The sequence below is a fragment of the Tauraco erythrolophus genome, chromosome 7 (genome assembly GCF_009769465.1).
Source record: "Tauraco erythrolophus isolate bTauEry1 chromosome 7, bTauEry1.pri, whole genome shotgun sequence".
Classification (NCBI taxonomy): Eukaryota; Metazoa; Chordata; class Aves; order Musophagiformes; family Musophagidae; genus Tauraco; species Tauraco erythrolophus.
In genome coordinates, this window is record NC_141471.1 from 59186245 (window position 1) to 59425216 (window position 238972).

The 238972-nt window shown below is 44.0% G+C and overlaps 3 protein-coding genes across 3 annotated transcripts; all 3 read left to right on the top strand.

Annotated features, from left to right (window-relative positions):
* Positions 1–5491: 5491 nt before the first annotated feature.
* On the top strand, positions 5492–127026 carry AMPH (amphiphysin). Its single transcript, XM_086614513.1, has 22 exons — positions 5492–5560; positions 60871–60951; positions 75224–75278; positions 83059–83153; positions 85746–85841; positions 87189–87296; positions 87690–87775; positions 89735–89810; positions 90719–90801; positions 93537–93675; positions 95184–95312; positions 100389–100496; positions 103773–103796; positions 105457–105480; positions 108082–108114; positions 109536–109586; positions 111647–111769; positions 116819–116875; positions 120835–120984; positions 122204–122470; positions 124215–124316; positions 126919–127026. Exons 1-22 carry the CDS (start codon positions 5492–5494, stop codon positions 127024–127026), a joined length of 2064 nt encoding a protein of 687 aa, XP_086470639.1.
* Positions 127027–161269: 34243 nt separating this feature from the next.
* LOC147528466 (uncharacterized) lies at positions 161270–164009 on the top strand. Its single transcript, XM_086615177.1, has 4 exons — positions 161270–161312; positions 161432–161716; positions 163502–163564; positions 163675–164009. The coding sequence occupies exons 1-4, from the start codon at positions 161270–161272 to the stop codon at positions 164007–164009; spliced, it is 726 nt and encodes a 241-aa protein (XP_086471303.1).
* Positions 164010–183450: 19441 nt separating this feature from the next.
* Positions 183451–223947, top strand: TARP (TCR gamma alternate reading frame protein). Its single transcript, XM_086614620.1, has 5 exons — positions 183451–183493; positions 183613–183846; positions 217947–218234; positions 219737–219802; positions 220540–223947. The coding sequence occupies exons 1-5, from the start codon at positions 183451–183453 to the stop codon at positions 220671–220673; spliced, it is 765 nt and encodes a 254-aa protein (XP_086470746.1). The 3' UTR covers positions 220674–223947.
* The last annotated feature ends 15025 nt before the right edge of the window (positions 223948–238972 follow it).

The window sequence follows — 238972 nt, forward strand, 5'->3', positions numbered from 1 at the left end:
GGAATTCCCCAATGAAGGCGGTGTCGCAGGGGCATGGCTTAAAAAATAAGTAAATAAAAGAGATGAAGTGTCACAATATTCATTTTTATTGTCATCTAAATGAAAGGTGTGATTGTCTAGATTCTCACTGAAATACTAGGAATATCATAAATGTATTTGATGGGAAAGAAGAGGTGTGTGGAAAATTGCATGTGGAAGAATACACTTTTTAAGCAAAGAGGTTGACTTTTCTTTCAGGAGAGATCCAAAAGACGTCCTACAGAAAGCCTTTCTTTTCTTTTTAGCTGCCAGTTAAAAGGGCGGATATTTCTGTTTCTGGCCTGTGACCTTCTGACTGATAAGATGAAATGTGTCAAGCACATCTATGCCCAGATTTTTCAAAAGTAATTTTTAAATGACCTCCGAATGCTGACCTCAGGTAGACTAAGGGAGCCTGAATTGCAGCTAAGGCTGGTTGGTACTTTTCAGAAAAATTACGTCCTTCTAAAGTGTCTTAGTTTGGGAGCCTCCTTTTCTTTTTTCTTTTTTTTTTTTTTCTCTTTATTGTGTAGCGGGAGTTTTTCCTATTTAGGTGGGAAAGCTCATAGGTTTTCAGCATGATTTTCCAAAATTAACTTTCTGTAGCATTCCCTGTGTTTTTCATTTAAAACCTGACACATGAGGAGGCCAACCAAAGCCAGAGTATCCTCCTCAGCATTCATTCCTAATGCTGGAATTGTTACTGCATACACAGCCTATGAAAATACTATCGCCATCTAAATGATTCCACTTCAAGGCAATATCTTTGTGCAGCCCCTTTTGCAACGGGTCCAAGTTGGTAGTTATCCTCACTGGGGGAGGATACACAGCTGTGCATCCCTGCAGCTCTGGCCATGCAGAAAACTCATTCTTGGATCTCAAGAAAGCTTGTTCTTCTCATCACCCTAGGCTTTTCCTCAAGTTCATATTTTATTGACACTCCAACTGTGTAAAAAGTAAAAATGCTTGCTAATAACTGAGCATTACTTAATTAGTCCTTCCTACCTTCACCAGCTACTCCTAAAGGATTTTGGATCTCTTCTCATGCCTTCTTATCTCCTTTCACAGCCTCAAACTTGGAAAGATTTACCCAAAGGCAGCAGTGCTTCCAGGCATTGTCTCTCTGGAATCTGGTGGGGTTTTTTTCAGCTCTGTGTCACTGTTTAGCCCAGCTGGCAACTAAATGACACACAGCTGCTCGCTCACCCACCCCACTCCCAGGGGATGGGGAAGAGAATTAAAGGGGAAAAGGGAAAGGGATCCATGGGTTGAGATAAGAACAATTTAATACTACTACTAATAATGTAGGAATATATATATGTGTCATGATAATAATATATACAAACAAGTGATACCCAGTGTAATTGCTCACCACCCAGTGACCAACACCTATCCCGGCCTGGACTAACAATCCCAAAACAAATAAATCCCGACACCACAATCCCGGATGAGTCAGAGGCCTGAAAAGAGAGCAAGAGCACTCCGAGAGTGAGAGCCCTGGAAGAGCAAAAGCCCTTCTTTCCAGTCAACCCTCACTTTTATACTGGGCATGATGCTGCATGATATGGAATACTAATTGGCCAATTTAGCCCTCAATCCTATGTCTAAATTCAAATCCTAAGGGGAGTTGTGGCCCCTCTGTCCCGGCCATGCTCCCCCCCAGCCTGTTGTGCTCCTGCACACTGGAAGAACACGGGAAGCTGAGAACTCCTTGAAGTCTTGGTGCAAACCATAAACATCAGTGCAGTATCAATGTTCTTCTCATAACCAGTCCCAGACTAAAACCAAAACATAGAGCTTTTCTAGCTGCTAAAAAGAAGAACTAACTCTGTCCCAGCTGAAACTAGGACACTCTATTTGAAGCTAATTTCTCTAGTTCCTTCTTTTTCAGGAAAGAGGACTTGGAAGAGGGAAGGAATGCACCTCTGCCCTGCAGAAGTCCAGCACAGACATCTGTGTCCCATGGGTGCTACCCAGGAGTGAATTTCATACTGGAGCATCACTGGTGCTTGTTCTGTGAGCGAGCTCTGCAGGTTCCTCATTAGTGCTGCTTTCCCAGGTAAGGCTCGTTTTTGGGAGGGCTCAGAGCCTGGGGTGACGATCCAGCTGTTGGCTGTTTGAAGTCAGTGGCAGGATAGATCTCCAGGGGAATAAAGTGAGGTCAGTGTCAAGCAGTGCCTACCTGTGTGTAGCTCTGTGAAGCCAGGTGGGTCCAAATAATGAAGCTGAAATGGAAGGGCACCTTTCAGATAAAATGCTTCCCAGTGATGGAACTGGTATTCTGTGCCAGAATGTAAGTATAGGTTCAACATATGTTAGCATGTTAATAATGACTGATAGGGAGGTGTTAAGGTGAAGTTATGGCAGTGAAGGAAAATGTGAAAAAAAAAAAGTCTCAATTTGACCTTAATAATAAGAATTTTAATAAAAAATGAATGTCTAAGTCTTTAAATAGAGAACATGTATGGTTTTTAATTTCAGATGTTTATGAAAAATTTCCTCTGCACAGGGTTCGACACCACATTTATTTTATGAAAACATTTTTTCTTTTGACACGTATTTTCCACTGTGTTCCTTACTTCCCTTGTCTTGTGATTCTGACAGTCAGTTCTCCTCTCTGTGACCCACATCCAAAGCAGCGAGACCTACAGAAGCTGCCCTGATGATTTAGCCAGTCTTTCACTGCCCGTTACGCGCTCACCTAAACTGCAAGTATAGTCCCAAGCTGTTGTTTCTAAAACGAGATTTCAAATGCAGGTCCTGTGCACCTGAAATCATTTAACTTCTCATGTTGCTTCCCCATGATTGCTAATCTGTTTGTCTCGACTGGCATTGAATACGAGTCTATACATTCTGCCTCCCAAAATCCGCAATTCCAGCGCCATTTCAATGCCCAGGCTGTCCCGCAGCTTCGTTTGAGTCATCTTCATTTCCCACACCCTTCGCCACTGCAGTGAGTATTGAAGTGCTCTGCTTATGATGTGGTGATGATGTGAATTGTGAGACTCCCTATGTAGCTGTTTGTAGAGCTCCATGAAGTGAGTTGCTGTGTTACTTTGCAGCAGCTGATACCTGTATTGTAATGTATTGCAATGGAGATGGCTGCAAGGCACCTGCCTTTTTTTTTTTTTTTTCCCTCTTATCGATATTGTAAAATTGACTCCTATGATCCAACAGCTTCTAATTTTATTGCTTTACATGAATGAAGAATGCTCAGAAAAGCAGAAATGTGTGATGAGAAACTGTGCTGTTGATGAGTCAGAAGACATGTAGATTTCTTTTTCTGACTCACATTTTGGGTGAACAGGGATCGTCACCTGGCAAAAGTGGTGACGTAGCATTAGTGGTAATACTTACCTTCTCCCTTCCGGTTAGAGGTTTTACGTTTGAAAATCATCACTCCATCAGGAGCAGTTTCCTATGAACGACTGATCATCCCTGCTATTCAAAAGTGAAACTGAAGTGAAATCTCATTTTAGAGTAACACCAAATAAACAGTAACACAACAAATACAAGGAGAAAACAAGCAGAGTAAACTGTAGAAAATGAGTCTTCATTTTTAAGCGTCACCTCTTTCAGACTAAAGTATCAGCAACAGAAAGAAATTTGCTTTAAAACACATCTTTATGGGGAAGTTTTCTCTTAAGAGAGATTTACAATAAACGTTCTATATGACAGACAGGGAGTATAGAGGTATTGGCTTGGTTATTTGCTGGTAATTACTTTCCAGAATCTAGCTGATGGAGAGCAACATGCACACCAATAAACCAGCCAGTCCAAAAGCAAAGGCAGTGCATGAGTGAGGAGGAAGAGAGAGGCTGCACAACTGAGCCCGGCCCACAGATCTTCACGTTCCTCATCCACCAGCCTGAAAAAGCATTTTTGGGCTTGGCAGTGGGGGATCTGCTATTGTTGTCTCAGACAACTGGGGACAAAAAGGCATGGGAGGGTGTCCATGTCCCCCCTCCCTCTGATAGCCTGGATGCAACCAAATACACTCTGTGCTGCTGACACGTGCTACCTCGGTTATCTTTTGGTGAAGAAAACGCACGAGTGATCAAAGTTGAGACCACTTCTTTTCATGATTTTTTAATTATTAAACTGGTGTGATCCTTTCGTAATCTTATGCCAAACTGGCCAGGAAGAGAAACTCTGAAGAAGATGTGAAAAATTACTTCAAAGAATATGGGAGCCCTGTGCACACTGGGATTTTTGGTTTGATCTTTCACCAGTCTAAGAGCATTACAAGAGACTGCCTGCAATCTTTCAGATAAAATGTTTTCTTGGTTGCTATGATGTGTTTTCTTTGTATTTTTCTGCTTTTGTTTTGTTTCATTATTGTTGGTATTTTTTTTTTTCTTTTTAAAAGATGCTTGTGTGAGAATGGAGTAAGCACCAACCTTTATATAGGTCACAATTTCTTAATAAACATTGTTTCTGCTGCAGTCCGTATGTTAAATCTGCTTCATACTACTGCAGGAAAACGTGTTGCAGCTCTGGGACAGGGCAGATGTCAGAAATCCAAGGCCTCAGGAAACACAGCTGGACTTACTAGGTGTACGAGGCATTTTCTTTAGGCAGGTGCAAGGCCTTCTGGCTTGTGTTTTGTAGCAATAAAAAGTAGTGCAAGCAGAGCTCCCTATAGAAGCGTGTAAGTACAGGCTCAGAGCCTGGAGTTCCAAGGTTTTGCCTTGTGTCGCTTTGCTGTGTTTGCTGCTGGGTTTCTGCCCTCCCGATCGGGGAACTCCGCGCTTGGCCAAACAGCAGAAATAAATGCTGGAAGTGAATTTGGGGCCACGGTGTCTGGGAAGGCTGACCTTTGCTAACCTTGAGCGACCGGTGAGTCTGTATTTGAAAGATTTTGGGGTGCTTGAGTGTCAAGGGAGGACAGAGAGTTTTGTTGCAACTGCCCTTTACTTTTGACCGCAAGTTTTAATTTCAGCGACGAGGTCAAAGGCCTGAAACCAGTCTGGAGCCAGTTTATTGCTGTTGGCTGCTCCACCGAGACAGGAGCGAGCTGTGGGAAGGAGGAGGATGCCGCGAGCAGCGCAATGGCAATCCAACGCGCATCGCTCGCATCCAGCAGCCAGGGTGCTGCGAGCCCAACGCGGCCGCGGCCACGCTGGGCGCTTCGGCAAACCTGCACCCCCGTTCTCTCTTTTAGTGTTTCTTATTCTCGGGAGGAACCGCCTCATCTCCAGGGCACGACGCCGCCCGCCCTGCGGGAGCCCAACAGCCGCCTCCCCGGCGGGCCGGGGGCGGGCCGCGGCGGGGGGGGGTCGCGGTTCACCTGCGGCGGCGGCGGCGGCCCCGCCTCTCACCGCTGTGGCTTTAAGGCCCTCCTCCTCCTCGCCTGCCCTCCCTCCCTGCATCCCTGTCTCCCTCCATCCCTGCCTCGCCGCTGCCGCTCGCCGCCGCCGGGCTCTGCCTCGCCCGCCTGTCCCCCCCACCCTCTCCATCCGCGCCGCCAGCCATGGCCGACATGAAGACCGGCATCTTCGCCAAAAACGTCCAGAAACGCCTCAACCGCGCTCAGGAGAAGGTGCGCTGCGGGGATGGGGGGGGCGGGGGGGGGGGGTAGGGAGGGGCGGCCTCCCCCCGGCGGGCAGGAGGAGGGAGGGGGCGGCGGTGGTGCCCGGGGTCCGCGGTGGGGGGCGGCCCCGCTCGCCCCCGCTGAGCGCAGCTGCGGCTTCCCCGCTCGCCGCCCGCGGGGGTGCGGAGCCATGGCGGGGGGGGGGCTATTATGTAACCGGCTCGTTTAACCGCGCCAGCCGCCCCCCGCCCGGCCGCGCCGCTGCCCCCCGCGCCCCGCCGGCGGGTCGCTCCTCTCCGGGACGCGGCGGTGCGGGAGGTGCCGGCGCGCCCCGGCGGCAGCCCCGGGCGAGCCGCCGCTTCCTCGCCCTTGGCGGGGAGCCGCGTTCCCGCGGGGATGGGCCGAGCGGCCGCGCACCGCGGCGGGGTGGCCGGGCTGCCGCCCCGGCCGGCGCGGGGAAATCGGGGTTTGCCTCGCCGCCCGCCGCCAGCCCTCCTAAGCGGATTGCGTTTCCTTTAATAGCCGCGCCGGCTCATCCCCGCTGCGGCCATCCTCCTCCTCGCTGCGCTCCGCCGGCAGCTGAGCCAGCCGGCCGCGGCGGTGCGGCGGGAGCCCCCGCCTTCGTTAGCAGCCGCTTCGTTTTTGGGGAGCTGCTCCAAATGTCACGAGGCCGGTCAAAAGGCTGTGCTTGCTGATGGCGTTTATTGCTTGGAAAACTCGGCGCCGGTTCTTGTGTTGCTGTAGCCTGGACGTGAAGAACCAGCAAAGTCGGGGAGAATTTGCAGGAGTTTTTGGTCAAAGATGAGGGTCTTGTTGGCCGTTGTTTATTTTATTCACCTTCACTAATAAAAGCTGACAGGTATAAATGTTCTACAGAAGTAACTCCTGTTGAGCTGTTGGGTGTCTCGGAACCGGCCCATGGATACAGATATTGAACCAAGGAGAAAAGCAGTTGTGTGTGACTATATATAGCATCCGCATCAGCTGTTTGTACGGTTTGTTACAAAGCTGTTCTCAGCATGAATTTGGGAAGTGCAGTTGTCAGCAAGTGTTGCAAGTCATCTCTTTTGAGGAGGGCTAATAAAACCTTTATACCCCTTTAGCATGTATCCTGTGTTGTCATATGTCCTATGTAATAGGGCTCTGGAGAATTAAAAGAGATTATTTTATGACCATGGTTTCTCATACTTCACTGCCTATTAATCCCCTTCTTCCTTTTTGCCGCATATTGAACTCTGTGGAGCTCTAAAGGAATAAAAACTGAAATAGTTGATACGTAGAAAAGTCTCATATGTAATCATGTCATGATTTAAGAATCTAATAGTTGTGGCTGTCATAGGCAAGTGATGGATTTTCTCCTTCAAATACTATCTAGCTCACAAGGTCATAAAGTACGAGACTTTTCAATACCCAAGTTGTGATGCATTTCCATTCTTACAGGTTTTGGCTGCAACTATGTTTGAGTAAAACTCGTAATATACTCTTTGATAGTTTGAAGAGATCTGATGACTTTATAATGTGAGTTGAGCTGGCTTGGTAGTTGGAGAAGAAGCCTAAAAATAGCATTTGCTTGCTTGTTTCTTTGCCAGTGTGGTTATGATTAACCACCTGGTAAAGAAAGCATTGGTGTTAAAAATCACAGGTATTGCTTTCAGGTGTGTCTGTTCAAATATGGGAGGTCTTGGTTGCAGAAACGTGTGGACATACCAGAGAGCACACCTTAATCAGAGTGCCTGAGGTCCAGGTGTCCTGGCAAAGACTGCTCATGCACCGGTCTGAAGGGAGCTGCCTGGAGCCTGATGGGCCCCTTGGCTGTAACCTGGGGATGCTGGTGGGCTCTGACAGCTGGGCTGCTCTACCTTGGCTTTGGTGATCAGCCTCGTTAACAAGAGGAAAATTTGTCTCATTTGATCTGCATGTATTGCATTTGGTCATCTGGCATTTTTGGCCTCATTATGGCATCTGTGGTGGTTGTTTCTTATGTCGATTGGCCTAAACATTGCTCATTTACGTGGAATGAAAGCTGTTAGTGACCTGACACAGAGTAGGTCACAGTATCACGTAGCTCTGTATCCTACTTCCCTCTTCATGGCACGCGTTGTGTGAGCTGTGCACATCTGTTCTCTTGTACCTACACTTCTGGTTAGCTTTGAGTTCCTTTATGGTTATGCAACGTAAAGTCCTTCATTGTTTTCCTAAAACTTTGAAGAGAAAAAAACAAAATAACAACAAAAAACCCCAACAAATGGGAATGATACAGAATGATTGTGTTTTGTTTGTTTGCTTTGGGTACTTGATGACAAGTCAAGTGTATCTAGGAGTTAAAAGTATATGTTTTATCTGATTGTGATGATATGAACAGGATAGCATTGTGACAGGTGCATAATATCACGCTGGCTTAAAGAGATTTGAAATACATTTGGAGTTTTTTTTATCTTATTGCTTGTATTGGATTTGAGCACCTTCAGTTTACTTAATGTGTCCTTATAGTCAAATGCATTTATAGATAGTTTTCTAGTTATTATTATTGATGCAACATATGTATTAAAAACATGCTGTGGCTGTGAAACATAAACCTTCATGTATGGCAACTATTTTTCTAACGATGCTATCTTTATCCCCAGTTCCTTTCAGTCTAGGAAAAATTCTAGTTGTACATTGCTGATAGTGCGTGTGCCCATATACCTGTGTGTCTAGTCGCTATTTATATGACAAAAGCTAAATATCTGACACGAAAACATACTGAGCAAATCTATCTGTCTGGCATTAGAATCCAAGAGTTGTATAGATGCATCCTTTGATGATATTTTCCTAACTTGAACTAAAGCAATCATCCCTCTGTGATAGAGCAGACTTGATAACATCAATAATGTTGTTTTTTCTTGTCAGATTCTGGAAATATTTAGATTACTCTACACTGTGGAAATGGGTGAGGTAAATGTGTCAATGGCTTGATATGGCAAATGAAATTAAAAAATAGGTTAAGGCTAAAGAAAGTAAGAAATGACGCACTGAACTGAAGTGCTAATGAGGGGAAGAAGGCAACTGTCCAAAATGGGCTGGACCAGGCTAGCACTCAAAATGAAATACGGTTTTCTACAACTAGAAATAATAATTAGTGACTCTGTTTTTCACATACCCAGAAGATGATGCTTTTGGTGGTAGCACATGTGCCCTGGCACCCTAATTTTGAATCAACAAGAATCCTGTCACCTAGGATCACCTTTATCACCCTAAATTACACTGCTCTTCGCTGTGTTTCTTGAATGGTTTTTCCCCCCAAAATTAAGGAAGTGTGGACGTGCTGAGCTTGCAGCATCTGCTGGAAGCTGCCAACAGTCAGCTGTGGAATCTGGGTTAAAGTTTTAAAAGCGTGAGAGCAATTTAGGAGCCTACATCCCAGTCATAAAAGTAAATGAGATACTGATGCGTTTAAATGTCTATTTATACTGAAACCTGAACAGATGTATTGGTAACCGAGGCCGACTGAGTCAGTTGTGAGGACAAGATTACTTCAATGAAAAGGGTGAGTTTGTATCTCCAGGTTCCTCTGGAAACTTGAATTTAAGCTGCTAACCAAACTTACAAAGGTAGTGATCTCCTCGCCCTCTCTTCTGTAACCTAACACCTCTAGGTGAATAGGATACAGCAGCTGTAAGGGACCTACAACAATCATCTAGTCCTGCTGCCTGACTATTTCAGGGCTGACCAAAAGTTAAAGCATGGCATTAAGGGCATTGTCCAAATGCCTCTTGAACACTGATTGGCATGGGGCATTGACCACCTCTCCAGGAAACCTCTTCCAGTGTTTGACCGCCCTCTTGGTAAAGAAATGTTTCCTCATGTCAGGTCTGAACCTCCCCTGACCAGTGCAGCTTTAAGCCATTCCCACATGTCCTGGCATTGGGTACCAGGCAGAAGAAGTCAGCACCTCCCTCTCCACATCCCCTCCTCAGGAAGCTGGAGAGAACAATGAGGTCGCCCCTCAGCCTCCTTCTCTCCAAACTACACAAATCCCATGTCCTCAGCCGCTCCTCAGAGGCCATGCCTGCCAGCCCCTTCCCCAGCTTTGGTGCCCTCCTCAGGATGTGTTCAAGTACCTCAACATCCTCTCTAAGTTATGGGGCCCAGAACTGCACACAATGCTCAAGGAGAGGCTGCACCAGCACTAGATACAGTGGGACAATCACCTCTTTGGACAGGCTGGTTGTGCTGTGTCTGATGCGCCCCAGGATGTGGTTTGCCCTCTCGGCTGCCAGGGCACACTGCTGACTCACACGGAGCTGCTGCTGACCAGCACCTCCAGATCCCTTTCTGCAGGGCTGCTCTCCAGCCACTCCTCTCCCAGTTTAGACTTGTGTCTGGTGTTGCTCCATCCCAGGTGCAGAATCTGGCATTTGTTCTTGTTCAATTTCATGCCATGGATGATTGCCCAATGCTCCAGTCTATCAATATCCCTCTGCAAGGCCTCTTGTCCCTCGAGAGAGTCAACAGCACCTCCCAGTTTAGCATCAGCAGGAAATTTACTAACTGTGCATTCGACTCCTGCATCTAGATCGTTGATAAATGTATTGATCCATTTCTGTGGATCTAGAATTGAATCCTGAGGAACACCACTGGCGACTGGTTTCCAGCCAGATGTAGCCCTGTTCACTACAACCCTTTGAGCTGTGCCATTCAGCCAGTTCTTTACCCAGCGCACTATCAACCCACTCATCCCACAGCTGGACAACTTGTCCAGAAGGATGCTGTGTGGGACAGTATCAAAAGCCCCACTAAAATGCAGAAAAACTGCATCCACCACCTTCTCTTCATCCCCGAGGTGGGTGACCTTATTGTAGAAGGGTATTGAATCCGTTAAAACAGGACTTTGTCAACCCATGTTGGCTGTGCCTGATGATTGCATTATTCTTTAAATGTCTTTCGGTAGTACCCAGTATGATCTTCTCCATAGTTTTTCCAGGTCCTGAGGTTAGAATAACAGGTCTGAGGTCCCCTGAGTCTTCCCTCATGCCTTTTATGTAGATTGGAATAACGTTGGCTAGCTTCTAGTCAGTGGGGACCTCCCAAGATGATAGAGAGGAGTCCTGCTGTAACATCTGCTAGCTCCTTCAGTGTTCTGGGATGAATCCCATTAGGCTAAATGGACTTGTGAACATTCGGTGGACACAGCTGGTTCCTTACAGTTTCAGTGTCCGCAAATGGAAAGGTACTGTTCCCACAGTTGTGGTCCTTGAACTCGGGACAGCCCAAGGTGCCCCTGTGGCCGATAGCTCTGGCACAGGGAGGGGACGGCTGGTAGAGGTGGTCTCTGGGCTGCAGGGATGGCTCTGCCCTGGCCGGAGAGAAGAGGAACAGCCCTGGGATTGTCCCCGGGAGCCGAGTGGCAGAGGGTGTGTCAGGGACACCCATAGCTGTGCCCAGTGCAGGACACCAGGGGCAGGGACAGCCCCTGGGCACAGGGATGGCCTCGGGGCAGCAGCCAGAGCCTCCTGGAAGGTGCTGGGGGGAGGGGGCGGGGCCTGTGCCCGGGGGGCGGGGCCTGTGCCCGGGGGGCGGGGCCTGCCCCCCCATGTCACAATGCCAGCACCCGGCAACGCCCACCCCCGGGCACTATAAAAGGGAGCGTCCCCTGTGCCCGCAGCCAGAGCTGGCCAGAGGGCAGAGAGGAAGGACGGGAGGAGCCGCTGGGATATTACTTGGCGGGGCCTGAGGGAGGAAGAGCAGAGGCTGGACGAGGCTGCTGGAGGTTCTCCACTGCAAGGCCAGCTCCTGGCCAGGCCACCTGCAAAGCCCATCTGATGGATGGAAATCCCGCTTCAGCCTTGGGGAACAGATGCAAGCGCCTTAGGAGATGAGGAGAACCACCAACTACTCCTGGAGGTGCCTGAGGCTATGAGGCCTTTTCAGCTGGGCAGCAGCGGCAAGACCAAGGGAATGGCTTCTTGAGGAGCACTGCAGAGCTCGCCATCCTCATCCCCTGCAGAGCCAGGGGCAGCAGCCATAAGAAATGGGATGCACAGATGTTTCCAGGGGTCCCAGTGCTTTGGAGCAGCCACTGGTGCCCTGCTGGGCATTGGAAGCCCCTGAGATGGCTCCAGGTTGAGGGAGAACAGGGCTTGGGCACCTCCTGGGAGGCGTGAGCAGGCTGTGGGAGGAGGAGGCAGGTCTTGCTGCCATGCTCAGGGAACAGCCGGTCGCCAGTGTTGGGGTCAGGAAGGAATTTTCCCCCGGGGCAGATTGGCCCTGGTCCCTGGGGGTTTTTTGCCTTCCTCTGCAGCATCGAGCACAACCACTTGTCAGGGCTCCTCCGGTCCCTGTTGGCTGGGTCACCACCTGCTGCTCACGCCCCACCAGGATGGCCTCTCGTGCCCCATATCCGGGGGGAGGAAGGCTTTTTTTCCCCCATGCTGGGCCAGCAAGTGTCCCCGGGGGTTTTTTGCCTTCCTCTGCAGCACTGAGCACAGCCCGTTGCCAGGTCTCCTCTGGGCTAATTTTGGCCAGGGGCTGCTGCTCCACAGAGGTGGCCCTTGTCCCCTGCATTCAGGGGCATGAAGCTTCTTAGACTGCCAGGGTGGGCCCGAGGGTGCTTTATGTCCTCTGCAGCACCGAGCACGGCCCTATGCCGGGGCTCCTCTGGGCCCTTTCAGCTGCTTCTCGCTGCTGCTCCAGCCCCTCTCTCCCAGGTGCTATTGTGCCCGGGCTCTCTCGGCCTCTCTTGCCCGTGGCAAGGTTGGAGTGGGAGCTCTGCTCTTCCTTGGGCTGCGTTTCCCCAGGGGTTGGTACCTGTTCAGAACAGGCCATGCTGGGAAGGGCCCCAGGCTCGCTGCCCCATCCGGAGCTGCTGCTTCCCAGCTCTCCCCACGTGCTAGGCAAGCACAGGGCAGCACTAGAGCGCTTTTCCTCCATCCCTGGCCAAGGAGCACGCAAGCTTTGTTATTCAACTCTTGGTGAGTGAAGGGAGAAAAGGAAAGAGAAGGGAGAAGAGTCGAGTTATCCTATGTTAATGCCTGGAGTTCTGCATGACAACCTCTGACCTGGGCCTGAGGGCTTCATCCAGGAGAGAGCAGCTCCCTGCAGAGCAGGTCCCAGGCCCATCCAGGAGACAGGAGCAGAGACTGAGACACCTACAACATGGCTCAGGCTGAGCTGAGACATGTCCTCTGGGCCCTTGGCAGGAGACGGTGTGCATGGGGGGGTCCCAGGGGTTTTCGGACCCAGCCACTGAGGTCCAGGAGCACCCTCAGGACCCCAACAGAAGTGGACTTGCCCTGCTCATATGGTCTGCTTGAGACATTGACGGTTGGCTGCTTTCAAGTCTAAGTATTGGGCCAGATGGACCTTCGTTGTGATGGAGTACTGTTGGCCCATTCTTCTAAACCAAAGCAGTATCAGCTGTATGTAAAATTACTCCTTAGGAGTGATTTTCTTGCCAGCTTTAAGTATGTAATGGTGGAGATGTTTCAGCTTCCCTAAAATTATCTATGTCATTGCTGAGACACTTCCAGTTAGAATGTTCTCTTCTCACTTAATATGAATGTCTCTTTTTGCAGTTCAAGCCCTTTGTTCCCTGTTGTAGCTTTCCTTGATGTAGAGGAGTTTGTTCTTCTTGACTCGAAGTTTACAAGTAGTTTTCCTCTCTTGTCAGTGTTCCATATGACCTAACTGGAGTTGTCCTATGACCCTCCCAACCAGGCTGAATAGGAGTTATTATGAAAATATTGGTTGCTTTCAATTGTTTTGGTTTCTAATGTGCTGGTTAAAGGTAGACTCTGGTTGTCTGGATGCCAAGTGTGGAAGAAAGGGGAGAGAAAATCCCCAGGGCTCCTTCCTGTTAGGTTCTCATGTGACGTATTCCCTGCTACGCGAGGGAAGGCGATTCATTTCTCCTGTTCCAGTTTTCTCCCCATATGCAATGTTAGCTGTGATCCTGTGAGTTACTGTGTAATACACTCTTCCTCAGTGTCACTTAGCTTCCATCAAGTCAACCGTTATTTCAGTTTTATGGGGATTCATATCTCCATGTTTGCTGACCAAAGCATTATAAATATCAAGGCGACCACCTCCTCTGTTCTTGCTTGACAATTTCATCTTTTCGCTTTTGTTCTTTCCCGTTTCCTTTTTAGTTTTTGAGCATGTGTCCATTCCTCTATCACTCTCTCTACACTTCACTTAGACCCCCTCTTTAAAGTAAATTTTTAAAAAACCTGCTGCTAATTGTTGGGCTTGACTTTGGACTCTGTTCTTCACTGCATCTTGCCTCTCCAGCAGATCTTCTCTTGCATTGTCATATTGTCGAAGACCAAATAGTTCTGACCCATGCTAGCCATCTGTGAGGGGATCATCAGTGGTCCACAGCCACTCCACAGTGCAGTGCCACCTTCCTGTTGTGGCACAATTTGGAGTGTGACTTTATGGGCACGTAGTGGAGAGATGTTGGTGTGGTCATAACCTGTGTATCTGGAAAATACAGGAATTCCTGGTGCAGATTGATCACCAACATGTGTGTCTTGGAATAGGATGTGCTACTGGTCCCTGGTCCAACCAGCTGCTGTAGATGTTGAGGGTGAGAGAGCAGTGAATGAGGGCAGGGAAAGGGAATATGCTTTGCCTTTCCTCTCAATAGCCCAAGGTTCTTGTGCTGGTTAGGACGAGCAGTGAAGGAGACTGCTCAGCATCTGTCATAGCGGGGTATTTCAGCAGGGATAATGGCAGAGAAAAGCAGGGGTAGGTGTGAGGTTGGGCTGAGCAGGCAGGGGAGCGCAGCACAGCTGTGCCCACCCTGCCTGCCATAACCTGGCACGGCTGGCCAGGCTCTGGGGAGCTGTTCTTACTGGCTTGCCAGGTAATACAGACAAGTGTGGGATGACAGACTACTGAGTTTGGGGAAAAAATGAAAATGAAGAGTGAAAGATGCCTTTTAACACTTTTTTGCAGTTGCCCGCATCAAGAGGACCGTAGCTCCCTAAACTCACCTTGAGTTGACACGAGGATTTTTTTTTTTTTCACCTGCCTAAAATATGCCAAATGGGATTCATCCTCACCAAAACCTCTGATCAGGCAGCAGTCACTGCCTGCTGTGCCAGTCCTCGAGCTCACCTCGGGGACTGCCGGGTGTGGGCAGGAGGGGTAGCAGATGGCTCTGCTCCTTCAACAGAGGGAACATTTTCCTTAGGGAGCTGTTGTTTGGTTTAGTTCATTGGGCTCTGCTGCAAACTTGGCTGCTCGGAGCCTTCACTCCAAAGTGTTTCAAATGCTGGGTCGCTCTTCCCTAAATGTTCTGCAGCATCAGTGCTGTGCATCACTGAGCCTTTGCTGTTCTCAAATGCAAGATCGCTTGTTCCTGACCTAACGAGTAGCTAGTTAGTCAACAGTTGCTGGAATCATAAACCGATGACCAACTTGGAAAAGCAGTTGTGTCATTTTGTCATGTTGAGTCTCTGCTAATCGGAGTTTATTAATCTGTTTAAGAGGGTGAGGCAAAACATAGGGTTGCAGTAAAGATGCATATAACACATTTCTGAAGTGTCCATTTGTGCTATGAGATCACTAATGCAGGAAACAGCCTGTTCCTCTTCCTGGCTGCTCCACCTTTCTTTCTGTTTTCTCAGTAATTATTCTTCATTATGTGTAGGAGAGGAGCATCTGTGAGACTGCAGCATTGGGGACTGGTGTGGACGAGCACTTAGTTGGTAAAATTCTGTTTAGATATTTTCTAAGAAGGTTGGTGGGGCAATTGGAGAGGAGTTCAGCAGCCTTTCTGTGGGTGGGGGCACAGAGAAGTCAGGGGCTGGACCACACTTCAAGTCTCTTGTCTCTGACTCCCAGTGCCCTGCTACTTTTTCTCAGTTGTTTGTGTTGTTGTATCTTCTTCTGACCACCTCTTCTGACAAAACGCTCCTGCTTACTCCCAGATGAGATCCTCTGCTTTCTTCTCCTTGTCTTTGTAGCAGATTAATTCCTTAGATGCTCCCTTGAAGTCTCAGTTTGGAGTCACTTTCACCCCACTTTTTTGTACCCCAAGATTGCTAAATCTGTGCTTCGTAGTGATACAGAGGCTGGTGCTACAGTCCATGAACTGCAATCAATCCTCTTTATCTGTGATACAAAAGAGGAGAGGAAGGCCTGCCAAAGTCTTAGGCTGTCACTAAAACAACAATTTGAAAAACAATTTCTAGTCTAGATTAGCAAACAAACCCCTATTATTTTCTTCCAGAAACATTTCACAAAATGCTGTCTTTATAGTGTGTACACACGTGCCTGCTCATGCTTGCAAGAAACTCTCAATCCTACTTTTCCCACGTTTCAAACATCTCTAAATGTTGTCCTACTTAATTCTCAGTAAAAGTGTGCGGGCAGAGGTAGTATCAGGACAGCTGTGTCTTCCTTCATCTTTGTTCATCTCCGCTCTTCCTTCTTTGTACCTCTCTTCTCCTGTCATCCTTTCCTTGCTGCTTTCTCTTTCCCTTCCTCTCTTGTATGTCTAACCAAACTAGTTGTTGCAGACTTCACCACCAAAGCCTGATTTGAAAATGATTTGACTTCTGTTGCGCCATCTGGTTACTTGCTAGGTGAGCACAGCTGCTCGCTGCAGAGATGATTGCGCGTTTAAAAATCAGTACTGAGCCTCCAAACGTTGCAGGCTTTCAAAGAGCACTGAATGTTCGTTTTGCTTTGCCTCCTGTTGTGCATGAGAGAAAGGGACAGATGGTACTGCTGGAACGGGGCTATTCCCTCCGGGTCTGCAGGGCTGACCAAGGTCCTCCCCATGTGGTGGGATGTTGGGAATAAAGTGACAGAAGCCCACATAGGCAGTGCTGAGTACCTAGGGAAATTCTGAAAGATGGGGAAGGTGAAGTGGAGAGCAGAGTTGCCTAGTAATTAAGAGAGCAGTGCATGAAGTGCAGATGTGTGCGCCGACTCCTCCTGAAATGGTGTATGTTCATGAGCTTTGTTTTTATCGGGAACTCCAACTGACTCTGCAGGAGCTGCATCCAACTGGTCGCCTTAGGGTTTAGCCTGGCAGTGCTGTCACTCCGGATTCAGTGAAGTCAAGGTGCTGTGTGCACCCCAGGGCTTGTGAACTTTCTTCTGCCCTCTGTTCTTGTACTAAAAAACCCCTTGCTATGAAATCCTTACTTGCAGGGTCTGAAGAGTGTGTTTCAGAGAAGGCAAACCTCATTGATGTTTTGCAGAGCTGAAGAGGGTTTTATTCTTAACACTGCCCTGGCATCATGTTTTCCTGTAGCACCAATCCAAGAACAACGTATTTGTTGCAAGCATAGTGCCAGCTGCTTTTGTGCAGAGTTTTGTATCAGGGTAAAAATAAATGGTAATTCAGAAGTTGGCTGAGGTTGATTTGACAGCCAAGCTGAGAAGCAAATCAGGAAGGAATTTAGGCAACCGTTAGCTGACAAATGCGTGTGCCATTTGAAAGGCATCATAACTCCTTAACAAGTCACGTCTCCAAGAGTCATGGTTTAACAGCGTGGCAGGACAGGAAGGAACAAGCTCTGACAAATATTTTGGATCAAGAACATGTGTTTGCAGACTGCAGGATGAGTGCAAGTTTGAGCATGATGTGTTTTGCTCAGTGTTTGAACTTGGATTGTGGTGTTCAGTTCTGGTTTCTATAGCGAGGGCTGTTTTCCCTAGGCAGGGTTTATCTGGAAAAGGATTTAAAAAATTGGACCCCATTAAAAAGTATATTTTAAAGGAGGCACTGTGCAGTATCGAGGTTGCTAAGTCATTTTTCCGAAGGATCTATTTTTGTGAGCCGTAAATAATTCCCCCCCCCCCCCCCCCAATATGCAATTTCCCATTTGACTCAAAGCACTTAGACCATGTCTGTTTGCTAATGTCCATCAGTAGCCTGTCCTACCAACAGCTTACCATGAAATATGCTGTTAAATAGTGATGTTGGGTTGCTCAGTAGTAGCTGTTACCAGAAGTGTTTGCGAGACTGAAGTAGTAATATAAACCTGGCCCAGACTTTTCCTCCTTCTGGTTCAAAGGAGGATTTTTTTTTTTTTTTTTACACTCCATTATACAGAAAGATTCCTTACTTAGATGAAAGCAGTCACCAATCCAGCAAATTTTATTACACATTAATGCATCTTAGAATATTTGTACATTTAATGGATTTGAAAAAAAAAAAGCAGTGAAAAGTCAGTCTCGAATGCAAAACACTTGTTATTCCTCCTTTCTCTCTCTGAAGCTCAGGGTATTTTCAGTTGTGCTTCAGGGAAAGTGGTATCCTGAAGTGTTGATAAAAAAACCACCTCTAGTGGGATGTGATAGATTTCTGTCTTCTTTTTTATTAAGTTTTTTTAAAAAAATAAAAGTGGAAGTAGCAGAAAGGTGGGGAAGGGCTTTTGAAAGAGAGTCACAAACTCATTTTCACTGTAAGATATGTTCATCAACAGATTATGTCTGCATCTAAATCAGCTTTAGCTATACCAGCAGTGAGGAGGTGGTTTCCTATCAGGCCAAAATTACCTGATGTACTGCTGAAAAGTGTTAAAAAGACAGTATGTTTCATCCATGGTTTTTAGCTTGGGGACTTTCAGAAGAGCTCAGTTCCTACTGACCTTCTTCATTCAGTTTAGCGTTGTTGATAATTCAGTTCCTTATTCCTGAACATGTTTTCCTGTGCTGCTAGTGCCTGCTGAAGTGTGGTATGGAGGGTTTGCACCTTGCACCCCTCAGTTGTCTAGAAACGTTGACTCTGGGCAGACGCAGAGAGTACAGTTTTAGGTTACTCTGTGAAAGCATGGAGCCTTGTCTGCATCCTCATCTCCACCCAGTGTCTCCTGTAGTAAAACAGGAGTTTGCCAAGCCTTAATTTGGTGTGGCACGAGGCAAGGTCTCACCTGAAGGGTGTAATGCCCCATGCCTGGGCCGAGGGGTATCTCTGTGTGTTGCAGGAGAGAGGGATTGCATGTGTGTTCACCTGGGAAAAAAATGAGTCCGTGTCCTAAATGCAGTTAGTCTGCTCCTTATGGTATTAAACGGTGAGAGCACGTCGTTTTCTTATCCCTAACCTAAGGCTTTTGTGCAAAAGAGAAGGGTTTAGGCCAGACTAGTTTGATGCATAACAACAAAGTTGCTGACCAGTTAGAGAACAGAGACATGTAAAAGGCGTACGCTCGACACTGGTACGTGGTCGAACTGGGCATCCATTGAAGTGAGTAAGAGTAACCATTGGGAAACTTAACGGAACACCGGCCTGCTGTGGGATGTTGGTTGCAACAGGAAGCTGGTAGGCAGCCAATGTTTGCTTGAGATAAAAAGCCACTAGTGAAGTTCCCCTGCTTTACCATGGGTGCTGTAAGAGCCAGTCTTAAGAGAACGTTGTCATGACTTCATGCCGATATGGAGAGCAAGCACACTCGTGTTAATATAAATTGAACCCAAACAGATGGCTGGATAACTTCATGTAATGTATGATGCGATGAGAATGAAAGAACTCAGCCCTAAAGCACTTAGCATTTAGTAAACAAGGAAGAAGCTGGGTCTGATACCCACAAGGCAGTGCTGATATAGGACTAAAGTGACACAATGGTTAACAAAGGCCAGCACCTCCAGGTGAGGATTTAAGTTTTAGTGAGGCTACTTATCTAAAATTAAGGGCAAAATGGATAACTTTGTAGTATCTTTCCACATACTAAAAAATGAGAGGACTAGGAGTTCAAATATAGACAAAAATCAACACTGATGTGTCTGACATAAAATGTTTTTCATAGCTATATCAGGAAAAGAAGGCAAATTGTTAAGATTTACAATTAATATCTCGTTTTCCAGAAGAGTATTTCTGTTTTAGAATATCAAATCCAGTTATTCTTTGTGTTATGTAAACCTGAGCTATAGTAAAGAGCATAATAATTTGAAAACAAGGGGTTGTTTTCTAATCCTGGATGTGTGGGTGTCTATTGTTGGCTTGGTCCATAAAATCTGCAGTAGCTAATTTTACCAGAGACATGAGAAAGTGCCTGTACTCCCATCTGGGATCTGACTGATCCTTTGGTCTCTGACAAGCGTAGGAGTGATAGAGTTCTTGCTTTGTCGTTGTCTTCAAAAGCAAATGCAGTGGTTGATTTGTGTGGGATAAATCAGGGGAATGGTCCTTCATTGACATGAGCATTTCTCTGATTCATACTCGTACCGGGAGGTGTTTTACTCTTGGGGAAATATAGTGGACAATACAGATTACTCCCATGTACAGCGAGTAGCAGTACGGGGAGTACTCCCATGCACTCCCAGTAGCAGGAAAAAAATGTGCAAAAACATAGTGTCGACTAGCTTTCCACCTGGGTTCCATTTGTGTGTCTCAATGTTTTGAGTTGTTTTAACACAAAACCTGATCTCAAATTGAGTTGTGTGGGAGTTTAGTCAGAATAAAAGAATTCAGATCAGAGCCACGCACTAAGAAACACTGATTACATCCATCATAGTATTTAGGATTTATGCCTATTACAAATTGTGATGAACTTGATATCAAATCACTCTAGTAGCTATCCTTTAAAGATTTGATTCTGCTTTTGGGGATTTTGTTCGCAGCAGGATGAGGCTCTGCGGGTTAAATACAATCCAGTTCACTGTGCTAGCACAAGGTTTAATACTGTGTGTACTCTCTGTACTGGCTCTGCATGGGGCTGGATTTTAAGTTGTAGCTGGGGCAGAGCTGTCTGCAGATCACGCTTTTGCCTGTCAGTGTAGCGGTGTGTGTTCGTATCTTCTGAGGCAAGAGAAATTTTTACTTGGAGGATGTCAGAAGTGATGTTGTGCAATCTTGAGCAGTTAGAAACTGCTGGTTTTCTCCTTGCTTGGAGGAAGTTTGCCTGGCTACGCCAGCAGCAAATCTGTCCTGGGATCGTAAAATTCCTAGTTGGCCTTCCCTGGTTGACCTACTCACGGTTTGCATAGATCAATACTTCTAATTCACTGATGTTATGAGCTTTGTGACTAATTATAACTGTTTCGGCAAATTTGAGTAAACATGTGCAGCTACTAAACCCAACTGGGGGGAGACTCCTGCCAGTGACTTGTGCTCATGTTTGTGCAAGGGTGCGTGCAGGCTTGCTTGCTCAAGCCTTTTGCTTGCTCCCCTTGCAGCAAACGCCTCCGCACAAATACAGAGGGCTTAATAGATCAGTCTGGGGCCGTCTGTCGCTGCTTTTAATCTTGCTAATTTTTCCTTGCCTGCTTGTGCCAATCGGCTGATGATACTTGGAACGTGCATGATGGGGTTTGATTGCTCCCTTTTCTTTTTGTGCGCAGCAGCACCTTGTTTTGTCCGTTTCACTTCACTTGAGGCCCGGCTGAGAGTGTAGGATGTGTAGACTAGACCCAAACAATTACTGGCTTAAAAGACAGTCCTTCCCCTCCTTTGATTTTTTTTCAGAATAAACACAAACTGTTTATATTGATTTGTTTCATTATAAACAGACAACAAAAAATCCCGAAAAACAGCAGTGTCAGAAGAAACAGGAAAGGACGATGTACCAGGCTGGTTCCTTCATGTTTTGGAAAAAGGATGAGTTTGTGGTTTGGTTTTTTTTTTAATCTTAGAAAAGAAAAAGACCTAACATGGGCTTATTAAAAATGAGAGCAAAGGGTTTCCCTTCCTTGCCGTTTGATGAGCATTTCTCAGTCACATATACAGCCTGTACAGTCTCCATTCCCATCCCTGCCTCTTCCCAGTCAGACCAGTGACTGCTCCTTCATTTCAGTTTCTATTTAGAACTGTAGAATAATGTAGATTGGAAGAGACCGGTGGATGCTGACTCGTCCACCTCCAGCTCAGAGCAGGGACAACTTCAAAGCCAGGTCAGGACTGTGTCCAGTTATGTCTTGAATATCTCCAAGGCTGGAGATTGCCCAGCCTCTCTGAGCAGCCTGTTGCAGCACTTCAGCATTTCATGATAATTTCTTTTATCCGTCATATCTGCTCAGAATTTCCCTTGTTGCAGCTTGTGACTGTTGCTCTATCCCTTTCGCTCTGAGTAGGGCTTGGCTTGGTCTCTTCTCTGTAATGGCTAGTCAGGTATTTGGAAATAGAGAACAGATTTCTTTCCCTAGCTCTGTCTTTTTCTGGCTGAACAAGCCCAGCTCCTTTCTTACACCCAGTGCTCCAGCCTGCTGAGCATCTCGGTGGTCCTCTGCTGGCCTCTCTCTAGTTTTCCCATATCTTTATTTCACTGGGTAGTCTAGAAGTGGACGCAGCTGTGCTCCCGGGGCAGCCTCATGAACTCCAAACAGTGAAGGAGAATTCTTGCCCTTGACCCATGTCTATGCTGCAGTTCTGACTTTCGTCCCTGCAAGGGAGCACACAGCTCTCTGGGCATGGAGATCAGCAACAGTTTTCTTTGGCCAGAAGAACTGAGAACTATGGAGAGACGAACAGGGAGGAGGGAAAAAGCTACTGGGTGCCTCAATAACTCTTATTGTTCGTGGTTTTAGGACTGACTTCCTGAGGCAGGTCTCTGAAATGCCAAAGTGAAATTCAAGGGCTGCTCTGCCACTTTGCCAGCCTTTGGCTCACGTATGCGAGTTCTTTAGAATCAATGGAAATGGATTCAGTTTAGCTTAGAGTGTTTGTGAGTTTGGGATTTTTTTTGGTTGTGGTGTTTTGTTTTTGTGTTGTGTTTTGTTTTTTTTTTTTCCCTGTTGATTCGTCTCCACAAGAGCTTTTGCTAATCAGGGCCTGAGTTTCTCCTTTATTATATGGCCTCGTGAACGGTTCTGTTGAGCAGCAAAGCAATGGCAATGCCTCTGTGGAGAAGGTCAGGATTCAGACCCAGACCCTCTTACTAGTCGTCCTACAGGCCAAATTGCTAAGTGGAGAGACCGTATGGAGTGTGTCAGTAAATACAGAAACCCTGCTTTGCACACTGACTCGGAAAACTTAGGAATTACTTTGACATATTTGGCTTCAGCCTGTTGATGTGATGTGCTCAGAGTGCCATTCTATCACTGTAAAATGATTTTTGCATACAGCAGCAGCCAAAATATCCTCATTAGCACCTACCAGCTATCAACTTTATGGTGCCTGCGCTCTGCTGTTAACTTCCTCTCATCATGTTTCTGGAGAGCCCAGTAACAAGAAATAACATCCTTGTGCGTTTGAAATACCAGGTGGAAATGTTATTGCTTCCCAGAGCAGGAAGGAAAGGCTCTCCTCAGACACCCTCCTTTTTCCACACAGGCATTCTTTCTGTAGAGAGCTGGAGATTTTTCACATTTTATTTGACGTTTCCTGGATGCATTTAGTGTGTGGGAGTAGTTTCAGACTAGACTGTTTTCCACGTGTGCTGTGTGGTTGATTGATAAGCGTGAGCTGTATTTGGTGCAGGAGCATGGACCTCCCTGCCTGGGAACCCTGGACCCGGGAAGAGCAAGAATGTTTCTTCACATCTTGCCTTCACCTGCTGTGATGCCAGTTTTATGCTATGGAAACTTCTCCTGTGTGTGATACCTTCAAATTAGTAATTTTGATATATAACGTGGTGGAACCTGAAGTGGAGATATGGAGATGTATTTGCAGGTGCTGTAAGCTCATGTCAGCCTGCTGGCTTCACTGGCTTTACGTTGGTTGTCTTGCACCAGGTGAAAACCTGGCTGACTGCTGGTGGCTCTACCTACGTTAAACGTAATGTTGTTGCTGTGGCAGCTTCTGTGGCCTGGGAGAGTCCCATGTACATGCGGAGCCATGTTGAAAATGTGTTTAAGCATCACACGTAGCAAGCATCATTATGCATACGACAGATCTTAGCTGTTTCCTGAGAATTATGCTGCCCTGAGAGATAGATGCTCAGTTATTTGAGGCAAGAGCCATCCATGATTCCAAAAGCATTGGGCAAGAAAGGGAAATGCAAAAAGTAGATGTCAAAACTAGATTTATTATTTTTTTTTAATAGCTGTTTCAGTGTAATTCCAGCTGTCAGGGCGCTGTGGGGTGGTTGCAGTCCCTGCCCAGCCTCCCCCACACCTGCCCATGGGCACAGGACCCCACGTCAGCCTCCCGGCTCGGTCCCATCGCGGGGTGGACCTGCTTGCCCCCGCGCCGCAAACTGCCTTGCGAGTGGGAGCGCTACCTCAGCAGGAGCAAAGGAAAATCGGAGCAAAGGCTTTGGAAATGTTTTTATCCATAACGAGTGGCTACCTCTACTAGCGTTATTTTTGTCTTATCCGTGTGGGCTCTGGGCCATCTCTTCCTTTGCTTCTTTGCTGCTGAGGAGTTCACAATATTTAATGCAGTTAGTGGTACTTGGCTGTACTTTACGGTTGGCAGTGGATTGCACCCAACTTCAGCCATGTGAAGTGAGAGAGTGTTACCTGAAATTGCCATGGTTGGTACAGAGGGTTGTAGTTACTATTGATACATCCGTAGCCTCTTACAGAGAAGTCTTCTCTGGAAGATGCTGATCCTAGGAAGGGCTCCAGACCGTTATCAAGGATGAGCCTGAGGCAGCAAAAATTCGTATTCCTCTGGTTTCTTATCTAGGTCCTGAGCATAGCCTTAGTAAGATGTGCTTTGCTTCATCTCTGCTTAGGAATATAAACGAAAATATAAAAAAAAATGAACAATTAATCTATGCTTACATCTGATGAATTTAAAGCTAAGCACAAACTGGATTTGTCTGAATCGAGCCCTTATAGCTCATGATACGTGTGTCTTTCGGGGCATCTCGCTGCCTGAGCAAACATATGCCGAGGGCAGTAGAAGAAGCCTTGTACTTCCCCTTCCACCATGCCCCTTTGCCAGAAAGTATAACTTTGTGTTTGATAGGCTGTGGTAGATTTTTTGATTGTGTGTATGTTTAGATTTTTAATATATTCATGCTTTTGCAGCGTATTTTGCTCTCAATTCTGTTATGTTCCTTTATTTTATTTTTTGCACTGACAAAACAGGTGCTCTGAAGCATAGGTTAGACCCCCTATCTTCTTTACCTAATAATTTTTCACTGACTGACCTTGCAGGCAGTGTGTATTTTGCAGTTTTTGGTCTGTGTTTAATATGCAGCTAAGATAGTGAATGCCAAAATGCAGACCAACTGTAAATCCACTGGTAAAACTCTGTTCTGCTGCAGGCTAGGGATCTAGAGGTCTGCATCAAGTAGCTCATAGCATCCTTTCACTGTTAGGATGTTTACAAATAAAAATGTCTATACATCATCTCTGAAACTGTTCCAAAGATTTGTGAACTACTGGTGTATTTTGCAATATTAAGTGCATGCAAGATACATTTTTGTCCCTTTGATCAAAGCATAAAAGAGAAGGCAGCATTTCTTTTCTTTTTCCTGGATAGGTCATCTTTATCCTCTATTATTTCTCCACCCCAAAGTACACGGGGATGGGAGAGAGTGGGCACAAGACTCACCTCACCTCACTCACATAAGGCTTGGGCAGCTCAGAAAACGATGCTTCAAACCTCTTTCATCTCTTCTGTTGAGTAATGCCATCAATCCTTCTCTGAAAGATCATCTGAAAAGTTCAGGTTGACTCCAGTGGCAGTCAAAAAATACCTCTGATATTGTGTGCTTGCATGCATTTTTCATTAGGAGTCATTGTTCTTCTCTGCTGACAGAACAAAAGAGACAACAGAAAACTGTTCACCTTAGACAGCCCAGATGATAAAAAGCCAGTGTCAGCAATTCTGCCCTAACGGTGGAAGGATGTCAGGGAATCTTTAGACCTCACCAACATTAAAAAGACTTTCATCTTTAGCACTTCTCTAATTTTTCTGTCCCTTAGCTTTATTTTTGTAGTGTTCTGTAGGTCATCTTTTGGAATGTGGTAAAACTTTTCTGTGTTATTTTTAATTGCATTTGCAAATCGCAGCACAGCAACAAAATAATTTGAATATTCTGCAAGTGATTCCTCTGGTATAAATTATGAGAACATGAATACAATTATTATGGGCGGTAAAAATATTCCCATTGAAACAGTTTTTGAAGCTGAGAACAAAATGAATTTTTGACTGAGAAGTGCCTCTTAGTGTATAAAATATTAAGTATACTTTGTTTGTCAATTAATTTCATACTATCCTGAAATTATTTTCATTATACTTTTAATTCAGAGCGAAATGAACAAAACTAATTTTACTTTTTGCTCTTCTGTGAGCCCCTTATTTAAAAAGTCAGAGTTTTCAGCATCAAGTCAGGGCGTCTTTTTTTTTTAAACTTTTATTAAACATTTCTGCTGGAAGTTCTTTTCCATTTAACTTGTATGAATTAAACAAAATACTTTGGCAGCCTAATTGAAATAAACCCAGAATAATTTCTATTTTCAAAACTAAATATTGTTTTCCCCTATTAAGTCAGAAAGTTTTGAGGAATAGCTTCTGATTTTTTTATAATATGATACAGTTTTAGGTAAGCTGTATAAGCTTAACAGATGACCACTTCAAAATATATTCTTTGCGATTTTATATGATACTGTGAATCAAGGTCGTTCTGCCTCTACTGATTACTTCTTACATTTTTTAAAACGAAATTTCCATGTTTCTTTTGCGATTTTGTCAGCTTTTCAGTCTTTACTGTTGTGTGACACTTCAAATGAAACGTTGGAGTGCTTGGCTCAGGAGATGATTTTCAGTTGTGTTCAGGCAGGAGACTTGTTCATCACAACTGCTCTGCAGAGGAATCCAGCTATGGCCTCAAAGGAGGTTCCTAAAAGGTGTAGATACGATGAGGGAGTTTCAAGCAGAAGAAAAAAAAAAACATTGACCCAATGCTGAGCTGCAGCAACATTGAGAATGGAACAAAAGTCTTAACGTATGCTGGGCTGGATGGCGTAGAGCTTAGATAAGGTATTGTGGGCAAAAATGCACGTGCTTCTTTGAGAGCATTTTAGCCAGGAATGCTCAGAAGATGATTTGAAATTACTGAGGTTTGAGTTACAGGGGGCAGGTAGCATGGTGGAGGAGAACAGAGCCTGAATAGTCACTGCAGTATCCCTGAAATCCACCTGGATATAGAAATATTGAAAATATCTGAAAACAGCTGACCAAGAAGTTGGGTTTGTATGAATAGAACAGCTTGATGAGAGAGACAAACATTTCCATCCCTTACCTGTCGAAAGGAGTCCTAAAGGACAGATGTTTGATAGAACAGATGTGACCAACACGTGTCAGAGTTGGCGTGGATGTGTACCCTGTTTCAGTGCAGGTGTACGGAAAAAAGATGTCTTGAGGTCTGTTACTCCTTACCAGTCGGAGGAATAAGTTTATCTAACTGATAGGAGAAGTGAAAAGGCAGTAATGGCAATTTAAACATGTCTTTTTGCAGCTTTATGCTATTTATGTAGAAGACCAAACCTTTCTTCTGGCCTGTTAAGATAGATCAAGCTCCTGTATAGGAAGGTAGATCAGAACCTATTTCAAAGTGAGTCTCAATAAAGGCTTGAGCCCAGTGGATAGTATTAATTAAGGATAAAAAACCCCATATTAGCAGTAAAATCCAGTACTTTGTACTTGCCAAGGATAAACAGATCAGGCTAGTGTGCAGTACTTGGGTGAGGGATGGCAGATAGCCTTGGCCCTTCTGCGTCAACTCAGAACTTTGGGCAGTGGATCAAAGGCTTTGAATTCTGTATGCCATTGTATGGTTTTATTTAGGAGAATAGTTTTTTAGTTATTTAAGTATTTTTCTTGCTAAGTTGATTTTGTTCTTTACTTGAAATATCAGTGTTGTTCACTGTTGGGAACGCAGTTGTGAGGCTGAGTCATACTTTCAGGACAGATGTGCTCTGGCAGCCTGCTATTTTATTTTCTTCAGAGCGGCATACCTGCAAACTCTGAGCAACCTAGATGACGTGAAGTAAAAGTGAGCTACGTATTACTGGGTGTGATGTATGAAAATTTCATTTAAGCATAGGTAGTTTCCTCTGGGAAGGCAAAATTGTCCGAAAATACTGCGTTTGGCAAAGCATGGAGAAAAGCAAAATAATATCAGTAGGGTAAGACTAACCATTAGGGGATTTCAGGCACAGAAGTGTTCCATCATAATCCCACAGATGGTAGCACCGGTGGCTTCTCAGCTCTGCACGTACATCAAACGTTTGAATAGATACATATTTCTATGTAGACAGAGGAGAAAAATCAAATTATGTATTAATTATTGCCTAATAGTGTATGACATGGTAATAACGAAGCCTGAAGAACTGCATGTTCCTCTAGTGAGCTTCTAATGTATGAGGAAATGTAACATTTTCATGGTGCAGTTATTGGACATGTGGGGTCTCATGATCACCAGAAGTACTGAAGCTGGCTCCCAGTGGGTTTGTCTCTTGTCCCGGTTGATTGGTCTGTGTTACGATTCAAAGATGGGTTACGTCAAAGTTCAGCCTGCAAGAAAACCATCAGTTGGACCACCCAGGAATCTAGAGTCCACATGTGGAAAATACCGTGACTGAGAAAGGAATTACGCTATTGTCTGAAGTAAGATTCATAACGAAGGCATTGATAATGATTTTTTTTTTTTTCATGGGAGTGTCGATTCTCTGCTGTTTCCAAGAAGCACACTTGAATGTGCTCTCTACTTCATTCGGAGTGCTGTGAATTTTGTGTTTTCTGTCATGTAGAAGAATCATAATCTGATAATGAGTTTGGAAATACTTTGATTTTATAAATAGCATTTCTGGTGATTGTGCTTTCTCAGAAGTTTTCTGGTTTTCTTCTTGGACCAATTTTTAAACCAGAATAGAAATTACAGACATATCCTCCTCAAAGCTTGGTGCCTTGACCGTACACTTTTAATGGGCTAATTGGGGTGGCCGAAGAGAGCTCGGTGTCCGTTTAACTTGTGGGAACTCTTTTCTAGGTTGTCATTTATTTAAGAGTGTATATATATAAAATTTAATCGTCACAAAATTTTACAGTTTTTGTTCATAAGTTGTGACTTGACTTGAAGGGTATCTATATAAGGGCTGTGAATTCACTAAGGTGGCTTTAAATGGGAAGGAATTAAATCTCACCAATATAAAACTGAATTAAGATTGGAGTTCATCCCAAAATATGGACACTTCTGTGCATTTGATGAATTTAAAATAGAAAATAGAGCAAGTGTCAAGTTAATGGAAGGGGGATTGCTGTATCTTCTGAAACTTTGGGCTTTTCTTTCCCTCAACACTGTCATGGTTCGCTAGTGAAGGTCTGTGCTAGAACATGACAAGTTGCAAAAGTCAACTTATAAATATTTATCTTGTACGGTCTTGCATCTGAATGCTGGCATGAACTTGTTTATGAACAAGATAAAATTGTTGCTGCTTTTAGATAAAATATGAGCCATTGGAATCATTAATGTCTGCAGGGAAACCTTATTAAATATTTTTTAAGTTCTTTGACTTTTGCTGAGCTGACATTCTGTCTGTCTTTGACCGGAGTGTTCTTTCCTGTTAGACCAGATTTGTGAGATCCGTAGGGAGACCGTAGCTTCCCTTGCTCCCATGGAGGGTAGAGGGATAAAACAATAACATAAAATACACCGTCACTTGGGTTATCTCTGTCATTTAGAGACAAATTGTAATAACACTTATTTCTCCCTACATTTTGCTCTGTTAGGAATATTAATGTGTTTCACTACTTGTCGCTGTGCCAAGTGAGAGAACATGTCGCAGAAGTTGATCTGTTGTGACATGGCATAATAATGATGTCAAGACTTGGCTTTTGGGACCTCTTCAGAGGGGCACTGGGAGGATCCGAGTGGAAATTTCCAACCTAAAGATGCCATTTGCTGGAAGTGCTGTCTTCAGTTACAAACCAGTCTGAGCAGTTTGCAGGTGGGATGCCCTTTGCTTCCTTTTCACGGAGCAGAGTGTGGCACTGCTAATAGCAGGCTGCTAAATTATCTGGACTGGGAGTGAGACCTAGCTTACAGATCAGTTACAAGAGGGAAAGGACTTCTTCAAGCCTGGTATTATCTCTCCCTGCTCTGACAGTCCTTTGGAGGCTGCAGAAGGCACCAGGCATGGTGGTATGTCTGTGAGCTTCTCCCAGGATAGGACTTTACCTCAAAGGCACAATACAGCCCTTAATTATTTATTTCCAGCATGAATTATTTCTTGACTAGAACACTATTGTCTTCTGCCAAGGGCTGGAATGACTTAATGTGTTGATTGCTCACAGTTTTGCTCTCAAGCCTTGATTGCGATGTCTGAATCCAGGGAACATGTTTTAATTTTGATGGATGTGTGACTGCTGGAGAGCAGTGTGTAGGCATCAGGAACAGGATGCACCTATAAATGCATAAGCTCTAGACATAGCCAGCTGAGTGAGATGCTCATTGAGCAGATACTCCCTTTGTCGTAAAGACCATGAAACGATGTGTGATGTGTTACTAAATACCTGCCTGTAATGAGTCTCACGTTGCTTTGATGTACCTGGGCAGCTTCACTAAACTGCAGTGGAGTGAGGTGGTTATGGGGAGCCAGCCCAGCCAGGTGATGACTCTGTGTTGGAAGTGGCGAAATGGCTGTGATCTTTACTAGCAAAAGTGCTCCAGACATTAAACTGACACGTTTCTCCCTTGCTGAAGGACGCGGCGTGCTCGCTTGCTGACCTCGGCGTGGTCGTTCTCAGGCCTCCTACAAATGAGGTTCGTTTCCCAGATCCCTGTTACTCATAAGATACTTCTAGTGTTGCTGTAATACTGTTGACCCCCTCCTGAATGGGAAAAGAGATGGAATAAAAATGCTATGATAGAAATCAGGTGGAAATAGTAAACATGACTGGAACAATTATGTGTTGAGCAATGGGTTGTGTAGAAACACTGTGAGTCTTATGTTACCGTGGAGTGAAATATAATCAGGAGTGCTAATTTACACTGTATATTACAGTACTTGCCACTTTCTCCCCTCTCTTCTTTTTAATTCAAAGGGAAATGAGTCAAACCGAAAGAGGTCATCTGAATAAAACCTCTAATCTTGTAATCTTGAAACGACAATCTATGTGGATATTTCCAAATGAAAATCCATTTGCCCGTAGTTTAGAGAATGTTGTATGCCTCTCTTCAAGTGTCTGGGTCTTTACTGATCTGATTCATCTGAGTTTTCTTTCTACTTTTAACCAAAAATATTTGGATTTCAATAGGAAATAAGGAAGAATAACAGTTCAATTGGTGGGATGTATTTTAAGGTCTGTTTACGCACTCTTGTGTCAGCGCTGAGCCTCCAGTGAGCGCTGCCAGGCTGTCTGGCTCTGCCTGGGCTATTGTGGCTCTTTTGTGCCTGAAATCAGAGGTGTAAAACACCAAAACTATAGCTGGTGGAGGTAAACTGAAGAGGAGAGCGTCACCTTCTATGCTTTCCTTACATCATGCTCTCTCTGCAGCTGGCATCATGAAGCTGAAGTATCTGGCCACCTTGCTGTCAATGTTTTTCCAGAAACTTAACCACCCAAGGTTCTGCATGTGTCGAAGCATCTGTAGTAGGTTTATGGCTGGGAATGCGATTTTTTTGAAACTGTGTTCTGATGATTTCATGGCAATCTTTGTTCAATACCGTCACACTTACTGGTTTCCAGAAGAACAGGTGGTCCAAGGTGGCCCTTGGTGATAAGTGCATGGCAACCACTGGACTCCGAGTGTGGTGTTTCAGGAATGCCTTCCTAATACCTGCTGGGGAACACATTTCAGTTCGTTTGTTTGTTTTTCTTAAGGCCTTTAACACATCGTTCAGTGAATTTTAATCTAGAGCAGTGGTTTTTAGCTTGAGGTTTCTTTTGAGGGAGCATCTGTTCTGGGAGAGCAGGTGAACCAGGCCTATTGGGCATAACTGCTCTGCTCTGTGCAGCATCGCGTGGTGTGACCCAGCTCTCCGAGCAAGTGTCAGGCACCTGCAGCACCGTGGGGATGAGACCCCGTGCTCCTGGTCTCTAGGGTTGCTGAAGTACTTCCATACAGCTGTGCATCAATGCTTGGTAAGGGTACCCTTTCTGTACGCAGAGGAAACACACTGTTAGTGAAGCAGAAAACTCAAACTGAAATTCATCTTTTTGAGCAATTCTTACAATTTGTGGCGGAATGGATCAGAGTGGAGTTACACGGCTGCTGGTATGTTCTGGTTAGTATAATCCTTCACTGCTGAGAGAAGTCTTAAATTTTTACAGTATTGGCTGACATCCTCTATAAATTCTCAGCAAAACTATTATGTGAAAGTATATAAATTTATGTCATGGGTCTGACTGTCTTCTCTGCCCTCTCTTCCGTGCTGCCTCAAAGCTTTGGACCCTGATGTGTGCTGCCCTGTGAGACACTCCTGTTGAACAGGTTGTTTGTTAAACTTTGGCTTATGTGAAGGAAGAAAACATGCCCAGCAACTGTATATGCATTCCTCAGAAAAGACTGATTGCTTCTACCCTGAATGTAACTATATCTAAAATGTTTCTAAAAATATACTCTATGAAAGGCTAATACATAGATGAACTATTGGCATTACCAACAAACAGCAGTCTCTTATGTTCTGTTTTAAATAGATTTAGATACTCCTCTGTGTTTACTTTAAGTTGCGCTTATATTTAAAGAAATAAATGCTTTTTGAGGAGCAATTTAGGCTATTTAATGGTGAGACAGTAAAATGTTGAGATAAACAAGGAAAACTGAGAGAAGTTAATTGGAGCATTTTTTATTTATTACGAGTTACTTTTTCCAAGCTGCCGCTAATTTGTACACTGCTAATAAGCATTTCGTGTGATTAACTAGCAATTAGTGCTTCATAACTTGTTAATGAAGAGTAGAAGCTGTATATCACTACTAGGATTTGAAAGCGTAATGAACAGCCAGCCTTGATCATTCTGAGGTCTAAGTTCAGGTAAGGTGCCTCAAGACCTGACTTTACTTATGCTGAGCCTCATCTTCAGAGGAGGAAAATAAAAAAGGAATGGTGTGGGAAATAAAAAATAATGCAAATCTCTTACTTGATTAAAGGTTTCACCACAGTTTGGAATGCGATTTCCAGATCAGGCAGTTGTTCCTATGATTTGCTGCTATTAAGAATATTGTGTTCTGATTGTTCTTGGAGGGGACGGACACTGAAGCCATTTTCTTTGATAGTTGTCTCCATGGTCCTACTCAAAAATCTGTTGGTTGTTCGACCATATGGCAAGAGATGCACAACAAGAAAAGCACTAAAGCAAGATTTCCTCCTGAAAGTTAACCAGCTCAAGCAGTAGCAGTCTATTCCTGCAAAAATACGAGCCTGCTGTGATGTGTTCCCAGGAGAGGCCTTATGAATATGGAGCTGTTTCCCTCTGTTGCATAAATATGGGAGTGATTCCCAGTCATGAAAGACTGGTTGATGCTGCTGTGGCTGCATAGGGAGGTCTCCGTGTAGCTAGAGATGACAACACCAAAGTGTGAGCAGGTGTCCACTTAAAGCTGGAGGAATTATTCTTGTGGAAATAATCAGATTTATTTCAGAAACCATTTTTTAATAGATTGCAATTTCTTAAAGTTAGTTATTGCTCTAGTGCACTCTTAAAGTACCTCTTCAATTATTTTTTCTACAGATTTGCTGACCTCCAAACTGAATTTCTCTTTATTGTTGTATTCTGTGGTCACTCACTGCCTTGTCTATACATAGACTGGATTTTTTTTTTTAAATCAATTCAAAAAATAATTTTACTAGTTGTGCAGCTTTTTTGTTTTTACCAAGTAGTTCTAAAAAATTTAGTACAAACCAAAAATATACTTGATTTAAACTGGAAAGAGAAGTTCATTGAGCTGCATGTGTAATTAAGAGGTAAAAAAATGATATGTCTGGTGATGAGCGAAGCTTCTCTTTGTTTGAGGCAGTGGATCTGAGAGGTAGTGCCAAGGTAGATTGTGCAGTAAGGTTTTTAGTTGGAGGTCAAGAGCACCTATCCAAAAAGAAGGGATGGTCACAAGGATGGTGAGAGGAAAATGAGTTGAGGGAACAACTTCTTGAGAGAGAAAGGAACAAGAGCTGGACTAAGGACAGAGCAAGAAACCAGAAATCTGAGATGCTGGTACGGAATAAAAGGGAAAAACAAAGAATAAAAGAGAAAGCGGAAAGGGAATATTTGAAAGGAAACTGACGGTGACAGTGGAAGCTGTAGGTGGAGAGAAAGGGGCAGAGAGCAGAGCTGCACATCCCTGATTAATGTCTGCGTGCGTGTTCAGTTTGGGGGAGTACCAGTTGTTTTCTCTCGGAAATGCTGGCTAGTTGTGGTGTTTGCTCACAGGGTTATCCCTTGGGGGCTCAGTGCAGGGTGTCACTCTTGCCCAAGTGTGATTGTCAGAGGACAAAAAATCCCGATGTCACTTTGTGTTACCTGTTTGTTGTCAATAGGGCTTTTAGCAAACAAAGCCACGATTCACAGAAGCAGTTTGTGTGCTGTGCTGTTAAGGGCTCCTCAAAAGATGATTTTCTGAGTCGGTAAAGGTTGCTTAGCTAAAAACCCAGTCACCATTATTTCCTGAAACCTGTTGTACACAGAAAGCCGCAGTGTATTTCCCAAGGGTTTTTGTGTCTGGGTAAGGTTGCCTCAATTTTCATGGTTGCCAGTTCTTTCAGTGCTTCTGTTGCTAACGTTCAACCAAATTTGTAACCAAGTGTACCTGCGTGATAAAGTAAAATACAGTGAGTGATACCAAAGCTGTGCCTCCAAGAGCTGTACAGCCATGTTGGCGAGCCCACCGGAGCTGAAGAGGGATTTCGTTAGCCAGGATGGAGCTGCTACTCTACCAAAGCCACGCAAACCCACCCAAGCCTGCTGTCTCTGCACACCCCTACGCTTAGGCTTTTCAATAAGCCATCTGGTATTCCTTTAGCTGTCCTATCTGCCTCCTTCCTTTGCTGCAACAGCTTCCAAATCCTTTAAGTCAAACAACAACTTTAGACGTTTGACAGCAGGATAATTAAAATATCAAATAATAAGAATTTTTTAAAAAAAATTAGATTTTTTTGGGGGTTGTAATTTTCTGCAGCAATCTGGTCTTTCCAATAGCAGAAATGAGTTTTGGGGTTTTTATGTAAGAAAACCAAGGGCTCAGTTAATGGCCAAGTATCAATTGAATACTGTGTATTACTAACAGTGCAGCCAGTAGGTTTTTTCAGGAAGAAAATAGTCCGTTTTCTTGCCAAAAGTCAGTGTAAATATTCCACCCTGTTGCTTACTGGTATGCCTATGTGCATGGAGGCTCTGAATAGATGTCTGCCTTGGTGCTCCCCTGTGCTCTATTAAACAAAACTAAGAAGCAGGTAACCTTCAGCGAGGGCTTCCAGCAAAGCTCAGCTGCTCCCAAGTTTTCTTTCTGGCAGCATCCTCCTTCCCACAGCTTCCTCAAGCGGTGACAGTGAGGGTGTATTTCCATTCCCATGCTCAGCCTTTTCCCGAGCTGGCAGCGAAGGGACTCACCTTGCCCAGGGACACAGTGAGTCAGCAGAACAGCTCGGCGCAGAGATGCTCAACCAGAGCAGCAGACCCTGGATTGTGGTTGTGAAAAAGATGTTTTGTTTTTTTTTTCCTACAAAAAGCCTGCCCCCCCCCCCTTTTTTTTTCCTCCAAGTAGGAAAAACAACTGAACAGATGCTTCAGTTCCTCAAAACTTCTTTTCCAAGAGAACATTTTTCTTACAGAAGCGACAGTGTCATTCTATCGGAGACTATATTATCATCTGGGAAGCATTTATCTGATCTCTAAGGAAAAGATGAAGAAAATTAAGATACACTGTTCTGATACCAGCTCAATCACTGCAGAAATATCAGAGGATCCTTCTAATCTGATGACTGCAAACAAGGTCATGTAAATTACCCAGTAAATGTGCAGTCTACATAATAGAGGTTTTATTGTATGCCTAGATGTGATTTTGTTTTTTCAGTAACATTCTTCCAAATCTATTTTTTCCCCTCTACATGTGAAAAACTCATAAATTTGGTCTGGAGAAGAAAGAAATTCTAGAAATGGCACAGTTGTTCACCATACTTCTCAAGTGTCTCAATTTAAAATTTTTTTTTTAAAAAAAAGCAAACTCAAAACCTTTCCTGATCTGATATCTTGGCATATGCAACCCAAAACGTCGGAATTAAATTAAGTTCTTGCTGTCATGCTCATTGATGATAAAATAGACTTTTCAACCAGAATTTCTTTCCCAAAGTCTGTAGGTGAATTTAATGTAAAATACAATCCAGTTCTCTATTGGTACAGCAATTCTAAGAAAATGAGGTATAATAGTTGTATTTGAAAGGCCAACATTGGACACACTTCTTGAAAGACATTGGATATTGTTCTGCTAAGTAAGGAGGTATTTTTATATAATGAGTTTTAATCGCACAGGAGCTGCACTTCTTGAATAAAAGGTCAATTTAAGCAGAAGTGGACTTCAAAGGGCAAACCTTGTAGATAGATGAGAAAAAACAATTTCTAGCTTTGAATAGAGGAATTCAGATTCTCCTTAGTAATGTGCTCTTGCTCAGCTTCTTGTGGTTGATGGAAAGGGTTTCATCCCTGAATTGCTCAGCTCTCACCTCACATTCCAGTTAAAATTTGGAGATGTCAGTGTAGTGGCCTCTTTGTGCGGCGTACAAAGATGGGACTCTCTGGGTCCCACGTGAGTTGCAAACCCACAGCAATGAAGCAGCGTGGGCTGGGACTGCAGGGCAGCATCGTGTCTGTCATGTCTCTTTCACTTCACGAAAATTGTTCCATCCTTGTTTTTAGGGACAGAGAAAGCTTTTTCCTTTGCCTGTGATTTGCTTGATTCGTGACAGCATATCTATATTTGATCTATGGTACGCTGTAGTACTTCACAAAAAGAGAAAGGAGGAATTCTGGCTACAAAAGGAGATCTGGGACCTGCAGGCTGGTGAGAAATCTCAACACCATTGGTGTACGAGGGGCAAGCTAGAGGTTCTGCTGCCCTGTCCTTCGCTACATGTAGTACACAATGCTTTCTCCCAGCGTGGAGCCTGTCTGCTATCTCGAGGAACATGGGTTTCCTTTAAGTTAGGCCAGGTATAAAGTGGTGGCTCTGAAGAGCTGAATGCATGTTACCTCTCCTATCAGAGCTATTCCTAGAGCTCGTCAGCTATTTGAAAGCTGTATGTGAGTTTCCAGATTGGTGATTTGGAATGATAGGGTGCAGAGGGAAGTTTCTCAAATAGTAAGTTTTTTGAAGGAAGTGCTTAGAATGGCCCTGTTGGGTTCAGATTAACCCTTGTTAAAAATCCGTACGCACAGACTATTAACCTTTTTCATGCCTGATTATGTGGAGTAGGTCTTGCTGCAGTATGTTCTGAATTGAAACCGGTTGAAAAATCCTTTTGAGGATTTTGATTGACCTCATAACATAGGAAACTGGCGAAAGATGTTATAGCTTTTGGACAGGTTAAAGGGTTTCAGCTTATCCAAAGGTGAGGGTTTTCTGTCCATAACTAGACGTTCAGGTACCTTGCAGTTTAGTTTCTAAATGTTTTTTAATGCAACTCCACTTTAGGGTCATCGAACTGTGGCCAGATGAGTGTCTCATCTTTCAATCCGCATCTCTTTCTGGTGGCATCTTTACTCTATTGGCATCTTTTTGGAATGTAAAATCTGCTCAGAGAAGAGATAATTGCATTGAAACCAACTGGCAGTGATTGCATGGTTGTTTGGGCAGAAATTAGATTTCTTAGGCTTATGGATAAAATGCTGCTAAGTTAAAGCCTCACATTTTATGACATGTTAAAGAAAACACATTGCATTCCTCTTTTACTTGAGTAGTAATCCCTCCAGTAGGTTCTGGGCTTTCTATCCTGTACAACATTACAGGGTAAATTCCCCTGTGGCTACTTCAAATACTTCTCTAACTTTTCCTGGCAGCAGAGTTATATGTTGCATTCTTATTCTTAATCTCTTTGATCATTTGACTGATTCCCTTCTGGTATACCTCCAATTTAATAGTGATGGCTTTACCCCCAAGTCAGGACAACTTGGAAAGTTTTGCAGGGTCTCCTCTATGCTAAAAATAGGTTTGCTGATTTTTTTTGTGTGTGTTTTATTTTAAGTTTAAGCAATACCCCTGTGAGATTTTTTCCCTTTTTTGTTCTTTACTGGACTGGCAGACTCACTACTATGAAAAAACAAATATTCTTAATTTATTCTTTTTTTCATCAGAAAGGATATATCAAGAAGAACTCCTAATCATAAAATAGTGTTGAACATGAACTGCATACTGGCAAGGGGAGATGTGGGATTGATGGGAAAATCGACTCTGACCAGAGACTAGCAGATAGATTTCCTAGGGGTTATTCAGCATATCCATGAGTATGCCCAGAACTTTCCAACTGCTCCTGACCAGCACAGGCTGGGAGGCAGGAGAGCCATTTCTCTCCATAAAGATCCCCTTGGGGGGACAGGGCTCAGGCTGAGCCCCAGACATGTAATTTAGTCTGGGTACTTTGGATGTTGAATATATTTTGTAACCCAAATCCAGTACAAAGACCAGGATTTATCTTTATTTATTAAAATTTTTGCATTGATCATACATACTGCTTTTGAAATGCAGATTCTTGTGGCATTGCACAGCCTTACTGTGACTCCCCCTATATTTGAGGCTGCTTAATGCTCTCTGGGATGCAGAGTCCTGCCTTCTGCAGTAAATTGTTCTCATCTCCACGCTGCTTTTCTCGCACTGTTTCTCGATGAACGCGATTTACCTGCAGTGATTTTTATGCAGTTGCACAGCCGTGAGTTCTTCGTCTGTCTGAGTTCTGTTCTGTGTTGAAGAAAAGAACAGGAAAAGAACAAAAAGAGAACAAAGAAAAAAAAAAGAAAGTAAGGTTACAAAAAAAGAAAAGAAAGAAAAGGGGGGAAAAAAAAGGCATCAGCTCCTGGGATCTCTTTTATATTTCTGGACTGTTGGAGTGATTCTTTCCATTGTTTCAGGCTATTAATACTTGCTCGTGGGTGCTGCGATGAGGCGGTGCGGCTCCGCAGGGCGAGGGGAAGCGGGCAGCAGCGGGAAGGTCGCGGGATGCCGTTCCGTAAAGCTGTGAGCCCGCAGCGCCCTGCGTGCGGCAAAGCTGATCCTGGTTTATGCTGCGTGAACGGGGAGCCTGGAGTGGTGCCCAGCGCTGCGGGCAGCAGCAATGCAGCCTTTTAGTGAACATTGGTGTTCCCCCGCTGCGTGGGTGGGCTGGTGAATGTAGGAGGGTGGTCGTGAGATAAAAATAGCTTTTAGGGTGGCTGAGCTTGACTCCTGTTAAGGATAACAGGCTTTTTAGAAGGATACTGCTTTGAACAGTATGTCTGTCTACTTGATTTTTGAACACCCGAGCTGGATTCTTGCCCCTCTTTCTCCAGGGGTTGCTAAATTCTTCATCTAGTCTGTGAATTTTTAATAGATTTCGTATACTTTCAAATACTACTTTCATACCCTATAATAAAAAAACCTTCCTTGTCCATATTCGTAGGGAGTCTTGTATCACTGTGGTAAAACTATCTATTTTTTTCTTGCCTAAACATGACCTTAAAATCCCTGAAGCGTTTATATTTAGACCAGTGTTGTAATCCATGCGCAGTGATTTCCCCAGGAATCTGCCACCGTGACACTGAGAGAGATCTTCAGGCATTCACAGATGCGTATTTATTCTGAAACAAAACAGTAAATAGCTGAAGGTTAGAAGGAGAAATGCTGTAGCAGCATGGCACTTTGAATCTGAAAACTTTGCTTTAAATAGTGGCATCCTAATTTCAGAGCAGGTTGAATATCAATGAAGTTAATTATGGAAAGAGAAAGCAGAAGAATAATATGTTGTAGCCCTTTTAGTCACAGTGACTTGCGCTTCGTCACACAGCCCTACATGAATCACATGAATCACTTACATTGTTTTATCATCCGTGAGGACCGCAGTGTTTTATGCAGAAACCATCTCAGGCACTACTGAAATGCAGCTTCGTTTTGAAGGATGTGGCAAACGTCTCGCAGCCCATAGCAGTGCTGACCATGGTTGAGGGCAGGAAGGAGAACGCACCACATGGGAAACGAGGGAGAAAGTTAAAGTTGGAACGTAACAACTTGGGACGGTTTTATTCTTACTGCTGTGAAAAATATGCTGTGATCAATACCTGTGACTAACAAGATTTAGCTTCTCTGCTCTTATGAAAGCATAGCATCTCTGATGGCCTCCTAGCAACCTGCTGAGGTGCTGGGATTAATCTAAATGTGAGGAAGCAATGGCATCTACTGAATAACTGATAGGATTTCTTGCAGCTTTCAGGATTTCCCTTGTGGTTATCAATCTCAGTATATATCTAGAGCATAAAACTCAGCTCCCAAAAGTAAAAAAAAAAAAGTATTAAAAGGCACAAAGCTAAGAATAATAATTATGTTCTGTTATTACTTTGCACATTATGAGCTTTTGATGTAGAGCCCTTGGTCTTTATAAACAGAAGCATGCGGGTAACTTGGCAAGAGCTACCCGCAGAGGAGTAGCATCGTTATTCAGGCAACCTTTCCTTTAGGTTACATCTCATGAACTTCCTTTGCCTTAGCTCTGTGTCGCTGTTTGGGAATGCCTCCCGTCATCACCTGCCTTTATTATTTTCATCAATTTACCTGTAGGCCCTCAGGAATCACAGCAGTCAAGAGCATCACATAGGCTAAATTAGCATGAGTAACATTGAAATTGCAATGGAAGGGGCATAAATAGATCAGGAGTGCTGATATAAAAGTCTTGTCCTAAAGTTTTATCACTCAGCATGACGTGAGGTCTAAAGTAGGCATCAGATTTTAATGTATGTTTGTGGTTTATATCGCAACAGGACAGGTCGTAAGTCAATTCAGGGCTTCTATCTCCTAGAATTAGGACATTGCAGCTGTAAAATTACACTCTCAAACAGCTGATTCCTTGAGTTTATAATGTGTATTAAATAAAGCTTTTCCTGCTTTATTTTCCCACAGCATTTTAATTTATTAATGGAGTCAGAAGAGGTTTGTGCGTGCTACTTGATGATGTTACGTTCCCTTAATATCGTGGTTTGGCTTTCAGTACAAATGGAGTTCTTCGCGTTGTAAAAGGAAGCCCGATAAACACGACAGATACAGATAGATTTAAAAGAAAAAATGTTTGGCTCAGTTGAGTATATTGACTTGCACCTTATATCTATTAGTGGAATTTTTTTAGGAATTATGTATTTCAAGGAGACTGGAAAGAGTAGTTTTAAGATTTTAATGATTTTATAATAAAATTATGCCATTTCAATTTTTATGTTTTATTGAAGCTATTTCATGTCAATTGTGACATAAAGGATGAGTAAAAAAAATAGTCTTCTGTAGAATCTTACATAACAAGTGAATAGCATAATTAGGGTTATATGATCCATGCTCATCTGTGAATTCTTAATGCTTTTTTTAAAAAAAACAACACCCAAATTCCAAAATTAGACATTCCTGGAGTACATGAAACTTGAGTAGGGCTGGTATTTGTGGTATAACTGATGTTAATTTATGGCAGGCCACCCAGATGTGCCCGCCTGAAGGACAGATTGGCTCCAAAATTCTCCCATCCAGGATAAAATGGCATGCAGTGCAATCGGTTTTGTCTTTATCAGTTCCCTGGAGTGCAGGACATGTGGGCTGTGTCCACATTCGCAATGAAAGTGAACTGTTAAGTGTTGAGGACCTGACACTCTACACGTTTCCAGAATTTTATCTTGGATTAACTCTAGTGCCGTGGTTTGAATGCCTGTTTGAGGCTTGAGTGTACTGGAGAGTATATGTTACAGGTATGGGAGTGTGTGTGCATATATATATAAAAGTAAATATATATGCACACCACTGGGCACACACATACGTGTGTGTCTATACATGGCTGTGTATATGTATGTATGTCTGTATATCCCTGGGCAGACCCATGGATGCCTCAGTCCCTGCAGTCCTTGCAGGTTTATAGCCTTGCGTTTACGGTGGGTGTCCCACGCACAAGGTCAGAGCAGGGGCCATACTAGTAGCTTGCTCTAGAATAAGGACTTGCAGTGAAGTAGGAGAGTTGGCTTTTTAATGTTAAATTGCTCCGGTGACAGGAAATCAGTTTAATGGCCCTGTTCTAAAGTTAGCAAACATTTAGCTATTTGAAGTACTTGTTTTGCTAAGGAGAAAAGACTCTCTCTTTGCTGAAAGGCAGCAAATGCTGCTTATTTAGAAGGAAACTGGGTGCCCGAGTACTGCTGCAATAGTTGCATTTCATGAACGAGGCAGAGGTTAGTTAATTTGGGCAAGTCCAGTCTAAATACAACACTCATGACTTGGTATGTTTTCCCTAATGGGGAAAACGCTGGCCTGACAGCTTTTTAAAATCTCTGGTCCGTAGTCTAAGGGTGTAAACTGCCTGCAGAGTAAGCAACTGGATCACTGCAAATACCTGGAGGGCCTTTTTTCCCCATAAACAGAATTGGGGAAAGGATATGCCGTGATCCCTTTGATTGATGGATTGAGGAGGCCTTTAAAGACATAGATGTAGGTACCATTCTTCCTTTTTTCCTCCCATAGTCCCCACGGAGAACCGCAGTTGTTTTAGCTCTATCTGCAATCTCACTGTCTGTGCAGAGATAAGCATTGGGCAAAATTTAGTAGACTGTGTCTTATAGTGTGTAATCTAATACTCAGAGATAAATTGTAAAAGAAGCCAAGTATTGACCAACTTCCACAACTTCTAGATGTCAGCTATTATGGGACTTTTTGCTGTTGAATGCATTGAATCTTTCTATAAGAGTATTTTGTTACTGTTATAGTAGATAAGAGGATTCCGAAAATAATCATCTATTTCCCTGGAAACCATAGTCTTTCTGGGGGCTGCTGCCTTCAAGCACCATCCTAATCGTCTTGTAAGAAAGCAGCAAGGAGGTAGAATTCAGCAACAGGGAGGTGCTGAGTCTAGGGCTAAAGTACAAGTACTTCTTCATAGGTATGTTGGATCAAAAGGAGGGCCTATAATACTCCTGTATTAGAAGAATTCAGAGTCGTGCAGAAAAAGGGTTTGCACACCGTGGAGCAGGGTGTCTCCTTCCTTTTCAGGCTTTTTGTAGCCATTCCTTCTTCTGTGTACCTCAGCAGCCAGCCACCAATGCCTTCTGCCGTTGAGCAGAAAGCTGGCTTTCTAGGGACAGATCTCATTATCAGCTATGATGTATACTTTGCTGCCCTAAGTTGGGTGTCATGTGGATATTTCAGACAGAAATGAGACTGACTTGGTAGCGGTCTCCACCTTGACATTTAAAAAACATTTCGTTGAACTTCTCATAAATCCTCGTGGTACTATGCTTCATAGCATCTGGTTAGCAGAGTAAAATACCAGATAAAGACAGCAATTATATTTGGTTTTAACGGATGATGCTTCTATCCAAGCTTCAGGGGATCTCTGGAGATGGAGTCCAAACACATTTTAGGGTGCAAACTGGAGAGCTTTCTGCACTGTACTGGTAGGCAAAACAGAGACATTCACAAGTGTGGATCACTTCCATGTTGCTGTAGAGTTATGCTACACATCCCTGATCTGGTTTCAGTCTATATCTTGCAAGTTTTAGAAGGAAAATTCCTTCCTTTTGTGTAGAGTTGTTGTTTTGATCAATTTTCATTTCAGTACTCTGAGTCCTAGCTCTTGTTTTCCTGTTATCTTGCAACAGCATAAGGCATCTGGTAATCGGAATTTTCACCCGGAGTGTAAACGCTACGAAGTCTTTGGTGTCAGGCTGGATTTTCCAGAAGCCCTCCAACGAGACTGGTGGGCTTTGATTCTGCTACATGTGGGCCAAGGCTTAAACAGCACAGTGTAGTTCCCCCTACGTGATTAATCCCGTTGGCTTTGAAGGGATTTGCATCATTAAAGCTGTGATCTTGCTCAGTCAAGGGAATCCTGAAGACGCTTGAGATAAAAATCTCTGGACAGGCAGTTTATCCCTGCGACTTTAGTTATTCCGTTAAACAAATTTTGGTGTTATTACAATGCATTGAGCGATCCTTGTTGGGAGAGACAATGTCTCTATAAATTTAAATTTAAAAAAAAAGTATTTTTTTAAAGACACTTAAGAACGTTATGTCTTTCCTAAAGTACTCCTGTCTTAACATCCTTCAGTACATGTGGGTGACAAATACTTCTGTATTCCTAGAAAAACTCCTTTATATTTCTATAAATGAATAAAATGTTATGACTGTGGTGCATTTCTAATCTGTGAGTAGCTGCCAGAGGTTAAATTTATATTTGTAAGTGCCTACAGTTCTGCTTGCCTTTTAAAGCCATTATGGTTCATTATGTGAAAAGCATCCTTTATGAAAGCATATACTAAAAATCACTATAAAAATGTCTGTCTGAAGAAATTACTTGCTGCAGAAGCTATTTTACACAGCTGAACGTTTCCAGGACTGCCTTTGATAGAAAGCAAAAAAATTAAATTAGACTTTTTCCACTTGCAGAAATATTCCCAGTAAGCTTTGATTTACTTATTTTTGCACCAGTATCTTTAACTTTTAGTTTTTTGGCTGCAAGAATATGACAGCTTGAGTAGGTATGATAGACAATATTAAGTCAGCATGGCCATATGTATCACTTTATTTTCGGGAGTGATAGAGAAACTAATCCTCCTCATCTTTCTCACACATTCAGATCCACAAATCTAATTATCTGAGCGAAATAATCAAGATTTGCACCTTTTTCTATACTTGTACTCTGTCATACCTGCTTTTTCATTTCTTTGTGTTGCTCAGTAGCTGTTGAGAAAGGATTGTATGGGTACGATGTTGATACCCAACACGTACATGTTCAGTTTAAAGCTCTCCTTTTGGCATATTGTGTGACTAATTAAAGGCTGGCACAGCTCCTTCATCAGTTCCTGTGCCTCGGTTTCCTCTCCCTTGAAATGGAGGTGTTATATTCCTATCCCAGACTGATTATAAGAGGTGCCTGGGAAATAGTCACTTACTGTGGTGATCATGGTGGATTGGAGTATTTAGTCTGGCTGTACATTTGAGCTCCAAATGTGGTGAGACACTGAGGAATGGCTATCTTTTCGATGAGAGATGTGCAAAGTGGTTTTTTATAGGATTTGCCCCTGAATATCAAATTGTTGTGGTTTGATTTCCTTTTCTGTTTTTTCATGTCTGATGCCGTTTTCCGGTCCAGATCCGTTTTCACATGTAAGCTGATTTTCAGTGCTTAGCACACTTCTTTCTGCCACTGATTTTAAAATACATAATTTTGCTTATGATTTTCCTACCTATGATTGATTTTCAAACCTGCTGAAAAGATGGGAAAATCAAAGGAAATTCAAAGACCTGGAGTAATTTAAGGAAACTCTAATTTAGGTGTATTATTACCAGAGAAGAAAGTTACCTCCAACCTTGGAGAGTCTGGACAAAAGCCAACAGAATAGTTGAACATTAGAAAACTTGACCACAATGGAAGGTTGAAGTGATAGCATTTGCTCAACGTAGAAAAGAGTAGACTGAAGGCAGGAATGATAACAGTCTTCCAAGTATTTAAACAAATAATTTTTTAGGAGCTATTTTAAGGAGAATGGTGATCATTTTTTCCATCTTTGCCACTGCATGCCGGACACCAGCACAGCTGATCTTCAGAAGAAAGGCTGGAGTTGTTTGCCAGTGTCCTGTGCTCTTCCATGGCACTCAAGGTGTGAAAGGCTACTGACTTAGTGTCCTCTTCCCTCCAGCTGAATTCAGCTGTGTGCTGTATTCCTAGTGGTTGCTAGTAGAAGCTTGCCTATGCCCTTTTTCTGTGGAAGAACTTTCTTCCATCACATCAACGCGATGACGAAGATCGCTGTTGACTGAAGCATGGCTTCAGCCTCAGTGCAAACAGTTTGCTTCTGGAGAGTTTGAGGGGCCTCAGAGCACAGGACTTCCAGATGAAAGTCACCCCAGCTTGTCTTTGCTGCCACTGTTTCTCCAGTGGTGACTATGCTAACAGCTTGTATGGCCGCAGCATCCCATTGTTACTTTATTTTGTCTCAGTTCTGGAAGTGCTCTTTCCTGAATTTCCTTAAATCTACAGACTTTGTGATATTTTTTCTTACTGGTCTTAACTTTTTCCCTGGATTCAAAATGCCTCTTGTCCAGTTCCTGAATTCTTTCTCGTTGTTAGTCTTGCTCTCACTGTGGTACATTCCTCTGACCCGGTTTTTGTCTGAATAAGGGCCGTTAAAAGGCATCAGAACGTGACTCCAGATGAGCAGTAACCTCAGGGAACGTGGCTTCTCTTGCAGTAAAGCTGTGCTGGCATGTCATTTCTTTTCCAGCATTGGCAGACAGGCTCCTTTTCTGGACATCTTTTTGCCTGGAAACTGTGACTGTTAGAGAGCTCTGAAATGTGTTGCTTTTGCAGAAGCACATTGAGTAGAACAGGACTGCTGTTTGCTTGGTGAAAAAAAAGATTTCTTTGGAAAGCAGGTCCTACCTGTGCTCTGAGCAACACCATGTCCATTTCCACGTTCAGCAGCTCTGAGGGCTGATTCCGGAGTCTGATCTCCAAGCCCCATGGGAGAGGATATTTGCCTGTGGTGTCTCATGCAAAGTCTGGGTGTCAAAGCTGGAGTGGTGACACCACCACTGCTGGTAGTCCTTCCTGACCTCAGCTTCATTTGGAGTTTTTTTTCCATCTCAATAACTAAAAGGCCATGGTCTGGGGTGAGCATGAAGAAATGATGCACATAAACTCTGAGAACAGGGAAGTTTATCCTTAGCAGCAATTAAGGGGAAAAGTAGAAATATACTATGTTAGCTGAGCAGCTTTAGAATACTTTAATGTTGTGAGGTGCTGTTTGACCTTCAGTAATGCCAAAGTGCTGAATAATTCTAAAAAGCAATGAGAAGAAAAACTGGTAGCTTGCTTCAGAAGTATCTGACTAGCACATAATGTTGGCCATATTATGCTGGTTTAATTATTCCTTTACAGAGCTGGCCTTGGGGAATGTGTGATTGTTAAGACTCCACAAATTCTTCCAATAAGTATGAAATAAATCTCTTGTGGATCAGTAAATTTCTGAAAAAGATGTTTTTAAAAGAGAAAGACAGACCTGGGTGGCTTCAAAGATTTCCTGAGTTGGTAAATTAGTTGAACCAAGTGTATATGCTCTATCTAATTTTTCACACTGTTGGGAGATAATTGCCTCAATTTTTTGGAACAAACTTATTTAACATTCCATCCAGAGAGGAATGAATTCACCTGGAAGTGTTACATCAGTGTCACTGTCTTCCTCTGGATGAGGAGAGAGGAAAGATGTCTGGAGCATCTCAAAGGTGAAGAGTACCTTGTCAGCAAGTCTTGCTGTGTCAGGAACATCACAGATATTTAGCGCACAATAATATGTTAATGACCTATGAAGAAACAGTAAATTCTTCCACAGATGAACATCAATCTGGAAAATGTTTTGCAAAGTACTAGACAAAGTTGTCTCGATGTTCTGCGTTGCTATGTGTGGCATGACATGAGACTGTCTTAGCAGGTGGTGAAATATTCTGTTGGCAAGCCATCAAACCATGCTGGAAACTTTTGGGTTTGTTTCCCCAGGGCTCCACTCTATCAGTCCTGTAATGAAAATGACCCTGAGTCTGCAGAGAGAAATCCCACCCTGGCTGGACGTGAAGGAGTCTCAGGGTGGGCAGCATCTGCACCTCTGCACATGCTGGACCAAACGTGGGCGTCTCTTTCCAGCCTCAGCCAGTACCTTTCTCAAGAAGTAAGAGCATCTGTGGAAATGTCACAGCTGAGACTGGAGGAGGCAGTCAAGATCAGGCATCTGTATTGCTACTTTGAGCATATGGATTAATTTAGAAGCCAAACTGATAAGACACAAAACCACTAGTAGCCTGTCTTGTAGATGGGATGGTGAAATGGAAGGAAAGTAAATTCCTCTGTTAACTCTTGGAGGCTGTGCAGTGAGAAATGTGTGAGCTCTGTTAATTAACCATGTCAGGAAGAGCGGAAGTCTTTGTCAGCATCTCTGCACTGTTAGTGATATGGCTGTAATTTTGGGTCTAAGGATGTGGATCAATCTTGCAGGTAACCATTAGAAAAACGTATTATATCAAATCAAAGTATCTCTTTTGAATCAGTTTTTCTTTTCTCCCCAGCAATTCCGATTTTTTTTTTTTTTTGAAAGGCTTTATCTGGTGGTTCTTCCATGTTGAAGAAATTACTTTCACTTGTCAACTATCTTTTGTCTGCCTTTTGTGATGAGAAGTAACCTAGAGATACCTATAATGCTATCAAATGAGACTTAGCATCTTATCATTCTACTGAGGGGATGTTATATTTTACTGCTAACACTCTTTATCTACTTAGTGCCAAAATACATTTCTTTTATTATAAATTGGTTCGGTTTGTCTTTAATCAAGAACAATAGCAAATATTGTCACTGGATCTCAGAACTGAGGACAGAAAATCAGGTACTACAATGTGAATATGAGGGTCAATAGCCTGAAAATCCACTGAAAGCATATCATCAGAGCTAAATAAAGTAAACAAGAGTCTGCTATAAATATCTTGTGGAACTAGACAGTGGGAGAATGCATATGCACTTTTAAATTCAAGGTCTGTTGTATTGAATGTGATCTTTATTTTGGCCTTGTGACTGTAAAGCTTTTTGCTTGATTATTTCTTACTTGACTCCCAGCAGACAGGAAGAACACCACATGCTTGCTGTGATAAATCCAGAGAGACAGTCTGTAAAGGACAAAGTTGTCTTGTTGTCTTTTTCCATGTCTTTAAATGTTTAATTAAGAAAGCAAAATTATGGTAGTCCCAGATAAATTACAATTTTATGTTTGATATCTCTCTTCTTGGCCTGGGAAAAGCTTGATTAATTTAGAGATGACAGATTGCCTGTCGGATATCACTGCTGAGGACTTTGGTAGGAGAAATTGCATTAGACTCCTTGTGCAAGGATGAGCTTTAGTGGCTCTTTTGGGCAGGAGACAGAAATGTTTATTGCATTGTGGCTGCATCCAGTTTGAAGTATTTTTTGTGCTAAATGTCTTTGTAGTTGATTTTAATGTTCTATTGACAAGATCTCAGAAGTTAATTTTTAAAAAGTTCTATATAGGCAATCTATTCCAGTTTTTTATAATCATCCAAATCTAATTTGAATAACTAAAGCTTTGTCAATGGCAATTCTTTTACATTTGATTCTGTGCTACTTTTATGCTTTGAAAATACGATGAAAAAAGTTTTTTGAGTGGCTGCTTTGACCTTTTTTCTCTAGTTCTTAAGGACTGGGAGTATCAAGTAAATAGCAAAAGAACTAGCTGGTCACCAGGTGAATGTAAACATCAGAAGAGAAATTATTAATCATGGCTTTTTGGTAGGATCTTCAAACAAATCAAGACGATGGTCTCCTTGTCTTCGGTTCTGTAAAAGGATAAAGGATCAGGTAGTCTCTTGCTTTGAAAAGCTTGCAGCAAAATGGAGTGAAAGGGAACAGAAGATGAAGTTGTCACATGAACAGAGTGAAATGTTATCGGGGGAGTAAATAACAGATTTCCTCCAATAATGTTATTTTTTGGAGGGAGCAGTATTAAAGAAAGTGTCTGCTCAGCAGTAAGTATAGAGGACAAACCAAAGGGGGGAGTAGGAAAGTGGAGAGGCTGGTGAGAGGGAGGGAAACAAAAAATAATGAGGAGAGTGTAAGTGAACCTGTATGCACAGCTGCTTTCTACAAGGCTCAGATGCTTTGGTCCCTACTAGAAAAGTATCCAGGTGCTTTTCAGCTGGATGAGTAAGTATAGGCAGAAACAACAGCAACTGATAGGATTTTTTAATTAATTCAGCAGAGTAGTGCTTTTTTATTTTTTGGGGTGCAGTAAAGGACACAGACATTCAGCCAAGGATATTGCTAATTGCGCAGGCAGTTAAATTTAGCTCTTGTTCAACCAAAAGAAGTGATTGATTTGTTTCAAGAAGTGTGAGAGCACCAATAGCCAGAGAAGGGCAGACAGATCGTCTTTGCAGTTATTTCAGATGCCTTTTTGTTCACTCTTTGCTCTTCAGTGTAGCTCTAGTGCAGATAATCTGAACACAGCAGGCTTGTGTACTATGAAACTCCTTTTTGCAGGACGATGGCCCAGAAGTTAAGATGCTAGTCTGGAATTTTCAGAGTTGGTGCCCTGCTTGTGATTAATGTCCTTCGAACTTGGTGTGGAAGTTACTTGCCTTTGCTGTACCGTGTTTCCCCAGTGGTAAAGTGAGCAAAGAATGAACCATTATTGCATTAAGTTTTGTGAGGAAAAAGGAATACTCAAATTCAAGGATTGTAGAGATTGCTGTGATATTAATAGCACAATTCAGCTGCCCACACATAGGCTGCTTGAGTTGTAGCCTGCCTTGCCTTAAGCTACTATTCCAGAAGACACTTCCACAGGTCCTGTGTCATGTTTGCCACCTGCACAGAGATGTTTGAGACATCCTGTGCCATTCTGAGATGCCTGTGGGAAGGCAGATGAATCAAACCCACGATTTCTCAAAGCTGGTTCTTGGCTTTTACCTTTGTCCCTATTCTCTCATAATGATTTTTTTCTCTGTGTTAATTCTGTCTTTGATTTCTCAGTCTTTTTTCTCTCTACATCTTTGTCTATGTTGTTTCTTGTTTCTTTCCATTTGGTTTTCCTCTTTAAGCTACACCCCATGAAAATCACCTGCCATGAACCATTCCAGCATCTCCACCTGGATGCCTTTCTCTATTATACAGGCTGGTCATACAGAGCAGACGAGAGAAAACTGGTCTACAAGCTTGTTTATTTTTGAGGTACATGGCTAAAGCTGTGCCAGGTTTTCACATCCACTGGGGATAACCACCTTTCAGAGTACATGCCAGAGACTGAAGGTCCTAAGAGACAAGCAGAAGTGCCTAGCAGTGCCTTGACTTGGCTGTTAGCATCCTTTCCCTTCTCACCAGCAAAATGAGGCCTTGCAAACTTTAAAGCTAATCTTCCTGTCTCCTTAAATTCCTGCTGCCCAGCAAAGTTTTGCTGCTGGACTTGTTAGGATTACACTGAGACAGAATGATAGCCACCTACTATTGTGTAAAATTTTGTAAGGGTGCCTACTTCCAGTAGACCACATTTGCTGGATGTTGTAAAGAAAAGGGTGAGGAATGGTCTACACGTCGTGGTGCGCTGCAATGTGCATGTCAGTGCTCTCTGTAAAGTCGTTTCTGGTTTTAACTAAATAACCAAGGACTAATGTAGAAGTCTGTGGCTTCATTTTGAGTTGGAATCGTAATCTTGTTTGTTTTGTGGCGCTCTCTAGAGCATTTTTACATTATCTGGGCAACGATGTACAATTAGATTCTGTAATTTGCAGAAAGGTTGTTGTAACATCTCTCGTAGCACAATGTTCACATTTGTCATTTAGGCTGAGTAGAAAGACCACATTTCCCTCTTTCAATTTTGATTAAGAGAACATATCTTATCTAAGTGTTTTATGCTTGTCTGGATATTATTCAGGACTCTTCTCATTTGTTAGCAAACCGTTCCCATGCATCATGGTATTTTACAATACTCAAAGCACCAGAAAGCAAAAGCTGACAAAAATTAACAAAAGAAAAGCAGCCATGAGAAAAGTGAACCTTCATGCTTCTTGAAGCAGCAAATATCCTATCAGAGCTTCACAAGCAGCAGGACAATCCATCAAAAATAAAAATCCATCAGGGCTATAAAAAGGAAAGAGACCACGTGAGGAATTCATTGAAATGCTGTTTGTTAGGGGTTGGGAGAGGGTTCTGGAGGAGTGTCACTGCACGCTTGTCATGTATCTTCCTTAGGCACCTTCTTTGGGGCAGTTGGAGAGAGGTTGGTATGTTAGATAGACAATTAATCTGACCTGCAGAGTCGTTTTTATGCTCTTCCATACCAGAGAGTGCCTGATACCTAGCAGCTGGCCTCTTCCATTGCTTGGGCTCTATTTTGTGCATGAATATAGTTCAGGATGTGGCTTCTCTTTTGCTTTGTGGCACTGTACAGCAGAAATTGCCTCTGTCATATATTAGGGTAGCGATTGTGGAGTTGCAGTCCTCTACTAAATGGTGTGTTCCCAAATTGCAGTTTACTGTGATGGCCTTTCTCTTAGTATATGATCCACCGTGTCAAACTTCAGCAGTGAAATTTGACTGTTAATGGTGGGCAGATAAGGATTATTCTGCCTGATGTAAGAGAAGATCTAAACGGGAGGCTGGGCAACAAATACTAGTACAGTAACAGAAATGTAGGATACATGACATGGCAGTGAAGATTGGCTGTGATTTACTGAGTGATCAGTTGTTCTATATATCATTAACAGTGCAAGTGTGCACAGAAAAAGAGTGGTAACTACAGATCACCTAACGAGGTGAGATTAGTCGTTTCTTAAGATCAGTAATAGAAGCAATGAGGACTGCAGATTCTGCTGGAGATGAGGAAGAAGAGAGAGTGATCAGAGGAGAGTGAGAGCATAGGTGTTGCACATCTGCTTCCTTCTGTGTCTGAGCTCTTGTAAATTTATTGGCCGTCACCATGGCAATTCTTCCTTTAAAACAAAGTTGTGTGTTCTGGGTTGGAGGGTCAGTGTTTGCTTCTTAATAATTTGAAGCGTCTTTTCTTAAATTGTCATCTCCATGTTTGATGCACCAGTGGGTCTTCTCGAGACTTCAAAACCAGGCCACAACATCACCCTTCTTGACTTAGCTCTGGTGTCTGCATGGTGACCAGCTGCAGTCCTTGGGATGTCTGGAATGGGTCTACAGTAAAAACCAGGACCACACAAAGCAATTGCTTATCAGTGAAGAGCTTTATTGTAGTGTCTTTCTGCAGTTTCTATAGCTTTCTTAGTAAAAAGCTCAGTGTTCTCTTTGAAACAGGTTTTCAGGCTTTTGAGAGTCTGTCAATGACAAAGGGATTTTTTTTTTTTCCACAACCCTCCAGCAGATATTAATGAGAGCAAAGGCTTGGGCAAATGTTTGTTGCTGTCAGCTGTTGTTTCTGCAGGAATGCAATGGTGGAATAGCAGCAGCACAAAGGCACGCCGGTGTTCTTGGAAAGTGTATATGTTGTGTAGCATGGAAAGTAGGAAATTCAGTCAGCCTCTTGGAAAAGGGAAGTCATTAATGCTGTTGCATTGGAGCTGTGTTGAGATCAAAATATTTGTAGCAGAATTGAAATTGAGCAATGCACTGTGCTGTTTCAGACCTGTATTTAACTCTGTGATAAAATGGTTATTTATACTTACTGGGTATGTTCTGGTGGCTCATCTACTTGTGAAGAAGGTTGATCTTTTGCTGTGTTGAGTAAGAAAGTTACTCCAGCACTCTGAAATGGAAATTCTTGGAGAAAAAAAAAAAAGCCCCCAAAACCCAAGCAAAACCCACCTTGTTTACCCCATGACTTGCTTTCCCCACCTGTGATAATAACAATTGCTTTCCACATGTACCCTGAGACCTTTAAGTCATATTCTATATAGATTATTTGATGCAGAAATTAATACAATACTAAAAAGTTCTTAGACTTTATATTTTTTAAATGTCTATTACTTATAAACAATTGTAACTTTGCTAAAAAAAAAAACAAAAATGAAAGAGAAAATTAAGAACAGCACTAGAGAAAAATTGAGCAAGTTTTTAAAGAATCTTTTCTTTATTATTTTTCCAATTAGGAAATTCCAGTTAACTTTTAGGAAATACATTGTGCATATCTTAATCCTACCATGTAACAATATTGGAAAATACCTCTCTGCTCATCTTTTTCTGACCGTATTTTGAGATTTCAGTGCTGGAGTGAAATGAAGGCAGGATAAGACTGTAGACTTTGACATCATGGTAAAAAAAGTTTTGTTTTGTTTTTACATGCCACCCAGGTAGATCTTGAGTAGTTAGATATGAATGTTACCTCTTTGAAGAGGAGACTTTTTATTAGTTGGACTAAACACGTAGTTCCATAAGCTTTACGCTTATGTATCTATAATCCAATTCACTGTCTTTTCCTGCCCCTCTTTGCAGAGGAACAACTGAGTAGCATGCTTCTAATGATTCTCCCTCTGTTTTCACTTCTGTTACCCACGTCCTAACGAGGAGGAGGTGGGAATCTCATGTGGCTTCAGTGAGTCTTGAGTATTTGTTCTGTTCCTTGTGTTTAGCACCCTGCTCATATGACAGTGAAAGTCAGTAGATATGTTTTGGAATTAGTTCTATTCCAGGTTTCATACTTCAATATGTTGTCTTCCAAGCTACCCTTTCTTTCTGGAACAACCAGAGTTTCTTAAACTTTGTTCCTACACTTCTCAAATACCAACTGGGTGTCATGGATCATGCTTAACTTCTCTAACTTGATACTTTGTTATGGTTTTGTGGTGTCAGATGCTTTGTATAGCATCCCATTACATGAAAAATGTTATTTTTTTTAAATTTGGAGGTGCCTATATGGGATTTTTTTGGTGGAGAGAGTTGGTTTGGGGCATGGGGGTTTGTAGAGTGGAGTGTTTTGTCTGTCTTGAAATACTGTCAGACTGTGGTAAGCGTGGTGTCATTAGATGTGTGCTATCTGAGTTGTCATATACTGTTTTGTAGTTGGGTAAGTTGAAATATAGTCATGTTCACTTCAAGCTTATTGTGTTTCTTTTTATCACCTCAGGTAAGCATTCTTGTCGTGCATCACAAGAAGCTTCTTTCAAAGCTTCTATTTTATATTGGCCAAATACTACTTTCAGTTTCGTGAACATTTGCTGAAATCTGTATGATGTTTTGCACCTTGGTGACTCTAAAATGATTTCTCCTGAATGGTCTGCTTTCGTTGTAACCAATTTCTGCCCAGAAGTACCATCTTGAAAGTCCTTTGGGAAGCTGCACATATTAGTCATGCAACCCTAGTATTTCTTTTACAGGTTGTAGAAGAGTATGGCATTAGAAAAAGTGTTGTGAGACAGTGTTGTAGAAGTGTTGTGGAACAGTGTTGGAGATGCATGAGTTGACATCTGTTGAGATCTGGAGCACTTTGCTAGTCTCAAAAGACTTTGGACAGTGAGTCTGTGACAACAGTTTTGGACTTTGACAGTGCTTTTCTTTTCATACTGGTGTTATTCTGTAATATCCTTAAATAGAGCTCCTAGTGGTGAGTTAGATTAGCTTAGCTTTTTCAGTGTTTTAACAGTCCTGGGGCTTTCTGATAGAGTCTTGTCCTGGGTAGTTGTGCCTCAGCAGTTACATCTTCCTGCCTTGAGTGGTTTTGAACATGTTGGTTCTTGAAGAATACTGATGGATGATTGGGCTTGATGCATGTTGGGATGTCTGATGAGGTTACTGTCAACTCCTGTCCACCGTGCTGCTGCTGCTGTGCAGAGAGCTGAGCTGCTCTTGAGGCAGCTCCTAGTTGGCCACAGTTTCCATCAGAGAATCAGTTTTGGGTTGGTTTATTATTTTTTTTGCTTGTTTTCTTGAATTGCCATATTCTTGGAAACTTTTTTTAGGTGAGGATGGGTAGACCTGTCAAGGTGGTAGTCTCAGCAGCTATTATGACACTGTCATCCTTGCCACAAGACAAGAGTTTTCAATATAATCAAGCTTACTCAAGCTCATCTGTAGTTTTTTTCTGTTATATTAGTTTCCTTTCTTTGGCACGTTGTGGACACTTAACAACGTTTACATCACAGTCATTGTAAAATCAAAAACTTGAATTCAAGATCCGCAAATGACTGACTTTTTCTTCCTAACGCTTCAGATCCTCACAGAACTGGAATGTACTATTTGGCAAATGAATGCCTTTAGAAGACTAAAGGGGAACTGTTTAGTCTTATGTCATCTGAAAGGCTGACTGAAGATGCGACATCCTCAAATGGAAATAGTCTTGCATTTTGTATCTAGAAGTGTACTCTTGGTGACATTTATGAATGCTATCAGATATGCTTGATATCCTTACTCAAATTTGATGTATTTGTATAGAATTTGTCATTTATTTTTCTCAGTGCCACATTGCCAGACAATTCCTCTCTACATGTATTCACTCAACAGCATCTAGGTTTACTATCAGATCAAATTTAGCTTTTACTTCATTCTAAATGCTAATTGGACTTAATTATTTAGTTAATATATTCTTAGCAACATGATGGGTCAACACTGATTTTTTATTTTAGATCCTTAACATAATTCAGTGCATTAAGCAAATTGTACAATATCATGTTTGGAGACAACAGTTAGATTAAGAAAAAAAAAATAAAGCAGCTGTTTCAAATTCTTTTGTGTGTGTGTTTTTATGGCATATTAAGAGAAAACTTACTGGTAGCTGATTTACTCTAATTATATGAAATGGGCTAGCATTTTACCTATTCTTTTTTGATAGAATGGTCATGTTCACCAGCTATTTTATACAGTCTTCAGAAAAACACAGAATACTTGACTGTAAAATGTTTATTAAGATCCAGTTCATGTCTGTTCCTTTATTTTTAAAAAATTATTTTATTTTGAATGATACAGACTGTTCATACACATCGATAGATGTTCTTGACCCTAACCCCAAACATTACTTCTCTGTATAGACATGCTAAGCAAAAAAAAAAACCAAAAAAAACAAACAACCAAAAAACCAGCTAACCACCTATCTTCTGTGAGTCCAGGCCTCGTTCGAGCCCTAGAGGCCATTTTATTCACCAACAGCTTTGGCTCATCTGCTCTTTCTTTTCCTAGTGCCTGAATCCAAATGGACAATATGGGTTACCTACCACATGGACCTAAAATAAAATATTAGCCACTTATCTGTCCAGAGCTCCTTTCTTTGGCACGTTGTAGAGCACTCCAAGGCTTTTGTAAAACACTGTCAATCTACCCTTCCCCTGTCCTCAGGGGCCACCAATAAACTGAGCTATTCCTGTTGCTAAATCTAATCCTTATCTAGACGGGGGGTTGAACTGAGGCTGAAGGGAAAGGTTGGGCACTTGTTGCTCCTGAGCACAGCCTTCATTTTACCTTTAAGGGCCAATGGATACTTTCCAGTAACCTGGGCATCTGTTTTCTCTTGACCAATATCTAAACCTAATGCTAGTAGGCTATCTACTTGCCATGTCCTACCCCTGGCCCTAAACCGGACCCTGACTCTAATCTTGACCCAGGTACCCTATATAACAAGATGAACAATGTGTCTAAAATTTATTTCAGCCTGTCCACAAGAGAGGTTGGACTTAGAGGAACACGTGTGGTGCAGACAACCCTTCATCTGATCTTAACACTACCTTGAAGACACCCTATATGTGATGACCAAACTAAGCAAAAATAAATTACAAACTATAGGCTTCAAACTATAGACTATAGTCACAGAAGGCAAAGGCAGGGACTGGGAGAATGAAGAACCACCCACTGTAGGGGAAAATCAGGTTTGAGACCATCTAAAGAAGCTGAGGGTGTACAAGTCCATGGGACCTGATGAGGCGCATCCACGGGTCCTGAGGGAACTGGTGGATGAAGTTGCTAATCTATCGTATTTCAGAAGTTGTGGCAATCTGGTGAAGTTCCCACTGACTGGAAAAGGGGAAATAGAGCCCCCATTTTTAAAAAGGAAAAAAAAGAAGACCCAGGGAACTACAGGCCCGTCAGTCTCACCTCTGTGCCTGGCAAGATCATGGAGCAGATCCTCCTGGAGGCTATGCTAAGGCACATGGAAAATAAGGAGGTGATTGGTAACAGCCAACATGGCTTCACTAAGGGCAAGTCCTGCCTGACTAATTTAATGACCTTCTATGATGAGGTTACAGCATTGATGGATAAGGGAAGAGCAACGGACATTGTCTACCTGGACTTATCCAAAGCATTTGATACTGTCCCACGTGACATCCTTGTCTCTAAACTGGAGAGACATGGATTTGATAGATGGACCACTCGGTGGATAAGGAATTGGCTGGATGGTCACACTCAGAGTTGTGGTCAACGGTTCAATGTCCAAGTGGAGGCCAGTGACGAGTGGTGTTCCTCAGGGGTCAGTACTGGGACCAGTGCTATTTAACATCTTTGTTGACAATGTGGACAGTGGGATCGAGTGCACCCTCAGCAGGTTTGCAGATGACACCAAGCTGTGCGGTGTTGTGGACACGCTGGAGGGAAGGGATGCCATCCAGAGGGACCTCGACAGGCTGGAGAGGTGGGCCTGTGAGAACCTCATGAAGTTCAACAAGGCCAAGTGCAAAGTCCTGCACATGGGTCGGGGCAATCCCAAGCACAAGTACAGGCTGGGCAGAGAATTTATTGAGAGCAGCCCTGAGGAGAAGAACTTGGGGGTGCTGGTTGATGAGAAGCTCAACATGAGTCGGCCATGTGTGCTGGCGGCCCAGAAAGCCAACCGTATCCTGGGCTGCATCCAAAGCAGCGTGGCCAGCAGGTCGAGGGAGGTAATTCTGCCCCTCTGCTCTGCTCTTGTGAGACCCCACCTGGAATACTGTGTTCAGCTCTGGAGTCCCCAACACAAGAAGGACATGGAGCTGCTGGAGCGAGTCCAGAGGAGGACCACGAAGATGATCTGAGGGCTGGAGCACCTCTGCTATGAAGACAGGCTGAGAGAGTTGGGACTGTTCAGCCTGGAGAAGAGAAGGCTCCGAGGTGATCTTATAGCAGCTTTTCCAGTACTTAAGGGTGGCCTACAGGAAAGCTGGAGAGGGACTTTTTACAAGGGCATGTAGTGATAGGACAAGGGGAAATGGCTTTAAACTGAAAGAGAGCAGATTTAGATTAGATCGAAGGAAGAAATTCTTCCCTCTGAGCGTGATGAGGCACTGGACCAGGTTGCCTAGAGAAGTTGTGGCTGCCCCATCACTGAAAGTCCAGATTGGATGAGGCTTTGAGCAACCTGGTGTAGTGGAGGGTGTCCCTGCCCATGGCGGGGGGGTTGGAACTAAGATGATCTTTGAGGTCCCTTCTAACCCTAACCATTCTGTGGTTCTGTTGACAAGAGACTTCCAGTTCGAGAGAAAAGTGCATAAATAAGTGCTGAAAGGTAGATCAGTTTCTAAGACTTACCTTCAGTCTGGTCACCTCTCTGCTTAAACTACCAGTGGTGAAGTTCTGGTTACAATTAGGTTGGTTGTAAAAAGCTGAACTACATGTTTCGTGGGGCTCTATGGATGGGATCTACAGGGACCTGTGAGGAATAGTTTATTCTAGCCCCTGTCTGCTTCGCTGTCTCTGTGTAGAATTGTGGGGACTGGATTAGGACTGCATTTATGAAAAGAGTGAGCGAACCCCAGTTATCTGTGTGTATGGAATGGGCTGCAGGACTTCCATGAGGGCAAATATCTTCAGCTGATGCTGAGCCTCTGGCTTGGAACTTTGAGTTCCAACCATGTGATATATCTGTAGTTCTGGTTTGGGTTAGAATTAGGAAAGTCTGGAAGCTATGTTATTAGTGGTTATTTAATGTAACCCTGGATTGATATTGGGGTTGGTGTTTGCTCTGCAAGTTCTAACACTGCATCTTAGTCTCAGTTCAGCTAAATACCTGTAGAGAAATGGAAAGTTGGAGATAGGGTTAAAAAAACTCCAAACCATAGGAGATAAGTGCTGCGAGAGGTGGATTGTTGCCTTCTGAGCCTTGTGCTATGGGGCCTGAGTGCGCATCTGGTGCATGGATGTGTGCCGTTGATGTTTTGGGCAAGAAAAAAGAGTTTATTGTGACAGTCTTTCTTGGTTTGTCATCTGTGTTACGAAACGCTCAGAATGCAGTTAACGTGCCTGCTACTTGTTCCTGGGAGAATGATTTGAACGTGTTGCTGTGGTCAGGAGGCCCACCAGCAGCCACCCCTTTGAAAAGGAAATGTTGGATTTCTAGAGAGCCACCTGATGTGGATCAAAGTCGTGCCACACGCAGGGGCAGACTGTTTGGCTCATTGGTGACAAGGAGCAATGGGAAGGCTTGTGATGGTTCGAAATGTTAAATTAAATTATTCCTCTGTAAAACCATCTGTGATACTTTTTAGTATCGTACGAAGAGGTTGGTGATGAGAGCGTATGAGGTCTTTGAGACTAGTCAGCAGGCTTAAAAGCAACCCAAAATGCCCAAATGAGCCAGCAAAATGAAGAGTTAAAACATAGCTATCAGCAGCAAAAGGTTGGTCTTTGTCTTTTTCTCCTGTCTTGTGTCATTTTTCCTGTCTTTCTGCTGTAGATATGTCAAAACTTCATTGAAATTCCACATGCCAGGTCCACAGGTAGCGTCGCATCAGCTTTGTGATCATCTTGATCTCCAGTTTCTGCTGTGGCAGTGCTTACCACCCCTTTGTTTTATGGTGTGGGGCTGGCTGGGCTTGGGAGAGGCACGTGGTTGGTAGGAGAATATGGCAGCACTGGAGCCGTACAGTCTGTTTTGAGAAACATGGGTGGTGATGTTTATATGTTTATTCACAGTATCAGTTAATTGCTACTGTTTTTATTTTGTGGGTTTTTTCATTTCTTTGTTTTTGTTTTTTTCCTGTGAAAATGGAAAGTTTAGTCCATTTCTCATGGGAGAGCCATCTGAACATCACTGTTTGTGATGGTTCATCCCCCATACGAGTACTCTGTAGAGATTTAGGAGTTGCTTGACAAGAAGGGTGAAGCCTATTTGCAGCTACATATAAGTCTTCAATATTAAAATGAATGGATAGTGCTGGGATTTAATAACAGAATGCATTTATTGTAGTTAAATACAGCATAAGGTGTAGCTGTGTCAAATTACTTTTGAGATTGCTGTCCCATAAATGGCCCTTACTGCTCACATATTGCAGTATATGTTTGTTATCTAGTAGATGACAATCCACTTCTGAATTAATGAGGGGAGCAAATATGAACACCAGTAGAAGTTTTAAATAACCATCAGCTGTAACAATTTCTCGTGCAGCCTTAGTCTTTTATTCTCCATGACTTTTTGTTGAAAATCCTGCAGATAAGGATAATGTTAATACCATTCGATGTAATGAGCTATGAACAAAATAAAAACCTAATGGAATTTGATTTATTTTGTTTCTTTCTCTGTCTGAATGGGAGGATAACTTGCAGTACCAGCAAATTTCTCTCATTCTGCCTTGCTTTGAAACGCTGGGTTTCTTTGCTAAAAGAAAACTTGCTTCATGAAAAAAAAACACATGTCCCCTGAGGACTCCATACTTTGATGTATATTTCTGCACACACATACACAAACCAGACTCCTGCTTTCATCCTTTTTTATTTTGACATGATTGTTTCCTGTGTGAACTTTGGAAAGTTCTAGTGCACGCAACACCCCCAAAAATAGAACAACATTTAAGCCTAACTGCAAGAACAGAAGTGTTGAAAATAGCGGTGTTTTTGTTTTGTTACATAAATACTAAATGATTCCTTTTTTTTTTTATTTTCAATATAGGTACTTCAAAAACTAGGAAAAGCAGATGAAACAAAAGATGAACAGTTTGAAGAATACGTTCAAAATTTCAAACGGCAAGAGGTCAGTTGCTTTTTCAGTTTCCTTAATTGTGTCTTAAGAAGAATGCCGTGTATTTGAACTTGCTGATTTTGGAGAAGGTCTTACAGGGTAACAGGTAAGAAGATTTTCGGGTTGGGGGGGGGTGTAAGATTTTGTTCTGCTCTTTTCAAACAGAAAAATCAGTTGGATTTGTGCGTGGAGAAGGCTAAGAAATGCGCTCATGATAAAAGGTCGTGTTGTAATCATATGTAACACCATCATGCTCAAACTGCTTGGGGTCAGCAGAGTGACAGCACGTTTTCAACAGGGTAATTGAGAACAGAACCCAGCCCCAACTAAATGCAGCTTTGTAGCTGCCTTCTTGCAAACAAGAGATGTATTTACTGGGGTTCGTTTTGTGGATTGGTTTCACTGGTGTTATGTAATAATATTTTAGTTTTATATGAAGTGAATAGATGAGTAGTTTCAGACTGCTGCGCGTTGTTGATGTTCCCTGTCGGTGCCGGGGGCTGTGGCAGCAGCGCTGATGAAGCACTGCTGGGGAGCAGCACTCGATTACTCTTCATGTTGAAAACACAACACATGGAAACAAGGGTGCCCCAAAGAGTTTATACTCCCAGTGCAGTCCTAAATTCTGACCTCAATTACTCCTTGCTTTGTTGGACAGGCTTTTTGGCTCCGAAGTGATCAATGGTGATTAATTGTATTGTCGCTTTCTAGTACAAATCAGTGCCACCAAGAAAATAGTCTTGTTATGTAAGTATGAGCTGAGGTGTCCGTCATCTTTGTGAGTTACCATTTAGAGCTCGCTCAGAAAGGCACTGGAGGATGAGAGAACTACTCCCACGCGTTTTACATGATGTAAAAATTGGCTCATGTCAGTATTCACAGTTCCTGCCCTCAATCAGTCTGATCTACCACATGCACTTCTGTCCTTTCCATGCAAACACAAACTCTGCATCCTGACTGCTGGGATCCTTATTGACTCTTGCATCTTATGGCTGCTTAGCCTTTATTTTCCGCTCTCAGTGTAGAAGGGCAGAGGTTTCAGGAGCCGCTGGGTTGTTGTGTAGATTCTTGCACTTCCCCAAAGATAAAAATGACGGGAAGCAAAAGAATCTGTTTCTCTGAAGAGAGTGGTTCCTCTCTAATTTCTTGAGATCAGGAAGATGATGGGATTTAATAGGCCTGAAGAAACACTCAGAAGCTTTGAAACCCTGTAGAGATGTTGTATTTTCCCACAAGTATGCTGGGATATCAATGGAGCATTTCTTTCTTCCTGATTGTCCTTATGTTGCTGCTTATCCTTGTTGTCAATATCCCAGCTGTTTGCACAGCTAGTAACTATGTTAGTAGAAATAAGGTGCATCTGTAAGGTTCTTACTGGATGTAGAAGAAGCAGCTGGAGCATCCTCATAAAGAAACAGAGGGTTGTGGGATTTTTTGGTTTTTTTTAGCTAAAAATTCTGAGTGAAGTTAAAAAGAGAGAGATGAAGGAAAAAAAAACACTTAAGCAAAATTGTGTTTCAAGTATTTGTTTTTTCTGTCCTTTACCAAGAATTTTCTGTAATGTGATTTTCAGCTGAAAGTCTTGCTAAGGGCTAAGGAGAATCTTAGCATTGCTTCCTTTTTATTTCCTCCTCCTTTGATTTACAGAGAGAGAGAAAGAGAGTAATAAGCAGTCAAGGGCTCTGCAGGAACTGCATGATGCTAAATCTGGATGCAAATGTGACTTGGGGCCAGGGGAGCAATTGGGTAGGGAGGAGTGAGTGCAGGGAGAACTTGTACAGCTCTCTTGAGGGGCACGTGCAGATTAGGCTAGGTCCACTGGCACACCAAACGAGAGAGACTGTTTGTACAGTTATTAAACTACTCTCACATGCTTACTGGGCTCGCTCTCATAGCATTCTGTTGTGCTCAGTTCTTGAAATGCAGAAGGTACAATTGCTATGCAACCACTGTTTCTGCTGTGTTCACCAGTAAGAAGAACATAAATTGCTTAAATTGTCTTTGTTTTGTCCGCGCTTTCATCTACAACTTACTAGCAGTGCAAAGATGCAAAGTGTTACAGTGTGCATCTGAAATTATCGCTCTCAGGGATTAATACCTTGCAGAACTGCTGTCTTCTGTCAATTCAGGCAGCCGTCTCTTCTTGGCTTACATTCAGTCCTGCTTTCAAGTTACTTCTGCAACTCTAGAGCCTTCAGAAAAAAGAAAAATTAAATTCTAGATGTTAAAGAGCAAAAAGGCCCTTTGGGTGATTGATCCTTGTGCTGAGGTCCACCAAACTGTTGATGTGGGCCATTCCAGTGACTTTCAAGCAGAACCGGCCCTCTTAGAGGCTGTCTCACCCTTTGCAGTTCCCTCCAAGATTGTCTCCGTGGTGGTTGCTGACCTAAGAAGACCTGTCTGTGGCAGAGACAGTTTGAGAGAACATCTGAACTTTACTTTGTTTCTTGCAATGTCACTTAGCAGTGATTCAGCTGTTCCCTGGCCATCTGTCCTGGTTTTAGCTGGGACAGAGTTAGCTCTTCTTTTTAGCAGCTACAAGAGCTCTGTGTTTTGGTTTTACTCAGAGACTCGCTCTGAGAAGAATGTTGATAGCAAGCTGATGTTTGTAGTTGGCACTGAGATCTCAAGGACTTTTCAGCTTGCCATGTTCTTGCCAGTGTGCAGGAGCACAAGAGGATAGGGGGGAGAGCATAGCCAGGACAAGGGGTCCATGACTCTTCCTATGATTTGTACCTGAACTTAAGATTGAGGGCTAAATTGGCCAATTAGTATTCCATATCATGCAGCGTCATGCAGCAGTATAAAAGTGAGGGTCAGCCGGAAAGAAGGGCTTTTGCCCTTCCGGGACTCTCACTTTTGGACTCTGGGGGTGTTCTCTCTCTCTTGCTCTCTGTCTTGGGGCCTCCCATTCATGTGGGATTGCGGTACCGGGATTTATCTGTTTCAGGATTGCAGCTTTGGAACGAGACAGGCCTCGGTGAAGGGGTGGTGAGCAATTACACCGTACATCACTTGTTTGTATATATTTATCCTTGTACGTATCCGTACATATATATATATTGGTAGCAGTAGTAGTAAATTGTTCTTATCTCAATCCACGGGTCTCTTTTCTTTTTCCTCTTTGATTCTCTCCCTCATCCCTGGGAGTGGGGGAGGGTGAGAGAGGGACTGTGTAGGGTTTAGTTGCCAAAGCGGCCTAACCCGCAACCCCATCTCATCTACCTACATTTGGTTTTGAGGAAGACAGTCACTTCAGCTCTGGGTCTCTTTGTAAGTTGTTTGTAGCAGCTGGTCCGATACGATCTCCAGGGATCCTGGTAAGCTGAAAGCTGTAAAAATGGTCTTTTTTTCTTGTTTCCCTACCTTACTGAGCCTGCGACACTTGGGACGTCAACTGCTCTTAAGTATAGAATGATCTTTTTATTATTACTCTCCGAACTTAATAAATGAGGACTCCTAGTTCAGCTCAGGGAAAGGATAGAGTAAGGAAAGACAGCATAGTGCTCATTACCTAGGAAACAGGTAATTGAAAAACTGAAATCTTAACATGCTGTTCCTTGCCTGACTAGCAGATTGGGTGGTGGGTATGTACCAAACTCAGCAGAAGGCTATGTGTAAGGATGCGTCCAGCAAATCTATCTTAGGAAAAGCTTATTTAGACTCTCCAGTGATCCGTTCCCATCTCTTTTGGAATACATCTGGGTAAGAGCCCCTTCTGGACTTGACAACCTGTACTTGAATTACCCAGATGAATCACCATGGAGAAACTGAGTCATCCCATGTCTGGAGAGAATAGAGCACAGTGGCTTTGCAGAGCCTTGGGACTTTCCCTATCAGAAGCAGTAAGCTGCTGCAGCTGAAGCCAACTGTAAAAACATTTAGATTTTTAACAGTGAATACAGCTGTTATTTACCTTCCACTTAAGTTGTAAAATGAAAATTGCCACTCTAAATCAAAACTTGTGGAGAAAACAAAACATATATACTCTCATATGTGACACAGATTTTCAGTGTATTGCAAGAATTTTCTTGAGGTTTAACGTTTCTCTCTGCACAGCTAATTGTGGATGTACTCAGCCTCCTAATTGACTTGAAGTTCAGAGAAAGGGGGAAAGAAAAGACAGCGCATGTTTCTTTCAACTGTGAAAATATCATCAAATCTATTGGGGATTTACCTGAAATTTCATCTCTATTCTGTTGTTCAAGCAACTGCATCTTAGGCTTTTTTTTTTTGACAGGAAGTGAAGGAGCAATTCCCTTATCCTCAAGTATATTTTAATGATTCAGTGCTTGCTTCATTTTTGTAAGACATCAATGTTCTATTTCGTGTCTATGCATATTTACCTCTCATTATTTTTTCCATATGTAGTCATGAGACTTCTTTTATTTTTATAGACTGCAGTTAAAATATATTTTAGTGTTTAAAACATTAGGTATTGTGTATGTACATGCAGAGATATAGCAGTTGCTACTATAAAAGCGGTTGCCTGTGACGTGTTGTCAGAATAAATCAAAATGTCAAGTGCTGTTGTTGCTAGTTTATAGAATTAGGTGAAAATGAAGAGGGTTTTTCTTGCTGTTGTTGAATGAGCAGAACCTGCTTCTGTGGACTGCTTTACTTAATGTGTGCCTTGCAGTAAGATCTGCTCCTTGGGTGTAGTTGTTAGGGGTCCTGAAAAGGTTATCCTGGCCAGATCTTCATTTTGCACATGCATGCTTAGCTGCCTTACAGCTGTGGCACGACATCGTCTTAAAGTTGTTCTGTGAGACAATTAACATTTGTTGGAAGTGCTCTTTTTGCATCAGATGTGCTACTGATTTCTTAAAACTTATTCCTGAGTTGAATATACCCAAGATGAAATTCTGTACCTACACAGAGGCACCAGATGTGCCTCACGCTGTCCCACCTGGCCCCCAGCTGTTGCTCCAAACAGAGGCACGCGGCTTTGGCCACAGCCCTGTGTCATACCTGCTGGCTCTGTGGTCCTCTTGAGCACCCTGTGGCATCTCCAGAGGCAACAGGCGCATGTGTTTTGGCACAAGAACCCTGCCCCTGGAGAGTGGTCCAGTTCCAGATTGCAACACCTGAATGCAGATGCCTGTGTTTGAGTTGGATCATCCCAGATGCTTGTGCTGAACTGGGCAGTGTGGTCTAGGGGGCCAAGACAGAAACCTATCAGTTCCCTGAGGGCATCTGTGGGCCTTAGTGGCTCTGATCAGCCCCATCCAGGAGCTGCAGCCCTGCACATGGGCCTAGGAGTCCCATTTTAGCTCAGCCCTGAGCATGCAGTCCCTCCCTAAGCCATGTCATAGGCTGGTCCCCGTGTCTAGGGGAACTGTGCTTCAGCTGCACCTACCGCTGCTCCCATCTGGATCTCCCAGACAGACCCTGGACCTGGTTCAAACCTTTGGTGGGTCAGGGGGTGTCAGTGAAGCCTCTCACCAGCCCCTGGTCTGCCTGCCTGGCCCAGACCCTGCAGGATGGCACCCGTCAGAGAGGACATGGCCCGTGCTGGGGCCACTCGAGGCTCCTAGCACAGCCCTACCAACTGAGTTGGGAAGCTGCTGTGAGGGTTGTGAGTCAGTTGTCTAAGTGTTGGCATCTGTTGCCACTTGGGAGGCCTTAGTGTGTCCTCCTTGGCTTCCAAATGCTGTTCAGCAAAGCTGGCAGGTCTCTTGGGACCTGTTGGGTTTGCCGATTGTGGATGGCACAGATGGCACTAGACAGCTGTGCTGAGTGAATGATTTTGACTGTAGGAATTTCTTAATTGCCCACCTGACTCCACAGGTTGCACTGCAGAGATCTACGTTGGCTCTGAGATGAGGGAAGACACCCAACTCATGTAGACAGTGATAGGTGTCTTAATCTGGAGTTGAACAAAGGACATGAAGAGGAGCTTCGATATGTATGATAACCACATGAAATTCAATCTGTGTTCTGCAACACCTTCTTTTCTCTGGGAATTCGTGGGTATCCCGTATATCCGTTTGACTGCCTGATGTCCTCTTCTTAGACTCCCTCATTTTACTGATCTTGTGCGTGGGCTCGAGACAGAGAAAAGAATCCAGACCAAAAACGGAAAGTGCGAGCTTTAAAATGACTCTGAACGGGAGACACTGTTTCTCCTTAGCTGATACTCAGGTTTCCTTGGTTGTCTGTGGAATTTCGTACTAAACTGCAGAGGATTCTTGATACTTGTTAAGCTGCAACATGTTGTTGGTTCATTACAGCTTCTTTTGCTGTCCGTGATAGCTACTCTGAAGTCAACCAGACACAGGAGCACACGATCTAGACTGGTGGGAGGGAGCTTCTTCCTGCGAGCCGAGAAGCGTTTGCGTTCAGGGGGACTGCATCCCACAGACATCTTTTCAGGGGCAGTCCTCAAGTGTACTTCAGTTACTGGGTGACCACCAAGCCAGATATAAGCAATACAATGTGCAAAGTATTTTGGGGGCTATGGGAGGGTTTTTTCTGCTGATTACCATTTCATCCTGAAATGTATGTTTAATAATTATCTTACATTTGAGGGGCTGTTTTTCCCAAGACAAAAAGAGACATAGTGTACCATTAAATCTCCTCTCAACCTCATTAATTTCTAATCAGACAGGATACCCAGGAAAGTGAGGCCCTCTGTTTTATGCTACAAAATTGTCTCTGCAGGAACAGGCCAGATCCATTACAACCAATTCCTCACTTCAAAGGAGAGAGCAACTGATCTGATGTTGTGCTTTTTTTGATTTAGCTTTAGTAACTGTGCTAATTGTTTTCTCCCAGGCAGTGCAGATGAATGATCAAGTTATTTCTCACTATTTTTAAAGCAGACTGGTATATGTTTCTTCAGGAGCCTTTTGGGATAACTGACCCTGGGGATAGTTGACATAGCCCAGCTCTGGGATTTAACACATGGAGTGAATGTGATGCTGTTCACAATAAACAGTTCTGGATAGTTTTCTACTTAGACTTGTTAATGCCTAGCTTATACATGTTATTTAAGAATATCATTATGGATATGCAGCTATAGGCATAAACAGAGGCCACGTACCTGTTCAGAAAGTTTACCTCGACATTTAGTATGTATAGATTACTTTAGCCAGAGACTTTTAGACTCTGCACTTGCTGTCTTTGTACACCTCAAATTTTCATGAAAACCAGTAGTCTGGGCCCTACTTTGAGGACATGAGTGTGCTTGTAGGAAGATGGAATACGTGTGAAGGTAGGATCCTGGCTTGGGAAGAGGTTTCGTTGTGAGGCAAGACGACTGGAATTTCGTTTAAGGAGGTTGTCAAGTATTTTCTGTTCGGTCCAAATCTGAAACAGAGACTTGGTTCAGTAAAAGGGTTAGTTAAGCATTGCTGCAGGCACAGAGCTTTCTCACCTGGGAGTCACCTCTAACAAAGGGCAGAGCTTACTGGTTCTGACCTTTGGAGTTCATACTTTTTCCGTTTGTCCAAATTCAACTCATCATGTTACTGAATAACTAGAACGATGAAATTTTTAGTCTTGAGCCTTCTTAGTGGCCGGACCACAAATTTGATGCTGTCCTGGTAGGTACTGGGATGCCAAAACCCCTGTGTTTCCAGAAAAGGTTGCAAACCCAACTTGTTTTCAAGTGTTGCACTAGACAAATAATTCAAAACCTAAGCCTCTTACAGCTTGTAGGAAGAGCGAAGAAGAAATGTATTTGTTTAAGAAAAAGATTCCAAAATTTGGAAGACAGTTCTAGGAATTATAAGGAGATTGAGAAATGGTAAAACAGGCTATTCTGGTACGCCGATGTATCTCATACTGAATTATGGATTTGTCCCAATAGCCTCTTATGTTCTTAAGCTTCACTTAATGCAATAGTCCTTTGTGTTCGTACTTCTAAGTTTTCTAAAAGACCTACCAGTAAATACCACCTAAAGTTTTTGCCAGCAGAGAGACAGCGCTGCTTTATGTTGTGGCTAATAACTGCACATTATAATAAAGGGCGTCTTCTAGGTGATACAAAAATGCTTTCTTTTGAGCTGTTTCGCTGATGTCTTACTGATAGAGTGACAAAATTATAGTATTAGACTTGGAGCTGCATTAATAATTATGTGGTTTGCGTTTTTGTGGGGCAGGTATTAATTAACCTGTGCTCCAAGTTCAGCATTGACAGGGCTCTTGACTCTCACTGAAGTGGAGTGATTTATTTCGTTTTGGTGTCAAACACATGCCATGCTGACCTTTCCTATAAAGATGTATTGTGTTTACATCCTGTATGTGACATGATAGAAAAATCAAACTCTTCTGTTCTGCCTGGAAAGCTGTGAATAAATGATGCCTGGCAAATAGGTCATCCGATTCCAGCTTTCATGGAGGCAAAGTGGCCTTTAATTTCTGCATGGAAGCAACGATTTTTCTAGTGCATCAGGAAGCAAAAGCTGGTAAGACTCAAACCATGTTTTCTATGGTTTTAGTCATTAAGTTTTTGTAGGTCTCATCAGTCTTACAGCCACAGAGTCTTGTGGCTCTCTTTGTCTTAATTCCAGTGCTAAGGTATGCTTAAATACTGTTCCTTGAAAAGAAAACCAAAACTAAACATGCACAAGAATCAGCAGTACTGAAAAAGCTTAATGCTGCTGTAAAGGTGTGTAAGACCTGCGGCTGTAGATGATGAGATCCTGAAACACTGAGCCTCCTTATCTCGCTGGGTGCACGTCTTCACTGGCTGCATAACACTGACCATGTAATAAGACCAGAGAGTAGAACACAGCCACACCGACTGTGCGCCAGTGTTCAGAGTAACAACTTGTGTTTTAGGACATCTCTGTGGAGAGCTGTGTGGATTTTCCCAATGAGGGACATTTTTTTGGGTTGTTAGCATGCCTCCCTTTCTCTTATGGGCAGTTTAACAGGATAGCCTGACAGATTTTTTTACAATTTGTGTGTTGAGTTTGACCAGGTAAGCTAAGAGCACTGATTTCTGGTGCCAGAGTCCAGTGAGAATTTGATTGCTGTTATCAAACTTCCTGATTGTGAGAAGTTTGCTATTAAATATGCTATTGAGATTTCTCTCTGGAGTTTTCTTGCATATTATGAAACTCTGACTCATTTTGCTGCCTTATGTAGAACAAATAAAAGAAATTATGACATGATGAAGGAAGTATCAGTGCTCTCTTAGGAAATCTCGTTTCAGAGGAGTACAGCATCTGCAAAATGACACCTACTTTTCATTCTCCATCAAGAAGCTGCATCTCAATTAAAAAAATAGATGGCCTTAATGAAGATACTTGGAGCGGTGGTTTCAGAGCCACCAGAGGCTTTCATCTGATAGACCAGAAAGGAGAAAAAGTGTATCAGAAAACATCAGGAAGGGGCAATATTAAATACGTGGCAGTCTTCAAAGTGGTGCTTTTTAAAACCTGCGTGTCACAGCTTGCAAGATGTACGGAGCCAGTAATGTGGTATTTTAATCCTGTGAATATTAATTAGCCTGTTAAGTGGTAAAAGTGCATCTGTCTTCACTGACAGCGAGTTTACTATAGCAAAATGTGTAGATCAGAGGCCCTTGCCCGTGGATGCTTTTATGTCACGTGTCATACAGCGTTTGCTAATGAGGGAAAACTCATATGGCTCTGTGCTGCTTCGATGTTTCAGTGGTTTGTGACCTGTTAATAACCTAAACTGAGGCAGATGCGTGTAAAAATTATTTTTTTGAATGAATTGTCAGAATTCATAACAGCACATATGGCAAAATATCTGCATCGTGTTTCACTGCTTTGACTTTTTCTTCCACGTTTGCCTGAGCAGCGGTTGCTGATGACGCACGACGCTAACCAAGCTCAACAGATCTCCTAGTGGTTGAGGGTACCAGTCGTAAAACTACACAGCAGTCCAGTTACAAACATAGTATTTGAGCAGTGTGTGTCCCTGACGTGCCATCTGTGGTGTGCTAGTCAGTCTCAGTGACAAAACAGCACGTGTGTGAGTAAATACACACCTTTTACTGGACATGGGGACAGCTGACAGGGTTCTGAGCCTTCCAGCTGTGGTTTGCTTATCTTAAGGGATAAAATATCGAGCTACCGCTACTTTCGGAACTTTATATTGTGTTGTAAGTAGTTAAGCCTCAGGTTTAATCCACTGATTACTCAACCTGTGCCTGTCTGGCCCCTGCTTTGATATGCAGCTTTGATTCCAAAGCAAGAAAAAGGTTGACCTTTCTTTGGAGCATCAAGTGTGATCCCAAACCAGAGACAGATTGGTGAGCTGGGTGCTCCTGCGCTCCTGCTGTTGCTCAGCAGCTCCTCAGATACCATCCCAGTGGGTCTGTTCCTGTGCTGATAGTTTAGTTGGTTAAGGATTAATGCATTGATGAAAGTCTATTAATGGATTTCAGTTCAAAAAGGAGTTTCACTTCACATCACATTGTTGTAAAAGCAACCTTCTATTCATGGAATCCATAAAGTGAATTCAGCCTGCTTTCTAAGCTCACTCAGGCATTTTTACCTTCTAAATTATTTAATATTTCCAGGATCTTAAAACATTTGCTCTCTTCTTACAATGTGTTGCAATTTGGGGTTTTTGATCCAATTCTAGAGGCCTTCAGTTCCCTGCAAGGAGCTGGGAGACACAATTGAGTTTGGTGGATTTAATCTGCGTTGCAACATGTGTACTGGTGAGGCAAGTGAGTGTTTTTTGAGATCCACCATTTGGATTTAACATGGCTGCAGGTAGATGGATTCTAAGCCCAAGATGGTCCCTTTCAACCTGAATTTCTTAAGATACTCTGTGTCTGAATGCTCTGAGCATCGCTGTCGCTGATGGCAAATTCTTTACTGACATCAGAAGTCCTTTGACTTAAGTGGAGTTATAACAGCTTATACCAGTTGAGACTCTGCCTTCTAAAGTATTCACACCCTGCACCCTTTTGGGTTCTGACTTTCACACAAAAAACACGAGAGAAACTCCAAAGCAGTCAGTCGTATTTTGCAGCTGATTTTTCCATATGGTGTAGCTGTATGTGAGAAAATGCGGCTGCAAGCTGATGTTCCTATAGTTTGGAACTGCTTAAATAAATAATTTGAAGGATATTTGGAACTGATAAATGTGGAGCTTTTCCAAAATCTTCAGGCTACTGAAGGTCTCCTGGGCAACAGCTTTTTAACAATAAAGTATGTGCTATACCATAGCACAGATTTTATTGCAAATCCTAGGAGCTGTGAAGTTGAACTTGCGATACAGTCAGAGATAAAGTAAAGCAACCTGTTTTGTTTTGTCTGTTCTGAGTTTTTCAAAGGGTGTTAAGATAAAAAAAGATCATTTTGATATATTTGCCAAAGAAACAGTTGAGATTTCACAGCAGACTGCAAGACACCCTAGCCAAGCTAAACAAAATAACTAATGCTATTATTTTTCAGTAGTTATTCACTTGCAAAATATTAAAATGTTAAAATACTTGGAAAACCGTTTGCAGAGGTACTAAGCCATTTATGTAAGGACATGGCTTTTCTGCAAATCTAGACTGGCTTCACTTGGGTGGTTTCCAGTGGAGGTGCACCATTCACAGAATCACAGAATTTTAGGGATTGGAAGGGACCTCAAAGGATCATCTAGTCCAATCCCCCTGTCAGAGCAGGACCACCCAGATCAGATCACACAAGAACTCGTCCAGGTGGGTTTTGAACATCTCCAGAGAAGGAGACTCCACAACCTCTCTGGGAAGCCTGTTCCAGTGTTCTGTTTGCCTTTCTGGGAAGAACTTCTTTCTCATGTTTAAGCGGAACCTCCTATGTTTCAGCTTATATCCATTTCCCCTTGTCCTGTCATTGGATGCCGCTGAGAAGAACCTGACTCCATCCTCATGACAGTCATCCTTTCCATATTTATAGACATTAATGAGGTCCCCCCTCAGTCTCCTCTTCTCCAAGCTAAAGAGACCCAGCTCCCTCAGCCTTTCCTCAGAAGGGAGATGCTCCACTCCCTTCATCATCTTTGTGGCCCTGCGCTGGACTCTCTCAAGCAGTTCCTTGTCCTTCTTGAACTGAGGGGCCCAGAACTGGACACAATGTTCCAGATGCAGCCTCACCAGGGCAGAGGGGGAGGAGAACCTCTCTCGACCTACTAACCACACCCCTTCTAATACACCCCAGGATGCCATTGGCCTTCTTGGCCACAAGGGCACATTGCTGGCCCATGGTCATCCTGCTGTCCACCAGGACCCCCAGGTCCCTTTCCTCTGTGCTGCTCCCCAGCTGTTCAGTCCCCAACTCATACTGGTACATGGGGTTGTTCTTACCCAAATGCAAGACTACACTTGCACGTGTTGTATTTCATTAAATTTCTCCCCGCCCAACTCTCCAGCCTGTCCAGGTCTCCCTGAATGGCAGCACAGCCTTCAGGTGTGTCAGCCACTCCTCCCAGTTTAGTGTCATCAGCAAACTTGCTGACCATGCACTCTATTCCCTCATCCAAATCATCGATGAATATGTTGAACAATACAGGTCCCAGTACCAACCCTTGAGGAACTCCACTGGATACAGGCCTCCAACTGGACTCTCACCTATTGACCACTACTCTCTGGCTTCTATCCTTCAGCCAGTTCACAAACCACCTCACTATCCAATCATCCAGACCACACTTCCTCAGTTTAGCTGTGAGGATGCTGTGGGAGACTGTGTCAAATGGCAAGACAGACCACATCCACTGCACTACCATCATCCACCCACTGGGTGATGTCCTCATAAAAGGCTATCAGGTTTGTCAAGCACGACTGTCCCTTAGTGAAGCCATGTTGACTGCCCCTAATGACCCTCTTATCCTTGATATGCCTAGAGAGCACCAAGGATAAGTTGTTCCATTATCTTTCCAGGGATGGAGTTGAGGCTACTGTTCTTGATTATACTCCTTTGTGTTTGTGTGGCAAGGCTTTGGTAGCGGGAGGGCTACAGAGGTGGCTTCTGTGAGAAGCTGCTAGAAGCTTCCCTCTGTCCGATAGGGCCAGTGCCAGCCAGCTCCAAGATGGACCCACTGCTGGCCAAGGCTGAGCCCATGGTAGTGCCTCTGGGATAACATAGTTAAGAATAGGAAAAAGTTGCTGCACAAGAGCAACTGCAAGCAGAGAAAGGAGTGAGGATATGTGAGAGAAACGGCTCTGCAGACACCACGGTCAATGGAGGAGAAGGGGGAGGAGGTGCTCCAGGTGCTGGAGCAGAGATTCCCCTGCAGCCTGTGGTGAAGACCATGGTGAGGCAGGCTGTCCCCCTGCAGCCCATGGAGGTTAATGGTGGAGCAGAGATCCACCTGCAGCCCATGGAGGACCCCACACAGGAGCAGGTGGATGCCCGCAGGAGGCTGTGACCCTGTGGGAAGCGCATACTGGAGCAGTCTCCTGGCAGGATCTGCGGAGAGGTGAGCCTATGCTGGAGCAGGTTTGCTGGCAGGACCTGTCACCCTAGGGGGGACCCATGCTGGAGCAGTTAGTGAAGAACCGTAGCCCGTGGAAAGGACTTACGTTGGAGAAGTTCATGGAGGACTGTCTCCCGTGGGAGGGACCCCATGCTGGAGCCAAGGAAGACTGTGAGGAGTCCTCCCCGAGGAGGAAAAGAGCAGCAGAGACAGTGTGTGACTAACTGACTTCAACCCCCATTCCCCGTCCCCCTGTGCTGCTGGCGGGGAGGAGGCAGAGAGAATCAGGAGTAAAGTTGTGCCCAGGAAGGAGAGGTGAGGAGAAGGCGTTTTAAGTTTTGGGTTTGTTTTCTCATTATCCTACTCTGATTTGAATGGTAATAAAATTAAACTAAATTCTCCATTTGAGTCTGTTTTGTCTGTGATAGTAATTTCTAAGTGATCTTCCTGTCCTTTCATTCTATTTTCTCACCCCTGTCCAGCTGAGGAGGGGAGAGCAGTGCTTTGGTGGGCACCTTGGTGTCCAGCCAGGGTCAACCCACTGGAGTGTTTCAGGTTGGGACATTGGCCAGGCTGACTTGCACTGGACCTTGGCGGCAAAACATACCTGTCTTTTGCTGGTTGGAATTCTTCTCTGTGCAGATGACTGATGAAATAACCCCAGAACTTTTAGCCTAGAGAGTACACTATGCGTAGCATCTTGGCCAGGCCACCTTCTCTGTGTGAACCTCTTCACGCTTGCAACATGTGACACTATTTATCAGATAGCTCCCAAAATTGCTTTTTGTTGTCGAGTTTGACATACTGTATGCATGTTTTAAGGCATAAAATATAACTGAAATGTGTTTTCAATAGCATAACTGAAATCTGGTTTTACTTCCCTGCTTTTTTTTTGCTTTTTCTTTTCTAGGCAGAGGGTTCCAGGCTCCAGAGAGAACTGAGAGGATATCTAGCAGCCATTAAAGGTGATTTTTAAGTTTTACATCATGTTTTCATAAAGCAATTTAAAAAAAAAAGATTGAGACAGATAGACTTGTTTAAGGTATACAGAGACAAATACAAGTAGTATTGCTTTTGTCATTAGTAGTCCACATTTCTGCTTTGCATACAGCACAGGCTCTTGAGCTTGTTGCTAGGGATTCTGCACCTTCGGTGTCAGCTCCTGTGTGTACAGTCTTGCATGCACGGCTCACCCCTGGCTGTCCTTTGTGTGCAGGACCGCTGCCCGCGTTCTCATGTTTCACACGTTTCGAGCACCCACAAAATCTAAGCATCTTGTTACTCGTTTTAGCAAATGCTAGAATGTGAAATACCCCATGCAAGGCCAAGGATTGCTTGATCTCCACAACTGTTAACGCTTCCAGGTGTTGCTAGCTGGATGATGATCTCCCTCCAAACGCACGCTCCCTGTGATGATGTGATTTCACATGTATTTCTGACGGCTTAACCTGTTTGTGGGTTTTTTTAAGTTTAAAAATCAAATGTGATGTCTTTCGATACTACATTGAAAATCCAAGTAGCAGAAGCTCACTGGTGAGCGCTTCCATATCGGAGATTAAGTAAACAGCTATTTAAATCCTACTGGACATTTGTAAAGCCGGCGTGCTCAACTTAGCACCATCTGCAGAGTGTTCCCTTTCTTGTGCCGCCTCTCTTCGGAGCATTTGGAGGCTGGGTGCTAAAGGGAAGGGAACAAGAGTTGGTGACTGACAGACAGTAATAGCTTCTTGAGATAAACAAATATATATATATATATATACGTGTGATAAATATATATATACATGTATATATTTTTAACCTGGCTCCAGTCCAGTAGGGAAGACATTTCAAAGTATTAGTATTAACTAGTTAGAGTATTAACGTTCCTGGAAATCGGTGTCATAATAAAGCTTCAGCAGCCGTTGACAGGCAGGGAAGAAAGCTCTTTCTGATGGGAATCGTACTATGGGGAGCAAAGCCATAGCTTAATATCTTTGATGGTCTATTATTTGCTGGATGGGCTGGGCAAGGAAAATGCTGTACCAGACAAAAGATGTTTTGCCTTGAAGGGATTTGCACAATGTCTTTTGTTCTTAGAGGAAATTTCAGCATCAGTCATTTTGGGGACCTACTGGATGCTGATTTTACTTTCTTATTTTTCAGTCATCCCTTCCCCACACCCATTATCAGATGGGTACTCAGAAGCAGCGTGATGAGGCTGTTTGTTGGCCAGATGGCTTTTCTGTCACATAGGCTGACTGTTTACATGCGGCTTTGATTTCCGTGTTGGTGACAACAATCCTCCTCTCCATGTTTCATTTTCTTTCTCTCTGATTTTCCTAATACTTCGTTCATTCGTGGTCCTTTAGCTGGTTTACTGTCTAGTGAGCTACTCTTTACACTGAGTTTTGTTTTTAACTTGGCGTGAGTTTTTTTCACTGTGTAGTTTTTGCCTTTTTAGCCATGCTTTTCTGTTGAACGTCTTTTTCTTGTTGCAGCCTGTAAGTCCATATTTGAAAATAATTTGGGCTGACTTTCTTACTGAGAATGAAAAGTGTTTGCTAACATCTCAGTATCTTCGTGTCTTAAAAAACTCCCAGTCATAAGCAGCTTGCAAAAGCCTTAAAAATGTTCTTCTCCAAAGCCAACAAGCCACCAATGGGCATCCTTGGCACATGTGTTGGCACACCTTCATGCTATGGAGTGGGAGGGACAGCCCAAGACAGTTGTCCACAAACACAACTCTGGCTGGGGCTTCCCCAAAGCTGACTAGCTCAGCACTGGCAAAGGCCCTTCCAGATTTTGAATGGCAGAAGCAAATCCAGCAACTGCTGCAGCCTCTTTGTTGCTGTGCTTTGAAGGACTACCATGGTTAAAACATTATGGGGTGGCTATAGAATCATAGAATCATAGAATGGTTAGGGCTGGAAGGGACCTTCAAAGGTCATCTAGTCCAACCCTCCTGCAACAAACAGGGATATCTCCAACTAGATCAGGTTGCTCAGGGCCTCGTCCAACCTGGCCTTGAATGTCTCCAGGGATGGAGCATCCACCACCTCTCTGGGCAACCTGTTCCAGTGTTCTACCACTCTCATGGTAAAAATTTTTTTCCTAATATCCAACCTGAATCTACCTCTCTCTATTTTAAAACCATTACCCCTTGTCCTATCACAACAGGCCCTCCTGAACAGCCTCTCCCCATCTTTCTTGTAGGCCCCCTTGAGGTACTGGAAGACCGCTATCAGGTCACCCCGGAGCCTCCTCTTCTCCAGGCTGAACAGCCCCAACTCTTTCAGCCTGTCCTCATAGGAAAGGTGCTCCAGCCCTCTTATCATCTTCGTGGCCCTCCTCTGGACCCTCTCCAACTGGTCCATGTCCTTCTTGTGTTGGGGACTCCAGAACTGGACGCAATACTCCAAGTGAGGTCTCACGAGGGCAGAGTAGAGGGGGAGAATCACCTCTCTCGACCTGCTGGCCACGCTCCTCTTGATGCAGCCCAAGATGCGGTTGGCCTTCTGGGCCGCAAGAGCACATTGCCGGCTCATATTGAGCTTCTCGTCCACCAGTACTCCCAAGTCCTTCTCCTCAGGGCTGCTCTCGATCCATTCTCCGCCCAGTTTGTATTTGTGCCTGGGATTGCCATGACCCAGATGTAGGACCTTGCACTTGGCCTGGTTAAACTTCATGAGGTTGGTACGGGCCCACCTCTCCAGCCTGTCGAGGTCCCTCTGGGTGGCATCCCTCCCTTCCAGCGTGTCGACGGCACCACACAGCTTGGTGTCATCAGCGAACTTGCTGAGGGTGCACTCCATGCCACTGTCCACGTCACCGACAAAGATGTTGAAGAGGGCCGGGCCCAACACAGACCCCTGAGGGACGCCACTCGTGACCGGTCTCCACTTGGACATCGAGCCGTTGACCACTACTCTCTGAGTGCGGCCATTGAGCCAATTCCTTATCCACCGGGTGGTCCATCCATCAAACCCATGCCAAACCTATGTACATAAACCCTGAATTTAGGCAGTGGAGTGGGATTTCTGCATCTAGGACATCTGAGCCTTGGAGGCATGCTGTCATCAGGGGCTCATTTTGCAGGGAAAAAGGTCGATCTGGAAAATAATGCACTTGACATCCTTGTGCTTTTACAGGTATGAGAAAAGCAGTTCATTATAAAGGGTTTCGGGAATGGGCAAGATAGCTAAATTGAACTGAAAGCATATTATGAAGCTTGTATGTTGTGAACTCCAGTAATAAGTTTCATTTTGCTGCATGACTTGTGAGTGCCTGGATATTGGAAGTTGGAGGTGCCAGATCTGGGCATGTTTTAAGCAAGGAATGGTCAATTGAGCTTTCTTATGACCCTCTATCCTTTCATTTTTATGTGCTTGACAGTTTGAGGTCTAGTATCACACATTCTTAAAGAATTTTTGCTGTATCCAGACTCCTCCTCTCACTCAGAGGTGCTTCTTAGTCTTAGCTGGATCTTGATCTTTGCTGCTGGTTACTCAGACACTCAGAGAAGCCATGTCACAAAGCTGTTGAACTTGTGAATGGCTTTTATTTGCTCTTTTATTTCACCTGCACGATAGTTTAATGTCTGCTGTGTATCAGTGGTGTTTGTACTGACGAGACTGTGTACTATCCCCCGTAGCTATAGTCATCTCATGCCTCAGTCTTCTGTCTCTTCCAGTCTCCTTGGCAACGCGTGTCTGGGTTCTCTACTTCATGATTTATTTCTTTAAACTTTTGAGAGCTGTAGGTGACTTGAATGGTTTTATGGGCCAGTTGTTTAAAAAAACCCTAATTTAGCCTCTTGTTCTCTACCCTGAGCTCTTTCCAAGTACTGATGCAGATGGGGAGAGACAAACCTGGATCTGCTTGCAGGTGGCAAGGTGGAGGACGTAGAAAGGAATCCTGCATCATGAAAAAGAAGCACTATACTTCTCAGGTCGCTTAACATAGTGAGAAAAAAATAACTGATCCACAGGAAGGGAGAGGGAGATTTTGGACGTCTGCAAGCAGTTTTGCTGTTTAGTTGTGAGACTGTGGCTGAGAGAACTGCACATATCCTCCAGACACACGCATCTTAAAATCAATCCATTATTGCTTAGAAGCAATAAAACTATTCATCATCTTTCTGTAAAATTTAGTAATGAATTATGAAACAATTGAATTGTTCCTGTGGAAACTCTTAACAGGTAACTAGCAATATCAGATGCAACCCTTATGGCAGGATAGGTCATTTCCCTGGAGAACCGCACATGAAGCTGTCTTCCCCACTCAAAAAATTAAGTATTAAGAGCCAGTCCATGGTGCCTCACTCCGTTAGAAAAATGGGATTTTCTCAGTGATTCAGCCTAGATTTCCCTGCTGGAGAGCAAGGAAACCCTATAGTGTATGGGTCCTATAACAAATGGAGTCCCAGGACAGTCTCAATCTCCATGGGAGCCTGAGTACATTAGAATTGTGATGGCAATGAGTCAGGTACCTTCTGCAGTCTCTGGGGTGCTTAATGGGAATGTCTCTGAACCACCACCTCTGGGATCCCTACCATGCGAGGTCCTCTAGGAGTCCTTTGGGGTTCCAGAGACAGAGGCTCTTTCCCATAGGAAGAGGAATGATTTCATCTGAGAGCCTCAGACTTCAGTAACTGGATTATTTATCATCATTTCTCTGAAGCGATTCAATTATTTTGCCATTTGTAGTTTTTAAATAAGTGACCCAATTGCCAAGAAGAAGCGGTACTAAATGAAACACTTGATATTAAATATGAATTTCTAACTGTTCATCAGCAGTAAAAATTCTTTTCACATTTCTTAGTACTTTAATGACTGGCTTTAAACAATTTATCTTTCTCAGTGATAGCAGTTAAAAACAGTAGAGAGAGACAGCCTGCAGTCTATGGCTGAGACACTAATCCTCTTAACTTTAGTGCTGAATAATGCATAAAAGATATCAGTGCATAAGAAATAATTCTGTGTGAAAACCAGCCAAATACAAAAAAAACCAAAAAATCATTGGAGGTTGTAAGTTTATGCCCACAGGCATGGAAAAAGAATGGGAAGCCACTGGATGAGTGTTTACCTCTGCACTCATTTTGGGTATTGAAGGAGGGAGTAGGACAGATGATCGTGGCCTGTGGAAATTTCAGACTGAAGCCCGTGACTGAAGAAGCCGAGTACTGTAGTGCCCGCTCGCCTCACGCCGCAGCTGGATTTGGTGGATGTTTTTTCACAGGACTGTGGTAGAAGAGAGGAGTGCCAGATTCTCAGAACTGAAAAAAGTGTAAAAGTTGGTGCCACTTTGATATGTGTCAAACGTGGGATATGAAGTGTCTCTTCTTTATTCTCTTGAGCAGATACATGCTCGAGTCCTGTAGTACTTAAAAAAGAAAATCTTTGTAGGAAAAGGTGCTCTGCCCACGGCTGGTCTGTGACGGAGCCGAGCGCGCGCTGCAGGAGGGATTAGCGCGCGGCCCTCGTGCAGGGATGGATGCGGCAGGTTGAGCACGTGGTGTGCTTAAGGGCAGAAGTTCAGGTATCAGAAAGGATCAAGGGAGAGCAGGGATGCATTTGTATGTTTGCCATGAGTGGACAGAAGCAGCCGCCTTAAGCACGGCGATACTCTGCTGGTTTTGCCTTACCTCCGGAGCTGATTAATTTGCAGTGGCATTAAAGATTTTCAGTGAGTCCTGTCCAGAAAAATATGTGAAGATCATCTGTATTTTACTGTAATCTGGCATATTCTAGGAAAAAAAAAAAGCCCCTCTATTCAGGAACCCTTTCTTAGCTGGTGATACATCATATTAAGCATTAACCATGAAGGAGAAAAGGAAGAAATGCATCTTAAGTTCTTCTGCTATACTAATTCTCTGAGCTGAGCTCTGTCATTAAAAAGCACCCCAAGACAATCCTTGAAGAGATCAAATATTTTGTTTTGGCTCAGCATCTTTAGATTTAAAGGTGAAAGATTGTACCCTCTGAACACCAGAGTTTCCTTTGTATTCCTCCCCATTTCCCACGCCATTCTCTCCCTTGAACCCAAGGTCTGAAAACAGCCATCTGGTTTCAGCTTTTCCAGTATCTTTTTTCCTCTCCTACTCATTCCATAAACCACAATTTTTATATTAGGAAGTGTGCATTACTGCATTTGTTTTCCTATTGTATCTTGAGTGCGTGGTGGAATAGCTACTGACTAGGTCAAGTCTGCTCCTCTAGACATTCAAGTTTCAAATCAATTCTCCTCTTTCACTCCTCAACGTTTCTTTGTGCAGAAAAGAGAAATATCGATGGCATTTCTAAATTCAGCCACTAAGCAGTTAAATCTGAAGATCACACTAGATATTTTCAAGACAGCACAGATGTGCTGCAGCAAGCAGACTTTGGCTGGAGAAAAAAATGTTTGTTTTTAAAAAAAGAAGTTAATGCTAGGTAAAAAAAAATAGCGGTGTTGTTCAGATTTTACAAAGAAGTTGAAATAAAGTTATAATTTTAAAATTACGGATTCTGAACTGACTCTTATCATGTTAGGTGAGATCAATTTCATTTCACTGGATTCAGAAGTGTATTCAATGTCTAATGTATTGGTGCTCCATCAAAATGGAAAGGCAAACCCCGGTGCCTTCACTGAGGGCAGTAATTTATTCACTGGGGTCAAACTGATGTCACTGGAGATAGATCTACCCTCTTTCTCATCATTTCATTAAGATACTTTACATTTAAGCCAGCTCATGTGTGTATTGCATAGTGGTAACCATCAATAGTCCTCGTTCTTGTGTTGTCTGTGGTAGCAAGAGCTACAAAGGTGACTGGTGCAGTTTGGCTCATCATACTTCTGTGTAGATACCAACCCACTGAAAGTGTAAATAAGTGCTGGGCTCCACATGCTTCTAGACCTACTGGATGAACATACAAGCTAACCATTCTTCATAAATCCAGGTCTATTATGGCGCTGTCTGCAAGTTCAGCCATCTCTTTTCCCTAGACACTATCTCAGCTCTTGCCAGTCCTTTGTTTCATTATGAATATACCTTTAGGTCACCATCATTATTGTGGATACAAGAACAACACGCTCAACCACTCTCACTTTACACGTGAAAGCTTCTGAGATTTAAATATCTTTGAAAACATGGAAACAGAGAAATCCTGAGATATATTCTACCTGTGTGTGACCACTCCCATTCTGGGGAGCGCTTTCGTTTAGCGCAGACCTCTTCTAGCTTTTCTCCGAAGTCCCTCTTTAGAGCCAGCAATTCGCAGAAATCTCTCCCATTTTAACCGTGCCACCCTGGAAATGCCTCCTTTTCCACACAGGTTGGTGTGGTGCTTGTTACAGTCAAGGTAGGAAACTGTTCTCTGGGGTGGGAGAGCTGAGAGTAACCAAAGGCCAAGGTCACTGTTTGATTGTCTTTTCGGTGATAGTCTTTCAGTTGGATATTGCGTGTCTTTAGTGGGCAGGACTACCCTCCGAGTTGCTACTCGTGTTCAGATAAGTTTAGTTCAGAATAGAAAATGGAATCTCTAATCGGATAGAAACTTTATTTCTACATATAAATATGGGTTATTCCTTCTGTGAGGAACATTTCTCATTAGCCTGGGGAAGCTGGGTGAAAATAAAGGTTTTGTTTCAGCTCTTGAAAAATTAATATTCTAAACATGCCAGGGGTAATAGTATAGTGGGTACGTGTGGGTCAAAATAAAGATATTTAGCAACTGTTTCTTGTAGTCAAACTACAAGTTATATGTTCCTCCTTCTGCCTAACTACAGGGATGCAAGATGCCTCAAAGAAACTTACAGAGTCTCTTCATGAAGTGTATGAGCCAGATTGGTATGGACGAGAAGATGTGAAAATGATTGGAGAGGTAAGATGTGTGGAAAGAGGAAAACAAGTATTTTTGGCTCCAAAGGGATTAATCTGAGTTGTTGAGGAGAAGTGTGCGTCTGAAATTGCCCTTAATTCTTCGTCGCTCGTTAAATCCTGTTTACTGATTATAGAGATTATTGATCTTGTGAAAGGCACCTTCTGCTGACCAGGTGCCACATTTGCAATGTCTATTTTACGAACTGTAGCTGACATAAGCTCCCACTAAGGTCAACATCAGTGTGAGCAGACTTGGTCCTGATAGCAACTGATTGACAAGTTTGTACAAGGTGTCTTACATGCAATTTTACAGTCAGGATTCTCAAGTCAGTTGAGTGTTAAAAATTATGGAATCTGCTTATCCTTGTGTGCTGTGTAACCTTGAGCCAGTGGCACTAAACAATGTATCTGATGGGGCACTAGCCTCTCTCTGGCAAAAGTCTGGAATTTAAGGGCAAATTAAGCTGCAGGACACTATTCATTTTAACCTTTTTAGCTTCCTCTGGTGATTAGAGAAGAATAGGCTTTTCTAGAGGACACTGCAGGGGTTTGACTTGAGGTGCTCTGAATTGCCTGCTTAAGCAGCCTTAATTCCGGAGGAAGTCTGTCAGCAAATGTGCTGGTGGTGACAAGAAAGTGCAAATTGTTATCGATGAAGCTTTTGACCACCTGGCATTCAGTTTGCAAAGCCTCCTGGATAATATAATTAACAAGAAACTGGCAAACAGAGCAGTCTTCCCCAATCTGCACAATAATTACTTTTCTTCTCTATGATTGCCTTCCTCTACCCTCCCTGCAGCTGAAGGCTTGACATGTTTTTGATTTTTAAAAGCACCCAACTTCCAAACTGTGTGAGTTAAGATACCGTACTGTTTACATTGTTTTAGGTTTATCGGATGGAAGATCTTCTGCTGCATCTTACTGTAGCACCTCATCTTATATCTGTAGACTATTAGCTTTTACACTCAGAAATTTGTAATTGTGTGTGTGAAAGGACCAAAATTTGGCTCTTAACCTCTACTAGATATAGGGATAAATGTTAGATGTGTCTTCTTAACAAGAGACTCATGTAGGCAATATTACAAAATCTCTACTCCTGATGTTTTCCCTTGTATAATCACAGCTGTTATTAATTATAGGGCATATAATCACAACCTCAATCTGGAGTGAAAAAGAATGATATATTTGTGCGGTCCAGGACATAAACAATCATTCCAAAAGCGATCCACCTAAATGACCTTACTCTGTATGGTAGGAAAGACAATGGTTTAAAGAACTCTTCAGCAATGTTTTTTTTTTTGAGCCCATTAACTTTCGGAAAACCTTCATGATTTTAATTTGTCCAAATTATGTATCAGCAAGATACAAAGGCAAATGTACAAGACAGGCAGTTGGCCGCTGTGATCTAATGCTGTGTTGCTCTGTAGACCACTGTGATTAAATATTGTGTTAATAAATGTGGTATTTCTTTTAAGCATGATTAATAGATTGTAATAATTCATTAGGGACTCTGTTAGGGTAAGAAATGAATGGACTAAGTGCTGGCATCACACAGCATTCATAATATGCCCCATAGTGGTTCGTGATAAAACAAACACTAGGGAATAGCTTTCCGGACTTGCCGGTGAGGATAACAGCCCTGCAAAGCAACACTTGCTCCCTTTAGCCTCCCTCTCATCAAAGGAAGGAGTTCAGTGATTTTTGAAATGTTCAGCTGAGAACCCGGGACCTTGAGCACTATGTCTCTATGTAACAGGATTTGCTTCTGGCAAGGAATCTCACCCTGCTCCCCATGGGGTCCTCGTCACATCAGCTGCGTTAACATATTCCTAAAAACTGGAAAACTACAAAGTCTCTTGGTGGCTGCCCCAGAGCTACAGAGGGGACTGGGAAAAAGCACTGTAGCTTCTGGGGGGGGAATTTGTTTATTTTACCTGCTGATAATGGCATGTTTTCTATCTGGCATCCCAGTTCTCTAGCAGTGCAAGGTAGAGATTTTGTCTGTCCGTTGGCCAATTCGTAAAACATACCTTAATGGCAAAATAATACAGAAAGTGTGGAGTGGAAAGACCTTTCTTAGGGTGGGTCTCCACAACTTCTATTTTAAAAATGACCGAGCAAAACGAAGCTTATAAATTCTTGTAAATGATGGGAAACCCACTTTGTTTTTTTCTTTAATTTTATCTACTCTTCTATTTTTTGTTGTACTACTTTGCTCTGTAAGGAAGGTTCATCATGAGTGAACATACTTAGGCGTAAGAACTAGGGCAGCTTCACATTCTGAATTGTTGGCCCTCAGGGATCTGAAACCCTGAGAAGGAACTTGATATCCTTATTTACACATAGCAGTTACTATTTGAAAGAATGAAAACACAAACTAGTTATTAAATTAAATCTTCTTTTGTTGTGAATTAAAACCTACAGTGTCAAGGTATTTCTTTTCATATACCTTAAAGTGCACTCTGATTTATTGTCATAAAGAACATTTTAAAATTTCAGAAATCTTATTTTTTACCAATTACATTTTTATTTCCCCTAGCTTTGGAGTGGAATTAAACTACTCAGTGCATTTTTCTCTTTTCTGCCTTTACAGAAATGTGATGAACTTTGGGAAGACTTCCATCAAAAACTGGTGGATGGGTCTTTGTTGACCTTGGATACATATCTAGGACAATTTCCTGATATCAAAGTACAGTAATGATTTCCTATAAAGGACAATTTGTAAAATTGCTGTTGAGTCATAACATAAATAGAAAATGAGATTGCAAGCAAAGAAAAATAAAAAAAGGGGGGGGAGGTGGAAGTCATTCTCTTCTGCAATGTAAAAAAGGTGGTTCTGTAAGTAAATCGCTGACATTAGGGTGCACTGATTTGCCAAGTGAACAGAAGTATTTCTCATGCAGTAGTACTTGGAAGTAAATTAGTCTTTGTAGGTAAAACTTTTATGTTTTTTCCTGCTGGGATTTATTTGGTATGAGACAATTCTCATTGACTTCAACAGGGGCACATTAAGCTCTTCAGCTGTTAAAATGCCAGACAAATTACAGTATGAAAAGCAGGCCTTTTGTTATTAGCTAGATGCACCTGTGGGTATCTAAATATCTTTCTCTTAACTAAGTCATGGTTCCTGTCTTTTAATTAGTTATAAAAAGGTTTTGTAATACACATAAGGAGAGACTGTTAGGTGGATTCTGGCCTCTCCCAGACACCCGTCAGGTGTACAGCCCAGAGAGATAGTGGCTAAAGGAAACGTGTGGGGGTAAAGAATCTTTACAGGTGAGACATAGATACTTTTATATTTGAATGTGACTGTATGGACATAGCAGGAATTCTTTGTGATGGTTTATAATTGAGTGGATATCACGCAGTCATCCCCTGTCATTTACATCAGATACTTAAAAAAAATAATTTAAAAATCCCAACGTTTCTGACATTCAGTCTCAAAAATTGTGCTTATACCCTCTCATCATGTGGACTTAACATATAATATATAGCTTTGTAAAGTCAGTATATATCAAAGGACTTTTGTTTAATTTTAAAAGAATTATAGTGAGTAAATTAGAATTCCTAGTGTATGTTGAACTCCAGTTATCTTAGTTATGTGTCATAGCAACTATATCAAGAAGTGTATTTAAGCATTTTTTCAACTCTAGGAAAAAAACCCATTAATTATTCATCAAATTTGCACACTGTATATAAGGGAAAAAGATGGTGTTACCATGAGTTTAACAGGTCCACTTATTCTGGAGAATTAGACAAGTCTTGCATAACATTGGTATCTCACTTCTAAGGCCTTTAAGCCCTATACCCACAAAAAAACTCTTCCAAACCATCTGTAAATGGGTTCTTTATTTAAAATAAGGTGATTAGTTTGTCTCTTTTACCATGCCTGTGTTCCTGTGTGCTATTATAGTAAGTCAGATCTGAGCAGCAGATGGAGAATAGAAATATATCAAAAACTTAACAGATAACTGAGCTAAAATTGCTTTTAAAAAAAGCAGTATTTGTGCCGACTTTCATTTCTACCTCTGTACAGACTCGCATTGCAAAACGAAGCAGAAAGCTGGTGGACTACGACAGTGCAAGGCATCACCTAGAAGCCCTGCAGAGCTCAAAAAGAAAAGATGAAGGCAGAATTACCAAGGTAGCACACTTTGAAGGGAGCTGGCAGAAGACTTCAGGAGCTTGGGTGGCGTTTGTTTCTGTGCAGAGACTGAGTACAAAGTTTCTCTTTTTTTCCTCTCTCAGAAATGGAACTAGCAACATCCTTAAGCATAAATGTGTCTTGAGTATTTTGATGGGTGAAGAGGGTGTGCTCAGCCTCTTTCAGGAGTGAGTCCTGTTTGAGCCCTAACTTCCTCTCTTGATGAGGCTTGGGGGCCACTGAGTCCTGTGTTGGCCTGTGTGATGTGGGACTAAGTCTCATCCTTTGTTAATAAAAACTTTAAGACCCTCAAAAAACCCCACAAAACCAACTTTGCTAGGTTTTGCTATGTCATAGTGATGGCAGAATTGACCCTATTTAATTTTGTTTTAGGCAGAAGAAGAGTTTCAGAAAGCACAGAAAGTGTTTGAAGAGTTTAATACTGATTTACAAGAAGAGTTGCCATCTCTGTGGTCACGGTAAGCCAAGACAGATATTGTCTGAAAAGCCTAAAGGGAGACTAAGGAAAGGGAACCAGGGGGTTTTAACGAGCTGATAGAAAATGATTCAATGGCTCCTTGAAGATCCTATCCATTATCTTTTTGAAATAATAAAGGGAAAATGCCTGAAAATGATCCGAAGTTATACTTATAATAAGTGTATTTATGCTTATTTCTTTCATTGTAAGATTCTTTATCATATCTTCATTCTGAGGTGCGAAAAGGTCTCCATTTTACAAATAAAGAACCATGGCAGAGCACAGAACAGCAGATCACGACTACGACTGCTTCCATCATCTTTCTCAGAAATCTAGATGGTGGATACCTGATCCTTTCAAGGAGGAAAAAAAAAAAAAGCCACTTCTTAATAAAAAGGATCAAATGTTTCCTCTGTCAAAAATAACTGTTCAGAGAGCCACGTGCTTTTCTAGAAGATTTGCAGTGGGTCTGGTTATAGATCATATTTCTACAAAAGGTATTGAAATGAAGAACCTTGAAAACGTATGAAGATTTTATGGCAGTTGTTTTTCCCAAGTTCCTATAAAATTAGGAAATTTAGTTCCTAGAAATTTAGTTCCTACTAAAGCAGTAGAAGGGAAAAATAATTTTCAAACTACTTCAGAATACACATTTCGTAGTTTTGTACTGACTGTGTCTGTGATGTAAAAACATTTGATGGCTTAGATCATTTGAGATGTATTATCATAGATCATGTTTATACAGAAAATGCAGATAAAATGAGCAGGACAACAAAAGCAGTAGAAAAATAAGCATCTCATTAGTGTGCTATGTTCTTTAACAAATGACAGTCTGGAGTGGAAGTGTTTCGTGAGTCACTGAAGTATCCTTTGCCTTCTAAATTAATTCCTGTTAAATTTCAGATCAATAGTTTTCCTGCTGTGTTTCTGCCTATTACAGTTGAAAAGCTTCTTAACGCTTCAAGATATTGATTTTTATGGGCTTACTAAAAGGAAAACTGCATGTGAATGATTTAGAGTAAGAGCCCTTTTATTTCGATATGTGTGTTGCCCACTAACCAGTCTCAGGGAAGGGTAGAATTTAATTTGAGCAATAGACATAACTTAGAAGGCAATTGCTTTCAGAGTCCTTTTTTTCAGTTATTGCAATTCTTCAGGAAGAAAATGATGCATTGAGTTGACATTTTGCAGGCTTATTCTTACGCCAAAGATGATTTTTGTTAATAAAAGTTGGGAGAAATTACACATGAAAGTTTTAAATAAGAAAACAAAAAATTCAAAACCTGAGAAAACACCTTCTACTTTCAAAGTGTATGAGATAATCACTTACCCCAAGCAAGCAGATTTTTGACTGCACGTGCCAAAATATATTGTCTATGTCAGAAATTATTTTCTGTAACATACATAGGCATGTATTTCAGGGCTGTTTTCTTAAAGGAGGGCTGAGCATGGGACGCTCACCCCGAGGTGGTACTGAGCTATATACCTCAGACTTGCCTCCAAATGCGCCTGCATCACCTGGGTGCTGCCATAGCATCTCAGTGCAGGCACTGGTGGTGCCCGAGTGGCACCTCTCCCCTTTCAGTCAATGGTCGTCTGCTGTCTGGTGGGAGGTAGGGTGCCCAGAGCACCTTGCCTTCCATGTGCTTGTGCCGGAGTCATACCAATTATTTTCCAATCTTCTGCTTCTCTGAAGCAAGCTGAAGCCTCCCACTGCAAAGTACTCTCAGCTTGGTTCACTCTGCACGGTGTGAAATATGATGGTTCTTAACACCAAGAGAAATATTCATAAATGAGCGAGTCTGAAATCTTGGCATTTGATCCAATTATTTGCTTTGCTGAAAATAATAGTCAAGAATGTTGCATGTAGTCTGGAAAAAAAATGAATTAATTTTCCTTTGTGGCCCTCCCACCTCTATCTTTTATTCTCTTTTTCCTTTCTTTGTGCCATCCTCTGTAGACGAGTTGGCTTCTATGTGAACACCTTCAAAAATGTATCCAGCCTTGAAGCCAAGTTTCACAAGGAAATAGCTTTAGTGAGTAAAAATGAATGTCTCATGTATAATGGATTATGTGATAGGCATAACAGCAAAAAAATGTCTTGTAATACAGCAGTAAAAATCTAGCAGAGGCACACATGAGAATTTGCCCTAGATCCAGATTTGCAGTATGACTTTTGTATTGGTTTCTACTTGCCATTTTTGTATTTTCCTTAAGGAAAGGACAGCATGTACAATTTTGGATTATGGTGTGTTATCAGTTGTATCATTAAATTCACTTTCTAATTTGATAACTTCTCCATTCTTTTTAGTATACTGTTGCCTACAATGTTTTTTCCGTGTCCAATTGCTGAGCATCTCATTGCTTTAATCAGTACCACAAAAACATGGCAAGCATTCCCTTCAAGACTGCTGTATTCGTTGTCAGCAATGCAACGTATATCTGGGACTTTTAGGCAAATCAAGCAGTTCTAATGAGGATCTTTTGAATGTACCTTGCTAAGTGGTAGTGTATTATCTGTAGTAACCTGCTATAGCAACAAAAATGCTATGGAAAACTCTCTTGACTGAAGTCCCACGTAAATTTGAGTTAGGTTTTTGAGGGGAAAAGATGAATCTTCTTGACTACCCATGTTGCTTTAAACTGTAGATGACATCCCTCATCAGAGATCAGGCAGCAGTCAGTCACACTTATAAACTTGTTATCTGAAAACCAGCTTATGCTTTTGAAGAACTGCTGTTATCTTTGATTCTATGGATTTTGGAAGGTTTCCTCTTGGACTTTTGATATACATGACACTGAGTATTTTTGGAAGGATCTGTATGCCATTTTCAAGTTGTGTATGTAATCAGGTTGTCAGTTATTAGACCACATTTATCATCTATGTTTTTAATCATAACTGCAGTGCTTCAAATAAACTCAGGGAAGTGATTTGTTTTCTCAGCTGTGTCACAAACTATATGAAGTGATGACGAAGCTGGGAGATCAGCACGCAGACAAGGCCTTCACCATTCAAGGGGCACCAAGGTGAGTTTATTGCTTTTTTGTAATGAATTGCATTGCAGTAGACTTTGTGTGTTTCAGCATGCGTGGTAGTCACCTACACCATGTGTAGCAATTGCTGCACGACACGGTCACTGGATCTGTTCGTTCAGGATGGTAGATGAAGGTTCCTTGGATGAAGTTGTTCTCAATATGATTAAAGGTGCAAAACTTCCTTCATCACCCACTTATTTTTCCTTTCAATAAATGAATAAAAACCAGATTCCCAGCTCTTCCAATTTAGCCTAATTCCTTGTAGACTGTTACACAAGTTTGCACCAGCTAAGTGTGTAGCTCATTTATTCTTAGATGCTTAGTCTACAGCAATGTTAAATAAACTTCTTTTTAAGCATTGAAGAATTTAGATGTGGTTTTAGCTCCTAAAGCCATATGATTAGGTGAGAATCCCAGCCTTTGTAAGTCAGCTTTTATCTCTTCTGCTCTTGGGGAAGGTCAAGAAATGTGATCTGAGTGTGCATCATAAAAGCTGAAGTAAAAAGAATGTCACAAAATACCACATTTTTAATGACTTTCAAGGGAAATCCTGCCCTCAAACAAAAAAGCAAAAAAAGTTTGAAATCAGATGGCACTTTCTTAATGTTAGTGGATGCCAGTGCAGTATTTCTGATTTTTTTGCTTGCAACAAATGTAGCTTTTCTGCCATAATTTGATCTCTCGGCACTGTAATAGCGATAGGCAGGAGAGGTTGAAATTATGAAACAGTGAGACTTATCAAAACACAATTATCTTTAGAGAGAATAGATAAATCCTGAATTTCCAGCCAATCTCAGCTCATCAGAAGCAATCAGAACAATGTTATGGCTACTGCTAATTTGCCCCCAAGCTGCACTCAGATTAGCAACAATTAAGACTGACCAAGCGACGTAACATCTGCCTCAAACATATGGCTGATATTTCTACATTAGTTTTGAACTCACTTTGGAAGAACAAAGAATAAAATATTGAACCTTCTGACCTAATGCAAAATTAACTACTGTATTAAGAATGCGTCCAAAATTTTTGTTTTGGATTACTTCAGTGTTAATCCATGCTAACATATACTTACACACTGCCTCCAAGGAGTTGATAGATCATCCAAAATTTTTGTTTTGGATTACTTCAGTGTTAATCCATGCTAACATATACTTACACACTGCCTCCAAGGAGTTGATAGATCATGCATCACCACTTCCATACCCTTTAGGATGGAATCATGAGCTGGACTATGTTTCCATAAAGCATTTGTAAAATACTTTTACAGGATGAAAAATAATGTAGTGTTGAAAAACTTCAAGCGTGTGTTTTTTTTAATAAACAGGTATTTTGGCTACCCATGTCTCCTAGACCATGTCCAGCATGCACGTGCTCATTCCCATTGAATTTCTCTTTCCATCAATGAGAGGAAAAAAATAATAATTATTGCTGCAAACGAGTAGACATAGGTTAATGTGGTGTGATCTTCCTAACTTATTTTTAAAATCCTTTTTAAAAACGTGATTTTTTTAGTTACTGTGTTTCTCTCTTTTGCTGTGCTGTTCAGAGCCTCACATAAAAATCTGAATAGATTTTGACTTCCATTATTAGTTACGGTGCTCTAAAAGGCTACTCGAGAGTGAGTCTTTGTAAAAGAACAGCTTTCCTTTTTAGGTACATGAGAAGTAGATACTAGACAAGTACAGTATCTAATCTTTCCTTTAAAGAACTATGTAAAAAGAAACATCTTTAAAAACTTATATGCTACTCAGTACTCTATTCTGAAGGCAAATATTGCAGCTGGGAAAGAAATTTCTTAATAACTGTGTGTTTTTCCTTTTTTAATATTTCCGCAGAAAGAGGTGGTGAGTGTGAGCTAAAACTGTCCTTTCCAAAGAATGAATTTTTCTCGTCTTAGCATTAGGAACATGTTCATGGTGTGGTCTCCTAATCGGGTAGCGCTTTTGTTCTCCTTGAAGATGTAGCTCTTCTCTTACCGAGTACTGTGGTCGTCGAGTGCTGTAGTTTAGAGCCCCCCCGAGCTGCAAGCTTTCAGCATTGCTGGGTAGCTGCGTATGTGTTTGCACCAGGTCCTTTCATGGGAAGGGCAGATCGTTTCTCAAGGCTTCATCAGATCTTTTCTTAGTATCAGCAGAGCTCTGTTGAAGTCACTTGACTACTACTTGCTTATAGTTGCGGTGAGTTGTCCCTCTAAACAGTGATATCTTTATAATAGTCTTGGTTGTGTTTTATTTTATTGAAACCTTTCTGAAGTTGCTGAGCTTTTAAAATTATTTGCGTTATTTGTTGTTGTGCCTTCCCCTGGGTTTTTATCTTTAGAGCCCTTTATTCTGAGAACTGTGTGAAATGAAGACAATAATTCCATCTTGTGTTTTATGATAGTTACAAATTTACACACGAAACATTATTTCAAATACAGAATCTGAAAAAATGCGGGTACTCTGTTTCTCTCAAGTTATAACGATCAGGTAAACAGATGTTCCAAAAATAAAGATCACTCAAAATTAAAACTTCCTTTGACAGTGTAGATCAGTGAATTTTAAGTGAATTTAATTGCAGTTTTAGTTTTAGTCATTACATAATGGCTTAGTTGGTCTCCAGTGTGTGCTGCCTTTTGTGGTCGCTGGCATTTACACCAGGGATGCAGTTCATCTATTGCAACAAGTTGTCAGGGTAGTAAGTTGGCATGATGCCTATGTCCTCGCCGTTGCTTTGCTTCTGCCTAGCGATTCAGGTCCGCTCCGCATCGCAAAAACGCCATCACCACCGGAGGAGGTGTCTCCCCTGCCTAGCCCTACTGCTAGTCCCAATCACATGCTGGCACCAGCGTCTCCGGCACCCGCCCGGCCGAAGTCACCCACACAGGTAAGTGCAAACCTAGCAGGAGAAACCAGCCTGTCGTGCAGTAAAAGGTAGCTGAGATGTTGTGTGTGGTGAGTTTTTCATCTAGGCAGTGATTGAGCAATGACAGGGAGGCCACCGGCCCTGTTGCAGTCCGTTCTGTTCATTGGTTGTTCATCCCTGTGTCACGAGCATGGGTGGAAAGTGGTTTTTATATAAGTGGGAGTGAAGAAAAGTAAAAAACGCCTGGTGAACTGGAGGGACCTGTGACAGAGCGAAACACTTATTAAAAAGTTGCATAATCTCTGAGGACCCGTATCCCAGCAGTGATTGTTTAAAAAAAACTATTTCTAAACCTCCTCATGAATTTCAGCTTGTTATATATTGCTGCTCTTCATCTTCCTCAAATTTATGCTTGCTCAGGAAAAAAAATGAGCCAGTGAGTATCACTGACCTGGCCAACATGGATTTCCTTCTAAAACAGTAAATAGAGCTAGCTCAAATACCACTGTGATAATTACTGATAATTAAAGACTTGGTTGTTATTATCACTGAATTGAGAAATTTGACGCTGCTGGAGTTGTTTCTATTTTCATCAGTATTGGTGAAATAACAATCAGTTTTGTGAAAGGTGTCATCTGCAGCATAAGAGTCGTACGTGATACTTCATGATCATATCCAACACAAGACTCGTGTTGGTGTTACTGATGTTTTCAGAATGGGGGACAGCCTCTGTGCTGATTGGTATTTCTATGGGGGGGAGCACATCAGAAGAAATCTCGTTTTTCATTTGATTACACATGAGCACAGTTGTTTTCCTGGTCTCCCAAAATGTGACACCTCACTGCCTGATATGGCTCTGATACCAATCAGTTTAGTCTTACTGGTGCCAATGGCGTTATGTCACTATCTCTGCTATCACCGTAGGATTTTTGTGGATTTCTTTTTCTTGGTATTTTGACAGATTTTAAAATTATGCCATAGTATTTGATATTATTCCAAGCAATTAGTTTGTCATAGTTACATGAATCTCTGGAAGGCAGGGAGAATTAACCTAAGCACCTGTGAGGTGCTGTGGTTCCCTAAGATTATATGCTCCTAGCATTAAGTAGGCTTTAAATAGGTGGGTAAGGACAAAATTCCAAAGCTAAATGGGAATGAATTGAAGAAACCAAAAAGCTGCAGAGATCTCATTCTGTGCAGGATTGCCCTTCCAGTTATGAACTTCATAGGAGAGGAAGCGTCTTGCACTGTGTGCCCGTCACAGCAGAAGAAAATCAGCTAAGAAATGCTTTTGTATGAAATCTTAAACCTTGAGTTGGAATGAGTTTGAAACATAGAGTTGTTTTGCTTTTCCCACAATTTTTATTCCAAGGCATTTGGTGGTGAACAACCAAACAGCCCATGGCTTGTTCCCACGTTGAAGGTGAAGCAGCAGAGAGAAGAAAACATAGCACAAATGGTTTAGGCCTGGCTTAAAGCTCTTTCTTCTCTCCCTGAAGTAGTCTGTGACATTTTTGCTGTCTGCCTAGCTGAGGAAAGGTCCGCCAGTCCCACCGCTGCCGAAGCTCACACCCACAAAGGAGCTGCAACAGGAGAACATCATTAACTTCTTTGACGACAACTTTGTCCCAGAAATCAATGTGACGACTCCATCACAGGTAAACTTCAGAGGGTGGTGTATGGGTCCAACTTGCCATCACCCGAAATTCTCTAAGGCAGGAGCCTTAGGAATGATTTCCACAGGGAGGGAGGAGAAGAGTGCAGGTAGAAGGCAGAGGCAGAATTACCATTTTCTGTTGTCTTGAAAGGGTCACATATATATTTTATCTTTGAATTGGTCATGCATGATCTCTCAAAAGGGCTAGCATTGCTAACATACTAAAAAAATGAGAGATTTCCCGAGAGGCCCGACTAAAAATACTGTGAAACGCAGCCATGTTTGAGATTTAACTGAATTTAAGTTTCATTACACGCTGAGAGTTCATCTAAGATGCTTTTTTTCTGATCCCAAGCATCTCAAGTGGCACTTTACAGTGATCCTTAGTTATTTCTGTTTCTTCCATTGAAATTGTAAAAAGTTTTTTTTCCATTGAAATTTTTTCTTTTGAGAGATTGAAAAAAAGTGGAGCTTGGCTTTTTTAATCAACTCTTTGCAGGTATAAAAGGCTACTCTAGCTAGATTCATCATTCACTTGGTTTTGAAACATAGAAACAGCAGAGAAGTCATCAAAATTACTTTTATCTCATTATTATGAAATTATGAAATTTTTAAAAATTGCATATAGTAAACAGAAAAGCCAGAGTTGTATAAAATAAGCCTGTATAATTTGTATGCAGTTATTCTGCTTTTATGCAGTTATTCAGCTTTTATGCTGATTGTTCAATAATGGACCCTTTCTATTATGGTAATTACAACTCTGAAATCTGAGCGTGTGTCTGGTAGACTGGGGAGAAACATTCAGATCTGAAGCTTATGCAGAATGTTTGTGAATATTTGTTTTCATGTGAATTATTGGTTTTGTACTAATTCATTTGACAACACAGGAGAATGTAGGCACAGCGATGAAAAAAGAAATTTTTAGAGAGTTTGAACACGTGATGTTTTCTTATGGAGGGGAGAAAAAGGCATCGCTGTCCATAGGGATGTATTTGTAAGAGGAAAGAGATATTTTTAGTTAAGTCCTCATGCAATTAAAGAATTACTGGCAGCTCACGGTATGCTGCTGCTGCTGGGCCCTCCTGCTGAAGGGAGGTTGCAGGTCTGTTGCATCATTGTACCCTGACTTCATGGGAGTTGTCCCTCTGGCAGTGTGAGCCTTGAAATTGGTGGTCAGAGGTGATACAACTTCTGCTAGATGTGGCTCCCTGTGTTAGATGCTGTATCCACCTAACCTTCACCTGTCAGGCCAGCATGGGAAGCAGAAATGGAACCCATTTGTTTTTCCAGTAAGAGCCAACACTGGAACGGGGCTTTAAATGAGTGTAAGTCACATTTCCAGAATCTTTATGACCTTTCTACAAGAGATGGATATGAGAATGGAAGGGCATAATGAAATGGATCGCGCTCCTGAGAACTGAAATCTTTGCCTTGTCTGTCAAGGAAAAATTGATCTCCCTTCAGTAAATGATTTATGTCTCTCCTTCCTCGACAGTCCATGACCTGGGAATGACCTAAGCTGTTCCCTGGCCACCTTCTCATGAATGACCTGCACTTCTCCCTCCACAAAACCCAGCCCCATTACTGTGTCTGAGATCTCTGAGTATGCACAGGCATACTAAAATAGTGTGATGTAATAGGTTTTATATGCTTCTGTAAAAGAACCAATTCTGGAAAATATATTTTATGAAAACAACAACAAACATGATGTTGTTCCTCTTGGTGCTTATGGCATCTCCTGTACTCCCAGAGCTGTCATTGGGCAGTATGAAGGAAGCTATGGAGCCTGCAGAGCCCTCCAATGGTGCAGGACTTCCCAGAAGACCACCACTGGTGTCCCTGGCACTGTCCTCATGCAGAGGCACAAAAATCAACAGGCCAACAAATAGAGCTTTGTTGCTTTAATCCCATGTTTCAGAGAGGATTACAACCAGGGCAGACACTTTTCTCTGGAACACAAACAGCCTGTCATTGTTGTTGTTTATCTTTCTTTGCCAAGCAGCACTAACGCATTAGGTGCTGTGCAAGATGCTGACAGGCAGTTCTGCTTGATGCTGTTGAGTATTTTGGCCCTGATTCAACAAAGTGGTTCATGCTTCCAGTTTATTCATTGTCAAGAATGTATTTAGTTACGACTAAATAAAAGAAAGATGCGAGAAGATGTGATATCCGGGTGACTGGATGAAAGGATCATTTAGAAATGAGTGTTCCTTGCTTTATTTCTTGTTTTCTTCACATCGCTTTGCTACCTAGTGTCCAGTTACTAGCTTGGACAGTGTAGGCCTTTATAATACGTCCCCTCCAGGTACTTAAAATGTCTGAATGTGTCTGACAACCCGTACCTATTAGGGCTATTTTAAGGCTTGTACAGATCGTGTGTGGAGAGAGAGAGAGAGGCAGTTCTGGTGGTCCCTACAGATCTCTTGTGCCCTCTCCATCCCTTGTGCATACTTGTCCTCACAGAGGTACAGCCTTGCTTCCACCACAGCCAACTCTCTTAAATGTGATGTTTATTCATGCTTTGTCATGCTGTGGCAGAATTAACACAGGATGATTGACAGGCCTTCCTGTCACAGCGTTGTCTTTTATCTGACGGAATTCCTGAAGTTCCTGTTTCTCCTAAAGCTTCATCTAATGTGATATCTCAAGTTATGCTATGTGTTTATCTGGGTCTTGGTTCCTAAAGTTACAACAAGTATTCTCTTCATTTTGGTCTGAGGGTAATGGGTAATGCTAACTTTTGCAGTCGGTGATCAGTACCCTGGCACTACAGGTACCTTAGCTGTTATCACAGACAGCCTAAGTGGGTCTCCTATTCTTTTGATTCAGCCTCATAAATAGCAACTTCATTCCTTCATTCAAAGAGCTGTGGTGAATGGAGTTAAATCCAGTTGACGACTGGTCACAAGTGGTGTTCCCCAGGGCTCAGCACTGGGGCCAGTTCGGTTTAATATCTTTGTCAATGATCTGGACAAGGGGATCGAGTGCACCCTCAGTAAGTTTAGAGATGACACCAAATCGGGCTGGAGTGTTGATCTACTCAAGGGTAGGAAGGTGCTGCAGAGGGATCTGGACAGGCTGGATCGGTGGACCGAGGTCAGTTATACGAGGTTCAGCAAGGCTGTATGTCAGGTCCTGCACTTGGGTCACAACAACCCCATGCAATGCTGCAGGCTTGGGGAAGGGTGACTGGAAAGCTGCCTGGCAGAAAAGGACCTTGGTAGACAGCCATCTGAATATGAGCCAGCAGTGTGCTCAGGTGGCCAAGAAGGCCAGCAGCATCATGGCTTGTATCAGAAATAGGGTGGCCAGCAGGAATAGGGAAGTGATCATCCCCTGTACTCAGCACTGGTGAGGTCACATCTCAAATACTGTGTTCAGTTTTGGGCCACTCATTACAAAAAAGATATTGAGATGCTGGGGCACATCCAAAGAGCAGCAATGAAGCTAGTGAAGGGTCTAGAGCACAAGTCTTATCAGGAGCAGCTGAGGGAACTGGGGTTGTTTAGCCTGGAGAAAAGAAGGCTCAGGGGAGACCTTACCACTCTCTACAACTAGCTGGAGGTTGAAGTGAGATTTGTGTCAATCTTTTCTCTCATGTAACAAGCAATAGGATGAGAGGAAATGGCCTCAAGTTGCACAAGGGGAGGTTCAGGTTGGATATGAGAAAAATTTCTTCACCAAAATGGTTATCAGGCATCAGAACAGGCTGCCTAGGGAAGTGGTTGAGTCACCATCCCTGGAGGTCTTCAAAAGACGTGTAGATGTGGCACTTAAGGCCATGGTTTAATGGTGGGTTTGGCTGTGTTAGGTTTATGGTTGGACTCACTGATCTTAAAGGTCTTTTCCAACGTAAATAATTCTATGATCTGTTTACCAATAGTAACACGAATTTGGAAAGCTTACACTCTTAAATGTGTTAATAATAGAAAGTCTTTGTTTGGTTATTTTACTATTATCATCATAATTATTATCTTCTAGTTTTACTGTTCTTACAACTGCTCTGTTGTTGTGGACTTCCCCTGGTGTACACTTTGGTCACAGTCAGGAACAGGGTGTTGGACTATATGGTCTGACCCTGTGCTGCCATTCTTACATAAGGTTGTGTGAATATATGTGCACAAGTAATTTCCATGGTACAGTTTCCAATCTGAACGCTTTTCAAAATAGCATTCTGATGAATACTTTGCTCTCTATAAATTCTGTACATCAAAAGACAAGCTACTCTCGCTATTTCATAAACACTGAACAACTAGCAGTAGGCAGTACTAGCCTTGTTACCAAAACTAAGATGCTTGCCTCGAATATTTATCATTAGTGACAATTAAATCTCAGCTACAGTTTCACACTAATTAAAAATAACATTTTGTGTTGACACACGCTAATTATTTGTTCGTGTTAGAGGGAAAGACCTGTAGCCCATTGAACCAATCTATATATTTGTAGTGACCTCAGAGGCCTTGGCCAGTTCAATAGTTTCAAACAAAGGAAGGCTCTACCATGTAATCCAGTTTTGTAAGAGTAGATCAGTGTAGCAAGATTTAGTTAGGGTTATATAAGATGCTTCCTAAAGTTTAGCTTTAAGGACAGCATTAAATGTGAATTGGCATTCATGTTCAGAATGGAAATCTGATTCAAATGCATTCATGTCCTTCTATATTGGCTTTTTACTAATATTTGTGTTTGGGGAGAGATTCACTTATTAAAGTGTACGGACATTGGTGCCATTTATGTAGTTTTTAATTTTGGTGTCTGACTCGTAGCTCTTTAAAGAGCCTTCACAGTCAAACAGTGAACACTGAGCACTCTTTCAAAGGGTCTGCGATTTGTTTAGCTCGAAAAGGCAGACCTGCACTACATGGAAAACAAGGCATCATAAGAGTGAAGCTCATAAAAATAAAATTAAAAGTTACGCTAAAGCTCAGGAAGGTCTCCAGAGCTTCCTCCCTTCCTGGCTTGTACTGCAGCTAGAAAGTCTGCGATATAATTATTTTTTTCTTAGACCTCTCAATATTTTGCCTCCCAGGGCAGCTTTTGAAAGCAGAGTTTTTCAAGATTTATGTTTCTCTTCTAACAGAATGAAGTTCCTGAAGCTAAGAAAGAGGAGTCTTTGCTAGATTTGGACTTCGACCCTTTCAAGCCAGAAGTTGTATCGACAGGAGTTACCCATTCACCCATGTCTCAGGTATCTCTCTGCCTTGAGGTAGGCGAAGCATATTAATGCCAAGTGCTGTGTTTGGTAGCAAAGCCTTACCTTGTGTACCAATGAGCAGTGTATCTGCAGCGTCTGAAAAACTTGATTGTCCTGAGCAGCCCTTGTCAGGCATCTGTCTTTCCCCTTCAATAACCCTGTACTTGATGACCTCCTGGAAGGAGAGGAAATTGTCAGGTGGTAAAATGAGAAGTTCACTTATGGCACCTTGATTTTGGCGTGTCATTATTTTCTGGTTTTAGAATTGATCTTGGTGCCTATAATTCTACAGAATTCTCCAGCGCCTGTTTTTCTGACAATTTTTCTGACCTGGCTTTGACTCTTCATGAAAGATGCCTCAGGGGACCTAGGTCTCATGGAGTCAACATGCGATTGCTTTTCTGTGATGGAGTTTCTATACCAAGCATACCAAGCAGGGGATATGATCTGAGTGGTTTTGCTTTTATAAATCTATTTTAGACCTAACCTCAAGGAAAATGAGAGGATGGAGTAGGATGTTTCCTTGCAGGATGTTGTGTTAGAGAAATTCTACGTTCTACGGTAATATTTGCCATGGTAGTTTCTTGCAGCAACATGGAAAAAAAAAAAAAAGGAAGAAAAGTAAAAGAAAAAAAAGCTGATATATCAAGTTGCTGATTTTCATTGACTTGCCCTACCTGCTGTTTAAAATCCAGAACTCACCCTCGCTACTCAGAGGCTGATAGTGCAGTAGGGAAGTTCTCCTGGCCAAGTTCTCCTGGCCAGCAGAGCTGGAGCTCTGTGTTGTACACAGACAAGGAAACAGGATTAACACACTGTCAGCAAAACCTGTTATCCCTGTGGCTGTCGCTGACCTGGCTTGGAGTGTGAGACATGAGAAGACTAATCAGCTGTTCAGGAATGCAGCACTGGGAAAGGACTGAGAAGACAAGAAGCTTTGTGGCTGAGCTAGTCCTGGTTTCTCTGCTGATCTCTCTTATTTGGTGTGCAGTCCTAGTTAGATAATGAGATCCGTAGTGATCCCTGATGGATTATGCACTGTCAGTACTGTGAACGTTAGCTCAAGTTGCTCATTGTAGTTGGCTAGGAGGAATGTTTAATTATAGCAGAGGCTTTGTGCATCTTAGTTGTTACTTTTCTCACTCCCTCTAAACAGGGAAGGGGAAGGAAATTCCTTGATAGTCACTATGACAGAAAACTCTGTGACTTTGCCAACTCACACTTTCAGCTTGTCTTGCAATAATGCTGATTACGGCAGTGGGATTACTAAACCAAAGACACTGAACTTTTGTGACAGAGCACGTCTGTCCTGATATAATATTGTACAGACTGTAGAAGAGTTTATTACTTTAGCAAAAAAAGATTGGTTTAGATTCAGCTCTACCATGAAACACAGAATATGATTCAGTGTGGAAAAGTACGTGGTATTTTTTCATCTAGGTGCATAGGAAGCACTACTGAGCACCTTCAGTCTCTCCTCTCCTTTCACCTTTCCTCCCAACATACATATATGAGAAAGGATGGTCCACATCCATGAAAGCATGTGGATGAGTTAGAGCACTGTGTTTTTAGAAGGAGGGAAGATAGCCCTGCAGTCTGGGTCTCGGTCTCACCGGATTTGGCAGGGTCATTGCTATGGCACCACAGACAGAATGAAATCACTGGTCGCAGTCTTTGGAGAGCCCTGTGCTACTTCATGGGGAAGTTAAGAAGAGAGCCTTAAATGGTCTTTCTATGTATGTAGTTTTTGCCTTGGTTATGGATATTTTCCCTTCAGCAGATTGTGCTGGAGCAGTGACATGAAGACAGGAGTAGTCATCTGTGCTGTGATGCCTCGGGAGGCCTGGCGTGACTTCCCTATTGATCAGTTAATGAATTGCCTCCCTCCACTGCTCTGCCAGGGTGATCAGATGTCAGCGAGCCCCGGTCTGCCCTTCCTCACTTGCTTTCCTGTTTCTGTGTTTTTGCTTCAGAAGTGGCCTTTCTAAACGTGTTTGGCCCTCGCCTCCGTTTGCTAAGCTGTGGTCTGTCTCGCCTTTCCCTCAGTGTGTTCCTTCCCCCTCCTGCTCAAAACCTCATGAGCAATGAAAGGAAAATGAAAAAATGAAAAATGAGCAGTCTCTCCTTCCATGGAAGTCAAAGTGGGGTCTAGGGTTTGTACCAGTTAGTGCTATAAGACGACAACTGCCATTTTACCTTAAAGCTTGAATGTTCAGCTGATAACATGGCGCAGGAGTAAGCAGGTACACTTGTGAATTACATCCACTGAAGAAGCACATACCTGGACTTAAACCAAAATTAAACTGATTGAGAAATGGCTGTTGATGTTAATGCGCTGTAAATCTCACCACTGTTATTCCTGTGTCTTTTGTTCATGAAAGCAGAAGTTGTTCAGAGAGCCATTCTGCTCTTAGAAAATAAGAGGCAGGCAAGAAAAGAAGCTAAATGCAGCAATCCTTTCTCTCAGGCAAATGTTGGATGTCACACTTAACATTTGTGAATAATTCAGGAACAGTTTTACAGATGTTTACTTTATGAACATCTTTAGGTTTTGTTTTTCATGGAGCTTAACATGGGTGTTGAAGGTAGTAGATATGTTTTGAAACATCTCAAACAGCTTTCAGGACCAACCAGCAGAGTTCTTTGTCATGTGATGGGCTATTAATATTTGCCATGAAGTCTGCTGCTTTTCTTTCATCTGTCCCTTCAGCTCTTCTGCTGAGAGGTCGCTAACGTTTATTACTTAGCAGACTGGACAAGAAAATTAAAACATTGGTCAGCTTTCATGTTTTCTTTCCCAAAAAGCGTGCCGTTTTCCTTCCTGGTGTCAGAGTTATGAGGAAACCCACTTGTTCTCAGTGGATAGCTGAATGATTTCTTAACTGGCTAAAAAAATCTGACCTATGTAAGCTCTTTAAAGCTTGCACCTTGCAGAGGCTCCTGTGCCTGTTGAAAGTCATTTAGTCACCAGCTCAGAATCTGGCTCCTACTCAAGGATACAGCGGTATGAGTTTGCTGGAAATCAGCAGCTACTCAAAGTGGTAAATATCCATTGCATAATACCTATCCTATTTAACCAAAAACCCTATTATGCAGATATATACCCCCCCCACACACACACGTGCTAATATATAAAATATATATTCATTATAAATATGCATATAAATAAGTTCGCACTTCTTAGTGCACACAATTAATTATGTAACATGTTGAACATATAGTATATGAACAGTATTTTTCTAAAGCCTTTTTTTCCACTCCTTTTTTCAGACATTGCCATGGGATCTCTGGACGGTAAGCCTGACATTTGTCATTGCGAATTGGGGTATTTCTGTGTCTCTGATTTTGTTACACTCTAAACTCAGATTTATAATGTTTTTACCCAAAGTCAAGATGATGAATTTACGAACCGTCACAAACACTTTCAAGTATACGAAGCCAGTGGGGATCTTTTAAAACACACACCAACAAAAAGTAATCTCTGCTGCTTGGCCTACAAAACCAAAATGATGTCAGAAATCTAGGCTAATGAGATTCACAATCATTATAGCAAAGTGTGGTGCTTTTATTCTCATGCCCGAATTACAGCTATTAGAGGGTAGGAATGGATGCTAGTTAGTCACATGTTTTAATTATTTGAAGGTGTAATTCTTCAGGGCTTTAACCCAATGGACAACCATTTTCTCAAAATTCAGTAGTGAATAGAGAATTTAACTTATCTTTGTGGGCATACAGTGAATTTTAGTTATTCACAAAAGAATCTGCTACTTTATGAAATGGCATGAATCCTTCCTTCTTCCTCCTGGTGCCAAATCAAATACAAAAATCTGCAGGAAGAAAACAGCTCATATTTTTGAGCTTTCTTTTGACCTTATGTCATGGAGATAGCTGGATTGACTTGACATGGAGCCTGGTACACTTATTTTTTGACCTTTTGCGGCTTCAGCCAGCGCAGAAATCTGTGGATGCCTCTCGTGTTCAGATTGGCAGCACTGTTTTGTGAACACATGGGCATATGTGATGTATATTAAATGCTTGTCTCTCTCTGTTGGGAAAGGTTAAATAAAGCCTGAAAAAACAGTCACGTATGTAGGCTAGCCAAAATTTCAAGGCTGCCAATATCTAGACCAGCTAAAATCTCTGGGTTGAGATGTTTCAAATTTATTGCTCTAATTTTATAGTAGATAGCTTTATCAAAGTCTTCCTTTCACACAGTTTTATTTATATCTTGTTAATGTTGTATATGTATTCTGTATTATAATAATGTTCCTCTTTGCTCTAGTTTTTTTTTTAAAAAAAGAGGAAATAGTGAGCCTCAGAGCTATATGTTTGAAATTAGGGATACTCAACCTTTTACTGAGTTTATCTTAACAAGTTGAGCACAGAGTAGTTGATCTTCCCTGCAGCATTTGTATCTGTTCAAAGTGGCAGCAGAGACAGCAGACTTTGTGACTCGATGCTTTAGTCTGTGAGGGTGTAAATGCCTTCACATGGCACGGGGCGATGAGAATCGGAGCTGCGCGCTCAGGGCCCTCTGCACTGCCCGAGCAATGCAGCGATGCCTTAGTGTAAATACAAGTAAGCCCTGGTGCCACTTGGGTTGCTTCCTTCCTTGTCCACTAACAGAGCAACCCCTCTTTTGAATTGAGATGGAATAGGGTACACGCAATAAAGATGTCAGTGACTCACAGAGGAAAGCAGGGTGTCACAAATATTCAACATACGTATAGAACTTCCTTTGTAATGTAACCCAGAGGCTGATGGTGTGGCTTAAATTCAGGGGCCTGTGATTAGTCTTCAGTGGAGTGGCAGCAGAAGACCCGCTGCGTCTTCTCCATGCCAATTTGGTAACTGCCGCTGGTTAGAGAACTGCTAATTAAAGAACTGTCGCCGTAACAAAGTACGTCGTGTTCTTATTTCCTGTGGTTCATGAGTATGATTTTCTTCTCCACAGACAAGCAGCGAATTGGTGCAGCCGGTAAGCTAACCTCCTCCCAAAATCGCAACCGCTCTAGAGACATGCCTTAATCAGTGTGGTGTAATACGTAGTTTTCTGGTTTTTGTCTACCAGTGCTGCTCTTTTACATTGCAATCTACTGCCTCCAAATGTTGCAAGCCACGTAACTTTTCCTTAAATGGCTTAGTTCAGTCGCTTTCATTCTTTAAATTAAAATTGCTCTAGTAAAATATAAATTTTGTGTTTTCTCATCAAGTCCGCCTTTATCTTTTTCATCTTGTGTTTTTTCTTTGCTTTTCTGTCTGCTTAAAGCCTGATTCTTCAAAAAGTCTTTCCCTGTGTAACCTGGTCATGGAGGAAGCCCCAAACAGTGGGTCATCAGAAGATATTAACAGATCTCAAACTAATCTAGGTTCACTCAACTGGGACCTAGATGTTAGCGCACCCAGTGTCAGCCAGGAAATCACTGCAGGCGGTTCTTTGCTTTTCCCTGGGGCAGAGCAAACCTCAAGCACACCCATGGGTACTCTGCTGGCTAGTGCTTGGCCTGCTGTAGGTGAGCAGGAGGATGCTGCACCAGGGTCAGCTTCTGTAAACGAAAACCAGAGGACTTCGCTGGAGGACCAGTTGGATGCCAAAAATGTCTCATGGGAAGACGTGGTGACCGATCAGCCTTTAGAGAACATAACCAGTTTTGAGACACCCGTCCCGGGAACCGATAGCTTGTTGGATGAACCCCTCCCATGTGATGTGCAAAAGGCAGAGGAAGAGCGGGAGGAAGAAGAGAGGGCAGGTGTCAAACCAAGTGAAAAGGTAGAGACCAGAGCTGTTAACTACAAGGAGGTAGAAGGCACAGAGGAACTGGAAGAGCGAGGTTGTGAAACCGAAGGGAACAGTGAGGCAGAACTGCATAAGGATTTGGGAAAATCAGATCTTGACATTTTAGTCAGCACAGAGGCAGAAAATTTAAATGAGTTGGGAGATAATGATGGGGATGCTGGGAGAGATAGTGGTGCTAACCTAGGAAACCCTAGGGAAGAAGAATTCAAAGGAGTCAATGTCGTTGAGGAAGCAGATGGAGAAATACCATTGTTGAGCACAGGGCTGGAAGGTAGGGACAAAATAGTAGTGGACAACTGTAAAACAATAGGAAACACTGGCACTGAACCTGAGAGAGTCTTTGGTATCTGGGATCAGGACCATGAAAGGACATTTGAGGATGGCTTAGACCAAACTGACAGTGGTACTGGAGAGAATACATCCATGGAGTGTATAAACATGACGGCACGTGTTGACCTAGAGGTAGCTGACCACGTAGAAAAGGACCCTACAAATACTGGAAATGTCCTGTGTGACGCTGAATTATTCAGTGCAGAAGAATCTGATAAAGGAACTGAAGACAATAGCATCAGCCTCCTCCCAAATGGTAGTGCTGCTGCTGCTGAAGGTCAAGCCGCTCCTGAAAAAGAGTGGGCATTGCCGCCAGAGACAGCTGATGCTGCTGGCACAAGCTGTGGTAATCCTTGCCTAGATAATGCAGAAGACCAAGTGACAGGTAGGACGGCAGCAGCGGTCGCTGAAGAGCAGCCCAGTAGCAGTGGTGTTCCTGAAGCCTTGGAAACAGACCCCTGGTTGGCAAACTGGGATCCGACAGTTACTAATGATTCCTGGGGGTTTTCTAATCTGTCAGAGGGCCAAGCCAACGGACTGGATAATTGGCCCTTTTTCCCCAAGCAGCAAGACTCAGAGGAAGGTAACATGCAAAACGTTTGGTTAGGCATTAGTGATAAATGGTCTACACAAGACCTAGGGACTGATAACAGCTGGGGAGAAGTAGATGTGAGCACAAGCAATAAAAGTCAGGAGGCACCAGTAAAACAAGGCTTGCCTGGGGAGCAGGCAGGCGTTACCAATCCTGGACCGAGCAAGGAGGTAGCTAGACCCTTGGCTCTGTTTCAAATGGGAAATTCCAGAAATGCTAGCACCGAGAGTTCAACTAGTCCTAAAGACAATGAGACCAACAACTCAGATTTATCTGAAGATGAAATTGCTAACCGGAGATATGGATTGTTGTACCAGGAAATTGAGGCTGATAAAGAAGAGGTACCTACCCCAGTGTGTAGCCTAGTCTAGACCAAGAGTTCCTTAGGCCATGCATAACCCTGTCGTTTAAAAACAATCCATTTGTGTGTTTCCCACTGCCCCTCCTAAGCCTGTGCGATTCTTTTTTTTGAAAAATTGCCGTGCAACTGTTCATAGTGTGGTGCCCTTCAGCCCTGTAATGAAGCAGGCTGACAAAAGTGTGTTTCAAAACAGTGAATGAAGCTTTGAACTGCGGAGGCACGTTGTGTCTCGCAGGTTTTGTCTTTTGTATGTATAACTTTAAATGCATTTAGTCTTTTTTTAATTATTGTTTTATAAAAATACTTTTTGGTTTTGTTGTTTTTCTTTAAGTCTGTGACACCTGCTGTCAAATTTCTTGCTGCCTTACCCTTCTCTTTTTTTATATTTTTTTTTTTTAGTGTCTGGTTTATATTTTTATTTTGCAACAAAAAATGTTTTGACTCGTGTTCTGATTTAGTAAACAAATGATAACTTTTTCTGATCTTCGCTTCTACTTAGGCATCCAGCACAGCATTCAATGGATTTGCACAGGTAAGAAATAAACACGTTTTGAGGTTTTTTTTTTTTCTGTGCAGTTAAAAAGGGATTAGAGCTGGCTGTACAATTTCAGGAAATCTGTTCTACAGATGAGCTACACAACAATGTCATATGGACTCAAATCTAAACCTTGCCTGTTGTCAGAAATTATTCCTAGACATTACTAGAATAATGCTAATATTCTTGGTACTCTTGGCTTGGCTCAGTTTAATAGCAAAGCTCTTGACCATCTTAGTGGGACTGATTTTTTTTTTTTTTTCCCCTTATAAAATGACTGTTTTAGCTTTTTTATTGTGCTCTTTTGTGGATTTTTCTCAGAATCCCCAAATCCTGTAAAGCATGGTTTCTTCAGTTTCACATACTTTCAGTGACTGTGTGTGTATATACAGAAAGAGTTTTATTTGTTTCTGCATCCTTATTTTCAGTTAACATATATTTCAGTCTGAAAGTTAAACCTAAATGACTTGTTTACTGCTGTGCTGATGGTGAGGCTCTGTTTTAGGCATCACAGAGAGGCAGTGCATGAAGATATCACATTATGCTCTCAAAATCCAGGGCTGTGCCATTATCCCAAATTTGATGTGGATAATCTGGGGCCTCGCTAAGCTCCAGCATTCTTTTAGAGACCAGCTCATCCACAGCACACACTGTACACCATTTTTAAAAAGCACACACAAAAAAAAAAGCTGTGCTTCTGCAAGGATGGAAATGAGTCTTTCAGTGCTTATTCATTTCGCTCCAGATCTTTTAAATTAGTAAAGGATCCAGAAGGAAGGGGCAAAGCACAAGGCTATTGCGCCTAATCATTAAGACAGAAGTGTTTGCCCCAATGAAATCAAAATTTGATGCCCCACTGCAGTAGGAAAAGAATTTGGTCCATCAATATTTTGAAAATTAATTGGTTTTGAGTCAATAAGATGTTGGAAAACTTCTTTTCCACTTTTGTACCTTCTTAATGCAAGTAAAATGTTGTATCCATAATTGCTACAGCTGCTATTCAAAAGAAAAGCCCAGAACCAAGACGATGTGAAAGCAGGGTGGAGCTAGCGTACTCCCTGGGCAGGAGCGTGTGTAGTCTGCAAAAGGATTCCGAGTTTCAAAACTTAGAAGTGGATCGTGCCTGAAACAAAGTCCTTGCAAGTCTCACATATTGAATGAAGGGGTTTTCACTGCCTTTAATAACATAGCACAGTTTAGAAGCATAGAATATATATTTGTAAAAGGAATGCCATTAGTGTTAACAGTGCTTAAATATTAATAATTAATAATACCTTCATCTGTTTACCATCTTATTCTATGAGAAGTTGCTTGTGACGTTACCTGAATAAGCCATAAAAAATCAGGTCTTTGATATACACCTGCAAACATCCCTTCTCAAATATTTTCGCCTTTTTGTTTTCCATTTCTGTATCTAGGATACCTCTGCATTTACAGTGCAATCAAATGAGAATGTGACAGAGCCTTTGGTGAGTGGTGGCTTTTGCCTCCTTTTTAAATGCCCTGTAGAAAATTGCACCTTTTTTCCTTTGTTGAAGGTTATTTCTTCCTTTTTCGTGTTTTCTGTCCTCTAACTCACAAAACCTTAACCCGGAAGAGTTGGTGGGCGATATCACTTTGGTTGTAAATCTTTACTTAATGAAATGGTCTCTCACAAGGATAAGACAGAGAAAAAGAAAAGCGAACTAGGATGTCCTGATATGTTTACTTCTCAAAGGTGTAGTCAAACATTTTTTTCACTTATTGCATTCAACAAGTGACAAGAATAAGTTCTATGGTCGGGTGTACAGCAAGCAGGTGATAGATAGTACATGATGGCAGTTTAAATATCTCCAAAACTGCTGTAGTTTTATCCTTTCTCCTCATATTAATAGTAGGCATAGTCTACTTCTAAGGTGTGGAGAATCTTTTTGGAAGTGATCATACTTCAGCAGCTTCTTAGTTTTACAGTCTTTGATTAGCCTGGAGTAAGGATGCGGAATAGCAGCGTTGCTGGGTGAGTGCTATAGCTACTTAGTAGCAGCAGATACTCAATATTATTTAATGTGTTTTTTGTGTAATGCCTCTGGTGGTGCTTCATAATGGTTACTGAATATGGTGAGGGTGTTTTTACTTGTAGCTGAAATGTGGTAACTAGTCCGAAGCATGCTCGTCCACAAGTGACTTGAAGCACATCAGTGCAATCTGCATTACAGCCCATTACCTGTGATTTTAAGCCTGAAAGTTTCTTCCAGCGTTAAACCTCAGGAAACTCATTCATCATCTTACCTAGGATAAATCTACTTTGTGTTTCTCATTTCAGTCCTGTTTCTTCTTTATGAAATTCCCTAGAGCTGGAATTAATACACTACACAGAGAGATTTCTGCACAGCGTGGTATAATTTAATGAACGTTTCTCTATGCTGTGCCAAATCCTGAAGGTCCTGCTTAGCCAGACTTGTCTGTACCTCATTAAAAATCAGTCTGCTTAAAGAATATGAGAGAAAAGAAGTGAGAGGTTATGGGTTTTTTTCCTGAAAAATATCAGGGAGGAAGAGAGTTTAGTATCTGTAAGAATGTTGTGGAAGCTGTCTCTTCATCACAGGAGACCTTCTAGCCAGCTGCCTGTTATCAACTGCAGCTAAATAGCTTTTTGAGCTTCATGTTATGCTGATCAGTTTGTTCATGGCAAATTAATCTACTGGGGTTATTTTATCTGATTGAGTCAGCCATCTCTATAAATGGAACATGCTGAGCACAGCTTGCAGCTCTCTCCTTGTGTGCACGTGTATTTGCAAAGTGATGTCTCCATTGGAGAGCTCACTTTTGCTGTGAGCCATTTTGCAGGGCTGGTGGTATTTGCTAGATCCTCTTGGTAAAAAAAAAAAAACAACAACCAAGCTTAGGCCAGAATTTAAAAGGGTGGAAATCCCAACAGTGGGTTGATAAATGGATGCCTTGTAAGTGACTGAGAGCTCAGGAGGGAATGCATTTTAGTAAGAAACCAGGAATGATTTTTACACTGCCAGAATTCAAGCAGTCAGTGGTTGCCCTTATGCATGTAAAAACTTTGAGTCTCCTGCTGATTGCTTCTCACCTTCACCGGAGAAGGGACTATATTGTCTGAGAACAGACAGGACTAGGAAACAGGGCATAATTTGGAAGCCCAGGATTAGGACACGCGAGTGCCAGTGTCAACTCCTGGCCTTGCCGTCCGTTTCTGGAGCATTTCTAAGCGAACCGAGTGCCTTCTCCCCATTTCCATCACCTTTCTGTAACTTGGGAAGAACCTAATGCTTTCTTTCCTTGAGAGGGAGGGATGTAGGACTGGCTCAGTTTATATAGAGAGCATTGAGGAGGAAAATACGCTTTCGATGCTCCAAGGCCAAGCACTGCCATCCACTCCCTGTCAAAGCCCAGTAAGACTGAGCCTGAAGCAGCCCTGTGCCAGACACAGTTCCCGTTCCCCTCTTCCCTCCCCACTGTCATGTCCTCAACAATTTTTTCCACTTTCTACTTAAAAAAAAAAAAATAATTAATAAAACAAAAGGCTGAGGCTGAAGAAGCTCCCCCTGGGGAACCCAAGGTCGAGGAAATCCCTGCTGCTGCTGCTGCTGTTGCGGAAAAGGAAGCCGTCCCTGCTGAGCCTGCCGAGCCCGCCGAGCAGGCTGTGGTGAGTGACCTGTCCCCCATGTCACCTCCCGGTCCTCATCCAAGCCACCTTTCGTCACGGTGAATGTGCCTTCTGCATTTCAGCCATCCTTTCCATCGTCACCACCCATCCATGGCCGGTTTCCCCAGTGCCAGGCTGTGTCACAGCATGCCTCTCTAGCACGCCTCTTCCTTTCAGCCCTAAAATGTCATTCCTCTTATGTTTGGCATTTTAGACTGAAGTTCAGCTGAGCGATTGTGATTTCACAGGCTGTTTGATTCCAGATGGACTTCAGAAGGGGAAAGAATTGATGCCATTTTTTAAATGACCTTATTAGCAGTTTTCTCATTTCATTTCAAGCTGAGCTGTAAGCACTGAGCCAATGTACATCTTGTATGGTCCTTGCTAGAGCATGAGAATACCAGAAAAAAAGTGATTGCAATGTAAATGTCTACAAGGCTCACCATTTTAGAAGCCAGCCATGAGCTGAAGAGGAAACTCCAAGCGTCAGTTTGGAGATTTTTACGTGTCAGCGTTCAGGAAATAGTGGGAGGAGCAGAAATGAGAGCTCTGCAAGAAGAACAAAGCAGGGCACTCGATATCACTACAAATTAAGAGGGGGGTCTGAGATGGTAGATGTGGGTCTTTTCTGCTGACTAGCATCCCTTTTTATAACAGGTATCGTAGAATCATCTCAGTGAATATCCTTTTTATCCAAGTGAGATTCCTCTTGTACATACTATACTGTCAGAAGTTCTTGGCAGTGGGTGATACCCACAGGCTAAGAAACCCTGGAGGAAAAATGCATCTGTCTTTGTAGGCTGACAGTCTTCTTGCTTTCCTTGAGACCATAACATGCTCAAAATCTGTAATGAGTGTTTGTCGCTGTTAGAATATGCAGATTGCTGCTGAAAGAACAGACAGAAAAAGGGGTTGTTTTGTGGGTCAGTTCTCTGCTCAGAAGCCGGTGGAAGCTGTATAGCTGTACTGTTTGACCATGGAGCACAGTTTGGTGCCCTAAGTGTTCCCAGCAGTACAAGGTTCATTGTGCCGAACCACCCTTGGCCTTGGGTGAGTCCTTGCGGACTCCTAGTAGCACTGCAGCTCTGGAGGGAAGCAGTCCCAGTGTGTTCCCCAAAACTATGTTTAGGGTTTAATTCTGATTCCACTTACATGAACGTTGCATATTGATTTCACTTTTTTTAAATTCACTTTTGTTCAGTTCTATGGTACTCACTGGAGCAAGTGACTTCAGGATCATCCCCTTCCAATAATGTAACTGAATGGAGAAAACCCCACGGTCTGTGGAGGCCAGGCTCTCTCCCTCCTGGGTGTTTTCAGTTGATATAAATCACAGTAATAACTTGTCTACTCTATAGTAAGGCAGAGAATGAAATCACCTGTCTGAGGCACGTTGTTGTGTTGTCAAACTCTTGTCTGGAATGCCTCACGTCCAGTCAGAGTAGATTTAATAGTTTGGGAAAAAGGATGGATGGGAAATCAGTCATTGGTCGGGAGCTCTCCTCTTCCCGTGAGTGAATGGCAGGGAATAATGTGGAAATACAGATATTAATGAAGCTGCAAAGGTTGTTTCTAGATGGTTTTATTTTGATTATCTGTAAGGGTTTAATGAAGAAAAAAAACTTTAAAAGAAGCTCACCGTTTTTCTGAAAAGAAGCTGGCTCCTTGTTGCCTCGCACTAAGACAAAGCAACGCTCTGAAGCCTGTTGCACGTCTTAAGGGCTAATTAAATGTCAGGCTATGGCTGCAGCACCACGTGCCTGCTCCTTGCTCGTTGGCCAGCACGACCTTATCAGATGATCTGCTTTGCTGCCTGACTGTCCGTGAGGAGCTCTGGGTCCACGGTCCGTCGGCAGCTGCTGTCGCCGAGGCACAAGACCACAGAGCCGTTGGGAGAGAGGCAGTGGGAAGCACAGTGCAAGAGCCAGGCAATTTCAGAGCAATACGAGAGGAAGACTGTAGGCATTAAATAGAAGTTAAACAGTTTTATTAGGATTGTGCTTGTTTTTTTGTTGCTTTTGGAATATAAAATTGTCCCTGCTAATTTCGGAAAATAAGCTATAAGTGTTGATTTAAAAAATATCCAAATCTGAGTCATTCTGTGTTTGGCTCTGAGGGGTTGTTATTTTAGGAAAGGCTTTCCAGGACTTGCAAAGAAGAGTTTTGAAGATTAGAATTAATGACAAATATGATCAAAGCTAAGGAAAAGTACACTGAGTTGCAAAAGATGAAAACATGTCACTTCTCGACAGCAGTTCTGCATTCATTTGCTGTACGAGTGACAGTTTACTTTAAAAGTGGAGTTGTAAAATATTAATAGATACTTTCTTATTGGGAATCTTTTATCAAGTTTAGCAACTTCCAGTTTGGTGTGACAGCCACTAATCAGTTTAATTTTTCTGTGGGAAGTTTCCTGTCACATCCCATTAATCCAAAAAATTTACGACATGCGTTCTTCATTGTGGGAGCTTTGCAGTAAATTTTCTGGTAGGGTTTTCATTTAAACTGGGGAGAGAATGTCCCAGGGGATAGGGTACCACTTACCATTCAGGGAGTTCTGGATTCAGTTACTTGCTATTTCGTAGTCTGTCTGAACAAAATTGCCAAGATTTCATTACAAAAGCTCATCAGAATTGCTGCGTGGGATCTCATTACGTATATATGAAATTATCTCCTGGTAAGCAATTTGAAGACATGGAGCAAGTACAGCAGAGGCCAGGAAGCAACCTGCAGCTTTGAGGGTATCTAATTATGGTTGAATCCCCCTGTAGGTGCAATTCATGGTGCCCAAATGGTGGAGCATGTCATTTGGGAGAGCAATACAATGGTTAGATACAGAAAAGTGATCAACTGTGTCCAAATTCTGAGCGTGCAGCTGAGTGCAGGTGCAAAGTTGGAGCAATGAGGCCATTAAAAATACATGGCTGTCATATACAGGAGAGAACTGGTGTAGAACTACTAGGCTTTCATGCCCTAAAAATGGTAGAGTTCGTCCTGCTGTGCCTCTCTTCTCAAACTCCACCATCCACAAAATCCTAACTTCCAGCTAATCAAAAAAAGCGAAAGCAAAATGCTACTGATTCGACTAGTGCGCAACAGTCAAATTATCTTCGGAGAGTCCCAAGCTTTGGGAAGCAAGGGGAGCTCTCCTTACTTTCTCCTTTCCCACCAAAACTGCTTTCAGTTAGCCTGGAAAACAGTCTTTGTTTTAAAATGCGTGTATGTATATATTAGATTCTTCTGTAAAGAGGCCCGAAGCCAGGCTGATGGGATTCTTACCGGAGAACATTGCCAGAATATTATTAAGAGCAGGGCCAACACTGGCGTGTTTCTGACTATGAAGTGCAGGCTGATGCTCACTTCTGAAGGCAGATTGACTTGTAAATACAGCTGATGACAGAAATTTAGCACTTTTTGATGGTAAAAGTAAGGAAGGCATCTATCTGCCAACTTGCAGTTGGACGTAAAGCTTTTATGGGCAATAGAAACATTTGAGTACTTGTCTCTTGTTAAAAAAAACTAAAATATGAGACTTCTGTGGGTGGCCGTATGCATGTGTGCATTAGTTGAGTAAGAAATAATTATATTTTGCTGCTGATATTTGTTTTTTCTACTTAAGACCCTCTGCAGTCTCCTCAAATTTACTATAAAATCAAGGACTCCATGGCAGGGGCTTGACAGCTTTTAAAAAATAAAAAAAAAAAAAAAAAAGAATTAAACATAAAAAAAAGGTTATATAACACTAATTTTAATGGGATAAAGCTGTGAGAGGTTTCTATGGTAACGCTGCTGTCAGCAGCTGCCTTGCCCTGGCATCTGGACATGGTTGGGGCTTATTAAGTGACTGCAGGCAACACTAGAAGATTAGATCAGAAAAAACACGAGTGATAAGAAGTCTGAATATAACTCAGCATCCTTTTATTAAAAAAGAAACATGCAACCATTTCAGCTGAAACTTGTAGAAATTCTGGAGTGACAGTTGTGGGTGTGTGAAAGCAGTTAGCTGGAGCCTGAGTGCTTGAGGTCTCCTAATTTGTGATTGCCAAAGTGAACGGTTGAATCTGCCGTGCCCTCGCATAGGTTTGCATAACTCATCTTCACCTTTACAGCTCTTTTGAAAAATGTGACCTAGCTGTGTTTGCAACGCAGCCTTAAATTTTATTAGCAAAGTGGGTTTCTGTAACAGGGCTTCGATTTGCTTTCCCTCAGTAGAACGTCTTTAGAAACAGCCTGTGTCTGCAGGGTGTCAAACCACAACAGAAAAAAAGTGCTTCCAGCTGTTCCAAATCAGACCTGAATTTTAGGGATTTTGACTTGACCTTCTGTAGAAGAGGGCCTATTATTTGGAGAGACCCCATTAGTGTTCAGTGCAATCAATCCTTTGAGCACCTAAATGGGTGTCAGATTTGGAAAACCACTGACACGTGTCTAATTTTTTAAATGTCAGGCACCTGCTGCATGTACCACTGAATATGGACCTAGAGAAAGGTGATTCCACAAAAAAAATCCATGAGCTTTGTGACCCACCTCTTTTGAACAGCCCCTTTAAACGAGTTGCAGTCCAACATGAGTGGAAGAAGTAAGTGTTCTAGAGAGTTTACCTTGAAACTCTGGTGAGTTGCAGGGGGAGCAGCAGGTTATAATGGGAATGGTTTGAGTCTTGGGTGGGAGAAATTTGAGCTTCCTGGAAACTGCACAATCAACAGTGTTGTGGGTTGTTGCTTACTAAAAAATTCTTCGAATCGGGTGCTATTATGAGAATACTGATAATAAAAGTAAATAAAATCATCTTTAGCACATACAGTGGTCATGATGACGTATGTAAAAGGTTTTATTTGTTGGGTTTTAGCCTGTAACTACATTTATTTCTGATTATGTGTGGCAGCAAGAACCTTTCTGCTTGCTATATACTATCCCACTTAGTTCCATCCATTCATTTCATTGCATCCCACACATGCTGTGCTTCCTTTAAGCTTGATTAATACCAATTTCTCTGCAGCCATTGCCTCAGCATGAGTAAGGTGATGACCATATTTCCTCTTTATACAGGACAGAGTCGAGACAGGGGATAAGGAGACAACTGAAGTTGCTGAGAAAGAAAGCGAGGTACATGCGAACAGCCTCAAGAGTGTGGCTGGACTTTAATATCTTCAGAATTGTGGCAAAAAATGTTTGTCATTTGCATGTCATCGATATGCAGGCTGATACAATGCAACTGTGACCTAGCTGCAACATCTGTTCTAACACTCCATCTATTCTAACACCTATATCTGCAGTAGATATTCTAACACCAGGGCACCTCTCATTCAATGCAGGGCCTGGTTTAGAAACTGCCTGTTGCAGCTGTATAGATTGATAAATATCTCAGGGCAGCAAAAAAAGCAGCTCCGTGGTAGAAGGAGGTATAATGCACTTTCTGTTGACCTTTGGAAATATGTTGCATAGATTCCCAGTAGCTTTTACGCTTTCCATAAATTTGTTTGCCTATACTTCCTGCAAACACCTTTTTATAAAGAAAGAAACTTTGATTAATCGTTTATTTTTTCCTAGCACAATATGCCCTGAACTAAAACAGGTATTTGAAAATAATCATGTTACAGGTTTGTTTGCTAAAGCACAAATCCCGCATCAACTTAGGTACAGCGAAAATGAAATTACAAAGCAACTGGAAAGCTCAATGACATACTTTAAGCTGTGCATGCGTGGACTCAAATGATTGTATTTTCCTTTTATTTCCTCAGAGGTGATAAAACTACTTATCCTGAATCCTTCTATACTAAAGTGAAGCTATAATGTGTTCAAATGTGCACAGAGAGCAGCACAAGAGGACTGGCTATGTATTAAATGCAGGGATAGAAGTAGGAACTGAGAAAGAGATTGTAACTCCTAGTTATTAATCATTTAGGATTTGTATCTCCAGGTGCTGACAACCTCCTTTGTTGTTATTTATTTTGACACCACAGTGTATACAAAAATATCGTGAACTGTTCTCCCTTCACTTTGGTTTCACTTTGGTGAGTCCAGCTGTCCAAGCTTGGGTTTGTTACCCTGCTGTAAAAGAGCACTAGCTCTGCTAGAGTCCAGGATATATCTGTAGCTCCAGGGTATCCCAGTGGAACTGAGAAGCGAGTTTGAGACTCTCCAGTGCCGTACTCCTCACTGGCGCTGCCACATCCACGTAGAAATGAGTGGAATTACACTAGCAAGAAAGTACAGGACAGGAGGGGTAGATCAAGCCCACCTTGGCGTTGAGACAATGCAAAAGTGTGTTGCATTGCTTCTCTAGCATCGGCTTGTCACTCCCAACAAGTTTGGTCCAAGCAGAAACGAGCAAGAAATTCCTCATTAACCTGTGAGCACCAAGGCTAAGTCTTTGAAATCTTCCTCCTTTTTTCTAATATCACTAGTCTTTATAAAGATGAGGTCTCTTATCTGGTGAGTTTGACTCTGTGTTTTGTTTAAAATAGCAGTTTTACTGTATGCAGAAAAGCTGCATAAAAGATCAAGCTATTTACTAAGCTGATATCTGGCCTCTGGTGGAGGGTGGTCCCTTTGATACTGTATCTTGCATAACAAATTCTTCAGTACTACCCCAAAAGTCTTCCAAGACTTTGCAAGCAATTGATGTATTCCCTAAAGCATGATGATTAGTTCCTCTTGACGTTATATTAGCTAGCTTCGCTGCAATTATAACCAACTGTCATAAAAATTAGCCAGTCCCTTTCTAAATCCAGCCACAGGGTGAGATGTTCAGCTCTAGAAGACCGGCATAGCTCCGGGAGCTCCAGCAGGCTCGATTGCCTCCTCCTCCTCCTCTCCCTGGCCTCGTTCTTGCTGCCGCCGAATCCGTGGCATTGTGTTGAGCTGGCAGCAGCGTTAATGAGAGGAAAGCGCAGCCGTGTGAATCGGCTGCACCCTGGGTAAAGAATCGCTCACTTCTGCTGCAGTTACAACAGTCAAGTGGTTCTTCTATCGCAGCCCTCGTTATAGTGGATGACTCTTTCTTTGTCCCCTGTGTGGTTGGTATAATGGGACAACTGGCCAAGTTGCAATAATACTGCTAGAGATAGCTAATTTGGAATACTATTAGACTGTCTTATATTATTGATGACCCAGGGAAAAGAGGTTTGTAAGATCGATTTTCAATATGAAGTAAGTTAATACTGGTTGCTATACCTGCAAGTATGTGGTTCACCATAGCTGGGTATGGGTTCAGTGGGATGAGCCTCCGTCTTTTTTTTTTTTTCTTTTCTGTACTAATCAGATGTATTTGAGGCTGATAGTGCAGTTCATTCTGTGCTACCTCACATGAGTTTTTGTAAAAGCTTTGTTTAATCATCTAGTTTGCATTGGGTTTGCACTCTCAGACACAAGAACAAATCATTACACAATTGTGAGCTGTGGTATATGTTCAGTGACTCCTAGCTACAGGCTGTGTGAGTGTCACCCTTCCAAGTGCAGGGCATTTGAGAGCTGATTCATGTAAATTGGAATTCTCCTCCTTAGTGAAATGAAAGAGGCTATACAAATCCAATAAATAGAAAAGAAGTGTTGATCGTAATCACAACAGACAGCAAGATCAATTTCTGTGGCATGCGGTTAGAAGCGCAGGGTATAAAATCAATCTGATGTGCACTCTGTTCCCCCTCTTTCTTACTAGCCTCTTCCAGGGCTTTTACACTTATTTATTTGAATATCTTCTCGGGTCAAGGCTGCTAAAAGTGGTAATACTGTGAGTGGCAGGTTTGCTTGCCTTGTAAGTCACAGAAGATGATGTCAACATCTGTCCATGTCTTTTGATGTTCCTTCTTTTTATGATAGGACTTCCTTCGTCAGCAGCATTTTCAATTTAAACTGAAGCTTCTGCAGGCATTTCTACAAAACCTTGTAGTATTTTCTGCCTTCAAGGACTCCAGTAGAATTTATCACGTCAATTAATAGCAGTCAATCAGAGTAGTGCTGAATATTGGATGTTACTAAAAGACAATGCCTGAAGAGTGCCCGTGAAGGATAGCAGGTAGTTCAAGTTCAGTTCAGGTAGCTGAGTTAGCCTCATCTGTGGAGGAAAGATCAAACTGAGGAAAGAAAGAGTGTTAGACTGTTAAGTGAAGATCAGAGATATCTCTGTTAACGGTAGCTTGACATAAGTATCCAGAAAACAATCTTTCTGCAGTGTTTTTACTTCATCCTGGTGCTATCTGCCCTACGTTAAAAATTTCATACTGAAGTTAATTGGATTAGCAGAATGAGTTTCATTATTTGCACTTCACCCTCCAACCCTTAAGATGAATCCACTGTAAGTATATATCAAATATGCTACTGTAAGCATATACCAGTGTATACCAGTACAAATGTTAGTGGGATACATAGATTACAGCAATAGTCTCTGCTAGATTAAGGATTCAACATTGATCTATGGGCAGATACTTTTCTATCCACCTTTCAAGAACTGGGACAAAACATACATTATTTTCAACATGGACTGATCACAAATGGTTCAGTCATATACAGAGCGCTCGGGCCTTTGTTTATGTTTCTTTTTTTTTTTTTATACTAACCTAACTATAGATCTCTATAATTTTTTCTGATATCTGATGGAATTTGAAGATTTCTGGGGTTTATCCAACTGTAGAATGTATTTGCTTCTGCTGATATAGCTCGATTTGCAAGTCTCTTTATTAGAAAGGAGTTTGTAGTGAAAGGCAATGTTTTTGAAACCAGCCTAGGTCTAGAGGTAGATGATAGTAGCCTGGAGGAGGCTGGGGCTTCTTCCTGACAACAGACTCCACTAGTGGGTCCCGTGGACCCCTGGACGGCTTGCAAGCTCCTCCTCCTCAGCAGAAACCTGTGATGAATTTTTTTCCACAGTACAGCTTGAAGGCAAGAGGAGTTAAAAATACTAGAGCCTTGACGAACTGTTGCTCCACTGCAATGTCTGAGGACCCTGCTAAGGCTGTGGGTTGGCACAGCCCAGGGAGGTCGCAGAGCAGAGGCTGGTCCATGGTGTCTCAGGCTGATGTCCAGAACTTGCGTCCTGAAAGGTCCCCCCCTCCCATTGTTCGTAGGTGTTCCCTGCCACCGAGGGGGCTGTGGCAGCAGAAGACAGCGTGGCTGTGGCAGCAGGAGCTGGTGATGGCACTTCTACCGCTGAGCAGGAGGGTGTTGCTGAAGGTGACAAACCTCAGGAAGAAGAAAAGGAGACTGATGTGTCTCAGGTAACTCGTGTCGGTGGACGGGAGAGTGTGCATGGGGAATCGGGACAGATCCAGCAGCCCAAGAGGGAAGGCTGCCGCAGCTCCGTGCCCCCAGGTCCAACCAGTAGTAAGGCTGAGGATCTCCTGGGACAGTCCCTTCTTCCGAGTCCTGAATTTGGGTTGGGCCTGCCTTTGTGTCCCTGTGCTCCCCTGAGCTTGTGGAGATGGGACTTGATAAGCTGATGGCTCCTGGGAGCAGCCTGGGCAGGGTATTGTTTGGCATCCCCCTCCTGCCATTGTCTCTCTGTCCTCCTCTGTGGAGAGAAGCTTTATCACATAACCTAACCGTGTGCAGGGCTTTCTGGAGAAAAAGGCAGAGAAAATAGTGGATTTTTCTTGTCTCCTGGCACCATATATTATCAGTAGCATTACTTTGCTTTAGGTAAATCACAGTGGTTAAGCAATGTATCTGCATCTGGCCTACTGCTTTTTCTTCTGCGACCTCTGAGGAGCTGGAGAACAGCTACTAGAGCAGACCCTGCAGCTGGGCAGTCAGTTGCCACCTCCTGTCATTGCACGTTGTATTTCTTCTGTGCACCAGAACAGGATGATCTGGCAGAAGATCAGTAGACATACTCTTTTCAGGTTGGATGCTCCAACAAGTTTCCTTAAATGATTTTTGCCCTAGGCTGCGTTCTTGGTCAGATGCTACCTGCTTATCCTTTTTGTTTTCTCTGCTCCATTACTTTGCTGTAGATCAGGAGAAATCCCCTCAATCAGTCAAAGAAATAGGTCATGTTTCCTTCTTTCATTGCCTTTATGTCACTGTCTTGAATTTCGAAAGACACATAGAATGGTGACTCCTGGAACTTGTGGCTTTACTCAAACCCACCTGAAGTTAAGAGAAGAGGTGAGGAGAAAGGTCTGTTAATTTCCATGCACATTGAAAATGAAACCCATACTACCTGCAGAGCATTTTTATTAATTACTGCAATAATTTGTGGTAAGATATGAAGTAGACTTAGGCGAAATAGTGGGAACAGTGAAAACAGGGAAGGGATTACTCCCTGTTGCACAAGTCTGTTTTCTGTCTTAATCTAAGAATCCGCTGTGGAGAAGGAGGAAATTACTATTCCCATATTTACCCTGTGCCATAAATGAACAATTGTGTTTTCCTACGTGAAATAAAGTATTAAATACTCTTGCGGTGCTTTTGTTGTTTGTTTGGTTTTTTTCCCAGGACAAAGTCGGCAGCATCCCTTCAGTAGTAATAGAGCCAGCATCAAACAATGAGGGAGAGGGAGAAGAACACGAAGTTATCGTCAACGAGTCCAGAGATGCTGCAGCAGAGATGGGCACTCAGAGCACTGATGCTTCTCCCAGTGAAACTTCCCAAGTTGGAAGTGAGCAGAAACCCACTGAAGAAATGCAGGCTGCACCTTCTCAAGATCAGCCTGTTCCAGCAGAAGAGACAGCTTCTGCAATGCCACCTGGCTTTCTCTTTAAGGTCTGCTTCTTTATTCTTCTTGTAGGCATCCCTTCAGATGTGGATGTGTCTGTCTGCACAGGCAGTGCCATGGTTTCTTGGGGCCAAAGGACGCTTGGTTTAACAGCCAGACACATGCACACAAATACACACAAACACAACTTTAACATTGTGTTGTTGCTTTGTACATGAAGTCTGAGATGATGCACACCATTGTTGCTGTGCATATCCTTACATAGCTATAAGACTCACTGAAGTAGAACTACTCTTTCATCTCTCCAAATTACTACTGACAATGGATGTATTGAGTAAAACTGTGCTGCCACAGAGTCAGTCATTAATATTGTATGATATATGCTAACAATATATCTGATATACTTAGCATATTTGATCTTTAAGATCCCTTCCAACCCAAACCATTCTATGATTCTATGAATATTTAAAAATGGCATTTTTTCTGGCCTGAAAAATCTATAGTGGAAGTTCTGATTCTACTGAAACCCATGGGACTTCTGCAGTTCACAGTAATGAAGCTAAAATGTCATTCCGTGACTTTAGTAATATTACAGTTATAAACTGTTTGGGTAATCAAACAGAAAAGTTTAATGAGGCATAAGAGAAATTCTCTCCTTGGCTTGCAAGACCCATAGGGTTTCCTGGTTCACAAGGTTCTTTGATAATGCTTCTCACTTCAGAATCACTGAGCAGCAGAAAAGCTCCTTGAGGATGGATGAACGTCACTTGCTTCCTAGTATAATTTGCGTAGTTCAGTCTAATTAGTCCCATAGCACTCCATAAGCATGCCATTCCTCTTGGTCTATTCTCATTGCTCAATATTTTCAGCAAACGTTAAGGTGAGGGTGAACAGTAACGTGCAACTATGACTCAGACTTGCTGACATAGTTCATCTTTTGTTTTTCATCACATTCTCTTGGGTCAGCCATAATTAGGGAGAAGCAGAATATATGCATCCTCTCTGGTTCTTGATGCCATTTTCTTTCATTATTGCAAAGTTACCATGGAACTGGTCGTGCTTTGAGAAAATTAGCATAGCGTATCTCTTAAGGAAGTAGAACCATTTAGTTAAAATGGTCTGTCTACAATGACATGCTGATCCTGCCAATGTATCACCTCTTTGAAAGACAGATATTTTTGGCATGCCCATCTGCCAGTAAATGGGAGCTCTTTCCAGAGGAAGCATTAAGTAGGGGTCCTGTTACTTACCTCTTTGATCACCTCTTGAAATGGGTGCTGTCTATCCCACTCAAATGATGTTTACAGCAAGAATAATATCCAGTGGCCACAACAAGGGAATGAAACAGAGTCTGAAATATCAGTTCCTGGGAGTCTTTCTCTATTTTATTTGCAAAAACCCTTCTCTCAGATCTAGTAACAATAGTGGGGAATGAAAGCAAGATCCTTACATAGAAGGAATAAGGGTGGCAGGACTTGTCCGAGAGGCAGGACTTGTGGGGTGTTGCAGTGTCATCTGTACTTGAGATCCTGTGACCTTGGGAAAGGATCATAGGCTTCCTTTGGTAGTCTTGACTTACTTATGCTGTTCCTGCTTCCAAGGATACGAACAGAAAACTTTGACATGAATCAATGTCAACAGTAATGAGTTGTGTGTACCTGCCTGTAGCCATATGTTGGAATAAAGAAGGCACATCGTTCTTTTTTTTGCAGTACAGATTTAACAGAGAATTTTGTTGAGAAAATGTCTCCATTCAGATCATGCCTACATGTTTGGTGTTATTTTCTTCAGGTTGAAGTTCTACACGATTTTGAGGCAGCTAACAGTGATGAGCTTAATTTAAAACGAGGAGATATCGTACTAGTGATTCCTTCTGAGACCACAGCTGATCAGGTAAAAACGTGTGTTTTTTTCTTTTGTTCATGTTTTCCTTTGTCTCAAGTTTTTTCTCACAGATTATAGTTAATGGGAACACGTATTCAAAATGTTATTAGTGTTAGAAAACATGAACATTTAAATTTTGTCTTTGTATTTGGCTTCATTTGAGACTAAATGGCACAGTTGGCTACAGCTGAAGTCCCAGATATATGCTACTAGGAGGATCTGACCTCAGCATATTTTCTAGGGCTTTTTTTATGCTACTTTGTAGTGGATTTTATACAGGCACATGTGCACACAGATATTTAATACGGAAGGTGACTTACAAATTGTGCGTAATGTTGCTATATATCATCTTGTCTTAACATTGCAGTAGAAAGGATTACATGGTTGCTAGATGTTCAGAGCTTTTACGTGTGGATTTGGACAAATAATACAAATTTCACCCACAGAGAGCACTGAGACTGCACACAGATTGTGCTCTCCTATAGCCAAAATGTATGGAGGGGCTGCTGTGTGTGCTACATGCCTCTAAAGCTCTGTCCTCTGGAAGCGTGAACCTGAATTAAACAAAGGTTTAATTTAATTAAAGACATCTAATTTTGTTTTAATGATGCGTTTCAGGTGAGTTTTTAAACTATTTTATTCCGTGTGTTAAACTGAACTGCAGTGAAGTGGATTGATTTGAGGCCTCTGCTTTAAAGGAGCATTTGCCAGTGCCAGTAGTGTTGGTGAAAAGTCGCCTGTTGAGTTAGGGGTTGGGATGGGCGACTCAGACCCTGCCTAGTGAGGCAGCTGAGAGCACTGCTCTGAAGAATATTTCTTAAAATAGGTCTAAATATTAATGCCCTAAGCACATATGAGTGCTGGCGACTGTATTTGAAATTGTTTTGATGGTTGATGCTGTCCAAAGGTAGGTAATACGTGGTGTTCATCATCTCAGCTGAGCTTTCCTTTAATACAAGAGACCAATAGTTAATTTTTGTGGTTGTTGGTTTTTTAATTACAGAATAAAATATTTTTCTTTCAGCAGGGTACTGTGCTCTTTTTGGAGGGATAGTTTCTGTTGTCCTTACTCAAATTATGCTACATCTTAACTCACGGGCAGTTCAACTGATTTCATTATTGGTATTTGCAGAATAGGACAGTGCTGTGTCCTGTAAGGACAGCGAAATCTGCTCTGTCTTCAGTCTGTTTATCTTAAGGTGTTACATATTAAATATGCTTAATATTCCCTTGGTGAATCTATGAAGTACATTCTTCTCTTGTGGTGTGCAGCAAAATTCCATTAGCATTAATTGGAGTAAATTGTGTGCAATGATGGAGAAAATAAACCTTTATGTATTCATGTTTCTGAAACCATTCCGGTCATATCTTTATTACTCAGTACCTCATTTGCCCTTCATGTTTAACATCACCATAAAGCTTAATCTTTGTCTTTTGCCAGGTACCACTTTGATTTATATAGAATCTCTTTATTTTTGTTATTCTTTATTCTCTTTCAAACTTGACCTGTCTAAAACCATAATTCTAATACAGCTGGTAACGTCAGCTTGTGTTCCCCATTCAGAGCAAACCAGTCCCACCCAGGGGCTTCAATTTTTCCATTAGCCTTGAGTTGATGTTATTGTCCAGTAAAACTGTTAATTCCTGCATACAATCGACTCTGCCTGTGCTAGAAAGCTGTAGTTCCTCTCTCCTTTCTCTCTGATATTCCACATGCTTCAAAAACGTGTCCCCAGTTACATGTACCCAGCCAGTGCCATACATAAGCTGTGTCTGCTTTACTGAAGCTTATCTGGGGGCAGAGAGCCACTGAGCAATCATGACTTGGGGTTGTATGTGAAGATCCATTTGTATTGCTCTTCTCTTCCTGTATACTCTGTGCAATAATAATATGGCAGCGTTAGAAATTCACTGTTCATCGTGGCTTTGCTCTGCCTCCTGTTCTTAAAAGGAACAAAGCACAGAGTTAGTGAGATGAGAGCTGGTTGATCATTTAAAAAAAAATACCGAATTGATTTTATTCCTGATAGAATTGATAGCACTTAAAAGAACCCAGCACTTTCCAATAAGAAATCTCACTTGGGGTTGCTTGGGCTGTGGGTGATTTGGTTTGCAATTTTGCATGTCAAATTCTGGTTTAGGTTTCCCAGAATTTTTTGAAAAATAGTTGAATATCAACTAAGTTTGAGTTTCTAGAGACAGTAATTCCAAAGGATGCAAGAACTATTATTTTTTCTGACTGCCAATAAGTGAACAAGAGAAAAAGCTCAAATTGAAAACTGTTTTTCCCCCCTCTATGGTATTGTGTCATGTTTCTGGCCCACTGCAATGCTTTTACTGTGCAAGTGTGCCAATATTATTCTGGAAACTTTGAAAAAGTCTCAGCAGAGATTTGCACAAATGCAGATCCGGTGTAATATTGGATGACCTGGAAGACTGATTATCCAGTTTTGAATTCAGCTAAGGGTGAGATGGGCTAAAGGCTGTACAATCACAGTCACTCGATCTCACAAAATTGTGGTCTGGTAGAACAGAGGAAATAGTCTGTGCAAAATCAGAGGCTGGGTTTTAACCAATAGCACCAAATCTTGTCCTGTCTTTTTCCTTTCAGGAGGCTGGCTGGTTGACAGGCATTAAGGAATCCGAGTGGCTTCAGTACAGAGATGCAAATAGTTATAAAGGACTTTTCCCAGAGAACTTCACGCGCCATCTGGAGTAGTTCTCTACTCAGGCAGACGAACGTGGTACGAAGCTCAGTCAGTAGGTTTTTAACCTCTTTGAAACACAGGAGCCCACCTTTTTGTAGTTTGAGCTGTTAATGGTTTACAGACTGGTGCCAGACAAAGCTTGTTGAGACATATCAAAATGAGCATGAATGCAAACAGTTAAGCTAACAGTTTCTGAAGCAGTACCTGAAAAAAAAAATCGAATAAAAAAGAAATGTCCTTATTTGTTCACGCGTACGTGGCGACAGGTTTGTTTGTGCTTTGTCAGAGCTATGGTGATCCTGTATTTGGTCCTTTCCCATGAAATCTGAAATTAGCCTCCTCAATACCAAAACCTTAACTTCTCTGCACTAAGTGTATTGTATTGAGTTGCACTGCAGAAGATTTAATTAGTTATCCTGTAGTAACGAGGTCAAACTATTATAAGTTTCATGTGTTTAAAAAAAATTAATTAACTGCTGCAACGTTTTTCAATGTTAATTTTTGGACATGCATAATATATATACACACAAGGACTTATATGTGTGTATATAAGTGCATATGAATATATATGCATTGTCACAACTTCATCGTAGTTCTTTGACTGTGTAGTGTCATTGGTACATGCATTGCTCTCTCACTGTCTGGCATTACAGGAAACGGTTTTGTTCCAAAGCAAAACTAGCTGCTCCATTGCCAAAACATGATACACTATCTGTGTTTGTAATGTGAAATTCTCATTCTGAGATGATGAGTAACATCATGTTCAAAGCTGCTAAACCTTTGAGAAGGCATGGCTCAGTCTCCCCTTCCAGCTGCAGTAGTTACAATGAGATAATCTGGAGGGGGAGCTGTTATGATGCTAATCTATACTTTTTTATTTAATTGGCTGAATAAATAAGTAAATAAAAAAGAAACAGAACTAATCTCTGAGAAGAAATAAACACAATATATTTTCACTATATGTATTTATGCAGCGTACCTTCACAGATTCTTTTAAAATAAGATATATAATGTATCCTGTATCAAAAAGTCATCTGTAACTTATGTTTTCCAGTGCTGTGTCATTAAAAATAAACCTTTGATCCAAAGAAGCTGTTTCATCTGTGGTGCTTTTGAAGATTTGTGACACTGAGTTTCTTATAGTTCATACATTGTATTAGAGAATCTGGTCTTAATTTAATACTTCTTTTTCCAAAGAAACACAGCATAACAAGTGCACCATCTAAATTCTTTCTTTCAACCCTAGTCATGGCCAGAGTTCCAAAAGATCTGAACCCTTTTTATCCATTTATTTTGTGTGGAAGGAAAGTTCTCCATGAATCTGCTCCATTGTGTTTGCTGATGCATGGAGGCTGCAATTATTTAGGAACACCTGTATTTTCCTAGCAGTTCAGTTATTTTTCATGATATTTTGGTCAGGGGCTTGTTTTGTGTGCAAACGATATCTATTTCCACTCTATTGCTAATTTGTCAGATTTCGGTTGAAGAAATAGGGTTTTTTTGTTGTTGTTGCTCTGGAACAGGAGAAAAGTTGGTTTTTTTCTGTTTTTCAGAATACAGTAGCTGTCAAAAGCAAGTCTGAGGATAGCTGTGTTGTGTGAAGAAGTTAAACGGCTCAACTGTGTTGTCTGGAATTTTGCCTTTGAAATGTCACAATGAGCAATCAGAGTCTAAAGAGGTTGAAGGAAAGTTCTTTGGTTTTCTGTTCATTCCCTTAATGTGTTTGGTGGTCAGTAGTGATCCAGGGCCAAAAATCTTACCAGGGAAACAACTTTCTTTTGGTTTTGATGTATTGCACTAAATTCCAGACTTCAATGCAGCACTTTGAGGTGGCTGTAATACCCTATTACACCTGATTTATGGTGAGACTCTGATGTCCTCTAGGCCACAGTCTCCTGTTTAACTACATCTCAATGCTTGCATTTCAGTAATAGTTGCTCTACAGGTTGCTGCAACAGACCAGCACCAAACAATGGAGCCTCAGTTTCCCTGTGGATGCGTTGTTGCCATTTCTTTAACTGGGGCCTGCAATCAAGTGAGACCGTCATGCGTGACAGCAGTAACCCTAAGGAAGCAGAGGACACTGTGATCAGCCCAAAGCATTTCTTTACCCAGTGCTGATTGTGTGCAGTTACCATTATGCCCTCTTGGTGCCAAAAGTACCCACGTCAAAGTCAACACCCCTGGCCTTGATTCTTCTGATGTCCTTGGTACACGTCAATGTGCCAAATCCACTGGTAAGGCACTTGCAGCACACTTGAGGTTGTATGCAGACAGGAAAGGTCTCTGGTCTACAGCAAAGAGCTTTCATGGTTTCTTCCGACATGCTCGTCTTTACTCTTCGTTTCTTAATTCCACCTCAGTATGAAAAAAAAAATAATTTCCAAAAACATCAGATGTCCACATCTCGCTTCAAGGACTGTCATTATATGCTGGCAATAAGATGTACTGATAATGTCCCAAAAGCCACGCTGTTGCACATGATGCCTGTGTCATTTAAGTGCCACAGGTGGCTGCGGATATGGCATACCATTTGGACATGAAGTATGTCTTTGTATCTCATGCATGCACCCCAGAGCCACAAAGGAAACAGATGTCTTGCAGGAAGGATGAGGAGAATTATTAATGTTACATCTTTAAAATTCCTTGCAAAATTTCATATACTAAGATGAGAAATACGGAAGGAAGGACATTAATAGGTTAGCCAGAATGTTAATTTTTCCCTTCTAACAGAAGGAGTTCATGAATAGAAACATATTTATCGTTTTGGGCTAACAACTGTTTCTCGTATTCGATTTCTTCTTACTCTAGTTTCATTAGACAATCAGACTTATCTCTCAGACACTTCTATTTCTGCAGTTCCTGAGATTAATAGTATAAAATAAGCATATTTCTCTGTGACTTATAGAAGCTTATTCGAGGGCAAGGAAAGGAAATTCTTTCCTGTATGTACTGCTTGTTACATACCAGTTATAGTAGCCCAGAATTCTTTCCTTCTTTTCTTGGATTTTTCTGATTAACACACTGCGTGGGACTTGGTAAGTTACTGAATTTCGTGCTTTTGGGGTAATTGTAAAGCAACAACCTAGTGTATGTTGGTTTCTCTTAAGACTTACTTATGCCTGAGACAGCACATGCTACTAACCTTGTGCAGCAGCTATAATTTCTAATTCTACATCAAATAAACCCCTGAAAGTTTTAGGGAGCCAATCTCCTGATTCTGCAGGCTGATTATGCATGGTGGGGCCTTGGAAGTAAGACAAAATAACTGAAGATGGAGGAACATCTCATGTGAGTGACCTAAGAGATTGTGTATTTGCAGCTCATCTATCTGGTTTACAACATTTTGGGAATAACGAAAAATGCATAAGCTGAATGATACTTCTGTCCCTTTTCTCTTCCTCCTCTCCCACCTTGCTCCACCTCTTCCAGACCTCACAGCTGGGTGCATCTGTCCCTGCCACAGAAGAGGGAGGGGAGGTGGGGGGCTACGGTCCTATTGGATTGCATGGCATTTGATTCCAGGATGCTCTGATTACTGATGCCCTAATGCCAGAAAGACATGAAATAAATTGTAGTCTCATTACGCTCATACTTCATGAAACTTCCTTAGTGTCTTGCTGACACAGGAAAAAGAGGCGTTAAAATCACCGTGATGGTTAGATGGATGGGGTTGGAAAAGAGCAGCTGCTGGCTGTAAGAACAGTTTACAAGGCTGTCCCCTCTTGCACACCCATGTGCAGGCAGAGCACAAGCAAGTATTAGAGCTGTAGAAGAAGTACCACAGCAGCCTTCAAAACACCACAGTCTGATGCTTAAAGGAGAAAATCAGATTTTATTGTTAGTTTTTAAAACAGATTTAAAAGATCTTTTTGTATTTAAAACACTAAGGTGACAGTTGATGAAAAACCACCTGACAAGGCAATCCCCAGCTTCAAAAGTAGTTAGATCAATTAGTGAGGCAAGGTCATGTTTCTGAGAGCAGCTCAAAAGAGCACAAGGGTGTTTTCACAGCTGGCTGTAGTCAGCTACATCTGAGGGAGGTACTCAGCTACATCAGAGTGATGACATCCATGCAAGATAAACACAGTTGTATTTGAAATGAGACATGGTACGTGTAAAGACAGCCTCAGAGCTGAGATCACATGAAGACCTAAGAGAGGAATCTTTGAAAAGTGACTACCTCAGCATACATCTACACATCTAGTGAGATGCTGAGTCCAAAACCACAGCCCACTTCCTATTCTCCCATTCTGAACCCGGACTGAGAACGTGCTATTTTCTAAAATCCTAAAACCCCAGGGAGAGGGTTGTGCTCTCTGCTGGGGAGATGATTGCTGCTGGCGAAGGGGCTGCAGCGGACTTGGTGCAAGGGAGCCAGTGATGCTACGTGGCAGCCACTTTGTTTCTGTTCTAAACCCCAGCTCTTTCTGGAGTAAAGAGATCCTGTTTAATTAGGAAGAGGAATTTTAGGAAATGGCACGTTCTCAGTCCGGGTTCAAAATTGGAGCATATGAAGTGGGCTGTGGTTTTGGACTCGGCACCCCACTAGATGTGTAGATGTATGCTGAAGTAGTCGCTTTTCAAAGATTCCTCTCTTAGGTCTTCATGTGATCTCAGCTCTGACGCTGTCTTTACACGTACCATGTCTCATTTCAAACACATTTCAAATGCAACTGTGTTTATCTTGCATGGATGTCATCACTCTGACCTGTTTTAATCAGCACAGAACCATCATACGGGGAAAACTGCAGCACTTTCCCAATGGTGTCTGCTGTAACCAAGAGGAAGACCTCATAATTAACATTAATTTAGCAAAGCTGAAATCATCCCAAAGGGAATCGTGCTGCGTATTGAGATGCTTAACAGCAGTTAAAGGGAACTTTAGTGAAAGAAAATAGGTAGACAGTAGTACAAGTACCCCTCTGTGCGTATGCAGGATTTCTGTCCAGCCACAGGCACTGAACGCAATGCGGAGAACAACAAAGTAGCATGTGGCCACCAGAAAAAGAGTCTTTGGGAGTCGGTGAGACCCACATCTGCTGAAGAGAATCAACAAAAGCAAAAGTCCTATACGTCTTTAACCTGGTTTTGGAGAAGAAAACAGGCTGGGATCTCATGGTGCTATCAGAGCATTGGCTTTGGTGCAAGCCTGGCTGACCCCAGGTCACTAACAGTGCCTCTGTATTTGCCTAGACAGACTGCTCCTAGTACGAGGTGTAATTGGACCAAGAACATCAAAACACTGGAAAGGTAAGTAGTTAAATACTTCAATTTTTACGTTTCCAAGGTGCATGCTACAAAGGAGAAGGTGAACCTATTCCAGGCTTCCTCTACTTCATTTATTTCACAAGATTATTCATAAGAAAGCCAAACTCTCCATATAAGTTTTTAAATTTAAACACCTTGAGCTGCTAGAAGGAAGAACCTGGCCGTGTATCAGTGAATAATAAAAAAAAAAAAAAAAGAACATGTGATCTTGAGGAATAAGCTGTGTGGGTTTAGACAAAACTGCCAAATGAGAACATCATACAAAATTCTCTCCCTCAGTGGCTAAAATATGACAGATCCCATGGCTGGCACAGTGCTGTGACTCCCAAGGTCGTGTAGAGATATAAATGAAAGTGGAAATTGCCCATAGTCGTTGGCAGGGATTCAGGCCGTTGTAGTTTAAGCCTATAAGATGTTTTACAGGAGAGGCTGTGTAAATGCTGAGGAACTTCAGGTATTTACTCGCCCAAGAAGGAGCATCACGCTGCTGTCCACCTGAAAAGTACTCTTGAAAATGAAAATGACTGATGTGTAACTGTTTTGCTTAAAGATTTCAGAGTATTGTAGGAATTCTTAGCATGCATCTATGCCTATGGATGCCATATAGCATCCACACAGCTGCTCAAAAAGGGCTTCTTGGGGGTTTTGCTCCTTCATACCCAGCAGAGGGTGGTAGATGCTAGAATTTGCATTTGCCAAATTAGCTGTCGTTTGGATCAATCTTCAGCCATGAGTTTTTCATTATTATCTCTCACTATCTGAATTGACTTGTACCTGCAGACACACAGAGCAAATTCAGTGTGATAACAGAAGCAAACCCAGTTTTATGTATGCAGTAAGTGGCTACTTCAACCTGCAGGCAAATGAAGATGGAAAAGTACGTGATCAAGCTGCACCGTAAGTCATTAGAACAACATATCTTTGCATCTCATACATATTAAAACTCGTGCTGTATAGCAAACGTGGTAAATCTGCACCAAGTAACAAGTTACTCAGCTGATTCAGTTCAAAGAGACAATGTTGGTTTAAGAGGAAAAAATAATTTTATATGCTACTTAAAATAATTTTATATGCTGCTTAAAATAATTTTATAGTCTACCTGTGTTTAGATAGCTAAATTATTAACTATGGGAAAACATCTTAAAACAAAAAATGTCTTCATTTTCTAGCTCCTTCACCTTACTTTGACCTTGTAAAGCCAGTTTCCTTTGTAATTTTCTTACATGTCTTCTCCTGTCTGTCTCTCTCTGTTCAACACCCATGATTTGTCCTGGTTTCACTGGCGTGACTGAATCATAGAATCACAGAATGGTTTGGGTTGGAAGAGACCTTAAAGATCATCTAGTTCCAACCCCCCGGCCATGGGCAGGGGCACCTTCCACTACACCAGGTTGCTCAAAGCCTCATCCAACCTGGCCTTGAACACTTCCAGGGATGGGGCAGCCGCAACTTCTCTGGACAACCTCTTCCAGTGCTTCACCACCCTCATAGTGAAGCATTTCTTCCTTAGATCTAATTGAAATCTCCCCTCTTTCAATTTAAAGCCTTTATCCCTTGTCTTGTTGCTACACGGCCTTGCCAGAAGTCCCTCTACAGCTTTCTTGTATGCCTCCTTTTAGGTACTTGAAGACTTCTAGAAGGTGTCCCCGGAGCCCTCTCTTCTCCAGGCTGAACAACCCCAGCTCTCTGAGCCTGTCTTCACAGGAGAGGTGCTCCAGCCCTCAGATCATCTTTGTGGCCCTCCTCTGGACCCACTCCAACAGGTCCATGTCCTTCTTGTGTTGGGAACCCCAGAGCTGAACGCAGTACTCCAGGTGAGGTCTCACAGAGCAGAGTAGAGGGGCAGAATCACCTCCCTTGACCTGCTGGCCCCACTAACCCTTCTTGACTTGTTCTCAGGTGTTAGTGCTGTTTGCAGTCTTTTAATTTTGGAGTGCACAAAACCAGCAAGCCAGTCAGTCCTCAGTTGCCTGACATTGGCTCTGGAGGCTACAAAAGTGCTGCACCAAGCCACCTCTCCTCTAATGGAGTCCTCGAAACAATAAAGGAGGGAGAGAGAGAAGACTTGTAAGGATAACAGCAGTAAGTAAAATATCCCACCGTTTTTCTTTACTGCCTGCTCGATTTAGGTCAGCAAAATAGCATACAAATTCACAGTATTCCTGCCCTTTGTCTTTGCCCTTTTCTGAGAGGTCTGAGGGGAAAAAAAAAAAGGCGCTGCCAGGAAATGTGAGGTGAGGTTTTCTAGACAGATTTGATCGATGCAGGGTCTCTGGCCAAGTGGGGCTGCCTATCTCATGATCATTTCCCTCGCCCCAGCTTTTTCCTGGAATAAGGAAGAGCCCACACATGATTCTCATTATTCTCATAGAGTTTCTTCTTCCAGATGTTGGTAAGCTGGGAATGGTTGTCAGTAGGAGGCAATGCAAAAGTCCAGTAGCGCAGTGTTGGGAGTCAGAAGCGCATTAAACACGGTGGTCTCTCTGCTTGCTTCTCGTCTGCCTTTCGAGGAGATGCAACGCAGTCTTTTTGCTTTGAAGACTCTTTCACTCTTCCAGTTCACCAAATGGGAACTAAGCTGACATTGTCTAGGGATTTTTCTCCCCTCTCAAATACCAAACACTTTGTAAAGCTCCCTTTCAGTGGAAGGAGACACCCCCCACCTTCACAGGCTTTCACACCATGATGACATGACCATGCAATCCCCTCTCAGCCCTGGTGTGTGTCCATTTCTTTTGCTGTCAAAGCCTGAAACTTTCTGATAGGCTTGAAGCAACAGTAGCTGGTGAGTCTCCTCGTTTTCTTATCAGAAGGTTTAGAACTTTGTCTCTCATCTAGCTCTTTCAGCCCTGCAGCACTCCTTGCCTGGGAGCACTCAACAATGCTGGCGCTTGAGGAGCAGTAGCAGGACCATGGAAGCCTCCTCAGTTTGGCTCTTTCGCTGTAAGTACACGTTTCTTTCCATGCTTTTTAGTGTTTTTAAAGGTCCTGGTCATTGTTTGTATAGGGCCATGTGTCTGATGCCCTGCAAGGTAAGGTTATAGTCCAGAGAGCAAGAATCGTTTTGGTGTGCCAAAACTAGGGAATAAAAGAGAAAATTTCAGTCCAGAGGTGGTCAGAGAAGTAGGGATGCACAGCAAGCCCATGCACTGATTGGCCAAGGCTGCAGCACACCTAGGTGCTCCTTGGCGAGTGGAAGACATCGGTGTGAGGCTTCTCTGTACTGTCAGTGATGCGCATTGCCCAGTGAGCCCCAGCTGCGCAGACCCAGCTTAGGGGAGAACTTTGCTGCCCCGGGTAGGGGCATATTTCTAACTATGACCTCCTCATTGTCACTTTCTTTTCACTTTCCAGATATGCTGTGGGCCGTTAGCCTGGAGCAGGACCCTGTTATAAACCAGGCACACAGAGACAGCAATGCCAAAGTCTTGTGCAACATGATGGTCAGGTCAGAGGTGACCTACAACCATCGGCACTGAGTCCTCCTGGGGAAGGGCCCAGAGAAGTGGCTCCACCTGCATCTCACAGGCTCTGACCTCACTGGGGGAACAGCCATCTCCATAGAGAAAAACCTCAGTCTCTCCACAAGAAGACATCTGTGTCCTGCTAGGATTCAAGCAGGAGAAGGAAGGCAGCGAGTGATGCTCCTGTGCTGTGTGAGAGTGGGCACCAAGCTACCAGCCTCTTCAGACTGCAAACTCCACCTGTTAGGGATGGTTTGTGGGACATCTTCCACCAGGTCTCCTTCCCCTCAGCCCTGGCCATTAGACTACCCACAGGAACCAACGTAGAGATTGAGCAGGAAGTATATAATTTCAAGCTGGAGGAATACGTGATACATGTTGGCCTGTCCCTGTAACAAAATGGTATGTCCTCGGACAGAAGGTCACTGCAGCTATCTGTGAGATGAAGTTCAATGGCAGCATATAGGAATAGAGAAGAAGAAATTAAGAAAATGCACAGTATCCAACCCAAATGAAGTGAACATAGGTAACCAAAATGACCAGACGATATGGAACAGTGAAGGACATATGGATATTGGTGAATGTTAAATGCCCAGATGCCCTCAGGCTCCAACTGACTATAATACGCATGAGGCACCAAATTATCCTTCAGGATCCGTGTGACAAGCCCTGCCTCTGCAAAAGATCCCATGAATATTTAAATATGCTAAAGTACCCAAGGCCTGCATTGCTCTGCATTTTGCATAAAGGAAAGAAAGAGCAAGAGAGGACTTCTGGCTCCCCGTAGGAGTGTCAGGCTCCGAGGTGTGGCCTGGCATCAGTCATGCTGGCTCTGCATCAGCCCTGGGAACACTGGCAGACAACAGGCAGTGAGTTTTACAAGCACAGGAGAGGATGCTCTGATGAAGTAACTTGCTTTCCAGGGCTGAAGGCTCTTGGCAGAGCTTAGCAGGTTTAGTGGTTTGTGACGTAGTACCTTTTCTTGACAGATTTCAAGCTCTTTCTAATAAAGAAATGCCGGGGAGCAAGTTTGCAGTTTTAATCTGATTAAGTACACAAGAACCTCTGTTGTACAGAACTACTTCAGCATTTCAAAGATTTTACTCTTACAGAAATGACCTTTTACCGAGCAAACCCTCATGCCCTGTGGAAGTACTGAATGGTTCATTTGTGTGGTCAGTTGCTTCGAGTCCATCACCAGAGGACCACCAAATGCAATAACCCTGGAGGCAGATTCAGCAGGTATCACCTTAGGGAATGTTGCGGTAGATTCTCGTTAACAGGACACATGTTCAGATGGCCATTTCCTTTCGCCCAGTTGGAATGCTTGGAGGCAGCAGAGGTTTGTGCTCACTTTGAAGAGGGCTCAGAGGATCTCTGCTTTGGGCACTGGTGGAGAAGCTGCCAGGGATGTTATAGTCGTGATTGCCCGTGGTTATTAATGAGCTCGGATCAGCACAGGGTGCCACTGTCTTTCCTTCTAACTACCAACGTGACTGGAAATAAGTGCATAAGCTTTTGGTATGCCCTTTTGCGTGCTTTAAGGTGTTTAATGGTGTTTTTCCCTACATCAAAGTGAGTAACACATTTGCTGATCAAACATTTTGCTTTAGTCCTGAAAATGTCCATGCTTTCCTCTCCTAAACATTTTTTTCAATCAATGAAAATAATGTTTCATTTATGTTCAGTCTGACCCTGCTAGATACAATCTGACTACCAATACTTCAGGCAGGAACCAGATAGCTCTTTTTCTCTGAACACAACCCAAGACCACTGTCTTAATCAAGATCCCCTTTGCATTAAAATTAATATATTGGAGGAAATTAATACACTTCCCTTGATTGCTGTCAGCGTTGTATCTGGTTTGTGATGGACCCGCTGCTCTGTTAGGTGCTTCAGAAGAAAGCTCCATGAAACCATCCCTACACAACGTGCGTGGTGGTGAGAACACCATCAGGCAGTGTGGGTAACTCCCAGCCTCCCAAGACAGGAGCATTGGCCACCTGGAGCTGTGTCCTCCCTGCCCGTGATGAGAAGCAAGGCAGTACACACAGGAAGAGGTGAAATGGTTTTGTGGAAAAAGAGAAAATTTGGGGCACAAAACATTTCTTGCAGGCTCTCGGGACATTGTTCTTATTTTTATTGATGTTCTTTTAATCCAGCCCTGCCATGCTGAATGTCTTATGGCTGCTCTGTTGTTACACTCAATTTCAGACTGACCTTGAGCCTGTTAAGCACACCAGAAGATGCCCAGGCTGTCTGTATGTCTGAGCGCTCACGAGCTCAGACAGCACAAGGAGAAAGGCTGGAGGAAAGGGAGGAGGATGGGGCTCGTACCGAGGTGAGTGCAGCCGGCTTTGGTTTGGGGAGGTTTGCGGGCCGGGAGCCAGGAGAACAGAGCACGTCTCTGCCCAACGAGCCCTGTGTGGGCGCTCCCCAGCTCTCAGAAAGCTGTCCCTGGCTCGGTTGGCTGTGGTTGATGATGTTTTTCAGACACTCAATTGCAAAGAACTTCATTCCCAGGCTTACCCGGTGTTTATCTACACATTCCAGCAAGAGCTGGATGGTGTACCAGGATCTCTACTGGAGCAGTCCATCTTCTTTTTCCGGCCTATGTTACCTCTTACAGCTCAAATGGAGTGAATGGTCAAGGTTAGAAACTTGTGATGTGTGTATCTCCAGGATCAGCGTTGTGCAAGTCCTGGGCCAACGCAGCACTGCTGTTGATCTTACGGCTTTTTGTAGTTTTACAAAATAACCTCACATAAGATAATTTTTTTTATCCCTCTCAGAAAGCCACAAACATCATTTCAATCACAACAAGCCTTCGCTTCTGACTGTTTTGCCGTTAAGACAGGAAATAAACAAAATGCTGTTTAAAGATCAGACCACTATGGAGGCCAAGTGCTACAGCATGAAAACGATAAACAGTTGTTTTGGTGTTAAAGTTGCACTTTTCTCACTCTTTGTATTGGTAACAGGATTTTGACTGCTGGTGGGAGCTAGAGCCCCTTCTTCTGACTCGACTTGCCTGCAGTGTGAGTGCTCAGCACTTAGCAAGGTAGATGGTTCCGTCAAAACCCAGGAGAAATGAGAGAAGAGTCCGTTACCTCGGTAGGATTTGTAGTAATCCAGGAGACAGCCACAGCAGTCTCCCACACTCTGCTCAGCTCCTGCTGGAGTGGACATGACCATCTTTCCCTGCACCTGGGGGTTTTATGCTCCTGCTGAAGCACCTTGCTTATGAGCGTGGTACAGTCTCTGTTGCTTGTCACAAGGCAGTTTCCTTAAAGAAAAGCTGCAGCTGACCACACGGGGCTTAATTCTGGGAGCTGCTGTGGGTGCTGGTATCCATTTGTAGGTGCCACCACTTGCAGGAACTTTCATATGGGGATGGAGTACATCTCTTGTAGCCCCCAAAAACCTTGAGGCATTTAGAGGAGCTGCTGCTGGTTGATGGGAACCCGAGTCACTCATTTCTACTCCTTAGGTGCCTTCTCCCTCGATCTAAGCAAATTCCGTGGCCAAAAAAAAATATATTTGCCTCATTAGTGTGCTCTCTTCTTACAAGGGTGGTTTGGGGTTTTTTTTTTATGTTTGCCTTCTATGTAAGTGTTACTGAAAGGAAATGGCTTGTGCATGGTTATTTCGTGCATCCACAGCTGGCACAGCCTCATCGGGTGGTTTTCTGCTGCCCAGCTCTGCTTCTCTCTGACATGAGTCTGGCCCTGACCCTGTCCCTGTAAGGAAGCTCCAAGGAGGACACTGATCATGTGGCTGCTGAGAGCTTTCATCCTGACGGCTGTTTTTTCTGGTCTGTGCCCGGCTCACCCCGCTGCCTGCACAGCCGCCAGTGGCAAAGGGGATGGTCTCTCCTCTCAGCTTCACCTCTCTAATTTTTCTCTTTCTTTCACACAGGAGGTCCTGCACAAGTCTTGCAGCAAAGCCCCATCTCCATCAGCAAGCCAGAAAGCAAAACGGTGCTGATCAACTGCCACGTCTCCGATCCGGATTTTTACAACGTTTTCATTCACTGGTACCAGAAGAGGCCTGATGCAGCTCCCAAGCGTGTTGCCTACATGTCCTCCAGGACCTTCCTTGAAAACAAGTCTGATGAGGGGAAATTCAGTATTGAGAAGGACCCCACCAAATCCGTCTGCACCCTGACAGTGCGCAAAGTAGCTCTCCAAGACTCCGCCACCTACTACTGTGCCAGGTGGGATGCACAGCAGTAGAAAGCCACAGGGGACCTGCACAAAGACGTGCTCTGCTTCCTGCAGCGCATCCCGAAGCCTTTGACAAGAGGCGGGAGCATGCCCACCCTGCGTTCATCCCCCAGGCCGGGATCAGCCGTGCCGCGCGGGCAGCCGGGTACCAAAGACGCTGCGGGGCTTCGCAGGCACGCGCTGCAGCCCGCACCAGTGCAGCTGGTGTTTCACTTTAGCAACAGGAAGGGGATTTTTATATGTGTGGCTGGATTGGCTCTGGGTGGGTTTACAGGATGGCAGGCTGGGCTGGCTAAAAGAAGGAAAAAAGTCTTTCTGTTCCCACTACGCTTCAAGCTACATCTTCGGAATAAATCCCCAGTTACACCATTTGTGTGGCAGAATAGAAGGATATTAGTGAAAATAAATGTGAAGCACTGCTCAGGACTGCAGATGCAATGTACCCACTTAGGACCTCTCTACCGGTGGAGATTCTTATTTTCTCTTTACTTCCTGTTTGGAGATGATCCAACTTTCATTTAGGTTGCACCACAAGTCGCTTGACTGACTTCAGCAGGGCTTCTCATCCAACATGGCAGAAAACCTGCAAAACAGACAGCGACTCTACAACAGATATTTGTATTTCCATTATTAATTACAGTAATTTCACCCCTTTTCTGCTTACAGCTAAACAACGGATAGGAACAATTAGAGGACCCTGTATTACTGATCTCCGGTGTGGGGTCTCCAGAGTGCATTGAGCACTGGGCCATTGGTTGCATTTCGCAGATGACTGAAAGATCAAATTCTTGTCATAACCGTAGGAGAGCAGCTCCTGGGTCTGTGTGACAATCCTTGAAAAAATAAAAAACTGTCAGACGTAAGTAAATTAACATTTTGGGGGAATGAAATTAACATTAAAGGGAATGGGTTTAGTTTTCTTTTCAAAGGAACCAAGAGCAACCTTGACTCTGAAGAATGACTTTCAGTAGCACAGAATAAATTCTGCATTTTGCTTGCCCTGTTCGTCTTTATTTTGAACGAAGCTTATAGGGGCTGTAAAGTGTTTGTGTTTTTGTATGATAACCCAGCATTTGGAGATGCCCTCCGGGGTGTAGTGTCTCACCTTACCTGCGACCAGCAGCAGTCACAAGCACAGCGATGCTGCTTCTGAGCTCCCAAAGGGCTGCAGTGTATTTTCCTGGCCTTTGGCATTCAACCTGTGTGACGGGCTGTAATTTGAGACCCTTCAAATTCATTAAGCTCCACGTTCTTATTTTTTTTCTCCCTCTTATTGGCAGTGAAGCTGAGGAAAATTGTCTGAGTGTTCAGCAGCCTTCAACCCTTCTAAAAGCAGCAGTAACATCTGCTCCGGACTACAAAATCCCTTTGTAAATGAGTTACAGTAATTTGTTTGTGCGTGTGACAGAGAGAGGAGGTGAGCTGGTGCCGCTCGTGTAAAAGCTCTACTCTGGTGCTGACATTTAGTGGGATTCAGTCCGGCTGCTTTATCTCAGCATCACCCACCTGCTGCCGGGGAAACCTCTCCGGATGATGCCCAAGAGAGTCATTTCCTTTCTCAGCCGCAGCACTCCATCCCTGCCGGGACAGCTGCCGCCCTCCTCCCAGAGGCAGACACCGGCGAGAGCCCTCGGGATGCTGCTGCTCCCGCTCCTGGCCCTGGCCGCAGCCGGGTCCCGTAGGTTCCCCTGGGCACCACGGCACAGCACGGGGCCGCAGCGGGAGGCAGCCCGCGCGCATCGGCGTGAATGAAGAGCAGGCTGAGGTTTGTGTTGTGTTTTCTCTCTTTCTTTCTAGATGTTCAAGCACAAGTGATTCTGAAGCAGCATCAAGTATCCATTACCATACGGCAAACTAAAACCGCATGGATTGACTGCGTAGGTGAGGGCATACGTGACTTCCAGTCTCAGCGTATCCACTGGTACCGACACATACCCTCCAAAGCTCCTGAACGGATTCTGTATATCGGATCAGGTCAAGCTGTTTATGACGACAGTTCCTATAGGAACAAGTATTCTTCTCATAAGAAAGGTACAAACGTCTGCACCTTCTCAATCAATAGCATCGACGCCAATGATGAAGGTACCTACTACTGTGCCTACTGGGAGTCCCACAGAACCAGCAGCCCACCGGCAGCCCGTGCAGAAAGCTGCCTGTACCCTGAGCAGCAGGCTTCCTGTCAAATGCAGAGAACGACTGCACCTTCCTGCCTCGAAAATGTCCCGACAGGATTATGCTGAGTATGTAAGTAGGAGTAATAGAGAGAACAGCCAAGAAACGTGGCGTGCCACATCTCAGCTGGTGCAACACACTGTGTTGGGGAAAAGGAGCACTCCTGTGGGTGATGGTAACGACAGCCAAATTTAGACAGTGACACAGGTCGTCTTTGAAGAATACAGATACTTTCCCAAATACAGTCTGAGCTAGGAAAAATGAAGCGATGGCAGGGAAGGAGTACAGGAGGATATTTGCACAGAAGGTCTAGCATGGGAGAGTTCAAACCCAGGTCACGATGGTGATACTGGGGATACTCATTACTGGTCACTCCCATTTTAATGATTATGATGGTGGTTACTGCTCATAACACCGATGCCCCTTAGGACCTCTTGTTATAGGCAAGGGTCTGTTACACTGGGCGACTCCTGAAAAGGCAGCTCTGAGAAAGGATTGTGAAGCCAATTTACAAGAGAAAGCTGCCGACTAAAGCAGGGAATACACAGAAATGGTGACACAGCACTGCTCAGACTGACAGCTGGGAGCAGAGACACAGTGGAATTTCACTTCTGTGGCAATGGTATTCACAAGCCCTTGTCCATATGAATGTTTGATGCAACTCAAGTGCATCACTTCCTCTCCTTAATGGCAATCCATCCCCCATCTGCGGTTCTTACCTAAGTTCCTACTGGCCCAGATGTCTTCTCTGAAAATGTCATTGCTGCAGGTTCTTCTTGCAGCTTTAGTTTGGCCTTGGAAGATAGCTTCTTCTCTGGCTTTCACACTTGAGTGGACTATTAATAAAGACAGTGTCTTCAAGTCAGCAAACTTCATGCTTATGCTTTTTTTGTTGTTTTTCTTTTGTTGCAGATGTCTGCACTACAGGCCACGGCACAAATCCATGTATCTATTGCAAGGACAACAGAATATTATGAACTTTCTGTACGAGTTGTGAGATGAGGTTTAGTTGTGTCCACAGCTTGTGACAAAGACCTAAAAAAGATCCAGAGTGGATTATCTCTTTCGTGTCAGAAAATAAGTCATTCTCAGGAAAGAGTATGGTGTGTGCTGGCTGCTGCCCAAGTGACCATTTGCCCCATGAAGATTTTGCTGGGCTCTGAAATGAGGGAAAGTATAAGAAAAGCAGAGGGCAGCACACAGTTGGCTGGGTGACATGCGTAATTCACCCTGGCTTCACTTCATGTCTGGGTGACCAGGCAATTTGGAGATGTTTTACATCTCCAAACTGTTTTACATAGTACGTTCTACTATGCTTTACATAGTAGGCTCACTATGACTTACCTTATTTGTGCTACCAAAGCGGGCAGTGTTCCAGGAAAGGCTGGTCAATCATGCTTCTGGGACAGCTTTGGGGTGTTGGCGAAGGGAAGGACCAGACCAAACAACTTGACTTTTTACACATGAGGTCAGCAGGTAAGTCTGAGAGGAATGTAGCAGTCTGATAGATGAACACTGTTGATGAACTTTGTTGTAGAACACTGGAACAGGTTGCCCAGAGAGGTGGTGGATGCTCCATCCCTGGAGACGTTCAAGGCCAGGTTGGATGAGGCCCTGAGCAACCTGATCTAGTTGGAGATATCCCTGTTCCTTGCAGGGGGGCTGGACTAGATGACCTTTGAAGGTCCTTTCCAGCCCTAGCCATTCTATGATGCTATGAAAATTAGTTATTTCAGATTGAGTATTTTAGGTCCTTTCTACACCGTTACTGTTGTGGTTTAGCTTGTCAGTAAATGTAACCCCCTCCATGGTAGTGAGTTGAAGAACGACCATTGGATGTGCCCAATGAGTCATTTCCTCCTCTTGGCTGGTTGACGCTTTTCCCTCCTGAAGGACTTTATGACGTTTCTGTATCTGTTTATTTCATTTCCAGATCTAACCCACACAGGCAGCATGTTGCTGCTTCGAGTCCTTCTTGCAACTTCACTGTGGTCCCGTAAGGCTTTCTCCTCTCCCCTCTCCTTCCCGTGCGCAGAGGACACGTTCCTGGCTCCAAACTCCAGTGGTTTCTTGCCCTCACACAATTTCTCTGCTTCCCCCTCCAGGTGGAGATGCGCAGGCAGCGCCGGAGCAAAGCCCGAAGCTGCAGAGGAAGGTGAAGGGCAGCTCTGCCAGAATGGAATGCCGAGTGAGCACCGGAGCTGTCGTGCACTGGTACAAGCACCTTCTCGACAGCGAACCGAAGAGGATACTGTACATGTCAGGACAGTCTCCTGTTTTTGATGACAACAGGGATGCAGGAAGATTTCAAGCTCAGAAACATTCCACTGAGCCCCGCTATTATCTCATGATAGATTATTTAACCTCGAGGGATTCCGGCACTTACTACTGTGCATACTGGTTTTATCGAGGTATCACAGCGTTAGATGGGCAAAGATAAGCCGTGCAAAAAGGCATTTTGGGCTCTGAACCCTGCCAAAACACAGCTACTTCCCCCTTCCACCCTCTCTCACGTTTTGCTGCATCAGGATAAGAAAAGCAGCAGTTTATTGTGACAACTGCTAAGTATATTGTTAACGATCGGTATATCGTTTCAGTACTCACACAAATCTGTAGTATCCAGACACTGGAGAGTCCCAGTCACTTTAGCATAAATATATTGATCTTTGCTCTTAAGGTGAAGGCTTGATTGCGCTGAAAGCACTCACATCACCTGTCTGTGTGGGAACAGATGTTAGCTGTAAATTTCCATTAGAATCCTTGGAGCAAGCAGAAAACAAAACTCCATCCCCTCAGTGCTTTCTCTTGAAAAAAAAAATCAAAAAAAAAAAAAAAAACCACGGATATAAAAGGAGGAGAGAAGACCAGATGATCTTGCACACTCTCCTTCATACTTTTCATTTGTCTTCCTTTGCATTTCAGTATCTACAAATTCCTGCAACATCCTTAAAAAAACACAATTTGGGGGGTTTTTGGGAAACCCGGTTTCTCACCTGATACATGCAGGACAGAACTGAAATCCTCAGCCATGGGTGATGCCCCTTGCAAGCGGAGACTCTCAGGCCTTTTGGGTTAAGTGCACTGAGCTTTACCAATCAGCTTGACAATCAAAGGCTGTTTCTAGGAAAGCTGGCATTTGCCTGACAGCTCGCTCAGGAAACTGAGGCAGTTTCATGGCTCTGAGTTACAACAGAGTACACGTGATCAACATCCTGTGAGATATTCCTCTAATGTGTCTGGACCTTCAAAAATGAGCACAAATACCTCCATAGTGGTGGTTTTCCAGTTCCACAGGCTCTGAACATCAGTTTTGATGGATTTTGGAAAGATTTGCAAGTATAATGCCTTGCTATAGATGGTTCTAGTCTCCTTAACAACTTGAAAAATTGGTTGTAGTTAATGCTGACTTCAGTCAGCTTGCCTTCTGTCTTGGCATTGTGGGATGTGAGAGTTGGTGGCAACTTCCTAACACAGGTGACTGAGAAGTCAGCAAGGAATGGTGCTCTGCTGGACCTCCTACTCACAAACAAGGGAGAACTTGTTGGGGATGTGAAGGTGTCATGGTTTAGGCCGATCTGGCAGCTAAACTCCTCACAGCAGCTGACTCCCCCTCCCCACCCGCCGGGGATGAGGAAGACAGAGAGAGCACTCTGAGAGTCCGAAAGTCAGAGTCCCAGAAGAGCAAAGGTCCTTCTTTCCAGCTGACCCTCACTTTTATGCTGGGCATGACACTGCATGATATGGAATACTAATTGGCCAATTTGGCCTCAATCTTAAGGTCAGGTACAAATCATAAGGAGAGTCGTGGACCCCCTGTCCCGGCTATGCTCCCCCCTATCCTCTTGTGCTCCTGCACACTGGCAAGAACATGGCAAGCTGAAAAGTCCTTGAGACCTCAGTGCCAACTACAAACATCAGTGCGCTATCAACATTCTTCTTAGAGTGAGCCTCTGAGTAAAACCAAAACACAGAGCTCTTGTAGCTGCTAAAAGGAAGAGCTAACTCTGTCCCAGCTGAAACCAAGACAGAAGGTCAGGTGCAGCCGTGACTGCAGTGACCATGAGCTGATGGGGTTCAGGCTCCTGAGAGAAGGGAGCAGGCAAAAAGCACAAGCTGGGACTTCAGGAGAGCAGACTTTAACCTCAGAAGAAGAAGAATCCCATCAGATACAGCCCTAGAGAGACAAGGTGTCCACGAGAGCTGGTTGATATATAAGGATCTCCTCCAAGCTCAAGAAGGGTCCACCCTGACAAGCAGGAAGTCATGCAGAGGTGGCAGGAAGCCTTCCTGATCGAGCCAAGAGCTCCTGACTCCACTCAGGCATAAAAATGAAGTGTACGAGAGGTGGAAGCAGGGGCAGGTTACCAAGGATTCCAAGGACCCTGAGAGCAGAGGAGAAGTCTGGAGCAAGGAAGATGTACCCTTGGTGGAGGAGGATCAGGTCAGTGAGCACTTTGACTGAACATACATAAGTCCCTGGTGCCTGCTGGGATGTTGTGACGGATTCGCTTGACCCTTAGCCGTACTTCTGTTCGGGTTAGTAAGGAGCAACGGGCCTCATGTCCTTGTGGGGAATTTGTGAGCTGGAAAGCCTTTGGCTGACGTACAAGGGGAGTGAAGGTGTCCTGAAAAATATTTCAAACAATGGTTTTGAAACCATAAAATGCAAGCTAACCAAAATACAGAAGATGATACAGGAGGTAGAACAAAGACATCTGTCTTGTCTTGACTATTGACTAGCAGCCAGCTACTTCACTCTATAAATATTATGACCAGGATGGGCCCGATTTGAGCTCTCCCTGAATTGCAGTGGGACTGCACACCACATCACTCTCCTCTTGCGAAGGAGGAGGTGCCCTCTTGACACCTCTCAAGGTAAGAGATTCCTTACCTGAGACTAAGAGATCCTTCTTTACCTATGGCAGAGAGATCGCTTACCCACAACAGATCCTCGGTAAGTGACTGATAGCCACTGAATTGATCCTGTGAAACATTCCTAATCCCTGCAGCTACTCAGTATTATAGTAAACATTGTATGGGTAATTCCCTTAGACATGAACTGTTGACCAAGCCTGGGACTAAGATGGGACCCAGCCACACCTAGGTTCCAAAAAGCAGTTTATAAAGCAAGGGGGTCCACTCTGAACCTCACAACTCAATGGGAGGTTCCTCCTTAGTCTTTGCATCTCCAGGCTCTGTATGAATCATTCTAACTCAATTTTCCTTTGTATGTTTCCATGCAGTAATTAATAAGGTGAACCTGGTCATCAAACTTATTGAATCTTGTCAGACCCCTGCTAAACTGTGTTAAATTAAATCAAACTTATTGAACTCCATCAAATTAGTATTTTACCACAGTAAAACTAATTGCTGTGCCTCTTTTTTGAGTGATGCGCGCTCCACTCCTTCGTGACAGATGTACACAGAAGTGCTGAGGCTGGCCAATGCCATTACAAAGCCAATCTCCATTGTCTCTGAAAGGTCACAGCAATCAGTAGAGGTTCCTGAAGACCAGAAGAAAGCAAATGTCACTCCTGTCTTCAAGAAAGGCAAGAAGGAAGACCTGGGGAACTACAGGTAGGTTAATCCCCTCTCAATCCCTGAGAAGGTGATGGAGCACCTAATCCTGGAAAGCATTTATAGACACGTGAGGGTGAAGGTGATGATCAGAAGTAGTCAGCGTGGATTGATGAAGGGAAGATCTTTATATAGCTGTAGATAATGAAGCTCTCTGTAAAGTGGGTGTTGGCCATTTATTTAATCATTGACAAGGCTATTTGGTGGTAATTTGGGCCTGTAAAGGTATATTGTTGAAAAGGGCTCCAGCCACTGCATGTGTCTTCTTGGCGTAGACACCATCAAGTTTGATCTGTAGTTATGTTTGCTGGGAGACGTGCTGTATTAGAAAGTTACAGTACCAAACCTAGACAGTATCTATAATTTAGACATTTAATTATACAAGACCCAGTCACTACCGTATTCCTTTCTTTTTAATCTGGGATCAGGTGCCTGACAGAGTTCTGCGGTGTGATGAGAAGGGTAGCAACGTACTTCTGCTGTTTTATACATGTCCCAGTAGGTTTTGACAACTGGGGCTTAATTTCAGGTCCTCAACATACAATTGCCAGCACAGTTTTCACCCTGATTGACTACAGTTTCCCATGCAGGAGACTGTCCTGGGCTGATGCTGGGATGGGTGACCTTTTCTTTGCCTCTCCATCCCTTCACCCTAAAGTCTGTTTCATAATTCTCTCTTCCTCATCACTTTGTTGTGCCTGCCAGTCCTCCTTAAATCATTTCTCCTTTTCAGGAGGGAGGCCACAGCAGCTCTTCTCCCTCCCACCCAGCGAGCTGCAGCCCAGGGCTACCGGTAATGACGGACCACCCTGTGGCACCAGCCCTGCTCATCGAGATGCCCTTCTGCAACGGCTCTTGACAGCAGCCCTCACCGCCCTGGCTTTTGCTTTCCAGTCTTCCCTTCCAAGAAGTGTTTGCGTCTCATCCGAGCTTCGAAACTGAAATCCTGTGGCTGTGCGTTTCCTCCCGCGCTCGGAACCAAAGCGGAGGCGCGTCCCTGTGCCCTCCAGCTGCTCTGGCGGAGGGCAGCACCAGCACGGAGCACCCCAGGCACTGCGGCGTGCCACAGCTGGAGGGTTAAGCCGAAGCAGCTCCTTTTGCTCCCCCCAGCTCGGGCACTGTGCTCCTCTCTGCATCCCTCTGGGTGATGGCACGTGCTCACCGCCCACTGGGGTGACTTGTGGGCTGGAACCTCCCTGCCCCAGTAAACAGCTGGAGCTGCTCTCACAGACAACCCTTCCTCAGTGGCTCTGGCTCGAGTTTTCAAGGGCCACAATCCTTGGATTTGCCAATGCTTCTTATATTTACCTGAAAAGCAGACAGGACTACAAACTTCTGAACGATTTTGGCGTTTGCCAGCCTGGAGAGGCTTTTCTGCAAACGTGCCCCATCTGCTTGTGCACAGAAGACCCGTTGCTGAAGACTGCTCAACAGAGTCACCGCCTCCTCCCACGCAACACCGTCCCCATCTGGGATCCCTTTCACCCTCCTCAGTCTCATCGACAGCAGAGCGTGACAAGCAAACATGCTGCTCCTGGCAGCGCTCGTGGCCACGGCTGCCTGGTCTTGTAAGTCCTTCCTTATTTTCTTAACTTTCCTCAAAGGCAACTATGGCTGTGCTAATAAGCACCTTCCCAAATTCCTAGTTTCCAGCTAATGGCATCATTTCTGCTCTTTTTTTCCCTAGATGGATTTGCACAAGAAATTCCCATGCAGAGCCCTATATCCATTACGAAGTTCCAAAGAAGTGCACGGATGATATGTGAAATTCCATCTTTAGGGACAAGTTTTGATGGCACTTTAATACATTGGTATCAACAGAAGGAGGGTAAAGCTCCACAAAGGCTACTGTACTTTTTGTCAGGGAAACCTACTGTTGAAAGTGGCTTTCGAGCATACAGGTACCTGGTTGAAAAAGTTTCTGCCCAGAAACAGTGTATTCTCACAATAACACAGGTAATTCCAGATGACGCCGCTACTTACTACTGCGCCTTCTGGGACACTACTAGATTACCCACTGTGATAAAAACTTGAAGATCATCATGACAAAAACCCCACCTCCCTTTCTGTCTGAACCACAGGCTTGTAGCTGTGCCACTCCCCCATCTTCTCACTCCATCGGTTACAAGCCGCTGAAAGGCCAAACCTTTTTCTGCTACCCAAAAAGAGCAGCTAACCCTGCACAACTGTCCTCTTCGAAGTCTGAGTCGTCATTAGCACTCTGGTCTTCAAAGACACGTCTACTGTTTTAAGGGCAAAGAAAGTCTTCTCTGCCTTAAGACTTAGCACATAAATACTGGGCACTCATCTGCTCCTTTGGTGCGGTTTGCACAGCCGTGGCAGAAGTCTGGTGGCCTTTGAGGGGAGCATTGATTTTCCAGCCCAGGCTCTGTTCTCCCCTAGGAAAGAGAAGGCAGTAAAAGGAAGACAACGTGCTGAAGGAAGTACCTCGGTAGTGCGAGCAATACGCTTGCCACTGCCCAGCACTTCTAAGAACTAGTTCCCCGCTGTAGACCCCTGCTCTACATGTAAGCACCTGTAAGTCCCTGGAAATATCGTTTACCTAACTGGATACTGCAACATGCCACATGGACCAACTAAATTTGGAGATTTACAGTCTCTTACCTACGACAGCTGATGATGTGCTGCTTACAGCCATCCTCTTCTTTCATTTCATGTTAAGGCAAATGGGATAAACAGGGTTTTTTGGAAGGAAGGAGATTTGCTGAAACTGTCGAGTTTGATGAACTTATTTCAGATTTGCACTGAGTTGGTGTATGGCCCTGGGCACAGCAAGAGTTTCAAAGAAGAGTTTGAGAGGAATGATTTTTGCTTGTGCCTTTAGCCCAGTATGTTCCTACTCAGCAGCTTTTCTTTTCTTGACGAGGGCTGTAATTGGATACCTGAAATGCTGAACCATGTCACTGAATGAGCTGTGGGACTTGAGGAAAGGCCAGGTGCAAATAAATGCTGAACACCAGTAGCCTCAAGTCTTGGAAGCCTTAAACAGAAAGTGGAGTTTAAGCAGGTAAGCGCTCACTGGTTTCACTGAGCCCTGTGGGTATCTCCAGGGCTGGTCAGTGGTGTGACGCACAACCCTCAGCCAGAAGCTGGTACTGGCACATGCTGACTTTATTCATAGGATCTCATGGCAGTTTTCCAAAGAGTTTCCTCTTAGTTCAGTGAATCATCCTTATTTTTGGTTGTTTTCTGCCCTTCGAAGCGCAGTGGCTTCCAGCATCCATCACTACTGCACTTGCAGTGCTGCAGTCAGTGTTGTTGTTGTTCTCAAGGACCATTCCCTTGTGGTCCTGCCACAGTGTCAGCTTCCTGAAGCAGATCTCATCCTTGTTGCAGCATGTAGCATTAGCATGCCCATTTTATGGTAGTAAAATTGATGTGGACCATTAAGAGACGCATCTCCAGTGGTTGTACCACTTCTAGGACACCCCAGATGTCTCACAGGAGACCAGCGCTTCGGGAGCTTCTCAACAGCAGCCCATGGTCTGTCCGCAGAGCAAAGGCCCATGCAAGGGAGAGTCTCCTTCTTCCCTCCCCTCCCCTTCCCACTTGCTCCCCCATCCCCACTGCTCCCCACAGGAGCTCAGGGGATGAGTTCCTCTGGCTGGACACACAGTGTGACAAGCTGCCAGCCAAGGGAGTCCCCTTCTCCTTCTCCTCCCACGCAGCATGGCTCACTCTGCACCAGGCCCCGGTTTCCTTCTTCTCTGAGTCTCATCGACAGCAGAGCGTGACAAGCAAATGTGCTGCTCCTGGCAGCGCTCGTGGCCACGGCTGCCTGGTCCTGTAAGTCCTTCCTCATTTTCCTACCATTTGTCTCAGGCACCCATGGCTGTGCCAACAGGCACCTTCTCAAATTTCTGGTTTCCAGCTAACAACATCGTTTCTCCTTTTCTATTCCCTAGATGGATTTGCACAAGAAATTCCCATGTAGAGCCCTATGTCCATCACCAAGTTTAGAGGAAGTGTGCATCTGGAATGTCACTTTGGAGACTTTGCTGTCAATTTTGATACAACCATCATACACTGGTATCAACAGAAGGTGAACAAAGCTCTAGAGAGGATGCTCCATTTTCGAAGGCAAAAGTGGCAGGTGACGGCTTCCAAGCACACAGGTACGTGGTTGAAAAATTTTCTCGCCAGAAACTGTGCGTTCTTACAGTAAAGAATGTCACTCTAGACGACACCGCTACCTACTATTGTGCCTACTGATACATTCACCCCAGTAGAACCTCAGAGATCATCTGTTCAAATACTCCCCTCAGCATCTCAACCACTAACAACTTGAAAGCTCCCAACTCGCTTTCCCTGGTGTTGGATGAGCTGTCTGGCCTCAGGCTCAGGCTCTGGAGAAGCAGAATGTTCTCCATGTGGAGCAGCTAACTCCTTGGAAGCATCATCTGCCAGAAGCTAGAGGCTTCAACTGAGTAAGTGCAAAATGCAAAGGTGACAGTGAAGGTCCAATACCTAACCCATCCTCTCCATTCCAGCTTCTCCTCCTTCTCACTCAAGCATGTCAGCAAACTGGTGCAAGGATGTATTCAATAGAGAGAGGCACTTTTCCCATAATGTTGTTCCTGGAAAGAGATCATTGCATTGTGCTGGAGCTGTTCAAAGCCTTTGGCCTGGCAAAGAAAACTGAAATAGAGAGTTTCAGGCTGAAGGTTCGTAAAATTTTAGGCAAAGGAAAAGGAGTCATCTTCTCATTTAAAAGCTAACAGGTGTTGGAGGAGCAAGATTTTGTATTTATTCCTCCTCAGATCCAGAGGTGGGCATTTCTGTTTTGTTTTTTTTTTTTTTTTTTGAGCTGGATCAGTCGCTTTCTCCCTCTTCTTGCTTATCACTGTCTGTGTGTCACTGATGTTCATCATAGCAGTGAGGCATCTGAATCACTCAGAAAGTTGAAGACAGAGTTCCCAAAGACAGCACCAAAGAAAAGAACAACTTTTTTTTTTTTTCTTGTCTCTTGGACAATGCATCCCTCCTAGCTACTGCCTGGAAGTGCACGCTGACCCTCATGCTTTAGAAATTTTTCCACGGAAGTTTTTCTCCACCATCAAGCCTCTAATATGTTTGTTTACTGTGGTACCCTACTAATCTCATCACTTGGTTAATTGAAGTGTAACTCATTGTCATGGCTCAGCTCACTGAACTTGGTGTCTGCATGGCCATTTCTCTCAGGTCTCAGTCCTCTCTCTGCTGGGGTCAGTTATCCCCAGGTCACAATGGTGATACTGGGGATACTCATTACTGGTCACTCCCATTTTAATGATTATGATGGTGGTCACTGCTCATAACACCGAAGCCTTTTAGATCCTTGCCTATAATGAGAGTTCCTGTTACTTTCAGTATCAGTACTGAGATGAGGTTTAGTTGTGTCCAGAGCTTGTGACAAAGACCTAAAAAAGATCCAGAGTGGATTATCTGTTTTGGGTCAGAAAATGATAAATCGTTTTCAGGAAAGAGTGTGGTGTGTGGTGACTGCTGCCCAAGTGGCCATTTGCCATGAAGACTTTGCCCGGCTCTGAAATGAGGGAAAGTACAATAAAAAGCAGAGGGCAGCAAACAGCTGGCTGGGAGACGTGTGTAATTCACCCTGGCTTCACTTCACCCTGTCTGGGTGACCAGGGAGTTTGGAGATGTTTTAAATAAGAGTAGGAGATGATGGTTCACTATGACTTACCCTATTCGTTCTACCAAAGCAGGCAGTGTGTTCCAGGAAAGACTGGTCAAACATGCTTCTGGGACAGCTTTGGGGTGTCTGCGAAGAGAAGAACATTCTTGGAAAGGACCAGACTGAACAACTTGGCTTTTTACACGGGAGGTCAGCAGGTAAGTCTGAGAGGAATGTAGCAGACTGATAGATGAAGAAAAATTCTTTCAGATTGAGTATTTTAGGTCCTTTCTACACCGTTACTGTTGTGGTTTAGCTTGTCAGTAAATGTAACCCCCTCCATGGTAGTGAGTTGAAGAACGACCATTGGATGTGCCCAATGAGTCATTTCCTCCTCTTGGCTGGTTGACGCTTTCCCCTCCTGAAGGACTTTATGACGTTTCTGTATCTGTTTATTTCATTTCCAGATCTAACCCACACAGGCAGCATGTTGCTGCTTCCAGTCCTTCTTGCAACTTCACCGTGGTCCCGTAAGCGCTTTCTCCTCTTGATTTTCTGCATCAGGATAAGAAAAGCAGCAGTTTATTGTATCAACTGCTAAATATATTGTTAACAATCAGGATATCATTTCAGCACTCACACGTATCTCTAGCATCCAGAATCTGTTCTGTTTTAGTCCTGAAAATGTCCAAGCTTTCCTCTCCTAAACATTTTTTTCAATCAATGAAAATAATGTTTCATTTATGTTCAGTCTGACCCTGCTAGATACAATCTGACTCCCGATACTTCAGGCAGGAACCAGGCGGCTCTTCTTCTCTGAACACAACCCAAGACCACTGTCTTAATCAAGATCCCCTTTCTATTAACATTAATATAGAGGAGGAAATTAATACACTTCCCTTGATTGCTGTCAGGGTTGTATCTGGTTTGTGATGGACCCGCTGCTCTGTTAGGTGCTTCAGAAGAAAGCTCCGTGAAACCATCCCTACACAACATGCGTGGTGGTGAGACCACCGGTAGGCAGTGTGGGTGACCCTCAGCCTCCCAAGACAGGAGCATTGGCCACCTGGAGCTGTGTCCTCCCTGCCTGTGATGAGAAGCCAAGGCAGTACACACACAGGAAGAGGTGAAATGGTTTTGTGGAAAAAGAGAAAATTTGGGGCACAAAACATTTCTTGCAGGCTCTCGGGACATTGTTCTTATTTTGATTGATGTTCTTTTAATCCAGCCCTGCCATGCTGAATGTCTTATGGCTGCTCTGTTGTTACACTCAATTTCAGACTGACCTTGAGCCTGTTAAGCACACCAGAAGATGCCCAGGCTGTCTGTATGTCTGAGCGCTCACGAGCTCAGGCAGCACAAGGAGAAAGGCTGGAGGAAAGGGAGGAGGATGGGGCTCGTACCGAGGTGAGTGCAGCCGGCTTTGGTTTGGGGAGGTTTGGGGGCCGGGAGCCAGGAGAACAGAGCACGTCTCTGCCCAACGAGCCCTGTGTGGGCACTCCCCAGCTCTCAGAAAGCTGTCCCTGGCTTGCTTGGCTGTGGTTGTCATGCAGGGGCTCGGTGCTGGCCGTGCCCTGGCACAGAGGGGCAGAAGAAGAAAAGATGCTGGTGCCTGCTGGGCAGGACAGCAGCGCTGTGACCTGGGCTGGCTGGAGTCTTACAGGCACGGGCAGCTCTTGCCAATGGTATCCCGAAGGTTTCACATTGACACACCCCCTCTGCCTCCTTTTTAACAGGGAATTAAGCCAAAGCTGTAGAAACCCATCACTTGTCTCTTCACCAATTCATTTGGGTTTTTTGGAGGGACAAATATCAGTATGTATGTTTCTCACTGTCTTCGTCTCTCTTAGAGTTGGACTGTCCCAGTGTCTCTGAACTTCCTTTTCTGAGGAGCTGTGCCAGAACTAGATAATTTATGGATATCTTGAAAATTATCCGAGCTTGTCTCTTGCTTTTTTGTCGCAGCTGTTAGTTATTCTTAATGGTCTCAGTAGATGTTTCTACTTGGTTTTATATCACACTTCCAGTTGTTCACCAGCTTAATTGTGCAGTTTAGTATCTGCAATGTCCTATTACCCAAGTCCCAAGTTCAGATGACACTTTGCAGATAAATGGTGGACAACTGGCTTGATTTTCCTGCGAGACGGCTGAGAAATGTGTGCGATACAGCCCACACACTGGAGATAAGGTTCTGCATTTCTCCCACTCCTCACATTGCGCAGCAGTACGTGCTTCTACCAGCAGAAGCAGGAACTAAAGCCCGATTGTCTCCCTGTCTCACAGATGGGGTGCCTGTGGTTAGAGGACACTCCCGTGACTCCAGGGATGAGAGTTTGTTGCTGCAGCCTCGTCCCTGCTGTGTCCTCTCCCTCTAGTTGTGCTCTGGGCCCTCTACCTGGACCAGAAGTCCGTCTCCATCCCAGCCCAGCCACTCCCAGAGGACACTGTCAAGTTTACCTGCAAAGAAACTGGAGGGTCACAGTTCACCTACATCCACTGGTACCAAATGTCACCTGGGACCCACCTCCCACCTAGAGAGACCCATCTATATCACCCTTTCTGGGTCTGACAAAGTGGGACACAGCTTTCACCCAAAAAAAAATACCTGGTCTACGCAAGCAAAGACGCCTGCACGATGCTGGTGCACGAGCTGGACAACCAAGTCAGCAGGAGGTACCACTGCACCCATAGCCATTCCCTTAACCTTCTGCCATTTCTGCATGACAACTGCAGCAGTGGTGCGTTTGCAGAGGAAACATCTCCACAACGCCGTGAACTTCTTGGTAGAGACATTCCAGCTTTTGTCTAGACATGGGAGAACAGCAGGCAAAAAGGCCAGGAGTGCTTGGTAGGAGACATTGGGGTCCAAGAGGGAGGGACCGAGGAAGGGAGAAGGGCTATTGTAAACGACCAGGGAATGGGAGGGCATTTTGGATGAAGTTGCTGAGTTTGCATGTCTAGTTTCAGTTTCCAAGTTTTAACCCAGGTTAAGGAACTTCATGGATGCAAAATCCAGAGGAATGGAAGAAGCAAAATGCTTTCCAGATGTAAATGAGGGAAGGACTCAGAAAATGCTGAGGAATCCTTATAGGAAAAAACCACCTCCATCTCAGGAATAAAACACTCCTCTCATCTCTGAGGAGTCCTCCTCAAACTATCCTCAGCTGAAGACCTGGCTAGGAGACGGAAGGGACTGTGTAGTGCCTGTGATTTCCAAGGGGACAACCCAGGAGCTGTGTAGCTGGCAGCGGCTGCGGCTCCCTCTTGCTACTGCAGAGAAATTAAACGTGAAGTGGAGTCTTTGGGTGAGTCAATGAGAGGTGTCCTACTTTGCACAATGCTGAGCATCTTGTCCTTCCTTCCTGGGTGATTGCTGAGTGATGTGGGGTATGCCACACAGGTGGGAGGTGCTGCTGAGCTGTGGTTTGATGTTTTTCAGACACTCAATTGCAAAGAACTTCATTCCCAGGTTTACCCGGTGTTTGTCTACACATTCCAGCAAGAGCTGGATGGTGTACCAGGATCTCTACTGGAGCAGTCCATCTTCTTTTTCCAGCCTATGTTACCTCTTACACCTCAAATGGAGTGAATGGTCAAGGTTAGAAACTTGTGATGTGTGTATCTCCAGGATCAGTGTTGTGCAAGTCCTGGGCCAACGCAGCACTGCTGTTGATCTTACGGCTTTTTGTAGTTATACAAAATAACCTCACATAAGATATTTTTTTTTATCCCTCTCAGAAAGCCACAAACATCATTTCAATCACAACAAGCCTTCGCTTCTGACTGTTTTGCCGTTAAGACAGGAAATCAACAAAATGCTGTTTAAAGATCAGACCACTATGGAGGTCAAGTGCTACAGCATGAAAACGATAAACAGTTGTTTTGGTGTTAAAGTTGCACTTCCAGAAGGCACTTTTCTCACTCTATGTATTGGTAACAGGATTTTGACTGCTGGTGGGAGCTAGAGCCCCTTCTTCTGACTCGACTTGCCTGCAGTGTGAGTGCTCAGCACTATGCAAGGTAGATGGTTCAGTCAAAACCCAGGAGAAATGAGAGAAGAGTCCGTTACCTCGGTAGGATTTGTAGTAATCCAGGAGACAGCCACAGCACTCTCGCACACTCTGCTCAGCTCCTGCTGGAGTGAACATGAGCATCTTTCCCTGCACCTGGGGGTTTTATGCTCCCAAAAAAGGGCTTGTTTGTCTCTGCTGAAGTCAGTGGTATCTCGAGTATTGACCTGAGTGGTAGCAGATGCAGACAATGAAAGGCAGGAGAGAAAGAACCGAAGGAAACAAAGCCACAGTCAAAGCACCAGGCAAGGGGACAGCCTGCATCCAGGTGTCTCCAACGCAGTGGGGAGCAATGGCATGGGGTGACACAGGTGCAGAGCAGACTCTTTCCTTATTTCAGATGGCCATAATGTTCCAGATAGGCCTAAATTCCCCTAAAGTTGGAAGAATGCTCTCATGCATTTCTTTACAGTTCCTCCCTTGTGATGCGCACCTCCTCATCTCGTCTGCCTCGGTGAAACAGCTGACCTGGTCTTTCGTGTGTCTCAACAAGTTTTAAGTTCTGAGCAAAGGAAGAAGCCAGCCCTGAAAAGTGACTATTTTGTCAAGATAGAAGCACCTACAAAAAGACTGTTGGAAGGTAATCCTTATGTTACCTAAATTCTTATTAATCGCTGTGATTGATGACTGAGCATTTGAATGGCTTTCAGTTCTCTTCATAGTTGCTGCGACACATCTGTCAGATGTGTCAGTGCAGAACGTGCTGTTCTATTGTTAACTTAAAATTTCCTGGGTGAAATCGGAACAACGACCCACGTTGAATTCAGCTGCACCGTTACAGAGCCCTGACAGCTGATGTCTCAAAAACAACTTGAACGGGCTCATCAAAACCTCGTGCTGGTTCTCTACCCTGAGCTGGATTAAGCCACCCAAAGTCAGACTTGCTTGTGGACAAACTTGCACCTAAAAGGTGAGCGGTGCCATTTAACACTGAGCTGCACAGAGCTATACCAAGCCCCTGATGACATTGTGATTTTATATCGCGTATGAGAGGAAACCTTCAATACAATTTTGGGTTTGAAGGAAGAAAGGGTCAAGATACTTTATGCAAAAAATGATTGATTTGTTGCTTTCTTTAGCAGAAACTCTTGGAGAACAGGGCTCTCCCTACAACAGGCAAAGATATATCCAGGTAGAAATGAAGCAAGGGGAACTCGGGCTGAAAATAAAGAATAGATCTGTAAGAGTGGGGCAGTGAACTGCTGAAGCACCTTGCTTATGAGCGTGGTACAGTCTCTGTTGCTTGTCACAAGGCAGTTTCCTTAAAGAAAAGCTGCAGCTGATCACACGGGGCTTAATTCTGGGAGCTGCTGTGGGTGCTGGTATCCATTTGTAGGTGCCACCACTTGCAGGAACTTTCATATGGGGATGGAGTACATCTCTTGTAGCCCCCAAAAACCTTGAGGCATTTAGAGAAGCTGCTGCTGGTTGATGGGAACCCGAGTCGCTCATTTCTACTCCTTAGGTGCCTTCTCCCTCCATCTAAACAAATTCCGTGGCGAAAAAAATATGTTTGCCTCAGTAGTGTGCTCTCTTCTTACAAGGGTGGTTTTTTGTTTTTTTTTTTATGTTTGCCTTCTATGTAAGTGTTACTGAAAGGAAATGGCTTGTGCATGGTTATTTCGTGCATCCACAGCTGGCACAGCCTCATCGGGTGGTTTTCTGCTGCCCAGCTCTGCTTCTCCCTGACATGAGTCTGGCCCTGACCCTGTCCCTGTAAGGAAGCTACAAGGAGGACACTGACCATGTGGCTGCTGAGAGCTTTCATCCTGACGGCTGTTTTTTCTGGTCTGTGCCCGGCTCACCCCACTGCCTGCACAGCCGCCGGTGGCAAAGGGGATGGTCTCTCCTCTCAGCTTCACCTCTCTAATTTTTCTCTTTCTTTCACACAGGAGGTCCTGCACAAGTCTTGCAGCAAAGCCCCATCTCCATCAGCAAGCCAGAAAGCAAAACGGTGCTGATCAACTGCCACGTCTCCGATCCGGATTTTAACAATGTTTTCATTCACTGGTACCAGAAGAGGCCTAATGCAGCTCCCAAGCGTGTTGCCTACATGTCCTCCAGGACCTTCCTTGAGAACAAGTCTGATGAGGGGAAATTCAGTATTGAGAAGGACCCCACCAAATCCGTCTGCACCCTGACAGTGCGCAAAGTAGCTCTCCAAGACTCCGCCACCTACTACTGTGCCAGGTGGGATGCACAGCAGTAGAAAGCCATAGGGGACCTGCACAAAGACGTGCTCTGCTTCCTGCAGCGCATCCCGAAGCCTTTGACAAGAGGCGGGAGCATGCCCACCCTGCGTTCATCCCCCAGGCCGGGATCAGCCGTGCCGCGCGGGCAGCCGGGTACCAAAGACGCTGCGGGGCTTCGCAGGCACGCGCTGCAGCCCGCACCAGTGCAGCTGGTGTTTCACTTTAGCAACAAGAGGGGGATTTTTATAGGTGTGGCTGGATTGGCTCTGGGTGGGTTTACAGGATGGCAGGCTGGGCTGGCTAAAAGAAGGAAAAAATCTTTCTGTTCCCACTACGCTTCAAGCTACATCTTCGGAATAAATCCCCAGTTACACCATTTGTGTGGCAGAATAGAAGGATATTAGTGAAAATAAATTTGAAGCACTGCTCAGGACTGCAGATGCAATGTACCCACTTAGGACCTCTCTACCGGTGGAGATTCTTATTTTATTTTCTCTTTAGTTCCTGTTTGGAGATGATCCAACTTTCATTTAGGTTGCACCACAAGTCACTTGACTGACTTCAGCAGGGCTTCTCATCCAACACGGCAGAAAACCTGCAAAACAGACAGCGACTCTACAACAGATATTTGTATTTCTGTTATTAATTACAGTAATTTCAGCCCTTTTCTGCTTACAGCTAAACAACGGATAGGTACAATTAGAGGACCCTGTATTACCGATCTCCAGTGTGGGGTCTCCAGAGTGCATTGAGCACTGGGCCATTGGTTGCATTTCGCAGATGACTGAAAGATCAAATTCTTGTCATAACCGTAGGAGAGCAGTTACTGGGTCTGTGTGACAATCCTTGAAAAAATAAAAAACTGTTAGATGTAAGTAAATTAATATTATGGGGGAATGAAATTAACATTAAAGGGAATGGGTTTAGTTTTCTTTCCAAAGGAACCAAGAGCAACCTTGACTCTGAAGAATGACTTTCAATAGCACAGAATAAATTCTGCATTTTGCTTGCCCTGTTCATCTTTATTTTGAACGAAGCTTATAGGGGCTGTAAAGCGTTTGTGGCTTTGTATGATAACCCAGCATTTGGAGATGCCCTCCGGGGTGTAGTGTCTCACCTTACCTGCGACCAGCAGCAGTCACAAGCACAGCGATGCTGCTTCTGAGCTCCCAAAGGGCTGCAGTGTATTTTCCTGGCCTTTGGCATTCAACCTGTGTGACGGGCTGTAATTTGAGACCCTTCAAATTCATTAAACTCCACGTTCTTATTTTTTTTCTCCCTTTTATTGGCAGTGAAGCTGAGGAAAATTGTCTGAGTGTTCAGCAGCCTTCAACCCTTCTAAAAGCAGCGGTAAGATCTGCTCCGGACTACAAAATCACTTTGTAAATGAGTTACAGTAATTTGTTTGTGCGTGTGACAGAGAGAGGAGGTGAGCTGGTGCCGCTCGTGTAAAAGCTCTACTCTGGTGTTGACATTTAGTGGGATTCAGTCCGGCTGCTTTATCTCAGCATCACCCACCTGCTGCCGGGGAAACCTCTCCGGATGATGCCCGAGAGAGTCATTTCCTTTCTCAGCCGCAGCACTCCATCCCTGCCGGGACAGCTGCCGCCCTCCTCCCAGAGGCAGACACCGGCGAGAGCCCTCGGGATGCTGCTGCTCCCGCTCCTGGCCCTGGCCGCAGCCGGGTCCCGTAGGTTCCCCTGGGCACCACGGCACAGCGCGGGGCCGCAGCGGGAGGCAGCCCGCGCGCATCGGCGTGAATGAAGAGCAGGCTGAGGTTTGTGTTGTGTTTTCTCTCTTTCTTTCTAGATGTTCAAGCACAAGTGGTTCTGAAGCAGCATCAAGTATCCATTACCATACGGCAAACTAAAACCGCATGGATTGACTGCGTAGGTGAGGGCATACGTGACTTCCAGTCTCAGCTTATCCACTGGTACCGACACATACCCTCCAAAGCTCCCGAACGGATTCTGTATATCGGATCAGGTCAAGCTGTTTATGACGACGGTTCCTATAGGAACAAGTATTCTTCTCATAAGAAAGGTACAAACGTCTGCACCTTCTCAATCAATAGCATCGACGCCAATGATGAAGGTACCTACTACTGTGCCTACTGGGAGTCCCACAGAACCAGCAGCCCACCGGCAGCCCGTGCAGAAAGCTGCCTGTACCCTGAGCAGCAGGCTTCCTGTCAAATGCAGAGAACGACTGCACCTTCCTGCCTCGAAAATGTCCCGACAGGATTATGCTGAGTATGTAAGTAGGAGTAATAGACAGAGAGAACAGCCAAGAAATGCGGCGTGCCACATCTCAGCTGGTGCAACACGCTGTGTTGGGGAAAAGGAGCACTCCTGTGGCTGGTGGTGACAACAGCCGAATTTAGACAGTGACACAGGTCGTCTTTGAAGAATACAGATACTTTCCCAAATACAGTCTGAGCTAGGAAAAATGAAGCGATGGCAGGGAAGGAGTACAGGAGGATATTTGCGCAGAAGGTCTAGCATGGGAGAGTTCAAACCCAGGTCACGATGGTGATACTGGGGATACTCATTACTGGTCACGCCCATTTTAATGATTATGATGGTGATGACTGTTCATAACACCAATGCCCCTTAGGACCTCTTGTTATAGGCAAGGGTCTGTTACACTGGGCGACTCCTGAAAAGGCAGCCGTGAGAAAGGATTGTGAAGCCAATTTACAAGAGAAAGCTGCAGACTAAAGCAGGGAATACACAGAAATGGTGACACAGCACTGCTCAGACTGATAGCTGGGAGCAGAGACACAGTGGAATTTCACTTCTGTGGCAATGGTATTCACAAGCCCTTGTCCATATGAATGTTTGATGCAACTCAAGTGCATCACTTCCTCTCCTTAATGGCAATCCATCCCCCGTCTGAGGTTCTTACCTAAGTTCCTACTGGCCCAGACATCATCTCTGAAAATGTCATTGCTGCAGGTTTTTCTTGCAGCTTTAGTTTGGCCTTGGAAGATAGCTTCTTCTCTGGCTTTCACACTTGAGTGGACTATTAGTAAAGACAGTGTCTTCAAGTCAGCAAACTTCATGCTTATGCTTTTTTTGTCTTTTTTCTTTTGTTGCAGATGTCTGCACTACAGGCCACGACACAAATCCATGTATCTATTGCAAGGACAACAAAATAATCTGAACTTTTAGTACGAGTAGTGAGATGAGGTTTCGTTGTGTCCGCAGCTTTTGACAAAGACCTAAAAAAGATCCAGAGTGGATTATCTCTTTCGTGTCAGAAAATAAGTCATTCTCAGAAAAGAGTGTGGTGTGTGCTGGCTGCTGCCCAAGTGACCATTTGCCCCATGAAGACTTTGCCCGGCTCTGAAATGAGGGAAAGTATAAGAAAAAGCAGAGGGCAGCAAACAGCTGGCTGGGAGATGTGTGTAATTGACCATATCTGGGTGACCAGGCAGTTTGGAGCTGTTTTACATAAAAATAGGTTCACTATGACTTACCTTATTCGTTCTACCAAAGCAGGCAGTGTGTTCCAGGAAAGGCTGGTCAATCGTCCTTCTGGGACAGCTTTGGGGTGTCTGTGAACAGAAGAACATCCTTGGGAAGGACCACACCAAACAACTTGACTTTTTACACGTGAGGTCAGCAGGTAAGTCTGAGAGGAATGTAGCAGACTGATAGATGAAAAATAATTCTTTCAGATTGAGTATTTTAGGTCCTTTTTACACCGTTCCTGTTGTGGTTTAGCTTGTCAGTAAATGTAACCCCCTCCATGGTAGTGAGTTGAAGAACGACCATTGGATGTGCCCAATGAGTCATTTCCTCCTCTTGGCTGGTTGACGCTTTCCCCTCCTGAAGGACTTTATGACGTTTCTGTATCTGTTTATTTCATTTCCAGATCTAACCCACACAGGCAGCATGTTGCTGCTTCCAGTCCTCCTTGCAACTTCACTGTGGTCCCGTAAGCGCTTTCTCCTCTCCCCTCTCCTTCCCGTGCGCGGAGGACACGGTCCTGGCTCCAAACTCCAGTGGTTTCTTGCCCTCACACAATTGCTCTGCTTCTCCTTCCAGGTGGAGATGCGCAGGCAGCGCCGGTGCAAAGCCCGAAGCTGCAGAGGAAGGTGAAGGGCAGTTCTGCCAGAATGGAATGCCGAGTGAGCACCGGAGCTGTCGTGCACTGGTACAAGCACCTTCTCGACTGTGAACCGAAGAGGATACTGTACATGTCGGGACAGTCTCCTGTTTTTGATGACAACAGGGATGCAGGCAGATTTCAAGCTCAGAAACATTCCACTGAGCCCCGCTATTATCTCACGATAAATTATTTAACCTCGAGGGATTCCGGCACTTACTACTGTGCATACTGGTTTTATCGAGGTATCACAGCGTTAGATGGGCAAAGATAAGCCGTGCAAAAAGGCATTTTGGGCTCTGAACCGCAAGCTGTGAACCCTGCCAAAACACAGCTACTTCCCTCTTCCACCCTCTCTCACGTTTTGCATCAGGATAAGAAAAGCAGCAGTTTATTGTGACAACTGCTCAGTATATTGTTAACAATCGGTATATCGTTTCAGTACTCACACAAATCTGTAGTATCCAGACACTGGAGAGTCCCAGTCACTTTAGGATAAATATATTGAACTTTGCTCTTAAGGTGAAGGCTTGATTGCTCTGAAAGCACTCACATCACCTGTCTGTGTGGGAACAGATGTTAGCTGTAAATTTGCATTAGAATCCTTGGAGCAAGCAGAAAACAAAACTCCATCCCCTCAGTGCTTTCTCTTGAGAAAAAAAAAAGACGAATATAAAAGGAAGAGAGAAGACTAGATGATCTTGCAAACTCTTCTTCATACTTTTCATTTGTCTTCCTTTGCATTTCAGTATCTACAAATTCCTGCAACATCCTTAAAAAACCACAATTTTAGGGTTTTTGGGAAACCCCGTTTCTCACCTGATCCATCCAGGACAGAACTGAAATCCTCAGCCATGGGTGATGCCCCTTGCAAGCGGAGACTCTCAGGCCTTTTGGCTGAAGTGCACTGAGCATTACCCATCAGGTTTGACAATCAAAGGCTGTTTCTAGGAAAGCTGGCATTTGCCTGACGGCTCGCTCAGAAAACTGAGGCAGTTTCATGCCCCTGAGTTACAACAGAATACACGTGATCAAAATCCTGTGAGATATTCCTCTAATGTGTCTGGACCTTCAAAAATGAGCACAAATACCTCCATAGTGGTGGTTTTCCAGTTCCACAGGCTCTGAACATCAGTTTTGCTGGACTTTTGGAAAGATTTGCAAGTATAATGCCTTGCTATAGATGGTTCTGGTCTCCTTAAGTATTTGAAAAATTGGTTGTAGTACATGCTGACTTCAGTCAGCTTGCCTTCTGTCTTGGCATTGTGGGATGTGAGAGTTGGTGGCAACTTGCTAACACAGGTGACTAAGAAGTCAGCAAGGAAGGGTGCTCTGCTGGACCTCCTACTCACAAACAAGGGAGAACTTGTTGGGGATGTGAAGGTGTCATGGTTTAGGCCGATCTGGCAGCTAAACTCCTCACAGCAGCTGACTCCCCCTCCCCACCCGCCGGGGATGAGGAAGAGAATTAAAGAAGAAAAGGAAAAGAGCCCCGTGGGTTGAGATAAGAACAGTTTACGACTACCACTACCAATATATATATGTACGGATATGTACAAGGATAAATGTATACAAACGAGTGATGTACGGTGTAATTGCTCACCACCCCTTGACCGAGGCCCGTCTCTTCCCAAAGCTGCAATCCCTGAAAAGCTGAAAAGTCCTTGAGACCTCAGTGCCAACTACAAACATCAGTGTGCTATCAGCATTCTTCTCAGAGCGAGCCTCTGAGTAAAACCAAAACACGGAGCTCTTGTAGCTGCTAAAAAGAAGAGCTAACTCTGTCCCAGCTGAAACCAAGACAGAAGGTCAGGTGCAGCCGTGACTGCAGTGGCCATGAGCTGATGGGGTTCAGGCTCCTGAGAGAAGGGAGCAGGCAAAAAGCACAAGCTGGGACTTCAGGAGAGCAGACTTTAACTTCAGAAGAAGAAGAATCCCATCAGATACAGCCCTAGAGAGACAAGGTGTCCAGGAGAGCTGGTGGATATTTAAGGATCTCCTCCAAGCTCAAGAAGGGTCCACCCTGACAAGCAGGAAGTCAAGCAGAGGTGACAGGAAGTCTTCATGATTGAGCCAAGAGCTGCTGACTCCACACAAGCATAAAAATGAAGTGTATGAGAGGTGGAAGCAGGGGCAGGTGACCCAGGATTCCAAGGACCCTGAGAGCAGAGGAGAAGTCTGGAGCAAGGAAGATGTACCCTTGGTGGAGGAGGATCAGGTCAGTGAGCACTTTGACTGAACATACATAAGTCCCTGGTGCCTGCTGGGATGTTGTGACGGATACATTTGACCCTTAGTCGTACTTCTGTTTGGGTTAGTAAGGAGCAACGGGCCTCATGTCCTTGTGGGGAATTTGCGAGCTGGAAAGCCTCTGGGTCACATACAAGGGAGTGAAGGTGCCCTGAAAAATATTTCAAAAGGTGGTTTTGAAATCCCAAAATGCAAGCTATCCAAAATACAGAAGATGATACAGGAGGTAGAACAAACACATCTGTCTTGTCTTGACTATTGACTAGCAGCCAGCTACTTCACTCTATAAATATTATGACCAGGATGGGCCCGATTTGAGCTCTCCCTGAATTGCAGCGGGACTGCACACCACATCACTCTCCTCTTGCGAAGGAGGAGGTGCCCACTTGACACCTCTCAAGGTAAGAGATTCCTTACCTGAGACTAAGAGATCCTTCTTTACCTATGGCAGAGAGATCGCTTACCCACGACAGATCCTCGGTAAGTGACTGATAGCCACTGAATTGATCCTGTGAAACATTCCTAATCCCTGCAGCTACTCAGTATTATAGTAAACATTGTATGGGTAATTCCCTTAGACATAAACTGTTGACCAAGCCTGGGACTAAGATGGGACCCAGCCACACCTAGGTTCCAAAAAGCAGTTTATAAAGCAAGGGGGTCCACTCTGAACCTCACAACTCAATGGGAGGTTCCTCCTTAGTCTTTGCATCTCCAGGCTCTGTATGAATCATTCTAACTCAATTTTCCTTTGTATGTTTCCATGCAGTAATTAATAAGGTGAACCTGGTCATCAAACTTATTGAATCTTGTCAGACTGTGTTAAATTAAATCAAAGTTATTGAACTCCATCAAATTAGTATTTTACCACAGTAAAACTAATTGCTGTGCCTCTCTTTTGAGTGATGCGCGCTCCACTCCTTTGTGACAGACGTACACAGAAGTGCTGAGGCTGGCCAATGCCATTACAAAGCCAATCTCCATTGTCTCTGAAAGGTCACAGCAATCAGTACAGGTTCCTGAAGTGTAGAAGAAAGCAAATGTCACTCCTGTCTTCAAGAAAGGCAAGAAGGAAGACCTGGAGAACTAAAGGCAGGTTAGTCCCCTCTCAATCCCTGAGAAGGTGATCGAGCACCTAATCCTGGAAAGCATTTATAGACACGTGAATGTGAAGGTGATGATCAGAAGTAGTCAGCGTGGATTGACAAAGGGAAGATCTTTATGTAGCTGTAGATAATGAAGCTCTCTGTAAAGTGGGTGTTGGCCATTTATTTAATCATTGACAAGGCTATTTGGTGGTAATTTGGGCCTGTAAAGGTATATTGTTGAAAAGGGCTCCAGCCACTGCATGTGTCTTCTTGGCATAGACACCATCAAGTTTGATCTGTAGTTATGTCTGGTGAGATACGTGCTGTGTTAGAAGGTTACAGTACCAAACCTAGACAGTATCTATAATTTAGACATTTAATTATACAAGACCCAGTCACTACCGTATTCCTTTCTTTTTAATCCGGGATCAGGTGCCTGACAGAGTTCTGCGGTGTGATGAGAAGAGTAGCAACGTACTGCTGCTGTTTTATACATGTCCCAGTAGGTTTTGACAACTGGGGCTTAATTTCAGGTCCTCAACATACAATTGCCAGCACAGTTTTCACCCTGATTGACTACAGTTTCCCATGCAGGAGACTGTCCTGGGCTGATGCTGGGATGGGTGACCTTTTCTTTGCCTCTCCATCCCTTCACCCTAAAGTCTGTTTCATAATTCTCTCTTCCTCATCACTTTGTTGTGCCTGCCAGTCCTCCTTAAATCATTTCTCCTTTTCAGGAGGGAGGCCGCAGCAGCTCTTCTCCCTCCCACCCAGCGAGCTGCAGCCTGGGCTCACCCGTCATGAGGGATTGCCCTGTGGCACCAGCCCTGCTCATCAAGATGCCCTTCTGCAACGGCTCTTGACAGCAGCCCTCACCGCCCTGGCTTTTGCTTTCCTGTATTCATTTCCAAGAAGTGTTTGCGTCTCATCCGAGCTTCGAAACCGAAATCCTGTGGCTGTGCGTTTCCTCCCGCGCTCGGAACCAAAGCGGAGGCGCGTCCCTGTGCCCTCCAGCTGCTCTGGTGGAGGGCAGCACCAGCACGGAGCACCCCAGGCACTGCGGCGTGCCACAGCTGGAGGGTAAACAGTAAACAGCTGGAGCTGCTCTCACGGACAACCCTTCCTCAGTGGCTCTGGCTCGAGTTTTCAAGGGCCACGATCCTTGGATTTGCCAATGCTTCTTATATTTACCTGAAAAGCAGACAGGACTACAACCTTCTGAACAATTTTGGCGTTTGGAGAGCCTTTTCTGGCGTTTTCTGCAAACGTGCCCCATCTGCTTGTGCACAGAAGACCCGTTGCTGAAGACTGCTCAACAGAGTCACCGCCTCCTCCCACGCAACACCGTCCCCATCTGGGATCCCTTTCACCCTCCTCAGTCTCATCGACAGCAGAGCGTGACAAGCAAACATGCTGCTCCTGGCAGCGCTCGTGGCCACGGCTGCCTGGTCTTGTAAGTCCTTCCTTATTTTCTTACCTTTCCTCAAAGGCAACTATGGCTGTGCTAATAAGCACCTTCCCAAATTCCTGGTTTCCAGCTAATGGCATCATTTCTCCTCTTTTTTTCCTTAGATGGATTTGCACAAGAAATTCCCATGCAGAGCCCTATATCCATTACCAAGTTCCAAAGAAGTGCACGGATGATATGTGAAATTCCATCTTTAGGGACAAGTTTTGATGGCACTTTCATACATTGGTATCAACAGAAGGAGGGTAAAGCTCCACAAAGGCTACTGTACTTTTCGTCGGGGAAACCTTCAGTTGAAAGTGGCTTTCAAGCAGGCAGGTACCTGGTTGAAAAGGTTTCTGCCCAGAAACGGTGTATTCTCACAATAAGAGACGTAATTCCAGATGACACCGCTACTTACTACTGTGCCTACTGGGACCCTCACTGTGAGAGAAACTCGAAGATCATCATGACAAAAACCTCACCTTCCTTACTGTCTAACCACAGGGTTGTAGCTGTGCCACTCCCCCAATCTTCTCACTCCATCAGATACGAGCAACTAAAAGGCCAATTCTTTTTCTGCTACCCAAAAAGAGCAGCTAACCCCGCACAACTGTCCTCTTCGAAGTCCTGGTCGTCATTAGCACTCCGGTCTTTCAAGACACGTCTACTGTTTTAAGGGCAAAGAAAGTCTTCCCTGCCTTAAGACTTAGCACATAAATACTGGACACTCATCTGCTTCACAACAGCTTCACAACAGCAGCCCATGGTCTGTCCACAGAGCAAAGCCCCATGCAAGGGAGAGTCTCATTCTTCCCTCCCCTTCCCACTTGCTCCCCCATCCCCACGGCTCGCCACAGGAGCTCAGGGGATGAGTTCCTCTGGCTTGACACACAGTGTGACAAGCCGCCACCAAGAGAGTCCCATTCGTCCTCCTCCTCCCACGCAGCACAGCTCACTCTGCACCAGGACCCCGATTTCCTTCTTCTCTGAGTCTTATCCACAGCAGAGCGTGACAAGCAAACGTGCTGCTCCTGGCAGCGCTCGTGGCCACGGCTGCCTGGTCCTGTAAGTCCTTCCTCAATTTCCTACCATTCCTCACAGCCCATGGCTGTGCCAACAGGCACCTTCTCAAATTCCTGGTTTCCAGCTAACGACATCGTTTCTCCCCTTTTATTTCCTAGATGAGTTGGCACAAGAAATTCCCATGTAGAGCCCTCTGTCCACCAGCAAGTTTAGAGGCAGTGTACACCTGGAATGTTACTTTAGAGACTTCGCTGTAAATTTTGATACAACCGTCATACACTGATATCAACAGAAGGTGAACAAAGCTCCAGAGAGGATGCTCCATTTTCAAAGGCAAAAGTAGTAGGTGACGGCTGCCAAGCACACAGGTACGTGGTTGAAAAATTTTCTAGCCAGAAACTGTGCTTTCTTACAGTAAAGAATGTCACTGTAGATGACACCGCTACCTACTATTGTGCCTACTGGTACATTCACCCCAGTAGAACCTCAGAGATCATCTAGACGAATACTCCCCTCAGCATCTCAACCACTAACAACTTGAAAGCTCACAACTCACTTTCCCTGGTGTGGATGAGCTGTCTGGCCTCAGGCTCCAGGCTCTGGAGAAGCAGGACGTTCTCCGTGTGGAGCAGCTAACTCCTTGGAAGCATCATCTGCCAGAAGCTAGAGGCTTCAACTGAGTAAGTGCAAAATACAAAGGTGACAGTGAAGGTCCAATACCTAACCCATCCTCTCCATTCCAGCTTCTCCTCCTTCTCACTCAAGTATGTCAGAAAACTGTTGCAAGGATGTATTGAATAGAAAGAGGCACTTTTCCCATAATGTTGTTCCTGGAAAGAGATCATCACATTGTGCTGGAGCTGTTCAAAGCCTTTGGCCTGGCAAAGAAAACTGAAATAGAGAGTTTCAGGCTGAAGGTTCGTAAAATTTTAGGCAAAGGAAAAGGAGTCGTCTTTTCATTTAAAAGCTAACAGGTGTTGGAAGAGGAAGATTTTGTATTTATTCCTCCTGAGATCCAGAGGTGGGCATTTCTGTTCTTTTTTTTATTTTTTTGGAGCTGGATCAGTCGCTTTCTCCCTCTTCTTGCTTATCACTGTCTGTGTGTCGCTGATGTTCATCATAGCAGTGAGGCATCTGAAGCACTCAGAAAGTTGAAGACAGAGTTCCCAAAGACAGCACCAAAGAAAAGAACAACTTTTTTTTTTTTCCTGTTAAGTAGAACTTTTTATATTGTGTCTCTTGGGCAATGCATCCCTCCTAGCTACTGCCTGGAATTGCATGCTGACCCTCATGCTTTAGAAATTTTTCCACGGAAGTTTTTCTCCACCATCAAGCCTCTAATATGTTTGTTTACTGTGGTACCCTACTAATCTCATCACTTGGTTAATTGAAGTGTAACTCATTGTCATGGCTCAGCTCACTGGCCTTGGTGTCTGCATGGCCATTTCTCTCAGGTCTCAGCCCTCTCTTTGCTGGGATCAGGTCATGCCCTGGTCACGATGGTGATACTGGGAATACTCATTACTGGTCGCTGCCATTTTAATGATTATGATGGTGGTCACTGCTCATAACACCGATGCCCCTTAGATCCTTGCCTATAACAAGAGGTCCTGTTACAGTGGGCAACTCCTAAAAAGGCAGCCCTGAGAAAGGATTGTGAAGCCAATTTACAAGAGAAAGCTGCAGACCAAAGCAGGGAACACACAGAAATGGTGACACAGCACGGCTCAGACTGATAGCTGGGAGCAGAGACACAGTGGAATTTCACTTCTGTGGCAATGGTATTCACAAGCCCTTGTCCAAATGAATATTTGATGCAACTCAAGTGCATCACTTCTTCTCCTTAATGGCAATCCATCCCCCATCTGAGGTTCGTTACCTAAGTTCCTACTGGCCCAGATGTCTTCTCTGAAAATGTCATTGCTGCAGGTTCTTCTTGCAGCTTTAGTTTGGCCTTGGAAGATAGCTTCTTCTCTGGCTTTCACACTTGAGTGGACTATTAATAAAGACAGTGTCTTCAACTCAGCAAACTCATGCTTATGCTTTTTTTGTTGTTTTTCTTTTGTTGTAGATGTCTACACTACAGCCCACGGCACAAACCCATGTATGTATTGTAAGGACAACAGAACAATATGAACTTTCAGTACGAGTAGTGAGATGAGATTTAGTTGTGTCCAGAGCTTGTGACAAAGACCTAAAACGATCCAGAGTGGATTATCTCTTTCGTGTCAGAAAATGATAAATCGTTTTCAGGAAAGAGTGTGGTGTGTGGTGACTGCTGCCCATGTGGCCATTTGCCCAGCTCTGAAATGAGGGAAAGTATAAGAAAAAGCAGAGGGCAACAAACAGTTGGCTGGGAGACGTGTTCAATCTGACCCTGCTAGATACAATCTGACTCCCGATACTTCAGGCAGGAACCAGGCGGCTCTTCTTCTCTGAACACAACCCAAGACCACTGTCTTAATCAAGATCCCCGTTCTATTAACATTAATATATAGGGGGAAGTTACTACACTTCCCTTGATTGCTGTCAGGGTTGTATCTGGTTTGTGATGGACCCGCTGCTCTGTTAGGTGCTTCAGAAGAAAGCTCTGTGAAACCATCCCTACACAACGTGCGTGGTGGTGAGACCACCATCAGGCAGCGTGGGTGACCCTCAGCCTCCCAAGACAGGAACATTGGCCACCTGGAGCTGTGTCCTCCCTGCCTGTGATGGGAAGCCAAGGCAATACACACAGGAAGAGGTGAAATGGTTTTGTGGAAAAAGAGAAAATTTGGTGCACAAAACATTTCTTGCAGGCTCTCGGGACATTGTTCTTATTTTGATTGATGTTCTTTTAATCCAGCCCTGCCATGCTGAATGTCTTATGGCTGCTCTGTTGTTACACTCAATTTCAGACTGACCTTGAGCCTGTTAAGCACACCAGAAGATGCCCAGGCTGTCTGTATGTCTGAGCGCTCACGAGCCCAGGCAGCACAAGGAGAAAGGCTGGAGGAAAGGGAGGAGGATGGGGCTCGTACCGAGGTGAGTGCAGCCGGCTTTGGCTTGGGGAGGTTTGGGGGCCGGGAGCCAGGAGAACAGAGCACGTCTCTGCCCAACGAGCCCTGTGTGGGCACTCCCCAGCTCTCAGAAAGCTGTCCCTGGCTTGCTTGGCTGTGGTTGTCATGCAGGGGCTCGGTGCTGGCCGTGCCCTGGCACAGAGGGGCAGAAGAAGAAAAGATGCTGGTGCCTGCTGGGCAGGACAGCAGCGCTGTGACCTGGGCTGGCTGGAGTCTTACAGGCACGGGCAGCTCTTGCCAATGGTATCCCCAAGGTTTCGCATTGACACACCCCCTCTGCCTCCTTTTTAACAGGGAATTAAGCCAAAGCTGTAGAAACCCATCACTTGTCTCTTCACCAATTCATTTGGGTTTTTTGGAGGGACAAATATCAGTATGTATGTTTCTCACTGTCTTCGTCTCTCTTAGAGTTGGACTGTCCCAGTGTCTCTGAACTTCCTTTTCTGAGGAGCTGTGCCAGAACTAGATAATTTATGGATATCTTGAAAATTATCCGAGCTTGTCTCTTGCTTTTTTGTCGCAGCTGTTAGTTATTCTTAATGGTCTCAGTAGATGTTTCTTCTTGGTTTTATATCACACTTCCAGTTGTTCACCAGCTTAATTGTGCAGTTTAGTATCTGCTGGCCAATGCCATTACAAAGCCAGTCTCCATTGTCTCTGAAAGGTCACAGCAATCAGTGCAGGTTCCTGAAGACTAGAAGAAAGCAAATGTCACTCCTGTCTTCAAGAAAGGCAAGAAGGAAGACCTGGGGAACTACAGACAGGTTACTCCCCTCTCAATCCCTGAGAAGGTGATGGAGCACCTAATCCTGGAAAGCATTTATAGACACATGAAGGTGAAGGAGAAGATGATGATCAGAAGTAGTCAGCATGAATTGATGAAGGGAAGATCTTTATATAGCTGTAGATAATGAAGCTTTCTGTAAAGTGGATGTTGGCCATTTATTTAGTCGCTAACAAGGCTATTTGGTGATAATTTGAGCCTGTAAAGGTATATTGTTGAAAAAAGCTCCAGCCACTGCATTGTGTCTTCTTGGCATAGACACCATCAAGTTTGATCTGTAGTTATGTCTGCTGGGAGACGTGCTGTGTTAGAAGGTTACAGTACCAAACCTAGACAGTATCTATAATTTAGACATTTAATTGTACGAGACCCAGTCACAGAGAATCATAGAATGGTTCGGGTTGGAAGGGACCTCAAAAGATCATTGTGTTCCTTTCTTTTTAATCTGGGATCAGGTGCCTGACAGAGTTCTGTGGTGTGATCAGAAGAGTAGCAACGTACTGCTGCTGTTTCATACATGTCCCAGTAGGTTTTGACAACTGGGGCTTAATTTCAGGTCCTCAACATACAATTGCCAGCACAGTTTTCACCCTGATTGACTACAGTTTCCCATGCAGGAGACTGTCCTGGGCTGCTGCTGGGATGGGTGACCTTTACTTTGCATCTCCATCCCTTCAACCCTAAAGTTTGTTTTGTAATTCTTTCTTCCTCGTCACTTTGTTGTGCCTGCCAGTCCTCCTTAAATCATTTCTCCTTTTCAGGAGGGAGACCGAAGCTGCTCTTCTCCCTTCCACCCAGCGAGCTGCAGCCCGGACCTACCAGTCACGAGGGAGTGCCCTGTGGCACCAGCCCTGCTCATCGAGATGCCCTTCTGCGATGCCTCTTGACAGCAGCCCTCACCGCCCTGGCTTTTGCTTTCCAGTCTTCCCTTCCAAGAAGTGTTTGCGTCTCATCCGAGCTTCAAAACCGAAATCCTGTGGCTGTGCGTTTCCTCCCGCGCTCGGAACCAAAGCAGAGGCGCGTCCCTGTGCCCTCCAGCTGCTCTGGCGGAGGGCAGCACCAGCACGGAGCACCCCAGGCACTGCGGCGTGCCACAGCTGGAGGGTTAAGCCGAAGCAGCTCCTTTTGCTCCCCCCAGCTCGGGCACTGTGCTCCTCTCTGCATCCCTCCGGGTGATGGCACGCGCTCACCGCCCACTGGGGTGACTTGTGGGCTGGAAGCTCCCTGCCCCAGTAAACAGCTGGAGCTGCTCTCACGGACAACCCTTCCTCAGTGGCTCTGGCTCGAGTTTTCAAGGGCTACAATCCTTGGATTTGCCAATGCTTCTTATATTTACCTGAAAAGCAGACAGGACTACAATCTTCTGAACAATTTTGGCATTTGCCAGCCTGGAGAGGCTTTTCTGCGAACGTGCCCCATCTGCTTGTGCACAGAAGACCCGTTGCTGAAGACTGCTCAACAGAGTCACCGCCTCCTCCCACACAACACCGTCCCCATCTGGGATCCCTTTCACCCTCCTCAGTCTCATCGACAGCAGAGCGTGACAAGCAAACATGCTGCTCCTGGCAGCGCTCGTGGCCACGGCTGCCTGGTCTTGTAAGTCCTTCCTTATTTTCTTACTTTTCCTCAAAGGCAACTATGGCTGCACCTTTCCAATAATTCCTGGTTTCCAGCTAATGGCATCATTTCTCCTCTTTTTTCCCTAGATGGATTTGCACAAGAAATTCCCATGCAGAGCCCTATATCCATTACGAAGTTCCAAAGAAGTGCACGGATGATATGTGAAATTCCGTCTTTAGGGTCAGGTTTTGATCGCACTTTAATACATTGGTATCAACAGAAAGAGGGTAAAGCTCCACAAAGGCTACTGTACTTTTTCTCAGAGAAACCTTCAGTTGAAAGTGGCTTTCAAGCAGGCAGGTACCTGGTTGAACAAGTTTCTGCCCAGAAACGGTGTATTCTCACAATAAGAGAGGTAATTCCAGATGACACCGCTACTTACTACTGTGCCTACTGGGACGCTACTGGATTACCCACTGTGATAGAAACTTGAAGATATCATGACAAAAACCCTGCCTCCCTTTCTGTATGAACCACAGGCTTGTAGCTGTGCCACTCCCCCAGTCTTCTCACTCCATCGGATACGAGCTGCTGAAAGGCCAAACCTTTTTCTGCTACCCAAAAAGAGCAGCTAACCCCGCACAACTGTCTTCTTCAAAGTCTGGGTTGTCATTAGCACTCTGGTCTTCAAAGACACGTCTACTGTTTTAAGGGCAAAGAAAGTCTTCTCTGCCTTAAGACTTAGCCCATAAATACTGGACACTCATCTGCTCCAGTAGATGTTTCTACTTGGTTTTATATCACACTTCCAGTTGTTTACCAGCTTAATTGTGCAGTTTAGTATCTGCAATGTCCCATTACCCAAGTCCCAAGTTGAGATGACACTTTGCAGATAACTGGTGGACAACTGGCTTGATTTTCCTGCGAGATGGCTGAGAAATGTGTGCGATACAGCCCACACACTAGAGAGAAGGTTCTGCATTTCTCCCACTCCTCACATTGCGCAGCAGTACGTGCTTGTACCAGCAGAAGCAGGAACCAAAGCCTGATTGTCTCCCTGTCTCACAGATGGGGTGCTTGTGGTTAGAGGAGACTCCCATGACTCCAGGGATGAGAGTTTGTTGCTGCAGCCTCGTCCCTGCTGTGTCCTCTCCCTCTAGTTGTGCTCTGGGCCCTCTACCTGGACCAGAAGTCCGTCTCCATCCCAGCCCAGCCACTCCCAGAGGACACTGTCAAATTTACCTGCAAAGAAACTGGAGGGTGACCAAATGTCACTTGGGACCCACTTCCCACCCAGAGAGACCCGTCTATATCACCCTTTCTGGGTCTGACAAAGTGGGACACAGCTTTCACCCAAGAAGATATGTCTGGTCTACGCAGGCAAAGATGCCTGCACGATGCTGGTGCACGAGCTGGACAACCAAGTCAGCAGGAGGTACCACTGCACCCATAGCCATTCCCTTAACCTTCTGCCATTTCTGCATGACAACTGCAGCAGTGGTGCGTTTGCAGAGGAAACATCCCCGCAACGCCGTGAACTTCTTGGTAGAGACGTTCCAGCTTATTTGTCTAGACATGGGAGAACAGCAGGCAAAAAGGCCAGGAGTGCTTGGTAGGAGACATTGGGGTCCAAGAGGGAGGGACAGAGGAAGGGAGAAGGGCTATTGTAAATGACCAGGGAATGGGAGGGCATTTTGGATGAAGTTGCTGAGTTTGCATGTCTAGTTTCTGTTTCCAAGTTTTAACCCAGGTTAAGGAACTTCGTGGATGCAAAATCCAGAGGGATGGAAGAAGCAAAATGCTTTCCAGATGTAAATGAGGGAAGGGCACAGAAAATGCTGAGGAAGCCTTCTAGGAAAAAACCACCTCCATCTCAGGAATAAAACACTCCTCTCATCTCTGAGGAGTCCTCTTCAAACTATCCTCAGCTGAAGACCTGGCTAGGAGACGGAAGGGACTGTGTAGTGCCTGTGATTTCCAAGGGGCCATCCCAGGAGCTGTGTAGCAGGCAGCGGCTGCGGCTCCCTCTTGCTACTCCAGAGAAATTAAAGGTTAAGTGGAGTCTTTGGGTGAGTCAATGAGAGGTGTCCTACTTTGCACAATGCTGAGCATCTTGTCCTTCCTTCCTGGGTGATTGCTGAGTGATGTGGGGTATGCCACACAGCTGGGAGGTGCTGCTGAGCTGTGGTTTATTTATCAGGTAAAAGACAAGCACAAACAAGAACTATTTACGGAAATATGGTTCTTGAATACACACTCTCAGCAGCCTTTATGAAGTTTTATCAAAGGTTTCTAGAACTCGAAGTGAAATTTTAAGACACCAGTCAGATCCTGCAGTTCATCTTGTTCTCTACGTAGGATTATTTCTTATGGTTTTTTTCTTTGATAATCTAGTTTTGGCAGTCCCCAAAATGGAGCTGCCATCATCCAAGGGCAAGTTGAGGGCTATAGCCTGGCTTACCTCAAGATCAGGACTTTGTTTTGATTGACAGACTGAATTTGCTGGTTCAGCAAGGGCTACTATCATTGAGGTCACTTACTCTTTCAGGTCATAGAATAAAAGATGGTGGTTTTTTTCCTGCAACAGCTAAAGAATGCAAAGCACTTCAGGAGACCCACAAGAAAGGGCTCCTTTTCTGAAAATTATTTTTAACTACTAGGAATGAGAAACAGAGAAAGCCAGTGCTTCTGAAATTGCTCTAGCGTTTCTGAACTGAAAGTTCAGAAAGTAGATTTAGGTTTTCTGAACAAAGCATTCACTACTTCATTGCATATTAGTTTTATAAAGCGAAGATTTAAGGAAAAAAATCATTATTTGAATCAGATGGTGAATGATGTTTTTCAGACACTCAATTGCAAAGAACTTCATTCCCAGGTTTACCCGGTGTTTGTCTACACATTCCAGCAAGAGCTGGATGGTGTACCAGGATCTCTACTGGAGCAGTCCATCTTCTTTTTCCGGCCTATGTTACCTCTTACACCTCAAATGGAGTGAATGGTCAAGGTTAGAAACTTGTGATGTGTGTATCTCCAGGAACAGTGTTGTGCAAGTCCTGGGCCAACGCAGCACTGCTGTTGATCTTAACGGCTTTTTGTAGTTTTACAAAATAACCTCACATGAGATAATTTTTTTATCCCTCTCAGAAAGTCACGAACATCATTTCAATCACAACAAGCCTTCGCTTCTGACTGTTTTGCCGTTAAGACAGGAAATCAACAAAATGCTGTTTAAAGATCAGACCACTATGGAGGCCAAGTGCTACAGCATGAAAACAATAAACAGTTGTTTTGGTGTTAAAGTTGCACTTCTAGAAGGCACTTTTCTCACTCTATGTATTGGTAACAGGATTTTGACTGCTGGTGGGAGCTAGAGCCCCTTCTTCTGACTCGACTTGCCTGCAGTGTGAGTGCTCAGCACTTTGCAAGGTAGATGGTTCCGTCAAAATCCAGGAGAAATGAGAGAAGAGTCCCTTGCCTCGGTAGGATTTGTAGTAATCCAGGAGACAGCCGCAGCAGTCTCCCACACTCTGCTCAGCTCCTGCTGGAGTGGACATGACCATCTTTCCCTGCACCTGAGGGTTTTATGCTCCCAAAAAAGGGCTTGTTTGTCTCTGCTGAAGTCAGTGGTATCTCGAGTATTGACCTGAGTGGTAGCAGATGCAGACAGTGAAAGGCAGGAGAGAAAGAACCGAAGGAAACAAAGCCACAGTCAAAGCACCAGGCAAGGGGACAGCCTGCATCCAGGTGTCTCCAACGCAGTGGGGAGCAATGGCATGGGGTGACACAGGTGCAGAGCAGACTCTTTCCTTATTTCAGATGGCCATAATGTTCCAGATAGGCCTAAATTCCCCTAAAGTTGGAAGAATGCTCTCATGCATTTCTTTACAGTTCCTCCCTTGTGATGCGCACCTCCTCATCTCGTCTGCCTCGGTGAAACAGCTGACCTGGTCTTTCGTGTGTTCTCAACAAGTTTTAAGTTTTCAGCAAAGGAAGAAGCCAGCCCTGAAAAGTGACTATTTTGTCAAGATAGAAGCACCTACAAAAAGACTGTTGGAAGGTAATCCTTATGTTACCTAAATTCTTATTAATCGCTGTGATTGATGACTGAGCATTTGAATGGCTTTCAGTTCTCTTCATAGTTGCTGCGACACATCTGTCAGATGTGTCAGTGCAGAACGTGCTGTTCTATTGTTAACTTAAAATTTCCTGGGTGAAATCGGAACAACGACCCACGTTGAATTCAGCTGCACCGTTACAGAGCCCTGACAGCTGATGTCTCAAAAACAACTTGAACGGGCTCATCAAAACCTCGTGCTGGTTCTCTACCCTGAGCTGGATTAAGCCACCCAAAGTCAGACTTGCTTGTGGACAAACTTGCACCTAAAAGGTGAGCGGTGCCATTTAACACTGAGCTGCACAGAGCTATACCAAGCCCCTGATGACATTGTGATTTTATATCGCGTATGAGAGGAAACCTTCAATACAATTTTGGGTTTGCAGGAAGAAAGGGTCAAGATACTTTATGCAAAAAATGATTGATTTGTTGCTTTCCTTAGCAGAAACTCTTTTATGCAAAAGAAGCTGATAGGTGTTAGGCTAGGATGAAGAAACCTCTCTGAGTGTAGGTTGTCTCCAGTAATTTGAGTGTGTTCGAAGTCCCACTGAGATGAGCGGAAAGACTCTCTGTGGTTCTGGATGAGAAACTCCAATCAATTTGGGGGCAGTAATAGGAAGTGTGTGAATTATTTGACAGTGCTGGGAAAATCATGTCTTGGGTAAGCAACTGATTTCTACTTTAAACAAAAAAGAACCCTGATAGCATCAGTTGATACTGTCATTATAAAGTGTATTTTTCAGATACTCTGGATGAGGAAGCAGCAGAGATGGGAGATAGCCAGGGGAGAGGCTGTTGATCAGCAGGTGTTCAGATCTCAGTATTGAAGGGTTTTTTTAAATGTGGGTTTGTTTTTTTTTTTTCAAATGCGATTCTGGCTTGCCTGATTAATGCCAGCTGATATTAAAATACCTAGGCCCACATGCAGCATTTTGCTGGGGAAGTGTAGGCTATTTTGATTAGAAAATCAGATAATAAACCATTTGAGAAGTGCAGAAAGCATGTTCTAAAAATGGCTCTCTCCATCTTGCAGGTTGAAGAACATAAAAAGAACACAAAACTGAGTATATTACTACTGATGTCCTGCAGATGTCATATAAGTTTATACTAAAAAGCATTTTGAGTAAAGCTAGAGAGCTAAACACACATTCTAGCCTGCTAAAATTTAGAGAGAAAGACCTGCAAAGACCACAGGAAATGTATGAATACAAAGGCAGCTGCCCCTGACAGGCAGAGAGAAGTCCCACCTTCTCAGTAAAGTGGGAACCAGCAGCTGTAGGGCCAGGTAATGGAAGACATTTGCTGGACAGGCATACTTTTGATACATATTTATGACTTTTTAATGACTGAAGCTGTCAGTAAAAGTTGGGGAACACTGGAGCTTCCTTTGCAGTACTGGGTTAAGTCCCCACACTGACTGTAGGAACAGGGATTTCAGGTAGAAGCTAATTACAGGATCCTGTTCGACGTTCAAGGTTCAAAATGAATGGGACAAATTGTTAAAGGAAGCGCTGTGGTGGTATAGTCGTGGGATGAAAAATCATCCTATGCTTGGAGCCTCCTATACATCAGTCTGTAAGGGAGTTAAGGAAAGAAGCTGGTGTCTGTCTCGTACCATATTTTGGGAACAAATCTTGGAGAACAGGGCTCTCCCTACAACAGGCAAAGATATATCCAGGTAGAAATGAAGCAAGGGGAACTCGGGCTGAAAATAAGGAATAGATCTGAAAGAGTGGGGCAGTGAACTGCTGAAGCACCTTGCTTATGAGCGTGGTACAGTCTCTGTTACTTGTCACAAGGCAGTTTCCTAAAAGAAAAGCTGCAGCTGATCACACGGGGCTTAATTCTGGGAGCTGCTGTGGGTGCTGGTATCCATTTGTAGGTGCCACCACTTGCAGGAACTTTCATATGGGGATGGAGTACATCTCTTGTAGCCCCCAAAAACCTTGAGGCATTTAGAGGAGCTGCTGCTGGTTGATGGGAACCCGAGTCACTCATTTCTACTCCTTAGGTGCTTTCTCCCTCGATCTAAGCAAATTCCGTGGCGAAAAAAAAATATATTTGCCTCAGTAGTGTGCTCTCTTCTTACAAGGGTGGTTTTGGGTTTTTTTTATGTTTGCCTTCTATGTAAGTGTTACTGAAAGGAAATGGCTTGTGCGTGGTTATTTCGTGCATCCACAGCTGGCACAGCCTCATCGGGTGGTTTTCTGCTGCTCAGCTCTGCTTCTCCCTGACATGAGTCTGGCCCTGACCCTGTCCCTGTAAGGAAGCTCCAAGGAGGACACTGATCATGTGGCTGCTGAGAGCTTTCATCCTGACGGCTGTTTTTTCTGGTCTGTGCCCGGCTCACCCCGCTGCCTGCACAGCCGCCAGTGGCAAAGGGGATGGTCTCTCCTCTCAGCTTCACCTCTCTAATTTTTCTCTTTCTTTCACACAGGAGGTCCTGCACAAGTCTTGCAGCAAAGCCCCATCTCCATCAGCAAGCCAGAAAGCAAAACGGTGCTGATCAACTGCCACGTCTCCGATCCGGATTTTTACAACGTTTTCATTCACTGGTACCAGAAGAGGCCTGATGCAGCTCCCAAGCGTGTTGCCTACATGTCCTCCAGGACCTTCCTTGAAAACAAGTCTGATGAGGGGAAATTCAGTATTGAGAAGGACCCCACCAAATCCGTCTGCACCCTGACAGTGCGCAAAGTAGCTCTCCAAGACTCCGCCACCTACTACTGTGCCAGGTGGGATGCACAGCAGTAGAAAGCCATAGGGGACCTGCACAAAGACGTGCTCTGCTTCCTGCAGCGCATCCCGAAGCCTTTGACAAGAGGCGGGAGCATGCCCACCCTGCGTTCATCCCCCAGGCCGGGATCAGCCGTGCCGCGCGGGCAGCCGGGTACCAAAGACGCTGCGGGGCTTCGCAGGCACGCGCTGCAGCCCGCACCAGTGCAGCTGGTGTTTCACTTTAGCAACAAGAAGGGGATTTTTTTTATAGGTGTGGCTGGATTGGCTCTGGGTGGGTTTACAGGATGGCAGGCTGGGCTGGCTAAAAGAAGGAAAAAAATCTTTCTGTTCCCACTACGCTTCAAGCTACATCTTCGGAATAAATCCCCACTTACACCATTTGTGTGGCAGAATAGAAGGATATTAGTGAAAATAAATGTGAAGCACTGCTCAGGACTGCAGATGCAATGTACCCACTTAGGACCTCTCTACCGGTGGAGATTCTTATTTTATTTTCTCTTTACTTCCTGTTTGGAGATGATCCAACTTTAATTTAGGTTGCACCACAAGTCACTTGACTGACTTCAGCAGGGCTTCTCATCCAACACGGCAGAAAACCTGCAAAACAGCAGCAACTCTACAACAGATATTTGTATTTCCGTTATTAATTACAGTAATTTCAGCCCTTTTCTGCTTACAGCTAAACAACAGATAGGTACAATTAGAGGACCCTGTTTTACCCATCTCCAGTGTGGGGTCTCCAGAGCGCATTGAGCACTGGGCCATTGGTTGCATTTCGCAGATGACTGAAAGATCAAATTCTTGTCATAACCGTAGGAGAGCAGCTCCTGGGTCTGTGTGACAATCCTTGAAAAAATAAAAAACTGTCAGACGTAAGTAAATTAACATTTTGGGGGAATGAAATTAACATTAAAGGGAATGGGTTTAGTTTTCTTTCCAAAGGAACCAAGAGCAACCTTGACTCTGAAGAATGACTTTCAATAGCACAGAATAAATTCTGCATTTTGCTTGCCCTGTTCGTCTTTATTTTGAACGAAGCTTATAGGGGCTGTAAAGCGTTTGTGGCTTTGTATGATAACCCAGCATTTGGAGATGCCCTCCGGGGTGTAGTGTCTCACCTTACCTGCGACCAGCAGCAGTCACAAGCACAGCGATGCTGCTTCTGAGCTCCCAAAGGGCTGCAGTGTATTTTCCTGGCCTTTGGCATTCAACCCGTGTGACGGGCTGTAATTTGAGACCCTTCAAATTCATTAAGCTCCACGTTCTTATTTTTTTTCTCCCTTTTATTGGCAGTGAAGCTGAGGAAAATTGTCTGAGTGTTCAGCAGCCTTCAACCCTTCTAAAAGCAGCGGTAAGATCTGCTCCGGACTACAAAATCCCTTTGTAAATGAGTTACAGTAATTTGTTTGTGCGTGTGACAGAGAGAGGAGGTGAGCTGGTGCCGCTCGTGTAAAAGCTCTACTCTGGTGTTGACATTTAGTGGGATTCAGTCCGGCTGCTTTATCTCAGCATCACCCACCTGCTGCCGGGGAAACCTCTCCGGATGATGCCCGAGAGAGTCATTTCCTTTCTCAGCCGCAGCACTCCATCCCTGCCGGGACAGCTGCCGCCCTCCTCCCAGAGGCAGACACCGGCGAGAGCCCTCGGGATGCTGCTGCTCCCGCTCCTGGCCCTGGCCGCAGCCGGGTCCCGTAGGTTCCCCTGGGCACCACAGCACAGCGCGGGGCCGCAGCGGGAGGCAGCCCGCGCGCATCGGCGTGAATGAAGAGCAGGCTGAGGTTTGTGTTGTGTTTTCTCTCTTTCTTTCTAGATGTTCAAGCACAAGTGGTTCTGAAGCAGCATCAAGTATCCATTACCATACGGCAAACTAAAACCGCATGGATTGACTGCGTAGGTGAGGGCATACGTGACTTCCAGTCTCAGCCTATCCACTGGTACCGACACATACCCTCCAAAGCTCCCGAACGGATTCTGTATATCGGATCAGGTCAAGCTGTTTATGACGACAGTTCCTATAGGAACAAGTATTCTTCTCATAAGAAAGGTACAAACGTCTGCACCTTCTCAATCAATAGCATCGACGCCAATGATGAAGGTACCTACTACTGTGCCTACTGGGAGTCCCACAGAACCAGCAGCCCACCGGCAGCCCGTGCAGAAAGCTGCCTGTACCCTGAGCAGCAGGCTTCCTGTCAAATGCAGAGAACGACTGCACCTTCCTGCCTCGAAAATGTCCCGACAGGATTATGCTGAGTATGTAAGTAGGAGTAATAGAGAGAACAGCCAAGAAACGTGGCGTGCCACATCTCAGCTGGTGCAACACACTGTGTTGGGGAAAAGGAGCACTCCTGTGGGTGATGGTAAGGACAGCCAAATTTAGACAGTGACACAGGTCGTCTTTGAAGAATACAGATACTTTCCCAAATACAGTCTGAGCTAGGAAAAATGAAGCGATGGCAGGGAAGGAGTACAGAAGTATATTTGCACAGAAGGTCTAGCATGGGAGAGTTCAAACCCAGGTCACGATGGTGATACTGGGGATACTCATTACTGGTCACTCCCATTTTAATGATTATGATGGTGGTTACTGCTCATAACACCGATGCCCCTTAGGACCTCTTGTTATAGGCAAGGATCTGTTACACTGGGCAACTCCTGAAAAGGCAGCTCTGAGAAAGGATTGTGAAGCCAATTTACAAGAGAAAGCTGCCGACTAAAGCAGGGAATACACAGAAATGGTGACACAGCACTGCTCAGACTGACAGCTGGGAGCAGAGACACAGTGGAATTTCACTTCTGTGGCAATGGTATTCACAAGCCCTTGTCCATATGAATGTTTGATGCAACTCAAGTGCATCACTTCCTCTCCTTAATGGCAATCCATCCCCCATCTGAGGTTCATTACCTAAGTTCCTACTGGCCCAGATGTCTTCTCTGAAAATGTCATTGCTGCAGGTTCTTCTTGCAGCTTTAGTTTGGCCTTGGAAGATAGCTTCTTCTCTGGCTTTCACACTTGAGTGGACTATTAATAAAGACAGTGTCTTCAAGTCAGCAAACTTCACGCTTATGCTTTTTTTGTTGTTTTTCTTTTGTTGCAGATGTCTGCACTACAGGCCACGGCACAAATCCATGTATCTATTGCAAGGACAACAGAATAATATGAACTTTCTGTACGAGTTGTGAGATGAGGTTTAGTTGTGTCCACAGCTTGTGACAAAGACCTAAAAAAGATCCAGAGTGGATTATCTCTTTCGTGTCAGAAAATAAGTCATTCTCAGGAAAGAGTATGGTGTGTGCTGGCTGCTGCCCAAGTGACCATTTGCCCCATGAAGATTTTGCTGGGCTCTGAAATGAGGGAAAGTATAAGAAAAGCAGAGGGCAGCAAACAGTTGGCTGGGTGACATGTATAATTCACCCTGGCTTCACTTCATGTCTGGGTGACCAGGCAATTTGGAGATGTTTTACATCTCCAAACTGTTTTACATAGTACGTTCTACTATGCTTTACATAGTAGGCTCACTATGACTTACCTTATTTGTGCTACCAAAGCGGGCAGTGTTCCAGGAAAGGCTGGTCAATCATGCTTCTGGGACAGCTTTGGGGTGTTGGCGAAGGGAAGGACCAGACCAAACAACTTGACTTTTTACACATGAGGTCAGCAGGTAAGTCTGAGAGGAATGTAGCAGTCTGATAGATGAACACTGTTGATGAACTTTGTTGTAGAACACTGGAACAGGTTGCCCAGAGAGGTGGTGGATGCTCCATCCCTGGAGACGTTCAAGGCCAGGTTGGATGAGGCCCTGAGCAACCTGATCTAGTTGGAGATATCCCTGTTCCTTGCAGGGGGGCTAGACTAGATGACCTTTGAAGGTCCTTTCCAGCCCTAGCCATTCTATGATGCTATGAAAATTAGTTATTTCAGATTGAGTATTTTAGGTCCTTTCTACACTGTTAACTGTTGTGGTTTAGCTTGTCAGTAAATGTAACCCCCTCCATGGTAGTGAGTTGAAGAACGACCATTGGATGTGCCCAATGAGTCATTTCCTCCTCTTGGCTGGTTGACGCTTTTCCCTCCTGAAGGACTTTATGACGTTTCTGTATCTGTTTATTTCATTTCCAGATCTAACCCACACAGGCAGCATGTTGCTGCTTCCAGTCCTTCTTGCAACTTCACTGTGGTCCCGTAAGCGCTTTCTCCTCTCCCCTCTCCTTCCCGTGCGCAGAGGACACGGTCCTGGCTCCAAACTCCAGTGGTTTCTTGCCCTCACACAATTTCTCTGCTTCCCCCTCCAGGTGGAGATGCGCAGGCAGTGCCGGAGCAAAGCCCAAAGCTGCAGAGGAAGGTGAAGGGCAGTTCTGCTAGAATGGAATGCCGAGTGAGCACCGGAGCTGTCGTGCACTGGTACAAGCACCTTCTCGACAGTGAACCGAAGAGGATACTGTACATGTCAGGACAGTCTCCTGTTTTTGATGACAACAGGGATGCAGGCAGATTTCAAGCTCGGAAACATTCCACTGAGCCCCGCTATTATCTCACGATAGATTATTTAACCTCGAGGGATTCCGGCACTTACTACTGTGCATACTGGTTTTATCGAGGTATCACAGTGTTAGATGGGTAAAGATAAGCCGTACAAAAAGGCATTTTGGGCTCTGATCCCTGCCAAAATGCAGGTACTTCCCTCTTCCACCCTCTCTCACGTTTTGCTGCATCAGGATAAGAAAAGCAGCAGTTTATTGTGACAACTGCTCAGTATATTGTTAACGATCGGTATATCGTTTCAGTACTCACACAAAACTATAGCATTCAGAAACTGGAGAGTCCCAGTCACTTTAGCATAAATATATTGAACTTTACTCTTAAGGTGAAGGCTTGATTGCACTGAAAGCACTCACATCACCTGTCTGTGTGGGAACAGATGTTAGCTGTAAATTTCCATTAGAATCCTTGGAGCAAGCAGAAAACAAAACTCCTTCCCCTCAGTGCTTTCTCTTGAAAAAAAAAAACAAAAACCAAAAAACAAACGAATATAAAAGGAGGAGAGAAGACCAGATGATCTTGCACACTCTCCTTCATACTTTTCATTTGTCTTCCTTTGCATTTCAGTCTCTACAAATTCCTGCAACATCCTTAAAAAACCACAATTTTAGGGTTTTTGGGAAACCCCGTTTCTCACCTGATCCATCCAGGACAGAACTGAAATCCTCAGCCATGGGTGATGCCCCTTGCAAGCGGAGACTCTCAGGCCTTTTGGCTGAAGTGCGCTGAGCTTTACCAATCAGGTTTGACAATGAAAGGCTGTTTCTAGGAAAGCTGGCATTTGCCTGACGGCTCGCTCAGGAAACTGAGGCAGTTTCATGCCCCTGAGTTACAACAGAGTACACGTGATCAACATCCTGTGAGATATTCCTCTAATGTGTCTGGACCTTCAAAAATGAGCACAAATACCTCTATAGTGGTGGTTTTTGAGTTCCGCAGGCTCTGAAAATCAGTTTTGGTGGACTTTTGGAAAGATTTGCAAGTATAATGCCTTGCTATAGATGGTTCTGGTCTCCTTAAGTATTTGAAAAATTGGTTGTAGTACATGCTGACTTCAGTCAGCTTGCCTTCTGTCTTGGCATTGTGGGATGTGAGAGTTGGTGGCAACTTGCTAACACAGGTGACTGAGAAGTCAGCAAGGAAGGGTGCTCTGCTGGACCTCCTACTCACAAACAAGGGAGAACTTGTTGGAGATGTGAAGGTGTTATGGTTTAGGCCGATCTGGCAGGTAAAGTCCTCACAGCAGCTCGCTCCCCCTCCCCACCCGCCGGGGATGAGGAAGAGAATTAAAGAAGAAAAGGAAAAGAGCCCCGTGGGTTGAGATAAGAACAATTTACTGCTACTGCTACCAATATATATATGTACGGATATGTACATGGATAAATGTATACAAACGAGTGATGTACGGTGTAATTGCTCACCACCCCTTGACCGAGGCCCGTCTCTTCCCAAAGCTGCAATCCCTGAAAAGCTGAAAAGTCCTTGAGACCTCAGTGCCAACTACAAACATCAGTGCGCTGTCAGCGTTCTTCTCAGAGCGAGCCTCTGAGTAAAACCAAAACACGGAGCTCTTGTAGCTGCTAAAAAGAAGAGCTAACTCTGTCCCAGCTGAAACCAAGACAGAAGGTCAGGTGCAGCCGTGACTGCAGTGACCATGAGCTGATGGGATTCAGGCTCCTGAGAGAAGGGAGCAGGCAAAAAGCACAAGCTGGGACTTCAGGAGAGCAGACTTTAACTTCAGAAGAAGATGAATCCCGTCAGATACAGCCCTGGAGAGACAAGGTGTCCAGGAGAGCTGGTTGATATTTAAGGATCTCCTCCAAGCTCAAGAAAGGTCCACCCTGACAAGCAGGAAGTCAAGCAGAGGTGGCAGGAAGCCTTCATGATTGAGCCAAGAGCTCCTGACTCCACTCAGGCATAAAAATGAAGTGTATGAGAGGTGGAAGCAGGGGCAGGTGACCCAGGATTCCAAGGACCCTGAGAGCAGAGGAGAAGTCTGGAGCAAGGAAGATGTACCCTTGGTGGAGGAGGATCAGGTCAGTGAGTGCTTTGACTGAACATATGTAAGTCCATGGTGCCTGATGGGATGTTGTGACGGATACACTTGACCCTTAGTCGTACTTCTGTTCATGTTAGTAAGGAGCAACGGTCCTCATGTCCTTGTGGGGAATTTGTGAGCTGGAAAGCCTCTGGGTCACGTACAAGGGAGTGAAGGTGCCCTGAAAAATATTTCAAAAGGTGGTTTTGAAACCCCAAAAATGCAAGCTAACCAAATGTCGTGGGTTAGGTTGAACCGCCCCCCCCACACACAGCTGGTCACTCCCTCTCCCCCACCCCCAGGAATGAGGGAGAGAATTAAAGGATAAACGTGAAACCCGTGGGTTGAGATAAGAGTGATTTAATACAGATGATTTAATACAGTGTAGGTGCTCACCACCCCCTCGTATGCGAAGCCCGTCTCGTCCCGAAACTGCAATCCTGGACGAACATGAGGCCCCGAAATAGAGAGGGGCAGAGAGGGAGAGATAGTACTCCGAGAGTGGGAGTACTGGGAGAGAGAAGAAAGAAAAAAAAAAAAGAAAAGCAATAGAGTGAAAAACACAGCAAGCGCAAAAGAGCAAAAGTGGCAAAAGCCAAAGCGCAAAAGCCCTTCTTCCCGTCTGACCCTCACTTTTATACTGGGCATGACGCTGCATGATATGGAATACTAATTGGCCAGTTTGGCTCTCAGTCTTAAGTTCGCCACAAATCACAAGGGGAATGGTGTCCCCCTTGTCCCAGCTATGCTCCCCCCTTATCCCGCCGTGCTTCTGCACTCCGGCACACTGAAAAGTCCTTGGAGTTTCACATCCAACCACAAACATCAACTTGCTATCAGCATTCCTCTCAGAGCGAGCCTCTGAGTAAAACCAAAACATGGAGCTCTTTTAGCTGTTAAAAGAAAGAAGAGCTAACACTGTCCCAGCTAAAACTGGAACACCAAAATACAGAAGATGATACAGGAGGTAGAACAAAGACATCTGTCTTGTCTTTACTATAGACTAGCAGCCAGCTACTTCACTCTATAAATATTATGACCAGGATGGGCCCGATTTGAGCTCTCCCTGAATTGCAGCGGGACTGCACACCACATCACTCTCCTCTTGCGAAGGAGGAGGTGCCCTCTTGACACCTCTCAAGGTAAGAGATTCCTTACCTGAGACTAAGAGATCCTTCTTTACCTATGGCAGAGAGATCGCTTATCCACAACAGATCCTCGGTAAGTGACTGATAGCCACTGAATTGATCCTGTGAAACATTCCTAATCCCTGCAGCTACTCAGTATTATAGTAAACATTGTATGGGTAATTCCCTTAGACATGAACTGTTGACGAAGCCTGGGACTAAGGTGGGGCCCAGCCACACCTAGGTTCCAAAAAGCAGTTTATAAAGCAAGGGAGTCCACTCTGAACCTCACAACTCAATGGGAGGTTCCTCCTTAGTCTTTGCATCTCCAGGCTCTGTATGAATCATTCTAACTCAATTTTCCTTTGTATGTTTCCATGCAGTAATTAATAAGGTGAACCTTGTCATCAAACTTATTGAATCTTGTCAGACTGTGTTAAATTAAATCAAAGTTATTGAACTCCATCAAATTAGTATTTTACCACAGTAAAACTAATTGCTGTGCCTCTCTTTTGAGTGATGCGCGCTCCACTCCTTTGTGACAGACGTACATAGAAGTGCTGATGCTGGCCAATGCCATTACAAAGCCAATCTCCATTGTCTCTGAAAGGTCACAGCAATCAGTACGGGTTCCTGAAGACCGGAAGAAAGCAAATGTCACTCCTGTCTTCAAGAAAGGCAAGAAGGAAGGCCTGGGGAACTACAGGCAGGTTAGTCCCTTCTCAATCCCTGAGAAGGTGATGGAGCACCTAATCCTGGAAAGCATTTATAGACACGTGAAGGTGAAGGTGATGATCAGAAGTAGTCAGCGTGGATTGACAAAGGGAAGATGTTTATGTAGCTGTAGATAATGAAGCTATCTGTAAAGTGGGTGTTGGCCATTTATTTAATCATTGACAAGGATATTTGGTGATAATTTGGGCCTGTAAAGGTATATTGTTGAAAAGGGCTCCAGCCACTGCATGTGATGCATCATCAAGTTTGATCTGTAGTTATGTCTGGTGAGAGACATGCTGTGTTAGAAGGTTACAGTACCAAACCTAGACAGTATCTATAATTTAGACATTTAATTATACAAGACCCAGTCACTACCGTATTCCTTTCTTTTTAATCTGGGATCAGGTGCCTGACAGAGTTCTGCGGTGTGATCAGAAGAGTAGCAACGTACTGCTGCTATTTTATACATGTCCCAGTAGGTTTTGGCAACTGGGGCTTAATTTCAGGTCCTCAACATACAATTGCCAGCACAGTTTTCACCCTGATTAACTACAGCTTGCCACGCAGGAGACTGTCCTGGGCCGCTGCTGGGATGGGTGACCTTTTCTTTGCTTCTCCATCCCTTCACCCTAAAGTCTGTTTCATAATTCTCTCTTCCTCATCACTTTGTTGTGCCTGCCAGTCCTTAAATCATTTCTCCTTTTCAGGAGGGAGGCCACAGCAGCTCTTCTCCCTCCCACCCAGCGAGCTGCAGCCTGGGCTCACCTGTCATGAGAGATTGCCCTGTGGCACCAGCCCTGCTCATCTAGATGCCCGTCTGCGACGGCTCTTGACAGCAGCCCTCACCGCCCTGGCTTTTGTTTTCCAGTCTTCCCTTCCAAGAAGTGTTTGCGTCTCATCCGAGCTTCGAAACCGAAATCCTGTGGCTGTGCGTTTCCTCCCGCGCTCGGAACCAAAGCGGAGGCGCGTCCCTGTGCCCTCCAGCTGCTCTGGCGGAGGGCAGCACCAGCACGGAGCACCCCAGGCACTGCGGTGTGCCACAGCTGGAGGGTTAAGCCGAAGCAGCTCCTTTTGCTCCCCCCAGCTCGGGCACTGTGCTCCTCTCTGCATCCCTCCGGGTGATGGCACGTGCTCACCGCCCACTGGGGTGACTTGTGGGCTGGAACCTCCCTGCCCCAGTAAACAGCTGGAGCTGCTCTCACGGACAACCCTTCTTCAGTGGCTCTGGCTCGAGTTTTCAAGGGCCACGATCCTTGGATTTGCCAATGCTTCTTATATTTACCTGAAAAGCAGACAGGACTACAACCTTCTGAACAATTTTGACATTTGGAGAGCCTTTTCTGGCGTTTTCTGCAAACGTGCCCCATCTGCTTGTGCACAGAAGACCCGTCGCTGAAGACTGCTCAACAGAGTCACCGCCTCCTCCCACGCAACACCGTCCCCATCTGGGATCCCTTCACCCTCCTCAGTCTCATCGGCAGCAGAGCGTGACAAGCAAACATGCTGCTCCTGGCAGCGCTCGTGGCCACGGCTGCCTGGTCTTGTAAGTCCTTCCTTATTTTCTTACCTTTCCTCACAGGCATCCAGGGCCTACAAGCACCTTCCCAAATTACTGCTTTCCAGCTAATGGCATCATTTCTGCTCTTTTTTTCCCTAGATGGATTTGCACAAGAAATTCCCATGCAGAGCCCTATATCCATTACCAAGTTCCGAAAAAGTGCACGGATGATATGTGAAATTCCATCTTTAGGGACAAGTTTTGACAGCACTTTCATACATTGGTATCAACAGAAAGAGGGTAAAGCTCCACAAAGGCTACTGTACTTTTCGTCAGGGAAACCTTCTGTTGAAAGTGGCTTTCAAGAAAGCAGATACTTGGTTGAAAAGGTTTCTGCCCAGAAACGGTGTATTCTCACAATAACAGAGGTAATTCCAGATGATGCCGCTACTTACTACTGCGCCTACTGGGACACTACTAGATTACCCACTGTGATAGAAACTTGAAGATCATCATGACAAAAACCCTGCCTCCCTTTCTGTCTGAACCACAGGGTTGTAGCTGTGCCACTCCCCCAATCTTCTCACTCCATCGGATACGAGCCGCTGAAAGGCCAATCCTTTTTCTGCTACCCAAAAAGAGCAACTAACCCTGCACAACTGTCCTCTTCAAAGTCCTGGTCATCATTAGCACTCCGGTCTTCAAAGACACGTCTACTGTTTTAAGGGCAAAGAAAGTCTTCCCTGCCTTAAGACTTAGCACATAAATACTGGACACTCATCTGCTTCACAACAGCTTCACAACAGCAGCCCATGGTCTGTCCACAGAGCAAAGCCCCATGCAAGGGAGAGTCTCCTTCTTCCCTCCCCTCCCCTTCCCACTTGCTCCCCCATCCCCACTGCTCCCCACAGGAGCTCAGGGGATGAGTTCCTCTGGCTTGACACACAGTGTGACAAGCTGCCACCAAGAGAGTCCCATTCGTCCTCCTTCCCCCACGCAGCATGGCTCACTCTGCACCAGGACCCCGATTTCCTTCTTCTCTGAGTCTTATCCACAGCAGAGCGTGACAAGCAAATGTGCTGCTCCTGGCAGCGCTCATGGCCACGGCTGCCTGGTCCTGTAAGTCCTTCCTCATTTTCCTACCATTCGTCTCAGGCGCCCATGGCTGTGCCAACAGGCACCTTCTCAAATTCCTGGTTTCCAGCTAACAACATCGTTTCTCCTCTTCTGTTTCTTAGATGAATTGGCACAAGAAATTCCCATGTAGTGCCCTCTGTCCATCGCCAAGTTTAGAGGAAGTGTGCACCTGGAATGTCACTTTGGAGACTTCGCTGTCAATTTTGATACAACCGTCATACACTGGTATCAACAGAAGGTGAACAAAGCTCCAGAGAGGATGCTCCGTTTTTCGAAGGCAAAAGTAGTAGGTGGCGGCTTCCAAGCACACAGGTACGTGGTTGAAAAATTTTCTCGCCAGAAACTGTGCGTTCTTACAGTAAAGAATGTCACTCTAGACGACACCGCTACCTACTATTGTGCCTACTGGTACATTCACCCCAGTAGAACCTCAGAGATCACCTAGACGAATACTCCCCTCAGCATCTCAACCACTAACAACTTGAAAGCTCCCAACTCGCTTTCCCTGGTGTGGATGAGCTGTCTGGCCTCAGGCTTAGGCTCTGGAGAAGCAGGACGTTCTCCATGTGGAGCAGCTAACTCCTTGGAAGCGTCATCTGCCAGAAGCTAGAGGCTTCAACTGAGTAAGTGCAAAATGCAAAGGTGACAGTGAAGGTCCAATACCTAACCCATCCTCTCCATTCCAGCTTCTCCTCCTTCTCACTCAAGCATGTCAGCAAACTGGTGCAAGGATGTATTCAATAGAAAGAGGCACTTTTCCCATAATGTTGTTCCTGCAAACAGATCATCACATTGTGCTGGAGCTGTACAAAGCCTTTGGCCTGGCAAAGAAAACTGAAATAGAGAGTTTCAGGCTGAAGGTTTGTAAAATTTTAGGCAAAGGAAAACGAGTTTTCTTTACACTTAAAAGTTAACAGGTGTTGGAGGAGGAAGATTTTGTATTTATTCCTCCTGAGATCTAGATGTGGGCATTTTTGTTCTTTTTTTATTATTTGGAGCTGGATCAGTCGCTTTCTCCCTCTTCTTGCTTATCACTGTCTGTGTGTCGCTGGTGTTCATCATAGCATTGAGGCATCTGAATCACTCAGAAAGTTGGAGACAGAGTTCCCAAAGACAGCACCAAAGAAAAGAACAATTTTTTTTTTCCTGTTAAGAACAACTTTTAATATTGTGTCTCTTGGGCAATGCATCCCTCCTAGCTACTGCCTGGAAGTGCATGCTGACCCTCATGCTTTAGAAATTTTAGTGATTTATTTAATCACTAACAAGGATATTTGGTGATAATTTGGGCCCGTAAAGATATATTGTTGAGAAAGGCTCCGGCCACTGCATGTGTTGTCTTGGCATAGACACCGTCAAGTTTGATCTGTAGTTATGTTTGCTGGAAGACGTGCTGTATTAGAAAGTTACAGTACCAAACCTTGATAGTATCTATAATTTAGACATTTAATTGTACGAGACCCAGTCACAGAGAATCATAGAATGGTTCGGGTTGGAAGGGACCTCAAAAGATCATTGTGTTCCTTTCTTTTCAATCTGGGATCAGGTGCCTGACAGAGTTCCGCGGTGTGATCAGAAGAGTAGCAACGTACTGCTGCTATTTTATACATGTCCCAGTAGGTTTTGGCAACTGGGGCTTAATTTCAGGTCCTCAACATACAATTGCCAGCACAATTTTCACTCTGATTAACTACAGTTTCCCACACAGGAGACTGTCATGGGCTGCTGCTAGGATGGGTGACCTTTACTTTGCATCTCCATCCCTTCACCCCAACGTCTGTTTCATAATTCTTTCTTCCTCATCACTTTGTTGTGCCTGCCAGTCTTCCTTAAATCATTTCTCCTTTTCAGGAGGGAGGCCGCAGTAGCTCATCTCCCTCCCACCCTTCGAGCTGCAGCCCAGGGCTACCGGTCATGAGGGATTGCCCTGTGGCACCAGCCCTGCTCATCAAGATGCCCTTCTGTAACGGCTCTTGACAGCAGCCCTCACCGCCCTGGCTTTTGCTTTCCGGTCTTCCCTTCCAAGAAGTGTTTGCGTCTCATCCGAGCTTCGAAACCGAAATCCTGTGGCTGTGCGTTTCCTCCCGCGCTCGGAACCAAAGCGGAGGCGCGTCCCTGTGCCCTCCAGCTGCTCTGGTGGAGGGCAGCACCAGCATGGAGCTCCCCAGGCACTGCGGCGTGCCACAGCTGGAGGGTTAAGCCGAAGCAGCTCCTTTTGCTCCCCCCAGCTCGGGCACTGTGCTCCTCTCTGCATCCCTCCGGGTGATGGCACGTGCTCACCGCCCACTGGGGTGACTTGTGGGCTGGAACCTCCCTGCCCCAGTAAACAGCTGGAGCTGCTCTCACGGACAACCCTTCCTCAGTGGCTCTGGCTCGAGTTTTCAAGGGCCACGATCCTTGGATTTGCCAATGCTTCTTATATTTACCTGAAAAGCAGACAGGACTACAAACTTCTGAACAATTTTGACGTTTGCCAGCCTGGAGAGGCTTTTCTGCAAACGTGCCCCATCTGCTTGTGCACAGAAGACCCGTTGCTGAAGACTGCTCAACAGAGTCACCGCCTCCTCCCAAGCAACACCGTCCCCATCTGGGATCCCTTTCACCCTCCTCAGTCTCATCGACAGCAGAGCGTGACAAGCAAACATGCTGCTCCTGGCAGCGCTCGTGGCCACGGCTGCCTGGTCTTGTAAGTCCTTCCTTATTTTCTTACCTTTCCTCACAGGCATCCAGGGCCTACAAGCACCTTCCCAAATTACTGCTTTCCAGCTAATGGCATCATTTCTGCTCTTTTTTTCCTTAGATGGATTTGCACAAGAAATTCCCATGCAGAGCCCTATATCCATTACCAAGTTCCGAAAAAGTGCACGGATGATATGTGAAATTCCATCTTTAGGGACAAGTTTTGACAGCACTTTCATACATTGGTATCAACAGAAAGAGGGTAAAGCTCCACAAAGGCTACTGTACTTTTCGTCAGGGAAACCTTCAGTTGAAAGTGGCTTTCAAGCAGGCAGGTACCTGGTTGAAAAGGTTTCTGATCAGAAACGGTGTATTCTCACAATAACAGAGGTAATTCCAGATGACACCGCTACTTACTACTGCACCTACCGGGTCCCTCACCATGATAGAAACTCGAATATCATCAAGGCAAAAACCTCACCTTCCTTAAAGTCTGAACCACAGGCTTGTAGCTGTGCCACTCCCCCATCTTCTCACTCCATCGGTTACAAGCCGCTGAAAGGCCAAACCTTTTTCTGCTACCCAAAAAGAGCAGCTAACCCTGCACAACTGTCCTCTTCAAAGTCTGGGTCGTCATTAGCACTCTGGTCTTCAAAGACATGTCTACTATTTTAAGGGCAAAGGAAGTCTTCTCTGCCTTAAGACTTAGCACATAAATACTGGACGCTCATCTGCTCCTTTGGTGAGGTTTGCACAGCCGTGGCAGAAGTCTGGTGGCCTTTGAGGGGAGCATTGATTTTCCAGCCCAGGCTCTGTTCTCCCCTAGGAAAGAGAAGGCAGTAAAAGGAAGACAACGTGCTGAAGGAAGTACCTCGGTAGTGCGAGCAATACGCTTGCCACTGCCCAGCACTTCTAAGAACTAGTTCCCCGCTGTAGACCCCTGCTCTACATGTAAGCACCTCTAAGTCCCTGGAAATATCGTTTACCTAATTGGATACTGCAACATGCCACATGGACCAACTAAAATCGGAGATTTACAGTCTCTTACCTACGACAGCTGATGATGTGCTGCTTACAGCCATCCTCTTCTTTCATTTCATGTTAAGGCAAATAGGATAAACAGGGTTTTTTGGAAGGAAGGAGATTTGCTGAAACTGTCGAGTTTGATGGACTTATTTCAAATTTGTAGTGAGTTGGTGTATGGCCCTGGGCACAGCAAGAGTTTCAAAGAAGAGTTTGAGAGGAATGATTTTTGCTTGTGCCTTTAGCGCAGTATGTTCCTACTCAGCAGCTTTTCTTTTCTTGACGAGGGCTGTAATTGGATACCTGAAATGCTGAACCATGTCACTGAATGAGCTGTGGGACTTCAGGGAAGAAGATCAGGCCAGGTGCAAATAAATGCTGAACACCAGTAGCCTCAAGTCTTGGAAGCCTGAAACAGAAAGTGGAGTTTAAGCAGGTAAGCGCTCACTGGTTTCACAGAGCAAAGGCCCATGCAAGGGAGTCTCCTTCTTCCCTCCCTTCCCCTTCCCACTTGCTCCCCCATCCCGACGGCTCCCCACAGGAGCTCAGGGGATGAGTTCCTCTGGCTTGACACACAGTGTGACAAGCTGCTAGCCAAGAGACTCCCCTCCCCATCCTCCAACACAGCATTGCTCACTCTGCACCAGGACCACGGTTTCTTTCTCTTCTGAGACTCATCGACAGCAGAGCGTGACAAGCAAACGTGCTGCTCCCGGCAGCGCTCGTGGCTGCGGCTGCCTGGTCCTTTAAGTCCTTCCTCATTTTCCTACCATTCCTCACAGGTGCCCATGGCTATGCCAACAGGCACCTTCTCAAATTCCTGGTTTCCAGCTAACAACATCGTTTCTCCTCTTCTATTCCCTAGATGGATTTGCACAAGAAATTCCCATGTAGAGCCCTCTGTCCACTACCCAGTTTAGAGGAAGTGTACACCTGGAATGTCACTTTGGAGACTTCGCCGTCAATTTTGATACAACCGTCATACACTGGTATCAACAGAAGGTGAACAAAGCTCCAGAGAGGATGCTCCGTTTTTCGAAGACAAAAGTAGTAGGTGACGGCTGCCAAGCACACAGGTACGTGGTTGAAAAATTTTCTCGCCAGAAACTGTGCATTCTTACAGTAAAGAATATCACTGTAGACGACACCGCTACCTACTGTTGTGCCTACTGGTACATTCACCCCAGTAGAACCTCAGAGATCACCTAGACGAATACTCCCCTCAGCATCTCAACCACTAACAACTTGAAAGCTCCCAACTCGCTTTCCCTGGTGTGGATGAGCTGTCTGGCCTCAGGCTCAGGCTCTGGAGAAGCAGGACGTTCTCCGTGTGGAGCAGCTAACTCCTTGGAAGCGTCATCTGCCAGAAGCTAGAGGCTTCAACTGAGTAAGTGCAAAATGCAAAGGTGGCAGTGAAGGTCCAACACCTAACCCATCCTCTTCATTCCAGCTTCTCCTGCTTCTCACTCAAGCATGTCAGCAAACTGTTGCAAGGATGTATTCAATAGAGAGAGGCACTTTTCCCATAATGTTGTTCCTGCAAACAGATCATCGCATTGTGCTGGAGCTGTTCAAAGCCTTTGGCCTGGCAAAGAAAACTGAAATAGAGAGTTTCAGGCTGAAGGTTTGTAAAATTTTAGGCAAAGGAAAAGGAGTCGTCTTTTCACTTATCACCTGAAATGCTGATCCATGTCACTGAATGAGCTGTGGGACTTCAGGGAAGAAGATCAGGCCAGGTGCAAATAAATGCTGAACACCAGTAGCCTCAAGTCTTGGAAGCCTGAAACAGAAAGTGGAGTTTAAGCAGGTAAGCGCTCACCCACAGGGCTCAGTGAAACCAGTATCTCCAGGGCTGGTCAGTGGTGTGATGCACAACCCTCAGCCAGAAGTTGGCACATGCTGACTTTATTCATAGGATCTCATGGCAGTTTTCCAAAGAGTTTCCACTTAGTTCAGTGAATCATCCTTATTTTTGGTTGTTTTCTGCCCTTCCAAGCGCAGTGGCTTCCAGCATCCATCACTACTGCACTTGCAGTGCTGCAGTCAGTGTTGTTGTTGTTCTCAAGGACCATTCCCTTGTGGTCCTGCCACAGTGTCAGCTTCCTGAAGCAGTTCTCATTCTTGTTGCAGCATGCAGCATCAGCGTGCCCATTTTATGGTAGTGAAATTGATGTGGACCATTAAGAGACGCATCTCCAGTGGTTGTACCACTTCTAGGACACCCCAGATGTCTCACAGGAGACCAGCGCTTCAGGAGCTTCTCAACAGCAGCCCATGGTCTGTCCACAGAGCAAAGGTCCATGCAAGGGAGAGTCTCCTTCTTCCCTCCCCTCCCCTTCCCACTTGCTCCCCTATCCCCACGGCTCCCCACTGGAGCTCAGGAGATGAGTTCCTCTGGCTTGACACACAGTGTGACAAGCTGCCAGCCAAGGGAGTCCCCTCCTCCTCCTCTTCCCACGCAGCATGGCTCACTCTGCACCAGGACCCTGGTTCTTTCTCTTCTGAGTCTCATCGACAGCAGAGCGTGACAAGCAAACGTGCTGCTCCTGGCAGTGTTTGTGGCCATGGCTGCCTGGTCCTGTAAGTCCTTCCTCATTTTCCTACCATTCCTCTCAGGCGCCCATGGCTGTGCCAACAGGCACCTTCTCAAATTCCTAGTTTCCAGCTAACGACATTGTTTCTCCTCAGCATCTCAACCACCAACAACTTGAAAGCTCCCAACTCACTTTCCCTGGTGTGGATGAGCTGTCTGGCCTCAGGCTCAGGCTCTGGAGAAGCAGGACGTTCTCCGTGTGGAGCAGCTAACTCCTTGGAAGCATCATCTGCCAGAAGCTAGAGGCTTCAACTGAGTAAGTGCAAAATGCAAAGGTGACAGTGAAGGTCCAACACCTAACCCATCCTCTCCATTCCAGCTTCTCCTCCTTCTTACTCAAGCATGTCAGCAAACTGGTGCAAGGATGTATTCAATAGAGAGAGGCACTTTTCCCATAATGTTGTTCCTGCAAACAGATCATCACATTGTGCTGGAGCTGTTCAAAGCCTTTGGCCTGGCAATGGAAACTGAAATAGAGAGTTTCAGGCTGAAGGTTTGTAAAATTTTAGGCAAAGGAAAAGGAGTCGTCTTTTCACTTAAAAGTTAACAGGTGTTGGAGGAGGAAGATTTTGTATTTATTCCTCCTGAGATCTAGATGTGGTCATTTTTGTTCTTTTTTTATTATTTGGAGCTGGATCAGTCGCTTTCTCCCTCTTCTTGCTTATCACTGTCTGTGTGTCGCTGGTGTTCATCATAGCAGTGAGGCATCTGAATCACTCAGAAAGTTGGAGACAGAGTTTCCAAAGACAGCTCCAAAGAAAAGAACAATTTTTTTTTTTTTTTTTTTTCCTGTTAAGAACAACTTTTAATATTGTGTCTCTTGGGCAATACATCCCTCCTAGCTACTGTCTGGAAGTGCATGCTGACCCTCATGCTTTAGACGTTTTTCCACGCAAGTTTTTCTCTACCATCAAGCCTCTAAGATTTTTGTTTACTGTGGTACCCTACTAATCTCATCACTTGGTTAATTGAAGTGTAACTCATTGTCATGGCTCAGCTCACTGACCTTGGTGCCTGCATGGCCATTTCTCTCAGGTCTCAGTCCTCTCTTTGCTGGGATCAGGTCATCCCCAGGTCACGATGGTGATACTGGGAATACTCATTACTGGTCACTCCCATTTTAATGATTATGATGGTGGTCACTGCTCATAACACCGATGCCCCTTAGATCCTTGCCTATAACAAGAGGTCCTGTTACAGTGGACAACTCCTGGAAAGGCAGCCCTGAGAAAGGATTGTGAAGACCATTTACAAGAGAAAGTTGCAGACTAAAGCAGGGAATACACAGAAATGGTGACTGTGTACTGATAGCTGCTGCACTGCTCAGACTGATAGCTGGGAGCAGAGACACAGTGGAATTTCACTTCTGTGGCAATGGTATTCACAAGCCCTTGTCCATATGAATGTTTGATGCAACTCAAGTGCATCACTTCCTCTCCTTAATGGCAATCCATCCCCCATCTGAGGTTCGTTACCTAAGTTCCTACTGGCCCAGATGTCTTCTCTGAAAATGTCATTGCTGCAGGTTCTTCTTGCAGCTTTAGTTTGGCCTTGGAAGATAGCTTCTTCTCTGGCTTTCACACTTGAGTGGACTATTAATAAAGACAGTGTCTTCAAGTCAGCAAACTTCATGCTTATGCTTTTTTTGTTGTTTTTCTTTCATTGTAGATGTCTGCACTACAGGCCACGGCACAAATCCATGTATCTATTGCAAGGACAACAGAACAGTCTGAACTTTCTGTACGACTTGTGAGATGAGGTTTAGTTGTGTCCAGAGCTTTTGACAAAGACCTAAAAAAGATCCAGAGTGGATTATCTCTTTCGTGTCAGAAAATAAGTCATTCTCAGGAAAGAGTATGGTGTGTGCTGGCTGCTGCCCATGTGGCCATTTGCCATGAAGACTTTGCCGGCTCTGAAATGAGGGAAAGTGTAAGAAAAAGCAGAGGGCAGCAAACAGTTGGCTGGGAGACGTGTGTAAAGCTTTAGATAATGAAGCTATCTGTAAAGTGGATGTTGGCCATTTATTTAGTTGCTAACAAGGCTATTTGGTGATAATTTGGGCCTGTAAAGGTATATTGTTGAAAAAAGCTCCAGCCACTCCTTGTGTCGTCTTGGCATAGACACCATCAAGTTTGATCTGTAGTTATGTCTGCTGGGAGACGTGCTGTATTAGAAGCTTACAGTACCAAACCTAGACAGTATCTATAATTTAGACATTTAATTGTACAAGACCCAGTCACAGAGAATCATAGAATGGTTCGGGTTGGAAGGGACCTCAAAAGATCATTGTGTTCCTTTCTTTTTAATCTGGGATCAGGTGCCTGACAGAGTGCTGCAGTGTGATGAGAAGAGTAGCAACGTACTGCTGCTGTTTCATACATGTCCCAGTAGGTTTTGACAACTGGGGCTTAATTTCAGGTCCTCAACATACAATTGCCAGCACAGTTTTCGCCCTGATTGACTACAGTTTCCCATGCAGGAGCTGATTATGGGCTGCTGCTGGGATGGGTGACCTTTACTTTGCATCTCCATCCCTTCACCCTAAAGTCTGTTTCATAATTCTCTCTTCCTCGTCACTTTGTTGTGCCTGCCAGTCCTCCTTAAATCATTTCTCCTTTTCAGGAGGGAGGCCGCAGCAGCTCTTCTCCCTCCCACCCGGGGAGCTGCAGCCTGGACCTACCAGTCACGAGAGACCGCCCTGTGGCACCAGCCCTGCTCATCGAGATGCCCTTCTGCAACGGCTCTTGACAGCAGCCCTCACCGCCCTGGCTTTTGCTTTCCGGTCTTCCCTTCCAAGAAGTGTTTGCGTCTCATCCGAGCTTCGAAACCGAAATCCTGTGGCTGTGCGTTTCCTCCCGCGCTCGGAACCAAAGCAGAGGCGCGTCCCTGTGCCCTCCAGCTGCTCTGGCGGAGGGCAGCACCAGCACGGAGCACCCCAGGCACTGCGGCGTGCCACAGCTGGAGGGTTAAGCCGAAGCAGCTCCTTTTGCTCCCCCCAGCTCGGGCACTGTGCACCTCTCTGCATCCCTCTGGGTGATGGCACGCGCTCACCGCCCACTGGGGTGACTTGTGGGCTGGAACCTCCCTGCCCCAGTAAACAGCTGGAGCTGCTCTCACGGACAGCCCTTCCTCAGTGGCTCTGGCTCGAGTTTTCAAGGGCCACGATCCTTGGATTTGCCAATGCTTCTTATATTTACCTGAAAAGCAGACAGGACTACAACCTTCTGAACAATTTTGGCATTTGCCAGCCTGGAGAGGCTTTTCTGCAAACGTGCCCCATCTGCTTGTGCACAGAAGACCCATTGCTGAAGACTGCTCAACAGAGTCACCACCTCCTCCCACGCAACACCGTCCCCATCTGGGATCCCTTTCACCCTCCTCAGTCTCATCAACAGCAGAGCGTGACAAGCAAACATGCTGCTCCTGGCAGCGCTCGTGGCCACGGCTGCCTGGTCTTGTAAGTCCTTCCTTATTTTCTTACCTTTCCTCACAGGCATCCAGGGCTAACAAGCACCTTTCCAAATTCCTAGTTTCCAGCTAATGGCATCATTTCTGCTCTTTTTTTCCCTAGATGGATTTGCACAAGAAATTCCCATGCAGAGCCCTATATCCATTACCAAGTTCCAAAGAAGTGCACGGATGATATGTGAAATTCCATCTTTAGGGTCAAGTTTTGATGGCACTTTCATACATTGGTATCAACAGAAAGAGGGTAAAGCTCCACAAAGGCTACTGTACTTTTCGTCAGGGAAACCTTCAGTTGAAAGTGGCTTTCAAGCAGGCAGGTACCTGGTTGAAAAAGTTTCTGACAAGAAAAGGTGTATTCTCACAATTAAAGATGTAATTCCAGATGACACCGCTACTTACTACTGCGCCTACTGGGATCCTCACCGTGATAGAAACTCGAATATCATCAAGGCAAAAACCTCACCTCCCTTTCTGGGCCCTGGGCACAGCAAGAGTTTCAAAGAAGAGTCTGAGAGGAACGATTTTTGCTTGTGCCTTTAGCCCAGCATGTTCCTACTCAGCAGCTTTTTTTTTTCCTGATGAGGGCTGTAATTGGATACCTGAAATGCTGAACCATGTCACTGAATGAGCTGTGGGACTTCAGGAAAGATCAGGCCAGGTGCAAATAAATGCTGAACACCAGTAGCCTCAAGTCTTGGAAGCCCTAAACAGAAAGTGGAGTTTAAGCAGGTAAGCACTCACTGGTTTCACTGAGCCCTGTGGGTATCTCCAGGGCTGGTCAGTGGTGTGACGCACAACCCTCAGCCAGAAGCTGGTACTGGCACATGCTGACTTTATTCATAGGATCTCATGGCAGTTTTCCAAAGAGTTTCCACTTAGTTCAGTGAATCATCCTTATTTTGGTTGTTTTCTGCCCTTCCAAGCGCAGTGGCTTCCAGCATCCATCACTACTGCACTTGCAGTGCTGCAGTCAGTGTTGTTGTTGTTCTCAAGGACCATTCCCTTGTGGTCCTGCCACAGTGTCAGCTTCCTGAAGCAGATCTCATTCTTGTTGCAGCATGCAGCATCAGCGTGCCCATTTTATGGTAGTAAAATTGATGTGGACCATTAAGAGACGCATCTCCAGTGGTTGTACCACTTCTAGGACACCCCAGATGTCTCACAGGAGACCAGCGCTTCAGGAGCTTCTCAACAGCAGCCCATGGTCTGTCCACAGAGCAAAGGCCCATGCAAGGGAGAGTCTCCTTCTTCCCTCCCCTCCCCTTCCCACTTGCTCCCCCATCCCCAATGCTCCCCACAGGAGCTCAGGGGATGAGTTCCTCTGGCTTGACACACAGTGTGACAAGCTGCCACCCAAGGGAGTCCCCTCCCCATCCTCCAACACAGCATGGCTCACTCTGCACCAGGACCACGGTTTCTTTCTCTTCTGAGTCTCATCGACAGCAGAGCGTGACAAGCAAATGTGCTGCTCCTGGCTGCGCTCGTGGCCGCGGCTGCCTGGTCCTTTAAGTCCTTCCTCATTTTCCTACCATTCCTTACAGGCACCCATGGCTGTGCCAACAGGCACCTTCCCAAATTCCTGGTTTCCAGCTAACAACATTGTTTCTCCTCTTGTATTCCCTAGATGGATTTGCACAAGAAATTCCCATGTAGTGCCCTCTGTCCACCACCAAGTTTAGAGGAAGTGTGCACCTGGAATGTCACTTTGGAGACTTCGCTGTCAATTTTGATACAACCGTCATACACTGGTATCAACAGAAGGTGAACAAAGCTCCAGAGAGGATGCTCCATTTTCGAAGGCAAAAGTAGTAGGTGACGGCTGCCAAGCACACAGGTACGTGGTTGAAAAATTTTCTCGCCAGAAACTGTGCGTTCTTACAGTAAAGAATGTCACTCTAGACGACACCGCTACCTACTATTGTGCCTACTGGTACATTCACCCCAGTAGAACCTCAGAGATCACCTAGACGAATACTCCCCTCAGCATCTCCACCACTAACAACTTGAAAGCTCCCAACTCACTTTCCCTGGTGTGGATGAGCTGTCTGGCCTCAGGCTCAGGCTCTGGAGAAGCAGGACGTTCTCCGTGTGGAGCAGCTAACTCCTTGGAAGCATCATCTGCCAGAAGCTAGAGGCTTCAACTGAGTAAGTGCAAAATGCAAAGGTGACAGTGAAGGTCCAATACCTAACCCATCCTCTCCATTCCAGCTTCTCCTCCTTCTCACTCAAGCATGTCAGCAAACTGGTGCAAGGATGTATTCAATAGAGAGAGGCACTTTTCCCATAATGTTGTTCCTGCAAACAGATCATCACATTGTGCTGGAGCTGTTCAAAGCCTTTGGCCTGGCAAAGAAAACTGAAATAGAGAGTTTCAGGCTGAAGGTTCGTAAAATTTTAGGCAAAGGGAAGGAGTCGTCTTTTCACTTAAAAGTTAGCAGCTGTTGGAAGAGGAAGATTTTTGTATTTATTCCTCCTGAGATCTAGAGGTGGGCATTTTTGTCGTTTTTTTTTTGAGCTATATCAGTCGCTTTCTTCATCTTGCTTTTCACTGTCTGTGTGTCACTGGTGTTCATCGTAGTAGTGAGACATCTGAATAACTCAAAAAGTTGGAGACAGTTTCCAAAGCTAGCACCAAAGAAAAGAGCTTTCAATAGTTAAGAACAACTTTTCATATTGTGTCTCTTGGGCAATGCATCCCTCCTAGCTACTGCCTGGAAGTGCACGCTGACCCTTATGCCTTAGAAATTCATCCACGGAGGTTTTTCTCTACCATCAAGCCTCTCTTTTATATGTTTGTTTACTGGTGGTTGGCACCGTACTCTGTCTCAATCACTCCTGCCATTGCGTTGTGGTTGCCGTTACCACATTCCTGCCCAGGAGCCTTCAGAGTAGACAATTGCTGTTGTTACACCTACTTCAACTGAAAGACCTTCGCCCTCAGCCTAGTTCCTCCCTCTACCACAAATGGTAATCCCTTAACGTTGTTTTGCAGTCGGTGTGCCACACAAGATCCCAGAAGCAATCAAACTGTTTCTTCTAAAGGGCCAAATAAGCGTGGGGGCTGTTTGAGCAACAGCTGCGGTGCCTCCAACGATGTTATCTTGGGCTGTTCTGTAAGAAACCCGTGCACAAAGGAAGAGCCTCCTTCTCCCCACCAGCTAGGATATGAAAAGGTGCCGGTGAGCTGCTGTTGCAGAGCCTGGAGTGATTCCAGGAAACAATAACCACTTACCGGGGGCAGAAAACGCGACCTGCAGCACTCCTTTGGGAAAGAGCAGGATCATCACCCGAAGGTAGGTGGTTTTTAACATGCACAACCCTGTGCACCTATTTGTGCGTCTAAATGTGAAGACAAACCTTCACCTCATTCTTAGGCGTGAAGCGGAGGGGTTATCTAACAAATTTGCAACAATTTAGGGAAGAGATTTGCTCCGAAGGGTGAACAACCAGGTACACATCTGAAATTCCTGACATCCTCGCAGTAGCCAAGGGCCAGGCCTTCCCTCAGTCTCCCAGGGCTGACTGGGAAAAAAGTGGGATTTTCTTCAGCGGTGGCATAGGAAGAGAGCGCGTTACCTTTTTGCAAAGTCAAAACACAGTGTGCAACACGTGGATCAAATATTTCGGCACAGGAACAAAACTAATTGTCTCTAGTAAGTACCATCGTTATTGATCTGATTTTCACAGAGTCCCTCAGCTTCTCAGATAATTAAGAACGAAAGACTGCATGAAAATTAATTTCTGCCTGATAAATCATGTTTTATCTGTGAAGTGTACGTGGTGCCCCGGTTGGGTGGGTTCGTGGGCAATAACTATACTAACCTCATGAACAGAGAGATTGCCTCTAGAACAATTATTGAATACTTATGAAGGACAGGGAAATGGAAAAATGAGGAGGTGTCAAAATTCAGATATTGGGATGGATTCTTTCCTGTCAGGGAAAGAAAAGTGAATTGCTTGAAAGTTTACTCTCAGAAAAGCAAGGGAGAAATGCAAAAAGTTTCCTACTGATAGAGGTGGCTCAGTCTAAGTTGACTGGGAAGGAAAATTGCCTGGTATATAATAAATTTCTCATTCCTGGCCCTACTCAAAGTAACTAATTTACTTTTGCATTTGTATTATTCTTAATTGTGGTGAAGCTATGCAGTCAATAGGATGAATGCTGTCTTCAATATAAAGCATATAGCAATGCCTACAGTATGTTGCTCAGAAAATACACGATGTTACCAAGGTGACTATAATTAAGTTGTATCGTAAAAAGCAGAGGAGGGTTCCAGAGAAATGTAAAATGTTGACCATGCCTCTGACCAAAACTCTGCTGCAATTTGCAATTAAACTGTGCCCTTCTATTGGCAGTGGCTTTTGACAAAAAGACGACAGTGTAACCACTTAGCAAAGGCATGAACTTATGGGTATTAGTAAGTTTTGGTTAGAATATGGACTATGCATTTAAAATATGGACTTTGCATTTAAAATATGGGCTTCAAAACATGAGTTTGATGAAACTGCAGTTGAAGTACTTTGACACAATAAGTAATTCAGAAGATAGGACACTTTTAGGAAAAAAAAAAAGTTTACCTGTGTATTTAAATCAACAAATAACTAGTAAACTTTCTTAATTTGCTTTGGGAACCTTAACGTAACTGCATTTCTTCTTAAAACAGAAAAAAAGAGGTTATCTCGGAGAAAACCTAGCAGACCAGAGGCAATAGATCCCAGAGCTAAAAAGATTAGAACATAGTTACAAAAAAAGCACAGCACTGCTTTCTTCTCAGAAAATGCTTTGTTTAAAAAGCTGAACTTTTTAATCACTACAAAAATCAAATGGCACTCTCGTGAGTGTTGAAAATTCAGCTATTGCACTGGGCCAGACTTATGACCAACCTCTAAATTAGAGAGACTTCTTCTGTAGCCTATGCAAGAAAAATGCGGTGCAGGAGATATTGCTAAGCTTTATCAGACTGTGGGATGCCGATGTCAAAATATTTGGAACTGGAACTAAGCTTATTGTTTCAAGTAAGTAAAAAATGTACAACTTCACTTCTGAAATGCTTTTCAATACAGATACTGGCTAGGTGAAGTACTCTGCTATTTTAGCTCCTGCTAGTTTAACCCTACTGAATGCTTTGCAGGATTTTCCTCCTAAACAGCATTTCTATATGCAGAACACAAGGTAATCGTTTTGTATTTATGTTTGAAATGGGAGAAACACAACAGCTCTTGCAGCACAGGTGTATAACTAACCCAAATATTATTATTTTCTTTTTAAAGATGAATTTAAATAGGCAAAGACAGCATTCAGAGAAAGGAAAGATGTTTTCGTCTTTAAAGATGCATATTCAATCTTTGTGATATTTCTAATTCATTCTCAAAGAAAAGTGTCAAACCTTTGGGTTACTCAAATTCTTTGAAAAGCAAAACGTTTTGCTTTAGGACTATGTCTGACTATATCAAATGAAAGGAGTTACTTGAGACAGGCCCAGAACTGTCTGAAATACGCATAGTTGAAAGGCTACTCTCTCTTCCTAGCTTTTGCAGAAACTGCTCCTTATCAGTTATTACTATTATTAAGAAAGAATGCCAAATTCAAAATGTTTTGACATAGTTAGCAAAATCATTGTGCTTCAAGCAAACTTCAAAGGCTTTGACACTTGCCTGTGATTTGGCTCAAGTAAGCACCCGAGATAGAAACAGTTTGCCTAATTTTGTCCATCTGAAAATGGTGTATCTGTTAGTGGGAGATTCAGTTTCACTCCATGCAGGGTTTTGCTTCATGTTACTGACAACAAAAATACCAGTCGAGGGTTTTGTACTGCTCAGATCTCAGCATAATATTCACCAATTATAGATCTGATTTTATGGAGTGTATAAGAAGCAAATTACTTGGCTAATGTCTGATCAAATAGATAATCTCGTGGTGCTGTCTCTCTCCAGAAAGCAGAAACAGCGCTCAGTCTGAACTGTCCATCCAAACTTCCACAAAACTAAAATTAGTTGAGGTGAATCCTGCCCATTTAATAACATAAGTGCCCTCAAAAACCTCCACACCTTTTTTCCTGTTTTTTAGTTTAGGCAACTGCTCCTTTTTTACTTTTCTAGAGCCTAAAAAATAAATTATACAGTAAATCCAATTTTCTTTAAAGAATACTATGTACCCATACAAAGATAAGAGAGCTGCACTGTTATTGCAAAGACTTTATTCACTGTGACTGGTTATTACCACAAAGTGTTTGGCTCTGGTACAAAACTCATTGTGTCAGGTAAGTTGCATGCTGTTTTCCATACAATAAGCTATAGGAGCTTGGGATTGTCATATACATGAGTGTTATAGTGTCCCTGAGGGCATTCAGCCCGTTTAGAGCCTCAGTCGGCACCATCCTTGCGCAGGATTCCCCTCCCCAGTTTGTCATTCCTACAGGGAGCCTCGTTGTATTTGTAATGCAGTGGTTTAGGATCACAAACGTTTCTGAAAAGGAGCTATTTTGAGCCACTTTTGATCATACTCCTCCTTGGGAATGTGGCGGAAAGTGGCCTGTAGTAGTTTTCAGCATCCTTGTGCTTTGCTCCATCTGTACTGAAGGAAAAAGCAGCTGTGAATTAAGCATAAAGCAAGGAAACCTCTTCCCAATACAGATACAAAGAGCACTATGCAACCACCATTTCTAAAGTCTTTTTTTAATTAGGCTGGTGAAAGTGGACAAATAACTCGTCCCTAATTATTTTTTGCCTTTCCTGCAGAATCATTTGTTTAATGGAAAGTGGAGGATGTAATATTCTTCTTTTTCCCATTAAATGTGTTAAAAATGCCATAATCCTGGAGTAAACAACTACACAAACACAAGGCAGAGGAACTATTGCTACCAAATGTTTTAAGCCTGGTTAAATACACAAAGTTATATTAGCCTACCAAGCAAAGATAATTTTTAATGATTTATGTCAGAAAGACTAAGCAAATGATAACAAGAAGTCAACAGGAATATGTGTGTCAGGATGAGTGTGGGTTTTTTATGAAAATGCTTACCTTGTTAATCAGGTAGTTGCCACGCTTTTAGTATCTACAGTTTAAAACAAATGTTTTTCAATCATCATTCTACTTCTGTAGGGTTTTGTCTTTATGTGGGCCAAGGCTTCTGACCAATTAATAGATTAAAAGGGCTGTATTTACTTCTTGCTTAAGATCAGGCATTTCATCACAGCTTGTCTTTTCAGAGGCGACTATCTAACATTAGCCAAGTAAGTTACTCCTAATGAAAAGAAACGGAGAAAACCAGGACTTGGGATAAATGACATGAATTTGATTGAATCATCAGGGTTTGAGCTTGAGCAGAATCTTTTGCCGGATCTGCACTGAAAGAGTCACATATATAAAAAGCCAAACTCCTATCAACTTGTAAGGAACTTGTTTTTGTCCTTGTTGGTCACTTTTAATTAGTTCTGACCAAAAGACAGTTGCTCAAGACTTAACAATGATGCGGGTAACAGAAGGGCTGGGATTTGAGAGACTGGTTTGGCATTTGCATTTGGTGGAATAGATGAGTTTTTAGAAGCTTACGGCAGAATGGGAATATTTAATCCAACATAAGCTGGCAATACAGGATCCTTCTGTAAGTTTTAAGCATCTTTCCAGGGAATTTAGGCACTCACAAGGCAACAGGGAAGATGAGACTGAACCAGCCTCTCCAAATCCAGTTTTTTTCCTTCAGCACAGAGCAGAGTGGCTTGCTCAGCCAGCGTGGGGCTGGTTTCCCTCCGCCATCTCCTCTGCTACAGCTGCAGCCGGGTCTCTCTGGCAGCTCCCAAGCATATTGCTATCTTATTTTGAAATGATATAAAAGATTACAGCCTACAAATACTTGAGAAAAGATGGTGGGGAGATAGGGGAAAGGCTCTTTACATTAGTGTTGGGTGATAGAACAAGAGGAAATGGGCATAAGCTTAGTCAGGGGAGATTCAGGTTGGATGTTAGGAAGTATTTCTTCTCTGAAAGGGTTGTCAGCCACTGGAATAGGCTGCCAGGGAGGTGGTTGAGTCCCCATCCCTGGATGTGTTCAAGAATAGGGTGGATGAGCTACTCAGTGATATGGTTTAATGGGGATTAGGGATGGTTGGACTCAATGATCTCTAAGGTCTTTTCCAACCTAGAAATCTATGAATCTATGAAAGAACAATCTACTAACACTTCCAGGAAGTAATTTAATAGCAGAAATTATGGCAGCAATATTTGATTTCTTTAATTAATCTCCTGAACGTTACCAAAGTATCTACCTTATTTTCATCAAATGCATTGAAGCTCAGTATTTCAAAAAGCTTATTTTTTTTTAATTATATATTATGAAATGTTGCATGAAGATAGATTATACTTATGTTTTATTTATACATTGCCTGAGGTTGGATTAAACTGATTTTCTGCCCTTTTAAACCAAAATGGTGAAGATTACTGTATGCATTAGTTTGCATTATAATTTTTTTAAGGGGGAAGAACATGAAGCCCTGAACCAAAACCCAGTAGACCTGAAGATCTAAACAAGTGTTAGGCAGAAGGATGGAATTGTAAGATATGGCCACTCAAAAGAAATCCATAGTGAAAGCCTCTTACCATTATTAATATTATTAGGTATATCTGCTAATGGTTTTAACAAAAATATCAAGGATTTCCTGAGCACAAAGATGAATTTAGTATCTGATTCTTTTAAGGCAATGTTCACATACAGGTTTCAGAGTGAACATTCTGCCGTTCCATAATGGTCTCTATTATTGGAAGTGGTCATGGCACCAAGCCTGTCAGAGTCCAAGGAGTGTCTTGGGCAATGCTCTTAGTCATATGGTTTGGTTTTAGGTAGTCCTGCGAAGAGCAGGGAGTTGGACTTGGTGACCCTTATGGGTCCCTTCCAGCTCGAGATACTCTATGATTCTGTGATTCTGTGATCCTAAAGCCATGGCCCAAAAAGATCAGCTTGAATTGGTGATAGGATGCAGAGATAGGTTCTTGTTGTAGAATATATGTTCATACACAGACATACAGTCACATATATATAAATGCATTATTTCCCATGTTGTCAAGGTGATAGTCTTTACAGTTCCTCATGTTTTCCACAGAAACCTCAGAAAATGCTGAAGGAGTCAGTCTAGGAAATTACAGATGTCAGGTGTGCAGGATCTGCTAAAATATTTCCGTGCTTTTGAATGACCCCTGTTAAATCAGGACTTCATCCGGTATTTTGTCAGTATTCCAAATCCTTAGTTTTTGTGTATGTGCATGCTTATTTACTTAAACCTGAAAGACCAACCTAAGTGCAATCTGTTGTTTGAGCAAACACAGCTTCATCCATACACCGTTTTGTAAGGAACGTTGTAATTATAGAAATCAGAATGTCAAAAGAAATCGGTGCATGTCTATTAAGAAAATGAGGGTAGGCTGGGACACCAAATGAGGTTTTAAAAACATTGGGACTAGGAGGGATTTTGCAAAGCACTTGTATACAGTGGACAGATACAAAGTCTTCGGAGCTGGCACAAAGCTTATTGTTTATGGTAAGTTTTTAATCTCTAAGAAAATATGCCTTATTCTGATAATCCAAAATTGAGGAGAGGGAATATGCTATGCTATTCTAAAAGTATAATACAGATCAAAATAAAGATTTGAAAGTGTAATATAGAAAAGTGATGTGGAATTTGCAGTAGCAGATTCATTTCTTTAGCACCCAAATCTGATTTATTCCAGCCGAGAACTGAGTTCTCTTGGCGGTACCACAGCACCAGTTAGCTGCAGGCAGACAACAAACAACCAGAAGATTAAAATGTAGGGGGAAAGCCTGGACCTTTGGAAATACTGCCACTGGTTTCAGTGACGGCAGGACTTTGTGAGGTGCAGGTGGTTTTCCCCGGGGAGAAGCCCGAAGGCGTTGGGGAAGGACATGCACAGGAATGATGGAAGTTGATGCTTCTCTACAGCATGCATAGATGGATGTGGGATGTTGCCTTTTGGTACTGACTACCTCCTATAGTACTGTGTAGGCAAGCACTGCAGGATTTGAGGATGAACAATCCTGATCCCGCATCCATGCGAGCATATTGCAGTAACGTCAACATGAAGAGCATTAGGCCCAAAATGAGTAAATGCCCCTCCATGAGGCTTGAGAGGAGTCGTGGCTGTTCAGGACTGCCTTTCACTAATTCAGTTAAACAATGGTCTAGCGCGCGTGTATTTTTAAATCGTGTGGTCAAAACCACTCACCATCCCAGAAAAAAAAGAATTAAAAAAAAAAAATCTAGAGGAAATACGGTAGCTCAATCAATGTCCTGGACAACAACAGTTTTGGTTTGTTTTGGTATTTTTGTAAACAAGTGATGGCGAAGATTAGCTTGAAACTGAATTTAAAGTGTGTATTACTCACTAGAGGCTCTTTGGAAATAGCAGCATTAGCTGAGATTGAATTCACATTTTCTACACTCATGTAGCCAAATGAATAGACTCTTATTGTTCATATAATGGTTGTTAAATCTGGTCTTTGTTGGGTCAAAACGTCCCAAGCAGTTTCTGTAAGGGAGTGTGCCAGTGGGAGTTGGAGAAGATAGTTGGTTCTGGGAAAAAAACTCATCATCTCCAGTAAGTGTTTTCGAAGACTTCTGTTTTTAAAAAGTTTTGTAATGGGAAAGCTTTGGAGTGAAGGTTGGGAGCTGTTTAAGGTATCTGAGGAGGCTCACAGTAGGTTAGGACTATACTATGTTTTTGTCAATGATAATACCTGACGTCGCTGGCAAGCAGGACAAGAATGCTGTTTATGAGCTGAGCGTGCTGAATGTTCCCAGCTCCCACTGGCTTGAAGGGGAACTGACAAACTTTGAGTATCAGACAAAATTACTCAATTCTGTGGGATCATCCAAGTAATAAGAATTAAAATCTCAGGTAAGAACACACTGACTTTATTTATAAAGCTTATTTCTAGACACTTAAAATGAAACTGTAGAAGGGTTTCATTAAAAAAAACCCACCAAACTTAAGTCAGTTATCTATAAAAACATGTATCTCGAAACCAAAGTCACTAATAGCTCACTGAATAACTCCTAACTCCGTAATTTTATTTGCACAATGTCTTATTACAAGAAAAAAGACAGATTTTGGCTTATGAAATATCTGCAAAATAGATGTACATACTTATATGTTACTTTAAAAAGTAAGACCTATGTACCTCTTAAAACCTGCCTTAGAAAACTGTTTACAAAGTAAACAGCAAAATTTGTGAAAGTGCAATTAAAATAGAAGAGGCAGTGGAGCGGAAGTTCATGACTTTAAAATTCTTCAGAAAGGACCAGATCATTTGCCCAGAAAACCCAGTGTAAACCATCTTGTTGACTTGAACGGCATTGCAGAGCAGTCTGAAAATCCATCAAAATCTACAGCCAGTTCTGGAAGTTTTCATCCTTTTTTCCATGCAGTTTATGGAGAGAGAGAGAGAGAGATTCACACTCAAACATTTATACACATGTAAATACATAAAATTTAATTTGTTCAGTTCTCCACTGTCGTCCATCCTATGTGTGCATGAGACTTCCTGATGCACGCACACGGTTGCAGTTATTCAGGCAATACGTTTCCTCAGTATTGTGATACGATTCAGATGTTTCATTTTAGCTAAGCACATTTTATGTTAAATGGAAGGATACCAGCAATTTCAGAGGTCGAAATTATTCCATCTTAATAAAAGTCCCTAAAATGGGTGGAATGAAATAGCAGCTGGAAGCAGCTCTCTCTGCCTCTGTATTTAGATTTGATAATCCAAGAGAATAACATCAAACTAGACAATTAAATTTTAGCCCACTGAAATTAGTCAGGGTAACTTGCTAAGCTTTGAATACCTAGAAGAAACACCTAAAATAGTCATAAGGCTTTGCAGAGTGCAATGTCACAGGGACAGGAGCTACATCATGGTCTTCTGAACACATACAACGCTGGAAAAAAGAAATCATTTTAGAAATTCATTTTATCTTGCATCCCCGGGAGGACTGATGCATAAAGAAGATAAAATTAACACCTAAATTAGTGTTAGAGAATCATAAAATTATTAGCTATTTTATTTCCAGTACAACAGAACTCAGTCCACAGCTTCATTTCGGTGACAAATCTCCAAAATGAAGGCAATGCAGACTAGAATAGACCAGTTCAGCTGGAAGGGACCTACAACGCTCATCCAGTCCAACTGGCTGAACAAAAGTTAAAGCGTGGTTATTAAGGGCATTGTCCAAATGCCTCTTAAACACTGACAGGTGACAGGCATGGGGCATCGCCCACCTCTCCAGGTGGCCTGTTCCAAGGTTTGACCACCCCCTCAGTAAAGCAATGTTTCCTCATGTCAAGGCCGAACTTCCCCTGACAGACGCAGCTTTGAGCCATTCCCACGTGTCCTGGCACTGGGTATCAGGCAGCAGAAATCAGCAGCTCCCTCTCCACATCCCCTCCTCAGGAAGCTCCAGAGAGCAATAAGGTGGCCCCTCAGCCTCCTTCTCTCCAAACAAGATCAATTGGGAGTCCTCAGGGGATATAAAGGTTATCTTTTTGAAGGTAGACAGTCATATGCTTTGGTCATCTTTGAAGTATTTTATACTTGGTGTTTAAAAACAAAGACTCACTAAGTTGTTTTATAGGGATGCAATGCAGAAGATAGTTCTAGAATAGTCAAATCATTTAAAGAAAGGAAGGTGGAAGCTTTTTGACCAAAAGACGTGTTTATATTAATGTGTTTTCTCACAATGCATGAAACCCACACTGCTCAGTGGGACCACACTTCAACATCTCGCTGCTCAAGTTCAGTGGCAGAGATTTACACAGGAATCTAAAGAGAAAGAGTGGTGTAAGGAGATGAACACCTAAAGTCTATATTTGCTGTCTTAAAAAAAAAAAAAAATGGTCTTAAGCAGTACCTTCTATACAGCCAAAGTCAATTTTGACAGTCGTATCCAGTCTTCACTTGCAGTTAAGCACAGACAAAAACAACCGCCGGTGAGCACTGCCCGTACACGCGCTGCAGAGGCTCATGTTTAACTAAAACACATTCTTAAAGTTACTATCCAATTTTATAATATCAAAACATCTTCTCTGTAGGGACAAAATCTGGATGGTTTGGACTCTTCCTAATAACATAAGGTTTGTTCCAGAGAGGGAAATGAACCTATGGTTAGCTTGTGGAAACTGCTCACTTTTCATTTTAAATATATTCATGTATGTTTAAGTGAGGAACGAAGGAGAAGAAAACTGGCTGAACAGTGGAGCTGAAGATTGTTTTAGGGGTCCGTACACAGCTGGCTAAAGCTGCGTATTGATTCCTTATTTTTATTGCAAGCAGTATGAATTCAGGCTGAGAGAGCTGGGGCTGTTCAGCCTGGAGAAGAGAAGGCTCCGGGGTGATCTTATTGCAGCCTTCCAGTACTTAAAGGGGGCCTACAGGAAAGCTGGGGAGGGACAAGGGCATGTAGTGATAGGACAAGGGGAAATGGCTTTAAACTGAAAGAGGGGAGATTTTGGTTGGATATAAGGAAGAAATTTTTCACTCAGAGGGTGGTGAGGCAGTGGAACAGGTTGCCCAGAGAAGTTGTGGCTGCCCCATCCCTGGAAGTGTTCAGGGCCAGGCTGGATGAGGCTTTGAGCAACCTGGTGTAGTGGATGGTGTCCCTGTCCATGGCAGGGGGGTTGGAACTAGATGATCTTTGAGGTCCCTTCCAACCCTAACCATTCTATGATTCTATGATTCTATGTTCATACTGAGCACGTTTCACAAAGCACATCACTGACAACCACCCCGGTGTGGATAAATAATGCTATATCTGGATACAGAAATGTTATCTAGGTATAGCACGTTCTTCTGCTTTAGTTTAGTTTTGGTTGTTCCTTTCCAGATGTGTTAATTCAAACATTTAAACACATCTAATATAAAGGGAACCTCGTTGCCAACTTTTGATGTCCAGAGCATTGTGTAATTCCATTTTTCTATCTTCATCAAGATTTTTACCTGGCAAATACACAGAATGTCTTCCAAAAACTGGCAACAATAAATGTTTGTTGCCTTTAAAAAAAAAAAATATATTATCAGCTTTTAAGAAAATCATTAGATACAGCAGATGTTCATTAATTAGCAGTGGAGACTTAGACCGGGGACATAAAACTGCTAAGATTTGAAAGGCAGGTAGTCTACATTTAACATTCTCTAACCAAAAATTTGATGTAGTTGCTTTTGCATAAACATTAGAAAGCAATATTAAATTTCTCTTATCAAATAAATGCACAAAGCTCGCTCAGGAACTATTGCCATTATTTATAATTGTCGAAGACTTGTGCAAACAAACACACTTTCTGACAGCAGTACTGCGTGGAAGGCTGTGGGATAAAGGCTCTCACACACTCACCTGAAGTTTTCTAACGTAGTTTCAAGGGAGATTATTAATATCTTCAACAATTGTTCCGTTTCTGAAAGTTTCTTAAAAATACATTTTCAAATATTTTTCGTAGGTTTCTAAGATTTCAAATAACCAGGCTTATATTTGTTTTTCTGATAAAATACTCAAGAAATCTTTTGTGCTATGCTTTTTAAGCCACTGTAGCATCAGTATTAAAGAGCAGATCTCATCTACTCTAGTCTTCCTCTATCAGTTGTGCTACTAGACAAGGATGACAATGAAGCAGTTTAGATGTTCACTAAGTAGTTTAGGACTTAAATGATGTTTCTCCATGCACACGGCACAGTATCAGAGCTTAGATCAAACATTCTCTGGACTCGGGAAGACTCTACATTGTCTAAACAAAAATGAGTTTAGAATATTTGAATTGAGTCTTGCCTTCTGATTTTAAGCTTGATTTTCTGTACCATACACATAAAAGTCTCTATTCATTTTAGTTCTTTATAAAAAAAAAACACATTTAAAAATAAGATTAAAAGTCATATTTTCTATTCCCAGTTATTCTAAATAGTATTGCACCTGGTTTTGACTGAAAATTAAAACTCGCCATTTGGGTCCATTGAAATAATATTTAATATAAAGTGTGTCTGAATGCCAGCTTCATCCAGCTCAGCTAAAAAAGTATTTTTGCTTCATCGATGGAAACAGCTGTAATTCATCCACCTATTACCTAAAATTCCTTTCATACATGAGACATTTATATTCCCATCCCAAGTATTTCATAACAACTTAGAGAGTTAAAACATATGTTAATAAGACACTTAAGGTTGTAGCTCTTCAGAATTTGTATTTTGTGGCTGCGTATTTATTTGCTGTGCACTATTGATCTTCTAACTCTCTATTTCGTTATTTTTTTTCCTCCAATAACCAATCCAGACAAAGGAAATTCTGCACCAGAAAACTCTGAAATCCTGGAGAGGAAAGACAAAAATCAGACAACGTACGTTTGCCTTATCGAGAAATTCTACCCAGATGTTATTCGCGTGACATGGACCGACGGACAAAAAGAGGTAACAGACAACGTAGTAAAAGGAGACCCTTGGAAGTCTACAAAAGAGGATAAATACTCCATCAGCAGCTGGTTAACTGTACCAACAGACAAAGACAAGAACTATCACTGCAAATACGAGCATGAAGGCAAACAGGATTCGCTGCCGACACAAGGTATACTCCACATTTTTTTAAATTTCATTCTACGTGTTATTATAGACATGACTTTTTCTTTGCCATAAAATCATAGAAATAATGCTTTCTGTTACTGTTCTCGAAAGCACCTGCTCCTTGACACAACAAGAGCTAAAACACACATCTGGAGAAACTACCAAGGTTTTCCCAGGCAAAGCAACCCAGCCTGCACTATGCTCCCCAAGTGAATGTCCCTTTGCAATAGGAAAGGAGCAGTTCTTGAACCTCAACAGGTGTAAACTAGCACAGCTCCAAAAGGTCTGCGCTGAGCCGGGTCCGTTACTTTCCAGTCTACAGAAGTTTCTGAAAACAGTGTTACCTCTCTGTTACCCGTGGCTTACAAGGTGTAAGCCTCTCTGAAACCCCCTGACGTTAGTCACTAAGAAGTTAAAATTGAGGTTTCTGGGCATGCAGAGCAAAGATTAAATATATTACTTACTCATAGTCCAGCAATAGTGAGGTACTAACCATGTATGAAAATAAGATAACTCATTTAATTATGGAAAGATTGATTACGCAAAGCAAAATCTGAAAGACAATGCAGTTTTAAAGAACAAAGTAACCTATAATCAATGCAAATTGTTTAAATCTCGGTAACATCTTTATGAAAAGCCACCTATATCGGTTTAGATTAATCTTTTCTCAGTACCTACTTCTGTTCAACTTCCTATCAATTAAAGTAACTCCAGTGAGAGAGAGCATGGCCATAAATAACTGACGTTTCAAGCTTCAAAATATATTCTGACCAAAACACGCTTTAAGTTTATTTAGATGGAGGATGTATTTAGGGATAAGATATGGATGTCTTTAAGCTCATGTACCAATGCATACAAACACCATAACCAAAACCAAACACAAATTTGCTGCTTCCAGCACAAAAAGGGTTTATTTTAGAGAACAAACCACCACCGAAATAGCTAATTCCCAACAGGGGAACCTTAGCTCATCCTGTCCTCAAGATTATTCTTTAGTGTTGAGTAACCATTAAGTAACAGACTACTTAAGGTCCCTTCTGATGTAAATTATTCTTATTTCAAATAACAGTAAGTTGTGAAGGCAAACAGGCTACTTCAGTGACAACATCAGTTGGTTAAACTGACTTCAGTTCCAAATAAAAGAGATGCTGCCAAGGAACGGCCTAACGGACACATTGCTGAAAGGGCAAAGGCAAACCTTCCACTTACAGCAACTAATACCTACTCACTTCTCTAGGAGCATTTCTCCCCTTCAAATTCTCTCTGCAAACAAATCCCATCTTTGAACATCTTCTCTGCAGACAGATCTTAAACATTTTCTTTTTGTTGTTTAATACTAACTTCCCATTTCACTGTTGCTGTCCTGCCATTTTTTTTCCCTATTTCTCAATTCATGTTTGTTAAAGAAAAATCTAATCGGGGGATTTAAACAGTCTATTTCTCAATTCATGCTTGTTAAAATTAAAGAAAAATCTAACCGGGGGATTTAAACAGTCTCTTCATCAGGTTCTGCAAAGGCTCCAGAAGTGGATTGCGCCACATATCCTGGAAACGGCACAGATTTTAATGGAGGTAACTAAAATCTATTAAAATGTGGGAAAGCAACGCATGTCATGCAAGGGTTAGATATTGCCACATATGCTCAGAACACCAGGAAAATGATCTAACTAGCGTATAGGAAACCTTTGAAGTCTGGAGTCTGTAACTTAATGCTTCGGTCCTACTCTGAATTAGTTCCTGTTGTGGATTATAAGAAGGGTTTTTTCTACCTTTATAAGGAACTTTATTAGGATGCTACAGATGCTGTTTGAGCTACTAGATTATTAGCCCGCACTAAGTGCCCCTTTTTTAAATACCTGAAGTAGGTAAATGCTCGATGCTTCAGCTGATGCTTCATCAGCCCAGCAATTGCCTGGCACCTTGGACAAAGAAATTTTTTTATAGTTTGAATGAGGATTTAGGAAGGCTCGTGAGAACTTATGTCCTAAAAATGCAACACAGAAGGATTCAAGCAAACATAGTGCTAGTAGTAATCAATGAAGCACTAGAAATATGTTCTTGCCTTTGCAGGGAGTAATAACCCAGTGGCATTGAGAGGTTTCTAGTGCTAAGAAACCCACTCGGTCTAGACCTTATTAGCAGTGCAAACCCACTCAAAGGACAGTCAGGCATTGTATGTGTTTATACACTGTCCACTGGAATCAACAGAGTTGCAGCAGTAAACACTACATTCCCAGCTCTACCCATCTTTTAGGAGGTTGTACGATACTGACATTAAACAAGACTTTTCTGTCCTATGTTTGTTACAGATCACTTAATGCACAGGACGGCATATTTAGTGTACATCGTCCTTCTTCTCAAGAGCTTCATGTACTATCTCATCGTACTGTTTTTCATCTACAGAATGTGGGCTCCGACCAAGCACCAAAGAAAGCAGGCATAAGTGCTGGTTTAGGAAAGGCTTGCAAAATCGTCCTCCATGTGCTTTGCTGTGTGCTCATCCATATAGACTCCTCCGCTCTCGGTTTCAGAGGTTGCAACAACAAAAAATCCCCAAATAATTTCCTGGCATTAGCGCATCGGGCTTGTTTTGCTTTACTACTAGTGTTTTTAAATCAGTCTGGTTTTCTTAATTTTTCTGAGCATTGAACTGAGGTGGGCAATAGGAGTAAGGTTGCGTACCTTGCATTGTAATCCAAAGTCCATATTGCAAAATCAGGAAGGTAGTCACGTTAAAAGCAGTTATGCATGCTGAAGCTGAGAGGTGTAACGGGGCTTTTGACGTGTAAAACACAGATGCATTTTGTCATTGTGCTTAAAGCTTAATGAGAAGCATTCCTGCGCTGTAAATTCACAGGTATTTGTTCATTTTTACTTTAAACGATCTATAGCAACTGTCATGTAACCACCAAATCAGGACTTTAATATGCTTAAGTGATGTGTGCTTTAAGAATCAATTAAACTCAATTTTTAAAAGTGAATGTAACATTTTTGAACGATGAAGTTAGACAAGCGTAAAAGCAATTCTAAGGTGCACACCTACAGAAACAGATACAATCTGCCAGGCCCCACACCAGCACTGACACACAGACTGAAAACCTGCACATTGTATTTTTAAAGGAAGAAAACAACTGTAATGATCACGAACATCAATTTGTTTAGAGATACCTTTTTAAGCTGAGCAAAAGCTTAAATCTGAAGCTCTGATGGAGAAAGTGTTTTCACAATAGAGGAAAAATTCTCAGATGCTGGACTTTCAACTCTTCATCTGTAAGTTCCACAAACCAGTTCCTTACAAATTTCTGTGGAAAAAACAGAAATAGACATGTTGGGGTAAAGCATTTGCTCAGCTTGAGGCAAAACGCTGCCGTGAGTTTGGAGATAGGTGCCTGCAGCGTTTACACTCCCTGCATCTGTAATGATGTAGATGGGAATAAAAGCTTTCTTTCCTCCAGGAGCATTTGTGTTGGTTCTCCAGCATTTCCACAGCACGTACCGAGACAGCCAGAAAACCTGATTCATTTCTCTGTTTGTATAAATTCCTCGGGAAATCAAAGGCCATGAGTTTTCTGCTTTCAATGTATTCAGCAGGAACACTTTTATACGGAACGGTAAGAGCTCGCTCGTTACATCTTTTCTGTTGAAGAGCTGAGCCAAGGTGGGGGGAAACGCAGTGCTGTTACAACAGGGCTGCCTTCTGCGGCTCGTGCTGCCGCCAGGGAAGGGGAACAGAAGTCAGGATCAGTTCTAACAACCGCAGCTATTTTACTAACAACATATACCATAACCTATTTTACAATCTGTGTCTTGAAGCCAATGCGACTAGTTAATGCTTTCAGTGTCACGTTGATCTTCAATGGGAAGACAGATGTGATGTCTAGTCTTTAGTCAAACTGTGAGGAACAGCTGATATCCCATGCTGGTTTTTGTTAAGGCTCAGTTCCAATCCAAGTGAAATAAAACAGGTACAAAGGTATTTTTGGAATGCAGCTATCATAGATTCAGTAGCATCATTGAAATTACTGTGCCAGTCTCTCCTACCTTATCCTTGCAAGAGAAATGCTTGATTGCAGTAATGAACCAAGATTTCTTTCATGAAAATGATCCCCAAATCCACTTGTCACGTCTCACGCACAAAACTGAAAGATGCTGTCCATTCAGCACAGGAAAACAGAAAGAAAACAGCTTTTTGCACAAAAAAAAACCTGAAACTTGATGAGCACAGCTACCACATCTCAGTTTCTGGGGTTGCTTAAGTACATGGTTGCAGGTTTTACACTTGCAACATCTCACATGTCTCTGTAGCTTATTTATACAGACATATACTGTTCATACTGAGTTTTTAATTATTATTTATTTAGCCTGAATGAGAGGACAAGTGGATTTTTAAGGCCTCTGGGTGCTGGGGTGTTTGTTTGCAGGAAGGTTTTGGTTCTTCAGTGGAAAACCCCTGTAAACTGAACCAGTCAAAACTGGTTGGGAGGAGGTGGGCTGCGATGAGGAGGGGTGATAAGTGAGGACAGTTAGACCACAGCCGTCCTGCCTCGTACCGCAGTGTGCTGCTGAGCCATTTCCTCCTAATGGAAATACGCAGTGATACAAACCACACGCCTAAGTTAGACGTAAATAACACCGTGAAACTGGCTGTTGGCGACACATGTTGGTCTAACTGCACGCTTGTGATACGTACGTGTAGGGGCTACTGCTACCACAAAGCCACGGGTGCTGCAGGGTGTCTGCAGGACTTGCAGTCTTACTTACTGTGAGCACACGCCAGAGTTACGAGTTATCTATTAAGCGTAAACTTCTGTTGTCAAAACTCTGTTGACACTTGAAAGACTTCTCTTCTAAAGTACATAACTTACCACAACTGATTTTCAGTGATTTCAAGCTTCTACAAGTGTGAGTGTTAAAGCTGCTCTACTCCTGTCACAGAATTAATGCAAATATTAGAAAAATGATTACAGGCAATCTGGTGCTTCTACTGAAAAGGAGACAGAAGCGGATCAACTTTTGCCCTGAAAGCACAAAAGAATAATCAGCAGAAATAAATTTCTTAGTGTAAAGGGATTTGCAATGTATTCTTTATCTTGCTGGAATAACTTTGTGTCCTATGCTGTACAAGAACTTACATGATTGAGAATAGTGATTTGTCAACCATCAAAATAACCTACAAAAGGTGATATGGAAAACTACCTGTGGATTTGTCTCACATGTGGTTACAAATAAGAAGGACGTGCGTAAGGATCATAGCTGTCTGCCAGCAGCAAACTTCTGTTGATACCAGGTACCAACACTAATAAATTTGAAGAGCGATTGAACTAGTGGACAATTCAATTTGAAATTTTGAAACTTCTGGGGCACCAGAACACACTTAGAAAGTGCTGAAAAAAATCAAAAGTCACAGAGGAATAATTTGAGCATCTGATATCTACAAATTTCCACAAAGAAATTTCACGTACAGATTTCTACAAAGGAATAGAGCCAATGGTGACAAACAAGTAATTGTCAAGTTTTACCTGGTAAACCCAAACAATCATTAAAAAAAATTGCACCACAAATAAGGTACAAAAGATAACACTTTCCATTAATTACCTATGTGTCAGAAAATTAACCTGTGGAACCAGTGAATACATCTTAGAGAAACATTTCCATACCACCTGGTACATGTATGTATTTTTCTTTTATGATTTTCTTTTACACAATTCAGCAAGTTTGAAGATAGGTACTGAAGAGATATATGTGACAAAGAAAAGGCCACCTGCTGTTCACAATAAGAACTGCAAGATCTCAAATCAGAACCTTCCCCTTGTCAATAAAATTTCATACCTGTGTGATCTGCACCTTTCTCATTTGTGGAATTACCAACACATGGGGCAAGGACATTCTGAAAAGAAACAAAAATTCACGTGGAATAAAAGTGTATTATAGAAGGTTACACATGGGAAATGGAGTAGATCATGTTCTGGAGCTTCCCTTCCCTTCCCTTCCCTTCCCTTCCCTTCCCTTCCCTTCCCTTCCCTTCCCCTTCCTTCCCTTCCCTTCCCTTCCCTTCCCTTCCCTTCCTTCCCTTCCCTTCCCTTCCCTTCCCTTCCCTTCCCTTCCCTTCCCTTCCCTTCCCTTCCCTTCCCTTCCCTTCCCTTCCCTTCCCTTCCCTTCCTTCCCTTCCCTCCCTTCCCTTCCCTTCCCTTCCTCCCTTCCCTTCCCTTCCCTTCCTTCCCTTCCCTTCCCTTCCCTTCCCTTCCCTTCCCTTCCCTTCCCTTCCCTTCCCTTCCCTTCCCTTCCCTTCCCTTCCCTTCCCTTCCCTTCCCTTCCCTTCCCTTCCTTCCCTTCCCTTCCCTTCCCTTCCCCCTTCCCTTCCCCTTCCCTTCCCCCTTCCCTTCCCCCTTCCCTTCCCTTCCCTTCCCTTCCCTTCCCTTCCCTTCCCCTTCCCTTCCCCTTCCCTTCCCTTCCCTTCCCCTTCCCTTCCCTTCCCTTCCCTTCCCTTCCCTTCCCTTCCCTTCCCTTCCCTTCCCTTCCCTTCCCTTCCCTTCCCTTCCCTTCCCTTCCCTTCCCTTCCCTTCCCTTCCCTTCCCTTCCCTTCCCTTCCCTTCCCTTCCCTTCCCTTCCCTTCCCTTCCCTCCCCTCCCCACGACACCCAGTACACCTCCCACCCCACGACACCCACGACACCTCCCACCCCACGACACGACACCTACCACCCCAGTACACCTCCCACCCCACGACACGACACCTACCACCCCAGTACACCTCCCACCCCACGACACGACACCTACCACCCCAGTACACCTCCCACCCCACGACACGACACCTACCACCCCAGTACACCTCCCACCCCACGACACGACACCTACCACCGCACGACACGACACCTATCACCCCAGTACACCTCCCACCCCACGACACGACACCTACCACCGCACGACACGACACCTATCACCCCAGTACACCTCCCACCCCACGACACGACACCTACCACCCCAGTACACCTCCCACCCCACGACACCTACCACCCCAGTACACCTCCCACCCCACGACACGACACCTACCACCCCAGTACACCTCCCACCCCACGACACGACACCTACCACCGCACGACACGACACCTATCACCCCAGTACACCTCCCACCCCACGACACGACACCTACCACCCCAGTACACCTCCCACCCCACGACACGACACCTCCCACCCCACGACACGACACCTACCACCCCAGTACACCTCCCACCCCACGACACGACACCTACCACCCCAGTACACCTCCCACCCCACGACACGACACCTACCACCCCAGTACACCTCCCACCCCACGACACGACACCTACCACCGCACGACACGACACCTATCACCCCAGTACACCTCCCACCCCACGACACGACACCTACCACCCCAGTACACCTCCCACCCCACGACACGACACCTCCCACCCCACGACACGACACCTACCACCCCAGTACACCTCCCACCCCACGACACCTACCACCCCAGTACACCTCCCACCCCACGACACGACACCTACCACCCCAGTACACCTCCCACCGCACGACACGACACCTATCACCCCAGTACACCTCCCACCCCACGACACAACACCTACCACCCCAGTACACCTCCCACCCCACGACACGACACCTCCCACCCCACGACACGACACCTACCACCCCAGTACACCTCCCACCCCACGACACGACACCTCCCACCCCAGTACACCTCCCACCCCACGACACGACACCTCCCACCCCACGACACGACACCCTACCACCCCAGTACAACCTCCCACCCCACGACACGACACCTACCACCCCAGTACACCTCCCACCCCACGACACGACACCTCCCACCCCACGACACTCCCCCTCCCAGCACACAACACTCCCCCTCCCACCCCAGTACCCCTCCCACCCCAGTACCCCTCCCACCCCACGACACTCCCCCTCCCACCCCACGACACCTCCCACCCCACGACACTCCACCTCCCACCCCAGTACACATCCCACCGCATGACACCCCACATCCCACCCCAGTACACCCCACATCCCACGACAGGACACTCCACTACATCCTACCCCACCCTGCCATGCTAACTACCCCACTCCGCCACACTACACTATCCCACCCCAGTACACCCCACACTGCCATGCTACATCCCGCTGCACCCCACCCCCTTACACTACCTTTACATTCCATGCCTTCATCCATGTGTAGTCTCCCTTTCCCAAAGATATTGGGCACTGGACTAAGAACATACAGGCCTGTTAAGTTCAAGGCACAACACAGCAGGTCCTTTCAAGATGACTAGCTCCTCAAATACAGCAGCTTCTGCATGGTTCCAAATACACCTTCTCAAACCCTCAGTGACCTCCTGACACAGCAAGAAGCCTGCAACTCTGCCACTGAAAAGCCCCTCAGGACACATAGGTCCCCAGGGCAGCCAAGTTCCGGTTACTCAGGCCGTACTCACTCCAGCAGCACCTAACACTCTTGTGCTACAAGTGACAGCCTCTGTTGACATACACTGAAAGGAAAAGATATTCATTTTCCATGATTTCCTGTCCTAAAGACCACATATTCTTAAAAAAAAAAAAAAAACAACTAAACCACATACCCCAGAAAAAACAACCAACCAGTGAGGCAACTTCACCAGTTAAAAAGAAAGCCTGAGGTTGAGCAAACATTAACCTTCTCAGGAGTAAACTGTTTTCAGTTTACTCACGGTGCTAGAAAGGAATTCATCCCTCAACAGCTATCCTGGAGGGACCAAGCAGCCCTCACTACTGTTCATTTGAGGCATCTCAGTTAGAAAGGTTTATCCAAAATCCCCTAGAAAGGTTGCAGGGAAATTCAGTGCTTCATGTGAATTTTAGTGCTTTCCCTTGGGAGTCCAGCCAGTTCACCATTTGGCAGGACTTTCCCAGTACCTCACACCCAGGACAGCCAAGAACATTGCCTCCAAGCCGGCCAACAAAACACCTAAGAAAGCCACCATGAAACAACATCCTCATTTAGATTGTCTCTCTGCACCTCCAGGCAGAGCAGCCCTTGCAGGTCCAAGCTTTAGAGCTCATAGGCAGACGAGAGCTCTGCTGACCTTATGCAGCTGTTGCTCCTTCACCTCCCAGAAGTTTACTCCAGATGCTGAGTAAGCCCTCACGGAAGCATCCCATAGACAGCCACCAGACGCCTCAAAAGCTTCCCTGGTTCAGAGAGCTTTAACGCTCGCCAGGTCGTTATTCGCTGACGAGAACTGAGGCGAGCATGCCTCCGTGAAAGGCAATGTCAACAACTCCGCTGGACACGACGCGCTCCCAGCTGTACCTCTTGCCAAACGTCTCGCATTCAAGAAAACAGAAAGATTTTATTTGATCCTCCCCATGGTTTAATTAGCAATTAATTTATTTTTTTTTTTAAAGTAACACAGAGAAGTGCTACTTACTCTACTTCTCTCCAATTGTGTCTCCCACCTTTCCCTAATCCTCACCACACGCTGAAACATCATCCACACAGCATTACTTCTTTTTTAAGCAACTGCAGCTCCCGTGTGTCTTAAATTCTTCATAGCGCACTTCCAATGACTTTCCACAAACTACACTAAAAACAAATTCTACAAATGTCCAGTGTAATGGAGAATTTTTTCTATATATAACTTAAATCGGGATGAGGAAGAGAATCAAAGAAGAAAAAGAAAGGAGCCCTGTGGGTTGAGATAAGAACAATTTACTACTACCACTACCAATATATATATGTACGGATATGTACAAGGATAAATGTATACAAACGAGTGATGTACGGTGTAATTGCTCACCACCCCTTGACTGAGGCCCGTCTCTTCCCAAAGCTGCAATCCCAAAACAGATAAATCCTGATACCGCAATCCCGGATGAACGAGAGGCCCGAAATAGAGAGAGAGAGAGAGAGAGAGAGAGAGAGAGAGAGAGAGAGAAAGCACTCGGAGAGTCCAAAAGTGAGAGTCCTGGAAGGGCAAAAGCCCTTCTTTCTGGCTGACCCTCACTTTTATACTGGGCATGACGCTGCATGATATGGAATACTAATTGGCCAGTTTGGCCCTCAATCCTAAATCCAAGTACAAATCGTGAGGAGAGTCGTGGACCTCCTGTCCCGGCTATGCTCCCCCCTTATCCTGTTGTGTTCCTACACATTGGCAAGAACATGGCAAGCTGAAAAGTCCTTGAGACCTCAGTGCCAACTACAACCATCAGTGTGCTATCAGCATTCTTCTCAGAGCGAGCCTCTGAGTAAAACCAAAACACGGAGCTCTTGTAGCTGCTAAAAAGAAGAGCTAAGTCCGTCCCAGCTAAAACCAGGACAGTGTTTCAGGAAACTTCCCTTTTCCATCACTAGCACTTCTAAAAACTCTTTCAGCTTTGCAAAAATATTACACTGAAGATACTGAAATTTTATTTTCTTGAAGTGATGCTTCATACTGCACTTGATACCTGAACATTTTTTGCATGACTAGTTACAGCATGCCTGTCGAGTTTTATTAGCTACAGCACAAAATCCCTTTGAATATGGTAAACTGCCCACTGGGAAATAGGAAGACTATTCAGGGAGTTTAGCTAATGGAGTACCAGGCTGACAAAGCTATCCCTCCATTCTATTTTACTAGAAAATAGTCTGATGAAACAAGGGGCTGAAGTGTTTAAACTTCGAGGTTTTATCTTTTTTTAATACAGAGCTTTTGAAGAAATAACTCTGGCGAGAAAAAAGGAACCACTTCCAGAAAAAAACATTTCATACAGCTTCTATCAAGTCCTAACCCAACGTCAGTAAAACTTGCCTTACCTGAGAGTCTGACAAACATTCCACATGAAAACTGCAGTCTCATAAGCAGTATATGAAGACAAGTGTCCAGCAAGATACTTCATGGTATGCTCATCTGGTTCAGGAAGGACAAAAGAACCCACAATATCTCTGAGAATGTCTTTGGCATATTAGACACGTATTTAAGTGGCTTCAATAGGACAAGGTTTTGACGTACCTCCTGATAAGCCTCATATCCTACTCTTCACTGATACATGCTTTTTACTTTCCCAGGAGAGAGACAACTACTTTATAAAACATCATACAGCATGAAATTGAATACATGTACATACATATTCCTGCTGTCACTACACCCCAGAGGTAACCATAACTCTACAGAGATGAATGTGGGCCAAAAAAAACCCCTCATCACTTGACATCTTCTAGTTAAAATTCATCCACTGTTCTAATGAAGAATAGAACATACATTTCATTCTTCACATCTGATAACTTGCAGATGCTCCACAGGTAAAGTTTAGGAGGTACCAGGCTGAAAAAAAGCCAGCCTTATGACAAAGAACGTGGCTTTGTGGGAGGACTATGGGGCATTAAATCAGGGATCTATTCAGTAAGAACATGTCAGAGACTATCTGGGAGGAGTCTCAGTGACCAAAATGGCATTCAAAATGCCCATGTTAGAATTAGCTCAGAGCAAAATGTGTAACAAGTCTGACCAACATTTGGATGTTCCACCAAACCACAAACAGAACTGGTTTATAGCCAGTTTGGATTCTACAATCATCTTGCAACTGGCTGGATGTACCTGTTTAACTTCAAAACCTGTGCATGTTGCTTATTTTAAGGAAGCATACTAGGTGTCCCCCTTTTCAGTTCCGAAAAGATGCACTGTTTCTCCCATTTTGAAACTAAAAGTTTTAGAGGTACCATAAAATGGCGCAGTAACATATATGGTTTAGCAAAGGCTTCAACAGCTGACCAATACCGCGTTTCTCAAATCAATCTATTATACTGGTACAGAAACAGTACCCCTGGCAACCTTAACACCTCAAGCAACTCAGATTTATCTGCCCAAAGGTCTTGAGTTCGCCTCTGAAAACACACGCTCTTTGCTAGGTGTGTATTTTGCTCACTAAATGCCCCTTCATGATAGTATACAACAGAAGGAACATCCTCTCCCTTTGGAGTTTGAACTTACCTACCATCATCTTCTGGTATGCAAGTTATTTCTGGCACACTGGAAGAAAACCCTCTAAAAGGTAAAGGGTAGGGCTGCATCTGCCCAGTGTTAGACAGGCACTCCAAAAAACATGCAGGGATGGGCCGTTACTCACTGAGTAAGACTTAGTCTGGGGCTCCATCACCTAAGGCAGACAAAGCGTATGATAAAGATCCTTACATTTGCTAAAGGTCATCAGGCAGTTTGCAGAGAACACCCAGCCTTGCCTTCTCGACAGCCCTAGGCACATCAATACAGAAGTGGGGAGAAGAAGCAGCAGCACACTCAGGTTCAGAAGCCTTCCTATGCTTCAGGCAGGCTTCATACAACGCTAGCTTTCTAGCCACAGAAAACAGTCACTGCATGCTGCAGGGGTGCTAAGGTGACAAAAAGCACCTGGAGGCAAGAGCTCACCCTGCTTACATCTTTCTGTGACTATAGACGGGGACAGCAACATCAAGTTTACGCTCCTCCTGGAATTACTGACTTCCAGGGCAAGCCTGTAAGCTTTAGGTCAGCAGCAGTGACACGGTATTACGGCAGAACACTAGAACACATTCGGCAGGCACTAACTTCATCCGAACTGCTGAGACCATCACGGACAAAGCAAGTACAGGAGGGACAGCTGTTTACAAACTACAGAAGGGGAGAAGTCTCATGCCTCTTCACATGGGACAGGTGAGGCTGCGAGTCTCTCCAGTAGAGATAGAATTGTACACCTGTCCTTTGCCACCATAAACCTGGGATGCACTTGCCTTCTTCAAGTCCTCACAACACAAGCAGCCACTTCAGAAAGTGGCAGACAGGCAAAGAAAAAATACCCAGTGTTAGACAGCCTTAAAAGGGTTTGACAGTTTTCAGAGGCTCCTCTGACACACCGTCTAATTGCAGTACTGAAAGCACGAACAGAGGGCTCTTCCTTGGTGGTTTGAGGTTACGTTCTATCAGGGACAAAAGCATCAAGTCTGTGAGAAAAAAAACAGGGAAGCTCTCTTCCATCAACAGCTCTCTCTTCCCTTACCCCCTTCCCATGCCTCAAAGCAGAGCACCTCTCACAATCTTCACAGCAAGCCAGACAGGCACCAAACCAAGGCAGAACCCAGATTCTACTTCTCAAGCTATGGCAATTGATTCAGATGGTTTTCAGCTCCACCTCAGCAGTCAAACCAGAGCTGACAGACTGGCTAACACAGGTGCTTATACGGGTGCAATACAGGAGTAAAAGAGCACGCTGCCTGGCACTGTGGCCAGACCAGACTTTAGTACCTGGCAGAGGACACTTTAAGCAACCCCTGAAGCCAAGCAAGAGATGCCAACCAGCTCCCAGATCTCCACCATACTTGCTAATGCATTTACTACAAGCATCAACATAAAACACCGACCCTGGCGTAAACTAGACCTGAAGAGACGCAAACATTCAGAATCAAGTGATCCTAGGCACTCCAAATCCACCCACATCAACCAAAGTCCGGCTTCAAACATGACAGGAAAGTCAACCTCTAATGTTCAAGCATCACTGTATGGGACATTTCTCAAATGAGAAATAATGAACATTATTTCTCCCAGAAGAGTTTGATTACAATCACCTCTGTTATAAAGTCACTTTGGGTGTTACAACTAAAAGCCACCTCCTTAAAAGCAAGTCACTCCTTGGACTAAAGAAAACAGAAGACCTTTTGCATATGTCCTTAGTAGCAGATGCTCAGATGTGACTATTTGTAGAAGACATTCTTGCACATCACGAACTTCCCAGATGTTAAGAATGACAGGAAAATCCACTGATAACTAAAATATTTAATATTTCTTCTTTATTTCAAGAGATTCTTCTTTTTTTTCTTTTTTCTGGAAAATTTGAGTTGTCAGACTATACTCCTCTGCAAGTGCATCTCCTCTAAGCTTCCTGTGAAAATAATGAAGCAAAACTAAGTTTGGATTTTATTTCATCTCCCACTCCCTCCTCTATTTACAACAATTCAATTCACTACATTAGATCCTGCTTTGCACTACTACTATCAGAACCTTCTTCAAAGGCCATCCTGGAACTTCCTGCCCAAAATAACCCCTGGCATGTTCTGCCTTTTAAGAAAGGTCACAGTACTTGGCTGCATGAAGCTGAGCAGTAAGACACATACATGGTTGGTGGGATGACGCCGTCTGCATTTCGCAGGGAGTGGCCTTTCCTGTGCTGGGTCAACAACCTCCATCCCAGTGCTGAGGCCGGAGCATGCCGTGCTGGTAACATTCTGAAGACATCGACGAGAAGGCTCAAAAGATTGCCCTGTTCGAAGAGTTTCAAGGCACTTTAGTTCATTATACACTCAACAGCTCCAGAAAATATGGATCTTCAGGCACAATATCTACGAATGAACCAGAAGGCACTAAGCAGCTGCTATCTGTACCTATGACATTCAACTCTCCATTCAAGGAAGAGTAAGAAATACTTAAGGTGATCCTCTTCAAGCCCTGGTCTGCCATTATAAAAATAATATCCAGCTTTCTCTGGCAACATGCTCTTTATTAGCAGCTCTGACTTCCTGTTTCCCTTCATCCTTAAAACATTGTGAAACAACAACAACACAGAGTCGTTTGATTTTAAGGTTTTTCAAACAGTATCCAGCTTCAGCTACCTCTTTGCTGACAAAAAACCTGGCTGAATACATTACACTGTCACATCAGGTTTCCAGCGCCATTTCACGTACATTTGTAAGAGAAGTTAGCTTGAAACAGTCTGCTTCCTTAAACATCAGTCTAGGAAGTCTAGAAACTGATCGGGACACAACCGTTTCCAAACTCCCCTTACCAACTGGCTTTGCCCGTGGTGTAGGAAGCTCCACCTCTCCTTCATTCTGGAATTCCTGCACATTGGCAAGAACATGGCAAGCTGAAAAGTCCTTGAGACCTCAGTGCCAACTACAACCATCAGTGCGCTATCAGCATTTTTCTCAGAGCGAGCCTCTGAGTAAAACCAAAACACAGAGCTCTTGTAGCTGCTAAAAAGAAGAGCTAACTCTGTCCCAGCTAAAACCAGGACAGTGTTTCAGGAAACTTCCCTTTTCCATCACTAGCACTTCTAACCACATCAGGTTTCCAGCCCCATTTCACGTACATTTGTAAGAGAAGTTAGCTTGAAACAGTCTGCTTCCTTAAACATCAGTCTAGGAAGTCTAGAAACTGATCGGGACACAACCGTTTCCAAACTCCCCTTACCAACTGGCTTTGCCCGTGGTGTAGGAAGCTCCACCTCTCCTTCATTCTGGAATTCCTGCTCAGGCTCTACCAGACACCTCTCCAGTCCAGGTCTTGCACACTCTCCCCATGCACCCATTCTAGTCACTGAGCTGCTTTTGCTCAGCAATTTATGGTGATGAGGCATGTGAAGGCCATCATCTGAATCCTCATCAACACTGCCCAACTTGTGGATGGGACTCAGACACACTTTCTGCATCAGCCCCACTGGTAGCTGGGTCGGTCACATTCTTCCATTAACAAGCTGTCACCTCACATCCATAGCCCTTACCATGACATGACTCATCCAGCACCTCTCGCTTTCCTTGGAAAATCTTCATGTGTGCTAGATCTGGTCTGGAGGCTTCTCCAGCACCTTTCAGCTTTCCCTCCTGATACTGCTCCCTCCTTACTCAACAGCCTTTTACACACAACTTCCCTCAGGTCAGGCATATTGCCTGAATTCAGCTGAGCACCTGCAGAATTTACCTGCCTCAACACCAGCTCCAGTTGTCCCATGCTCTCATTTTGTTGAGAAATACTGGGGTTTGTGTTTTCAACATTGTGCTCTCCTAGGCTTTCCTGAAGTTTAACTTCCTTTGGCTCTTGTTGAATGAGGTGTTTCTGGAAGGGGAAAACCCTGTGGACACACAGCGTGAGCCCTCATCTCTGAATAGCACTGCCTGATGGACATACTCTCATGGAACACATTGCCAGATAGCCCACACTCTTCACCTAAAGTCTCCAGCTCCAGCACTATGTTAACAAGGAGCAGGGGGCGGGGAAATAAAAATATTCAACTGCATCTCAGATCAAAGAGTCCTACTGAACTACAGGTTAACAACCCAGAGAAGATTCACTCACTTTCTAAATCCAACAGTCAGAACAACTGCAGTTTTCTAAAAAGATGTGCAAGACTCAATGTGTGGTTATCAGGATAAGCGCTGGGGAATACAGTCTCCAGAAAGCATCCTGAAATAGGCTACAGTTTAGGTATTTTTTTTTACATGAAAACATGAGTCCTAACAGCAGGACTCCAGGAAATTTGAGCTGCAGATCATACCATTCTTCCAGCCAGGCTTTCCAAATACTGGATTTTGAAAAAGTATCTCATCATGAACACTAACAGGCTGCAAAAAAGGACATTTCTCTAGTCAGCTCTTCAATAGATAAGGTCACTAGGAGATAGGGATACAAGTGTGAGACCTTTCAAATTCATTCCCCGTTCTGCCAGGCACCTTCACTTGAAACCTTTAGCCTTTGCTGATATTCAGGCCTGCTCCCCACCACAGCTAGTACAGCCACAGCTACCACCACACAGAATTTCTCCCTTCTCATGTATCACCACACCTTTGCTAGAAAAAAGCATTCACGATGCAGTTACAGGCACACAGTCCTCCTCCTTGCTTCAAGAGGGAGAAATACCCAACGGATTTCCTTACCACATTCTGGTTCGACTTCCTTTATGGCACTAGTAGATTCACAGCAGTTCTCTAAAATAAAGCCAGCTGGCTTACTGTCATCTGTTGTGGCCTTCACCTCACTCTCAGGCATTTCTTTGTATTCTACAATATACTGTGGATCTCCCCTAGGGAGGATAAAAAAAATATATCACTTCTAGGACAAGGAGTGATTTTCATTGCATTACATTCTCTCCTCCCTGCCTCCTCCCCCCCCCCCCCCCCCCCCCCCCCCCCACCACGCTGCAAGAGAACTGTAAGAGAAGCAACAAGACTAATTAATCAGAGCTACTCACACACAATGCTCTTGTCCAGTGACAACGGGAATTGCTACAGGCTCCGATGGAAACATTCCCCCGTTCTGCCAGGAAGAAAAGTTTCACTGTGGTTAAGCGGATGAAACCAGACTGACAGTTCTCAGCAGAGCAAGGCTTCAGAGTAGAGAAGAGGAACCCAAATTCTGCCACATTTAGAGCCAGCCCTCTCCTTCGCCTCCACAGGCAAACTGTGGGGATGTCTGCAGGAATAAAGCTCTGGAGGTACTCAGAGCAGAAAATTCAGAAACCACAAAGCTCCCTGGCAGACAGAAGGTCCAGACCAAAGACGGGAAGGTGGGATGCCACCACATCCCAAACCCCCTGACCTTTCTGGACCAGCAATTGACTACAGTAGCTTCCAAGCGACTTTCCGAAGATGGCAGCCCATTTGAGGCTGGCACACTTGTCTAATGGAGGGACAGTGCAAGCCACACTGTTATAGTTATATTCAGCTACACGTATACAAATCTCACAATTACCTTACGAGAAAACTGAACTCTGTGCAAATCAGATCTCACAGGCTGTCGGTTAAAAGGAGAGCACTTACTCTCCTTACAGAAGAGAAACAAAAACAAAACAAAAACAAAACAAAACAAGGCACGTATTAATGACTAGAACCAGAGGAAACCCAACAAGCCCTCTCCTGAGTAGCTGACTTGTCGGGGAAGCTCAGAGGAGACCTCAGGATCATCTGGAGCCCCATTCCTGCAAGACAAGGACCGGGTCCGAAATACCTCGGCAGGCGCCTGCGAGTGCAGCAGCGTTTGCAAGTAGAAGATGTGCAGCTTCAGGCACTGGTTCTCTCCCTTCAAGTACAGCAGGTCCTCTCGGGCCGCGCTCCGCCTGGCCCTCTCCTGCTGCAGCGCCAGCGCCAGGGCTCGGTTGTTGGCTCGGACGCTCCGCAGTCGCTCGGGGCTACCGGCTGCAAGAGAACCGCCGCCGTTACACGCGGGACACGAACACCCGCGGGCGCCGGGCCGGGCCGGGCCTGCCCTGCCGTGCCCCGGGCGGCCAAGCGTCTCACCCGCGCCGCCGGCTCCCGCAGGCGGCGGCTCGCAGGTTCTCCCCAGCCCCGTCCATTTCTTGTTTCGTTCTTTTATCCGCTTTTTCAGGCCGGCCCCGCTCCACCCGAACGCCATTCCCCCGGACTTGTCCATCCTCGCCCTTCACGGCTAACGGAGGCAACGGCCGCGGCACGGAGCCGGTGAGCGGCGGCCGGAGCCGCGCGGAGCCCCGGCCCGCCCGAGAGCCCCGACGGGCGGCCCGCGGCTGCGCGCCAGCGGGCCGGGAGAGGCGGCGGGCCCGCAGCTGTGCGGGTGTGGGGGTCCCGCCGCTCAGCCTGACGAGCCTCACCTGTGCGGCTTCTGCGGTGGGATCAACCAACAGCTCCCGGATTCCAGCGGGAAGGGCGGGGTGGAGAGCTCCTGGCGCGCCAGGCGGCGCGGCGGAGATTCGCCGTTAGGCAGCCCCGAGGCTGCTTTTTGGCATGCGGAGTCCCGCGAAAGGCACAGCAGGGAAATGGAGGTTTTCTTCACCTTTTCGGTGCCGCAGTCCGTCCTCCGACAAACACTTCACCGACACCGCCCGCCCTGCCCCAACAGCTGCCCGTGGGCAAAACAAAGCTCCTGCGAGCTTGAGGGCAGAGTGCTCGGTGTTAAAAATCATGAAATGAAAAGGAAAGGAGACTTCATGAAATGAAAATACTGGTATTATGCCAGGTTACAATTATCCTTATGCCCACTTCCTACTAACTTTGCCCCTTTTCTGTGGGCAGTAAGTGGGTATAACTAACAACCTTCTCTGTCCCCTTGCAAGCATCTCTAAAACTATCTGATTAATGTAACTACATCAAACTCACCTTAGGGTTTTTTTCTCATCCAAAAGCCAGTTGGTCTGACCAAAAAATAACAACTTTCCCTTTGTACTTTCCATACTTAGGGCTAACACTTGTTTTTCGTTTGGCCAACAAGCAATTCGTTGTCTCCAGCAAAGCTGGTAAGGTCCTGTAATCACTATTCTCTTTCCTGTCACAGATGTACTGGTTTCCATTAAATGAACTGTGCTTTGAATGAAAAAAAAAAAAAAAAAGAGCTTTCTTTATTGCTATCCAAGTGTCAAGTCATTATTACTTAGAACCGTTTTTCATGCCTGTACTTAATATCAAGACAAAAGAACATCTCCCCCCCCGCCCCCTTCTCATGACTGCTTTTCATGGTACCCTCCCAGGTCATCTTAATCTCAGGAACGCTTTGAGACATTTCTCTAGTTATTTCTTTTGTTCATAAATATCTGAATTCCAGTCCGCACTGATTCCCAAGAGCAGAAATTGGATGTTTTTCTCCAGGCAGTGAAAAACTGCGAAGTACAAGCCCCACTGAAAGGACGACAGAAATTAATGCAGGACCTCCAGAGGGTGCAGTCGTGCCACAGGATGCTGCAATGGAAGATGACAGTGGTCTGGTTGAAACAGCTGATGTTCAGGGGGACACAGTGACGCCCAGATGGCTGAGCAAGAATGGACACGTCTCCTGAGATGATGCCTCCTTGGCAAGTCTCATCTTTCCTGAGGTCACATAATGCTATTATTTCATAATGTGAAATAAACATTTCACAGCATGGTCCTGAAATTGAAAACACTTCTGATCTCTTCGGACTTGAGTGAGATGATGCTGGTCTACCTCTATTTGGAGGTCATTCTTTTGCGGGGGACAGAAAGATAAACTCCGTTACTGAATTTTACAGACATTACCCTTGTAAAGGTAAAAGCACTGGAAACTGTTACAGCTCTTCCAGAGAGCTGTTAGGAGAGGCAGAAGCCTTTTGAAAGAATTTCACACACCCCCCATCCCCAGTATTACACAAAAATGATGATGAAAAAATCCTTAGAAATATCAACATTTTGTGATTTTTCCTTTAGAGCCTGATGGACTTGGTGCTTAAAGATTAGAATCCTAGTGTGATCACTAAGCCTTGAATTTCCTTACGAACTACCCTTTTCCAACAAATTACGCCTAGGAAGTAAACCCAAAACTTTCTGGGAGGCTTTCGGAAATATTCTTCATTTTCAGTGTTAATGCAGAGCACGTGAATTGAGCATCCCATCTGCTGCCCGTGTGTTTTGCCCAAGTGATACGAGAAGGGAACATCATTTTTGTTTCTGTAGTGCAGAAAGGGACCGCAGGAAGACACTGACATGGAAATGGAGAACGATGACACCAGCAAGGAAACGACTGCTGCCTGCACCTCTAGGATAATAATTACTGACTTCACCATTGTATTGACTCTTCAGGAGGAAATCATAATCAAGCGCATGCAAGTAAACAAGCGTTTTGCTTCTCAAGCTTTTGTTATTCCACCAACTAAATATGATTACTTAGACTGCTGAGCAAAAATAAAATAAATAAATTGTTAAAAAGGTGGCCAGTAAGCCTGCTAAGCTGATGGAAGACTCCAAAACTTTGGTGTACCCTGTTAGTAGACAGACCTTTATACATTTCTAAGTAGTTTGACACATTAACTCACATTATAAGTAATAGCACCATAAAAAACACAGCTTAAAAACCAAAGTCTATCTGTAATTTTCAAGCAAATGTCAGATACTATATGGTCATTTCAAAAAGTTTTGAGTTGCATGATTCCAAAACAGTTGCATAAGGAAAACTTAATAATGGGACAAGCTTGATAATCATGTTGGTTTTATTTACTGCTTTTGGTTTTCATTTGTATTCAGATCTGTCCC

What these genes read in the sequence shown, in the direction of transcription:
- AMPH (XM_086614513.1), top strand. Translation starts at nt 5,492, where the DNA reads ATGGCCGACATGAAGACCGGCATCTTCGCCAAAAACGTCCAGAAACGC. An exon ending in GACAATTTCCTGATATCAAA is followed by an intron (nt 85,842 to 87,188) that starts GTACAGTAATGA and finishes ACCTCTGTACAG; the next exon opens with ACTCGCATTGCAAAACGAAG. An exon ending in ACCATTCAAGGGGCACCAAG is followed by an intron (nt 90,802 to 93,536) that starts GTGAGTTTATTG and finishes GCTTCTGCCTAG; the next exon opens with CGATTCAGGTCCGCTCCGCA.
- LOC147528466 (XM_086615177.1), top strand. Translation starts at nt 161,270, where the DNA reads ATGCTGCTGCTCCCGCTCCTGGCCCTGGCCGCAGCCGGGTCCC. An exon ending in CCTGGCCGCAGCCGGGTCCC is followed by an intron (nt 161,313 to 161,431) that starts GTAGGTTCCCCT and finishes CTTTCTTTCTAG; the next exon opens with ATGTTCAAGCACAAGTGGTT. An exon ending in CATCGACGCCAATGATGAAG is followed by an intron (nt 161,717 to 163,501) that starts GTACCTACTACT and finishes TTTCATTTCCAG; the next exon opens with ATCTAACCCACACAGGCAGC.
- TARP (XM_086614620.1), top strand. Translation starts at nt 183,451, where the DNA reads ATGCTGCTGCTCCCGCTCCTGGCCCTGGCCGCAGCCGGGTCCC. An exon ending in CCTGGCCGCAGCCGGGTCCC is followed by an intron (nt 183,494 to 183,612) that starts GTAGGTTCCCCT and finishes CTTTCTTTCTAG; the next exon opens with ATGTTCAAGCACAAGTGGTT. An exon ending in GGATTCGCTGCCGACACAAG is followed by an intron (nt 218,235 to 219,736) that starts GTATACTCCACA and finishes TCTCTTCATCAG; the next exon opens with GTTCTGCAAAGGCTCCAGAA.